General features: G+C 37.0%; 6 protein-coding genes and 3 long non-coding RNA genes across 10 annotated transcripts in view; 4 read left to right on the top strand and 5 right to left on the bottom strand.

Annotated features, from left to right (window-relative positions):
• Window positions 1–32,320: 32,320 nt before the first annotated feature.
• LOC140165077 (uncharacterized) lies at window positions 32,321–36,882 on the top strand. Its single transcript, XR_011860624.1, has 3 exons — window positions 32,321–32,532; window positions 33,651–33,774; window positions 36,123–36,882. It is a non-coding gene; the product is annotated as an uncharacterized lncRNA (long non-coding RNA).
• A 61,962-nt stretch (window positions 36,883–98,844) lies between these two features.
• Window positions 98,845–100,449, bottom strand: LOC140163810 (uncharacterized). Its single transcript, XM_072187126.1, has 2 exons — window positions 99,531–100,449; window positions 98,845–99,302 (listed from the first exon to the last, which is right to left on the bottom strand). Exons 1-2 carry the CDS (start codon window positions 100,447–100,449, stop codon window positions 98,845–98,847), a joined length of 1,377 nt encoding a protein of 458 aa, XP_072043227.1.
• Window positions 100,450–104,378: 3,929 nt separating this feature from the next.
• LOC140164072 (CMP-N-acetylneuraminate-poly-alpha-2,8-sialyltransferase-like) lies at window positions 104,379–107,516 on the bottom strand. The gene is made up of 3 exons (XM_072187328.1): window positions 106,849–107,516; window positions 105,706–106,299; window positions 104,379–105,018 (listed from the first exon to the last, which is right to left on the bottom strand). The coding sequence occupies exons 1-3, from the start codon at window positions 107,172–107,174 to the stop codon at window positions 104,754–104,756; spliced, it is 1,185 nt and encodes a 394-aa protein (XP_072043429.1). The 5' UTR covers window positions 107,175–107,516; the 3' UTR covers window positions 104,379–104,753.
• A 3,583-nt stretch (window positions 107,517–111,099) lies between these two features.
• On the bottom strand, window positions 111,100–203,606 carry LOC140165076 (uncharacterized). Of its 2 annotated transcripts, none has more exons than XM_072188500.1 (7): window positions 203,344–203,606; window positions 202,175–202,267; window positions 201,405–201,591; window positions 200,505–200,573; window positions 198,760–198,957; window positions 196,250–197,767; window positions 111,100–113,220 (listed from the first exon to the last, which is right to left on the bottom strand). In XM_072188500.1, exons 2-7 carry the CDS (start codon window positions 202,183–202,185, stop codon window positions 112,666–112,668), a joined length of 2,538 nt encoding a protein of 845 aa, XP_072044601.1. In that variant the 5' UTR covers window positions 202,186–202,267; window positions 203,344–203,606; the 3' UTR covers window positions 111,100–112,665. The 2 variants fall into 2 exon arrangements, with proteins under 2 accessions (XP_072044601.1, XP_072044600.1); XM_072188499.1 differs by having other exon boundaries at window positions 202,175–202,262.
• Window positions 116,821–135,468, top strand: LOC140164071 (uncharacterized). The gene is made up of 4 exons (XR_011860486.1): window positions 116,821–116,931; window positions 123,373–123,422; window positions 125,238–125,379; window positions 135,267–135,468. It is a non-coding gene; the product is annotated as an uncharacterized lncRNA (long non-coding RNA).
• Window positions 176,680–186,069, bottom strand: LOC140164070 (uncharacterized). Its single transcript, XR_011860485.1, has 4 exons — window positions 185,959–186,069; window positions 180,707–180,844; window positions 177,711–177,824; window positions 176,680–176,903 (listed from the first exon to the last, which is right to left on the bottom strand). It is a non-coding gene; the product is annotated as an uncharacterized lncRNA (long non-coding RNA).
• Window positions 203,607–208,999: 5,393 nt separating the features above from the next.
• LOC140165075 (uncharacterized) lies at window positions 209,000–215,863 on the top strand. The gene is made up of 3 exons (XM_072188498.1): window positions 209,000–209,216; window positions 211,650–213,169; window positions 215,205–215,863. Exons 2-3 carry the CDS (start codon window positions 212,672–212,674, stop codon window positions 215,754–215,756), a joined length of 1,050 nt encoding a protein of 349 aa, XP_072044599.1. The 5' UTR covers window positions 209,000–209,216; window positions 211,650–212,671; the 3' UTR covers window positions 215,757–215,863.
• Window positions 215,864–216,911: 1,048 nt separating this feature from the next.
• Window positions 216,912–219,910, bottom strand: LOC140164068 (lactadherin-like). Its single transcript, XM_072187327.1, has 3 exons — window positions 219,513–219,910; window positions 218,720–218,867; window positions 216,912–217,431 (listed from the first exon to the last, which is right to left on the bottom strand). Exons 1-2 carry the CDS (start codon window positions 219,825–219,827, stop codon window positions 218,724–218,726), a joined length of 459 nt encoding a protein of 152 aa, XP_072043428.1. The 5' UTR covers window positions 219,828–219,910; the 3' UTR covers window positions 216,912–217,431; window positions 218,720–218,723.
• Window positions 219,911–258,585: 38,675 nt separating this feature from the next.
• LOC140165072 (uncharacterized) overlaps window positions 258,586–261,686 on the top strand; it is a 15,323-nt gene continuing 12,222 nt past the window's right edge. The window contains exons 1-3 of the mRNA XM_072188495.1: window positions 258,586–258,723; window positions 258,884–259,157; window positions 259,507–259,683. Of these exons, the coding sequence (XP_072044596.1) occupies window positions 259,004–259,157; window positions 259,507–259,683 (331 nt within the window). The 5' untranslated portion in view covers window positions 258,586–258,723; window positions 258,884–259,003. The remainder of the gene's footprint in view (window positions 258,724–258,883; window positions 259,158–259,506; window positions 259,684–261,686) is intronic.

Below are 261,686 nucleotides of genomic sequence, written 5' to 3'. Positions count from 1 at the left end.
CGTTGAATGTCAGAATTTATTAAAGAGACAATCGATATTCGGCAGTGTGTCAAACTGTAAACGATGTATATTGTTCATCTATCATTTTCTCGTTAAAGTGTGTCTATTTCCTTTCGATTTCCCATGAAAGTTAATATGTGTTCAATGTCAGCTATGTTTTCGCGCCGCAAATTGGTAGAGACTCCGGGGAGGAATGGCGAAGACGACGTGTCATGATGCAGTCATGTCTACAGTAGAATTCATTTCGACCTTTGCAGGACTTAACCCCATTAAAAGCTATTAAACCAAGATAACACTCATTGAAACAGCTCAACTGATTAAATCGGATCTTCTCTGGTTGTGCACAAGTGACTGTTTTCATAGTGCGATATCGCAATAAAGCTGGTATTCATAGCTTCAGTTGGGTAACCGATTATAAAGGAAACGAAAGGAAACAATGTTATGTGTGGCTTTGTTCACGAAATCAGACAATGGCGTGCTTTTTGTAAACCAGCATTCTTGAAAATGAGCAACATAATGATTTTTGACTTAACACGGTTTGAAAATAATTTCTTCATATTTTTGGTGTTATCTGTCGTTTACATGTCCTTCCTAAAACACAAAAGTACGACCCTCTCCAAACACCTAAATTAGCTAAAAATTTAGGACATGTTACAAAACTATATTGTCTAGAATTTTAGAAGAGTACTTTTAATATTGGCCGGTTATTTTTCACACAGCGACGTTAACTAGGCAATGTACTATTACCTATAACATTAACTAAAACACCAAAGTACGAATATTTCCAAACATCTAAATTAGCTAAAATTTAGGACATGTTAAAAAACTATATTTTCTAGAACTTTAGAAGAGTACTTTTAATATTGGCCGGTTATTTTTCACACAGCGACGTTAACTAGTCATATCCCCATACTGTTAACGTAGGGCTATTTGTAAAGGTCACGCGTCAATGGGAAAGAGCACTGTGTATTGTGTATAGGAAAACGGACAGTAACTGCAGTATGTGTAAGGACGCGTATGTGATACACACGCGAGATACAACTCAACAAGTCGTATGTTGTGTAAAAAAACCCAAAAAACCCGAATTTGGTTGATTGGCGTATGTTTAATGTCATTATTATGTTTTGTTGAATCCAAGTGTGTGAAAATAATGGTTTCGAGGCATGATATAAAGATAAAATTGGGTGCTTTACGCCCAATATTTATTGGTCTTGTTATGAGGGTTTTTTTTTCAAAACTCATAGCTCGACCAGTAAATATGCACGCAATCGATCCAATTGTATATCAATATTGTGACGGTTTGCTAATTTATGAAGATACATCATGTTGTTGATTAGAATGTTGCATTATACAGGGTGTCCCAAAAAAAATTCGCCCTCTTTTTCTCCTATTTCTGAAAAATTGATTAAATATATTTTGGTATGTAAAGAAACCTTGAATCGTTAGCTTTAATAAACCAAAACAATTATTTCAATCGGCTTACAACTTTTGAAGATATGCCCTTTTGAATAAAAGTACCCGTTTTTCACTCTGTCCACGGATAGCAAACAGAGTGGTTTGGATGGATCGTGCTGTGGAGTGGCCTGCACGATCACCAGACCTCACACCGATTGATATTTTTCCTTTGTGACAAAATCCAAGATCTTCGCAAACGTATTACTGAATGCATTTGCAAGTATCCGGCGCACAAGGATGGTACGCAACGCAATTGATGCAATGAGGACCAGGGCTGAAACCTGTATTCTCCAAGGAGGCAACCAAGTAGAGGACAGAGCAGCACAGTAAACTCACTTCATAAGAACTAAAGACAAACAAAACAGCCCTTTAGGGCTACCTTTTATTCTAAAAAGAGAAATGACTTATGTTGTAAATTTAAAAAAAGCAAGAAACAACAAAGTAAGAAGTAAGAAACATAATAAAACAAAAGGGCATAAATAACCAAGAAAAAATAAGTAATTGCAAGTAAAGCAAAAGAAGTCCCATTCGGCATCAATTTTACCCACAAATTAATTACACTATTAACAAAACCCACCGGTAAAGCCCATTCCATAAATAAAGTTATTTTATAAAGTTATCATTGAGGAATGTTTGATATTCATGCATGGTATGTGTACTCCTTTTCAATCTTTGAAGTAGCAAAACCTTCTCCGTGGACAGGGTGAAAAAGGGGTACATTTCTTTAAAAGAGCATATCTTCAAAAGTTGTGAGCCGATTGATATGATTGTTTTGGTTTATTGAAGCTAACGACTCAAGGTTTCTTTACATACCAAAATATATTTGATCAACATTTCAGAAATAGGACAAAAAGAGGGCGCAATGAGGGGCCTCTTTTTTGGGACACCCTGTATGATGTTTCAAGTATTGCGCATACCCTGCTTACGGTTGCTATCTACCGTATAGCATAGTTATGGACCGTTATGTTTAAGTTTTATCTACCGTAGATAACACATTGAATTGTATTTTAGTATGATCTAAACCGTAGATTGGAGCATTTTGTTTTAGCGATGTCTACCGTAAGATAGATAGCAGAGTGGGTCATTGTGTTATAGTGTATCTCCGGTAAATAACATAATGATGAGCCATTGTGTTTTAGTATTAATAATAATAAACATCTCAAAAAAAGTAACTAACCCCTTAAATAATGACCATTATTCAAAAGGGGCTATTGTATTACAAATCCGTAAAATGCGTTGGAAGCAGAATTATTTCTGCGCATTTTGACACCTCATTTGATACGATAGCCCAGAAAACAATAAAACACAGTCAATTTAATGTAGTGAGGTCCAGATTTGAAAGTTGCACTTACATACAAATTTGTACAATACAAAAACCACTCAGATATCATTACACAGATTTCCTTCCATTACACTGAATACAAAATCAATACAATTTACTGCAACTTTCAAATCTTGGGTTACATTGATTTAAATGTACGCTGTGACGTCAATATTTAGTCAATTGCTGCAAATGAGGTGTCAAAATGTGCAGAAATAAATTCTGCTTCCAACGCTTTTTACAGATTTGTAATACAATCACCCGTTTTTGAATGATGGTCATTATTAAAGGGGGAATAGTTACTTTTTTCGAGATGTTTAATAATAGTACAGACTTTAAGAGCGCTTTTTAAATGAAGAAACAAAGCGATATGGAAAAGGAAAAATGCTAGAGGGAGGAAACATTAGGTGAATAGGTGAGTTTTTCAGGTTCTTCTTAAAGGTTTGGACATTGGCAGAGTCACGAATGTTGGAAGACAAGCTATACCATAAAACAGGGGCAATGATGGAAAATGCTCTGTCACCAGCCAGCTTGGATCTGGGAAGGGAAAGGCAAGTGGCAGCAGTAGAGCGCAATGAGTACACAGAATGACGGGTGTGTGTAAGGATAGAGGACAGTTATTTAGGTGTAGATGATGAAAGAACCATATAAACATGGACGAGAGTGCGGAACTGGACACGTTTAGCAACTGGAAGCAAGTGCAGACGGTGAAGCAAAGGAGAAGTATGAGTATTTATTTGGGCTCTCTGAAGATGAGTCTGGCGCACTTGTTCTGGAGAAGCTGCAGGCGGGTGAGGTTTTTTTAGGAGATGCCATTAAGGAAGGAGGAGCAGAAATCAATCTTAGACAGGACAAGAGTCCTAACCGCATTGGTACACGCATCAAAACTCAGGAACCGCCTAATCCTCCAGATATTGCCAATCTGGCAATTCAAAGTTTTAGACAAATGCGCTTCATGTCATATGGTCAAAGATGACCCCTAAAGTCTTTATGGATAAAGATACAGGGATCTCCAGCCCATCCAAATATTTATATTCAGTAGAAAGCATAATTTGACAATTATGTTTTAGAGTCATCTACCGTAGATATAGCATATTGGACCATTATGTTTTAGTGTTTATCTATCTACTGTAGATAGCATAATTGAATCAATGTTAGTGTTATCACTTTGTACCATTGTCAGGTTGATCTATTGAATAACAAGATCCGAACGAGTTGTGAGTATAATGACGCATAACGTAAAATTGTTCAATTTAGTTCAATGAGCCAACAAATCAAATGTTGCTTGACATATGAATTAAACTAAGTGAAGAATTCACGGTGATTGGACAAATTCGCATTTAGTTTCAATGCTTGCAATATTTCCTTTATGAACATCTTAATGCAGTGTCTTGCGACCTTGGCATGTTTTTATGTCTAAAAGCATTTTGTTTTTGTAAAGTCCTCCACCAAATAAATGAAGCACATGTAAATCTAATAAACTGATATCTATATTATGTGCATGGCTCGCAGGCCCGTACGCAGGATTTTTTTTGGGGGGGGGGGTCTGATTTTGAAAAATTGGACCTTTTTTGACCAAAAAAGCGTAAAAAACCGGATTTTTTTGCTCGCTACGTTCGCAAATTCGGTAATTTTGGGACTTTTTGTATACTTTTGCAAAATTTCGCACCCACCGCACCGTACGGGCCTGATGGCTCGTACAAAACAAATAGATCAGAATATGGATAGCTTCCAAGAAAGCAATAATAAGGGCAGCCAGTCACCCTTGCCCTATGTCATGTATATGGAAGGTCTTTTAGAACGTTTTCTTAGAGCATATTGATAGGAACAAAGGACCCCGGATTGCAACGTAAAGGTGCTGGAGAGAGAATCAAAAGCAATTCACATTGAAACTAAAAGACCCAGGCTGGGGTTACCTGAAAGCTGAATGGCCTGGCGACTCCATTTGAAATTTACACTCCCTGTGCGGGAGATTAAGGTCATGTCTTCCAAAGGGGTACGGAATTTTACTGGAAAATCACATTGTACCCATATGATGCAGGCACTTAAACTAAAAAAAATCCTTTAAAAAAGGAATGGGGCGCCCAATGTGAGCTTGGACGTGATATGGTGAATTCCATGGCATGGTGTTTAGATTTGATATTATAATGATTTTTTCTAGGAAAGCCTATGATGGTGTTGGGCCAATCGCCATGAAATCCGTAAAACACCGTCAAGTGATTATTCTTTAGTTCAATAACCAGTTGACAACTAACCATTGCATTTTGGCTCACTGAACTAAATAGAAGAATTCTAAAAGAAAGAGTTTTATGATTTTGCACGACTCGTTCGGATCTTGTTATTTAAACATTAAAGCCCGGGGGGGGGTACTCAAGTTTGGTTTTGGTAGGGACGTGCCGCTGAGAATTTGAAAGTGGACCCATAAATATACCAGTTTTTCAAGAAATTTGGACCCATTGATATACCAAAAGTCAAAATTTTCGGCCGAATTTAACCCAAATTGTCTTAGTTTTTACAAATTTTCCCAAAATTTTGGCTAGTTTAAGGAAAAATTGGGCTATTTTCCGAAAAAATTGAGAAAATTTTGAAAAAAGGACCCATTCATATACCAAAATAGGCTTTGAAAAAGGGGTCATTGATATACCAAAAGGCTGAAAATGCTACCCATATTTGCGGCATGTCCCCGTATGGTCATTTGTACTGAGAACCCCCCCCGGGCATTAAAGCCATAATGTGTGACTTGCATAAAGAATACATTGTCCCCTTTTTAATTTTGAGCCTAACAAATGAGGTAAAACGAAGAAAATTTGCATTTCATTTCAGCGCATACAATGCGTGCATTAGCTCGCTGATCGCATTATTATCATGCATATTGGTGTAGCTTCACACAGCTAGGACGAACAAACAAGACGTAAGACGAATAGCGATTTGCATACAGTGGATACGTCACTGATTCAATAACACACACGCGCGCGATGTGTTTAGCCGCCACTCGATCGGTGAACTCTGAATAAAACCGGAGATCTCCGGTTTTAATATAAAAACTTAAACTTTAGGCCCCTACTGTAATTAAAGCACTTCAGACTGTCACATGGTATTTTAGTACATCATTGAGCATTACACTAATGCAAAAAGTAAAAATTCAATAACAATTGAGGGCGTCGCTGTAGAGCAAATCACACATTTTGGCTTTATGTCCTGCATGGTTGTGATTTAAATCACTCCAGCGATTCAAATGCCACATTAATTGATCGAATAATGACAAGTTCTACATTTTCCTTAAAAAAAAAAAGATCAAAAATCTTCTTGACCATATTTGGAATCAGTGTGAAAAAATGAAGTAAAAAGTATAAACAATCCCATTATTGTATGGTTAAGTGGTTCTTGAGATAGCTCTTGATATTTTAATAAAATATCCCAAAGCTTGGAATTTTTTATGTTGAAACGTATATGGCCAGTATGACAAGCAGTAAGTCCAACGTGGTTTGAAGCGACTACATTTCTGTTCACACAAACCATTACGAGTATGTACCAGGGTAGATATTTTGATTAATTTTCCAATAATACATTTATTTATTATATTAAAAACAAGAATTACGGAATCATGCTCCAGTTATTGATTATAATGACAATAACCAAATCGATAATTTGATTACGGACGTAGGTGACGACATGCCAATCGACCAACCTTGAAGTAAAAAACCGAACCGGTTAAGCGAAAGACATAATAAAAGAAATCACAATAGAGTGAATATTGCTAAATTTAACGAAATTCTAATTAAATGGGGCAAAAGTCTTGATATTAATGATGATAATAAATTCATTGTCTAGTTTCATTTCGGCGTATGACTGTGAGAGTTCTGAATATGAGAAGATTCCGCCCGAAAGGAGCCATTTTTTCCATTGAAAACTGTGTAATAGGTGAATAATGGTATTGAACATAATTATAGGAATATTAAAAATTATCAATAAGAAGAATGTGATGTATAAATTATACATTAGTCTATATCACTACACCAGGAGTGCTCATCTTAAGAAGGGTGAAATCAGACTCCGAAGATGACCGCGCTGGTGATCTACCAATGAACTACCCCTCCAACTGATGATAGTAAGACTAGGTTCCTGTGACCAGTCATTGTCCGTAATGACATTGCACATCCCAGTTCCAGCAGTGCAAGCTCTGCTCAGCTGACTCTAGCTCAAGGGTCTGCTGGGTAATATAGGGGCATTGACTTAGCACGCTGGTTTACGCTACTCATACCAGCTGTTCCAAGCCTGAAAGTAGGATGGAGTGCCCAATCTCTGATGATAGTTTAATTAAATCTATCTCTGAGGGAAGCGTGCGTGACGGTTGTGCGCACTTAAAACCGGTTTAACCCACCAGAGTCTGGTCCTAAGTCCAGAGACCTCAGAGAATCAATTGATGCCTACCCAAGACAAGAAGATATGCAGTTCAAGAAATACTTCCCAAGACACCTTCAAAGAGGCATCATAATGGAGTGATCATCTGTATAAGGGTGAAATAAGGCTCCGAAGGTGACTGTGCTGGTGCTCTACCAATGAATTACTTCTCAATATATTAGCCTATATCTACAAATCCATGAAGATTTCAAATATTCAAAACATATATGAATAAGTTGCAAATGCTTATTAGAAAATCGAAACGCAAATATTTTTCCAAGTTTGAACATGCTAAAAGTAATATGAAACAAATGAAGAGCCTAGTTTCAAAACCCCTTACATCCACTTGAGCAATTTTGAGAAAACATCAAAAAATTATTCTTAAACACTTGAGAATGTTCTTGCAATCTTATTGGTTCTTACCCGTGTGATATGACACGATATCACACACCTTTGCGCGTATGCGTCGACGCGATACTCGTACGCGCTATTTGAATCAATCGGAGGCGCATAGCAAAGACAGGACTGATCGATTCTCAGCCCCAGGTAATTCCTTGTAAAATGTAGGATTTAATTTGATAAACATTTTGTATGCTAATGATTAATATATTTATTTGAATTGAAGTGTTTAAGAATGAGAATAAAGGTATAGTTTTTAGCCGCTGTCGTGCATCTATCGTCTCATATAACACGCGACATCATTATTTTTAGCTTAAAACAACTCGGCTTCGCCTCGTTGAATGTCGCCCGTGTTATATGAGACGATAGATGCACTCCAACGGCTAAAAACTATTCTCTAAATCTACAAAAATCACTGATATAAGAGGGTTTGCAACAAACTGCTTTTGTTACAGACCCCCTTATATCAATGATTATTTTGATGATTTATTAATGTTTTCTCAAAATTTCTGTGGATGTAAGGGGTTTTGAAACTAATCTCTTCAATATTGAAAACAATTAATAATAATCGCTAAATATGCACTCATTTATTAATTATAGGTTAATAGACGCGTATCACTTGTTGGGAGTGAAGGTCTGACATGCTATCTACGGTAGACCACTATAATCCAATATGTTATCTACGGTGTATAACATTAAAGCATATTAGTACAATATGCGATACTAACTTTGTGAGTATCTGAAAGTCCAATCAGCGAATATTATTTTGTGCGAGCAAGTCGCCTACCTTTATTGGCCCATTCCAATTGAAATCCATACACTCCTATACTTAGACATGATCTTAATCTTCCAAACAAGGAGTCGAGTGTGAATTGCAAATGGGGTTACCTAAATGGTTGACTCCAATTAAAATCTACACCCATTGTGTGGAAGATTAAGGTCATGTCTTCCATAAGTGGAATAGCTCATTATTGGTGACTAAGAAGCCACAGGCCGCCCAGGACTATAGCGTTCGCTGTGTTGTTATATCACAGTCATGTGTATTAAAAAAATGATATATACGGTATAGTTTCAATCAAAATTCCGATGCATTATTGGAATAGGCAAATGGTCAACTGTTAGAAAGAAAATGCAAAAAGTATTGGATTTTATCGATTAAGACTTCTTACATAAATAGATAAAACGCAAATATGAATTGATGCAGGCATAGACCCTCCCTCGGGTCCGTGGAGAACGACTGGTAATGTAGATTACATAGCATTAAAAATCAACCCAATACACGGACCCTCCCAGTCTGTAGGCAATTTGACTTCCAGCTCCCACAAACTGCTGGAAGTTCACTTTTACGGATTTGGAGTCACGCAATCTTTCTATACCACGTCCGTGTTCTCACTGCCTCACCGTTTGTGTAAGCAGTGGTGTAAGCGACTACAATTACCGACCAATCAATGCAGCTTGGCGGCGCGGCGATATTGGAAGAAGCTTCCCTTGATAAATAATGAGCAAACATTTGCAAACCGCACGCGCACATGTACGCATATGGACAATAGGACTAAATCAAGTCGAGTGGTTTATTTACATAACGCGTAATGTTAATCGAGTTTGACAGTGATACAGTGTCTTTACCATTTATTAGTGATTTGAAACTTTTAAGAATTGAGTAATTTTTTCCGAGTAATTGAAATGCAAGATATTTTATTTTAGGCTGGGTTTTAGGTATGTTTTTTACTGCTGAGAATTGTGTGCTGAATGTAATATGGGATCAGTTCCCGAAGGATTTGAAGGAAGTGGGATTGGAATTACATTTGACAAACAATATCAAAAACATTGAAAGAAAGTATATTCAAAATATCATGAATATTGATTTGTTTGTTTTTGTTTGTTTTTAATTCTTTTTTGGACGGTGAAGTTATAGTGTGTCTTCGGTGAAGGAAAATTATATCCCCACCCCTGACCCCACCCCCAAAAGGGTACCCAAGTATAAATCTAAAAATCATTTTTGAATAAAATTTCAAGCAAATTATGCCCATAAATCAGAATATTCTTTTACTTCATTTATAACAAAGTGAATCTTGCTATACTTTTGGCTTTTCATGGGGACGTAGAAGAAGGAAATTTGCACCCAAAAAAGGAGTCAAGATTCTTCATTTTGTGGAGTTTCCTAAAATTCTATCTATGAATAAAAATTGTAAAAAAAAAATCAATTATGTTTTTATTCTATAGTAACTGCAGAAGTATCGTGATAAAATAAAGCAGGGGTGGCAGAAGAAGGGACGGCAAAAGAATTATTAAAAATAGACATGATAGAAAAAAAAAATACAAAAACATTTGTGCCCGCTGAGAGAAAAAAGTTAACATTGCACGTATAATAGGCCTATGCCTAAAAAACATACAGTCGGGTCGATCGGAAGTAGGTCTTATAATAGGCCTGCAATTACTTTAGGCATTGCTTGAAGGCGGGTCCTCGTCCTAAAAGCATGTGAAAATTACTGCCGGCCCGCCAATATTCAGGGCCCGTCGCGCGTCGTCACATTTTGTGACCAAGTCAGTATTATTAAGACGGACTCCGTGCTGACTTTAACACCAATACATGCATGCTTTAATATTGTGAGTCTCAACTCTCAAGTCTTGTAAAGCAATGATTTAAATAGTGTAAAATGATGCACCAAATGGCTTCAATTGGGCCTTCATTTTGAACAATTTCGCAACTTCTGAGGGGGGAACATCCCCCTCAAACACCCCCCTGCGTAGTGGATAAACAAGTAGCCATTTTCGCTTCTGCTTTCAATATTTGCCAGACTTCAAACTAAAATTTTACACAAAATAGTGCCAAAATGGTCCACCAAATCGCTTCAATTAGGTCTTCATTTTGCCAAAGTTTCTTACATCCCCTCAGACCCCCCCTGTAGTGCACAAACAAGTAGCCATTTTTTGCTTTCGACACTTTCCAATTTATGTTAAACACAATTTATATAAGCTAATATGTAGGGAAAACTTGTCCATTAAATTAGCACGAAAGGCTTCATGGACCGCCCATTTCACAATTTTTTCGGCTTTTCAAACTAAAATTGTCCACTCTAGGCCTTTAGTGTCAAAATGGTCCACCAAATCGCTTCAATTAGGTCTTCATTATGCAAAAGTTTCTTACTTCTAAGGGGAACATCCGCCCTCAGACACCCCTCTGCATTGTGGCCAAACATATTACCATTTCCGCTTCTGTTTGCAACAGTTCCCAATTTTTGTTTAACACAATTCATAGGCCTACAATAATAGGGAAAACTTGTCCACAAAATTCGCGCAAAAGGTTTCATGGACCGCTCATTTCACAATTGTTTGGACTTTTTCGAACTAAAATTTTACACTCTATAGTGTCAAAATGGTCCATCAAATCGCTTCAATTAGGTCTTCATTTTGCACAAGTTTCTTACTCCTCAGGAAGAACATCCCCCCTCAGACATCCCCCCTGCGTTGTGGTCAAACAAATTACCATTTTTCGTTTCTGCTTTCGACATTTACCAATTTTTGTTTAACATGTTTAACACAATAAATTTATAGGAAAAACTTGTCCAAGAAATAAAAAAAATAAAAACCTGCGCGAAATGCCAAGAAGGTATGCCTACGATCCCCAAGGTGTCAAATGAAAACAAAGCCCCCCCCCGGCTGATGCAACATGGTTCAGCTATATAGTGACAACCGCTCTAGTAGGCCTATTTGGTATGTCGGCACACAGACGGCTAGCGGCTCGTCGGCAATCATTGACTCTTATACACCCCCCTAATGAAAAAGGTCTGGCGATGCCCCTGTATCTATGAATAAAAATGGTAAGAAATTATTAAATTTGGAGCTGGGGCAAACATTTTTTACTCAGTCGTCTCGAAGGGTGGGGCAAGCAATGTTACTTTTTCCAGCCGAGAAGGGGGGAAGCAAGCGATTTTGATATTCATGGGACGTCTTCAGTGCCGCCGAGAGCCATTACGGGCCCGGGGCAATGTGAACACACGGACCCTTTGATCAGTGATGTGCAGGACTTCATAAACAGTGATAAGTGTGTGGGGGGGGGGCAACAATGGCGTGAGTGGTGAGGGACGGAGGTTGGTGTAAAATCCTTAAACATAATGTTGCAGCGGAGCAAAAGTAGCATGTTTAGCTGCCAATAAATCAAATATGAACATTGAAGGAGACAAATGGCAAAGCGCGCACAAATTTGCAATTCTAAAGTGGCATTTTGCTCCCAAATAAAGTTTCTCTTAACAACTTACACACGAAGTGCAAAAAAAAAAATTGCCAATTTTAAGCCAATTTAAGCTAAAATGATCCAAGTATGAATCGTTAAGTTGGTCAAAATTTGCAATTTGAATTAGCGAGTTTTGCTCCCAGATTGGACTTATTGAAACCATAGGTATTGAAACAAACTCCGTGCGAAGCGCGGAAAAATTGGCAATTTTAAGGTAAATGATCAAATAGGCCTAATAAACTGATGGGCACAATGCGGGCAAAGCGCGCGAAAATGTGCAATTAGTGTTCCCACGATTAAGCTGCACTCTCCTGATTTCTCAAAGATTTCATTATATCGAGGATGATCAAACAGAAAATCAAGTGAAATATTTATTAGAGGGTGTGCTTCAAAGGCTATCTTGGTTTTTTTTTTAAATGCAGCCTCTTTTCTTTTGCTTTTTTTTTTTTTACGGGCCCGCAATTTGTTTGATTTTTATGAGCCGTACGCGTAAGAAGAGCAAAGAAAACAGACCTTATAATGGACCCGTGCAAAGAAAAGAGACCGTAGTGGGCCCGTAAAAAGCAAATAAAAGATACCATAGGCCCGTAAAGGAAAGAAAAGAGACCTCAGTGAGTATGTAAGCAAAGAAAAGATACCTTAGTGCTCTGCGTGCTAGCCATGCGCTTCAATGGAAAAAGTTAAGTTTTGAAATATTTTCTCAAAATATCAAGAGCTATCTTAAGAACTACTGGATCAATACTAGGCGTGTTTGTACTCATTTTAATGCATTTTTCATGCTGATTCCAAGTATGGTCATGAAAATTTACATTTCTGAAATTTTTGAATTAAAAAAATAATTGAAACTTGTCGTCTGTAGTCGACACCCGCGTGAAGAGAGTTAAGGGATCTAAAATGAACGTTTATTGCGTTTCGACAGTATTTTCTGTGGGACATGAGAGCACCTCAGACGTATCGAATTGCATTCTGAATACGAAGCATGTCTTTCTGATATCAAATAATTTTCATTTTTGAAAATCACAATATAATACAAATTTTATGACAAATTATAAAAATTTGATATTTTTCAAATTTTGATATATAACAGTCCTCGAAGTAAATTATATAAATCTAATGATTTATTCTTAAAGTGTATGTAGCAGGGAGGAAAAGCCGACGGTCAATTGAAAATTTTGACCTTTCATATTGAAGATATGGATTTTTTCCCAAAAGACCTTATTTTTGTTTGGTGTTTTGTCCATATCTTCAATACGAAAGGTCAAAATTTTCAATTGATCGTCGGCTTTTTATCCCACCTATACACTTTAAGTATATATCATCAGATTTATAAAGTTTACTTCAAGTACTGTTAAATATCAAAAATATCAATTTTAATGATTTGCCATAAAATGTGTATTAAATTGCGAATTTCAAAAAATCAAAATTATTTGATATCAGAATGACATTTTCGTATTCAGAATGCAATTCGATATGTCTGATGTGCTCTAATGTCCCAAAATAAATACTGTCCAAACATTCATACCCCAGCCCTTAAGGGACCCATAAAAAGAAAAAAAGAGACCTCAGTCAGAGGGCACGTAAAAAGCAAAGAAGAGATACCTTGGGCCTAATGGACAAGAAAAGAGACCTTTGGTGGCCCGTATATAGTAAAGCAAAGAAAATATGCCTTAATTACAAGGTATCTTTTCTTTACCATTTACGGGCCCCTGAGGTCCCTTATCTTTTCTTTTACTGCCACATAGTAAAGTATGTTTTCTTCACTTTTTACGGACCCCGGGGTAACGCCCCCGCCCCCCCCCCCCCTTGTCTGCGGTACTGGGCGTCTTTGAAACAAAATGCTATAAGACTTAGGAAAACAGCACGGAAATCCCCGCTTGCTGCACTCGCAATATAGGTAGGTCCTATCTAGACCTTTTAAAATTTGCAAATTGGGATCCCACAAATTTGACATATGCAAACTGGAGGGGGGGGGGGCAAGTGATTTGTGGCAGGCCGGGAGGGGCAAGATATCCTGATATATTGGCTAAAATAAGAAATAAGAAATGCTGATCGACACATAGATAGGCCTAAAAACTTTATCTTTTACCATACTTAGTGTATAAATTTATGCATAATGTTCATTAAACTTAGAGTAATTTTCTCGCATTTTTTAACACTAGCTTACGGCCTTTTCATGACAGATAAAACACGTTAATAGCCCTGAGAACCTGTAGAACTATGAGAAGAGAAAACGTGCAAACAAGACCTTCATGTTAACACTTTCTTTGCATAGTCTTTTTTAAATACATCCTTAAACATCATATTTTCAACTTGCTAAATAAAATCATCATGAATAGGATTTATTTATGCAGTGAACAGTGAACTTAATATTGTTGCCTTGCACATACCATGCCCCCAGACCGCGTACGCGTGCCAGATGAGCTCAATACCGTTCAGTTGTTTACAAGTGTCCCAAACTCGATCTCCAGCGCAGCGCATCACATCATTTGAATTGAAACTGGGGCGGGGCTATCATATAATTGACACCAGAATCACGGGCTTAGTTGAACGATTTTTGGAAGTGAAATCTCTAACACTTCGGAACAGTCTCGGCGTGGGGAGCGGTCACTGAAATTTAGCGTTCAATATAGGAGGTGTGATTAGTGTAGTGGCATCAATTTGTGTAGAAAGAGGAATTGGTTTTGGGCGCTGTGAATTGGTTTTGGGCGCTGTGTAGGCCTATTTAGAATCGGGGGGAAGGACTATGGCATATTTTGATAGGCTATTATGTTATTATGTAGGCCTATCGTTCCATTATCCAGGCCGGACCGAACCGAGACTGTGGGACAGTCTAATGCAGGCATTGCTGGTATTCTCAGTAAACATCCTTAAAATTATTTTATAATTAAGAGGAGGAATCAATAGGTTTTCTATTTCTATACATTTTATTTACATAAGCTTGTGACAAAAATGTTCAATAAATGTTGGTATTTATACAGTGCCTTTCACATGTGCACAGGTATCAAAGCGCTTTATATTTTTTTCCGCTGTCGTTAGAATATGTCAGTTGCCATACAATGCCCAAGGCATGCTCATACCTTTTGGGCGGTGGTCAATGAACAATTTTCATAACAGCTCCCCATTTCACCACTGGGTAGAGAGAGGCAAGTAAGGTAAAGCTTCAAGCCCAAGATGTATAAGGTACTATACTATCAACATATCAAGAGTAGACAGCACAGTTTGTGAAGCATGGACCATGGCTCCCACACTATGTAAAGAACCCTACGGTTGCTACATAAGAATACTTTGAGCAATAAACAACATCAATTGGAAGCAGCACATCGCGAACAAAAAGCTGTTTGGTGACCTATCGAAACTTCCACAGAAAATCAGAGAGAGAGGAGGACACGTTTCGCTGGGCATGTGTACGAGGCCGGTCGAGTGCAGATCCGTTGGAACGCGCTTTTCAATACAGAATAAATGCTAACCTCATCGTGACATCATCCAAGCAGCAAAGTTCATTTCCTATTGAAAAAGCGTTATCCGACGGATCTGCAGTCGACTATTCTGGTACAGAAGCAAAAATGAGCCTGTAGCCACGCTGATCCATTAGACACCAAAACATGGAAACAAAAAAGCCTGGTAGACACCCTCTAACATACGTGGATGTATGGATTTGGGAATGGCCATGCAGGACAAAAGGATATGGCATGCAGTAGTTCTAACCGAGGACACCACTTATCTTAAGCAAATAAATAGTCAAATAAGGTAGGAGACAGAGAGAATAGCCAAAAGTATTTAAATCACCAATGCAGTCAGCTACCTGCACAACGGATTCTTTTGTTCTGCAAGGCTCACTCAGTCATTTAATGAGGCAATACAAACGATCGAAATTGGTGTTGAAATGAGCAAAATTTTGAGTTACACCTTTTCAGTGTAAAATTTTTTCTCAGCCAAATGAAAAGCAATAATTTTCATTTTTCAGTAAATGGCTGCAAAAACTATAATGCTTGATACTGATTTTTTTTTTAAATCCTGGTGTTAAACTTAGGCCTGAAATTCAGTCATTTAGTGTAAGATATTCGATTTTTATAGGCTTCAGCTCGGCCCGCGAGCTTTTTCTTGGATCAACCTTTTAACTTTTCAAAGTAATATAGTTCGCTAATGAAGGATTTTCCCCAACTTTCTAAAGCACATCACCGTGAGCTATATATCATAGTTTTGTCAGAATTTCCGTTTTGATTTCACCATCTTTCAATGTCGGCTGAAAAAATTTCTAAATCAACACGTGAAATCTAAAGGCTAGTACTAGCATTGTGGATCGATATCCCTGGGTTTAATAGGAATACCGGCATGGCTATAGTGTTGCCAGAACTTCAATATAGCAAAGAAATTCCCAGACCTATAGCGCTCCTACTGATCATGTTTAACCAGAACACCCAATTGGGGATTTAATCGCTGGTCGGGCAATTGGCTTTCAATGAAAAATTGACCTGGATAACAACAAAGGAAATATCGACTATTTCAGCTGGTTGCTCTCGAGATAAAAGTACTCACCATTGCCTACTTTTACTTAGTTTGACATTTTCGGAGACTGAATGGAAAAAGGGTAAAACAAAAACGGAAATTCTGACAAAACTATAACATATAGACCCAAACGATGTGCTTTACAGAGGTGGGAAATATCTTTCTTTAGCAAACTATGTTAGTTTGAGACACTAAAACATGAATTCCGTAAAAAGCTCGCAGGCGAATTCAAGGCCTATAAAAATCAAAATATCACACTAAAAGACACAATTTGATGCTTAATTTTAACACCAGGATTTTAAAAAAATGTATATCCAAGCACCAAGTTTTTAACTGACATTACTGAAGAAAAAAAAAATATTGCTTTATATTTGACCGAGAAAATTAATTTCATAGCAAAAAGGTGTATCTCTGAATTGTGCTGATTTTTACATGTATCGATCGACTTTTAGCGCGACTAAGCATTTCTAAAGAATTGGTTGTCCAGGCGGCAGACTGAATGGTATTACTCGTAATTTGATTGGACAATGTCATAATTCGTTATGAATTCGGCAGAGTCACGAATCGAGAATTGTGAGCAAATTGAGTTTTTGTATGCTTATGGTTATGTTTCAGGTTATCTTTTATTTCCACCAAAAATTAATAGTAAATCTTACTCACCGACGTAGTTATTGAAATTTTGATTTGGACGAATCGCGCCTTAGTGCGATAAATGAATTCGGCAAAGAGACGAATCGTATACTTAGCTGTACAAATCATGTTGATCTACACAGGGAAAATATGCCACATAGTGCCAGGTTGGCACTTGCCAACTGATACCAATGTGGCATTTGCCAGGTTCGGCCAAGAAGAATGTGCAAGGGGTACGCACAACCAGGCATTTGCAGTCACGGGCCAAATTGGCATTTGCCATCAATATCCAGAGTGTCAGAAATCATTGGCATCTGCCAATTGTACCAGGTTGGCAAGTGTCAATCTGGCAGGGGTTAACATTATCATTTTTGGTGATTTATAGATTTGTATTATTTTTGAACAAAAATGAGATTTTTAGATGGTTTCCAGCGGTGGTTCCCAGTGTTTTAGGCTCCATATTGTTTTGAACATACAAAACATTGCATGATCTTTGTTTTCATTGGTTTTTGTAATTTGAATAAATCAAAACAATGATTTTGTATAAAAATGAGCTATTTCTGATGATTGAATTTCTTTTTCATGTGTTTTTAATTTTATTATTCTAATTTATTTTGGAACAAAAATGCAATTTTGGATGGTTTCCTGCAGTGGTTCCAGGGGTTAGGCTCCAGGTCGGCTTGATAATAATTATGAGGTTGCAGGTTTGTACTTTGATGTGTTTTTGTTATTTTTCAAGATTTAAATTATAATGGAACAAAAAAAAAAAATGCATTTTGGATGGTTTCCTATGGTGGTTCCCGATGTTTTCGGTTCCGTGTTGTTTTGATAGTAATTGTGCATTGGTTGATTTGTGCTTTCATATGTTTTTGTTACTTTGCAAGATTTAAATTATTTTGGAACATTGAATGCATTTTGGATGGTTTCATGTGATGGTTCCCAGTGTTTCGGCTCCGTGTTGTTTTGATAGTAGGCCTACTGGTGCATTGGTAGTTTGGGCTCTCTCATTTGCAAGAATTAGGCCTAAATTAGATGATTTCCTGTCCTGGTTCACGGTGTTTTCGGCTCCATTTATGCATTTTTAGATTTGTGTTCAGTCGTGAGCTCCCTCAAATGCTGTTGTATGTGAAAGAGCTCTAATGACAAATTATCATACCAAACCAGTAAATGTGCACGTCGCAAAAAAAAAAAGTAGATTTAAGATTATTCAGATGAAAAATTAGTGTGTGTTTCAGTCAAAAGTGAGAAGAAACACCATTATTGAACTTCATGTTTTGTTTGCAATTTGGAAATAGTGTACATATTGGCGTAAATCAACCGGGAGGTTGACAAGTATTGGCGAAGATTAAATGAGTTTTGAAATTTCAGTCTTTTTAAAATTTTGTTTACTTTTTTATGGCTAGAAGAACTGAATCATAAAACAACGCAGAAAATAATTTAGAAAACGTCTGTTAGGAAAGTTTGTTTTGATGTTTTTTGTTTGTTTATTATTATTTGTCTGCTTGTTAGTTTTTCCGCTATCTACTCAAGTAAAATACAAAGAAATTGAGAAAGGTTGAATATATTTTGTCAGGCCTATCTACTGATGATAGCATTATAAAACCTAATGAAATAATACAAAAAAGAAGGAAATTATAAGACTTAGCATGAGACGAGTCAAAAAGATAATTTGATATGTTTTTGTATATTTCATGTTTGTTTGTCTGGTGTTTTTTGGGGTTTTTTTTTATCTACTCAAGATACCATTTACAGTGCGATTTGTAAATCACCCGTTGCGACATGCATCTGTGAACACGCACGAGCCCACTTACGCGTTTTGGGTCAAGCTGGGAGAAAAAAAAAAAATAATAAACAAACAAAAAACATCAAAACAAACTTTCCTAACAGACGTTTTCTAAATTTGTGAAATATTTTCTGCGTTGTTTTATTAAGCCCGTAAAGCCGTTTGCGAGTGCCGACAAAATGATGCAGGCCGTAAGTAGGATTTGAGCGCGTTTTTTTGACAGCACATGCATGATTCGTGATGTCGCAAAGGGCCTATATAGTCCCAGACAAACAGTTGATATGTCTATGTATATAGTCAGGGAGTGAAAGCAGTTTAGGTAGAATTAATTCCTCAATCGACGATTTTGTACCAGCGGGTGTAGAATATATTGTAGTATTGTATAACAAAAATCGACTGAAATCTACTTTGGGCAAAAAAAATTACAAGCCTTAGAAAATTGCACTTATTCTAACTTTGAGCAAGTTTAATTCCGAAGAGGTAAATAGAAAATACTTTTGCGAAGCGTGGTCGCATCGGCTATCGCGACGGCATTACGCACTGATACATGAGCGTCAAATTGCGTTTATTGCGCATACACCGTGTTCCGCGCTAACTCACATTTTATTATAATTATCCTTCCGCACACACGGTTCGCATCATTGATTGCATATTTTGCGGCGGACTGTTCATGTCTGTTTGCCAATGAAATGCGGATTATTAATTGGGATCTTCAGCATAACTGCTTTCAAGATACTTCGAAGGTGTCGTATTTAGTATTAGTCTAAATAATTATATTATGCACCTACGCTGCCTGCTATAATAGCCCAGGGAGGTAAATAAGGATAGGCCTAATTTACTGGGTGGGCAATTGCGTTTGGATTTTCGGAAATTTGGCGTGGAAGTTAGCTTTCATGTAAAAAGTGGACTTTACCCTCCCTTAAAATGCATTTTATATAGATATTAGCATGCCATATTCATGTTGCAACTTTCAAGAAAAATTGTATATTGTATTATATTTCACTTTGAACATTTAAAAATCTTACACTAATTATCACTCACCGTTACTCCTAGGTAGAGAATAAGCAGTAAAGTTAGATGGGAAGGATGATGATTTTGTTTGGTATTACAGTGAAATAATGTTTTGCCGTTTACTCTGTAGATGCTGTAACTTCCTGTCACAAACACACATCACTCACAGATTAATGAAATATAGGCCTAAATTTAATTATACCTCTTTTGGACGAGTGGCATTTTCTGAAATTATTTGATAAGATATTATGAAAATGTGTTAAAAACATGAACAATACTTTATTTCTAAAATTAATTTAAAAAATATTGCCAAACCAGAATTGGATTAGGTATTTACTAGTAATTTCAATGTTTACAAGTATTTCCCAGTAATTTCCGGTATCAGAGATGCCACTATTCCTTCTCATTGTTGAATTCCTTCTTTTATTAAGTCAAAATGTCCGCACTTTTAATTACCTTCAGCCCGTTTTTGGGACTTTTTATCCAAATATACACATTATTACAGGCGTTTTCACAAAGTTTTAGGGTTTTTAAGTGGCCCAAAGTGGCATCTCTGCGGTATGTGTTGTGATTCCCCTGTATTTTCTACCCAAGCCGGTAAATGAATTGACTAGAATTGGCAATATATGGACAACTCTAAATTACATGGACCTATTTCCCAATTATAATTAAAATGTTTATTTTGCCAATTCTTATCATTCTTATAACATAGGCCCTAATGTTGCACAAAATAATAAAGACCAATGTATATAGGTGTAAAATGTAATGAACAAAAAAATTACATAACAAAATAATTTGGCAATTATATTAAACCTATTTCCCAACTATAATTTAAATGTGTATTTTGTTAATTAAATCGAATAACATAGGACCAAATGCTGCACAAGATAATAAACAAAAAGACCCATGTAGAATCACAGTCAAAAGGTGTAAAAAGTAATGATAATGTAAAATAACAAGTATTCTTTCATCATTTAAAGTTTAGATTAATTGAAAAACACGTCTTATTCAAGAATATCCAAATGTATGGGCTCATAAGAATACTTTCAGGTTTTGTGTGGAAATTGCTCAAAATAATATTAATTTTTGGCTTCCTATACCATTTTGTACTGTGTCATAATAATTCCTACTCGGAAGTTGTAAACATGAATAAATTAGCAGATATAAAGAAAAGATACATCACTTTCAAAATACAAGTTGATTTCAAGAGATGCACGTTAGTAGGCCTACTAGTTTTATGATAATTATTATATGGTGCCCAATTTCTTGTGGGTAAAATAATTTACTGGGTGGGCACTTTTGGGCAGTGGGCAAGTTGAATTTACAGTTAACATGTTATTTACCTCCCTGTATATCCCACTAGGTCTAGGCCTATTATTAAAAAAACCCAAAAAAACAAAAAAAAAAAACATGTCTCTCGTCCTCGGCTCTATAGTCCGGGTTTTAAAAACAAAAAAGAGGAAGAGTTGCTTTTTATTTCTTATGAATGATCGCAAAATTGGTGCAAATACAAATAAACTTAGGGCTGTTTTAGCGTATAATAATCTATAATGTCTGGGAAAAAAGACAAGGGCTTAGTTATTTTTGTTGTTCTGAGAGGTATGCCCCCGGGAGTAGGGCCCTTTTAAGGCAGCTGTGTACTCTCAGACATGCATGTAGTAAAAGTGCCATAACGTTGCAATTATTCACGCAAGACATATAAAAGTATACATTTTTATAAAGGCAATACATCAATGAATCTTAATATAAATACAGATTTGGTGTAAAAACAACAATTATGAAGAAAATCACAAAAAAGTGAGTTTTTGGTAATTTTTGTTCGGTACATCATAACAAAAAAACACTCTTTCCAAAAATTTTTTTTTTTTTTTTTTTCTTAATCTTGAGACACCATTCCAAAAACGGTTTTTTCAGTTTTTTGATATTGGCCTTATTTTTTGAGATATTGAACATATAAGGCATCAAAATGAACTTTTTAAAATTCACAAACGCCTATTTGCACAAAATGATGCCTAAAATCGGAAATAGACCAAAATATAAAAAAATGAGAAAACCGTTTCTTAAGTCGATCATGCTTTATATGATGAGCATAATTGCTTACCTATAGATGCTGTATTTATTGAGTTATCGTGTACCTAAATCGTCATTTTACCGAGAAAATGAACATTGAAATAAAGGCCGTTGAAGTTTAAAGTGGTCACATTTTGCACTTTGATCGAAGCTCACAGGAGAATGCGGCAGTTCTCGTTTTTCTACCTTACATTACGTGAACATCGGGTAAATCCACAGCCCCTTGAGAAGTTTGGGCGAAATCTATTCATATCTTGATGTTTAAATCGGGGGAAAGAACTTGAAAAAATTCACATTTTATCAGCTAAAATGGAGCCATTTGACCGCTAGGTTTTATGAAATCAGTGCTTCCGTGGTGCTTCCATAAGATGCGCCGCGCATGCAGATAAGCGTTGCGTATGCGTAGCGTATCTGTGCGTTAACAAATTGCGCGTCTACAAAACGCGATGCATTGTTGCGCGCGTATACCCCGATGGTACAACAAAGATTTTCTTTCCTTTTAAATTGCGGAAACGAGTGAAATAGTGAAATAAAATTCATAAAATAGAGCAGTTGGAGTTAACAAATCTGGATTTTCTTTCCTTGTATTTATAAAAAACATAACAAAGTAAATACATTTCAAAAAAGCTCAATTTCGCGAAAGAAACAATGTCTAGAGTACACAGCCGCGTTAAGTTAGGCTAGGCCTATGTGATCACAAAACCTTCCATGATGTTTGGTTCTTTTAAGTGGATCGTAGGCCCCCGGGCGTAGGCCTATACCTATAGGCCCTACATATGCCTACGTGGTCCAGGGTAGCATGTAGTACGGTGTGTCCCGATTGACCACATTTTCCCTCGTGAAGCATGAAGTGCCAAGATGGTGAAAGTCTAGAAGTAGAGTAGAAAATGGATTTGTCAATCATAACAATCTAAACGTTTTTTACTTCAATATTGTAGAAAAAAATCTATTAAAGCTATTATAGCCTAGGTTAAACTAAGTTCCGTCAACTTTCGCTTAGAAATCTATATAAATAATGTTTGAGCAAGGTTGTTTTAATGATAATCCGCCATCGATTGTCGGTGACTCAATTTCATGGAGCGATAACATTTCAATCAAATCTATATAATAGGGCCTAATAGGCTCCCGCGATATCACACATGTGTAAAAGAGTGTGCCAGCAGGTATGCAATAACGTAGGCCTATAGTCCTATATTATTAGGCCGTCAGTTACATTATACATTAGGAAAATAAAAACACGATAAATCATGCATTAGCAAAATAATTGCATAATAGGCTTTTATACCAACCAGTTATAACTCATTAGTAGGCCTAAACCAATCTGTTAGCAGACTAAGGACCAAATGGTTTGTAGACAGTGGAGTTGTAGTGTGCCCCCTGCCCCCGTTCGTCATGGCCGTCGGTTCATGATGTAAGGCCGTCGGTAGACGGAAGGCGTTGGTGAAAAAAAACAGGGTTAACAATAGATTATTTTTTACCCAGAGTGACAGAAAAAAGGGGAGAATACCGCCTATTATCCTTTTTATTATCCTTTTATTTATTTTTTTTTTTTTGCTCTTCACTTTTCAAATGCAAAAATTTTTGGGTCAACAAATAACAACTTCCGTCGGTAAAAAATATTTCCGTCGGTACATTTTACAAGTTGTGCCCCCCCCCCCGTTTCCAAACTCCTGGCTACGCCACTGTTTGTAGACCAAATGGTTTGTAGACCAAATGGGTTATGGGTTATTAGACCAATTGAATGAGCCCCCCCTCCGGGTGGTAAAATTTCCGAACGGCCGCCAAAAATCGCTTACTCTCCCCCTCTCGGCCTGTCAAAATCGCTTGCCTCCCTCTCGGCCCGCCAAAAACCTTTGCCCCCCCCCGGCCCCTTGCACATGCCAAATTTTTGGGATCCCAATTTGCAAACCTTATATGCTCTTGCCCCCCCCAATTTCACCCTCCTCCAGGGTTCATAATTATTGTACAGGTGTAGATAACTATTAATTTCCGTTGTAGGCTTCTTGCAATGTCTGATATAGTCTGGCCTATATATATATATATATATATATACCAATTAGGCCTAGGTTTAATGACTATAATTAATTGATGAACGACATCAATGTATTTTATACATCAAATGTATTACTTAGGGCCTAAATATTTATTTTTTCATATCTATTCAACAAATGGGGACATCTTAATTCATGTAGGCCTATGACCATGATGACGAACAGGTAGAGTTGCAAGAACTTCAAACGCGATTAGGGCCTAATCTCAAAATGGCCATTTTGTGATACGCCACTATTTCATCCGGGCGACAAATTATTGCACAAGGCAGCGATCAATTAGACACCGACTTCGTGTGATGTGTTCGTGACGCTCTGGTTTACGCAGTATGCAAGCCAACACGCTCACTTGTTGCGCGAACGCAATTACAAAACAGTAAGCGTAGACGCGTTAACCATGTTTGCGTAAATGCGGCTCAAAAGTCGGAAACATTCGTGATTTGTGTATTTTTGCTGTAAAATAGTGATTTTCAAATGCCTGTAGATTTTTTTGCCCAGGGTGGATTTTGGTCGATTTTGGATATGTGATAGAATAATTGCAGCCACGTCTACCAGTACAAAAAATGTCGATTGAGGAATTAATTCCAGCAGACAGGCTTCCCAGAGCTCTCTCTCCCTGACTAATAATGATTTGCAAATCACACCGTGAATCCTACCTTGAGTAGATAACAAACAAACAAGCAAACAAACAACAAACATGTAGTACAAAATATATACCAAATGAAATTTCTGACTTTTTTAAAAATTAGTTCATACGGTTTCAAATGGTAGATAACAAAATATTGTCAACCTTTCTTACTTTCTTAGGCCTATTTTATTATAAAAAAACCGCTATCTTGAGTAGATAGTGGAAAAACAAACAAACAAAACACCTTAAAAACTAACTTTCCTAACAACAGATGTTTTTCAAATGTGTGAAATGTTTTCTGTTGCTTTATTAGGCCCGCAATGCTATCTTCAGAAGATAGCCATTTGCGCGCGCCTTCCGAGCTAGAAAATGATGCAGATCGTAAATAATGCATTTCTCGTGCGTGATATTGCGTCACCGATCAATCAACTTGGCTTATCCGCGATTGCGCTAAAATTACGCGCCGGTACGCGCAATGAACTTTGCGTGGCGCTCTGCGCCATGCGAGTGGTGGGCAGCGTAATACGCGATTCAGTTCTTCAAGCCATAAAAAAGTAAACAAAATTTAAAAAAAGACTGAAAATTTCAAAACTCATTTAATTTAATCTTCGCCAATACTTATACTTGTCAACCTCCCGGTTGATTTACGCCAATATGTACACCATTTCCGTGGTATTGTGTAAAAAACCGTTTTATCTTTGTGATTTTTAAGATTGTGTTATTTAAATTGCAAACAAAAAATTAAGTTTAATAATGGCGTTTCTTCTTACTTTTACTCTTAATCTTAAATCTACACATCCAATTTCTCACTGGATGTACTCTGGAGCTACTCTGGATTACCCCCAGGGCTACTCTGTAGCGGTGCACCGTAACGCGAGTCAAAAATCCGTGGACTACTCCTATCCGGTTTTCCACGGTGTACCTCCCGTAGAGACAGCCTATAGCAGAGTACCCCTAGAGGTACTCCTTAAAAAAATGCGTGATGATCTGTTGCCAGATTGAATGCTATTTTCTCAATTTTGCTTTATTGTATGCTTTTATTAGGATATATTAGGGATTTTTGTTCTTTCTTTCTTTCTTTTTTTATTATTTTTCAAATATATGTTAATAGTATAATAATAGAAAATAGTAAACAAGTAAATAGGCCTACACAAATACATAAACAAGTTCAGAAATAAGCAAGTAAAATTAATGAAGTAAATAACGACTAGGCCTAAATAAATTTATCAATGAATAAACAAGTAAATAAAATAATGGGTAGGCCTAATTAAATTAACAAGTAAAAACTACACAAATAAGAAAGTAAATAAGTAAACATGTGTATTAGGCCTAAATTAAAAAAATGAATAGTACTCGTAGGCCTAGGCCTATGTAAAATAATCAATAATATAATGATAATAATTATCATTAACTTGGTTGTTTTAATTGATTTTTAATTTGATTACCTGTTTGCTTACATGTTTTTTTCATTTGTTTGAGTAGGCCTGCATTTGTATGTTTTTAAGCATTTTTCTTTGCGTATTATACTTGAATGATTAGTCATTTATTTTAGGACCCCACTTTTATTCATTTATTTTTTACGCTTTTATTAAATGTATTATTAGTTTTATATTTATTATTTATTTAGGCCTACATGTTATACTTTACTTATTTACTTTTTAATTGTTTAGTAACTTATTTAAATATTTACTTTTTAATAAATAAGTGACCAATCATTCAAGTATAATAAGCAAAGAAAAATGTTTAAAAAACAAACAAAGTACGGCCTATTCAAACAAACGAAAAGAGACATATCAAACAGGTTAGTCAAAGTAAAAGATGAATAACAACCAAGTAAAGAAAATATGAAAACTGCGAGTAACATCAATGAAAGTTAAAAGACTAGTAGGGCCTAGCCAAAACATGTAAAATATCAAAACTGTATTGCAAGTAGGCATATTATAGGCCTAGGCCTACGACTTGCAACAGTAAAGTAATGTGGTGCAAAATGTTAGGAAAACAGCATGAAAACAAGAAATTCCAGAAGTATAAATTATGAATAAATTTTAACTGTGGGTCCAATTATAGGCCTAAACTCGGGTAATAAACAAACAACATGGGAAAGCAGAACCGCGAACCGCAGTATGCACACTTTCTTTAAAAAACAACGACAACGTCACGCAAGCATCAAAGTTTAGCAAAACTAAAAACATAACAAGAAACACACAATTAAATAATGATTGAAAATGATTTTAAAAACAAATTCAGAAGAAGTCGTACTGTCGTTAAACAAAAGAACAAGTTTCTACAAAGGAAACAAAACCACTAAAAAGAAACAAAATGATAGTCCGTGTCTTCGTGTGCCGGCTGAAAACGATTCATGACGCCCTATGCAAACGTGCAAACATGATCAATCAATTAATCAAAACAACAAACGTTCGCTTTGCTAAAAATAGCTAGGTACGCGCACTAGTACGCGGCCGATTACGCGTTCGGCGAGTTGTTTACCGCTACCGGTCAATGACCCGTTTGGCTGCGGTTGTACACCGGAGCTGACTTCGGTGTTACTCCAGGGTTGGCTCGTGGCTGACAGCTATCAGATGTACTTCAGAGTAGCTTCTTAAGAGTACCTTTGGAGTAGCTCCGATATGGCGTATCCAGAAGTTGGCACTAGTGTAGCACCGGAGTTGGCTTCTAGACAGACAATGGATGGAGTAACAGCGAAGTAGCTCTGATATGGTGTATCCACTATGGGTTTGCTAAGGTGTAGCTACTTCGAAGTAGCTTCAGAGTAGCTCTATTAAGGTGTAGCTTCAGGGCTACACCAGGTGTAGCCGCGAAGGTAATCTGCTGCGGTGGTAAACCGTGAATGAGAAACTGGATGTGTACTTTTTTTGCGACGTGCACATTTACTGGTTTGGTATGATAATTTGTCATTAGAGCTCTTTCACATACAACAGCATTTGAGGGAGCTCACGACTGAACGCAAATCTAAAAATGCATAAATGGAGCCGAAAACACCGTGAACCAGGACAGGAAATCATCTAACAATACATTGTTGTTCCAAAATAATTTAGGCCTAATTCTTGCAAATGAGAGAGCCCAAACTACCAATGCACCAGTAGGCCTACTATCAAAACAATACGGAGCCGAAACACCGGGAACCATCACAGGAAACCATCCAAAAATGCATTCAATGTTCCAAAATAATTTAAATCTTGCAAAGTAACCAAAACATATGAAAGCACAAATCGACCAATGCACAATTACTATCAAAACAACACGGAACCGAAAACATCGGGAACCACCATAGGAAACCATCCAAAAATGCATTTTTTTTGTTCCATTATAATTTAAATCTTGAAAAATAACAAAAACACATCAAAGTACAAACCTGCAAATTCATAATTATTATCAAAACGACCTGGAGCCTAACCCCGGGAACCATCGCAGGAAACCATCCAAAAATTGCATTTTTGTTCCAAAATAAATTAGAATAATAAAATTAAAAACACATGAAAAAGAAATTCAATCATCAGAAATAGCTCATTTTTATACAAAATCATTGTTTTGATTTATTCAAATTACAAACACCACTGACAACAAAGATCATGCAATGTTTTGTATGTTCAAAACAATATGGAGCTTATAACACTGGGAACCACCGCTGGAAACCATCTAAAAATCTCATTTTTTTTTTTTTTTAATACAAATCTATAAATCACCAAAAAATGATAATGCCAACCCCTGCCAGATTGACACTTGCCAACCTGGTACAATTGGCAGATGCCAATCTGCGTGTTTCTACTGGGGAACGATTGGCGGGTAATGTGGTTTAGTTTAGAGTGTTACCGGTTAATGTGCTCAGTGGAAACCCCAGACAAACAATAATATGGTGGAAACAGATCGGTTCAGAGTGATGCGGTGTGGACACCCGGCAACCGTGATCCACTAGACTCGATCCTCCAGTCCTCTAATACTCACGCACGGCCGCTCCACTGTGCTGTATTGAGGACTGGAGCAAACAGTTGGAGGGCCATTCAACTTTGACGCGCTATTATTAAACTGTACGCTATGAATACGCACACAACGAAAATTTAAATTTGCTTGATTTGGGTTGCAGTTTTAAAAGCTTCCAAATTTCTCACTACAACTCCTAATAGCTATATATTTTATATATAACTACAAGAAAGGCTTTCAACATTCCATATATGTTCACAAAAAATACCGTAACTTTGCAAGGAATATGATATGGGCACATAAACACAAATTTTTGTCATGAATTGAGATAAAAGAGTAAGAAAAACTGCGTTATTTTAAAAATGGTGCGAGTTCATAAATCAGGAATTTGCATATGATTAGAAACATGGCTTATTATCCTCATATTAAAAAATCAAGATTTTTGGTTGGTTAAGACAAAAACCTGCCGGGATGAAAAGGGTATCTACAAGACGGAAAAATACCAGTAAACAGTAGGCCATGCGACAACAGCATTGAGAAGGTTCATGCGAGCAGTGTTAAACTGCGCGCGCGTATTTCACTGAACGCAGATGAATGGCGCGCTTGGGCGCAACAAAGTCACGCGCGTGTACTCGTTCATGGTGTCAAGTCACGCGGTATTGTTATGAAGTTGTTTACTTAATTTTCGTCGATGGGCCTAATATGGGTAACCAATTTAAGGTTTTACCGTCGTCAGCCGATTCGACTTGACTATAGACCTTTTTCCCTCTTTCCCATCATGCACTATTCCAGGGGGGTATGAGTGTCGCAAAATACATCATCTCCCCGGGGGAGTACAGAGTTATGTTCATCACATTCTGGAATACGGACATTTCGACTGGTGCCTTCATCACAAAAAAGGAATCCCCGATAATGATGGTAATGGCGCCACGGTCACTAATACCTTTCGGGGGCAAAAAACAACATTTCTATGCCTTATGGACATGGTGTATTCACCCAAAAAAGTTTCCTGTTATTGAAACCTAACTTTGCATACATTTTATAGACCTAATGGTGAAAAACTGATGACGGGATACGCAGTGATATTTTACCGCCGTCCGTTTCACTTTTTTTTCGGAGTTGAAAATAAAACGAACACAAAATCTCTTACACAGATGTTCTGCATCGCTCCGTAACTGCATCACTCGTGTATTCAATAATTGCATAATTAGTAACATCGATGGCCTTTACGATAATCCGCATATATGGAATCAGTATGCCCATATTAAGACAAAATAATTGCAAAGGCCTGGCAAAGACCATCGGATGCACACGATCTATGAGGTTGATGAACTACGTCATACCCCCCTGGAATAGTGCATTGTGGGATAGAGGGAAAAAGGTCTATTGCGCCTGTTTTCAAGGCGTGCGTACGCCGCGTCGTGTTCTGCGTTGCGTTGCAGACATCGCAGAGAACGATGCGTGTTGTGCGTGTTAATGCTATTTTTGCGCACCGGCGATAACTAGGGCCAAAAAATAAAGAAAACAATGTTTGCTGAGCGCAAAAATAGTGGTCGTTTCTGATAAGTAATATATTAAATACAACATGTACAAACCAAATATTGCCAGCGTGCTTCCAGTAATAACGGACCTGGACCCCCTCCCCAAAGTAGGCCTACGACAGTAGGGTCCAATAGATGGTATGAAGTTATAGGCCTACCAAACAAACACAGAATCATTTTTTTTTTAAATATTAGGCCTAAACGAGTGTTGGTTAAATTGGTTAATTCGTTTTAATAACATTTTGGCCTAAATGTTGGGTAAGCACGACGGTATATTGGCGTATTAAAGGTTATACGTTTGTAGAACGTTTCATAATGAAACACGCTACAACAAAATTAAAAACATGTGAAAATTTTATTGTAGACATAGGCCTATATTATTTTGGCAACATTGTTCCAACTAAGAATATGTTTTGCAGCAAGTGTTCAATGTTTTTGATTGTTATTTTCATAATGCATGCGATATAGACAACACCATCAAAACTATTCAGTTTTAAAAAATGTGTCATAGGGCCTACATTTTATACAAAATGATATCATAATTGGCCAAACGTTTTTCTACAGCTATAGGCAACCCAGCGTTCTACAGCTATAGGCAACCCAGCGTTTAATTTTGCTTTAAATTGAACTGCAACAATTGATGATATGAATCCACCTCGAGATAATTCCGTAGCCCTCTAGTTTTTGTGACCAAAACGTTTTCCTCTCGGTAAAGGCACTAAGTAGGCCTATGCCTATAATAATTGTAGGCCTATTATAGTCAAACACTTCCGCCCATGGTGTCAAACGCTTCGCTTTAACATGTTTAATAAATCCTCTTTTGGTCATTCGAGTCAGGTGAACATAAAGCTGAAAATAACTCACTTTGTGTAACTTGATAACTCTTTGGCCCAATATCTTTGCAGAATGGGAGTCTTTCTTACACCCGTTTGTGACCAAAATACACCAAATTAGAATTAGGCTAAGAATTTTTTTTATATTCTTAGCCTTAATAGTCGACATCATTATAATTGTTCCTAATTATGGACACTTTTTAGCCTAAGTATCTTAGGTAACTTTTTTTTACAGTGAAAAATTTCCGGCGTAAACAGACAATTCCTTTTTTGTGGCCATATGCGTAAATGAACGCTGATCCGGCATCAGATCGCGCTTCATACCAGCGCGTTGGCACGCACCAAAATATCCACGTACGCAATTAACTACGCATGGTGTCGCAGAAAAAATGCATTTTTGACCTATTTTGGTCAATTTACGCGAAAACTAGGTCCGGTACCCCCATTTTTTTTGCGCGATTTTACAGAGCTTTTTCTTTTCATAACATATATAAAATTAAAAAATTTTGTCTCGACAATTTTTTTATACAACGCAAAAGGTGATATATTTTGGGCAAATTGCTGATTTTGCCATTGAAGTGTACAGAGATTTTTGGAAATGTACACCTCTTTTAAAACGGCTGTAGCTCAAAAGTGAGGTCCGGCACCCCCTGTTTTTTTTCCTGATTTATTATCTACACATATTAATGTACAAAATATGTCAATTTAAAAAAATTTCGTCGATAGGTTTAGTAACGACGGTAAAACCTTAAACTATTATAACAATTTAGAATTTTAAGTTCAAAATTTGGGACAAAGACTAATCGATAGATAAAGGTTGAAATTACTTGTCTGGCTAAAAATTAGAATGATTAAAGCGTTAAGACAGAAAATATCCGGGTTAGAAGTCCTTAGCAACGAAAATAAATTTGAAGGTAAAGCAAACGCAAAAATCACGAATTCTAATGACAAAAGTAGACAAAATGGAAATCAAGTAGAGAATTGTGAAGATATTTTCTAATAAAACTTATTTGTTAATTGCCCAAGATGATTGGCTACACATAATACGATACATTTCAAATCGAAATTTTCCGCGGGAAAAGTAAAAAAGCATACCCAAGAGTGCGACGGTCATTTTTGCCAAGGTCGCGTCCGTTAATAATTTGACCTTTAACGGAAAACGCGCATGATGGCCCTCCGACTGCAAACAACGTTCTAAAACAGGAGCAGTGAAATTTGAATATTTAGTAGATTTTGATTACGTCATTGCGCGCGGAGACGCGGAATCATAAATCTGATAAACACTTCAGAGCAAGAGTCAGAGCCCTGATCTGACGCTTAACCAGTACTCGGCAGTTTATTTTTAAGTTCCCTGTATGTAGCGTAACAACCAGCTACAAAATCAGCTAAAATCCACTCGTCGCGTACGCGTCTTCATTTTTTCATAAGCGGATCAAATCCCCCGTTTTAAACCTTCTTTGCCATCAATTTGGAGTTACCGTTGTTATCGCCATTACATATTTCTCAAATTTTCACTTTTAATGAACTTTGCGATGATGTATATGTCTTTGAAAGTATTCATGGGAAACACTTTTATATTTGCAACACATTGAGACCATTTGCACCCGTCAAGTCATAATAGTTGCCTTGATTTTGAGGAGGAAAGATCGTCGCCACTCACCACAGTGATGACATGCATTCACACCGTACAAACTACAGTACCGACATGACCGACTGCCTCGGATTTTAATACGGTAAGCAATAGCATGGTATTCAAGTGTCATTGAAACATACATAGGATGTGCATGATTACTTCATTTTGTACAGGCCATATCTTTTACAGGGTAAGAACAGTGTCAAGACTCATGATTGACTGAATTTCAAAGCAAAACGATAGCATGATTGATAGTATTCGGAGGCTAGGCATGCTAGGCTAGACTCCTTAGGCCTACCACGGTGCAATAAAATAAATATATTAATTAAAGTTTGTTCTGTTTATATAAGGCGAAAAAAATAACGCCGTGTAATGATATAGAATGGCTTGTACGCGGCTGGGCGCAAATGATGTTTACGCTAGTTGTGCATTACGTAATGATTGGTGCACGCCAGGGCTGTCAACTTTGGAATTGCTACAGTCTGTCCACTAGAAGTACAAAGTATTAAGTAAATAGACCTCGGAAACTGGAGGTAGGCCTATGAGAATAATTATTTCAGTGCAATGCTTCTTTGGCGCCAACTGCTGCACCATGCTCTTTACGCTGGCGTCGCGTTCAAGTGACGCAAAAGCATCGCCCCGATCCCACAAATTTAGTTTGTACTTTTATGTGGACAGACTGTCTGTAGCGTGAGACACTTCCATACTGGGGCGGAATTATTTTTTGCAAATACACTGCCGCTTGAAAAATGTGTGTGTGATTTGGGGGGGGGGGTAAGGACATCAAATTATTTTTACGATGCATGAGATTTTACTCATTTTACAGCTCTTTGCGTGAGATTTACTAGGTGTGAGATTATACAACCTTGGCGTGAGACCGTGAGAAAATGACCAAATGCGTGAGACTCCCAGCCAGTGCGTGAGAGTTGACAGCCCTGGTGCACGCTTATATTTACGCAATCGTGAGAAGGACTTTGATGCGCGCAGTAACAAAAGCCGAATAATTTCCGCCAAATAAAAACCGAACAGTGCGCGAATCAATATTGATTCTTGCAGAATAAATTTGCGGGCATCATTTGATTCCAGCAAATCATCTTCTGTGTAAACTACAAACGCGTTTGCAAGAATCAACTTTGATTCACGCAAATCTTTCTGAAAAATTCTCTTATTAAAAGTTGCTCAATTTTAAAATCTAATTTTTTGAATTTTCACAACTAGGTTGTAATCAGTGATGTCAACTTGAAGTGAACTGGACTGTTACAGCAACTGCATTCTGGAGATGTTCATTGTGACTTCAAATCATGGTGTATGGAGAACTCAACTGTGAATCATCAAAAATCTGGTACGCATACAATGAGTTTAATAAATTTTTATTGTTTTTATATGAAGGATTATGCCGTAAGGTCTAAGGCAAATGAATGTATGTTCGGGCAGCCCTCAAAATACTTTTTTGAATAGCTATTTTTGACTGTTTCCGATTCCAATCAAAATAGCCCTCATGTGTATTTTGCCATTGACAATTTTTTTTTTCCATGGGGGCTAGCTATTTTGGGAGAATTGGGGGAGAATTGCCTTTCCACCATGAATTTTGACCCCTGGTATCGAAGGACCAGAATACTTAGTCATCATTTAGGCCAAGTCGCCCCTACTTGCAGCTGAATTGCACTTACTCTCTGTAAAATTATATACCAAATTATTACACAGCCATGCCCCTACATGTCATATGAAACTCGTGGGGTCAAAGGTCACGCATGAGGGGTCATAGGGGTCAAAAACGTGATTTCAACTCAAAATGCTTCTTCTCTCACAGATTACGTGGGGCGGTGACCCCACTTGCACACATGCATTGCTATTACCCAGTGTCTATGGGGTCCTCACAGATTTGGGGTCAAAGGTCATTAAGGGGTCACTTCCGGTATAAAACGAAAAACCTTCAAAATTTTTTATTTGCTAAGAAAAACATAGGACAGTAATGGTATGTTCACAAATAAATTGTGGTTACCCTGTGTATATGTGGTATTTTTTTTTATTTAGGGTCAAAAGGTCATTAAGGGGCTACTTCGGTACAAAACGAAATACCTTTAAAATGCTTCTTCTCCCACAAATTACGTAGGACAGTAACACCACTTGCATACATGCATTGTTATTACCCAGTGTCTATGGGGTCCTCACAGATTTGGGGTCAAAGGTCATTAAGGGGTCACTTCCGGTATAAAACGAAAAACATTCAAAAATTTTTATTTGCTAAGAAAAACATAGGACAGTAACAGTATGTTCACACATGAATTGTGGGTACCCAATTCATATGTGGTATTTTTTATTTGGGGTCAAATGTCATTAAGGGGTCACTTCCGGTCTGAGACGAAAAACCTTCAAAATGCCCCTTCTGCCACAAATAACATAGCAAAGTGGTGCCACATGCACCCATGCATTGACATTAGCCAATGTCTATGGCCGCTTTTCATATATTTTGGGGTCAAAGGTCATTAGGGGTAACAACACGGCTGTGTTCGTGGGTTAGACCACAGCTTAGTCTAGTTCTTATTATAATTCAATCAAATGTCATTCCTCGTCAAGTGTTGACAAAGGCAACAGTGTTTGCTGAAACGTTTACAAGTAAGTGCATTATGCATAATTGGATCACATAGAATGAACATTGGTTACTGAATTTCAACATTTCAGGTAATTTTGTGCCCGGATAGCGGCGGGTTCCCAGTGCATTTTTCGGGCGGGTAACCGGGTACCCGAAATTGCAACAAAGAAAAAATCAATTTTATTTTTTTTTTATGTTATTTAATTTTTCGGTTTTGTAGTGTCCCTGGACCTAGGCCTAGGATCATTCATGGTTGACCTAAAATAAAATTGCATGATGTTTATTGAATTTGAATGCATTTTGATATCATTAATCGAGTATAGTATGACATGAATACAAATTATCAATTTTTATATTAAAAACAAACAATCATGCAATTTTTTTTAGGTCAACCATGAATGATCCTAGCATTTAGGTCTAGGTCCTGGGACACTCCAAAACCGAAATTTTTTTTTTTTTTTTTTAATTTGGGCACCCGGGCAGGGTATTTCCTGCCCGGGTAACGTAATTTCGGGTGGGTACCCGCGAGCCCGCCTTAAAATCCCTGGCTTAATCCCGGGCTTAATATGTACCGTATGCATAATTCAAAATCAAAATCAAATGAGAGCATTTAAATTTCATGGAATCATTTTAGCATTGCAATATTCCAGGTTGTTATGGAGCTCCAGAAGTGGCAAGGAAAGAAAAAAATAATCTCAGGAGATTCAGGGCCCTAACTTAGTAGCTTTAGGCCCCAGCTTAGTAACACAGGGCCCTGACTTAGTAATTTGGGGCCTGAAGATAGAAACTTAGGGCCCTGAAATAGTAATTTAGGGCCCAACTTAGTAATTTGTGCCCCGACGTAGTAACTCTCAAGGCCCCAACTTAGTAAGTCGGGGTCCGAGCTACTAAAGCCAGGGCCCAAGTTACTATCTTGTGCCCAAGTTAATAAGTTGGGGCCTGAACTACTAAGTCTGGGGCCCAAGCTACTAAATCGGGCCCAAGATATGTTTTCTTTCCATGCCACTTTGTGGGCTCGGTAGATTAATTTTTCAATTTAATCTTGGTAAGAAAAATGTATTAAATTAAAAATATTTTTAATTGATTTTTTTTTACAGATGAAATTTGAACTTGTACTGCTGGAACTGAAAGGAACCACCTGCAGCAAGAAGCTAAAGCAAGAGAAGAGAATGAGATATGTACCAAATTTGCTGAAAAGGTACCCGTCGGCCATTGCAAATCCACATACACCTTCAACAAAGAAGAACCCCCACCACCGGACTTTACCACAGTGGAACTCATATAATTTTGAAATACATGTACTGACCACAATCGCACCCTGGGCCACACGCCCACACCCTTACCCTGATCAAGTTTACAAATACTCCACACCCATACCTTGATAAACTATATGTATGTGCCTATTCAGACTATAACTCTGTTACAGCTCTAGCAGAGATGGAAGTGTTGTTGGTCATGCATGTACTATGTGTATGTACCTGTGGACTGGACAATCTTATTGGTAAATCAGCAGTGTTCATTAATAGTATTCATATTAGGCAAAAAAAGTTGTTTGCTTGTCCTCGTCCGATCAACTGTCTCATCAGACCGACTGTAGAACCTTTTCTTTCTTTTTTTGAAAATTTAATTTTAATTTTTACAAAATAAAAATAAAATTAGAGCCAAATGCTAGAATCATTCATGGTTGACTTTAAAAAATAACGTTTTGTGTCTTAAATATGTAAAGAAGTAAAGTTATAATTAATTTTGTATTCATGTCAATGATGTCATGGTCTATTAATGGTTTCAAAATGGATACAAATCCAATGCATTTTGAAATCATGTTATTATTATTATTATTGTTTTTTACAAAGTCAACCATGAATGATCCTAGCATTCAGCTCTAGGTCCAGGGACACTACAAATCCAAAGTAAAATCCCAATTGGGGTTTACTCAAACATAGTACTGATACTCGTACGAATACGGTACATGTACTTTTTTTAAAAACTTCCGAGTCCCACTGACCCAACTTCTGAAAGTGATCTATGGACAAGCTAACAATTTTTTTGGCGTAATTGTAGATAGTGAAATTAAAATCAAAATTTGGAAATTAAGAATGCACTTTTCAATAATATAGGGTTTTAACTAAATAAAATTGGGGATCAATGCCAGTCAATATTATGTTTTGATGAATCCAAGTGTGTGAAAATATTTGATCTAAAACATAATAATGATAAAATTGGATGCTTAATTACGCCCAATATTTATTGGTCTCGCTATGAGTTTTCAAATATTGGACTCGACTACGTCTCGTCCAATATTTGAAAACTCGTAGCTCGACTCAATAAATATGGGCTCAATTGATCCAATTTTATATCAAAGTAGGCCTTATAGGGTGTTCAAACCAATGCTTTTCATCTTTGTAAAATTAAAATGGTTTAAATTGTTTTAAAATTCTCATCTGCTCATCTAGTCCTGAGAAATAAAGGAGAATGGTAAACTCAACAGCCTCATCTCCACTTTTCTTCATCAAAATGGAGATTTTGGTATCAGTGTACATGTAAGGGGCTGTGCAATAATTATGAGCCCCCCGGTAAAATTTCCAAACGGCCGGCCAAAAATCGCTTGCCCCCCTCTCGGCCTGCTTTTTGGGATCCCAATTTGAAAACTTTAAATGGTTTTTAAAAATTTGCATATTTAAGCGTTTTCGTACTGTTTTCCTAAGCCTTTTTAGAGCATTTTATTAAAAAGGCGCGCCATGAATGTGTGCCAAAAATCGCTTGGCTCCCCCTCTTGGCTTGCCAAAAAGTGCTTTCCTCCCGCTTTCGGCTCACCAAAAATTCTTGCCCCCCTCCCCAATTTTACCCTCCCCAGGGCTCATAATTACTGCACAGCCCCTAAGTTCATATTTTTCTCATTGTCCCTGTGAAATATTGGGGCTGAAAGATCATATATTTTTGCTTGGAATTTATATTTCTTAAAAATTTTATGAATAGGCTATTCTACCTCCGCCGAATGTGAAGTGTAGCCTACATTGTACAATGCTTTGAATGTTGCTATTTCCTGTTTGACTACCTACATTGTACCACAATGTAATTTATAAGCTGGCTGCTTTATTATGATTCTTGTAAGGACAAACTATTCTTTGAGACAAACTATTAAATGGCATGGCCTATTATTCAATGTTGATATTCCTAAAATTATGTTTAATGTTAAGTATGCCTATTCAAAATAATACAGTTTCGACACTGCCAGTAAAATGTTCTAATTTTAAATAATGTTTTTATTATAAAAATGTAAGACTTGTTTAATCATGTATTTTTGTTTGAATTATACACTGACTGCATGTTGGACTTCTCGATGTGTTTTTGCACTATGTTAGTTATGTCTTAGAAAAATAAAATGACAATGAATAATAATACAAATTTACATGTATCTTTGTGTTTGTTTTCTGGTGTAAGGACTGATCAATAAATTAATGGTTGAGGTTTTTTTTATGGAACATGAAAAAACCTACAAATTTGTAAAATTGCTAGGGGAAAAATGTTTTGTTCTGATGAGGGGAAAATGGCCATTTGTGGGGGTGCTGCAGAGAATTTGACCAATCCAAACCATTTTTTTAAAAGGAAATTGGGATATAGGCCTACCAAATATTTTGGCCAAATTTAACACAACTGAATTGTCTTAATTTGTTTTCTTGAACAAAAATTTGGAGACTGAATTTCAAACATTTTGGCTACTGACTATACTGAGAAAATTTTAGGCAAATGTTTTTCATCTTTGATTCCCCCCCCCCCTCATTTTTATGCCCATCCCCCCAAAAATCCTGCCCCCCCACCACCCCACTGGACATATCAAAATGGTTAGTGCAGTCATTCAGGGGCTATCAATTTCTTCGGACGTGGGGGTCCCAAATATAGGGGGGGGGTCATAATTTTTTGGGAGAAAAATAGGGGAGGGGGGGGGCAGGACCGCGACACTCCGGAGGACAGCAGAGGACAGAAAAAATGTGACTCTCGTGCTAGTCTCCTACACAACCAGTTAATTATGTGGTTGTTCATACCGCATACAGTCTGGCCCGCGCCCGAGACTAGCACGAGAGTCACATTTTCTGTCCTCACGTCGGTATAGGCCGTCTGCACGTTAATTGTACGGAGTGTCCCTTCTCTATCTTTATTTTCTCTGGGGGGGGTCATAAAAATTGTTGATGCCCAAAATGTAGGGAGTCACAAGTTGACCACAGATAGTGTGTTTATTTTAAAAGACTGATTTTAATACAATTTTGAGCCTGTTTATGGGGGTCATAAAATCTTTGTTGCCGAAATAGGGAAGGGGTCGCAATTTTATTGACGCCGACTTTTGGAAAATGTGGGACCCTCCCACTTCCGAAGAAAATGAGAGCTATTCAGCCCAGGGGCATATTTTAATTTCTCATGATGATTGCCTAATATTTAGAAAATCATGCCATATTTATTTCAAGAGCATATTTATTATATAATAATTTATATAATCATAAACCCTATATCCCACGATACGGGCATTTTGGGTTCTTTTTTATTTTATGCATAGGCCTATGAAAATTACTTGTAATTATCGGCTATCTACGGTAGACAGCAAATTCGTCATGATAGTCTCCTCTGCTGCCGGTTTGATCCTACTCACTCAATTATTACTGGCGGAGGAGGAGACTAAAGCCTGTGTTGACCTACTGCGCATGATCAGAACAGCCTAATTAATTATTAATGACATCGTAATTCCATTGTCAAAGTGCTCTTCTTTTTTACACCAAAAGAATTCAGGCCTCGAATAAGGCAACGTGAAGGATTGTGGGTAAAAAAGGCGCCGCCATTAGAGGCCAGAAGGATTCAGGCTAGTGATCCACCTCATGAGGTAGACGATGTGGTGTGACACCCGGTATTTCTGTCAGTGGAAACACAACGGTTAACGGTTGCTGGGTATTGAACTTCTTTTATGTACATTTTATGTATCACATCGTGCCTTTAATAGCAGCTTGGGGGTCAGGAAAACATTTTCAGTACTTCCGGTACACATCACAACCCTTATTTTAAGCATCAGTAGAAACGTGCTGGTTGTTGCCTGAATCGGATTGTGGGTTACCAGGTAATACCTGGTAAAAATACAGAGTGCTCAGTATAAACACGCAGAATGATTTCTGACACTCTGGATATTGATGGCAAATGCCAATTTGGCCCGTGACTGCAAATGCCTGGTTGTGCGTACCCCTTGCACATTCTTCTTGGCCGAACCTGGCAAATGCCACATTGGTATCAGTTGGCAAGTGCCAACCTGGCACTATGTGGCATATTTTCCCTGTGTATAGTATTGTATAGCGAGAAACCCCGAATTTTCTATATTATACGTCCTATACTAATATATTTGATAACAACGTATCTTCTATCCAGTGATACCAAAATAAGTACAAACATTGCCCACATGATACTGCTGTGGTTTAATTAATAATGTGAGTGCGCGCCCGTGAAATTGGAAAATCCCGGAAAATCATACGCAAAATATAGGCCAATATTGTTATTTTTGCTTTAAAATCCTCGAGTTGTTGCTCAATATTACAGGGATTATTTATAACTTATATAGCAAGTTAAGTCTATATATCCTAAGGACAACCAGTTTATTTCTACACAAAAGCCCCAAATCAAGGATGCGTGCTATGCTTTACACGTAGTTGAATGTCGTATTCGACCTCTTTCTGCGCAGTGGTAGAGACATTTTGGATACAGCATAAAGCCGAATAGCTGTTACTCAGAACAGCAATTTTGCGTATTCAGCACTCTGCCGTGTTCATAACGAATTATCATTGCTATATTTTTGTACTATTATATTCATTGAATGATTCATTAAATTTTTGTTGACTTTTTTGCTACAGTTCCCGCTATTGTCTTTTTTGTTTTTGTTTAATTGTGTAATGTAATTGTAAAGGAGTGCACGTCCCTGCTTTCAATTCTACCACATTCAACGTATTTGTATATTTATTTAAATTTAAAATAAATTGATAGTTTCTTTGTTATATTCATTTGTAATTGAAAATAAATCAAATTAAATTGATTGAAAATTAATTGATTGAATTACATCTTGCCGCGCGTAACAATATCAATTTATCATTCTACAGTTTAGCTAACCATTTTGTGATGTGTTTTGGAAATAAATCAGATGCTAGATTATTTCAAATTTGCTACTGACTTTGGTACTTATAAATTTATAAATGTATTGTAAAATAAACTTCCATGGGCAAGGACGGAGTTTACTGTAAACAAGATACGACTGTTTAGGCCCATTTTGGTTGTTATTTTGACAGTAATGCAATTGTAATTATTCGATTGTTCTCCCCACAGGGTTAATATCAACTTCATAGAATACACTTTATTAGATTTATATATGCGTAATTTATTTTATATATAAATAAATAAAATACTTTTGTTTTTGTCAAGGTCGCGTGTGTTCGTATTAACTTTTGCAGGAATGAAATTAAAAACCAAATGAGATAATTGTGTTCGGCCAATCACCTTGCAATGGGAAATACCATAAAAGGCGTGTGTATTTTCGTTCACTTCTTACCACTCAACAATTTTATTTTGCCCACTGAACTAAATCAAATAATGTAAACAATGTTACAAATACGATGTTGGACGACTTGTTTGGTTCTTGTTAATAAGGCAACATAAAATTATTTTTGATTTTTGTAGTTCTCGCCATGAAGATTTCCTGAATTAATGAGGTAGGGATTGTATTGTAGCATTGATAGTGGTTTTCGGTTGGATGACTTTTTTTTTCCAATGTGAAATTTTTAGAGGTAAACCCTAAGTAGTACCACAAAAAGACTTGGAAGTGATCTTTGTTCTCTAAATAAATCTGACAAATCCCAGAAATGAAGGCGGGAGGGGACAAGAAGAATACATTTTATAAGACCTTTACTATAAAACAAACACAAGAAATCTGAAAACAGTAAAGATTTTATTTTTCACTTGTTATTCAATAATCGTTAGCTCAGCTTGTGAGTTAAGTCACTCCATTGGTTTGATATTTACTACATTTACCGAAGAAAGGTATAAGCTAAAATACTCCCGAAAATACTAACCTCAGAAGAAACAATGTTTATACGTTATCTATGGTAGTTAATCGTCCAAATCCAATATGACTTCAAAAAGTAGAAATTCATCAAAAATTGAGGGCGTCATTGTGGAGCAAATCACACATTTTGGCTTTATGTCCTGCATGGCTGTGATTTAAATCACTCCAGCGGAATCAAATGCCACAATAATTGAAGGAATATTGACGAGTTCCACATTTTCATTAAAAAATCTTCATGACCATATTTGGAATCAGTGAGCCATCATTATCTCCTGAAGCACAACCTAGTGTACACTAGGCATAAATTGGGGCACACTGAAGCACAACCTAGTCTACACTAGGCATACCTTGTGGCACACTGAAGTACAACCTAGTCTACACTAGGCATACCTTGTGGCACACTGAAGAACAACCTAGTCTACACTAGGCATACCTTGTGGTACACTGAAGCACAACCTAGTCTACACTAGGCATACCTTGTGGCACACTGAAGTACAACCTAGTATACACTAGGCATACCTTGTGGCACACTGACGGATAAGCTAGTCTACACTAGGCATACCATGTGCCACACTGAAGCACAACCTAGTCTACACTAGACATACCTTGTGGCACACTGAAGCGCAACCTAGTCTACACTAGGCATACCTTGTGGTACACTGAAGCACAACCTAGTCTACACTGGGCATACCTTGTGGCACACTGAAACATAACCTAGTCTACACTAGGCTTACCTTGTGGCACACTGAAGCACAACCTAGTCTACACTAGGCTTACCTTGTGGCACACTGAAGCACAACCTAGTCTACACTAGGCATATCTTGTGGCACACTGAAGCGCAACCTAGTCTACACTAGGCATACCTTGTGGCACACTGAAGCATAACCTAGTCTACACTAGGCATATCTTGTGGCACACTGAAGCACAACCTAGTCTACACTAGGCATATCTTGTGGCACACTGAAGCACAACCTAGTTTACACTAGGCATACCTTGTGGCACACTGAAGCACAACCTAATCCACACCAGACATACCTTGTGGCACACTGAAGCACAACCTAGTCTACACTAGGCATACCTTGTGGCCTGATTATAACATCATATAGTTTTGTGTGCTTTCATTGTAAATTTATTAGCTGGTTATGGTTATATCATGTATTCAACCATTTGTACAATATGCCCGTAACCACTGTATCTGTTTAGTAAGATACTTCGCGTTCACACTTCATCTGCGACGTGACCAAAAGCCAAAAAAATCATTCGCTATTGGCGTGAGTCACTTCTTATTTCAGCAATTTGCAACGATATTGATTTGAATTCTAACAAAATGTCAAAAAAATAATTGTTTTATTTAATTCTAAAAGTACATTTGGAATTAATGTAAGGTTATGTTTGTAAATCAGAAAAATATAATTTAAAACTATGTGCGATTTGCATTAATAATAATAAACTCCTAAATTATTTGTGACATATCGTGCTGCATATCAATAAATATCTACTTTATTCCCCTTTAAAATGACACCACATTTAAATGTAATGTCAATTTAATTTAAATTTAAATCCTTTTCACGCCTGAGTACACGTCATGTGAATGTAGTGGCGTCTCCGAAGGTCCCAGGTTCCAATCCTGGATGGTCAGTGAACATTTTTCACTGGCTGTCATTTTTGTATGTGGAGAATGGTGTTAAAAAACCTTTCTCATATTTAATTTCCCACAAAGTTTAACTTTATTTTTCGGTCTCGAATACGATTTCTTAAAGTTTCTTAGATGAAAAGATGATAGAAGGCGCGTATTGAACTGAAGGCCTATAGATAATAACATCACTGCTCTTCTCCATCTGACTCATTAGCTCAGTTGGTAGAGCATCGGTCCGGTGATCCGAAGGTCCCAGGTTCCAATCCTTGATGGTCATTGAGATGTTTTCACTGGCTGTCATTTGTGTATGTGAAGACCTGTGTTAAAAACCTTTCTCTTGGTTTCTACTAATTTCATTGTAATTAAATCCTTTTTGGCTTTTTTTTTAAAATTTAAGTAGGATCTGCGATTGCAGGTCACACTATTGGAAATATGTTGGCGACCTCACCTTTGCTGAAAATCGTTCCTCTATTGTGACTAGCAACTTGCAGCAGATTTTGAAGACTTCCTGAAGTGATCGGTTGATAATCAACTCCAACTTCATCCCGACAAGTGTTAAGCCATGCACATTTGTTTCATGAAAGATTCTCTTCCTCATCCAGACTAAAAAATTGGTGTCTCACTTCTCTCTATTGTACCTTCTGAAAAAGTGTTGGATATTTGGCTCCGGTCTGACCCGAAATGGGACGCTCAAATGGACCATATGGGCAAGAATTCCGATAGATGGCTATTTATGCTTCGTACTCAAAAGAGTACATCTGAGTTACTGACTGTTTACAGAGGATATACAGGCTGAGTCAAAAAGAAGTAAACTCTTGTTTGAAGGGCTGTAACTAGAGATCTGTAAGGAATCTGCTAAAATGAAAATATCAGTGGAAAGAGCAAACTCTACACGTCTAAATAATAACAAGAATTGTTGTAATTGCGCAGAGCAAACTAAAGTTATACTCATTTGAATACAACCACCCATTTTTGTAGCTGCACACGGCCGATTGATTTTCATCCATTTCAATTTCGAATCAATAAAGTACTATCAGGATTTACTGTTGAATTGACAACTTTTGCTTTTAATTAATTACAAACGGCGTCCCAAGAATGAAGTACATGACGGTACTGTAGTTTATATGGATACCAATTCAAGTCTTCACGAACGATCGGGCAGAAGCTTGACTGGGGAGCTGATCTTTGGGTCTTGCTGTAACGCATGTCTAACTCTAGCAATCTTCACTTGTGATCTAGCAGTTCATGGTCTGCGTGAAGCTTCCGGATGTCGGTTATTTAGTGTCCCATGCACATTGTGCTTGTTCACATTCTTCTATACTGCTCCCTTACATGGAATCCGATTAGATGTGGGACACTGGAGACGAAAACGACGCTGAACTTCAGTGGGACTCTTAGTTTCATGATATTTCGTCGACAGAAACGTACGATCCCGTAAGGTAAATTGTAGTGCCATGTTGTCATTTGGTCCGTTTCATAATAATGTAGTGCAATGAGGTAAGATTCATATTGAAAAGAACCCATTAACATGAGGGAATTATTGATCGAAACCACACCTGCCACAGAACTTTATTTGCATTTGAATATCGCGCCTTACGAAACAATATAATAGGTACTTGGAAAGTGAAACCGTGTGCAGCTACAAAAAAGGGTGGTTGTATTCAAATTAGTATAACTTAAGTTTGCTGTGAGAAATTCGAACAATTCTTGTTTTAAATTAGATGTGTAGAATGTGCTCTTTCCACTGATATTTTCATTTTTAGCAGATTCCTCACAGATCTCTAGTTACAGCCCTTCAAACAAGAGTTTACTTCTTTTTGACTCAGCCTGTATTAGACCCCTGATGTCATTTGACACTCCACGCTCACATCCAAGCAGTCCATCAAGCTTGAGAACATCCAGAAAAGAATTCTGAAAATTATCCTTGGGTCCAATTATGAAAATGCTCTTGTTGTGTGCAATCATGATAAACTATCTGCTAGGAGGGAGCAACATTGCCTTAATTTCGAGTTGCCATCAAGTTGCTTACTCCCAACAAAGGACAGGCTCATGGTAGACAATTAAGAAACAACGCCAATCCGTGCGCGTACAGATAGGTTGTCTAGGAGTCCAGTTCCATACTTTGATGATGATTTTCTCATTTTTGTGTTTTGCTTGTTCATATTATGTGTACAATGTAATTCGACCTCCGGCCCGCAATTTTGTGCTAATAAAATCACATCATATCATATCATATCATATCATATCATATCATATCATATCATATCATATCGTATCATATCATATCACAATCTCTTTTGCAAAATTGCATATTGTCTGCTTCCAGCTTGAAACGTTAGTGCTTATTATTGCATTATATTAGATTATCTGTTCATTATATCACACAGTGTCATCGCCCCGATATCTTCATTGCAGAAATCGCCATGGTAGGTTAAATCCACAGCCACGCATGGCCATTTTGTTCCGACCTTTGAGACGTATAATCAGTCCAAGAGAACGCCAAATATGGATCAGGAGTATTACATAATAATACCCTGCTATGACAATAGCTGCACTAGGTTAATCGTATAATCTCCTTATGTGGTTAGCATGGCTGGGCCAGGAAATCCACAAGGTCAGCCAATGTATGTACATGTATTCGGTACATGTGCCATATCTTTACAATGGGTGATAAATTTCTGGTTTGTTTTATTTCAAAACGCAACATTCGATATTCTAAAGCTTGGTCCAAATCCAAGAGAAGAACCAACTCTAGTAATTTATGTGGTTTCAAATTATATCAGACGTTGCCTTTTTGATAGAAATGGTGTTTGTTGATGTGCACAGTTTCCCATTAGATCATAACATGCTGTTGTACACATCCAAGGTCAAAGGTCTTTTAATCCATATTTGGCGTTGTTCTGGGACTGATAATGAGCCGAGGGACATCCGACTAAGGCTACTGACAATAGCCTGGTAATCAACCTCTCTGTGTGTGAGTGAGCATGTATACGCCATGATAAGGTCAATGGTCATCTGCTTTGGCCACGAGTGAGTGGAGCTAGCCTACATTGCGCTATAGTTCGGCACATATAAAATCTGAATTTTTGTACCCATTTGAGTTCAAGACGCAAGCTTCTTTTTCAAGACGCAAGCTAACGATTATCATATCCGTTCAACACATATATTCAAGTGCAAGGAACAAAATCTGGCTTCTTTAGACTAAATAAATTACGGGAGATATTCATCATTTTCTACCCCGATTTATCGTCTGAATATCAAATCGTGCATAGCACACTCACGTGTATCGATCCCGGGTATTCATTTCAGTGTCTCTGCTGTATAATGTAATTATTAACCGGGCGATGTCGGTGTGTATCATATCAACCGCTTTCCAAAACACACGTTTCTTATTTTGGAACTATATAGATTGTAAATCAATTTAATGTCTCCTAACAAGTTTACTTAATGTACAGCTGTCGAGGACCTTGTATTTATAGTTGAAGCTAAATCCCTATTATCGCGCAACCTGCCGCATAAAATAGCTCTCTTAAACGCGGCACGATAACGTGGGTTTATTAGACCATAAATTACCGGATTTACACCCGAATTGACACAATTACAGAAAGTCCCAAGAAATACTATGACTCTGGTTTGCTCTGCGTTAAATAACTTATTTCCAATGATAGCGCTTATAATATTGACAAAAACATTGCATTGCCAGGGAGTAACACAGATGAAAAATATGACGCCAGTTGATATCAACATCTTAGCTGCGTTGTTCCGTACCCGTTTCTGCTCCATCGTTTCTTGCGCTCCATTTACATCAGCCGTCGCCGCATCGCTTGGAGTAACTCGATTTTGTCCAAGTTTCTGTATGATCTTTGCATACATTACCATATTTATAATCAGTGACGTGGTGAATGAGAATGTTTGTAGCGTATACGAAAATATTGACATTGAAGTCGATGACCCTGAACAAAATGATATTTCGGAAAGTAAATGTTTGTAAGGTTCCCGCGATGGCCACAAAATGCAATAACGAGTCAATGTTGTTGAATTTGCTGAACCTAATGCAAAACCAATTAAAGCGACAACCAGCCACGTTGTTACAATAAGTTTAAAGGTGCGGCGTCTGCTACTTATTAGACGGTGTTTCACTGGGTGACAGATGCTGAAAAATCGCTCTAAACTTACTAAAGTAACAAAGCCTATGGAGCCATAGTAGGATATATAAGTAGCTGTTGTGGACAGAGCACAACCAGTGCTTGAATTAAAAGGGTCCGTGTACATATATGGGGATCGGGAAATAGCCCAAAATGTATGGACTGCGACGCACAATATGAAGCACAGATCTGCGATGGCCAGATTAGCTAAGTAAAACGTTGTTATCGTTCGCATCTCGCGGATTCGAACAACAGTCAATAAAAACATACAGTTTCCGAGAAATCCGAAGATTAATATGAGTGGAATCAAGATGTTGACGAGAATATATTCGGTTGTTGTGTAGAATAGACCTAATTTAGATATGACGTCATCGGCTAAGAATAGAAGAGGCCAGACTTTGTCAGGTGGACAGTCACTTTGAAGGGAGAATATAGGAAAACCATCAGTATCATTAAGCGTATCGTTGGCCATATTCAATGAATTATTACGTCGTTGTTGTCGCAGTCGACCTCAAGTTGACAGCAGATGTTAATAGTGACTGATAATGATTTTTGGCGTAAGACCACCTGAATATCTTCGTAGATTGCTTTAAGTTTTAATACATTGAACAGCAATAGCAGTAATATATGTAGTTGAGCACCCAGCAAAAACGGTCTGGATGGAAAAGTTCACTGATGCCGAGTAGACCCAGCACTTATACACACAACACCAGGTAGTAATTGATTGCGAAATGAATTTACCCTATAGACCACCTGAAGATCTTCGTAGATTGCTTTTAGTTTTAATACATTGAACAGCAAGTAAAATATATAGTGGAGCATCCAGCAAAAACGGCATGGGTGCAAAAGATCATTGACACTGATGATGGTCAATGACCATTGGTCATACACACAGCATCAACTACAATTTTAAACCGGCAGTTCCATGGATGCTGCGTTATAAATTGAGCCGTAAATGTCAAGTTTCCGTCTTCGACGGTTGATAAATGTTGAGGTAGAGGCGGCATTGATGTTGTTAATTGCAAGTTGTCTGTTATACCCTACAAAAAATTTCCTTGGGTATTGATTCACAGAAAGTCACAAAAATACACAATAAAATCCGTGTGTGTTGTAGTAACACTTCTAGCCAGTTCGTGGTGTGAAGTTATGTACGGTATATCAAATGGAGACTGAACATGCATGTCGTCAGGAAAATAACAATAGATTGAAAGTACTTCTTGAAACCCCACTGCGCATACTCACAGTAAAGCAATCAGACACAAGAATTCGTATTGTTCTGTTCTATTCAGCTTTTGGCTCCTTCGTTGCCTGAACATTATACCGTCTGGCGAAATTTATCAAAGTCTCTGATTGGTGAATTGCTTCTCCGTGTTTAACGTAACGGTTGCGCGAATACCAGAAATTGCTAGTATCTCGAGCTTTTTGAAAGTGTAATTTTCACTTCCGGTTTTTAATTTGACCAATTGATATCCTTTAAAGTTTAACACAGTTTGTCACATCTGTTGACCAATCAATAAGTGTTATTTCGTACGAGCTTAACCGTGTAAACAAACAACAAACTTTGGACGACTGAATCAATCTTTTTTTCGAATGAACATTATGAAAGTGATGGAACCCTAAAGTACAAGCCTAATTACTTTGTTGATTGCTCAATATATTGGATGATTTAATAGTAATGAAAACTCGATACTCTTATACATCATGTTCTTGAATATTTATTTTAAAATACTATAAGCTTAATTAACATCAAATAATATGTGCATAAAATTACACATTAATGTACGTAAGAATGTTTTTTTTTTATATATCTCAACAATAAATAATTTCATGATATGTTCACGATTCATCTGTTTTACTTAAACAGTACAAGATCATCTCTCAAGATATATGATATTGTACAGAGATTTTAATCAAGCGGTCCGTGTTGTCTGAATGATGCATTTTAGCCACAACATATCTTGATACATAAAAGATTTGTGCATTATGTATTTTGTATAATTTTTTATATATCTGAAGTTCCATGGTTTGGCGCCAAGATTGTTTTTATCTTCCCAAACAGGGGTGTAGGTAGTCTCATAGATTGCTCCTGCCAGGGAGGTTAATAACAGGTACTGCTAATATTAGTAGGGTGAAAATATATTTGTAGGTACGATTTATGCACTGTTTTCAGTGTAATTTGACATTGTCTTTTGGGTGCACCTTATTTTTAAATAAACATTTTGTGGTAAAGAAGTTTTTTGAAAATTGCTCAACTCAATATATTCAACCTGTCTATTTCCCAAAATAACTTTGGAGTAAGAATAACTGTCACAAAGTACACAATGACATAGAAAGCTAAAATTATTAAAATTAATTTGATCTATTTCCATACAAACCTTAAAAGAATTCATGGAGCCAATTTACCGGGTAATAGATTTGAAACATCTGTTAACATGTTTCTTTTTATGCGAATCCAATAGAAATGAAGGTGTTAAACTCACATAGTGACATCTCACCATTACACTAGTGGTTTCATCAGACTAGCAACTCATCACATCTGACTGTTTCCTTTTATAGGCGACACCTTCATTTCTATTGGAATTGGATTCGCATAAAAAGAATCTAACAATCCAAATGAACTTGTTCAAAGATTTAAAACATGGTTTGAAATAAATCCAGATAATACATTTGGTCATTCCACGTCTTTGAGCATGCAGAAACACCGGAATAGTATTGAGATAATATAGTTACCGGTATCTCTTTACTTTTTCCACCTGTGTATTGTTTTGTATAACCGTATGTATTTACTTTATAAGAATGGGCAAAATAATAATTATGAGCATACCGTTGGGAAATGGATGAACATAACTTTCAAACAGCCCTTATTTGACATGCTGCATGGATATGAGTTATCTAATCTGATAATATATCTTAATTTTAGTCAAATAATCCATGCAGGAGACTATATAAGATTATCCTTGCAGATGTAACTCTTTTGATACAACGTTGCCATGGTTACCAATTCACACATTATTACGTTTATTCAGATAAAATCATTATTTTCATAGAATAAGAAGCTGTTAGAAAAACCAACGCTCTTTCTGCGCTTTACGACCATAAGTATATATATCACATAACAATAACGATTTATCATAGCGCCTAACCGAAAAGATCTAGTCACTTAACAAGCAAAATACACTACAATTTTGCAGTTGCAACTAAAGCTACAACTTAATCCTACACGTGATAGATAACATATATCAGAGTCAACAAGGTATGATGAGAACAAATAACAGATCTGTCGTCAAAATGGGTTTTAGTTCTTTTACTTGCTTTTGCATTCAAATTTACCAATCGTTCGTTCGTAAAATACATTATTATATTATTAGTCTTTTTTCACCAAGGTTTCATGTAGTTATGCTAAAGTGACTATTGACTATATCGATGGAAATGAATAAGAGAAATGTGATACAAACGTTCAAATAACTCAGAATATTAGAAATAGGTATAGAATCGTGGCAAAGTTATCAAAGTAAAACTTTTTCTTCTTCATAGCTAGAAGTAGTATATTCAAAATGAAAAGATCCACCAAACGATCTTTTAGGTTGTGGTCAAAATCTATTTTTTTACAAGTGGATTACCCGTCTATGCTATGGGCCTGAATGCCATTAATTACAACAAGAACATGAATGTGATGCAATCAAGCAAAATCAGTCGGAACTCGGAAATATTGATTTTGAGATATAGCCAAACAAAGGAAATATTTTCTTTTGTTTCCTTTTGTTTTGGAAACTCTTTAATTGCTTATATCTTTGGAACTGGTTGCTCAATTTCATTGGGGTTTTCTGCAAAATCCAGCTTTCTAAATGCTATTTACTCTCCTATAATAAACTGAAAATGCAATATTTCCGAGTTCCGACTGATTTTGCTTGATCGCATCACAAATAATTTATATCTGAGTGTCTGATACGAAAGAAGTGCTTCCATTGTTTACAATGTACATTGATCACTATTTAATAGGTATAGCATGAATAGCACATTAAAACACCATAATTGCAGTATAGATGTTGTGCTTGACGTATCATACCGTAAATATGGCGGACTACTCAAATGCATTCAACAAAAGCATGATTGCAATCTACCGCGACAGATCGTCTCAATAACAAATGCACTGCGATCAAATAGGTTGATGACAACATTTGATTGAATGGACTGCACTGCGTCATGATTACGGGGATAGATACCGGTTCAAATCATTTGCTTGGAGCTAATCAATAATTTCACGCACAACCTCTATGCGTGCTATAGATCATTATATTGTGCTATATGCAATAAAATTGCACTATAAGCGCATTGTTGCACATGAAATTGCTATTCTGTGATTTTTGTACTACCATGACATTAGCACCACCATTTTTTTATTTATTTATTTTTTTATTTTTTGACGAGCATAAGCCTTTATTATACATATTACGAAAACCACATATTATACATATTTAAATCATTAAATCACACATTTTCAGAACACACAGATTATTGCATTACACTATATAAAATATACATATATTAGCACCACCATGCAATTATTAGGTTTTAAGTAGAAATAGCGCTAAGTTGCGAGAAAATTACAGTGGAAAACGATTCACTAGCAAACGATTCGACAAAATTCCAATTTGCTATTCAGCAATTTAATATTCAGTGACATTATGGCAAATGTCAGATACAGCGTCTTGTACCAACCTCGAAGTAGAAAACTGAACGGGTTAAGCGAAAAAAAAACATATAAAAGAAATCACAATAGTGAGAATATTGCTAAAAATTCTTGATAATATTGATGAAAATGATAACTATAATAAATTTATTGACACCTTGATGTTTAATGTACTTCACGCTGAATGGATTCTATTGGTGTAAAGTTATTAAGACAAGAACCGTCACTACAGGAATATAAGAATGTATTAATAAGAAGAATATCAATACATTCAATCACCAAATGCAAGAAGATTTCAAATATTGAAGACATATAAAAATAGGTTGCAGATACTTATTCGAAAATCGAAACCCAAATATTTTTGTTTGAGCATGCTTAAAATAATATGAAAGAGTAAATATAGAGATGTTCAGCGTTCGAAGCACCCGAGGGGGTACTTCGATATTTTGTGGACGAGGTGTTGAGGCTCCAGACTTGAAACCCTTGCCCATTTCCAAGGGCCATTAGATATGTTAGACCGTGGAAAGGTACCCATTTCTAAGGATTGCCTCAAGAATATAGACCCATGTCTAAAGATTTCTTTTGAAATATAGACCCATTTTCACCGAATAGATCCAGATTTACTCGTCATGCTCATGGAAAGGGTTTATGTCAAAAACGAACCCATGTATAAGGATTTTCCAGCAAAAAATAGGGACACATGTCTACTGAGATACATGTCGTACAAAATTGAGGTACCTTCACGCACATTTTACACTGTAACTCAGGATACAATTTGGCCACTTTACGGCTCATTCGTAGTGTACGGCCACAAATGTCACTATGTGAAATGGAAAATTTGGAAAAATCTCTCTACGCCACTATGTGTTGATGAAAGACGAAATACACCAAATTCACTTCTCTAATATACATTTAAAATGATTTGTCATAAATGTTCGCTTTTTTTAAATGGTCGATGGAATGGTACTAACATTCTTATTTACTCAAAACAGCGAGTTTGCGCATTCGTCACTCTGCCGAATTAATAATGTTATAAAGAATCGGTGTGAGGTTAAAGGTTTTGCCCAACTTCTTATATGCTTTCCACACAATTGCAGAGCAAATATTTATAATTTTTTTTCCATCAGGATATATCTGTTCCATATAGTAGCATATCATCAGCTTTCCCATTTCCCAAACGCGGTAATTTCCATAGCCAACTTCTGCCCAACCTCCTAAGCTTTTTGCACATTATTGCAGGTCTGCTTCCAGACAGAACATTTCTAAATGCTTATGGTATTGAATCACGACATATGTGTTCCATATATTAGTATATCAGCAGCTTTCCCATTTCTGAAACGCGGGTTCTTATTTCAAACCTTAGAGTTACCAAATTTATTGCAAACAAATTTAATTTAATGTACAGCCGACGAGGACCTTGTATCTATAGTTGCAACTTGATTGTAAATTAATTTGATGTCGCCCATCATGTTTATTTAATGTAGAGCTGACGAGGACCTCGTCTTTATAGTCGAAACTAAATCCCTATTATCTCTCAGCCTGCCACATAAAACAACTCTCTTAAACGCGGCACGATAACGCGGGTTTGTAAGACCATAAATTACCGGATTTACACCCGAATTGACACAATTACAGAAAGTCCCAAGAAATACTATGACTCTGGTTTGCTCTGCGTCAAATAACTTATTTCCAATGATAGCGCTTATGATATTAACAAAAATATTGCATTGCCAGGGAGTAACACAGATGAAAAATATGACGCCAGTTGATATCAGCATCTTAGCTGCGCTGTTGCGCACACGCTTCTGCTCCAGCGTTTCTTGCGCTCCATTACCAGCCGTCGCTGCATCCCTTGGAGTAACTCGATTTTGTCCAAGTTTCTGTATGATCTTTGCATACATTACCATATTTATGATCAGTGACGTAATGAAAGCACAAAATTGTAGCGTAAACGAAAATAATGATACTGAGGTCGATGAACCTGTACAAAAGAATATTTCGGAAAGTAAATGTTTGTAAGGTTCCCGTGATGGCCACAAAATGCAATAACGAGTCAATGTTGTAGAATTACCTAAGCCTAACGCAAAACCAATTAAAACGACAACCACCCACGTTGTTACAATCAGATTTAAGGTGCGTCTTCTGCTGTTTATGAGTCGATGTTTCACGGGGTGGCAGATGCTGAAAAAACGCTCTAAACTTACTAAAGTAACAAAGCCTATGGAGCCAAAATATGAGATGTATGTAATTGTTTTAGACAGAGCACAACCAATGCTTGAATTAAAAGGGTCCGTGTACATATATGGAGATCGAGATACAGTCCAAAATGTGTGGACTGCAACGCACAATATGAAACACAGATCTGCGATGGCCAGATTGGCTAAGTAAAACGTTGTTATCGTTCGCATCTCGCGGATTCGAACAACAGTCAATAAAAACATACAGTTTCCGAGAAATCCGAAGATTAATATGAGTGGAATCAAGATGTTGACGAGAATATATTCGGTTGTTGTGTAGAATAGACCTAATTTAGATATGACGTCATCGGTTAAGAATAGAAAAGGCCAGACTTTGTCAGGTGGACAGTCACTTTGAAGGGAGAATATAGGAAAACCATCAGCATCATTAAGCGTATCGTTGGCCATATTCAATGAATTGTTATTGGTCAAAATCCAGCTTAAGTTGACAGCAGTTGCTGATAATGACAAAGTCCAGTCTAAGTTGACAGCAGTTGGTGATAATGACAAAGTCCAGCTTAAGTTGACAGCAGTTGCTGATAATAGTAAAGTCCAGCTTAAGTTGACAGCAGTTGCTGATAATTACAAAGTTCAGCTAAAGTTGACAGCAGTTGCTGATTATGACAAAATCCAGCTTAAGTTGACAGCAGTTGCTGATAATGACAATGAAACGATCACTGATGTAAGTTACTACTATTACAGCTATTGGACTGTTGGATGCACATATCAGATGTCATATAACAGCACAAAATCCTTCCATGTTCAAGAGGTAGGCAAGAAATGGGATGTCGTTATAAGAGTAAAGTTTTCCTTCTCCATGCAGCCAACTTCTTTGTTATAATTATGTCACAAAAAAATCACCAAAAGGCATCATGGAAATTTACTTCTGTTCTATATAGTAACACTTCTATTGGTGTAAAGTTAAGTGGATAAAATGGCGACTGATAAATTGATAAATTGGTAGGAAAGAAAAATTGAGTAGAGTATATAAAACGAAGACTGGTAAACGAAAACTGGTAGTAGAGAATATCAAACGGAGACTAGTTAACGGTAAACTGATAGCAGGGCACACTGCAAAAAGCAATGAATGATCATGATATATAACGTTATTCCTTAATGTTCTTAAGATTAAAACTACGTCTTGAAACGCCACTGCGCATACTCACTGTAAAGCATTTAATTATAGACAAGAATTCACATTCGTCACGTAACCAAGCCACCTAAAACATGCTCAAAATTGATCTGTAATTGGTCAATTTTACCATAGATTGTTGACAATCTATGAATTTACCAACGTGCTTTGCGGTAGTTGTGGGTGTATCTGAAAGCCCAAACAATGGGTATTGCTTAGTGCGAGCATTTCGCCTTCTTGTTCATGTTGCATGTTGTTCCCTTCGGGCTATTAAGCAGCCACAGAGCGTTCAGTGCCAAGGCTAGCATTCGCAGTGTTGTTCTGTATAGTGATGTAATTTCAATTCGAATTGCGATGCGTTACGGGGAATAGGTAAATGGTAAACTGCCAGAGGAAAAAAATGCAAAAAGTATTGGATTGAATCGATTGAGAATCTTATATAAATATAATCAAACGCATTGTGTCACAAATATGAATTGATGCAGACAGTAATGTGCGTCATTCTCAGTAAACACTGCTCAGAATCGTTTAGAGGAGGATTGCATTAGGTTTTCAATTGCTATACATTTTATATGGCAATTTTATCAACATCGTGATATAATAGCAATAGCTATCATCGGCGGCAATCCATCTGGCATTATAATAAGCACACCATTTAGCAGTCAAGTTAGCTCAATCGATAAGACGTTCGACTATGGTGAGAGAGGTTGCGGGTTCGAACCCTGGCGGTGCCTAGTTCGATCTCGTGGAAAATTGAGTTAGCTTTTAATTCCCCTGGACAATGCATATACATTTGGTCATTCCAAGTCTTTGAGCATGCAGAAACTCCCGAACAGTATTGAGATAATATAGTTACCGGTATCGGCCTACTTTCAAGGTTGAAAGAATACTTAAAAAAACCTTTTTCCACTTGTGTATTGTTTTGTATAACCGTATGTATTTACTTTAATATAAGAATAGGCAAAATAATTATTACGAGCACATAGTTGGGAAATGGGTTAGCATAATAACTTTTATAGCCCTTACTTGACATGCTGGATATGAGTTATCTAATCGGATAATATCTCTTAATTTTAGTCAAATAATCCATGCAGGAGACTCTATAAGATTATTCTTGCAGATCTAACTCTTTTGATACAACGTTGCTATGGTTACTAATTCACACATTATTATGTTTATTATTATAGTTTCAGATAAAATCATTATTTTCATAGAATAAGAAGCTGTTAGAAAAACCAACGTTCTGCGCATTACGCCAATATATAAGTTAACATATCACATAACTATAACGATTTATTATATCGCCTAACCGTAAAGATCTAGTCACTTAACAGGCAAAATACACTACAATCTTGCAGTAGCAACTATAGCTACAACTTTATCATACACGTGATAGATAACAAATATCAGAGTCAACAAAGTATGATGAGAACAAATAACAGGTCTATCGTCAAGATGGTTTTTTGTTCTTTTACTTGCTTTTGCATTCAAATTTACCAACCGTTTGTTCTTAAAATGCATTGTTAGTCTTTTTTTATCAAGGTTACGTGTCTTTATGCTAAAGTCACTATTGACTATATCGATAGAAATGAATAAGAGAAACGTGATATCCCAGCAAACACAAAACGTTTTCGACATCATTTGCAAAAGGTTATAAAAGGTTGTTAGAAAACGTTTAAATGTCGGGTTATATAAAGGGTATATTAAGGGTATAAAACGTTTTCATAACATTAAAACACATTTCTTGATAATCAACTGCTCAGCAAACACAAAATGTTTTATAGAAAACGTTTATATGTCGGGTTATATAAAGGGTATAAAAACGTTTTTATAACGTTCCAAAAACATTTTGAAAACTTGATACAAAACATTCTAAACAGAAAGTTATTTTGGGGTTGACAAAATATTTTGCGAAAAATGTTTGCCCAAAATATTTGCAATAACGTTTTAAAAACGTTTTCATAACCTTTATATAACCCGACATTTAAATGTTATTAAAACGTTTTGAAAAATACATTTTAAGAACATTTAGAAAAAATGTTTGCAAAAATAGTTTACAATAACATTTTGAAAACATTTTAAAAATATTTTTGTAGTGTGTTTTCATACCAAACGTTTTAAAACGTTTTCATGACCTTTATATAACCCGACATTTTAATGTTATTAAAACGTTTTTACCGACACCAAAAGCCAAAATATAACTTATTTAAAACGTTTTTAAAACGTTTTTGTGTTTGCTGGGATACGTATTCAAATAACTCAGCATTTTTGAAAAATAAGTAGAATCGTGGCAAAGTTATAAAAGTAAAACTTCTTCTTCCTACCTAGAAGTAGTATATTCAAATATTCTTTTAGGGCGTGGTCAAAATCTATTTTTTACAAGTGGATTACCCCTTATATAATCCTTCCAGGCTACGGGCCTGAATGTCATTAATTACAACTGCCCGCCTATTAATTCTGTCTCCTGATTGTCTAATGTTTGGGCAAGAAAAATAAAATGCCCACCCAGTAAATTATTCATTTTACCTCTCTTCCCCCATTTTTTGGAATTTGCATTAACATACCGTATTTCAATAGGTTACCTCAATAGGTTACCCTGTACAGAAATCTGTGGTTGCCTAAAGTACGGGTGCAAGGAGTACACACAACTGGCTAAGAAATTAATTTAACAAAATATGTTAGACTATTATTGAAAGCACCATACCTCACAGCTGCTTATATGTATTTCTTGAGAAAATTTGAAAAAAAAAATGCAAAGCATCAAAATGTTTCATATAATGCAGAAAAAATAGCCATAGTATATTTCCTTATTTTTTATGTGTTTACTGATTTATCTCAATGAGGAGCTATGCAAAAATACATTCACAAACATAACAAATGAGATGAAGAGATGAAAGAAAATATCAATTGGGGGTGCCGACCATCAAAACTGACCATACAGGGGGGAGGAGGTGAGAGTGACCCACCAAAGGTTTCTACAGTAAAATCCATGATTTTCATTTCGCTCTTGTAAAATTATTCCAAGAGATATTGACTCTTTTGTTAGTTAGTTTGAAAAAGTCATATACTCTTATATTTAGTAGAAAATGCGGCAAAAATCGCATGTTCGTAGAATTTTGTCTATACTTCTGCCGTCATAGCGACATTATGTGGGGAGTGTTTGTACTTATTTAGTATCCCTTGGACAGAAGAGACCCATAGCTATACATTAGTACCAAACATAACGGTATGTGGCGTTTAGAATTGACATTTCGTAGTCCGTGTTACAAAATATGGTTCAGTAATTATATGGTTAATCACATTACTAGAACATATCTGAGTGTCTGAGACAGAAGAAGTGCTTCCATTGTTTGCAATGTACATTGATCACTATTTAATAGGTGTAGCAGGAATAACACATTCTAACACGATAGTGGCAGTATTATTTATTTATTATTTATTTATTTATTTATTTATTTGTGACACATTAAGCACTGACATCTAAGAGATGAGTGGACCCCTCTCATGCAAGCTGGTCATGAGTACAAAGTATTGCACTATAAATACACATAAAAATTAGAAATTAGTATTATGATAGTATTATGCTATCTGAAATAAAATTGCACAAATAGCTCTATGTAGCACAAGTAGGTGCTATTCTGTTACAAAAGAAATAGGTGTAGCATAAATAGCACACATTAGCCCGATAGTTACAATATTATGCTATCTGAAAAAAAATTGTAGCAAGTGAAATTTTCAATTCTGAGATTTTTATACTACCATGACATTAGCTCCACCATGCAATTGTCAAATTTTAAGTAGAAATAGCGCTAAGTTGAGTGAAAATTGCAGTGGAAAACGATTCACTGGCAAATTAGCATTTCATTTGCTATTCAGCGATATTATGTCAATTGTCGGATACAGCGCCTTATACCAACCTCGAAGTAGAAAACTGAACGGGTCAAGCGAAAAACATATAAAAGAAATCACAATAGTGAGAATATTGCAAAAGACTGTCATTATTAAATGGAGCAAAATTATTGATAATCTTGATGAAAATGATAAGTACTATAAATTTATTGACACCTTTATGATTAAAGCCATATTATAACATTTGATGAGGAAGACGCCCTCACTGCACTGAATTTTTAAAATTCCTTTTTTTACACGATTAAATTGTACTTTATTAAACCAATATACCCAAGACTCTAGGTGCTGTAGTTTTGTCAAAATCCGTGATTTTGAATAAAACGCCGGAACCGGCGCTTTATTATTACGATGGAATTATTAGTCGAACGCATACACGATGTTCATAACACACAGTACGTACACGGCGTGCGGGACGGTGATATACACAACAAAGGGTCGTACCACAACATGACCGAAGGAGTGGTACGTATTGGCGACATGTAGGCTGGTAGTAAATTCCTATTTTCTTTGCTTTGCCGTAGTTGTTCGGCTCAAAAATAAAAGGGGATATATCTGACAGTAAAAGCTAACATTTTATGCCAAAGAAATGCTGATCTATTTTTTTTAAAGGAATATTAAAATGTATAAATAAGAAGAATATTTTATATAAACAATACAATCAACAGGGTCGGATCCAGGAATTTTTGATAGAGGGGGCGCCTTTTGGTCGACGACGAAAAAATTGTGTTAAGGTGGTTACCCCCTCGAAAACTCAACGGGTTTGGCCCATTGTTTGCTGTTCATGGCCCAATTTGTTCATTTTTTTTAAATTTCTTTCATTTTTTGTATTTTTAAGTTAGGCCGGCGCCCTTTGCTAGAAAAAAATAGAGGGGGCGCGCGCCGGCTGCGCCCCCCTAATCAATCACCAAATGCAAGAAGATTTCAAATATTGAAGACATATAAAAATAAGTTGCAAATACATGTAATTACTTGAAAATCAAAACGCAAGTATTTTTGTTTGAGCATGTGAGCATGCTTGAAATAATATGAAAGAATAAAATAGAGATGAAGCGTTCGAAGCAACCAGGGGGGTACTTCGATATTTTTCGGACGAGGTGTTGAGGCTCCAGACTTGAAACCCTTGCCCATTTCCAAGGGCCATTTGACCGTGGACACATACCCATTGGATTGTCTCAAGAACATAGACCCTTGTCAAATAATTTACTTTGAAATATAAACCCATTTTCATCGAATAGATCCAGATTTACTCGTCATGCTCGAGGAAAAGGGGTTTATGTAAAAAACGGATCCATGTCTTAGGATTTTCCTGCAAAAATAGGGACCCATGTCCATTTTTCTTGCAAGAGAGCAATCCATTGAGCGGCACCCCCCAGGGGCTAAAGCACAGGAAACAATATTTCGCTTATCTCATTAAGACCAAGACAAGTAGTATATTAAACCAATTGTTGAATCTGATATTATAACTCTTTGACCATTCTGAAATTTGGTATATGTATAGGTGGAGGCCATTATGGGATATAACTAGTAGCTAGCTCTAAACTTAAATGTGATTGTACACCACGAATCAGCCGTAAAGTCGGCCCAGTCAATTTTGTTTTATTTCGTGTTTAGAAAATATATATCATAAGCTTTAAAATGGTATATCATTTGACTTCAAACGATATCCAGAAGCGGAGTTATGGTTTGTTGAACTCTGCTCTTTCAACAAAATGGTACCTTTTTCGGTTCTACATGTGTCTCTTTTTCCACATTTCTGGTAATAAATATTAAACAATCATAATTGTCGGTCATTTCAAATCATCCCCAAGTCAACGAGGTTCTGGAATGTCCTCTCATTGTTAATTGTTGGTTATACATACCTGGACAAAATATAATGCTTTGTTACTCATCACTTAAACATGATTTAGCAAAAGCAAATAAAGACTAGAGCTATTTAAGGATTCTATAGAAATAGGTAGAAGCTTATTATCCTCTTCACCAATAGGATTATTGATTGGTTTAAACAGTGTTTGATGAGATACATGTCGCACCAAATTGAGGTACCTGTGAATACGACCTTCACGCATATTTTACACTGTAACTCAGGATAAAATTAGTCGACTTTACGGCTCATTTCGTAGTGTACGTCCACAAATGTCACTATGTGAAATGGAAAATTGGGAAAAATCTCTCTACGCCACTATGTGTTGTGAAAGACGAAATACACCAAATTCACTTCTCCAATATATATACATTTCAAATGATTTGTCATAAATGTTCTCATTTTTTTTAAATGGCCGATGGAATGGTACTAACATTCTCATTTACTCAGAACAGTGAGTTTGCGCATTCGTCACTATGCCGAACTCGGTATGACGAGGTTAAAAGTTTTGCCCATCTTCTTAAACTTTTCACACAATTGTAGAGCGAATATTCATAATTTTTGCCATCAGGATACCTCTGTTCCATATAGTAGCATATCATCAGCTTTCCCATTTCCCAAACGCGGTAATCTCCATAGCCAACTTCTGTCCAAAATCCTAAGCTTTTTGCACAATTGCATGTCTGCTTCCAGAGAGAACATTTATAAATGCTTATAGTATTGAATCACGACATCTGTGTTCCATATATTAGTATATCAGCAGCTTTCCCATTTCTGAAACGCGGGTTCTTATTTCAAACCTTAGAGTTACCAAATTTATTGCAAACAAATTTAATTTAATGTACAGCCGACGAGGACCTTGTATCTATAGTTGCAACTTGATTGTAAATTAATTTGATGTCGCCCATCATGTTTATTTAATGTAGAGCTGACGAGGACCTCGTCTTTATAGTCGAAACTAAATCCCTATTATCTCTCAGCCTGCCACATAAAACAACTCTCTTAAACGCGGCACGATAACGCGGGTTTGTAAGACCATAAATTACCGGATTTACACCTGAATTGACACAATTACAGAAAGTCCCAAGAAATAATATGACTCTGGTTTGCCCTGCGTCAAATAACTTATTTCCAATCATAGCGCTTATGATATTGACAAAAATATTGCATTGCCAGGGAGTAACACATATGAAAAATATGACGCCAGTTGATATCAGCATCTTAGCTGCGCTGTTGCGCACACGTTTCTGCTCCATCGTTTCTTGCGCTCCATTACCAGCCGTCGCTGCATCCCTTGGAGTAACTCGATTTTGTCCGAGTTTCTGTATGATCTTTGCATATATTACCATATTTATGATCAGTGACGTAATGAAAGCACAAAATTGTAGCGTAAACGAAAATATTGATACCGAGGTCGATGAGCCTGAACAAAAGGATATTTCGGACACTAAATGTCTGTAAGGTTCCCGTGATGGCCACAAAATGCAATAACGAGTCAATGTTGTAGAATTACCTAAGCCTAACGCAAAACCGATTAAAACGACAACCACCCATGTTGTTACAATCAGATTAAAGGTGCGTCTTCTGCTGTTTATGAGTCGATGTTTCACGGGGTGACAGATGCTGAAAAAACGCTCTAAACTTACTAAAGTAACAAAGCCTATGGAGCCAAAATATGAGATATATGTAATTGTTTTAGACAGAGCACAACCAATGCTTGAATTAAAAGGGTCCGTGTACATATATGGAGATCGAGATACAGTCCAAAATGTGTGGACTGCAACGCACAATATAAAACACAGATCTGCGATGGCCAGATTGGCTAAGTAAAACGTTGTTATCGTTCGCATCTCGCGGACTCGAACAACAGTCAATAAAAACATACAGTTTCCGAGAAATCCGAAGATTAATATAAGTGGAATCAAGATGTTGACGAGAATATATTCAGTTGTTGTGTAGAACAGACCTAATTGAGATATGACGTCATCGGTTAAGAATAGAAAAGGCCAGACTTTGTCAGGTGGACACTCACTTTGAAGGGATATAGGAAAACCATCAGTGTCATTAAGCGTATCGTTGACCATATTCAATGAATTATTATTGGACAAAGTCCAGCTTAAGTTGACAGCAGTTGCTGATTATGACAAAGTCCAGCTTAAGTTGAAAGTAGATGCTGATAATGACAAAGTCCAGCTTAAGTTGACAGCAGTTGCTGATAATGACAAAGTCCAGCTTAAGTTGACAGCAATTGCTGATTATGACAAAGTCCAGCTTAAATTGAGAGCAGTTGCTGATAATGACAAAGTCCAGCTTAAGTTGACAACAGTTGCTAATTATGACAATGCAGATGGTCGCCAAATGATATCTGCCGTAAGACCACCTGAAGACCTTCTTAAATTGATTATTTTAGATCAATGCGGTTTGGATGGAAACGAGCACTGATGTAAGTTGCTACAGCTATTGGATGCACATATCAGATGTCAGATAACAGCACAAAATCCTTACATGCATGTTCAAGAGTCAGCCAAGAAATGGGATGTCGTTATAAAGATTAAAGATTGTCTTCCCCATGCAGCCAACTTCCTTGTTATAATTGTGTCACAAGAAAATCACCAAAAGGCATCATGGAAATTTGCTTCTGTTCTATATAGTAACACTTTTGGTGTTGTAAAGTTAAGTGGATAAAACGGCGACTGATAAATTGATAAATTGGTAGGAAAGAAAGATTGAGTAGACTTTATAAAACGGAGACTGGTAAACGATAAACTGATAGCAGGACACACTGCAAAAGCAAATAATGATCATGATATAACGTAATTCCTTAATGTAAAAAATGTTCTTCAATAATAGATAGAAACTATGTCTTGAAACGCCACTGCGCATACTCACTGATTGATTAACGTCTGTAATTGGTCAATTTTACCACAGACTGTGCTTTGCTGTAGTTGTGGAAGTATCTGAAAGTCCAAACAATGAGTATTGCTTCATGCGAGCATGTCGCCTTCTTGTTCATGTTGTTTCCTTCGGGCTATTAAGCAGCCACAGGGCTTTCGGTACCAAGGCTAGCATACGCAGTGTTGTTTTGCATAGTGATGTAGTCTCAATTCGAATTGTGATGCATTACGGGAAATAGACAAATGGTAAACTATCAGAGAAAAAAATGTATTGGATTGAATCGATTAAGAATCTTATATAAATACAATGCCACAAATATGAATTGATGCAGACAGTAATTTACATGTGCGTCATTCTCAGTAAACACTGCTCCCAATCATTTAGAGGAGGATTGCATAGATTTTCTATTCCTATTAATTATTATTTACATAAAAGCATGGTAATTTTATCAACATCGTTATATAATAGCAGTAGATATCATCGGCATTCCATCTGGCTTTATAATAAGCACATCATTCTATCAGCAGTAGAGAGCATATCACGCTATCCGAAGAATGTGATAAATTTACCAATATCATTCTATATTACAGTAGATATAATTCATATATACATTTAATTACAAATTTCAAAGTATAGACCTCTGGAAAGGCAACCGTTACTCTGGGTTTCACGGCATACCCTCACTTTCGAGATGATGTGCTATCTACACTACTGATAGCCTGATGTGCTATCTACACTACTGATATCATGATGTGCTATCTACACTGCTGATAGCATGATGTGCTATCTACACTACTGATATCATGATGTGCTATCTACACTGCTGATAGCATGATGTGCTATATATCACATAGAATGTGCTATATACTGCCGATAATAACGGAAGTACATCTACTGCTAAGATCAACTTCAAGTTTATTTGTTTTCTTCGCAGTGTAGATAGCCAATTTGTAGCCATTTATGGTTAAATACCACTAATAGGCCTGGGCGATACATTGAAATACGACGAGTAACTATTTGTTTTCAAGGCATTCGAAAAGACTGCATTAAAATCGCTGAAATTGATCAAGTTGTATATCCAAAAAAGTGCTTTTTAGAGTTTGATGGTTCAAAATGGTACATTTTCTCTCATTATATGACATTTTTGTTGTAATAGTACCAAAATTCATACGCACGGCTTCGGTTTTTAGTAAATATTCGCCCTATCGTATTGTAACTTTCAGCTTCAAGGGCGCACTGTCATTTTAAGGTGTTTACGGTTCAGCGCGTTAAAACAAGAAAAGTCTCAGGTCAACCTATGTTGAATTTTTGATCATTTGGCATCTAAATCATATAGTTTCACCTGATATTAGTGGCATTGAACTGTGAAAGTTCTGAATATGAGAAAATTCCACCCGAAATTAGGCATTTTCCCATTGAAACCCGTATAATACATAATTAGTGGTATTTAACCTTATACATCAATGTTATAAAAATGGAAAATGCAACATAAAAATACATTACGATATTACTAAGATTAACCGTAAGAACAAAAATCATGGGTCTTTATCTCTCTCTTTGGGTTAAATTCGGGAGTCTTTCGGAGCAGTGCGGTCTTTCTGAGGGAGCATACCCGTATGGTAATTTGCGTTAAGTGCCTCCCCGTGGGTGGCGCATCATGCTATCAGCAGGAGATAGCATATAATCAGCAGTCGATAGCACCTAATGCTATCAGCAGTAGATATCACACCATGCTATCAACAGTAGATATCACATCATGCTGTAGATAGTAGCTATCAGCAGTAGATAGCACTATGTGATTGAACTGGTATTGTCACTATCAGATTGTTGGTTTTTTATTATTTGCGATGCAACATCTCCAGTCCCTGCTTTCGTTTGAACCTCCTCCATTATTGTTACTCTTTGTGTAGTGGAATATAAATAAAATTGCTCGAAAATTGATTGATTGAATTACATATTGTCTCGTTTCATAAAAATCAACCTGAATTTTATTTTACCTTCTACCTTACCATTTTATATGTGATGTGTTTTGAAAATAAATCAGATACTAGTATTAGAAATGTCAAGTTTGCTACTGACTTTGGTTCTTATAATAGTGTTCATGCATTGTAAAATAAGCTCTCAGGATCACAGCAGGAGTTAACTGTAAATTGTAATTGTTTTTACCGATTTGGGTTGTTATCTTGACAGTATTGCAATTGTAGTTATTCTAATTCTCACCACACAGGGTTAATAGCATTCGTAGAATTCCGTTTATTAGATTTACAGGTGCATAATCTATTTGATGTATAAATAAATAAAATGCTTTTATGTCAAGGTCACGTGTATGCGTATTAACTTTTGCAGGAATGAAATTAAAGACCAAATGAGATGATTGTATTAGACTGATTACCTTTTCAATGGGGAGAACATAAAGCGTATACCAGAGAGGCCACAAAGTGCAAGGTGATAAATGTGCCCTTCTGTGTACTCTCAGACATGCATGTAGTAAAAGTGCAATAACTTTATAATTATTCGCGCATGACATATAAAAGTATACATTTTTATGAAGGCAAGACATCAATAAATCTTAATATAAATACAGATTTGGGGTAAAAACAACAATTATGAAGAAAATCACAAAAAAGTGAGTTTTTGGCAATATTTGTTAGGTACATCATAACAAAAAACACTCTTTCCAAAATATTTTATTTTGTTTTAGCTCAATCTTGAGGCTCCATTCCAAAAACGTTTTTTTATTTTTTGATATTGGCCTTATTTTTTTATATTTTTTCCATATAAGGCATCAAATTGAACTTTTTAAAATTCACAAACGCCTATTTGCACAAAATGATGCCTAAAATCGGAAATAGACCAAAATATAAAAAAAATGAGAAAACTGTTTCTTGAGTCGATCATGCTTTTTACGATAATCATATTTGCTTACCTATAGATGCTGTATTTATTGAGTTATCGTGTACCTAAATCGTCATTTTACCGAGAAAATGAACATTGAAATAATGGCCGTTGAAGTTTAAAGTGGTCACATTTTGCACTTTCATCGAATCTCGCAGGAGAATGCGGCAGTTTTTATTTTTTCTACCTTACATTACATAAACATCGGGTAAATCCACGGCCCCTTGAGAAGTTTTAGTGAAATCCATTCATAACTTGATATTTAAATCGGGGGAAAGAACTTAAAAAAACCCACATTTTATCAGCTAAAACGGAGCCATTTGACCACTAGGTTTTTGTGCTTCCGTGGTGTTTCCATAAGATGCGCCGCGCATGCAGATAAGCGTCGCGTATGCGTAGCGTATTTGTGCGTTAACAAATTGTGCGATACGCAACGCGATGCGTTGTTGCGCGCGTGTACCCTGCTGGTACAACAAAGATTTTCTTTCCTTTTCAATTTCAAACACGAGTGGAATAGTGAAATAAAATCCTTAAAATATTGCAGTTGGAGTTTACAAATCTGGATTTTCATTCCTTGTATTTATAAAAAACATAACAAAGTACAAACATATCAAAAAAACTCAATTTTGCGAAAGAAACAATGTCTAGAGTACACAGCTGCCTTAAGCTGAATTCATACTAGAACACTACCCGCCATTGCGATGCACCGCTTTTGGAAAGCGATGACCAATCGCCGAATTTTGCGATACATCGCTTGTCGCTTTTGCATTTATACTAATCACGGGGATTGCGATTGCAGACGACAATTAAACTATTCAAAAGGGCACAAAAACATTTTAGAACATCCATTGCTGTCAACAATTATTGCTTTGAATTAATTAATATCCGAAAGATAATGATCGAGAAAGGTAAATTAATTAGCAAAATAATAGATCCAGTTGATAGGAAATAATGATGCATTCACGTGTCAAGTGACATCGCTCGGGAGTTGAGAGAAGTTCTTCAACTCGCAGGCGCAACGTCGCTTTTGCTGACAGCAGTGTACGCCATAATCCAAGTGTTTCTAAAATACTAAGTGGTTAGGCACAGGTTTTCTAAACCTGAGGTCCTGGGTTCGATTCCCGGGCGGGATTACTTTTCTACTTGTCTCCTTTATTATTTGCGACGGCGAACCTGATGAAAATTATGTTTATTTATAGAATTCCCGTCATGTTATATCCTCTACAGGGAGGATGGCAATTTATTTCTCGCATTTACGGCCCTAGCTACGATGGGCTATTTGCGGTGAGAGGAGTCAAGTTTAAGTGACCTGTTCGGCTCGAATTTCAACCGGCCTAATCACGAAGCTACCGTAGCCCTTGTAAACATTTGGTCCTGGGTTCGATTCCCGGACGGGATCACTTTTTCTGCATGTCTAATTGCAACGGCGAACCTGATGAAAAATTATGTTTATTTATATAATTCCTGTCGATCATGCCACTGTTTTTCTAAGAAATACATTACTTAGATTCCGTACTAGTTCGGGCACAAACGTTATGCTCAATTAGCTAAATCGTCTAGAAAATGAGTTGGGCATATCACGATCGCATTGCGTAAAATCGACTTTCATGATAAGCAACTGCATTTTTGACTTTCTAACAAAAAATGGTCATGGCGTAAATGTGATATGTAAAACCAGTCAAATCTTTTCTAACAGAAAAACTTTACTAGTGTATTTCCTAGTTCAGGTTCTTCATCGCCACAAAGAAAGAGAGAACTCTTTTGCTTATTGTCAAAGGTTCCAGTTTAAAACCAAAGGTTTCTCACGTTTTTCTTTCACTTACAGACTTGACATTTAATATGGAATACCGTAAAACCCCGTCTACAAGCATATATAGTGTTTTTTATAAAAGCTTAATTAATTCGAAGCAAGCGTTAATATACCAATACAATAGATCGGTCTTAAAATAATACTTGTTTGTATATGCTTGGATCCGTAATTTATTTGCTCAAACTCCATAATGGCGACTGGATTAATGTAGCTTTCATCAGAAGCACACTATATGCTTGTAGACGGGGTTTTACGGTATTTCTTCACGAAGTGCCACGACTAATCTGAAAGGGGTTTGCGTAAACCACACGGGTTAAATACCGGGGGGGCCACTCAAGTATGATAGTGTACGCATGCGTGACCAAATTTTCTTTAAACACCCCCTAAACGAGTTTTACCCTACCAGCAAATTTAGGCCCTTAATAAGGTAATTTAATATAAAATTTACCCCAAAATGAAAAAATGGACCCTTTTTGGACTCGTAATTTACCAAAAATGTGAAAAGGTACCCTAAACAAGTTGTTCAGCTTCAGAAAACTACCCTTATTCTTGAAAATCAGCGTTTTTTAGACCCTAAATGCGTCACTCGCGTAACTTGCCTTGCCTAAAAAAAACCTTGCCTAAAAAAAATTTGATAATAACAGAATATTGTTGCATAAAGTACGAAATTGTGTCCCCCAAAAGCTCAAATTCAGTCTCCCTAAACCCACCATTTTAGGCAAATGCACTACATCATGAGCACCATAATGTTAACTCACAGAGAACATATTTTCTATCAAAAATATTTTGACACCATCTCCCTGACACACCTCAATCAATATTTAATCCGTGCGGTTTATGCAGACCCCTTTCAGATTAGTCTTGGCACTTCGTGAAGAAATATTCCATACTAAATGTCAAGTCTGTAGTTGACATTAGTAATAAATAATTTGATTAGAAAGCAAAATACTTCTATGCTACTCAAATTTGGTACACTCACCGGAGCGCTTTCACCGAGTCGTCTTCAGCGGTTGTTTACCGCTACGTATATATGAATATATCGTTGTGAACACGGCTGTTCTGAGTAAACGGTGTTTGAAAATCTTGGTACCAATCCATTGGTCCTTCTAAACATATAGAACATTCGTGAGCACTAATTTGAAATGTATACTACAGAAGTGAATGTACACGAATTATTGGCAATACTTGCATGTTCTGAAATAATCGATATATCCCTCAAAACGCGTTTTAACAGCTATTCGGCTTTATGCTGTATCAAAAATGTCTCTACCACTGCGCAGAGAGAAGCCGAATACGCATTCAACTACGTGTAAACCATAGCACGCATTCTTGATTTGGAGCTTATGTGTAGAAATTACTGGTTGTCTTAAGGCTATCTAGACTTAACTTGCTATATAAGTTATAAATAGTCATCCCTGTAATATTTAGCAAAAACTCGAGGATTTTAAAGCAAAAATAACAATATTGGCCTATATTTTGCTATTATTTTCCGGGATTTTCCAATTTCACGGGCGCGCACTCACATTATTAAACCACAGCAATATCATGTGGGGAATGTTTGTACTTATTTTGGTATCACTGGATTGAAGATACCTACAGCTATACGTTGGTATCAAATATATTAGTATAGGACATGTAATATAGAAAATTCGGGGTTTCTCGCTATACAATACTATAGATCAACATGATTTGTACAGCTAAGTATACGATTCGTCTCTCTGCCGAATTCATTTATCGCACTTAGGCGCGATTCGTCCAAATCAAACTTTTAATAACTACGTCGGTGAGTAAGATTTACCATTAATTTTTGGTGGAAATAAAAGATAACCTGAAACATAATCATAAGCATACAAAAACTCAATTTGCTCAAAATTCTCACTCTGCCGAATTCATAACGATATAATACATCATTAAAATAATATGATATTTAGTCCAAAATCATAAATGAAAATACCACTTCAAACGCCCCATTGTTTAAAATTATTCAAGTTAAGAGCACCGACCAGATGGTTTATGATTCAATTCATTTCCGTTTGCACAAAGATTCGAAAGTGGTCCAAGCTGTTTTAGGACTACTTTATACAATTGCCATATATGCGCTTGCAGAACACCGATTGTTATTGAAACAAAACTAATGTAGTAGCTTAAGAAATAACCTTGACGACCAAGTAAATCCAATACAATCAATAAGTGACATGTTTGAGTAATACTATATAAAAATACAATTATCAGCAATATACACATTAATGTTTTTAAGCAGGAAAAATATAGCACGTTTTCCTCTGTCTTTGTTTGTCATAATATTATTATTTCTATACCCGGTTTGTTGAAGTTACATGTAGCTTCAAATGTCAAGAAAGCTAGTTAAGAATCGATGGCCGAGTGGCCTAGCCCCGGGGGTCTAGCGCGTTGGTACACAGATGATATACTGGTATTAGTCCGATAGCAGAAGTGTGGGACATGGGTTCGAGGCCCGCCTCTGCCACGTTCATTTTTTGAAAATTTCATTTTAGGGAAATGGGGCTCGGCGAATTTATGTATAGCGTAGGGTGGTGTGGGTTTTGCCTCAGCGATTTGTATCGATTGATCGGCTTGACTGAGCATGGGTGAGAATCGCTTTTCTGCAAAAGCGATCGAGCATAAATTCAGCTTTATTTCTTGGGAGTTGTCCTTATTCTGTTCTCTTTTGCTTTGGGCGAGCCCCGCACATATCGATGGCAGTTTATTAGATTTACATGTGCGTCATTTATTTGATGGAGTTTTTACAAAAATGAAATGCTTTTAGACATAAAAACGTGCCAAGGTCGCATGTTTAAGTCCTGGCTTATTAAGGTACTACAATAAAATGTCTATAAAGAAAAAGTTGCTCACACTGAATATCCCATGACTAGAGTCTTAGCTGGTGATAGAACTTTCACATTTTTTGCATCAAAAGAGTGGAATAAGTTACCTGTACCTGTTTATATTAGACAATCTTCATCTACAAAATAATGTTCCAAAAAGATCTTTTAACTAATTTGTTCCCATAACCTGTTCTTCACACCACTCCTCGCCATACATACATTCTCCCAGCCACGTTTCCCTAACATAATATGAAATCTAAAAGAAAAAGAAATTTAGTTCGGCAGACTGAGGCGCCGGCGGGGCTCGAACCCAAGCTGCGCCGATTTTATGTAGGCCTATACAGGATCGCCAAATCACCAGCGCCGCTCGGCCACATGGACTTGATGATGTCATCGTGAAAACTTAAACATATAATTGCAACTTCATTACTTCAACATACCACGTGACAAGCAAAGACAGAAAAAGTACCATATTTTGGAATTTTATTTGTTTAAAACATTAATGTGTATTAATAGCGCTCAATTGTTGATAACTGCGTGTTTTACATACAGAAATCCGCAATGGGTAGCGACACATGCACAATATACTATCGATTTGAGCTCGCTGGGCCGCTCGGCTACCCGTGCTATTATACTCCTATATTATACCGGGTATATACATGTGCTTCAGTATGGAACCTGCCATTTTTCGTGTATACACCAATCCGAGAAGCGTTTACTGTATTTGGCCCTCTATTGACGGTACCACAGTTGTACCAGTGCGGGAGATTTAACTTGTTCAATGAATTCATGATCATGTATTGAAAATCACTGTTGTGTACAATTCTGTATAGCACACTAACAAGTAAATGATAGAACCCACGACCTTGGGACACCGCAGTTTTACGTGCAGGCAGGGTCGGGGACACCGCAGTAATGGCTTAGTCGGATTGGTGTATACACGGTCTGGATTTTGCAATTCATAGGATATTTCCACGCAGGTCCCCAAAAGTTTCTTCCAGATATTGGAGATTAGATTCCCATAAAGACGAAACAGTAATCTTTAGTCGGGACCTACGTAAAATTTACATAAAATACCATCAATTGAGTGTTAATTTTGGCTAAATTCAGAAAATATTTTTGAGTATATAAAATTGAAATTGAAATAAAATTCTCTGCCTCCTAAACCACATAAATTTTATCACGATTGGGTAGCACGAATCGTCATATGTGATGTGCAGTTAATATTCATATATTCTTTTATACATAGGATGCTTCAATTTTGACACAAAAAATATTTCATTGAAAACACTCCCACTCGGCGATTTCAAAAAGGTAACCACGCTTCCCTAGAATGTGCAATAAATTAACATTAAATTTTTTCTTATTTTAGCAGCATTCTAGAAACAACGGTTGGAAATCGTAATCAGTCAAAACTTACGCAAAACTCTAAAAGTCTTTGTTGTGTAGCAGTTTATATCTAACTGTATAGATAACTGTCAGAAGATGTGCTCTGTCTAAAATGGACTTAATTGCCGATAAGGCCATCTTAATTTAATAATTCGTCTCAAAGCCCCCGCTCGCATTAGTATAATCGCCCGCTTTTTGCGCGTTATTCCCACTGGATCATTAAGTACATTTAATTTTCCTCGCTGTTTTATTTTTTTTTCAAATCCACCACACAAAAGTATCATGTCTGACATCATCAGACATCAAAATAGCGTAAATCATAAATCTGAATAAAATTGAAACCTCCTTGACAGATGAAAAGGTGGTATATTTTTGTTAAAAAGCTCGTTTTACAGATAACAAGGATAAATTTGAACAAAAGAGGTTTTTGATAATTTCATCTTTTGAAAGAACTCTCCAATGAATTCTTAAAAGCAATTATAACGCATGCTTCATTTGTCTCCCTATCTCTCCCTCACACTATAACTCTCTCCTCTCTCTTTCTACCTCTTTTTACTTTGCGTGACGGTGGAAGCTCTATAGTCCGACGGTTCTTTATTCCGACAGTTCTTTACTCCGAAGGTTCTTTAATCCGACGGTTCTTTATTACGAAGGTTCTTTATTCCGATGGTTCTTTATTTCGAAGGTTCTACAGTCCGAATTTTGAAAAGGGTTCTTTAGTCCGAATATGAAAATAGGCTCTATAGTCCGAATTTAAAAAAGGGTTCTATAGTCCGAATATGGAACTAGGCTCTATAGTCCGAAATTGCAAAAAGGTTCTATAGTCCGAAATTGCAAAAGGGTTCTATAGTCCGAAACGGATACCGTATTCTTTAGTCCGAATTGGTAAACAGGTTCTAAAGTCCGAATTTTATTTTCATCATTTGTTTCAGTGTCAAATCATCATTCGTTTATTCATTCTTGATTTCGTTCGTTTCGATATTTTTTCATTAGCTCTTTCTTAAAATCCTTTCTTAACATCGTAAATTTTAAGGTCAAATTTCTAAAATCAAAACAAAACATTGCGACGCAGATATTCCCCGACTTATGCAATTTCATCATCGTATCAGTATCTTTATTATTTGTTTGAGGCCTTTCCAAATGTTCGTGCTATTAATACTTAAAACGGCCAATCTATCTTTACAAAATGCGTCATTTTAATGTAAACAAAAGGCTAAAGATAGCATTATGAGATTTATCTTTTATTATTACACTCATCTGTTTATCTGCCTCCGTGGCAGAGCGGTAAAGACCGGACCGGGACTGATAATCAACGACGCGTGGAATCGTTGGTTCGAGTCCCCTCGAAGCCTGTGGGAACTTTTTTTTCATCAAAATTCATGATCGCATTCCGAAATGAGTCACTTGTCGCTAAATCGTGTATCGTATCCTTAAGACAACCCGTGTAACTGACCTTCTCTATGGGCGCAGCGAGTCATGGGTTATCACAAAAGATCAATGCCTTCGCAACATCTTGTTACAGGGTCATGTTAAACACCAAGAGTATGAATCCGATTCCAAATGAAACTATGTACAATCTGACAGGATCATACTAAACACCAAGCGTGTGGATCCGATTCCAACCAAACGAAACTATGTACATAACCTGTTCTTCACACCACTCCTCGCCATACATACATTCTCCCAGCCACGTTTCCCTAACATAATATGAAATCTAAAAGAAAAAGAAATTTAGTTCGGCAGACTGAGGCGCCGGCGGGCACGAACCCAAGCTGCGCCGATTTTATGTAGGCCTATACAGGATCGCCAAATCACCAGCGCCGCTCGGCCACATGGACTTGATGATGTCATCGTGAAAACTTAAACATATAATTGCAACTTCATTACTTCAACATACCACGTGACAAGCAAAGACAGAAAAAGTACCATATTTTGGAATTTTATTTGTTTAAAAACATTAATGTGTATTAATAGCGCTCAATTGTTGATAACTGCGTGTTTTACATACAGAAATCCGCAATGGGTAGCGACACATGCACAATATACTATCGATTTGAGCTCGCTGGGCCGCTCGGCTACCCGTGCTATTATACTCCTATATTATACCGGGTATATACATGTGCTTCAGTATGGAACCTGCCATTTTTCGTGTATACACCAATCCGAGAAGCGTTTACTGTATTTGGCCCTCTATTGACGGTACCACAGTTGTACCAGTGCGGGAGATTTAACTTGTTCAATGAATTCATGATCATGTATTGAAAATCACTGTTGTGTACAATTCTGTATAGCACACTAACAAGTAAATGATAGAACCCCCGACCTTGGGACACCGCAGTTTTACGTGCAGGCAGGGTCGGGGACACCGCAGTAATGGCTTAGTCGGATTGGTGTATACACGGTCTGGATTTTTGCAATTCATAGGATATTTCCACGCAGGTCCCCAAAAGTTTCTTCCAGATATTGGAGATTAGATTCCCATAAAGACGAAACAGTAATCTTTAGTCGGGACCTACGTAAAATTTACATAAAATACCATCAATTGAGTGTTAATTTTGGCTAAATTCAGAAAATATTTTTGAGTATATAAAATTGAAATTGAAATAAAATTCTCTGCCTCCTAAACCACATAAATTTTATCACGATTGGGTAGCACGAATCGTCATATGTGATGTGCAGTTAATATTCATATATTCTTTTATACATAGGATGCTTCAATTTTGACACAAAAATATTTCATTGAAAACACTCCCACTCGGCGATTTCAAAAGGTAACCACGCTTCCCTAGAATGTGCAATAAATTAACATTAAATTTTTCTTATTTTAGCAGCATTCTAGAAACAACGGTTGGAAATCGTAATCAGTCAAAACTTACGCAAAACTCTAAAAGTCTTTGTTGTGTAGCAGTTTATATCTAACTGTATAGATAACTGTCAGAAGATGTGCTCTGTCTAAAATGGACTTAATTGCCGATAAGGCCATCTTAATTTAATAATTCGTCTCAAAGCCCCCGCTCGCATTAGTATAATCGCCCGCTTTTTGCGCGTTATTCCCACTGGATCATTAAGTACATTTAATTTTCCTCGCTGTTTTATTTTTTTTCAAATCCACCACACAAAGTATCATGTCTGACATCATCAGACATCAAAATAGCGTAAATCATAAATCTGAATAAAATTGAAACCTCCTTGACAGATGAAAAGGTGGTATATTTTTGTTAAAAAGCTCGTTTTACAGATAACAAGGATAAATTTGAACAAAAGAGGTTTTTGATAATTTCATCTTTTGAAAGAACTCTCCAATGAATTCTTAAAAGCAATTATAACGCATGCTTCATTTGTCTCCCTATCTCTCCCTCACACTATAACTCTCTCTCTCTCTTTCTACCTCTTTTTACTTTGCGTGACGGTGGAAGCTCTATAGTCCGACGGTTCTTTATTCCGACAGTTCTTTACTCCGAAGGTTCTTTAATCCGACGGTTCTTTATTACGAAGGTTCTTTATTCCGATGGTTCTTTATTTCGAAGGTTCTACAGTCCGAATTTTGAAAAGGGTTCTTTAGTCCGAATATGAAAATAGGCTCTATAGTCCGAATTTAAAAAGGGTTCTATAGTCCGAATATGGAACTAGGCTCTATAGTCCGAAATTGCAAAAAGGTTCTATAGTCCGAAATTGCAAAAGGGTTCTATAGTCCGAAACGGATACCGTATTCTTTAGTCCGAATTGGTAAACAGGTTCTAAAGTCCGAATTTTATTTTCATCATTTGTTTCAGTGTCAAATCATCATTCGTTTATTCATTCTTGATTTCGTTCGTTTCGATATTTTTTCATTAGCTCTTTCTTAAAATCCTTTCTTAACATCGTAAATTTTAAGGTCAAATTTCTAAAATCAAAACAAAACATTGCGACGCAGATATTCCCCGACTTATGCAATTTCATCATCGTATCAGTATCTTTATTATTTGTTTGAGGCCTTTCCAAATGTTCGTGCTATTAATACTTAAAACGGCCAATCTATCTTTACAAAATGCGTCATTTTAATGTAAACAAAAGGCTAAAGATTAAGATAGCATTATGAGATTTATCTTTTATTATTACACTCATCTGTTTATCTGCCTCCGTGGCAGAGCGGTAAAGACCGGACCGGGACTGATAATCAACGACGCGTGGAATCGTTGGTTCGAGTCCCCTCGAAGCCTGTGGGAACTTTTTTTTCATCAAAATTCATGATCGCATTCCGAAATGAGTCACTTGTCGCTAAATCGTGTATCGTATCCTTAAGACAACCCGTGTAACTGACCTTCTCTATGGGCGCAGCGAGTCATGGGTTATCACAAAAGATCAATGCCTTCGCAACATCTTGTTACAGGGTCATGTTAAACACCAAGAGTATGAATCCGATTCCAAATGAAACTATGTACAATCTGACAGGATCATACTAAACACCAAGCGTGTGGATCCGATTCCAACCAAACGAAACTATGTACAATCTGACTAAGGGACGCACCATTTCATTTCCAGGGGGCATGGGAATTTGGGTTGGGCGAAATTTGTAAAAAAAACTAACATTGTGTACCTGTTTGCAGAGTTGGATGGGGATTTTTTTTTTACTCATCAGTTTCACGAATAGTGGGCGAACTTTTAGTTATTCGCAAAACGTCAATGCCCCCTGATAATCAAATGGTGCGCCCCTAACACCATTCCACTGGTTGCCAGAGTCAAGACCCACACACTTCGTCTGACAGGCAACGAGCCTGTGAAAGAATTTGCCATATATATGTTCCATCAAATGGGAACTTAGAGGAAACCAGGACCACCACAAAGACTATACTAGCAGTACTTCCAGTGGGATATTGATATTGAACGGAAGCTGTAGCCACACAATTGTTTCTCGTGTCCAAGATCGCAGCAGTAATGGAGGATGATCGTGGTTACCTGCTCCGTAGCCGACTGATGAGTCACCTACAGAAAACCAGTTGGCGATACGCTCATACAAGCTACAAGATAATTTATTTCCGAAGTAACATTTAAGAAGGAAAGAAGAAGAAGAAGGAAGGTTTTATTTCAAACTCTAATCGTGACCCGCAGGTCAAATTGCTAGAACTGTACATTAAACACACCTAAACAGGACACAATGCAATTTGCAGGCAGCAGCTTAATCAGCGCCAATATTGCAACATTGAAACAAACAACTATACAAACATCCAATCCAACCCAACCACATTCCCCCAAGTAGGCAATGAGGATAAAGTGCCTTGCCCAAGGACACACCACGTTGGCACGAGCGGGGCTCGAACTCACAACCTATGTATTATGAGTCGGGCGCCTTATCCACTTATCCACTCGGCCACACGTGCTCCCTTTACTGTTTGGTTAACAGATATAGCAAACTGTTTTACTTTAAACGATTTCATTTGGTCAAATTAAAAACAGCGGAAGTGAAAATAACACTTTCAAAAAGTTACTAGTAATTTCTGATACTAGCGCAACTATCGCAAAACACAGAGGTTAGATCGACCAATCAGATACATGAACAGATTTCGCCAGACTGTTTGTTCAGTTAACGAAATAGCCACTAGCATGGGCATTAATCCGGGAGGGGGTGGCAGGGGGGACATCCCTCATCTTTCGGCAAAATGGCAAATTTTTTGTTCTTTTCAGCCACTTTTTGACAATTCAGGCCGACATTTCAAGCGCTAATGGCCATAAGCTGTTTGGAACATGATCAATGTGAATTCTTGTGGCTGATTGCTTTACTGTGAGTATGCGCAGTAGTGTTTCAAGAATAGTTTCAATCTAGTATTATTATGGTACATTAATAAATAAAAACAGGTGATGTATGATTGTTTGCTGCAGTATTTCCTGACGACACTTCATGTTTAATCACCGTTTGATAATACTCAAATTTTACAGTACACGAACAATCTAACAGTGTTACTACAACAGACACGGCTTTTTGTTATTTTCCGTGAATCAATACCCAAGGAAATTGTTTATTGGGTCACTTTAACAGACAACCTGTAATTGTCAACATCAATGCCGCCTATGTCTTCAACATCATCAACCGTTGAAGAAACTTGGCATTTACGGCTCATTTCCGAAAGCAGCGTCCACCCAAAGGCCGTATAATACATGGTTTAATATAGTAACTGATTTTGTGTATAAATGCTGGGTCAAATCGGCATCAGCGATCTTTTCCACCAAGACCGTTTTTGCTGACTGTTCTATTTAAATATATTTTACTTGCTGCACAAAGCAATCTACGAAAATCTTCAGGCGGTCTTATCCGGTGCCTCAAGGAAGAAGATGATTAATTGTGTTTCAACTGATTGAGTGTCCCAGGTTAAAGAAGAAATAAAACAAACAAACGGCAAAAGTCTACTCGGCATCAGTGATCTTTTCCATGCAGACCGTTTTTGTTGGCTGCTCTATTATTTTACTTGCTGTTAAAATGTTTTAAAACTAAAAACAATCTACGAAGCTCTTCAGGTAGTCTTAGCAAAACATCACAAATCCTGTTGCGATCATTATTACATATCTTCTGTCAATTGGGGCTCGACAGTGACGACGTAATAATAAATTGAATATGGCCAACGATACGCTTATTGACACTGATGGTTTTCCTATATTCTCCTTTCAAAGTGACTGTCCACCTGACAGAGTCTGGCCTCTTCTATTCTTAACCGATGACGTCATATCTCAATTAGGTCTATTCTACACAACAACCGAATATATTCTCGTCAACATCTTGATTCCACTCATATTAATCTTCGGATTTCTCGGAAACTGTATGTTTTTATTGACTGTTGTTCGAATCCGCGAGATGCGAACGATAACAACGTTTTACTTAGCCAATCTGGCCATCGCAGATCTGTGTTTCATATTGTGCGTCGCAGTCCATACATTTTGGGCTATTTTCCGGTCTCCATACATGTACACGGACCCTTTTAATTCAAGCATTGGTTGTGCTCTGTCGAATACAGTTACTTATATCTCCTACTATGGATCCATAGGCTTCGTTACTTTAGTAAGTTTAGAGCGATTTTTCAGCATCTGTCACCCAGTGAAACACCGTCTCATAAGCAGCAAGCGACGCACCTTTAAACTGATTGTAACAACGTGGGTGATCGTCGCTTTAATTGGGTTTGCATTAAGCTTAGGGAATTCAACAACATTGACTCGTTATTGCATTTTGTGGCCATCACGGAAAGAATACAACAATTTACTCTCCGAAATATCCTTTTGCTCAGGCTCATCGACGACAATTTCAAAATTTTCGTATACGCTACAAACATGCTCATTCACCACGTCACTGATTCTAAACATGGTAATGTATGCAAAGATCATACAGAAACTTGGAAAAAATCGAGTTACTCCGGGAGAGGTAGCGATGGTTGGTAATGGAGCGCAAGAAACGATGGAGCAGAAACGTGTGCGTAACAGCGCGGCTAAGATGCTGATATCAACTGGCGTCATATTTTTCATCTGTGTTACTCCCTGGCAATGCAATATTTTTGTCAATGTCATAGGTGCTATCATTGGAAATAAGTTACTTGACGCAGCGCAAACCAGAGTCATAGTATTTCTTGGGACTTTCTGCAATTGCGTCAATTCGGGAATAAATCCGGTGATTTATGGTCTAACAAACCCGCGTTATCGTGCCGCGTTTAGGAGAGCTATTTCGTGTGGCAGGTTACGCGATAATAGGGATTTAGTTTCAACTATAAATACAAGGGTCTCGTCAGCTGTACATTAAATTCAACTTATTTGGAATAAATTTGGTTAATGTAATGTTAGAAGGCGTATACCACTAAATAAACGTCTCATTGAAATACACGTGGAAAACAAGAAAGTAAGTTTGTTTTTTCTACCCCATTATGACAATATTTTTAATATTTTGATCGCACCAATATCTAAAATAAATCTTTTTGAAACAAGGTAAGACAAACTGGAGAGATACTAACCCCTGAACAGCGCAATCCCGAATTTCAGCTGACACTCGCGATATTGTTCCGAGAGCCTATCACCCATGCACATTATTTGTGATTCGGAACATTTTATGAACAGATTTGCAATGGTGAATTCCTATTCTATCAACGCAACCAAGATTCACTCAAATTGGGTTCCCTCGGGACGCCGATATATTTCACATAGCCGCTATTTCTTACTGGGACTATGAAGGGTTACACCAAATGCGGAAGGATTTAGTGCAGTGTACCCTTTGTGATGCGCCCTGCGTAATTTAATTTAATTATTTAACTTTGTTTACAAGCTGAAAGTATTTCATGAGATGGGAAAGCCCCTTGTACGTGCAAGATGATGGTGTGGAAAGTCATTTTGAAATTCCCCCAAATTATTGTAAACAAAGTCAGAGCTATGTTTGGAACTCCCCAGTTCATTATTGCACCATGAGGAAACCCCCCCAGGAAGTGATGTAATGTGAAAGGTGAATGTGTATAATTAATCTTGGGAAATCCCAAGATTGCAGCAATGTTGTGAAAATGTGATTGAAGTAATGGTTTATTAATAGATGATGGTTTTTTTGCATGAGTGCTGATATAAAAAGCTGGAGGCTTTTGTTGGGACTTTACAGAATGTCATGGGAGATTGAGAAACTCCACATGTGTGTGATGGTCTTTGTGCTTCAAAAAAGAAGTACATTTAACCAGTTTATATTGCCAATAATTGAGCTATTTTAATACGGCAACAAAGGAGATAGCGAGCAAACAAATGTGCTCTTCCTCATCAAAGGATTAAAGTTCTTCTGCCGAATTGCTGGAGTTTGCTGGGTTTGTGAAGGCCACGCATCTGTCAAAAACAGCGGAGCTGTGTTAAAGAAACATGTTCCCTGGAAAAAGAGTGATTGGTGAAAGAAACACCATTTTTGGAGAAAGCAGCGCAAAGAGATATATTGCGGAGAGAGTAGCGCAAGAAGATAAGCCATAGAAGAAAGCAGCATCATTTTCGTGTGAGGATTTCATACGCAAGGATATTTATAAACGCAAGAGTACACTGGACTTCGCTGATTTTCGCAGGACAAGTGAATAATGATATATTACATCAGTCGTCCAGAACATTGCAAGAACTCTAGAATCATCAACAAGAAGACCGCTGGTTAAGTACCGATAGAATAAAACTGATTGTGTGATTTTAGTGTATATTGTTGTTATAATGTACCAAGCATACTTTGTTTTCAATTAAAGACTTAGATTATGTTAGCTTAATCAAACAGTGTATTTGTGCTGTGCATTCGTGTGAGTTCGGGTAAAAGGTGATTTTGGCCTTGAGTCGGTACGAATCGTAACAAATAAGATTCAAGCGTTTCGGAAATGGTAAAGCTGCTGATATGCTAGTATGGAGCACAGATATCCTGATGGAATATTATAAACATAACATTTAATGTTTGCTCTGCACCCCAGGCTGCAAGCAGACATGCAATTGTGAGAAAAGTTTAGGGGTTGGGCAGAAGTCGGCATGGAGTTTATCCCCGGGAGTTTATCGGGACGTAAAAATATTATGGTAAAGTTGATGTATGTAGAGGTTGACTTTTCAGTAGACTTAAGAGCAGTATTATCAATTAGAAAAGATGAAAATGTTCAAACTAGTAAGACATGTTAGCCGACAAAATGTTCTTGGAATTGCATGAACATCCCGGTTCTTAAACGATATAAACGTTTTAAAGTTTGGGTTATATAATGTTATGAAAACGTTTTTAAAATGTTTTACAGGAAAAACATTACAAATTTTTTTTTAAATGTCAAAATATTTTGGCAAACATTTTTACAATATATTTCATCAACTCTTATAATTATGCATTATTTCAAACATGTTTTTGCAACTTTATTAAAACAAAACTTCTCATACCCATTATATAACCCGACAATCAAACGTTTTCTGTAAATCGTTTAGTATTTGCTGGGAGAGGATGATGCAATAGTCCCTACCAGAGAGATGATGAAACAAGTGTTGTAACATTAATGTACTATATCTTCAATCCTCACGTAGTATGGACTAGATAAATATCGTAGATTGCTCATACCGACGAATATCTGACTTGTCTGCACCATCCTTATGATAAACCGTGCTTCACTTCACTGAGCACATGTACAGTGGCCATGTAAATACACGATAACGTTATGTCAGTATAATATGAATGGACGGTTAATAGTCATCAACGTTTCGTCAGTATGTGAAAACGTATTGCATTATTTTACCTTGGCGACACCAATTCTAATCTATCAACGACTATAACCACGTCATACTGAACCGTATAACATTATGAGTTCGGCATAGTGCCGAATATGTCAAACCGCTGTTCTGAGTAAATGACGTTTGAGAATGTTACTAGTAGCATTCCATCGGCCATTCCAAAAAATTGATAACATTTATGACAAATCATTTGAAATGTATATTATAGCAGTGCATTTGCTGTATTATTTACAGTACTTTTATTTTCAAAACAATTGATATAGCTATGAAAACAAGTATTCGGGTTTATGACAAGTCATATTTAGAAAAAAAACTCCGGTTGAAATCTTATGTTTCTAAGATTGGAAAGCAGAAAACACAATTTTGGTCTATATTGTGTATTATGTTCTAGCATTTTCCAGTTTCGCGCAGGCGTGTTCATATTATTACGTCATAGTAATAATTATGTGGGATTGCTGGTATCGCTGGATAGAGGAGTTATATAGCTATACATTGGTGTCAAATATAGTAGAATACGACATTTATAGACTACGGTTATGTAGGACTGTTATTGCGCGGGATTCGAAACTAGCGGTGGATAAATCTGAAATACCATACATGAAAGGTTTTGAATAGGGATGGGGAAGATGATTATCAGATACTAGTAATTGGACACACCCAACTGCACAAGAAACTTATGCTATTGCACAATTTTCCAGTTCAGTGGTTTAGAATAAATAGCCAATCACGAGTTTTCACAGTTAGCACTGGCCGGGGCACTGGCGTGTAAATAGAGCCCGTCCTGTATGGACAGGTTACTTTCAGGCCGACCAGATTACTAGTACTTTTAGGAGCAGTCTGTCCTGCGAATTAGTTGATCAAGCCAAATCAGTCGGAACTCGGAAATATTGATTTTGAGATAAAGCCAAATAAAGGAATTTTTTCCTTTTGTTTTCCCTTGTTTTGGGAACTCTTTATTGCTCATATCTTTGGAGCTGGTTGTTCAATTTCAATGGGGTTTTCTGCAAAATCCAGCTTTGTAAATACTTTTTACTATCCTATAGGAAACTGAAAATTTATTATTGCCGAGTTCCGACTGATTTTGCTTGATCGCATCACATTTTTTTTTTTAAAGATGATCTGATACCCAATCTTGCCTTATATGCTCTTATGGATGCAATGTGGCATCTACCAAAAAAACGTTGACAACGTAAAGAAAGCAGCAAGTTTAAAAAGCCCCCACCTCGGCTCACTTTTTGAAACTTGGTCCCATTTTGAATATCAACAGCAAATCGGTGTTTTTTAGCATCATTGCCATTAACATGCCTACTTGTTATTCGTTTAATTCAATCATTGATCATGAACTTAATAATTATTATAAAACAAAACATATATAGGATATTGGCCAAGAACAACATAATAACCTTTCTGATCGTTCCAGAATGCTAACAACTTTTAAGTAATATATCGCATCGGCACATTAAAGATTCATAACACTTCTGGAAATGTTTTAAGTTGATAATTATGACAAAGTTTAAATCAGTATATTTTACAAATGGGACCAAGTTTCAAAAAGTGAGCCGAGGTGGGGGCTTTTTAAAGTTGCTGCTTTCTTTACGTTGTCAACGTTTTTTTGGTAGATTTCGTTTCTTTTATGAATGAAGCCGAGTAGCTCCAAGCTTGAAAAGTCATCCGGTTACGAAATACTCCATAAGACGAATAAAGCGAAAAATAGAAGTTTGAATAATATTATCCTTGATTTATGACAATAAAAAATACGAGTATATGTAGCTATAACTAAAATGTACGTGGTTCTTTGTAGCACTGGGGCAATCTAGTTGGATATCCAAATTTCGCCGTTTGTGGTTCTTTGTAGCCCTGCAGGCAATCTAGTTGGATATCTCTATTGAGCGGCGGTTGTTGGCGGTCTTTCGCGGTTCGTGGTATTCCTTTATTCTTCAAGCCCTGTCCTCTATCGGGGCTAATTTATTGTTTAAGCTTGTTGGAAATCCATATTTCGCGGTGTGTGGTTCTTTGTAGCCCTGCGGGGCAATATAGTTGGATATCTCTATTGAGGTGGTTGTTGGAGGTCTTTCGCGGTTCGTGGTTATAATTTTCCTTATCCTTCAAGCCTTGCCCTCTATTGAGGGCTAATTTATAGTTAAAACTTGTTGGACATCCATATTTCGCGGTGTGTGGTTCTTTATAGCCCTGCGGGGCAATCTAGTTGGATATTTCTATTGAGCGGCAGTTGTTGGCAGCTTTTCGCGGTTTGTGGTTTTAATTTGTAGGATATCCATATTTCAAGATTTGTGGTTCCTGAGTCCTGCGTGGCAATCTAGCTAGATATCCCAATTTCGCGGTTTGTGGTTCTTTGTAGCCCTGCGGGGCAATCTAGTTGGATATCCCAATTGAGCGGCGGTTGTCGGTGGTCTTTTGAGATTTTCCCTTTAATTTCGGGCCGCCCTCTCCTCTACATCCCGAGGATGCTTTTCAATAATTTAAATTATACGGTGTCAACAATTACTATTACTTGGTATGATAACTTATCTTACCATGTTGACTTATATTGTTTGTTAAGGCAACTTTCGCGGTTCGTGGTTATAATTTCCCTAATCCTTCAAGCTTTGCCCTCTATCGAGGGCTAATTTATAGTTAAAACTTGTTGTACATCCATATTTCGCGGTTTATGGTTCTTTATAGCCCTGCGGGGCAATCTAGTTGGATATCCAAATTTCGCGGTTTGTGGTTCTTTGTAGCCCTGCGGGGCAATATAGTTGAATATTTCTATTAAGCGGCAGTTGTTGGCGGTTTTTCGCGGTTTGTGGTTTTAATTTGCAGGATATCCATATTTCAAGATTTGTGGTTCCTGAGTCCTGCGGGGCAATCTAGCTGGATATCGAAATTCCGCGGTTTGTGGTTCTTTGTAGCCCTGCGGGGCAATCTAGTTGGATATCCCTATTGAGCGGCGGTTGTCGGCGGTCTTTTGAGATTTAATTTTACCTTTAATTTCGGGCCGCCCCCTCCTCTACATCCCGAGGATGCTTTTCAATAATTTAAATTATACGGTGTCCAAAATTACTATTCCTTGGTATGATAATTTATCTTACCATGTTGACTTATATTGTTTGTTAAGTCAACTGGACGTGACAAAATATCCTGCTATGTAGACATTAATTTGTTGCTAAATTGACTTGGCATAATAATTTATTTCGGGAAGAAGACATCCATTTTTGGTATGTCGACTTAGCATGATAATTTATCTTGCCATATTGACTTGTTTGTTCAGTTGTCTTGGCGAGATATTTTATATCGTCATGTTGACATAATGCTGATAATAAGTCGACATGGCAAGATAATTATCTTGTCAAGTTGTGTCACATAGACGTTTCCGTACTATATATGCTTGATAAATGTTATTTGGATTTTTTTTCCTGCTGGCCTTCCATACTAGCGGAACAATTTTCCACACCTACAGAGTGTTTGTAATCAACCTACCGGGACGGTATGACAATTGTCATGTTCTACGATAGCTGAAGATGACAGAGAGTCAGGTCTCTTAATCGATTCAACAACCATTCATATATACATATCACAATCATCATTGTCCTATTATCATGCGAATTTGCCCGTGGTAGGACAAAATATATTTAAATGAGAATAACAATGAGCAACGTCGTATTGCATACCCTATAATACCTGATCTGGTTTCTTGTGTTATTCAGATTTCTTTTGATCCTTGATGGTGTTGTATCACATTATGCTGTGTTTTTAAATAGGCCCTTAACACAAAAAACAATTTCCATGAAAATCAAACAACTTGCTTTAATAAAAAAAATAATATCACAATAGCACTGGATGTTTAAAATTATGTTATCCTTGATTAATGACAATAAATTGTTTAATAAAACATAGAAAAAAAAATTAGTTGGTCACCGGGTTTCGAACTCGGGATAGCGTATCTGGAGTCAAGCGCACTAACCATTAGGCCACGGACCTCTGCTGTAAAATACTGTGTCGAAATACAGCATTTATTATATAAATGGATGCGTCGTCCGATAAGAACAAAAGAATTGTGAAAAACTTGATTTTTTGGCGAATGGGGCTCAGAATTTGTATGTAGGGTATCCAGGAATCTGCTAGGGTATATTTGGAAGTGAATCTGAAAAAGTAGTGTGAAGGTGATAACCAGGTAGACCTGTAGCAGTGTCCAAAAATTCTGGATCAGTATGATTTGCAACTAATTTTCGCTATGAAATACCGCGTGAAATGGAAGCAAAAATATTTGTTTATTACGAACAATGATTGACTGTAGGATTGGTGGCCCTTTTGGAATTAATGAGTTGTCACGATATTACACCTGGGACTGTAAATAACATTTAGCATGGTTTTAGATACATTTTGTACCCAGCGAAAAATAACATCGAACAATAGAAGTCAAGTGTTTTAATGTTACGTGTAAATATAGTCTCGCGGGAGCATCTGTTATTAGTCTTCTTTATCAGTCTTTTTTTTTAAAATTTGCTGGTCACGGCTACCGCGTGACTCTAATATGCATAATAGTTTTTCTTTCAGTTAAAAACTTCACATATACATATATCATTCTCTCTTTAAAGGCCAGTCCACTGCCTTCATTTAAGTTAATCATGATGCAGTCATGTCTACAGTAGAATTCATCTCGACCTTTGCAGGACTTAACCCCATTAAAAGCTATTAAACCAAGATAACACTCATTGAAACAGCTCAACTGATTAAATCGGATCTTCTCTGGCTGTGCACATGTGACTGTTTTCATGTGCGATATCGCAATAAAGTTTGTATTATAGCTTCAGTTGGGTAACCGATTATAAAGGAAACGAAAGGAAACAATGGTATGTGTACTTTTGTTCACGAAATGAGACAATGGCGTGCTTTTTGTAAACCAGCATTCTTGAAAATGAGCAACATAATGATTGTTGACTTAACACGGTTTGGAAATAATTTCTTCATATTTTTGGTGTTATCTGTCGTTTACATATCCTTCCTAAAACACAAAAGTACGACCCTCTCAAACACCTAAATTAGCAAAAAATTTAGGACATGTTACAAAACTATATTGTCTAGAATTTTAGAAGAGTACTTTTAATATTGGCCGGTTATTTTTCACACAGCGACGTTAACTAGGCAATGTACTATTACCTATAACATTAACTAAAACACCAAAGTACGAATATTTCCAAACATCTAAATTAGCTAAAATTTAGGACATGTTAAAAACTATATTTTCTAGAACATTAGAAGAGTACTTTTAATATTGGCCGGTTATTTTTCACACAGCGACGTTAACTAGTCATATCCCCATACTTATAACGTAGGGCTATTTGTAGAGGTCACGCGTCAATGGGAAAGAGCACTGTGTATTGTGTATAGGAAAACGGACAGTAACTGCAGTATGTATGTGTTCAATGTCAGTATTTTTGCTCTGTAAGTTGTCAGAAAATTAAACGTAAACCAATAACCGATGATAAACATCTTGACGTTCGACAATTAATGGAGTAGAAAAACGAGGGAGAAATAACGAAGAAAAACGTGTGCATGGAAGCGTATGGGATATACACGCGAGTTGTTTAGTTACAATTCAACAAGTCGTATGTCAGTCATACATTTCTGCACATGCATGGTATGTGAAGAAGAAAAAATTTGGATCATTGCGCGTATGATGGTTTGCTATTTCGTTTGAGTGTTCAACAAATTTGTGTTATATAACGAGACATTGGACTATTATGTTTCTGATTCTGCTTTAAAGGTAAAGGAGTCGATCCTGTATAAACAGTGATCGGAGTGCCCATCTCTCTTTCATTGGCGATTGAGCCAGACTCCTCCATGCAATGTTGCTATAGGGGGATCGCTACACCTCCTCTACAGCGAGTCTGTTACCTTCCCAGCATTTAAGAATGCCGGTACCCATTTAAACACCTGGGTGGAGAGGAGTAATCGAGATAAAGTGCCTTACTCAAGGGCACAACACGATGGCGTCGCCGGGGCTCGAACCCGCAACCTTTCGATTATGAGTCAGTGCCCGTTCCGCTAGGATTCCGCCCGTTCCGCAGCGATTCTGCTTTGATACTCCTCAACGCTACAATTGGAACCAAACGAGGAGGGATTCTATAACATTATCCGGACGAGCCGTGCAACATCGTAGCACTGTTTCATTTAGCTCAGTGAGCCAAAATGAAATGTTGAGTGACAACTGTTAATTGAACTAAAGTGAAGAATATTCCAAATTACCAAATCTACCGTACACCTCTAAAGTGTGCATTCTCTTAGAAACAATACTGTTACAATTTGTAGACCATGTATATACGTTCCACTTAATGATGTATAGACCTTTCTTCCTTCTTCCCATCATGCACTACCGTAAAACCCCGTCTACAAGCATATATAGTGTTTTTTATAAAAGCTTAATTAATTCGAAGCAAGCGTTAATATACCAATACAATAGATAGGTCTTTAAATAATACTTGTTTGTATATGCTTGGATCCGTAATTTATTTGCCCAAACTCCATAATGGCGACTGGATTAAGGTTGGTCTGAACCCTGGAATTATGGAAACTTTCGGGCTTCATAACTTCTAAATTATTAGTCTAAAGAATATAAAAGTATACATTTTTAGACTGGAAATGACTTGCTGAATTCATCTGTGAGGTCCAAATTGGGCCAAAATGCTAATTTTTGGAGAAAATCCCAAAAAACGGGTTTTTTTGGCCCAAATTTTTTCGTGCAACGTAACAAAAAAATTGTTTGGCCAAAAAATTTTTTTATTAATTTTTAAAAACTAGATAAAAATATCTAGGGACCGTTTTTTTATTTTTTTGAATTTTGACCAACTTCACCAAAAATATTTGAAATTTGGGCGAAAATCAGGCTTTTTTTCAGCATTTTTTTATTTTTTTTGGTGCAAATTTCTCTAAGTTGGTTGAAATTCAAAAAATAAAAAAAACGGTCCCTAGATATTTTTATCTAGTTTTAAAATTAATAAAACATTTTTTTGGCCAAACAATTTTTTGTTACGTTGCACGAAAATTTGGGCCAAAAACCCCGTTTTTGGGATTTTCTCAAAATGAGCATTTTGGCCCAAATTGGACCTCACAGATGAATTCATCAAGTCATTGCCATTCTAAAAATGTATACCTTTATATTCTTTAGACTAATAATTTAGCAGTTATGAGGCCCGAAAGTTTTCATAATTCCAGGGTTCAGACCAACCTTAATGTAGCTTTCATCAGAAGTACACTATATGCGTGTAGACGGGGTTTTACGGTATACCAGGGGGTATGACGTAGTCCATCAAACTGATAAATCATGTGCATGTGAAGGACTTTGTAATTACTTTGTTTTAACATGGGCATACTGACTTCATAAAAGTGCATTATCGTAAAGGCTATTGATTTTACTAATTCGGTAATTATTCAATAAAAGAGGGACGCAGGTATAGAGCGATGTAGAATAGCGCGGCCGAGATGAATGCGAATACGTTTTTATACACAAACTGCATCTATTCGGCACAGAAACAGTGGCAACAGAACACAAAAACCACTTTTTTTTCTTCTAAAATCCGGTCTCAATGGACAACACAACGAGCGCCTATGCGGCACAGAAACCGTGGCGAAAACAGGGGCAAAAATACATGTTTATTCAATCATAAACCTCCAGATTTCAGATTTAGGTTGAGGCATGTTTTCAAGAAATTCATAGAAAATTGCAGGGCGACACATATTAGTGAGTAAAAAAGAAGCACTTTTTACCATCGCTATGGAGTTGTGGCTTACAAATTGATATGGTTTACACACCGAGTGCCACAACACTGTGTTTCATGCCCTGCAATCTTCAGGTGACTTATGCGTTGAGGCATGTTTGTGGCTTATGCATAGAGAACGTATCTTACACTTCCCATAATGCATTTCTTCCATTTTAATTGTACTAATTTGCTATGTTGTGTCACATGGGTCGATAGTAACGAAATATACCGCAGTGAACAGAGCACATCCAGATCTTGCAAAATATATATATTTATTTCTTGACTAGCGACCCATCTTCAGCCAGTCTATTCTTAAACTGAAAACAAAGGAAACACAGGAAACCTGTACACAGTAATGAGAGCGTCATTTTTGTTGAAATGAGGGGATGTATTATATTGCAAAGGGTTTTGTGAAGGGTAAGATAGTCTCGCTGGATTTTTTCTATTAAAACTACTCTGTCAAATTATAATTTTCTTGATTTTCTTTAAAATTCGACCACCGTTTGGGTTAAATCTTACAGAACATTTCAGGTATATGAAACCAAATATAATCTGAAAAAACTACCACAAGGTGTCTCGACCCCGTGCGTCACCGTTCCTTCAGACGTATCATTATGCTACACAACTAAACGATGATTCTGCAGATGCGTTTATCGTAAAGATGGCGTCTGCTGCAGTTATTTTGCCGAGATTTCCATGATTACCGATGGATAATAACACGCGAATTTGACGTTTTATGAAACAAAATATTATTTATGGAAAGTTAAAAAAGAAAATTAGAATAATATAGGTCAAAAATGTAAACATTGATTGGACAGAAATCCTCCAATAAAATCAGGTAAGCAAAATATTAAGCTTATTTACAGCTATTTACCATTCCGACCGGCACGTTAATTGGTACATATCGTCGGTCGCAACACATAGTGGCGTAGAGTGATTTTCCAAATTTTCCGTTTCACATAGTGGCGTATGGGTTTAGAGCTAGCTATTATCCTATAATGGCTATTCCTTCTTAACTATTAAAGATGCAGTTTAAAGGGGCATTTCGTGATCCACAGCCTCATCCCCCCACTTTTCTAAAAAAAAGTTGATATTTTTATATCACTGGAAACCTCTGGCTACATAATGTTTATGTACAAAATATTTCTTGCAGATTAATTCGCTTAGCAAAGATATCGTGAAATTTGAATTTCGTTCTGGTGCACCAGAACGAAATTACAACGCATTGTCTATGGAGCAGTGTAATACACATAATCATGCATAACTCGCGAATACAAAATCGGAATCAACTGAAATTTTGGGAACATGTTTTTCGTGGATATCTAATGAAAAATGACATAAATAGAGGATGCTAGGATCACGAAATACTCCTTTAATAGTTTGTACCTTAAACTTCAATTTCAAATGAAATCGGGCTACTGAGAGATGTGGAGGAATATCGACTCAGTTACTAGTAGCATAATCCTTCAAAAACATTTTGCTCGGAAACGTATTTTGTCCTTCACGTACGCCACTATGTGTTGCGACCGACGATATGTTTTCGCTTTTGTTTACTATTTTACCGTGATGAAAATATTTATGAGGTATAGTAAAACAAATACAACATGTTTTATTTCGGGGAAGAAGTCAAAACTACTGGTCCTTCGGTATTGGATCAGTGATTTGACTTCTTCCTCTAAAAACATGCATGTCCATAGGGATTCATGAAGCTGAGCCTGTGTCTTGTTAGATTTTAAGCGTATAGTATCTTGAAAACACCTCTATTCTCATGACGATCATGTTTTTGTTGCTGCCTTCTCTTCTTGGCTCTCTGAATCAATTGCTTTGATTTTTTTGCTTTGATTTGAATGTTCTTTTGTTGTTTTGGTATCTTCATGTAAAATGCTGTGTTCTCAGTAGACATGGTAGAGTGCTTAGTGAATTGTTTGTATAGATTAGAATTGGATAGAATAGAACAAATTGATTTCCTCCCCCTTTGCATTTAGTTTCAGTGGCTGCAACATTACGGTAATTTCATCTTTATTTACACGCGGGTGTCGACAGACGACAAGTTTCCATTTTTTTTAAAAAGTCAAAAATGTGAATGTTCATGACCATATTTGGAATCAGCATTAAAAATGCATTAAATTGAGTACAAACAAGCCTACTATTGGTTCAGTGGTTCTTAAGATAGCTTTTGATATTTTGAGAAAATACCTGAAAACTTGGACTTTTTATGTTGAAGCCTATGGCTAGCATGCAGAGCATTAAGCATGCAACCTTGGTAGTTTTCATGTCTAAAAGCATTTTATTTTTGCACAGGCGTCCATAAAACAGGCCAAACGTGTAATCTAATAAATGTTATTGGAATGAACCCCGTAAGGAGAACAGTGGAATAAAATTACAATAGACCTGTCTGTGCTGTGCATCTGTCTCCTTACATTTAGGAGTTTGCTGTGCATTAAGTTTATAATGGACAATTAATAAGTACCAAATTAAGTATTCGGCCTATAATAAAGAAAATTGGATGTGTCTGATTTATTTTCAAATCGTCTTCACTTAACGGCAAAGTGAATAAAAGTGAAATTGTAGTTTTGTAATTTAAGATGGAAAAAGAAGACCTGGAAGGCAGGGGACGTCCTGCTTGTCTTGTGTGCAGAGACTGTTGCGGGGATTTCGACGGCTTTCTTCTGCCAGATGCCGTTGCCGCTTTGGCTTCAGATCGTAGTAGGCCTACATGGAGAAACTTTGTAGTCGCCTGCTTCGCAGCCGAATGAAATGAAAAAAAAACCAAAAAGTTATTTAAAGAATTTAGTTTTTGTCTATTGTTATCTCTTTATTCATCCATCCCTCTCTCTCCCCATCCCACATACACATATAACATGCGAAATGTTGGTAGGGGTGTGCGAGTTACTACTATCAAGGGCGTCAAACCGATGTTGATCATGGGGAGAGGACACAAGGTGTGCACATACATGCATGACAGACAGACAGCAAAGCGGGGCTTTCAGCACGTTTGCGCGACGTAGGGGAATGTCGAAGGCTAATATGGTCCCTCAGTCCATGGAAAATGTTATAAAATGAGCGCCAAGTGAAGGCATTTGGTTGACACTTTTTACAGTTCAGCCACGTAAATAGCCGTCGCTGTGGAGCTTCTATCATGACCTGGTTGTACTTGCCGGAATCTATAAAACACTCTCATCACCAGTGATCAATTCATCATAAAGGTGGCGGGGCACCCAATCTATGAACAGAGTTGAAGGCACATTCAAATTAAGCCACCTTTATATGATGTATTGATCACTGGTGATGAGAGTGTTACTACAATCAATACCAACAAGAACTGGCAACAACTCAAGCAGATCAGGGCATCATCTGGGTGATGAAAAGAGCAGACCTTAGCTCTTGAAACGTCCCATACAGTAAGTGTTTCAATTGGACTTCAATAGAAGAAATGTTTAATTAAAGGAATTAAACATGTTTACAATAATTGTTTAATCCCTAAACACACAAAATCTCATTCATTCATGGCATCCGTCTGTCTCGGAGACAATGGAGTTTTGTGCCCTAAGTCACTCTGATGTTTGGCTGCATCGCCTGCTGTGGCTATGCAGTCCAATTCTTGAACGACAAATCCTCTTACATTTGCTGCAAGTGAAAACAACTTCTTGCGATGGCGTAGCGACACTGAGCCCTGTCGTCTTCGCTCTCTTCTCTCTTCCCGCTGCTGGACCTTCTTCTGGTTTCCAACACATGCTACAGTCTTGACAGCATCTTTCCAGCTATTGCGATCTGCAGCCATGCTTTCCCAGTTTGATGGGTTGATGTCACAATGTTTCATGTCTCGCTTGCAGACGTCCTTGAAGCGCAGGGCTGGTCTTCCAACAGGTCTGGAGCCGATTTCTAGCTGGCCATACAGCAGGTCTTTTGGGATTCTACCATCATCCATTCGGCTGACATGTCCAAGCCATCTCAAGCGTCTTTGTGACAGGAGTGCAAACATGCTTAAGATGCCAGATTTTTCCAAGACGGCTTAGTTCCTGCCATGTGAAGCCTAGGATACGTCTGAGGCAGCGCATGTGGAAAGCATTCAGTCTCTGTTCCTGATGTGCATATAGTGCCCATGCGTCGCTTCCATAGAGAAGAGTGCTGAGTACACAGGCCTGATACACCCTCATCGGTGTGTTGATGGTTAGCATAATGTGTTTTCCCATACTCTCTTTGAGAGACGTGCCATTGCAGTAGATGCCGTGCCAATGCGTGTATTCAAGTCTGCGTCAAGCGATAGATTGTTGGAGATTTTGGAACCAAGGTAAGTGAAGACATCCACCACTTCAAGCATGTAGTCCATGTAGTCGTTGATACTGATGCAGGGTGTAATACTGGCATCCTGAGCCATAATGTTTGTCAAGATACCAAAGAGTGTAGGAGCAAGCACACATCCCTGCTTCACTCCACTCCTGATTTGGCATCAGAGGAGGAGCCATCGTACTGGACAGTGCCATACATTCCTTCATGGAAGGATATGATCATCTTGAGCAGCTTTGGTGGGCATCCAATTTTCTCGAGTAGTGTGAAAAGTCCTTTCCTGCTGACTTGATCGAATGCCTTTGTCAGGTCGATGAATGCAATGAAGAGTGGTTGTCTCTGTTCCCGACATTTTTCTTGAAGTTGCCGTACGGAAAATATCATATCGATGGTTGACCTCCCAGACCTGAAGCCACATTGTGATTCAGGATAAACACGCTCAGCTAGCGTCTGCAACCTGTTGAGGACTACCCGGGCAAAGACCTTCCCAACTATACTTAGGAGAGAGATACCCCGGTAGTTGTTACAATCGCTGCGGTCACCTTTGTTTTTTGTAGAGTGTAACTATAACAGAGTCTCGCATATCCTGGGGTACCATCCCTTCTTGCCAACAAAGACATAGAAGCTCATGTAGGTGATGAAGAAGGGGTGTATTCTTGCCTGCTTTGATGACCTCGGGAGGGATTGCATCTTTTCCTGGAGCTTTGCCACTACATACAATAAATTCTTATAAGGCCCAATATCCAGTATGATCAAGGCGCCATACAAAATGCAATAAATAATACCACATAGTAAGCACTAGAGAGAGAGAGAGAGAGAGAGTCGATGGCCTTACACAGTTCTTTTAGGGAGGGTGGGTTATCAAGCTCTTCTATTTCATGCTGCCTCTTAATGCTGTTCAATGCAGCTTCGGTAACCACATTTTCCGGGGAATAGAGCTCCTGGTAGTGCTCAACCCATCTTTCCATCTGTTTGCTTCGGTCTTTAATGACAGCACCATCAGATGACTTTATTGGTGCAGTCTTGGTGGTGGTGGGCCCAAAAGCTTTTCTGATCCCTTCATACATACCACGGACATTGCCACTGTTGACATGCAGTTGGATGTTCTGACAGAGGGTCAGCCAATAGTCGTTGGCACAGCGCCTTGCAGTTCTCTGGGCATTTCTCTTTGCCTTTTGAAGTGTTGCAAGTGTCTTCTTCGAGGATGCACTCTTGTAGTTGATGAGAGCAGATCGTTTAGCTTCAACAACTGGTTCCATCTCCAATATTTTAGCTTCAAACCAATCTGGATTTTGTTTACTTCTCTTGCCAAAAGTCTCCATGGCTGTGTTATATATAGTGTCTCTAAGGAAATTCCATCTCTCCACAGTGGGAAAACCAAAAAAGTTATTTAAAGAATTTAGTTTTTGTCTATTGTTATCTCTTTATTCATCCATCCCTCTCTCTCCCCATCCCACATACACATATAACATGCGAAATGTTGGTAGGGGTGTGCGAGTTACTACTATCAAGGGCGTCAAACCGATGTTGATCATGGGGAGAGGACACAAGGTGTGCACATACATGCATGACAGACAGACAGCAAAGCGGGGCTTTCAGCACGTTTGCGCGACGTAGGGGAATGTCGAAGGCTAATATGGTCCCTCAGTCCATGGAAAATGTTATAAAATGAGCGCCAAGTGAAGGCATTTGGTTGACACTTTTTACAGTTCAGCCACGTAAATAGCCGTCGCTGTGGAGCTTCTATCATGACCTGGTTGTACTTGCCCGGAATCTATAAAACACTCTCATCACCAGTGATCAATTCATCATAAAGGTGGCGGGGTACCCAATCTATGAACAGAGTTGAAGGCACATTCAAATTAAGCCACCTTTATATGATGTATTGATCACTGGTGATGAGAGTGTTACTTCAATCAATACCAACAAGAACTGGCAACAACTCAAGCAGATCAGGGCATCATCTGGGTGATGAAAAGAGCAGACCTTAGCTCTTGAAACGTCCCATACAGTAAGTGTTTCAATTGGACTTCAATAGAAGAAATGTTTAATTAAAGGAATTAAACATGCTTACAATAATTGTTTAATCCCTAAACACACAAAATCTCATTCATTCATGGCATCCGTCTGTCTCGGGAGACAATGGAGTTTTGTGCCCTAAGTCACTCTGATGTTTGGCTGCATCGCCTGCTGTGGCTATGCAGTCCAATTCTTGAACGACAAATCCTCTTACATTTGCTGCAAGTGAAAACAACTTCTTGCGATGGCGTAGCTGACACTGAGCCCTGCCGTCTTCGCTCTCTTCTCTCTTCCCGCTGCTGGACCTTCTTCTGGTTTCCAACACATGCTACAGTCTTGACAGCATCTTTCCAGCTATTGCGATCTGCAGCCATGCTTTCCCAGTTTGATGGGTTGATGTCACAATTTTTCATGTCTCGCTTGCAGACGTCCTTGAAGCGCAGGGCTGGTCTTCCAACAGGTCTGGAGCCGATTTCTAGCTGGCCATACAGCAGGTCTTTTGGGATTCTACCATCATCCATTCGGCTGACATGTCCAAGCCATCTCAAGCGTCTTTGTGACAGGAGTGCAAACATGCTTAAGATGCCAGATTTTTCCAAGACGGCTTAGTTCCTGCCATGTGAAGCCTAGGATACGTCTGAGGCAGCGCATGTGGAAAGCATTCAGTCTCTGTTCCTGATGTGCATATAGTGCCCATGCCTCGCTTCCATAGAGAAGAGTGCTGAGTACACAGGCCTGATACACCCTCATCGGTGTGTTGATGGTTAGCATAATGTGTTTTCCCATACTCTCTTTGAGAGACGTGCCATTGCAGTAGATGCCGTGCCAATGCGTGTATTCAAGTCTGCGTCAAGCGATAGATTGTTGGAGATTTTGGAACCAAGGTAAGTGAAGACATCCACCACTTCAAGCATGTAGTCCATGTAGTCGTTGATACTGATGCAGGGTGTAATACTGGCATCCTGAGCCATAATGTTTGTCAAGATACCAAAGAGTGTAGGAGCAAGCACACATCCCTGCTTCACTCCACTCCTGATTTGGCATCAGAGGAGGAGCCATCGTACTGGACAGTGCCATACATTCCTTCATGGAAGGATATGATCATCTTGAGCAGCTTTGGTGGGCATCCAATTTTCTCGAGTAGTGTGAAAAGTCCTTTCCTGCTGACTTGATCGAATGCCTTTGTCAGGTCGATGAATGCAATGAAGAGTGGTTGTCTCTGTTCCCGACATTTTTCTTGAAGTTGCCGTACGGAAAATATCATATCGATGGTTGACCTCCCAGACCTGAAGCCACATTGTGATTCAGGATAAACACGCTCAGCTAGCGTCTGCAACCTGTTGAGGACTACCCGGGCAAAGACCTTCCCAACTATACTTAGGAGAGAGATACCCCGGTAGCTGTTACAATCGCTGCGGTCACCTTTGTTTTTGTAGAGTGTAACTATAACAGAGTCTCGCGTATCCTGGGGTACCATCCCTTCTTGACAAAGACATAGAAGCTCATGTAGGTGATGAAGAAGGGGTGTATTCTTGCCTGCTTTGATGACCTCGGGAGGGATTGCATCTTTTCCTGGAGCTTTGCCACTACATACATTAAATTCTTATAAGGCGCAATATCCAGTATGATCAAGGCGCCATACAAAATGCAACAAATAATACCACATAGTAAGCACTAGAGAGAGAGAGAGAGAGTCGATGGCCTTACACAGTTCTTTTAGGGAGGGTGGGTTATCAAGCTCTTCTATTTCATGCTGCCTTTTAATGCTGTTCAATGCAGCTTCGGTAACCACATTTTCCTGGGAATAGAGCTCCTGGTAGTGCTCAACCCATCTTTCCATCTGTTTGCTTCGGTCTTTAATGACAGCACCATCAGATGACTTTATTGGTGCAGTCTTGGTGGTGGTGGTGGGCCCAAAAGCTTTTCTGATGCCTTCATACATACCACGGACATTGCCACTGTTGACATGCAGTTGGATGTTCTGACAGAGGGTCAGCCAATAGTCGTTGGCACAGCGCCTTGCAGTTCTCTGGGCATTTCTCTTTGCCTTTTGAAGTGTTGCAAGTGTCTTCATCGAGGGTGCACTCTTGTAGTTGATGAGAGCAGATCGTTTAGCTTCAACAACTGGTTCCATCTCCAATATTTTAGCTTCAAACCAATCAGGATTTTGTTTACTTCTCTTGCCAAAAGTCTCCATGGCTGTGTTATATATAGTGTCTCTAAGGAAATTCCATCTCTCCACAGTGGGTGTTTCATGACAGTCCTGCAGGGATCGTTCTATAGATTTAGCAAAGTGCTCACACAAGGCAGGGATTGTTGTTCCTGTGGTGTTGATACGTGGACGCCTCTTCTGCTTAGAGTGATGGATACGTTTTGGCTGCATACGCACTTTGCTGCTGACTAATGAGTGGTCTGTATTGCAGTCAGCACTATGGTAGCTGCGGGTGATGTTCACACAGTTCAGAGATGATCTTCTGGTGATGATGAGGTCCAGCTGATGCCAATGGTGGGATCTGGGATGTCTCCAAGACACTCTGTGGCATGGTTTTGTACTGAAGAAAGTGTTTGTGATGCAAAGGTTGTAATACGAGCATAGCTCAAGCAGTCTTTGTCCATTTTCATTCATTTTACCTACACCGAAGTGTCCGAGACAGCTGTGATCTGCACCTACCCGTGCATTGAAGTCTCCAAGTATATAGGAATAAGTCCTCATTAGTGGCTATACATCTGATGGCTGAGTCCAGTTCCTCATAAAACTGATCCTTGGTCTCAGTAGAGGAGCAAAGGGTAGGAGCGTAAACGTTCATTATGTTCACCGGGCCTGAAGATGTCGAAAGGCGAAGTGAGAGGAAACGTTCTGTACCTCCAGTAGGTGGTTCAATTGAAGAGAGTAAGGTATTCCTCACTGCAAACCCGACTCCATGCTGACGTGGTTGGTCTTGTTCTTTTCCTTGCCAAAAGAAGGTGTAATCTTGTTCTCTTAGACTTCCATCAGAGAGGAGCCTTGTCTCCTGCAAACCAGCAATGTCAATATTCAGTCTTTTGAGCTCGCGATTAATAATGGCTGTCTTCCTTGCATCGTCGATCAGACGGAGATCATCTGTGATGCCAGGACACATGGTCCTGACGTTCCAGCTAGCTAAACGCAAGACTGGAAATTTCTTGTTTCTTTGTTGCTTTCCAGGTGCACTGTTTTCGGTCTGCTTGTTAAGTTGATACTCTAAGCTCCAAGCACCCTGTGAAGCAGGCAGACCGTGACGGGTCAGCACCTTACTAACTGGGGACTGCCCAGCTTTAGGTGGGCGGTAGCTGACCAGTGGGACACGATGATCCCTCCCACCGTCGAATGCAGCCCGTAGCATCCGTAACCTACGCCAATTGGTGTGGGCTTATCACTCGTAACTGCTGCATCCCGTGTTGCATGCAGTGGCACTGAAGTGACCTCTTCAGGGCACGTGCCTGGGCAAATTTTTGGAGACCCTGAGCTGCCCAGTAATCAGAGTCCCCCTCTTGGCCTCGTTGATGTAGTCCAAATGAGAGCGAAGCAATACGTTTGGCATCAACTTGGATGCAGGAGCTGCCGGAAGGTGTTGAAGTTCATTCACCAGACCGCCTTAGGGGCTCCACTCCGGATTTGTGTAAGGTTTACTCCCTAGCCTTTGCCTCTCCCGAGGCGCTCACAAGGCAGTGAGGTTCATCCACATTTCTACACTAAACTCTATGATTGGGACAGGAAGAAAGAAAAGATGAAGAGGAAGAGGTAAGAATAGACACAACACAAGCTGGCACCCACACTAGCTTTTACCCGACAAAAGGAAATGGACGATGATGTCCGACTGTGGACAACCTTTTAGTCCACAGTCCGGATTTAATTGACAGCATCGCCCATTTCCTGATGCCCGTGTGGGGTTACGCCGTCACCTTCACACTGGGGATCTGTGTCCTGTACCGCCAGTGTGATATGATTTATGTACCCATCAGTACTGGAATTCAGCGCCTTTACCCTAGTATGTGGAATAAGAACTCCCATCCTCTACGAAACTTAGGACGGAAGCTCCAATCCAAAAACAACACCAGACAATAAAACAAGCTACCAAGCCAACTAATTTGGCTCACCTTTCCTAACCAGCTGTGTTGCGAAGGGAAGTTTCAAGGTAGAGAAGGTAGACAGATAAAAGGATGAAAAGTAGAAAAAGGATGAAATATAGAGTAGTGTAGGTAGGAGCATCCAAGTGGGACAGAAAAATAGTACCCATTTGGAGAAAATCCAGCATAGATGGAAAGAATTGGCAAAAAGTGCCAAAATACTGGTAAAAGGTAATTTTCAGCTCCTCAACACTGGGATAAGGTGTCTTCCTTTTGTTATCTAAGAATTTCATAATGCTGAACACAATTACTGTTTCAATCCTCAACGCATTTCAATCTAAACATGTTTAAATTCTAAACACGGGTGCCCAAAACAGAATCTTCATCTAAATGTTTCAAAAATGAGACAAGACCGGTGTTAAGATTTTGTGTTTAATATCTTAACACTAAATTTACAGTGTAACCATTGATCGCTGTAGTGTAAACGGCAACTTTTAAATGGGGTATTTTTCTTTAAAAGCACTACTTTCTCTGTTAAAAGTTCTGAAGATACAGGCGTATGTATAGCAGCTGCGTTACTTTTTGTGCAGACTTTATATCTAAAAAATATATTTTAGTCGCATTCAAATAAACTGGAAACAAATAGATGGACAACTAAAAATGGAAAATGGTTCCTGAAGACGGCCCACGGGTATGAAGCAAAAGGCATTTATGGTCCATTTTGAAGAACAAAAAGGAAATAAAATATATTTAGTTTCATTTTTAGATTCAGGTGACTTCAGGGACCCAAAATATGATGATTATCAGACAATTGGTCATACCCAAGTAGAAGAGGTCCCGTGTCACTGGGGACAGATTGGGAGATTAAACTAAATCGGTAACATTGCTGTAACTCTTGGTAATGGTATAAGGTAATCGCAGAACATTATGCCCATCGAACGTGGATAGAGATAGGCTGCATCATAGGCAAATGACTTCATTCTACTCCAGAATAATCATTAATATCATTTTAAGGGTTGCACAATTATTTATTATTCACATAGTTATAACAAACGGATACATTGGTATGCACTCAATTTTAACCATATAAATATGCCCAATCGCCATTCTAACTTCCTGTTTTTGAGAGCAGTTTTGGGACACTTTGACCTCTGACATATCGGGAAAATTGACGTAATTATTATTAATTTACTTATTATTGTCATTATGTTATCATTAAAAATACTTAAATAATTAATTTATAAAATAATAATATTTTTTATATTTGTTTCAATTATTGTAAAACATTTTAGATTGTATTTTGTACTTACAAACCCCAATATTTCTGAATTTTCCCAATAGGTCAAAGAACAAAGTGTCCCAAAACTGCAAAAACTGCCCCACAATGCAATGCAAGCTTCTAATGCCGATTTGGCTTATTGCTTCCACAAGATAATGTCTAATTTGAATACGTCGATCATTATCTCGTGGAAGCAATTTGGAAAAAGTGTAAAATATATTTCAAAAGTGTCATTTCTGCATGTGTACGCGGCATTCAATCACGCGTGTTTTGTACATGAGAGCAGAAATGCTGACACACCGGTCACAGAACCCTGGGGGGGGTCACTCCCATTGTGGCCTGTACACCATCCGTGATAATAAAAACGCGTAAAAAGGGTAGTTTTTCGTGGGTAGGCACGGTACGCGCGTAACGCGTTTAGGGTGTCAAAAACATGAAATATTGGGAAAAAGGGTAGCAAAATTGCAATTGCTAATACGCGGAAATGAAATTTAGGGTATGAAATTTGACGCAAGGAATAAAATCCAACTTTAGGGTGTGAAAACACCTGTTTAGGGTATTATTTTAGCCAAGGTTTAAATCCTTGATTAGGGTTCTTTTCAAAAATTGATTATCGCGGATGGTGTACAGGCCACAATGGGAGTGACCCCTCCGGACACAGAACGTATCAAAACGTCACTATCTCGATGAAACAAAATGAGCTATTCCGTTTAAAATCCATACACCCCTGGTGGAAGACATGACCTTAATCTTCTACACAGGGAGAAGTGCGAATTTCAAATGGGGTTACTTTAATTTTTGGTGGCTCTATATGAAATTTACAACCCCTGTGTGGGAGATTGAAGGGCATGTTTTCCATAGGGGTGAGGATATTAAATAGAATAGCCAAATACTAATAGGTGTACAAGTTTATCATTAAAGTGATAATGCACGTTCTTATAATATTTTTCAAACCTGATTTTTTGGTATATTTGTAACGTTTACAAATACCCCAACTTACACTTAATTGGAATTAGCCAAATTTGTTGTGTTTGTAAGTCAACAGAGCAATTTGGACATAAAGTCGTAGTTATAACTTTATATCCCCCATAGAACTCTATATGAAACAACCAAAATAGCCCTTGTTATTTCAGTTTAAAATGGACAGAAACCCATCCTGACAGTATTAGGTGCTATACTATTTCAGCATTTTGGGTCAAGCATAAGGTAAAGGTAAAGGAGACGATCCTGTATAAACAGTGATCGGAGTGCCCATCTCTCTTTCTTTGGCGATTGGGCCAGACTCCTCCATGTAATGTTGCTATAGGGGATCGCTACACCTCCTCTACAGCGAGTCTGTTACCTTCCCAGCATTTAAGAATGCCGGTACCAATTTAAACACCTGGGTTGAGAGGAGTAATCGAGATAAAATGCCTTACTCAAGGGCACAACACGATGGCGTCGCCGGGGCTCGAACCCGCAACCTTCCGATTATGAGTCAGTGCCCGTTCCGCTAGGCCACCGTGCTCCTCACAAAGGTAAAGCATAACAAATTTAAAATTGGGCAGATATCGTAAATTATGTCTTTAATTGTAACATCTTCCTGCGACTAGCTTTATTTCTCCCTTCTCGTGTAAATCGTTCAATTTTTGAAACTCCTGAATAAAGTCATGTTCAGCAGTTTGGTATTGGAAGTCTGTATCTTCAGCGAAGTAATGATGTGATATGTGTTTACCGCTTGAGTCCTTCTGATATGGGTAAAATCCATAGAGAGTGACTTCTTGGCAAAATGTCTTGGCTATGGCAAACATGTTGAAGCCATTTGTAGCGTATCCATCAAGTCCCCATTTTCTGGATTATGAAAGAGATGTAAACAAAACAAATAAATAAATAAAAGTCAAGTTGGTTTGGAAAAATCAATTAGATGAGACTTGAACTCACAAAGCCTCATGCCCACACCCCACCCCTGTTTGTAAATACGTTCAAACGAGGACCTCGACTTTAGAAGGATCTAACCGAGGACTTACACACCCGTTTTTAATCGACACACCGTGGACCTCACGCAAACACACCAGGCAACTTACTATCCAACTGAGACCCGTCCTATACCCGCTATGGGGGACCTATCTTATATGCTATCTTATATGCATATTTACATCATTTACGTCATCCTGGGCATAGTTTCAAAACGAGGACGTCCTCGTTTGGAGGTGTGTCCTCGTTTTACGGTGTGTATCCATATGTAGGTCCTCGTTAGACGGCATTTACAAACGCAGTCAACACCACCCCACACACACACCCAACACACATATATACGGTATGTTTAGAGTTTGGGTTAATACGAATTATGAAGAAATATAAGCCAAAACAATACTAAGGAAATTGACCATAATCTTAATAATACACAGACTAGACATGCCCGGTGAGTGCAGCTTACTTTAATATAGTGCAGGGCAATACATACAAAAATTGTTTTCACCAATTGCTATGGTAATTTATCCTGTTACATCACTAATTCTACGGCAAATTAATACTAACCTTTCAAGAGATACAGGTTTGAAGCTGTACGCCATTCGAACTGGTAACTTATTCTTCTCTCTTATTGAATGCGCAATCTTTTTCAGTTCTTCCCTAACATATTTCTTCTTTGTAGATTTTGGAAACCATAGAAGTGAATCATTCAAATAACGCAATCTTTCTACAAAAGTTTGGTGATCTTTATTTCCTGGACCGGCAAGAGAAACGTACTTGTACAAGTCTTTTTGAGTCTCATAATTGAATGCTGTAAGATTGCATTTTGTACCGACGTCACGTGTATAGTTTTGTATGGGCTTTAAATTAGCGCGAATTACAAAATCATGTGCGTCAATATCCCGCCCACAATTACTGTTGAGTAGTATGCCGCTGTTGCCAACCACAGCACATGATTTGTGGTTGAAAACCGATGAGAATTGTTTGAAATATGGATCAATAGGACAATTGTTGAGATATAAATATTGATCTGGTTTCTTGTCCACATCTAAATATATTTGGGGATGGAAAAGTTGTCTAAAATGCATTTGTGTTGAAATGACATCTTGCTCGTAGGCTAGGATAGCCGTGTCAAGGTTCATACATTGATCAGTCGTGTTCCTGGTGAATAAAAAAGAGAAAAATAACTTTAGATACAAATAGATTCATCACAAAATACAGACAGCACGCTGAGGGGAGATAAACAACCAACGCAAAACGATTTTTAAAACGTTATAAATGTATTATAATTGGGTTTTAGTTTTGGTCAAAAACATTTTGCAAATAGCTTTTAAATGTCAGTTATTTCTAATCAATACCGGAGCATCTTTGCAGTTGCCAGATGAAGTCCAATGAGATTGGATGAAAATTCGCAAAATTCGTAAGTTATTCCAGTATTTTTTCATAATTCACCTTCCGTTTTCAGAATGTTGTTAAAACGTTTATTGATCGCGAAAGCGTGAGTAAAAAATCCAATTGGGAAGCTAACAAACAGAGGGAGTACGGTGACTGAAAATATCAGATGTGAAAATCTATCAATTGCACACAAATTAATACAAATCAGAGTTTTATGCTTAAATGTAATAGCCAGAGTATGCAAAATGGGCAAGTGGACTACGGAGAAGTCTAGCAGGTATGAAGGATATACAACAAAATATTTCATAAGCTTACCCTTTGCAAATATGTTTACATTCCACCCACACCTGTTCACCAGACTTGGTAAAACTCGAGCCATCTTCACCAGACGATACAAGTGATTCATCTGCACTCGATTCTACCTCACTACCGACGGCATTATTAGGTATCACTTTGTGGATGATATATCTCGCATGCTGAGGAAGGTCTGATGTTGCGAGAAAGTACTTGTTTAAAACATGTCCGGTGTATGACAAAATCAAGAAGAGGAACAGGCAAAACGCAAGGGTACGATTCCATCGACGAATTGCCATTGTAAAGTTGTCTTCATATTTTGTCATATTCAAATACAACAAATCCATTTATACCCTATACACTATTGCCTCAAATTTTTCTCCCAAGTAGTCTTTCAAGACATAAAACTTTTCACAAATTGTGGTCAATATGAAAGTTTACTTGTTAACACTCGTTGCCGCACCAGTGGAAGTGTTCACTTCATAAATCGGTCTAAGAACCCATTGCTGATGAACTATAGTTAATAACAAAGACCAGTCCACGGTACTAGTGTAGGCCAACATCCGCGGATAGTTCCATCAACAAGTTGCTGATCTATGGAAGCATTCCGTGGAATTCATCAGTCATTTTCTTAAAACTTTAATGTTTTGAACTGAAGTCGACAGCACTGTTCATCCGTGAATACTTCATTAACTCGTTGCCGAGAAACCATGATATCATTGTATATAGTCAATACCACAGATCACTTATTCTCTTTAACTTGATTTTTTCTAAAGGCATTTGAAGTCCACGGCATATTATTGTATGTTCATCAGCGGATAGTTCATCAACACGTTATTTACATAGTGTTGACTCTATTGTAGGTACAAGAAGAGCCTCGTAACAGATCCAGGTAGCAGTTACTCACAAACCAGCCTATCGAAATTGTCTATAGTTGCTAAATTTTGAATACTTACTTTCGACTTACAACTTGATCAAAGTCAAATCCAGTGCGTGTAATAATGAGTCAATTAATCCACGTTGCATGTATTGCATTCTCCTTTGTAATTAATTTGCTGTCTACGAAATACATCGGATAAATTCACACAAATAATATTAAATTAATGATTTAAAAACCTGGTTTTAGCAAACTCTTCTAAGCTATAACACAATCACACCAACGGCAGTGCACACGTTATGACTAATGCCTAATGGTGGCTGAATGTTTATTTAAGGTTACTTATTAAGTCTGTTTGTGTTTAGCAGAGATCCATTGACTGGGTCTCATAATAATTATTATACTGAACTTTGGACTTGACAAATAGCAAATAATAGTTGCAGCATGCAATATTTGAAACATGGTGTGCTGTATACATGTAGTATTTAGGGGTGTCGGATGTGTGTGTGTGGGGGGGGGGGGCGTGTATGATGCTTTGCTGTCTTGTGGCACTTAAAAATTCTTTGATTGGCGTAACATGAAAAAATTTAGGGTAGGTAGGTAGGGATTAAAAACATTTTTTAGTATATTCATGGACATTCTTTGTGATAAAAAGTTACCAATGCAACTTTTAAAGCCTCTAAATTGTGTTTGATAAAAGCCTTGGATCTATTTTCCTTTTTTTTTAAATTGGATTTTTATTTCCTTTTAATTAATTAATTAAATTATTTATTTATTTATTTATTTATTTATTAATTAATGATTTTTTTTTTTTTTTTTGCAACGCAAGAAAAAGTCTAGGTCGAGCCTAAATTTAGAGTAGGTCAGGTTACCCCAATCAGACAATTTTTTAGGCCTTACGTAAAAATATGCAATGTTAAAGCCATTAATATGCCTCTGTGATCTTTTTGTATAAATTTCATCAATTGTTCTCAAACCTGATTATTTAGCATAAGGTTTATATATATATATATATATAACAAGTTTACTTTACAAGTGACTAACTTTGGAATTTTAGAGTGCTCAAACCCATTACAGGTGAGCAATAGAAACAAATTCAAAGTATAGACCTCTGGCAAGGCAACCGTTACTTAAAGTTTCACGGAATACCCTCACTTACGATCATTGGGTAAACCGATCATCAGACGGATAGTTTGTCATGATTTCAAATTTACAGAAATGTTTATACGAGTATTTTCATTCTGTGGTGTCAAAATCATGACGAACCAAACCAACCAGAACAGTCTCTACTCCAAAAGTAGTCGAGAGTGCTCAACCACTAAAAATAGTGGGGGCGTATTATAACAAGTTTACTTTACAAGTGACTAACTTTGGAATTTTAGAGTGCTCAAACCCATTACAGGTGAGCAATAGAAACAAATTCAAAGTATAGACCTCTGGCAAGGCAACCGTTACTTAAAGTTTCACGGAATACCCTCACTTACGATCATTGGGTAAACCGATCATCAGACGGATAGTTTGTCATGATTTCAAATTTACAGAAATGTTTATACGAGTATATACATTCTGTGGTGTCAAAATCAAAATTCTATTGCTCACCTGTAATGGGTTTGAGCACTCCAAAATTCCAAAGTTAGTCACTTGTAAAGTAAACTTGTTATAATACGCCCCCACTATTTTTAGTGGTTGAGCACTCTCGACTACTTTTGGAGTAGAGACTGTTCTGGTTGGCTTGGTTCGTCATGATTTTGACACCACAGAATGTATATACTCGTATAAACATTTCTGTAAATTTGAAATCATGACAAACTATCCGTCTGATGATCGGTTTACCCAATGATCGTAAGTGAGGGTATTCCGTGAAACTTTAAGTAACGGTTGCCTTGCCAGAGGTCTATACTTTGAATTTGTTTCTATTGCTCACCTGTAATGGGTTTGAGCACTCTAAAATTCCAAAGTTAGTCACTTGTAAAGTAAACTTGTTATAATACGCCCCACTATTTTTAGTGGTTGAGCACTCTCGACTACTTTTGGAGTAGAGACTGTTCTGGTTGGCTTGGTTCGTCATGATTTTGACACCACATAATGTATATACTCGTATAAACATTTCTGTAAATTTGAAATCATGACAAACTATCCGTCTGATGATCGGTTTACCCAATGATCGTAAGTGAGGGTATTCCGTGAAACTTTAAGTAACGGTTGCCTTGCCAGAGGTCTATACTTTGAATTTGTTTATATATATATATATATATATATGTGTGTGTACATAATTCAAACTTACTCTATATTCCATCACATAGCTACCAACCGAATTCGTTGTGTTTGAAAGAAGACAGCTATTTAGCATTATCGTATCATGTTAATTACAGTTACGGACAAAAGTTTGGAATATTTTTCAGTTTTCACCTGCTTGCCATGACCTTGTTAACGCCTTGAACCCCGTGAGAACTACCTACCGATTGGGCAAAAAAAAATGCTACTCGTATGTCCAATTTTGAACCAATCAAGGAGAGTATTAAAAAGATATACAAAGCAAGTGTGACCATAAATAGTTTAAATCCTATAGTCATAATTGGCAATTGAAATGAGCATTTAAAGTTATCAATCAATCAGAAATGCTGTTAGATGACCAGTATAGTGTCCAGGATAACTCTATAATAACTACCTGAAAACATTTTAAAATCAATCTGAAAAAAAAAGGTATTCGCATGCTATAGGTTGTGATGATGAGCATGCGCATATATATATATGGGGGGGGGGCTTTGCTGGCGCTAGACCCCCGGTAAAAGCAAGGGGTGGCAAAAAGGAAGGACGGAAGAATATGAAGGGGCGGAAAATAATTATTAAAGAAAAAAGGGCGTTAAAATAGTAAAAATGTGAAAAAACTGTGAAAAACCCTTGTTTATAGTTGTTTGTTTGCTTTTTTTTGCTCTTCACATTTTCAAACCATCTGGAAAAAAGTTAGGTCAACCTTTTTGGGCTGTTGAATGAAATACAAAAATGTTCTTAAAACGTTTATTCAAAACGTTTTAATAACATTTAAATTTCGGGTTATATAAAGATCATGAATATATTTTTTTTAAAACGTTATATCATGTTATTATCAAATATTTTGGGCAAACATTTTTGGAAAATATTTCGGCAACAGTTAAATAACATTCTGATGGAAAGTTTTGCATCACGTTTTCAAAAATATTCTATGAATGTTATTATATTATACCCTTTATATAACCCGACATTTAAGGGTAGACGCGGTATTATTGGTCGAAGCAGTCAAAATATTGATTTTTATTATCTTAATCAATATATTATTTAAAAATAACACTTTGATGTTTTTTCAAAACACTGCAAAAGTTCATTCTACAAATCATATACTTTGAAAACTCTCTTGATTTATTTTTGTCAATGAGTTATGTACGTTTTACAAAAGTGTTCTTGTTTCAGCCCTCTTTACAGCATAAGTCAAGAACCATAGAACCTACAAAAGTATATGTGATATTTGAATTCCTCTACACACTCACTATGAAATGATCAATGCAATGTTTGCCAAAGCTCACTACCATTCGCAAGATGATGTGAACTACCAAATCACAACAGCTTAAAATAGTTGTTAACCTTAAACCTTTTCTGTAAAACATGTGTTTGATGGGAATAGTTATAATAATTTAACGGCTATATCAAAATGATTGGTACCCATCAAATTTGCTGTTTATTGAAAAGCCTACCTCTTCCAAATACAATAATAGTTACTCTTAAAATGTCCAGAATGTATAGTTTATGACTTGTTATACAATTAATCTACAAATTATTGTCAAACTCATACATTATAAATGAAAACTGATGGGTGCCGATCATTTTGATGCACCCTGTAACATGTCCTCAAATTCAATTCACATCAATTATAGACTAATGGGCCAGCAAACACACAAAAAATATTTTTTAAACCTTTATAAACACGTAATAAATGCGTTTTTGTTTTGGTCAAAACGTTTTAATAAAATGTCGGGTTATATAAATGTCATGAAAACACTATTAAAATGTTTGATATGAAAACATACTACAAAAACATTTTATTTTTTGTTGACAAACTATTTAGTCAATACTTTATGTTAGAATACATTATGTTAGAATGTTTTGCATCTAGTTTTTCAAATATGTTTTCTGAATGTTATTTTAACCCTGTATACCCTTTATAAAAACCGACATTTAAACATTATCTGTAAAAAGTTTAAGAACATTTGACTGAAAAAGAAGTAATGTAAGACATTGTAAATGTCCATCTCTTCATCCCAGATCAATTTTGAATCTATTTCATCAGTGTACTTCGGTTATATTTATAAATACGCTTTGATAAATACGCACGTGACCGCCTCCGCGCTGCCATAACAGCCTGTAGGCAGTAAGTCTCGAAGTGACCTTCTACATAGCGGGTGGTCTTCCTATACATTTGAATGAAAAGGCGGAACAACATGAAACTACTGTGCAGCAAAATTGTCAATTTTGTTCAGCTTTGTGATTATATTGTAAACGTTTCCGTCGTTGAATATTTTTTTCCGTCGTCTAATACTTTCAAAATGTAACATATAGGCCTACATGTATAGTACAAATTTATGACATTTACCTACATAGTTCCTATCTTTTTCTGTATAGTGGTCAATGCATGAGAAGTTGGTCACGCTTGCTGGTCTTGGTATGTCATGCCCATGAGTCACGTGCGTATTTATAAAAGCGCATTTATAAATATAACCGAAGTATACTGTTCATGTCAATTTGCTCATATCCGATAACTGGTAATTCCTAACACTGATTAGAAAGAACATGTTGGGTGGTTTAGAAAGGGCTTAGCTTTGCATGAAACCAAAGAAAGTGGCGTTTTTAGCTTGATGCAAATGACGACTGTACGGCCATTTATAAGTAATACAAGATCTATAAAATGACCCCATCACCATATAAACTAACTATGCTAATTGTGTGTACGATACTTCATATTCCAAGTCCCATTTCTTTGACGAATCGAGCGGATAAAACACATCGATGAATACCATCATCCCAGACCGCACAGTAACAACCAAAGGCGAGCTTTTAGACGATACTACGTTCACTTTATGTTCAGCTAAAATCACTAATTTATAAGTTGATCTGTTTATTTCATCATCACAAGACGCTTCTAAAACTATACCATCTGATGTTCGTCTTTCGTAGATAAACAGGTGCTTATTCAGACTAACTACTGTAGTCGCTGTACCAAACACTATTTGAGGATGTCGATGCCATTGTCTCATTGTAGTAGACTGATTGGATGGCGAGCAAACGCACAATGTAGGATCGACACCATCATCGCGGCATTCGTCATACGACCCATGGGAACTAGTGCGCAAGTAGTGAATCAGTTTTATAGAAGGTCCGGAGGATGAATTTGAAGCCACCTGGACGATAACATTGAATAAATCTTCCATTTGAGGAACATTTGACCCCGTTGGTAGATGGATTAGCATCTCGGTTTCGGTGAAATTCTATGACAAAGTGATAAAAAAATTAAAGCCATTATGTCCAGAAGACAAAGAATGCAAAATGCGGTAAATACTGTTTTCGTGTAGGATTAAAGCGCAGCTGTGGTTCGAATCTTCACACCTGGACGTTGCGCACTCATGAACTGTTCTTTGGCAATGCTTGCTATCCAAAGTAAGACACAGTATACATGGTTTAGTATCCTAATTTGAAGACCATATTTGGTAAATAAATCTTTTTCATAGACGCACTATTGAATCCTGCACATTATGACACCACATTATGACACGCAATTGAATCCAATGTGACCTCCAGAAGTGACACGCATTAGATTAGACGAAGATCCAGTTTTAAAAGTGACAAACTGCTGACAATGTACAGGCATTATGGACAATAACAGTGACCACACAAGATATTGATGGGATCAAAAGTACTTAAGGTGGTATTGGATGCATTTTCTAGAAATTAGGAAATGCTTTGAGCATGTTTTGAACAGGTTAATTAAGTAGAGCAAATCACACTGACCAATGTGCCTTTTGTTTGAAGCAAATCGGACATACGGTTTTCAAAATATATCAATTTATATTTTCTTTATATCTTATTGTTTTTATCAACTAGATTTCGCGGTTCTCGGGTTGGGGGGTTCTCGTGATAGGCCTATCTCTAATTACCCAACGCCCGTTACCCATAATACTTGTCCTGACCTTTCAAACTACTATACGATATACGTCTCTCAATGATTAAGACACAACTATCAACTCTGTTTTGTAGCTGTAACGCTTACTTCGGAACCTATAATCTGAAAACCCATCGTTCGCCTCTTCCAAACCCTCTCCTGCAACCACATCGGAGGACCCAAAAATACCCCGAAATTTTAGTAGTGTCTGGATGTAGGCCGTCAATTCAATCGGGAGAAATGTGAACGCAAACGGGTATGTTAATCATGTCTTTAAAATAGGCCTATTGGTCCGATGAGATGCACCTGTTAGTCACTGTAATGCTTTCCGATGCTCGCACTGCGCCCGTCGGTACTCCGCGCACTACGCGAGAGTGCACCGCACGCACGCGATACGCACCGCGCGCTCGCGTTATACGCACCGTGAGCACGCGTTAGCGAGCCACGAGCACGCGATAGCGCGCGGACAGAGGACGGACACGCCATAATTAGTATTAAGATAATCAATAAAGTTAATGAGCTAAAATGACAGGAGAAGCTCATTAACATATAATTTTTGCCACCCGATTCTACCATTAGTATACATTGGCTAATGCATACTAATAGATATTAGTATGCCTTGCTCATTGTCTTGTGATATATTTTGGTACCACACGAGAAACTAGTATTCGATGACCAATGTTTACTATACTATTTTGTTTATAACCCCCTCAACGGCATGTATAAAAAGCTGTTGGGAATGATTTAATATCCGAAAACCAGTAAAAACTTTAACTATACCCCTCATCGAATCAAAACGCCCAATTGGGCTTCTTTTAATAGGCCTACTAGTAAAATGTATGAATAATTTTTGCTGCCTCTTAGTCTGCGGCCACAGGTTGGTAGTACTAGTCCCGATGTAATTGCATTAACCAGTTTTATTGAAAAAATGGCTTATTTTTAAATATTTTGACTTTTAAAATTAAGCCGAATTTCGAGTTTGTTTTGCCGCATCATTATACATTAGTCTCGGACATAGAATCTAGCCTGGTCTATAACGGCGACAAGAACAGACTGTAAAGGAGACTACCGTATATTTCAGCCACCGAACACGTGTGGCTACCGAAGTAATTTAAAGGTTGTAAGGTCAAGGTCAAATATTCTAGATCAGCTTAAAATGTTTATATTAACCTATTCACAAAAAATGATGAATATTCATTAGGTAACGTCATAGTAATGCTCTCTGCCAACTAGGATTCTGGTAAGGGGCTGTCCAATAATTATGAGCCCTGGAGGGAGAGTAAAATGGGAGAGGGACAGTGGCGTAGCGTGGGTCATCCGATGGGGGAACACAAGCCGGTTTTTTTTTGCAATTTTTCTATGGCATTTTTAAAATTTTTCAATCTACTATAGTGGGGGTGGGCATGTGTCCCCCCCCCGTGCCCCTATGACGCTACACCACTGTGAGGGGGCAAGCGATTTTTGGCGGGCGAAAGGAGGGCAAGCAATTTGTGGCCAGCCGAGAGGGGCACACATTCATGGGGCGCCTTTTAAATAAAACGCTCTAAAAAGGCGTATAGGAAAACCAGGGAGGAAAACAGTACCGGTACTAAACGCTTTAATATTCAAATTTTCCTGCTACTTTCGCTTTCGCAACACATATTTGGGATGTTTAAGGGGGGCAAAGAATTTTGCTGGGCCAAGTGGGGGGGGCGGCAAGAAATTTTTTGCAGGCCGAGGGGGGGCAAGCAATTTTTGATTTTGATGTGCCAAAATATTGGCCCCCCCTTAAACACTAAGATTTTGGGGAACCCGAATTTAAAACCTTGATTGTCTTATCAGTATAATGCGAGCGCAGCGACTTGGAAATTTTGCATATTTGAATGTGTTCCTAATTTTTAGGCATAATATAGATACTGATGCCCAAAAAATATCGCTTGCCCCCCCTGTCGACCTGCCAAAAATTTACTTTTGGCCTGCCAAGAAAATTTTGCCCCGAGTTCTTTTACAATCAAAATGTGTGCACAATCTGTATTAACAATCAAAAAGGGGTCGGGGGACAAAAGGTTTTTTTGGACGTCAAAAGGGGGGGAGATTTTTGGCACAGCCGGTGGGGGGGGGGAAGCATTTTTTGGCAGTCCATTTTGAGAACTCGCCAACAGGGGTAGGCCTACACATAATTATTGTACATCAGCCCATAATTAAGAGGACGGGATCACTTTTTCTATATATCTAGGCCTATTCCCAGGGGGCTTTTATTTCGACAGCGAGTCTGGTGGAAAATTTTGTTCATTATATTTAATTCCCAATTCCATGTTAATTGTTTATTAGGGGGCTGGCATTTTCTTCGGAAGGAGGGTCCCAAATATGTCGGTGACCGGAGTCAATTTTTAACGCCCCCCTATCGTGGGTCAAAAAATTTATGACCCCCCCTCTAAGTCTGACACAAGTCAATTTATTCATTGCCGGAACTAATTTAGGCGCGGACCTTGTCAAAAGTTAAAAACGAAGAAAGTGTAAAGAAGGCGTGTGAAGTGCGTAAAAATTTTGTATTTATATAGATTGTATGCAGATTGTACCAGCCCTTACCGTAATAATTCCCCGTATTTTGGGTGCTAAAAATTATAACCCCACTATTTTTGGTCTACAAATTCTATGACCCCCCAGTATATGGGACCCATCCCCTTCCGAAGAAATTACAGCCCCCTTAATTTATTTACGATAAACTATTTTATTACATGTACACCCGCGCATGTACAGTAATACCAGTTTCGAGGTTTATGGTTGTGACGAAGAGATGACGTATGAAATGAATATTAATGAGGAGGAAAAAATGTGAGAGTACTAAATAATGTGAGGAGGTCGAAAAGCATCGTTAAAAACAACAACAACAAAAAAGAATTTTCTTATAAAAGTTGAGCTTTGAAAATGGTTAGGAGAAAATTGGGTGACTATTTGACCCGCGAATTTATGTGGCAAGTGCAACCTGTGTAACAAGTTTCAGTGGTCATGGTGGAGTGTAATCATGGGATTCATGCATATGTATGCATTCACTGAACAGGTAAGCTTAACAATTTAAATGTTTAGTAAAGTTGGTATAAAACTAAACTGACTACTCGCCATTAATTATCAGATTATATACTAGGACGTAAGACAACGTATTTCCTTGTAGTTGTAGTAGTATGTAATGTTGACGTTCATGCGTTGTCAATAGTTATTGAAAATGAAATCATCTGAGCTGACATGTGAGAGGAGAGCGTGGCCTAGCGGTTAAGGCATAGGACCAGGGCTGTCAACTCTCACGCATTGGGTCACTTTCTCACGGTCTCACGCCTCACGCAAAAAGCTTGAAAATGAGTAAAATCTCACGCATCGTCATGGATAATTTGTAGCTCCTACCCCCCCCGCTTTTCACATTCTCGAGCGCTGAAGCTCAAATAATCATGGTACAAATTGAACATTGCAGTCGGCAAATCCCGGTACGCGTCCGTCTCACGCCAAGCAATTCCAAAAAGTTGACAGCCCTGATAGGACTGTGAACCCAAGGGTCAAGGGTTCGAATCCCAGGTCCGGCTCTTTGTGTCCTTGAGCAAGACACTTCACTCTACTTGCTTAGTGCTTGGAGGGCACTTTAAGCTGTCGGTCCTGTGTACATGCATATTTTCTCACATTAATGTAGTGTGCACGTTAAAGAACGTCACAGGCTATTCGAAAAGAGCAGGGGATCATCCGGTCATGTTGACTGTACTTCAAAATACACTCATCTACTCTAGGTTCCAGAGTAAAAAATAAGTACAGCTTGTCTGTACGCAGTGCGACAATACATATGAGGGAGGCACTTATAAGGAAGAAGAAGAAGAAGATGTGTTGTTGTACGTGATAATGTGTACTATACACGAGTCATGAATCTCGTGATATGATGTACAAATCATTAAGTAGTCATGTACTGTATGTATTCTCAGTAGAAGTTTCAATTTAATGAACATTTAAACACTGCTGCAGGCTGTCAGCTTTCAAGTTTCAACAGATCGGCAGCTGTGTATATATGCTGTTGCAGGTTGGTATGAAAGATGAATTCAAATTTGCCATCATTTCAAACCGCGTCATTTTAAAGTTAATTTTTTATTACTTCCGTGGTCCGAGCTGTGCGCCAAGCGTAGACGAGCGTATACACACAGAAGAAATAAACAAACACGCTGATTGGCTGATCAACGCACTTGACAACAAGCCGGTTGACCCATTGGTCTTCAGCGCGGCGTGTAGCAGGCGACCTTGTCACTTACTACGCGATCGCAATTCACCAGCGCGTACCCGGACCACGGAAGTAATAAAAATTAACTTTATATATCAAATTAAAGCCCTTGAGTTACAAAGAAAGCCAAAACTGAAAACCGTTTTGTCAGACATAGCGCTTTCCGTAGCAAAGTTCAAAGATTGATGTTCATCAAAAACATTCAGCCAATATTTAAAATGCAAAAAACAACAACAAAAATAGCATAATCTCATGATAGTTGAGCAGCTTTTCTATCGAACTGCAATCAAAATCCCTGTAAAATTCCATGTGAAATTATTTCATCACAAAAGTAGGGCCTAAATCATACATTTGGGTCAAGTGAAGTATTGACAACATATTTATGTAGGTTTCGTTGAAAAATCTTTTCTTTTAATTTTTTAATGACAATATGTAGGACTAATTGTGTTTGGGCCAATTTGGCTGACTAGCAAATTGTGTTTTAACTAAGGTTTGCCTTTCATACCTACATGCTGATACAATGTACATGCAATGAGACCGCGATCGTATATAAGTACGGTATTTCAAACTACAACACAAATGCAAGACCTTGGAACAATTACGACAAGTCTAACCAATCATGAGTGAGTTGGCATGGTTGGCACACGCTGGCGTACATCGCACAGTGTACACAAAAATCGTAACACTATACATGTACGTCAGACTGTGTTCATTCAATTGAAATTTCTACTTGTTTAAGTTTAACCAGGCGGTCTGGGTGGACACACACAAGGGTCCTGATGGGACCATCAAGCAAAATGCTTTTAAGCCAAGCCTTAAAAGATTTAGATTTAGTGTAGGCCTACGGTACTACCGGTATGCATTTATATGCAGAGTAGCTTTAAATGCACAAGAAATAGCCACAAATTGCTCAGTGATGAACTTCACATTGGAGGCTAGAGTCCGGGGCTAGAGACTAGACTGTTGTGTTCGAAATCTAGTCAGATTCGCTGAAGCATGACACCATGTAAAGGAATGGAACTTGCAGAGTAACCCATGGGACGGGGTGGAGGTGGAGGGGGTACTCAATCAAGTTTGGTTTTGGTAAGGGTGTGCTGCTGAGAATTTGAAAATGAACCCATCAATAGACGTACAGTGTAAAGAAAATTGGACCCATCGGTACATGTATAAATTTAGTATGTACCTGTACCAAAATTTACAATTTTCGGCCGAATTTAACCCAAATCATCAAGTAATTGGTACGATTACCAAATAGGGTGCAACTTGCTAGACTTGAGTCCAGTCCACGTTTACGGAGTTCAGGGTTAGAGGTTATGGTTGGAGTAGAGCAGTCTTGTAAGAAGACTAGTCGAGTTGCACCCCTATTCGGCAATTGTTCCAAGTAATGTTTACCTATTTTCCCCTGAATTTTGGTGAAATTTCACAAATTTCGGCTAGATTGAGGCAAAATTGGGCTATTTTCCAAGTTAAATGTACTGATTTACCCCAAGTAAACACAGCCGATCATGACAGGCGATCACATCAAAAATGTTGCTAATTGCACTTCAACAAAATTTTGGACTGTTAAAAAAATGGGCAATATTTATAGAACTTTAACTCATTCAAAATAACTTGCATCCAAATTTCAACATTAAAGGTCCATAACCCGATCAACATCATCATCCCCCCCTCAAATTTTACTCAATGTTGTTGATGAGTTTTTGATATCATAAAATGAAACATATTTTTCTCATTACCATCCTGCAATTTGACGCTTCAAATTGATGTATTTCATATTAGAATATTATATAATAAGATTTGATCTGTGCAATATGACTTTTAAAGGGCAGTCATCTCTCATGTATTTGGTGTCATGCATGAGTCTCACACATTTTTACACATTTAGACACTTTTTATCATGCTCGCTATCACAGACCAACAGTAAAACCTGACATATTGTCAAAATATAGTTTGTATTTTATCCCCACTCCCTACCCCCCCCCCAAAAAAAAAACAAAACAAAACAAAACAACAAAACAAACACACACACACTTTTTGGCTTCTGAAGCACCCTGGTGACAAAAATCAGGGGTGAACAAATCAACAATTTCCAATTTTAGTCGCCAAACAATATTTCAGTCCCAGTATGCCCCTGTTCAACAATATCTCATGTCAAGCAATCTGGAAAATTGTTGACAGTCCTGCTTTTATTAGTTTAATCTAAATTCCAGCAAAATATCTAGAGGTTTTTTTTTCTATAGTCAAGGTACCGTACTAGCTCTCTACTATTTCACAAAAATGATCTGACAACCTTTTATTTCAAACTCTAATGGTGACCCGCAGGTCAAAATGCTAGAATTGTACATTAAACACACCTAAACAGACACAATGCAATTTGCAGGCAGCAGCTTAATCAGCGCCAATATTGCAACATTGAAACAAACAACTACAAACATCCAATCCAACCCAACCCCAACTCCATCCCCAGTAGGCAATGAGGATATTAAAGTGCCTTGCCCAAGGACACAAAAAATGTGCATGTTCCTGCAAAATTTCCCTGCGCAAATGGCTATTTTCAACAAAATTTCACGAGCAACAAGTAATAAGTATTTATACCTAGGCTATTTCATATACAAGAATCAACAACATGGTTTTTGCTGCTTTTTAAACAAAGTTATCACTAAAAGTTTTGGAAACCAGAACCAAATACTAGTATATAATGCATCATCCCGCCCAAAAATGAATCAATCCTACACGGCACGAACACATGCAAAATCAGTGCACGTAGATCACAGAGTGCCATTATATACAAGTTCATTTCGTTCGGCTGCTAAGCAGGCTAAGTTCTCCATGTACTGCGATTTGAAGCGAAAGTGGTAATGGCATCTGGCAGTAAAAAGTTGTCAAAGTCCCCCAACAATTTGTGCACATTTAGCAAGTACCGGTAGGATGTTCTTTGCCTTCCAGTTCTTTTTTTAGTACCATGTATTAAATGGGGTGTAAACAGCTCATATCTATTATTTTGCATGGTTAATCTTCCTGCAACCTCACGATATACCACAGGAATCATAGTTGTTTTGATTTGACAGAGTTGATAAGAGGCACAGTGTTGGTGATGGTATTACTTTCATTACTAACAACATGGTCAGTGCGGTTGATGTTCAGCATTTTCCTGTAACATGATGTACCAAAAGCATTGATCTTATTTTCCATGTCAGTAGATATCACCCGGACTTGCAGCCATAAAGCAATACTGTAACACATGGGGTGTGGTGCCATTATACAAGTACACTCCTCGTACTTTTTTAACTGCTTTTGTGATTGGCTGCCTTGATATAGGAGTGTATGAACAGTAAATATTAAACATTGGACATCGATGATCTTATTTTCCATGACAGTAGATATCACCCCGGACTCGCAGCCATAAAGCAATACTGTAACACATGGGGTGTGCAGTGCCATTATACAAGTACACTCGTCGTACTTTTTTAACTGCTTTTGTGATTGGCTGCCTTGATATAGGAGTGTATGAACAGTAAATATTAAACATTGGACATCGATGATCTTATTTTCCATGACAGTAGATATCACCCTGGACTCGCAGCCATAAAGCAATACTGTAACACATGGGGTGTGCAGTGCCATTATACAAGTACACTCGTCGTACTTTTTTAACTGCTTTTGTGATTGGCTGCCTTGAGATAGGAGTGTATGATGAACAGTAAATATTAAACATTGGACATCTCAAACAATTCATTTACATTGATTTCTTATGATGGTTGTATCCAACCAAGATTGTTGGAGAATACCCCCGGGGGGGGGGTTCTCAGTAGGCCTACAACTGACCATACGGGGACGTGCCGCAAATATGGGTAGCATTTTCAGCCTCTTGGTATATCAATGACCCCTTTTTCAAAGCCTATTTTGGTATATGAATGGGTCCTTTTTTCAAATTTTCTCAATTTTTTCGGAAAATAGCCCAATTTTTCCTTAATCTAGCCAAAATTTTCACACTTTTGGGTTAAATTTGGCCGAAAATTTTGACTTTTGGTATATAAATGGGTCCAAATTTCTTGAAAAATTGGTATATTCTGTATATTTATGGCCATGCGTTTTGAGTTGGGCCAGTAAATAGGTGGAGATGTTACATGCGCGCGACATTTTAGGGTTCATCTTTTTAATTTTCTCAGTTAATATGCAGCCTATGTAGTTAAATTTGGTGTCAAATTAAAGCTTGTGATGAGACCACTACAGTAAACCTTAAAAAAGTTGTAAAAAGTTATTAACATTTGAATAATTTGCATCTAATTAGCATAATGTGCGGGGTGGAGGAGGATCAGGAGGAGGAAGATCAGGAGGAGCAAATTTGATAAAAGTGACCCCAGGGGTCATATGATGCTAGAGGTCCATTTCTTTTTCACATTTTTACAATTCACTTAAAACTGCATAATATAACACCATACAATCATATTCCAGGTAATTTAATTTGCTTTTAGAAACAATTTTGCATATTTTATTTTCCGTTGGGGTTACACATTGAAGTCAATGGGAAAATATGCCTTGAAAGAGGCTGGCGCAAAATCATTTTAATTTTATTGAACCCTATGATGTTATATATGTATTTAAAGCTCTGACTGAGAGGAATTCAAATATGGAACTTTTAAGTATGTGGGGTGAAGCTAACTTTTTTTTTTAATTTGTCAAATTTTACATTTTTTCCCTAAAATATTTGGTATTTTCAGTTTCATAACTCCTTAGTGTTACACCCTGTGCCATTTTAAAGTGCATTTTTTGGATTCCTTGGTTCATTTGCAGCAAGAAAATGTATACTTTTATATATGTTGGGTATAATATGTGAAAGATATGCATATATCTAAACGAAAAAACATGCAATTTTCATCTCACGAAAACATGTAACGCATTACCGGCCCAACTCAAAACGCATGGCCTTATGGGTCCACTTTCAAATTCTCAGCGGCACGTCCCTACCAAAACCAAACTTGAGTACCCCCCCCCGGGAGAATACCATTACCACCATCAATAAACAGGGTATAAAACTATTTATTTATATTTTATCTTTCATTGATTTCTAAAGATGGTTGTATCCAACCAAAATTGTTATAAACTCAATCCATTAAAGTGATTAATTTGAATCATAAGAATTTCATTTGAGGACAGTTATTACTGATGAATAGAGGCCACTGTCTACCAAATGTTCAAAACAGTGTTGAAGGCAAACTAATCTTTTAACAATTCCAATGTTATTTACAGGTATTTGAAAAGATCACTGCTGGCACACCATTCTATCTACAGATGCTAAGGTAAGCTTTGCCAGCCCACTGCCTTCTACCCAAAACTTTTTTGAGACAAAAGAAGGAATATGAAATGAAAAATATGTGTGTGTTCAAACGTAATGTACCAGTGGCAAAATTGCCTATTTGGGCCCCTGCCCCCTAGTGCAAGGAAAAAAGAGGAAAAAGGAGGGAGAGAGGAAGAGAGATATGGGAATCCATATCTGATATGCAATACCATACGATTATTATCATTAAGCCTGGCAAAATTGTCTATTTGGGCCCCCGACCACCTAGTTTGGGCCCCCGGGTTTGGGCCCCCGCCCGGCCCATACAGGCTTGCCTGTATATAGTCCCCCATACAACCACAAAGTTCCTAAAAATAGGGCTACAGTTGAATCTTCTCCCCCATACAGCATATTCCAAAATGTTCATGGAGCTTATTAGGCGTAAGTTAATGTAACCTCGGCATGCTTTCTCATGGTCTGCGAGCGGGTTGAACCAACACACATAGACGTTGGTACCATTCCTACAATAGGCTGGGACAAGTTACTCCATGTGTCTGTGGTGGGGACAGTTCCTCCTCTCAACAGGCCTATGGATATTATCGCCGACTTGCTACTTTAATGGCATCTCATTTGTTTACAAGTCTCTTTTTGGATAAGTTTTCCTTGCTGGCCTTCCATACTACACAATTTTCACACCTACATGTATAGAGTGTATGCAATTAACCAACCGGAACGGTATAACAATTGAAATGACAGTTGTGTTGGAATATGTTGGAATACAGTTCTACAATAACTGAATATGACAGAGGGATAAGTTGTGATACAAAAAAAAATAGAATTTTCTCTAAAAAATAATTTTGGTACATATTAACATCAACAATGCACATGTAAAATATGAGCGTGCACAGCGCCCTCGTTCAGCTTTAAAAATTCTTGAAATTTCAGCCTCTCTGAGCCTTACTTGCAAATGGTAAACTTTGGAGGTGCATAACAATGTGCACCATCATTATCCCAACCTGCATTTTGCATTTTTTTGAAGTATCAAATGGTTACATTACAAAAACCAAGAAGAAAAGTTGGGATCTTGATGGCGCACAAAATCATCAAATCCAATGATTTGATGAAAAGCGCCCTCATGCAAACTTCAAATCATCATAACGGGCTGCGCCATCAAGATCCCAAGTCCGAACAAGTTTGAAATTAAAGACCTCAATGGTAAGTTGCATTTTTCAGCAAAAAGTTTTTGGGATTTCGATGGCGCATATAGTTAACAGAGGTCAAAGGTCAAAATTTCCTATTTTCGCACATATTTACATGCCTGTATTATTGTGCGCCAACGTCACCAGACTCTCCGAATAGCATTTCATCAAAGAAGAGAAGATTCTCTGCAAGTACTGAAAAAATTAGCATGAATTTGTTTTTCACATAATTATGATAGATACCCACTGATCAATAACCAGGGATCCCCATGGCCCCATGTAGGGCACAAAAGAGGGTGCCCTTGCAGGCAACAGGCATGCAGAGCAGGAGGTTCATACATTTATGCTGTTCCATTTGTTCCATGAGGGACAATTTTAGTAGTTTTTTTTTTTTTTTTTTTTTACTATGCCTCAAAAGATATTTAAAACATCTAAATTCATCAAGGTACAGTAGTGCACCCTGTTAATTAATAATATTATAGGTTTAATTTACTGAAAACCACATAACATAATATGTGCAAAATCATTGTATGTTCATTCTTCCAGGTTTGTGATCAGCTCCCCTTTTTAGAGGCTGTTTGGTCTTTTGATCCTTTAATGAGTATTTTCGTTTGTTTGCTTGCTTGGTTGTTTTACAGATAATTCATCACAATGAGTGACAATAGTGCAACTGGTGATTCAGATCAGAGCTGTCAGCGGAGTGCAGTGATTAGTGAAGTATTTGATTTCGAGATAAAACAAAGGAGAAAAGGGTCTTTAAAGGTGCTGCTGAAAAAGAGGGTAAGGTATGGTAAAAGTTTCTGTCTTCATGACAAGTACTTTGTTGTAAGTCATAAATGGCCATACAAAGTGTTATACAGTGTGGGCCAAAAACAACTTTACCCAATTTCAGAGGGTGGTTGCTCAAAATATAGAAGAGCTATTCATGAGAATGTTACATATTCTAAAGTTATATCTTCCTAAGAGTATATGGTGAAGAAATGAAAGCAAAGGAAGCTAAATTAACAAAATGGTGCTAGTTTTACGTCCGAGGGTCAAAAATCACTTTGTCCACACGTAATTCAATGGGATTTGTCCGCTTGCTAAGAGTAAGGCATACATATGGGCATACATGTAATTAGTAAACACGTTTGGCTTGTCTTTAAAAAGTGATGATTGTTTTATATGCATGAAAGAAATGCAATCGATTTTTAATCCCCATTTACTTATAATGTACTCGAACTTCACTCCTGTCATTGACCAACAATTAGCATAAAAATTACACAATTACAAAGGTTTCATCTGGCGCAAGTTTTGAATTTTAAATAGGTCTTCGTGCATTTTGAGACTGCGTGGCTTATTTCTAAATATGTTTGCAAGGTGTCAAGATAAGGCAATTCACAACACAAGAGAGGACTTTTATGGCAGAGGTATACTTAAGAACAGATAGCTTTTTGGAAGTGCAGCGTCAATTTCGTATTCGTTTCCCGAACGTAAGAGTCCCGCCAAAACCTACCATAACTCTACACATGAACAACTTTCACAACCTCGGAAGTGTGATGAATAGATGCAAAGCACGGAGCGGACGTCCAAGAACTGACCGTTCAGCATGTTCAGCTGCAAATATTGCAGCGGTTCAAAGGAACTTGCAGCTAACCCCACAGTCAGTTGTCGACGCAACAATTTGCCGGCCGAACATACCACAAACGCAAAAAGTGCAAACATTCTTGTAGATAACATTTGACAAAAAATTACAAAAAATGAAGGCCTGAGGTTACAATAATTGCTTTTGCGCATATTTGAAGAGAATTGTTTTTTTATATCTTTGCAGCATAAAAGCTGCATATCATGACGAAATATCGTGGCTTGATATTTAAATTGTTTATGTTTGATTTATTTGGTTGTGTTATATAAAATTGTTGAACAAATGTGTGCGTATGCTGAGTGGTTCTCATTCTCTATCGAACTCGGTATTGCAAGTGATGCGACGCGACAGCTAGTCATTGCTAGTAGGCCTTCGCGTGGACAAAGCTAATTTTGACCCTTTGATTTTAAACTAGCATCACGTTTTTAATTTAATACATTTTTGGATAGTTTTTCCACCAAATACTCTTAAGAAGATGTTCTTTGCGAATATGTGAAAACAATTTGATGCAGACTTTTCAATTTTGAGATATGAACCTTTTTATTTGGGTAAAGTTGTTTTTGGCCCACACTGTATGATGTAAAATTAGATAATAACTATAAATTTTGATTCATTGAAGACAGCTTTTTACTTTTATGAAATTATAATATTTATTACTGGTATAATCTACTCAACTGGACTTAATATTCTGATCATCTGCCAGTAAAAGTTCATTGACCTATGAAGCGGATGTTGTTGTATCACAGGTCACATTGCAGTTCAATCTGAGATATATCTTTTTGATCGCTGGACTGTAGGCTTCCACCAAGTTATGACCATTGGCAGGAGCTCCTGCCAAGTTTGCAAAACGCATGTACCAGCATAGACGAGCCAGCACTGGTTGTGGAGACTCTGCAAACATTATTTTGACAACAAGGATATTAAAGGCCTATAGATAGTAACATCACTGCTCTTCTCCATCTGACTCATTAGCTCAGTTGGTAGAGCATCGGTCCGAAGGTCCCAGGTTCAAATCCTAGATGGTCAGTGAAATTTTTTCACTGGCTGTCATTCATGTATGTGGAGACATTTGTTAAAAACCTTTCTCATAAGGATATTAAAATCTTGGACAGAGAAAGCAGATGGTATGGGCAAATTTATGTGAAACGGGAGGAGGGAGTGGCCTACGTCATAACTTTGCAAGAGCCTATACAGTTTAGCGATCAAGAATATATCTATCAGGTTGAATTCATTTATGTGACCTGTGATACAAACACATCCGCTTCACAGTTCAATGAAAATTTACTGCCAAAAGATCAGTAGGGCTAATTGAACGTGAAATTTCCCACTCAAAAATAGAAAGTCCAGTTGACTAGACTATAATACAAATATTATTATTATTTTCTACCTGGATGAATGATAATCTTTACAACTGTTCAGCTTTTACTGGATATTTGAGCCCCAGTGGCTTTTGGCATCTGGAAGGAATAAATAGTTTGTTTGGGTCAGGGTTCGGACCGACCCCTCTCATGCCAAGCACTAGGTAGGCTACTGGTAGCTGACCGGTGGCTATGGGTATTTTGCTGGCCCAGCCAATGAAAGCATGCTATCTCTATTGGTGATTGTGTCATCACATCATGCGCTTGCAGTGCATATATCTGGTAGTACTATTTTAAGTATATTTGTATATACATGTACCTGGATTCCAGTTACATACAGATGATGACAACAATGTACAGGGTACTGTGCCAGTGTTGTAGTCGAGTCCTCAATGTTCGAGTCTGAGTCCTTTCTGTTCGAGTCCGCATCCCTGCCAGTTTCTGATGTCCGAGTCCTCAATGTCCGAGTCCGAGTCCTTATGTATCAAAGTCGAGCCCTAGGCTTTTCACAATATATTAAAGGGATCAGCCGGTCATGTTATGTTTTGCCATATTATCATTGTTTATGAATTAATAAACATACCTGGTTCGTTTTTAAAGTACAAAAAACCTCTCTGTTATAAAGAAATACAATTAAAATATCTTTAAATTTCCCGGTATTGGGGAGGGGGGGCGGCCATTTTCCATCATTTCTTGACGTCACTACAGCCCAAGTATCGATACAGCCGAGTGGGCAATGCTAGTTTTTCCTAGGGAGGTTATCCACTTCACTCATGTGTGACTAACAAACTGATTTGTTCTCGCTGTTTAGCATGTTTATGAATGTGTATGAATCTATGTTAATACACAGTGTTACCGTCAACATTTGTCTAATGGCGCTATGGGCTCCCTTGACATAAGTGGAATTAGGCACAACCTAAAAGTGCCCTCCCGTAAAATTCCCACAAGCAAATAATGGCATGGACCCTTAATTGTTGGGATTTCAGAGGAGGGAGCTCTCTATTTGCACATGAAATTTACCCCAAGGCAAAGGAAGGAGCCCAGGTGCGCCATTAGGCGAATGTTTACGGTATGAGTCTTATTTTTTATTCGCCTTAAATAACCCAAACAAACTTTAGGGCTCCTTCGGTTGGTTTTTTTTTGTCAAAAAAAGGGTGTTTTTTTTGTCAAAAAAAGGGGGTCCTATGAAAAGGTTTGAATACAAAAATGATTCTCGTATACTGCATCTATGCACAGTTTCCACCTCGATACACCCGAGTTCACAGATATTTCCAGCACAGCGAGTCTAGTCATAGCATCATAAGAGCTGTGTGAGATCTATTTGAAATAGACATCTGTGATTGTTTTTTGTCCAAACCTCAAGTGTTCCCTTCATCCAATCATAATTTTTTATATTCAATGAAATCTAACACTTCCCTAAAAACACCTTTTTACATTAGGTCAACAGATAACACAATTCAATGTTATAGCAAGGCGAATGTGGTAAATCTGTTGAAAACTAAAAAAATGTAGGTTTTAAAAGTCAAAACCTGTTTTGTCACACGGTTGTAAATTCAATGAACTACAACTTTGCTAAAGAGTGCTTACAAATTGATGTGATTCAGTGGGGGCCCCAAGAAAATGGGGGTAATTATGTATGGACACGCTAAAAATTAGGTGTCATTGACCGTGAAAAATAACTTTCTGGACAAAAAAAAGTATGAAATGTTTGTTAAATTTGTTCAAAATGCACACAAAGATTTGCGGGAAATTTCTAAATAAGGGGTCATTGGGTGTAGGATATAATTTAACTTCCTTTATATTTCACTATCATGTTTGAAGCAATACTATATAAAATGACAATATCTTTCAAATTTCAACCCCAATCGCAGGGGGGGGGGGGGCACTCATCACATACCTGTGCCCACCAGGGTACAAAACTAGGGTTCTATTGGTGTAGAAAATTTTAGAAAAAGGGGGTCATTTGGTGTTTTTTACCCAATTTTACAGTACAAAATAGACATCATTTATTTTACTCAAAAATTTCAATTTTGAGGAATAATTGTTCAAATAAGGGGGTCATTCAGTGTAGGCTACAGAAAAAAACTTGGTCATTGGGTGTAGAATTTGCCAAAAATACCAGGGTCTTTTCATGGGCGCATGACCTATATCAATATATGGGAGTGCCCCCCCCCCCCCTGGCCAATTGATGCAACCCAAGCCAGCAAATCCACGGCCAGGTGGGTGTCGATTTCGCCCAAACATGGGCTAATTTCTGCATTAAACAGAATTGCACACACAACACTTTGGATGACATTATCATTTCATAGGGCATGTAAAAGCATATGTGTGCATTAAAATGGGTGTGCATTCGAGCCAAATCGCGTTAGTATGGCGTTGATTACATTGAACTTAAAGCTCATTGCCATTGTGACAACCATCATATATTGTAGTATACAGAAAGTCCCACACATCAGCAGGTAAAATAACTGCTGAATCGATTTAATTAGCTCATTAAAATGAACGAAAATAAAAGACCTAAAAAGACCCAATTTTGCCGGACTCGAGGAGGACTTGGAGCCGGGTCCCGAGTCCTTGGGGTTCGAGTCCGAGTCCGCCGAGTCTTTAGCGTCCGAGTCCTTGAAAAAAGGACTCGAGTCCTCCAACACTGTACTGTGTACCAATTATAATTTGTCCAGTTAAATTGTCTGTGGCCTTGTAAACTGTACTTATATAAAACAAAATTATTGAGACCTGCTCCCGCGAAAACCTGGGCAAAGTTGGGAAACGCCCAAAAAATGTGTAGAAAAACAGTATGAAAATGTTCACATGCGGAATGTTGGCCATCACAATATTTGAATTTCGAAAAACCTTATATGTAAAAGGGGAGGGGGCAAAGATTTTTTTTTCATGTTTAAAGGGAGGATATCACCTTGGTCTGGGGCGGACATTTTATAAATGAATTTAGAAGAGAATTTAGAAAAATTTTAAAAAACTGACCCGTGCGAAGTTTCTAAAATTTTCAGAGTAGATCCTGTGTCATATACTGGGTACCCAAAAAGGTGGTTTTGTTACATTTTGATGTGCAGCGTGGATTTCAAAACACTGTCTCTTGAGTATTCCTTCACTTAGAAGATTCAATTAGGTCTTAAACTATTCTATATTAAGCTACTCATGTTTTAAACCTGTTTTAAAATAATTTTTAATTATTTTCGTATGACGTTTGGCATGAAATGTGCCAAGGGTGGTTGAGGATTAGGGGGAGGGATTTGTATCGTAAATTTGATCTAAAACCCCCATTAAAAATTTGAATTTAGGAAAAAAATGTCTGAATGAACTACCAGACATCTAAACCAAGTATATAAATACAGAAGGTCATTTAAAAGACTAATACTTGCCCAGAATGATTGTAAATATGGAAAAAAGAGGTGGGGTTAAATCCAGTGGCGTAACCAGTGGGGTGGCCGGGGGGCAAGCGGCCCCCCGGACACACAAAAACTGGGAAGAAGAGCAAAAAAAATTGGGAAGGGGAAAAGGGGGAAGGAGAGAAAAAGAGGGAAGAAAAACAGGGAAGGAGAAGAGAAAAAGGGGAAAAAGGGAAGAAGAGAAAGGGAAAGAAGAAAAGAAAAAAAGGGGAAAAAGGGAAGGAGAAGAGAAAAGGGAAGGAAAAGAGAAAAGGGAAAGAAAGAGGAATTTGAAATTTGTACTCTGAAACACTGATTTTTAGCTTCTAATATGCCAAAACCAGGAGCTTCTGGGGCTCCACCCCTTGACCCCCCTTGGGCTTTGCCCCTGGACCGCACCAGGGCCCTAAGGTGGCCCCTGGACCCCACCAGGGCCCTAAGGCGGCCCCTGGACCCCACCCGTTTAACGCTTATGCGGCAAGCCGCTCGCATGACTTTTGGTCAAGAATTGGGAAATTTTTCAATCTTGCCCCCCCGGAAGGTCAGGTCTGGTTACGCCCCTGGTTAAATCCCACCTACTTTGTGATTGTTTTTGCCCGCACTCTCTCATTTTTTAACCGATTTCCATAAAAAGGTGTCAAAACGCTCAGGATGATGAACCACTTCAAATGAGACGTGTAGGTAAAATGTTTGACAATTTCATTTTTTTACTATGTAACACAAAGGTACCCCAGGTTGTAACACAGGACCAGTATGTAGTACAAACATGTAGAAATATAAGCAAGTAGTTGCCCTACCTGCTCTTCTCCGAAAAAATAAAAAGTCCTACACCTCAATGATAATGAAACCTAGGTGGGATATGTTGTCAGTGTCACATGAAAAGGGTAAAAACAATTTTTGGCAATCCATTTTGAGAATTCACCCTGGGGTAGGCCATATAATTTTCGCACAGCTCCCATGGGGGTGAATTCTCAAAATGATTTAAAAAAAACCCTGCTGGCTCCTCACCCCCCCATTTGATGTGCTAAATTTATTTAACCTCCCCTTCGTCACTAATACTTATTCACCTTTCATCATACCAGAAAATGTCCAGGGACGTATTGCGCTCTCAGATTACCTCTGGAAATCATTTATTTACAACCTTCTTTAAAGGCATCATGAAATATATGCTGAATGCTTTTCTTGACACCCTTCCCACCAAAAGTCACTGGGTAAAACAAGTTTTAAATATCAAATCATATTTTTCCTAATAAGCGTCCAGTCTCTATTAAACGCCCAACCCAAAAAATGTCTAAATAGTGATTAATGATTATTAATGATTTCAATATGGATACAAATTCAATGCTTTTGTCTACTGTCGGCGACCGGTGCCCCTCCCCCATACAAATTCAGCGCTATTGTAATTGTTTATCACCAAGACAGTACTGTTGGTGACCGGTGCCCTCCCCTGTGCCATTGTCGCTTGAAACAGCTTTTATAAAGGTAAAAACGTACACTATTAATTAGTCCCTAATAAATGCCCACCCTTCATAAAATGTCACTGCCCATGGGCGCTTATAGGAACAATACGGTATAACGATTGTAGAAATCACAAGACCCTTCATCATGTTGAGAGTATACACAGTGTCCTTCATCATGTTCTTAATCATTGTAAAATCATGCTTGACCAAGGTTAGTATGCATGGCATCATAACTCTGTTTCCACATAATCATAGACACTCTCAAATATATATATCAGTGACCAGTCCTGGAAGTTCAACTGTGACCTAGATGGTGTCTTTTAAGTTGCTGGTACCATATACAGTAAGCCAAAAAATTAAGGTACCAGTTGTGTTCACCCCTGTATATCCTAAATAAAGACAAATGTGTCAAAATTAAACGAAATAAAAAGTTGCACATTTGTGTTTTAATTAATCAATGAAAGCACAACACTAGTTTTCCGTGCTAATCAATGAAAGCACAGCGCTAGTTATCTTGTGCGCGAAAGCTTTGTGTACAAATCAATAGGGCATGTAATGTGGCAAACTGCAACTTTTAAATTTAAATCTTCCTTGGGTTTTTGGATCGCTGTGTCTTTATATCTTAAATAATGTCAACAAATGAGGTCTTAAATTTGAGCTAAAAGATGCAGCTATTGGCTGTTGGTTCCAATTATTACATATCTGCCTTTGTTTAGGATATATACAGGAGGTGAACGTAACCTGTACCTTAATTTTTTGGCTTACTGTATATACAATGTAGTTCCTCCTGATATTCTTCCATGCAGCAAAGATCAGATCTGGTTCTCATAAATGAAAGCTGAAAATATTCCTTCAAGCAAAATATCCTAATATTACATTGCTTTGTTCATAAATAATTATGCTAGTTTAACCATAAGTTGACATGCAAGAACAGGGTTACAAAATACAGAGCTATTTTATTCTATTGAAATAGACAGTAGAGGCCTTTTTTTCTTTTCTTTTTCCCTCTCAGTCTTAAAAGAAAAAAAACCCCAAAAAACAATGAAGCCGGTATTTGGCAAAATTTCCAAATTGCTCAGTCAACATGCAGTCAATTCTTTACTCAAAATAAGACCAAGACTGCACACAGACATCGCCTGGTTAATAATTACTCGGTACAGCAACTAGAGATACTAAAATAAATACCCGGGATCGATACACATGAATGCGCTATGCACAATGTTGATATTCAGACGAAAATCTTTGGATACCGGGGTAGAAAATGATGAATATCTCCCATAAATGATTTTGTATAAAGAAGCCAGATGTGATTCCTTGCACTTGAATATACATGTTGAACAGATATGATAGGCGTTAGCTAGCGTCTTGAGGAAGAAGCTTGCGTCTTGAACTCAAAAACTGACAATAGTTCTGATTTTATATGTGCCAAATTATATAGCGCAGTGTATAGGTCAATCGTGGAGGTAGTCTAAAATCAGTAACCTATGGTGTACCATGCTAACTCACACCATAGATTTTTGATAATCTATGCTCACAGCGAGGTCAGTAGCCTTAGTCAGACGTCCTTCAGCCCATTATGCGTCTCAAAACTATTAAACAGGTCGGAACAAAATGGCCATGCGTGGCGGTGGATTCAACCTACATGTACCATGGCGATTTCTGCCATGAAGATATCAGGGCGATGACACTGGACTGGTCCATTTAATATGTTGTCTTTGTACCACTTAAAAGCTCTTTATGCTGATTAGATCGCATTTAAAGTTTCACTCGGTGTTCGAATGGTTCCGATCCTGTTGAAGCAGTCAAGCAGTTATCTGCTTTGGATCTGTAATTACAAATTTGTCAAACTCTATAATTTATAATAGAAGTTTGGTGTGAATTTCTACTGCTACAAACTTGACTACAACACCGTATGTTTTTGAATAGTCGCCCCCTTCAATTAAACACCCCACTATTTTTTTTCACCAAGATGTTTAAAAATGCGGATATTTCGTGTAGTGTGTAGTAAGCAGCTTTGCACACATGGTCACTAATGGTGTCGGTAATTGGCGAATATCTGGTTGTAAACCCGGAAGTGAACCGGAAGTCATCGTTCCTAAGTTCATAGTTTGTCATTTCGGCGTGAGTTTGAATTATTGATTTTAACACTTGATGAATCATTGTTTTAAAAATGACCTCTAATGATTAAATCCCCCCTCCCCCGTTTTGGGAGTGACTATTCAAGGAAATATGGTATTTCAGGATTAGAGTTTTTGCAATATGTAGAATAGGGTTGTGTCTGATGATGGTATGGTGGCAATATAACTTGCTTCAATCATGATCCATTATTACCAATTCAAGACAACGAATGTGTACTAAGTCGACCCTGCTTTATGGCATATACATGTATGTGATCAGCATTATACATGTATTGTAACTGTGTATCTTCATGACTGTATATCATTGAGCTATCATTGATAGTGCTGTCAGGAAATGTGAATAACAGTTGTGTGCATCTGCTACATGATATGTACATGTACTTTTAAATTAAAACAATCCACCTTGTTATTGTAATATATTTTTAAACATGGTAAATGAAAATCTCACATCATTAATCGCATTACACACCCAAAATCAAAGTACCATTAACCAACCGTTAATTGTGGTGACCAAGAAAGATGGTTACTGCGAAAGCAGGTGTGACCGCTAGTATTTAAAAAGTTGCCAATAAATACATGTATACATTTTTTTTTTCTTATAAAGTTAATATCGTAAGAAACCATACTGGTTTTAACAAACAGACCTATGGACAGTGGAATATTCAGTGGTTGCAATGATCATGTTAATTTTAAATTCCTTCCAGCATTGTATTTGACAGCTTTGATGAAGAGCTGAAGGAGATTGAATCAAGACATCACATGCAAGGGAGATGGACATAATCAGACAGTGAATACAAAAGAGCACCTAGACAGCTGGAATTACAACAGAAAGCAGCACTGATCAAAAAGTTGAAGCACGATGTTGTTGAATATCTATGCATGCAAGAGGCAGTAAATAATCATGGCATGGAGGTAAGAGGTTAAATGAATGTCGTATTTATATGAGTTCCTTTTCAGTAAGCTAGGGAAGGGAGTGAAATTGTAGTGGCATGATCACATTTAGTCTCGGTCCCAGCCTGTTTGTGCTCCTCCCTCACCAAACAAACCACCTGGTGACAACCTCGTTACTTCATATTATGTCTTTCTGATTGGCGAACATCAACTCCAAACTGGTATTTATACCACCGCATGGCTGTCTATCAACCACTGAAGCCCAGAGAGATCGTACTATTTTTATTATAACAATAGTGTGGTCCTTCTTGATAGACTATGATGAATTTGCTATCAATCAATCATTGGGCTTCAGTGGTTGATACAGATAGCCATGCAGTGGTATAAATCCACACCATGTGACTTCTCTGGCATGAAAGGCGATATCAGACGATTGGGGTCTCAGTGGCTGCCGCCGCTAGTCTATTCCTATTGTAGCTATTGCAAAGTCTGCACAAAAAGTAAAGCAGCTGTTATAAATACGCCTATAGCTTCAGAATTAATAATTGTTTATACAATATTTCTACATAGAAAGAAGGATGATTTATTTATGTGCATTTTGATACCACATACCTGAGGTCTTGTAGCAAGTCTAAGTGAGCTAGTTAGACCAATGGCATGTGCACACTGCATACATTTGATTGGTCAAAGTTTGTATTTCGACTGGTTTGAGTCGTTATTTCATTGACAAAACAGCAGTGAATGAATCCAATGATTGCATTGCATGCTTGGGTGCTAAAATAATCTCCAAAATGACACTTTTTAGCTACTTAAAAGCAAACCAGAGTAACTAGATGCTGTTGAAACTCACACAGTAGATAGTGTCTGAGATTTTGTTATTCAACTCTGCACATTCAATTACATTGGATTATTGTTTTTTAAGATATTTGAAAAAAGTCATCAAAAAAAGTGCTAGCTTACCCTCACACCCAAGGTGATTATACTTTACAAATTCAATTTGAAACCCTATTTATTTTCAATTTTGCCTCATTTTAGGCACTTCCTTGGGTCCTAGGGTTTGCAACCTTTTCACAAATCGAGTGGGATGGTCCATTCTTAACTTAGGGAGGGCATAGACAATTTTTAAAAAAAATTCACCCAAGAGGCCTCAAAGGGTTAATTTTGATGATAATACAATAAAGTTAAAAATCAGGTGATATATACATGTATGAATGGTTGTAGTTCGAACTAGGGACATGTCACTCTGACACCTAGAACTGTCTTGGCTGCCCTTTCAATTGTTATACCATTCCGGTTTAGGTTTAGGGTGTATAGGTGATGATGGTCCACTGGATTTTGTTGTACGAAATTAGGTGAGGCTATATAAGTGTATAAGTATGCAATGAATGCATTTATGTAAGCCAGGCCTATGTTCTGAAAATCTTAGCTCATCTTCACATTTTTATAATAAAGTAATGTTTCAACAGTGGGTTTCAACACAAATTACTGGCATATATTGCTATTTTGCCAGATAATAGGCCCTGATACGGGTGGTCGAATAATCTCAGCGCATCTATTTATTATAATTGTAACATTATTCCCCATTGCTCTAAAATGGATTAATTCAAAAAAAGTTAGTACCCGACGTTCTACTGCATTTTATAAGAATATCGCAGGAAAAGATCAAAATTTAAAAGAAATGGGAGTTTCGATTTGAACTTTTTTTTTGATGGTATTTTTTCAAATATCTTTTTAAAAAAACCCCAATAATCTAAGCTAACTGAATGGACAGTGGCATCCTCTTTTTATGGTAACAACAAACCATTGACTGTTTTGTTGACATTTTTAAAGAAAATGTTGAAAATTTGTTTTTTTCTTTTCAAGAAATTGAGGGTCAATAATAAACCTAAATGGCTGAAATTGCATCCTGAATCTGCCGCACATCCCTGTACCCACATTCCTACTAAGAACCCTCCTCCTGGGAGTCCGAGATTGTAGAAATCATTCGAGACCCCAAAAAGACAAAGACATTTACCATTATTATTGATTATCATATCATATGCTTTGTTCAGTGAAATTGCTTGCATAAAGGTAACACCAAAAATTGAGACACACAGTGTTTAAGTTCTTCCAAAACAGCATAAACAATATCCCATGGGATATTGTGTTATACCCCTTCAAAGGAAAAGTTCACTATTGAAAGGGTACACAAATTTTGAAACAAACCTTGCGTTAGATTCCATCAACTGCATAAATGATTACTGTTTGGTCTTTATTTTCTTGCAGAGAACCATGTCAACCTAAGGCTCCAACTCAATATCTGTGCATCTCTTCAATTTGTCACAATGTGCAGAGGAGGGAAAAGGATTTCTCCAGGCAGATAACTAGAAGAACCACAGATATTATAACGTTATCAGCAATGTTGTGGCAGGCTAAATGCATCCATACATAGAGCACAAGACAATGTGTATGATCATGGACATCTGATAAGTCAAAAAATGTATGAGCACAATATGCCATCAGACACTTACAGAGCAAGTGTTGTTCATAATGGTCCAAGTGTCATTTAAATGGTCCTGTACTGTGTAGCCAGATTATGTAGCTGCTGGGCGAAGATCACTTTTCCGAAGGTTCGCTATTCTGAATGTTTGCTATTCCGAATGTTCACTATTCTGAAAATTAAAAAGGTTCTCTATTGCCAAGGTTCTCTATTCTGAAAATAGAAAAGGTTCTCTATTCCGAAAACAGAAAAGGTCGCATGTCATAAGTTGGTAAAGGGTGGAGGGATTACACTCTTCTGAAAAATTGGGATATAAATTTGATTGGCTTTCCGTAACCCCATATCCTACAGCAGTGGTTGATACCTCATTTTAGGCCTAATATTATACTCTTCCAGTCTACTGAAGCATATAATTATACATTATTCAGTAAAAAAATCACATCAGTTGAAATGAAAAATGCCAGGGGTGGAGGAGCATGCTGATGTGGAGCAGGCGGATGCGGGAGTGTGCAATAGGGCTTATGTGAAAATTCACACATCGGCATGTCAAAACTGCTGGTTACTTTTTCAAATCTAGGGAGGGTATGATGTATTGACAGCTTTGAATGTTGAATTTGTACAACTAAAACAATTACTGACTACTTAAGGTGGTACTACATCTCCTGATAAATTTTGTGACTAATTTTGCATTTTTCTCAAAAAGTAACTGCACACTGGTAACAAAAGTTATATGTATATTATAGGGGCAAGAAATCCAATTACTTCACTGAAATTTCAGTGATTCAAGACAAGCGGTTCATTACATATGTTAATATATGAGGTAAATTCTAGCGGTACCTCTTTTCTTATCATAAATAACGTACCACTTGTCCTGAGTCACTGAAATTCCAGTGTAGTAACTGGATTCCTTACCCCTTTAATATACATAACTTTTTTACCAGTGTGATATTATTTTTTGAGAAAATGCAACAATAGTCACAAATTTATCAAGGTGTAATACCATCTTAAATGGTTATATGTTCCATTTTTTCATTTTTAATGAAATCCTAGTTGAATTTCAGTATTTTTAGCAATATGCTAATGTACATTTCTCTTCTTGATATTCATTTCCTCAATAATAGAATAACCATTTCGTTAATTACTCGTAAAAAGGTCATTGACCTTCACAATGTAATTAACATACGTACACTTATTTTAAATAGTTCATGTGAAGCATTAATGTATTGAGAACATATCCTCTAAATCTGATGACATTAATTCTTGCATAAAAATTTTACGGTCATTTTTGTAATTGAGGTCCGATTTGAGAAAAACACATTTGAAAATTGAGATTTACATAGATGCCTGTGTATTAATTAATTAGTAATTTAGCATTATCTCAAAACTTAAGCATGTGTTAAGGTTAAAAATGGTGTTCATTATTAGAGATTTCCAATATATACAACATATCAAAAAATACATTTTTTGTCATTTTTGACCATGTAATGGAAATTATACCCAACTTATGACATGCAACCAAAAGGTTCTCTATTCCGAATATGAAAATGGGTTCTCTATTTTGAATATAAAAATATGGGTTCTCTATTCTGAAAACGAAAAAAGTTCTTTATTCCGAAATAAGTCACTATGTTCTCAATTCCAAATATGAAAAAAGTTCTCTATTCCGAATATGAAAAAAAGGTTCTCCATTCCGAAATATAAAAAAGGTTCTTTATTCCAAAATGAGTCACTGTGATCTCTATTTCGAATTATAAAAGAGTTTCTTTTTTCTTTATCTGTTGTTGTTGAATCATGTTGCGCCCTCTAGCAAAGTCCTTAAGGTTTGGTGGTATGATATAGGCCTGTGTGGTATAATTTAGGGTGCTTTGCCATAGTTTACTTTTCAGCAAACTGAACAAATCCATAGGATATCTGTTTATATTTTGGTAAACTTTTAGTATTATTTCCAGGTGATATTTCTGGAATCTATAGCAATGAAAAAATCAAACCATCATTTGGATTGTACTATGTGGAATTTTAGGTCATTTTACAAAGCTAATAATTAGGAGGGTTACGCATCCGCAAAGGATCATGGGTAAATTTAGGTCTCATACAGTGGCGTAGCCTGGGTCAAAGGGGAGCAGCTCCCCCTCCTCCGTGAAAAGTCTTATCAAAGCCATCAGCTATCTTCAGTATAGAAATGACTTCACATTTAAGCCATGGCTAATCTCAGTAGATATTTTTTTTCCCTTGATTATAGCTATAATCAGTGTACAGTTTGTCAAAATTTACCCCTTCTATCAGGCACATCTCTCCATGGAAGCAGTAAAATGTCAGTCACGGAATAAAGCATGTCGAGCGTTAATTCTGGGGTATTGGCCTAGTCCATGCAGTCATCATGGTAAAGCCCCACAGTGTTACGCAATTTTCATGCACATGGTCACCAATGGAAAGTAACTTTCCAACCTACGACTCGGTTATTCCGCCAATCATTTTCGCTGAAAATCTAATATAAGCTCACGTTAGTAATATCTGTCATTACAGAAAAGCATACGACCGGCGTTTACTCACTGTTGTAGATATAACCATTTTGGTGATCATGATTTGCCGGCCAATTTTTCAACATTGTGTTATGAAACACTGTGCTCACCAACCCGTAATTTATTTATTTTATTATGTATTTATTTATTTGGCTTCATACACTGGTTACAATATCAAATAACAAAATTAGATAAAAGATGGATAAATATATTGCACAAAGTAAAAGTATAAAAGACATATATACATGTGAATAAAACGCACCACGGATCCAGCACATGTAGGAGAGATACCAGTGTAGAGGATTGGGATGAACCATCCCACCTCAAGATCAAAAATTTAATTAAGACACCCTACAAATAGCACAGCTGCATACGGAAACCCACGTACAAATGTCAGCCGGCCGAAAATTTAACTCAAAATGAAAATGCAAAAAATTAACCACATTGCTTTTAAAAACAGAAAAAGATGAAGAGGACCTAACACTAAGGGGAAGCCGATTCCAAATTGGCACAATGCGGTTTAAAAAACTGGACTTAAAAGCTTCCGTTTTGCAGAAGGGGATCCAAAGGCGCAAGGTGTCACGTGTTGATCTTGTGTTGGGACGGTCTTGCCCAATCTCTGACTTGTAAAACTTGACATACTTGTAGACATCCAGATCGTAATTGTCAGACAAGGACTTGTAAAATAAACAAATATCAAGGCGCTCCTTACGAAGCGTGAGGGGTAACATACCCAGATGGCACAACCGCTCCCGATAATCCAGATCAGGATAGTGCATGATGAACTTGGTAGCTCGCCTTTGCACACTTTCGAGACACTGAATATTGTGTCTGGATGTACCACTCCAAAGGCAACTACCAAATTCAAGATCACTCCTGATCAATGAATTATACAGGGCTTTGGTGATTTTTTCAGGTGCCTTAAAACCAACTGTGCGCATGATGAGACCCATTTTTTTATTGCACTTTTTTACCAATCTGTTAATATGGTCGTTCCAATCAAGTTTGGTTGTGACATCAACACCAAGGTAATAACTTTCTATCGAACAGAAGAGGTCACGATGTTGTCGTCATACTGTATTATCATGTAAAAGACAAGTGCATCCTTTTGATATGAATGTACACATTTTAGCTTGAAATTGGCATTTTTTCTGCGATTTGTGCATTGTTTGTTTCAAGCAGTTTAATATCTTTGAGCAAAATTAGCTACTTTGAATTGCAATTTTTAGTGCGCTTGACACCATTTGTCCCATTCATTTTTCATACTTGATCAATTTAGCTTGAAATTGGTATTAAAATTACCAGACTTTCTGCACTTCACAAAAGGTATTCAGAGAAACTTTAATCTGGGAGCAAAACGCCACTTTCAAATTTCAATTTTTTACGCGCTTCGAACGCATTTGTCTCCTCAGCCGTGTTGATAAAAATGGGCAAGTGTAATTATGCACAATAAAACAAATATAATCATATGCAAAGTAGCTAGTTTTCTATTGTTCTTCATGTGCAAAACATTGGAGACTCCAAAGTTACAAACTTCAAACTGTTCTCTACCTTTACAGGTAATCAGAAGCACTCCAGATACCTCTCTCGAAATTGAAAAAAAAAAACAGAAATTTATTAGGGTTCTTCCATTGCACATGACACATTGGTTTAGCGATGCTTTGCTCAACTCCAATTGGCCATATTAGAGGGTGTAAAGATGATTCAACATAGACAGATTCGGAAAAATGAACCTTTTTCATAATTGAATAGAGATCACAGTGACTCATTTTGGAATAAAAGAAACCTATTTAGATTTAGGAATGGAAAACTTTTTTCATATTCGGAACAGAGAACACAGGGACTTGTTTCGGAATAAAGAACCTTTATTTGTTTTCAGAATAGAGAACCTATTTCTTCATATTCGGAATAGAGAACTTTTTTCATATTCGGAGTAGAGAACACAGGGTCTTGTTTTGGAATAAAGAACCTTTATTCATTTTTGGAATAGAGAACCTATTTCTTCATATTTGGAATAGAGAACCTTTTTTCATATTCGGAATACAGAACCTTTTTGTTTTCGGAATAGAGAATCTGTTTGTGTTTTGAGAATTTTCGGAATATAGAACCTTTGGAATAGAGGACCGATTTTTTTGGAATAGCGAACCTTTTGGAATAGCGAATTGTATGCGTTCGGAAATTGAACCTTGAATAGCGAACCTTGAATGGCAAACCTTCGGAAAAGTGAGAGTACCCCTAGCTGCCTTTCAAAGATGGATAAGGATAGAATTCCAAAACTAGTTTCAAAAAAGCTTGTTAAATAAAAATTTGGTCTTGTCGATCTTATTATACAAGGGTCATTCAAAAAGTTCTACCTCCATCATCATATCTCTGTTATCTTATGTGCCAGGAAATTTAATATTTTATGGGCAGAAATTGGGAAAAAAAGTCACTAAAAACACAATTTTCAATCAAAATATCATAGTTCACATTACGTTTGACAGCCAGGTTAAACAGAAATAGGAGACTCTAAAGATTAATTCAAACCTGGCTGTCACTTTTGTCCAAAACTTGCATGGGACCCTATATGTAGCCACAAAGTGGCCTTTCTACATTTTATTCACCTCTCTACATCATTATTATGTCTAATTATTATCTTTATGTAGCAATAAATGGAATGGTGGATTGGTGGGGAAAAAAAAATTTTTCTCTTGGTTTTTTATATCTTTTTTTTTCAAGAACCAAAAGTATAATGTGAAGTACTTGTTTGTATGTAAACAATTCACTGACCACAGAATTTCCACCAAAGACAAATTCAAGGTAAATCCTACTTTATTTGAACTTAAAAACACTGAATTTTTAAGTTCAGCAGTGTTTTACTTGTGTAGACGCTGAGAATGATAATATGAAACCATTAGCCAGGAATGTCTGAACAGGGGAAACACGCAGGAAATGGTATTTTACAACATTTCTTTGATATTTTTAGTTTTTCAGACGAGAATTTCATGAAATTTTCAGGTAAAATTCAGAGTTACATTACCACATTGTCCACTATTGTAACACTACATGAAACATTGATATTGGTATTTAGTGGTAAGTTGTACTTTTCTCATCTTGTCTGTGAAAACTTTGCACTAAAATGTTTGTATTTTGCAAGCATAAAATGTAGCCAATGTGGTTAACTAATTTATGCATTTAGTGGTACTACAAGAACAATGTGAAAGAAATACATATAACTTCTCATTCACCACAGGTTGAGTTTGGGAATTGGGATGAAGTAAATCAACTATTGTGGAAAGGCACAATTAAAATCAGATTATCCTCTTTTGAATATTATTCACCTGTAAAATTTGTACAAAGATTTTATTCAATGCTTTTTGTTATACAGTATTCGAACAAGTGCAAAATGTCCAATGACTTTATTCAGAGATGCTGCTTTTCAGGAAATTTCCTGATTTCGGGAAATTTTAAAGAAAATTTACAAATTTCAGTAAATATTTGCTCTACTACTATTTGACGACCACAAGGGGTATCTCTGGACTCATTTGCAGTGGCAGCGCCAGAAATTGTTTTCTGGGGGGCAGAGCCTCCGACTGGGGGCATTTTCACCTAATTTTGGCTAAAAAGTGGCTTTTCAATTTTCTGGGGGCAATTGGGGGAAGAGCTTCTGCCTGGGAGCATCCCCCTGTGCGCCGTCACTGCTCATTTGATGATTCCACCACCAGTGATTCTACCCATTTTATGACTGTCGAGTATGATTCAGCAGTTAATACCAAATGCTGCATGGCAGATTATGTTGTAGCTTGCCAAAAGATAGATGGGATTTGCAATAACTTAAACCAAACATGCATGTTGGTTGACTAATTTTGTAATTTGTTGATATTTGAAGTGGTTAATAAGATGGGTATGAATATACTCTATTTGCACACAGAATGTATGTAAAGAAATCATGGCCATTTTACCGGTAACAGGCTAAGTTGCATAAATGTATCTGATTAACAAGTGCCTTAAATGTTAAATAATATATATTTTTGTCATCTCTGACACAGGGTTTGCAGGTTTTTGCCGCATGAGGAAAAATTCTCGGTTTTAACCGCTTAAAAAATGCTGGCAAAAATGGCAAAAACTAAAAAAGTGATGAATAGTTCACTTTTTTCATCTCAAAACAAATTATTAAGTTACAAAAAGTAATTTCCTGAGTGTAACAAGGCCAGATTTGGTAATTATAAGTAACATATTAAGGGAAGGGGTATGAACGTTTGGACTGTATTTATTGTGGGACATTAGAGCACATCAGACATATCGAATTGCATTCTGAATCGAAGAATGTCCTTCTGATATCAAATAATTTTGATTTTTTGAAATTATGCAATGTAATACACATTTTATGGCAAATCATTAAAAATTGATATTTTGATATTTAACAGTACTTGAAGTAAACTTTATAAATCTGATGATTTATACTTAAAAGTGTATGTAGGTGGGATGAAAAGCGGCGATCAATTGAAAATTTTGACCTTTTCGTATTGAAGATATGGATTTTTCCCAAAACACCAACAAAAAAAAAGGTCTTTTGGGAAAAAATCTATATCTTCAGTATAAAAGGTCAAAATTTTCAATTGATCGTCGGCTTTTCCTCCCAGCTACATACACTTTAAGAATATATCATTAGATTTATAAAATTTATTTCGAGGACTGGTATATATCAAAAATTTGAAAAATATCAAATTTTAATAATTTGTCATAAAATTTGTATTATATCGTGAATGTCAAAAATTATTTGATATCAGAAAGACATGCCAGATTCAGAATGCAATTCGATCGTCTGAGGTGCTCTCATGTCCCACAAAAATACTGTCGAAACGCCATATAACGCTCATTCGAGATCCTTTAAGAAATTAACGGCATGGATTTTCATTGCTCACTAGTGGATTTAACTGCAATGTGGCATATCATATTCAAAACATTTTCATTTTAAGGAATTAGCGAGACAACTAGAATGTTGAATGATTGATCAAAAGTTGTGTGCTATTGTTATAATTAGTGTTACTTTTTAATATTTGACTAACTACAAATGAGTTTTTGCCAGTTTTACCATTTTGCTGGTTTTTGCCACTTTGCCGGCAAAAACAGGATTTTTGCCGGCAAAAAACGAACCCTGCAGTCTGACATTATACTGACTGAGCTGCAGAGAAAGATCACAAGGCATGAAAACAATGGAGTCAATGAAAATGAAGGTATGAAGTTTTGTGATATCTATTTTCTTGTATTTTTTTTTTTTTTTCACTCCATATTTTTGCCTCTATCTCAGTTTCAAATTTGCCGCCTTTGGCCTTCATGGACCAGGTCGTGTCACTATTGTGAATCATACTTTGTAAACTGGAACTCTATTTTTAGCAACATTTGCTGGATCATGCAATGTTCCTATGCAGAAGTGACAGGGATGAAGAAAACCACTCTTGTTATCCAGGTGGTCACTCATGTATGAAAGTTGTAAGCATATGCGTGAAAGAAAACACAGATTTAGGGTGGTTTTGAAAAGCAAGACAGGGATCCGGGATTCACTCAAAACGCTCATTTTACTAGGAGTGTTTTTGAAGTATTATGTTATAATAAACACATCAAAAAAGGAATTCTGCACTAGTTTGAGTGGCATGCACAGGGGGCGTGACTTTGAGCACAATTAAGTAAAAGCAGTATTAATGTATATGAACGTTTGGAGAATTTTGTAAATTGTTAGCTTCAGTATGGTACCACACTTGCGTAAATGTGATTCGAAAGTTGCATCCAAATTTACTGTGTAAAAGCATGATGGAATGGTGTCAAGCATGCATAATGCTATCCAAATTGAAAAAACTGCATTCAAGGTGGGTTGTTATTTGATCGATGACACTGATAGACACTCACTTCATGTGAGTGGAACATATTAGGCTATATAATTTTACACAGCGTAATTGTTTGAATGTGCAACTTTTAAAATTACATCAAATTACGTTTATTCTTTAATTTCTCAATCATTACGATTCGTCTTTTAATATACAAGTGTCATACTGCAGCTAACATTCTCCATACATTCATATCAATTGCATTAAGTAATTGTGCTCCAAGTTATGACCACTCAAAAGAGGCTTTCTTCAAAGAATTCAAACTGGGGACCTTTGGTTCCTGTAAAGTATTATGTTGATCAATAAAAAAAAAGTGTTATGTACACAGTAATAGAATTGGGGTGGAGTGTGTTTACTTGAAGTTGTGTAGCGTTATTATTACAATTGCAGTTGGCGTCAGTCCAATTCTACCATAAATAATAATAATAATAACAAAAATCGCTAATAATCATTATCATCGTCATCAGGGATTGAGTTTTGAGGTGCACATGCATATAATATGTGACGTGTCATGTCAAAAGGAGACACTTTTGGGCAGGATCGTAAATGGAGAAATAGCCAAAAATCTGCTGGTGGGTGATTTTTTCACAATTTGGGTTTGTTGCTAATTTGTGATGTTATTGATGTTAAAAATATTGTCTGATAGTTTCAGACCGAATGTAACTGGCATCTTGTATTTTTAAGACATTTTCAAGTTAATTCCCACTCTCACCATTGTAAAAAATATTTTTAAAGGCCGGTATCTCAATTTCCAATTTTATAATACCATAACTTCCGAACTCAATATCTTTGCTTAGGAATGTCCAAATTCATTTTGGAAAACGGCGTTGTGGAGCAAAATATCTCTATATTTAAGATATGTAAAAACCTCTAAATTCATAACCTGCCCAAAAGTGTCTCCTTTTGACATGACACGTCACATATGTCTATTTGTATGTGAAATATTAGTATGTGGCACTCTGGGTTTGGGATTTTAAATTTCCTACATTAGTGGAACCAATGTTTTGGGGCATCCTTAGACCTGAAATGATACAAATTTGATTGTTTCCATTCATAGTGAGAACAAAACCTGAAAATAATTCAGTGTTGTAATGTGCAAATTGTTCCTCTCATCACAGGAAAAAAATCAATTGTCATGTTTTTCTATGGTACTTAGTTCAGGAGTTAAAGGTTGAATAGGTCAATGTCAAAAATGTCATAGATAGAGGTCCAAATTCTAACAAAATTGTCCGATGTCATCAAAACTGGTCTCAAAATACTCCCCTAAACATAAGAAATCTCAAACATATACTTAATTCCCTATTCTAGTGCATTTTTTTATTGTCTTGTCCCTCCTTCAGTGTTCATGCAACCCATCCAACAAAAATGTACAAGCATAACATTTGACCCATGATTTCATCTGATTCCGAGGATATATTTCTCAAATAAATTATTTTCCTATATGGATTGCTGAGAGTTATAAATTAAGACAAATTTTAATTATATCGGTGTATTTTAAATTTGGCTTCTGTGCATGAGATATTTGAAATTTGGACTGTCTTTATATCTCCTGAACTGAGCACCCTAGTGCAATATGACAGTTTTTTTTTATTCCTAGCAATGAGAGAAGTAATTTGAGTTATATTACAACATGACAGAACAAAATACTTTCGACTGCAATGTCAGGATCCTTACCATTCAGGAAAGTGATTTATCTTTCACCTGGATTTTTTAAATCTCAAGCCCTGAATCATCATCATAAATCAGGAGGAACAGATCCATAATCTCAAGCTTAGAGATATTTTGTATTTTGGTATGACTTTTCCACTTTTAAGCACACTACACTGAAGTCGGTTGTGGAAAATGTACCAAAATAGATGTTAATGCGATATGAAAACCGGAGGGAGGGGGGGGGTCACTAACTACTTGGCGCATCGCGTCCAAGAAAAAAACATCTAAAAGGTATGTTTTTCACCACACGGCATCGTCTCGTCTCTTTTAAAATGGTGTACTTTTTCAGAAGGCGTCACCATTTAGGGGTCACTTTTCAGCCAAATCTTTAGACGTTTAGGGTTAGTAATATTATTATTTGAGTGAGTTTGCACTAACTTGTCAAAAATCACCACTTGTTAATTGATTCTTGTTACCTTTGTGCATTTTTCCTCTTAGTATCTATAGGTCTGCAACATCAAAAAGACACATTAGGTATCAAATTAGCTCATTTTCCTGTTTACGCCACTTCTCAGGGTAGATATTTCTCAGTTGACACCATTTAGGGTTGGTGTTTGCATGTGCTACGCCATTTAGGGTAGGATTATGCGTGTGTTTCACCATTAAGGGGTGCAATTTGGTTAATGTGAAAATTTGCCATTAAGGGTGCATTTCAGAGGTGGTCACGCGGGTGCGTGGCACTTTTGTGTGAGAGTGACACCCCCCTCTATGAGAATTTACACATGTAGGCCTAATGCTACATGTATGTAAACAAGGAAACTTGACTCAGATTTTGATACTTGCACCATTACAAAAGGCCTTGCCTACCATAAAAACTTGTGAGATATTTTATTTTAATTTCACTGAGATCATGTGTTAAGCTGAAAGCATGAGAGGCGCAGCTTCAGAAAACTCTTTGAAATAATTATTAAAATCCCACCATTATGTTATCATGAAGTTAGGCAAATTCAGGTCCTGTATCATGAAGTTAGGCAAATTCCAACCAATACGCAAATCCATGATTACCTGATCATTGAGGAAATGGTTTTGAGCCTTGGCATTCATTGATATTTTTCTTCATGGTAATGAAATTACACAATAAGACTTTCCACTTTCCCCTTTGCCTTTGCCCCCCACTGTATAAGCCACTGAGAGACAGGGCATATAAACCTGTACAATATTACAGTCAAAAAGTGCCACAAAATGAGAATTTTTTTACAGAAACAGAAACAGAAAACCTGATTATGAGAGAGCAATCACTTACCCCAGGGGAACGGGGATGGCAACTTTTTGATTGGCTTGAGGGGGGGACATGGAATTTTGACCTTGATATTGGAGGGGACATGAAATTATACACAAGGAATGGAGGATTCAGAAGCTATTCGAGGGGACATGAAATTTTTCTTTCAATATCACGGGGATCGACATTTATCTGAAAATATCTGAAAAATCTGGGCATCAAAACCTGATTATAATAGAGACAGAGTGAAACCATTACAATATTATAGTCAAAGAGTGCCACAAAATGAGAATATTTTACAGAAACAGAAATCGAACTTTTTCTGGGCATCAAAACCTGATTATAAGAGACACAGAATGAAACCTGTACAATATTATAGTCAAAGAGTGCCACAAAATGAGAATATTTTACAGAAACAGAAATTGACCTTTTTCTGGGCATCAAAACCTGATTATAAGAGAGACTGAGTGAAGCCTATACAATATTATAGTCAAAGAGTGCCACAAAATGAGAATATTTTACGGAAACAGAAATCGAACTTTTTCTGGGCATCAAAACCTGATTATAAGAGACACAGAATGAAACCTGTACAATATTATAGTCAAAGAGTGCCACAAAATGAGAATATTTTACAGAAACAGAAATTGACCTTTTTCTGGGCATCAAAACCTGATTATAGTAGAGACAGAGTGAAACCATTACAATATTATAGTCAAAGAGTGCCACAAAATGAGAATATTTTACGGAAACAGAAATCGAACTTTTTCTGGGCATCAAAACCTGATTATAAGAGACACAGAATGAAACCTGTACAATATTATAGTCAAAGAGTGCCACAAAATGAGAATATTTTACAGAAACAGAAATTGAACTTTTTCTGGGCATCAAAACCTGATTATAAGAGAGACTGAGTGAAGCCTATACAATATTATAGTCAAAGAGTGCCACAAAATGAAAATATTTTATGGAAACAGAAATCGACCTTTTTCTGGGCATCAAAACCTGATTATAAGAGAGACAGGGTGAAACCTTTACAATATTATAGTCAAAGAGTGCCACAAAATGGAGAATATTTTACAGAAACAGAAATCGAAGTTTTTCTGGGCATCAAAACCTGATTATAAGAGAGACTGAGTGAAGCCTATACAATATTATAGTCAAAGAGTGCCACAAAATGAGAATATTTTAGGGAAACAGAAATGAATTTTTTCTGGGCATCAAAACCTGATTATAAGAGAGACAGAATGAAACCTATACAATATTATAGTCAGAGAGTACCACAAAATGAGAATATTTTACGGAAACAGAAATCGAACTTTTTCTGGGCATTAAAACCTGATTATAAGAGAGACAGATAGAGTGAAACCTGTACAATATGATAGTCAATGAGTGCCACAAAATGACTCTATATTTTACAGAAACAGAAATCGATCTTTTCTGGGCATAAAGTCCTGCTTATTAGGGAGATAGCGTGTAACATGTACAATTATTATAATTGACTAGTGCTGCAAAATAACACCAAAGAGAATGCACTGATAAAAAAATAAATGGGAAAATGATTGTGAAATTATGTTCACCAGACATTTATGCCTGCTTTGAACACCCCCGTCCCTCTCCCTCCCCAAATATTGTACCACCAATGATGCCGTCGTAAAACAAATTAAATAAAAAAACATATTAAAGAAGCTTAAAGAGATGATATTCCAGGGGAAACAATATTCAGGGAAATTCCCGAATTGTGCAACACCGCCCTCTGTTGTTAAATAAAACTGATCAACACTAAGGGAACAAACCAAAAGATCGATAAGCCTATTAGTTTTAGTAGTATTTCTTGACAGCGGACGGACTTCCTCTCGATCTCTCCCTGCCTGTAAAGCAGTAATTACGTGAAAATAACATCGATATTTTATTAGAGTGTTGGAGAAACGTAATTAACATTTTTTAACCTCGTCTCTGCCTAACGAAACCCGGACTTCTTCAATCTTTTGGTTTGTTCCCTGACCCAAAATAACTTTGAACGACTGGCCAAGAGGCTGATGCTCTTGGTGGTTTTAGAAATGGCTGCTAGTGGACAAACATGTAAACAATGGTCACGATGAGATGAAAATGCTGCAAAAAGGTGTTAATATTGCAAAAACAACTATAGTTTTGAGACAATGGTAATTGTTTGACCTAAAATATTCTTCAAATGAATTCGGATTCATTATCAGTGATAAATATTTCCTGTAATTCCACGTTTACTTTGCACCCAAATTCTGTAAGCTTCTGTACGAGGTCGTTTCCCGAACAGCTGTGTATATAGCTTCGAATTTCATAAATTATTTAATTTTGCAAAGAAAATAGGGGGTACACCGAAAGGGTGTTTATTTATTTATTTAAAGACTGCTTTTAATACAATTTTAGCCTGTTTAGGGGGTAGGGTGTATCGGTGGTGAGGGGGGGGGGTCATAAAATTTAGTTGCCGAAATAGGGGGGGGGGGGGGTCGCAATTTTATCGACATCGACTTTTTTAAATTTGGGACCCCCTTCCAAAGAAAATGATAGCCCCTAAATTTATTTTGCCATGAGAGTCAAGAAAACCCAGTCAAGTACTGAATCTTTTGCGTAATGTTCAATTCAGACTCCACATCACTACCACGAGCTCTGCAGTGAAAATTTTCATCAGGGGCTGGAATTTTCATCTGGGATTTAATATCAAGAGTTAAATTTTGTTCAACTTCGCTCTTTTGTGATATCGTGCACGATTTTGTTTGGCTACTGGAAAATCAAGGTAGGCAGAATGACTTAAAGCCTGATGCAGACTCCATGCATATCGTGGCCACGATATTGTTGCAGTACAGTCACCGGCCAAATCGGGGCTATTGTCAGAAGCCTTAGTCAGATGTCCTTTGGCCCATTATGTGACTCAATTTAACTATTAACAGGTCGATACAAAATGGCCATTCATATGGTGGTGGATTCAACCTACCATGGCGATTTCTGCCATGAAGATATCAGGGCGATGACACTGTGATGTGCTAACATATATATATAGCCTGCTAGTGGTTCAAGACAAAATAAGGCATTAACAGGAATCTTTATTACGGACAGTATAGACCACTTGGCATGTGACGTCATTGCCCGGCAGTATGCGCGCGCATTATGGCAATAATTTCCATTCTTCTTTGCTCTACAGTGTGTGTACGCATCGTAGTTTGCTAAGGGGTAGGGCATGTGCATTTTAAATCGCCCGCCACAATTCATATAGTACAATAAAGTCATTGAACAGTGTAGCGGCTCGGTCAAGCATATCGACAGACGAGTACCTCGCCTTTGTTGATAAACAGTGATGTCAAGTGGTCTATATAAATTGGCTATTTGAATAGGGCTTCAACCCCGTCAATATAAATGTACACTGCTGTTTTCTTTTGTTGAGAGAACTGTTTAAAATATTCATTCTAACATGCTGTTTTCTTTGTTTTTTGGCAATTTTTTCATTCCAAAAAGACCGCAATTTTTAATGCCTTATCCATCTATTTTAAGCAATTAATTTTTTTTTTTTTTTTACATTTGCGCTGGGATCACCGAATGGAACTTTTAATCATACTGTACTGTTATATACGGACTTGTAGTCCTGCATCGGTATACATATGTTATAGATACAAGAAATCCAAGGTAAAAGCATCATGAAATATACATGTATCTCAGAGATGTTGTAGACCTTTACCACACAGTGAACATAATAAGAGAGTACCGTGCTGCTGAGAGCGTTTTGACAGTATTTTTTGTGGGACATCATCATCAGAGCACATCAGACATATCGAATTGCATTCTGAATACGAAGACTGTCTTTCTGATATCAAATAATTTTTCATTTTTTGAAATTCACGATTTCATACACATTTTATGACAAGTTTCACATTTTTGACATATAACAGTCCTCGAAGTAAATGTTATAAATCTAATGATATATTCTTAAAGGAGGATTTACGTGATCCTAGCATCCTCTTTTTATGACATTTTTCAGTAGATATCCACGAAAAAAGCTTATTTCCAAAATTTCAGTTGATTCCGATTTTATGCGTTTTGCGAGTTATGCATGATTATGTGTATTACACTGCTCCATAGACAATGTGTTGTAATTTCGTTCTGGTGCACCAGAACGAAATTCAAATTTGGCAATGTTTTTGCTAAACGAATTAATCTGCAAGAAATATTTGGTACATAAACATTATGTAGCCAGAGGTATCCAGTGGTGTAAAAATCTCAACTTTTTTTGGGAAAAGTGGGGGGATGAGGCTGTGGATCACGAAATGCCCCTTTAAAGTGTATGTAGCTGGGAGGAAAAGCCGACAATCAATTAAAAATTGTGACCTTTCATATTGAAGATATGGATTTTATTCCCAAAAAGACCTAGTTTTTTGTGGTGTTTGGGGGGGAAAATCAATATCTTCAATATAAAAGGTCAAAATTTTCAATTGATCGCCGGCTTTTCATCCCAATATATACAAGTTTAAATCATCAGATTTATAAAGTTTACTTCGAGTACTGTTAAATTTCAAAAATATCAACTTTTAATCATTTGCCATTAATGTGTATTATATCGCGAATTTAAAAAAAATCTAAATTATTTGATATCAGAAGGACATTCTTCAGATTCAGAATGCAATTCGATGGCTGATGTGCTCTAATGTCCCACAATAAATACTGTCCAAGCGTACATACCCCATCCCTTAACCTCATTCATAGCGGCCACTTTTCAAATTGTTTTTACAATCTGTATAATATTCTTTCTGAAAAACAAAATAAAATTCAACTTCACCTCCTTTCATTTTCCTTTTAAAAATTAAATAGTCAACAGTGCTTAATCATGCAATGTACAGACACGATAGTTCCTTGCATGTGGATTGTTAGTTTCGCATACACTGAGGTTACTAAATAAGTTTGATTGGGCCTCATGCATCACTTTATTCATGAGGTTATGAATGTATTTAGATTTACCCAATGTTCATGTAATGTGAGGCAGGGAGAAAACAAAGAATTTCCCATTCTCCTTTGATGAAAGTGCAGGAATTGACCACTAACATCAATGGCAATTATTTCCATGTTCATTTCCTTGGTGAAATGACGATTTATCTAAATAATAATTCAATAAATGCAGCATCCAACAGGTAGGCAATTATAGAGAGCAAGGCTGGCTCCTAAAAGCATTTTCTCTTTTTTTGGTCTATTTCCGATTTTGTACATCTTTTTGTGCAAATCAGTGTGTGAATTTTCAAAGTTCATTTGGATGCTATTAATGGTCAATATCTTAAACTATAGCAGCTATGCTGCTGAAGTCATGACTGAATTTAGCATTCACAATTTAATTAATATGGAGTCAAATAAAAGGAATTTAGAAATAAACCTCTACACGAACTTTGACCTCAAGTTAACTCTGCCTTGAACATGTTTCCCTCCTTTGGCTTTATATCCACCAAATTTGAGCCCAATCACACCTATTTGGACATTGACACCTAAATGACCTTTCAGCCAAAGATGAGGGGAGATGCTCCTCCGGCACGAACCATAGGTACATTTTGCCACATAAATAGTCACAGTTTACACTCTCAAAGAGCAGCTACTGACATTCCAGAACATATAATGTATGGCCAATCCTTATTTCTGCACTAAGGATGATTTTTGTGAATGATCTTTGTACTCTGTATAAAAAACACTAAATTCAGGAACACTGGTATAAATGAGTCTTTCTTATCTTTTATTATTCATAGTTCATATACACATAATATATAAATGTTTCATAAACAGTAATACATTTATAAAAGGGATCAGCACATTCATTTCATGCTGTTTTAACCATAATTGGTGTATTCTGAATAGATAAACTTAAGCGTATCATTTGTTTTTAATTGTGAATACTCTATTTATTTATTTATTTATTTATTTATTTATTTATTTATTTATTAGACTTCATCACTGGTACATATAAAATTATTGCACATCAAAATTTAGAAAAATATAAATATAAAAGCTTTTTAAAAAAAAAAAAACATGTTAAAAGACCAGTGAATAGGCTGGAATAAACAGGTGTAAATTCACCTCTAGAACCATCCCACCTAGGAAAGACCTAAATAATTTGGAAAAAAGAATGGAATGCCAGGGGCAAGACCTTAAATGGGCCTACAATTGGGGCATCAGCAAGTACAAAACCAAGTAAAGGTATCAGAAGGAACAGATTTGGAATAATATTGAGACTTCAAAAATCCAGAGCTTGATATTTGAAAGAAGAAATGGAATTGGATAATCTGGTTTCCAGAGGCAGCTGGTTCCACAAGGGAACAATGCGGTGAAAGTATGATTGTTTGTGGGATTCAGTCTTACACCTCTGAAAAGATAACATAATGCCGAGAGCCTAGTGGTGGGATGGGTCTGTTGGTTTTTACTTTTAAAAACAAACTCTACGAACAGATGATACTATTTTCAACAGCTATATCCACACAGCATTTTAGCATCTGCCATGTTCATGGGACTAATTTGAATACATGTACCCATCTTTCAAATGCAGTATGTATAAGCACATGTATACATGTTAATAAGAGGTTAATGACTGTGCATTAGTTGTTAACCTTCAGATTTTAACAAATCCCCTCAAATATTAAATAATGCTTCTTCAATTAGGGGACATTTGTCAATTTTGACTTCTGGATACCTGTTAGACATCAATTAAAGACTAGTCTTTCAATATAATATTAATTTTAAGTGAAAAACATTGATTTTTTGAACAAATCTGTAAAAATCATCATTCAAAAAAAACAAAAAAAACAAAAATTGCGACCCTGATTTTTCAGGATTTAGGACCGGACGGTTGAGGGCAACACAACAATTTTTTTTTATACCGCTAGCGACCAATCACACTAGCACGCAATCATGCGATTTCCAAATACGGCCGCGTAAATTGTTCGAAAGCCTAACACGAAAGCCTAACGTTGTCATTGTAGAGCGTACTTTTAGCTACGTCACAAGACGCGGTCATTATACTTTTTCAATGACCTAGTGCATTTGCGTCCGCGTATTTAAAAGTTATTATCTGTGATTGGATCGATATCACACTTGTTGTGTATATGAGGTTATGAATGATAATCAATCGCTCAATAATTTATAAACTTTCACCACTTAAAACGGTACAGTTAATACATGTACATATATTTCACACAACATCAAAAGTTCTCAACAAATTATTATAGGTGTAATTTACAAAAGATTAAAGCAATAATGTGTGATTTGCATAAAAATAGATTCCTATTTAAATGTTAGTTTTCACTGATAGCTACTGATAATAAAAAAAAAACAATTGGTATTTCATTCCAGTGCCTACAATGCGTGTATCTAGCTCGCTAATTACAATTACCATGATTATTGGGAGCTCCACACAGCTGATGGAATTCAAACAAGACGTAAAGACTAATAGCAATATACACACAGTTTATGTGTCAAGTTGATGTACAGCGCCTACAATGCGTGTATTATTTATCATGATTATTGGCGGAGCTACACGCAGCTGATGGGATGTTCAGACAAGACATACAATGAATAGCGATATATGCATACAGTTTATACGATGCGTCACTTAGGCAAAAAAAAAGTTGTTTGCTTGTCCTCGTCCGATCGACTGTCTCGGCAATCCCGACCATAGAACTTTTTTGTTTTGAAAAAGTTTTTTTTTAACCAATTTTCTCAAAAATGTCATGAACTTTTTGAAAAAGATTGAAAAGAAATGTTGTAAAAAACATTTCCTGCATGTTTCTCCTGTCCAGTCGTACCTGGCTGAGGGTTTCAATATTTCGCATTATGATTCTCAGCGTCTACAAGTATAAAAAACACTTTTGAACTTAAAAATGCAGTATTTTAAGTCTGCCAGACACGTCGTGTTGAATAAAAGTAGGGTTTACCTTGAATTTTTACCTTGAATCTTTGGTTGAAATTCTGTTGTCAGTGAGTGTTTTACATAGTACTTCATTACATTATACTTTTGGTACATGAAAAAAAAAGATATAAGAAAAAAAAATGTTTTCCTGACCGAGCCACCGACCCAACATCTGAAAGTGATCTATATATGGACAAGCAAACAATTATTTTTTGCCTATTTCAATAATTCAATATATACACGCAGGTGATGTATTTATTCAGCACTCAATCGGTGAGCTCAGAATAAACCTGGGGATACCCGGTTTTATCATCAATGTTAAATTTTACTGTAACCAAAGCACTTCAGGCTTACTCTTTATGTACACCAATGGCACATTACAATGGTGCAAAAAGTAGAAATTTGAAAAAAAATTGAGGGTGTTGCTGTGGAGCAAAGCACACAATTATAAAGTAATGACTAGAAATGTAACAGTATCGCTAACAAAGATATCAGATTATGTTACAATATTGATCAGAAATTTCCCCAACACTTAAAAACCTCCATAATAAGTGAAACTCATCCTCAACTTCACCCATATCACACACCTGACAAATCCTATCTTCAGGATAAATAACAACATTTTGCAATCATCGACGTATGAGCACTAATTATGAGTTTACAAAGAGAAGCTCTACCAATAATTGTCATTAAAAATTATTTTCTAGATGGTAAGTCTTCTTTAAAATAATCTTAATTTAGATTGAAAGTTGTTAATTCCATCAACCCAAAGTTTACTTGAAGTAATAATGGTTGGTTTCCCCACATATTGAGTATGTTAATAATAGTGAAAATGTGTACATCCATATCAAAATGATGCACTTGACGGCTGCTGCATGTGTCTCATTTCACATAATAGCTAGGAATAAATACCACACTCACCTCCAAAGTGGAGGTCACTTCAAATCATCCCAAGTAACATGGAGAACATTCTTTAACACTGTGACTTAATTGGGGATGATTTAAAGTGACCTCCACTTGAGATGATTCTGGTATTTATTCATAGCTAGCATGTGAAATTAGATGCATGTAGCAGCTGACAAAATCATCATTTTGATATGGAGGTATACTAAATACTTCTTATACCAGAAGACCATGAAAAGTATGATTCATGATAAATTTCTATTATCAATAAGTGCTGAGACTGCAAAAGATTTATTACCTTTCATACATTTCATACAGCCATAATGCACTATCTTTTAAAATGAGTTTCAATTTTTTTCAAACCTGAATTTTTGCCATATTTGTAATGTTTACACATGTCCAACTTAAATCCAATTGGATTCAGCCAAATTCATTGTGTGTTTCAGATCAACAGAGTAATTTTGACATGTCATATTCAGACATTAAGTCCACCATAGAATTCCACCTAAAATGGCCAAAATAGCATGTCGAGTTTCTTTCACATTACCTTGTTATTTTGGCTTAAAATGGACAGTTATTTCTAATATTTCAGCTTTTGAGTAGAGAATATCAAAATTAAAATGAGATAGAAATTGTACATTTTGTACAGGGCACTATGAGTTTGGAATTTAATATTAAATATTAGTGGAACCAATGTTTTTTGGCATACTTAAACCTGAAATGATAAGAATTTGATTGTTTCTATTTTTTCCATGGGTCATAGTCATAGTGGGGGCAAACGTCCAAAATAGTCCCATTATGTTGTAATGTATCTCAAATTATTCCTCTCATCACCGGGAAATAAAAAAAGTAAATTGTCATAATTTTCTCGATGCTTAGTTCAGGAGTTAAGGTCAAATGGTTCAAATGTCCAAAATTACATACACTAGGTTAAAATTTAAAAATTGGTCAGATCTCAAATTTCACTTTAAGTGCATTTTGTATTTTCATCATCAGGGTTGTAGCTACAGTGGGTGGTAGAGCCCACCACTCAGTTTTGGAGCCCATCACAAAGCAGCAATTTTGCCATTGGAACCTACCACTCAGAGTCCAAAATTGCAAACTTTTGTTGAATTAGTCAAGATTTTGATCAATTTTGACAACAGATTACCATGTATGCAAGCTTGTCATAAAATGCCACCCAGCACTCAAAATGTCCTAGCTACAACCCTGGTCATCATGTCCCCTTTCAGAGTTCATGCAGCCAAAGTCCAATAGAAATATATACAAGCATAACATTTGACCCATAATTTCATCCGATTCTGAGGTTGTAAATTTCTCAAATAAATTATTTTCCTATTTGCCGAGAAAAGTGATTTAAGGCAAATTTCGATTGAATCGGTGCATTTTGAAAATTTGACTTCTGTGCATGAGATATTTTGACATTTGACCTTATTTATTCTAAAAATCCTTAACTAAGCACCCTAGTGCATTATGACAAATGACAATTGACTTTTTTATTCGTAGCAATGAGAGGAACAATTTGAGGTATATTGCAGCATGATAGGACATATACTTTTCGCCCCATTTATAATATGTCCCTCGACCCCCGTGGGCAGTATAGGGGGCATAGAAAAAAATGGAATCAATTCTAATTTTATCCTTTTCAAAGGTGTAAGGATGTTAAAAAAACTTTGGTTTCACTATTGTGTAGGAAAACTAGATGCCAACTCGAAAAATTCAAATAGCACCCTGTACTAACTGTGGCTTTAAGTTCAATTGTTTAAATTAAACATTATGCACCAGAGCTGCAAATGCTAGGCTTTTTAGGTCACTTCCTAATGTACAATACAATACAATGTACAATACAATACATAGAAAAGAGAAGCATGTGGTATCATGTGAATTACAAGAAAATACCTACTTCAGATTGTTTCCATAAAAAGTTAATTTGTCATGACAGTAATCCATGCATGAATATTTGATTTGGTAAATCTGTTGCTTGTGTATTGGTACACATGCTGTCTACTTTTACATTAAACGCTTGATGCATAGTTCATATTTCTGTTTACAAGTACTGTCTATAGATCATCTTTGTCTGATGTGAGACATGAAAAATCTTCAGTGCTTCTGAGGACCAATATCTTGAACTCCACCAAAATGCACATTCTTAACATTTAACAGTTACTGTCCTCATATCAGTCACACAATGGACCACACATTTATAGCTGCAATTTCAGCATAAATATATGATTAATCAGAACTCCTGCATTGGCTTAAATAATGGCACCATTACTAGATTTAAATGAACATTCAGAGATCCATAGACCACTTAACCACATTATTTCCACACCTTTTCTGATTATTAACATAAATGAAGTTGCAAGTTGTGAATTTTGAGACCTGACTGCTGCATTGGTGTTCTTTGTTTGAAGACGCATGTATATAGCCAGTGGTATGTCTTTTTTTTTTTTAACCCAACTGCTTTTTGCCCAAGTGGATGGAAGGAAGGGAAGAAGTAGGATGAAGAAAAAAATTGTTTTCCCCAACCCAGTTTTGAAACCACCAAACTCACCAACCCCTCCGATGCCAACCACCCGACTAGGGGTAGCAAGCCACGCATGTGACCGTTGGCCAGCCGACAGTTTTGTGCATTAGTTTAGCAGGATTAAGCAATCGGATAAGGTGGGATGCATGGTCTTGCAGTGGCTTTGTGGGCTGAGGTTGTGGTTTGTGTATGGTCTGTATGGTCTAGTAGCATAAGATTTAGGAAAGGGCTACATGTAACCACCAATGATTCTTAATCTTAAAGTTCAAGCGGCTTTTTGCCTAAATGGAGGGAAGGGAGGAAGAAAGAAGACAAAGAGAGAGTTGTGTTCCCCATCCCTGTTTTATACCACAGAGCCCTTGGGTGCCAATCACCACACATGAGGAGCATGTGTGGCCGAGAGAAAAGGTACCTACTCATAATCTATTGGTTGCGAATTCGAGGCCCCCTTGTGTCAACGTGCTGTGACCTTGGGCAAGGCACTTTATCATCACTGTCTAAGGGGGGATGGGATGGAGTTGGATGTTTGTAAAGTTGTTTGTTTCAATGTTGCAATATTGGCGCTGATTAAGCTGCTGCCTACAAATTGCATTGTGTTTTTTTAGGTGTGGTTAATGTACAATTCTAGCATTTTGACCTGCGGGTCACCATTCAAGTTTGAAATAAAGCTTTTTTTTTCACCACATAGCAAGCCATGGGATAGCAAGCCACGTGTGTGATCATCACATCCTAATTGTTAGCAGATAATAAACAAGTTTAAATGAAAAATACAGATAAAATTGTTAAATACAGAAAATAGTATAAGTTATAACACTTGTACTGCGGCTTCTATAATGGAAATTGCATTTGCCAGCAGTAATATTCAAAGTTGGAACAAATATGGCATTTAAATAAAATGACTCCTAGTAGTGCTAGGGCATGATTTGAATGGGTTAAAGTGAAACTAAAGGGAATGTTTACATGTGTAATTTCTTCAAGGCATTTGAAAGTTATAGTAAGAAGTTGATTAGCCCATCTTGAATGATATCATGACCTTCAATGTACATCTTTGCCAGATTACATCAACTGATTACATAATGCCCATGGTGAGTAAATTCAAAGTAGAACTACAATAAACACTTGTATGATGATGAAGATGATTCCTAAATGTTGCGAACTCAATAGTTTACTCAATAATCACTGCAGATGTAACAAGTGATGAGCCTACACTATACTAATTTATCTGCAAACTGGGTCTTAAAAATGAAAGATGCAGGAGATATCGAGAAAAATGCAAGATCCAGGAGATATTGAGCCATCGGAATGCTCAGAGATAAATGCTGACCTTCTACACTTAAACTAACATCACAATACAAAATTTGTAAGGGATACTTTTGTGTCCCATGTGTATTGTGGTTGGTGTACTAGTTTCTTTCTGATCTGATGCCACAAGCCACTAAGCTAGCTGGTGCAGCTGATCAGGAAATGCAGGCCATGTTCATATCCCGGGTTCATATGCCATCAAATGTGGGTCTTGCCAAGAACTCTCCAATGCTATACAGTTGAATTGACTCCCTGGTTTCTATTAGACCATCTTCAGCATGTTGCTGCAACCTGAAAAGCTACACCTTTGGATGGAGAAAAGTTGGATCTCCAGCCACATCTACAGGATTGTCCCCTGAAAACAACAAAGATACATGCAGCATGTTAAAATGAAAATAAAAACTTCAATTCACAATGTACACACCACACGCCCCCAGAAAGCATTACACTTACATCGCATACTATATGCCCACCCCTGCCTGTAAGCGCCTCCAATCGAGGACACACATGCCTGCAGTGAATCGACATACCATGGACATACTCATACACACTATGAGATGGCACTATAAGGGGTTACAACCCCTGTACCGCCAAGCAATGACATGCTCTAAATAGCATTTGTACATCATTTCCGTCAATCTGTGCCTATCGGCAGACCATGGACAGTCCATGTTTAGGTGCCTGCACACGGTTGGAGGTGTGTTACGACAAATATTGTCTCGTTTGGTAGCAAACACATACTCATCTATATACCCCCTCCCACACACAAACACAGGTCTATAGTTTGCTCAGCTCCTAATCGGCGGGAATTTACCACTATGCTGACTAGCAGACCCAAAGTAAGATGACATTGTTGGCCTGTCTAGTCTATATTGTGTGTTGAATAAAGTAGAATAAACTTAAATGAATAATTTACGATACTTCTGACAAGATTTCACAGGACTATTCTTGAAATAAAATAGATTGATATTAATCCACTATATGTTATTACACACTAAAAACTACGGGGTTATATTTTCCGTGGTCATTTTGAATTGACCACGTTTGGAGTTGTTTTGACCCTTCAAGGGGGTTGTACTGTTTTAATTTGACCACATTCACGAGGTCATTTTAGCCACGACGAACGTGGTCAAAAACTTAGTGGTCATTTTGCCGATACCGTCGCGCATTGATATCAGTTTCAATCTTCCGCTTTGAAAATCTCAATTCATAAATGAGTTTAAACATGAGCTGCAATTAATGTTTGTTGATTAATAAATAAAACTAATTTTTTGACCGAAGTTACCCAATTTGTCAACTTTATAATGACTTGCATTTCGGAACTATTTGCACACACGGTGTGCATCGGCTTCCCACGTGGTCACATCAGCACCATATTTGTTCTGATTGTGCAGCTCAGCGGATTGTCGTGTGTGCTTGTCTGCATGATGGAATATGAAAAGTTAGTTGAAAAGTGAGACTGCAAGGATGCATAGACCCTTGTCTATGCACGCAGATTCATTCAATTTCATGCTGTCGTGGCTGGTGTCTTGGCTGCAGTTGTTATAAGCTTATATCACGTAAGCTTATAATACGTGAACTGTCATAGGCGATGACTGACTGTGTGTGAGTGTGATACACAGATGCATTTTGCAGTTTGCTGTTTATGTAATGCTTTCTCTGTGCAGAAACACACTTATGTCCTGGTGGGACCAGCATGACCATAGGCCTACTAAAAAAATCCAAACAACCCCTAAATGTGGTTATTGAGTAACCCTATAAAACAACCCTTTCAAATGGGTCATTTCATTTGACTCCGAAATGAGGTCATTAAGTAACCCAATAAGGCAACCCTTTTGAAGGGTCATTTCATTTGACCCCGAAATGTGGTAATATTTTGACCCCAATGGGGTTACAATTTGACCCAAATACGTAGTCATTGCAATGACCCCTACCAATGGGGTCAAAATGACCCGGTAGTGGTAAGGTGTTTAGTTGATAACTATGCTGGGGTCAAAAATGACCCCGTTTGGGTCATTTTTTGACCCCGTAGTTTTAAGTGTGTAGGCCCACCAATTACGAGCTGATCAAACTATATGTGAAAGCATCCCCAAACTGGGCCCTGTTTAATTAGGACTATGCAATCAGGAACATTACTTCCTGACTTTCCCTGGTTAACTGGGGTCATTAAACAAATACACAATTTTTACGACATTTACCCGTAACATATCAATCCAAAACATATTTTTGATCACTGATAGGAGACACACTTCAGAATTTGTATTTTTGTTATTTGCAAAGCTGGTCCCGGTTCCACATGAGGTTCGGAGGTGCTTACAAATGCCCCAAACAGACCCCCCCCCCACACACACACCCCCACCCCTACACCCATGCATTTTGTAGAGTGCAGAAATGGTGATTTTTCTGAGGGTGTAATTTCAATTATCTTTATCTTTTTACTCTGAGGATTGAACAATTCAAATTTCAAAATTTTGCATGAAATAATATTAACAATTTTGATGAGTATCCACCAACAGATTTGCTTTGGGATTATTTCACACATGTACACATTCAAAAACAAATTTCTGTCACTTTGTTTTGAAGTGCATGTGCGTACAGAGATTCCAATACAAGCCAGTAGATTAGCGAATTGGTGTGTTAATATGTACCCGCTGAAAAGGTTGTTCTTAAACAACAATGCTGGACCCTGGGGCTTGAATTGAGGGAAGCAAACCCATAAATACCCCTCTAGGACACTTTTGTGGTTCTTAATAATTATAATAGAAAATGAAAATAAAATACTGATTTTAAGATGTGGAGCCTTTTTTGATTTACATGTAACTCCTGGTGACCACTAGCATGACTAGCTAGAAGTCATACATGGGTCACTAATTAAAAATGCTCTGATCTTGTTGAAAGACATACCAACTTACTCATCTGATTAAAAGGATTAAAACAATGTATTGTGCTATCTACTGTGCCATCTATTATGGAGTTATTGTACAAAAACCGCATTTTGGGGTAAAATGTCACATTTTTGGCCGTACATGGGTAAAAATTTCAACTCACTTTGATTTGGGCAAATAAGTAGGTGTCAAATTGCTCTTCATGACATAAGAATAAAAAAAAATGGTATAGAATTTGCCTTCTAAATTATTGAATGAGCAATGGAAGTCAAAGTTCAACCGTAGCCAATGAACCCTATACAGCCTATGACCTTGTTTGCCATCTACATTGTATCTCATTTTTGACCCCAAAATGGCTACTTTAGTCAAATTTTGCCCCTTGAAAGTTGCCTTCCCTTGTCCCTGGCAAAGTCCTGGCTACACCACTGCATAGAAAGTTAAGCAGCCAGTAAGAAAGGCAGAAAGAAGGTAGAGAGTGAGGGAGAGGAGGAGGAGAGGAGATGGAGAGTGAGAGGGGCTGGAAGAAGAAAGAAGAGGAAGAAATGAAGAAAAAAATTGAGAGAAAGAAAATGAAAACAAACAAATGGGCCTGTGAAAGAAATGCCCTTTATATTCCACCACATGGGGGGAGGAAACCGGGACGGCCACGTACACTGTACTTAGAGTATGTCCAGCACCTCCTGTGAGATACTGAAGGGATGCTGCAGCCAAACAAAATGGTTTTGCTTGCCCAAGATCACAATAGTTGGAGAAAACCTGTAGTCACCTGCTCCGTAGCCGACTGATGATGATGCGTTATGTAATTAAAGTGCCCAGTCAGGTATATTTCACACCTCGTCAGTCACATCATATACTGTTCTATTTGATATTTTTGACTTTTTGAGAAAACTGGTGTGTAGCAATGTTTTGGACCTCAATTCTTTCTAACTAATGAGATTACAAAACTTTGATTTTGGTCTATTTGTTGTTTTTAAGCTTTTGTGTTTCACATACAGCGCTATTTAACGACGTAAGCTACTTTTATCCATTCATTAGTATGTATATACATACAGATTTATATGGTGAATGATGTGTCACATACAGATCTATTCACAGCTTACCCATGGTAATACATAAAAAGAAAAGCATAGTGAGACTGCAGCATAATATAGTCACAGAGTAAACAAAGTTGTTTCACATACATACATGTAGCTGTGAGTTTAACATCATACAATGTCTCAAACAATGTTACCTGAAAGATGGACATGTTAATTTCTCCAAAATGAAACTTTCAAGTCTCTTCTTTATAAAGAATACCCTGTCAAGAAAATTCTATCAAGAAATATAATTATAATTAAGTATGAAGCCAAATCCAACAACAGAATTTTCAATTGAGATTTTCTCAAAAAGCGTGTTGCGTCGAATAGAACTGTATGTAATGCGACCGACGACCAGCTGCCTAACACAAGTTACCCAATTTCGGAAACTGGATGCTGATTGTACATCTCATAGATATTGACATGGAATAATTGATAGGAAGAGGCACTCCCTAATTAGCATGAGGCCGCATTCTTATTTAAATCAGCCATTGTGTTATAAATTCATATTCATGTTTACCAGTAGCAATTTACACCACCAGGTAGGGTAAGCCATGAATAATTTAGTGTTGTAAAGTCAAATAAGCTTCATTCTTTCCAGTCTTGAACAAAATAGTAGGCGGAGGCGGGAATCGATCTCGGTACCTCTCGGTTGAAAGGCACAGCGTATGACCACTACGCCAAGTAACTGTCTGCTGTGAGACGTGTGATTTTAATCCTTGATATTGCTCAATGGAATAAATCGTGAAATTAAATCAATAATAAAAGAAGCAGAGTTTTATTTTGGGCTCAAATTGGAGACAGCTCTACTAGAGAAAAGGAAAATATTTGTCTTTGCTCTAAAGAAAATATTTAAGTTAGAAAATAATCAAATAAATTTAAATAAATATTTTGAAACAGAATGTTATGCCTCTATTGGAAAAAAATATATGACAATAACTTGTGTGTACTATAATTTATTATTTATATTATTATTAATTACTTACTTACTTACTTAATTAATTAATTAATTAATTTATTTATTATTAATCACTAACATTTATACTCACTTCATCACTCACTCACTTAAAATTAATCTCATTCTGATGACAAAACAACCCAATTAATTATATCATGAACAATATTATTTAAATTATTAAAATTTTGTAAATTTGACCAAATATTTTTATAATTGTCCCAGAAAGATTAATTTGATTGTAGGTGCATGCAGTAGAAAATAGTCTAAAGACAATATATGCAAAGTGTAAGGCCTTTTATGGTGGGTATACTTTTGGAGCTACATTTTATTTCAGGTCGAAATATGGTGAAAAAATGAAATGTGTAAAAAAAAGCGCTTTGAAAATTAAAAAAACGCGTTGTTTTTAAATGTTTTTATCCGATTTGCATAACTTTTGAAAGTTTGTTTAATGTATTATCAAAAGTGCATTATGTTAATGTGTCTAATAATGAAAAACACATTGATATAATGATGATTTTTTGATTTCTCTTGACACCTGTCTCACTTTAATTTCAAAATGGCAATTTATTGCTCGCATTTATTTCAGAAAAATTAATTCATCCACCAATGCCAAGAAATCTACCGTCACCACTGTCTATTTTACCATAATGACAGATTCAGTAATCATCCATCTTACAAAATAATATTGTGTGAAATAATATATGGTCAGTAAATCAATCAACCAATCAACTCCCTCCTCTCAATTACTCTTGCATTCATTCATTTACCTGTTATACCTTCACACTTTATCAATCAATCAATCAATCATCAATCAATCAATCAATCAATCAATCAATTCATCAATCAATCAACCCATACATCAACATATCAATCAGTCAATCTGTCAGTCATTTAGTCTCACGTCATCACAAGTCATAAAATTAAAATTGATCGGCAACTTGATTGGTCGATCAGTTCATTGTTTCATTGTTTGATGGTTTGATAAGTCTATTGATCGAAATTGACTATTATATAATTATTAATATTGTTATTGTTTGATTGATTGATAACTTGAAGAATTGATGTATCAATTAATTCGTTGAGCCGTTGCAAGTGAGTACGTGAAATGTTTAAGAGCTGAGTTACTTCAATAGGCCTAAATTAAATAAATAAATAAACAAGCAAATAAATAAATAAATAAATGAATAAATGAATAAATGAATAAATGAATAAATGAATAAATGAATGAATGAATGAATGAATTAATTAATTAATTAATTAATTAATTAATTAATTAATTAATTAATTTATTTATTAATTTATTAATTTATTAATTTATTAATTCATTTATTAATTTATTAATTTATGAAGTAATTAATTCATACATTCATTAATTAATTAATTAACTAATTAATTATTAGATGAATAAATAAAAGTTATGCAAGAAAAATCAATGCAATAGATGTCCCATTTCGTTTACGGCTATCTATCTGTATATTTGTTTTGTTTTCATAAAATTGCTGTAGGCCTATTTCTCTTTTGAAATCATTAGGGGCTGTGCAATAGTTATGATCCCTGGGGAGGGTAAAATTGGGGGGCAAGAATTTTTTGGCGAGCCGCAAGGGGGACAAGCAATTTTGGCCAGCCGAGAGGGGGAAAGCGATTTTGGCACACATCCATGGGTGCGTTTTAAATAAAACGCTCTAAAAAGGCTTCGAAAAACCGTGAGTACGGCAACGCTTTAATATGCAAATTTTCCTGCTCGCCGCGCTCGCAACATAATAAGCCATACCGCATGATACCCGCAAATAATTGGCATGTGCAAGAGGGGGGGGGGGCTAAGATTTTTTGGCGGACCGAGAGGGGGGTGCGAGCGATTTTTGGCAGGCTGAGAGGGGGGGGAACGATATTTGGCGGGCCATTCGAAATTTTACCCCGGTAACTTACTGTTATCCTAAGCCTTTTAGAGCATTTTATTTAATAGGCGAGGCCTACCATGAATAGGGCCTATGTGCAAAAAAACCCTTCCACCCCGGCTCAGAATTATTACACAGCCCTTGATAATCTCCGGGATAATCTCCAAAATCATTCAATCATTCTTTTGATAGACCTAAACTCTTCTAGTAGGCCATAGATTTTAAATACTATGACTATGAGTAGGCCTATACGTATTGAGCAAGTGACATGTACAAGTGCTATAAACGCCGTGCATCAGTGTGTCACTTCATTAATATTACTAACCCGCTCACACGCTGTAGTGTATAAATCAAAATTCAAAACACTCGGTGATTACATAATCAGTGGCCTCAGCTCAATTGAGGGCGTTTCAATTTATTACGTGATTTGGGAAATGCACAAGATCAAATAGAACGGCGAGTAATGATTATTTACTTGTTTTTAAAACAAACTGCTTAGGGCGGTAATACAACGTGTACGTCCGATAACTATAGATTGAATGATATTTATCATCACACGAGGAAACAAAACAAACGAGGTCAGTGGAGGTCAGTGGTCTCAGCTCTCAGAGGGGCGCACTTTCAAGCTTGGTACTCGCATTGAACAGACAAAGTTCGCAAACTGAATGGCGGCTTTATTTGTCAACCGTAATTAACATAATCAAGGGGTCGAACATGCTAATATCCATAACCGATCGATAACTGGACTCATTTTCTACCAAGCAAACCAGCGGGATTTGTCATAGGTTTGCGTGCGTAATAGAATAACCGTGAATTTAGTGTCACCCCCGTGATATTGATTAGCAACAGGCTAGGGGCCTCGTTTGGCAGACCTGTTACTTGCCCACTAAAGCCCTTTGAGAATGAAAATCATGATACTAGGCCACACTTTTTGTCTGAATTTTAGCCTATCATGCCATGCATAAAATAGAAATGGTGAACCAAATATGGGTGTTCTCTGCAATTTTGAGATCAGAATTTGAGTATTATTGTTGAATGTAGGCTATTGAACTATGCCACTGGATATATGACCTTTGGCTTAAATACTGACTGTTGCTTAAAAACGAGTTCTGTTTTAGAGTAAAGTGAGTCCTGACAGAGTAAATTGAACCAGGACTCGTGCACTTTTCTTCCAAATTGAGTAGAGCTCTTATTTTCACTCTTGTACTGATCAGTACTGTGAACAAAAAGTGTCTGTACAAGACACTAGACATAAATTACCAACTAATGTACTCAATTAATAGATTGTTGCTATAAAAACGAGTTCTGTTTTAGAGTAAATTGGGTCCTGATCCTGGGTAAATTGAACCAGGACTCACTTTTCTCCCAAATTGAGTCCTGGTAAAAGAGCTCTTATTTTCACTCTTGTACTGATCAATACTGTGAACAAAAAGTGTCTGTGCAAAGGAACAGCATCATCTTAAAGACACTAAACATAAATGACCAAATAATGTAATCAGTTAAAGCCTTAATGTATGATTTCCGTCAAATTTTGATTTTATTATTCTTTATTCAAAATGTTGAAATAATATTATTAATAACTGTACGGGAAGGGTTGCTGTCCATTTTAGGTTGAAATAACAAAGTAAAGTGAAAGAAATCCCACTGGTTATTTTGGCCATTTAACATTTCTATGGGAGGACATATTATCATAATTTTTAAATTATGATAATATGTCGAATTTTGCTCTATTGACCTACAAAGACAACAACTTTGGCCAATTCCATTTAGGTGCAAGTTGGGACATGGGTAAACATTACAAATATGCAAAAAAATCAGGTTTGAAAAAAATTAACCAATTTCATATTATAAGATCGTACATTATGGCTTTAATAGATGGATAATTTTGTTCAGCATTATTTTGACACCTCATTCGTAATTTTTATGTGACATTTTTCCCCTCAAGTTATACCAATTTGAATGGAAAAAGAGAGCATTTCAGAAGTGACAAATTTTGTCTATTTCTTTCTTTAAGGCAATTCCCACAGGCTTTTCACCTCTTACTCGCTGTGCTCATAGTTAGCATGTTTCTAGAGAAAAGCATAGGCTATACGGTTGCCACTTTTAAAATGCTATTTTTTTCATTCAAATTGGTGTAAAAAAAGTTGAAAAAATAAAGTCATATCATGCCAAATGAGGTATCAAAATACACAGAACAAAATCTTCCATCTATATTGAATACTTTATTTGGTAATTTAGGTTATTTAGTGTCTTTAAGGTATTGCTTTTGTTTTGAGTGTACAGATACTTCTGTGCGCAGTATTATATATGATGCGTGTGGACAATCTCCCCCAACTTTTTTCACACCCAGGTAGAAAAACACTCGGCTGTATTCCATGTCTATTACTGTTCACATTTTGCTCAAGTATTACATCATCAAGTTAATATTTTGATAATGATGATGATGAATATGATATGATGATGATGATGTTGATGATGAAGATAATGACAATGATGCTGATGAAATTGTTGATGATCAGGTGCTGTGCGCCACAAATTTAATAAAATCACAAATTTTCCCTTGTCGGCCGTGTATTGAACAGGATTATTTTGAAATTTTAAAAAGCTTACAATATCACAAACCAAACAAGTATGTTAATAAATGTGAATACAAAACCACAAAATGGACAAAATAACATGCCAGACGAGTTATTCCTGTAATTAACGCACACCACTTGATGATGATGGTATTATGATAATGATATTGACGGCAAAGAAGATATGATGATGATGATGCTGATGACAATGTTGATGATGAAGATCATGACAGCAGATATATGATGATGTTATTATAGCTGCTGTTGATGAAATTTATGATGATGATAATATGATGGAAGAAGATGATGATGCTGATAATGATCAATCGAAAACAATGAGCACTACAATCAAGCAGGAGTTTACCTTCTGGATCCAAATTTGACAAAACTGCTGGGTTATCACAATCTGCATCTGGAAAATATAACCATGTGAATGGATAATAATTTTGTCAACAAATTTCAAAACACACCGTTTCTTAAAATGTGCCATATACACACAACAAGTATTCAGTGCTACCCTGGTGGGCAAAAATTCAGTTAAAATGTGTTTTACTCTGGGGTAGGGAGAGAACAATATCACATACCCCCTGACCCATAATTTGGCAACTTATATAATTAATAGTTAAACAAAACTATAGTCTTTATTTGAAAGCTTCAGAAAACATTTTGAGGTCTGTGCTACTTTAACCAAGAATAATTAATAATTTTGAGGGCTAATTTCTGAAGGGGCACATCCCCCTCAACTTTGGAGGGGGCTCATCCTCCCTCATAAACCCATGCATTGTGTAAGTTAGACCCACATTTTGAGGTGTGTTATTCAATATGGGGGTAAAAATGTGTGTCAAATGGCTTCAATGAGACTTCGCTTTGAAAAAAATCCAACTTGTGGGGTGGGAGACATATCCTCTCAGACTCCCCACTCTGTCCTGCAAGCATTGAAAGAAATGATCGAGCAAGACCTTAAAAATATTAACTGTGTGAGTACTTAATTAGCCTGATAGAGTGTATCATGCTCCTATGGTTGTTGTCTGTTGTCTTTGATACTTTTTTTTATCAAACTGTGTGAGGAGTTGTGGATTTACTTGTAGTATACGTAATTAACAGCAAAAAGAATGAGAGTTGTAGCATTCTATAGCGAGCTTTGATCAAAGTGCAAAATGTGATTTCATTGATTTTCCAATGTTCATTACTGAGTGGAAATTACATTTTGTGAACAAAATAGCTCCATCATTGACGTATGTATTTAATTTTACAGCAGAATGTGAAATATTTATCGGTAGAAATATGGTAGAAAACAGCCCATCTCAAAAAAAAAATTGTGCAAGTGGAAAGCGTCATCTTTGACAATTAGAAAATACTTTTGTCACATGATGCATACATACATACATACATACATGAGAGCTTTTGTAACACACCATTTCAAAAGATCACAGCGTGAAAAACCAAAACATATGCAAAATATATACAAGAAACAATTGAAAACAAATGTTTGTGGAAACAGGTGAATTTAAGGCCTGTTTTAAAAGCAGAGACTGTTTGAGCACTTGGCACAGCTCAGACGGTAAATTGTTCCAGATCAAAGGAGCATTGCAGGTAAATGCCTTGTTGGCAGCGGATTTGAAAGTCCAACTGCGTATGATCGGCACATTCAAACGTGTGCAATCTGAGGCGGATCTACGGCCCTCGCGATGATTCTTAAGTTCCAGACAAGATGTCAGGTATTCTGGTCCAATGCCGGCAAGACATTTAAAAATATACAGCATGGCTTTGAAGTTATTCTATCCTCTACAGACAACCAGTGGAGCTGATATAAAAGTGGTGATACATTGTCCCTTTTCTTTGCACTGCGCGTAGTAGGCAGATTGCACATTATACACAATCAAATGCACTTTCAATCAAATACTTTTCTAACTGCTTTTCTGAACCTCTTTGGACTCGGAAACAAAATCGGGCTGGAGTACAAAATCCCAGACCATACATTGTCATGCTTGGTTCTCCATATTGATGTTGATTGATGGTAAAATATTGTTGGCATGGTTGGGGAGGGCTAAATGGGGAAAATGAAAGCTGTGATTGCCAGGAATATTAATTTTCAAGTGTCATTTGGCATTTTTATGGGGGAAAACATCATTTTCTTTATTTTTATATCATTGTAAAAAAAAATTTAAAAAAAGTGTATGATGTTTTTTGATTTTTTGGGTCGGTCGTGTCTGGGCAAACAAACACTTTTTTTTTTTTTTGGCCTAAGATAAGTGAGCGAATAATGTCATTACTAGTATCAAAGTCCAAGAATTGTCTGATGCGGGAGATATTCCAAAGGTGGAATGAAACACTGTGTGTGAGTGACGAAATTTGGTTACGCATGCATGGTCATGCTGTTATCAAAGACAACTCCAAGATTTCGGACTGTTTCCAATGGTTCAAATGGCCTCACTTCCAATTTGGAGTGTGACAGCAGGCATCTTGTTCTTAACATGAGATGAGCGGCGATGAAGAATTCAGTATTCTGACGATTGAGATGAAATATATTGCACGTCATCCATGATTGATGTCACCAATGCATGATGTAAGAAAGGCGAGTGCACGATCAATGGACGACTGACATGCCGGGTCAAATTTGGTATACAGTTGCACGTCATCTGCATAAAGATGGTAAGAAAGACGGTGTTCGCATATGATTCTTCGAATTGGGATGGTGTAGATTCTGAAAGATACAGGACCAACAATTGACCCATGAGGCAGACCGTAGTCGAGTGCACACTTTTCTGCATGGCAACCATTTACAGAGACACTGGTGGTTCGCCCATTGAAGTATGATTTCATCCACTGAAGGGCTGTGCCACTAATACCAAGTTCTTGATGCATTCGCTGAAAAAGGATGTTATGGTTGACTGAAAGCGGCACTTAATAAGTCTAATAACACAAGATGAAGAGATGTCATAATATCATCTTTGACCTTTAATAATGCCGACATGCCGTCTCTGTACGATACGCCGATTGCAGTGACTCACCCAAATTATTATCTTGCATATGTTTGGTAATGCTGTTTACAACAATTCTCTCAATAACCTTAGATAAGAACTTAATGTTCGATACAGGTCTATAATAGTTCTTTAAAATGTTCCTATCAAGAGATGATTTCTTAATCAAAGGACCTATGATGGCATGTTTTAAAGAGTCCGGGAATACACCTGTAGATAAAGACAATTCTGGTAATGGCATTGACAAAAACCTCACAGTTGCTATTCAGAAACCAAGTGGGAACTGAATCTAGAATAGAATGTTTAGCTGCAAATCCATTAATAATCTTCAAAACATTCATCTGAAGTAATTTGATCAACCTCAGAAAGAGTACATGAAACATGACTTTGATACACATTTACACTCAAATCATTGACACTGTGCTTTGCTGCTCCAGACCTTCCTGCATCATATCAACTTTTTCTTTGAAAAATGTAGCCAAGCTTTCACATAAAGTTGGTAGGGGGTCTTGAGATGGAAGAATCTTATTATTGTTATTCAAAAGGCTATTTTACAGTTCTGAACATTGATTTTGAGTCAGCATCTTTCAACCTGCCTTGTAGATAAACTTGCCTTGTAGAAGGTAGATAGAGTTATGTTCATTTGTAACCAAATTGGTGACTAATCTCTCTATTTGCAAAGTGTAACTTTTTTCATATATGACATATGGCCAGATCTATCTAGGCAATTATGCAATTATCTCCATGCTGATTTTTCTTCTTCGATCTTCTTCCCCTTTTTTCAGCATTATTTTGTGCAGATGTGCATTTTATAAAGTTAATTTTGTTGCCTTATTTAAAAAACAGTAAGCTGATATAACAGTAAATGGAGTCTCAAAATTTAAACAATAACAGTTAACAAAACACAAAAAGCAATTTTTGAGTGAGTGAATTTTTTTTTTTTTCTCACAAAAAAACTATGTTTTTGTGATTTTATCCACAATTGTTGTTCTTTATGACATATGGCCAGATCTATCTAGGCACTTATGCAATTATCTCCATGCTGATTTTTCTTCTTCGATCTTCTTCCCCTTTTTTCAGCATTATTTTGTGCAGATGTGCATTTTATAAAGTTAATTTTGTTGCCTTATTTAAAAACAGTAAGCCGATATAACAGTAAATGGAGTCTCAAAATTTAAACAATAACAGTTAACAAAACACAAAAAGCAATTTTTGAGTGAGTGAATTTTTTTGTTTCTCACAAAAAACTATGTTTTTGTGATTTTATCCACAATTGTTGTTCTTACACCAAATATGTCCACAATTGTTGTTCTTACACCAAATCTGTGATTATATAGATTTGTTGACTCTTTGCCTTTCCAAAATGTACACTTCTGTATTTAGTGCATGAATAATTATGGCACCCTTACTAATTTACTTCATGTATTCCTGAGAATGCACTGAGCGGCCTTAAGTACGTACCTCCTATTGTGATGGTTTCATGGTCACAACTGTTGGGTTTTTTTAAAGTGGTAAAGTTACTAGTTTGAATCTCTTTTCATGTTAGTATTATTCAATCCAATGCTGGGGAGTCACTCATGGTTCTGGTCAAATCACAGTGGTGCATTCAAAACACCATTTTCTACCCTATAGAGTTTCTTATAATGCCCCCCCCAGCCGTTGAAAGCTTTTTGGCTCGGCTAATTCAAATCAGGCCAAAATTAGCAAAGCCAGGCTACATGTCCTCGGCGTTGGACAAGCAAAATGCTACTCAATTTTTATCACTTTGATACCCAATTCTGGAAACATGCCATACACTTATATAGTGAAGTGTGTAAATGTAACGAAAATCAAGTAGTGCAAGGTAATAATGATGCACATAAAAAAAATTTCGTACGTTCAACACTGATTGTCCTCGCCTTGCGTTTTCTGCGTTGCTAATTCCAGCCTGATTGGAGTTAGCCGAGCCATCAACAATTGGAAGGGGTCAATTATAAGACAACTCTATAAATAGCAATTTTGTGGTAGTTAGCTGCAAAGATTATTCTCAGTGGTAAATCGGGAACGATATAAATCACATCAATCTTACAGCACGGCACCTCTATGTTGTGACATCATTTGGGGAATTAAGCTCCCAATATATATGCATTTTCAACTCTATGAATAAAATGTGACAAGTTTTTTCAACAAAATAATCAATTAATTCCAATAGTGTTCATTTAATTGGATGTTTTGAGATGCAGTGTTGCAGTATTTGCCATCTTATTGTGACATCAAAATTGATTGTTGACAGGTCAACTGGTTCACGCTGACTGTGTTCGGAACCACAATCAAAATGATCACAAGACAAAGTCAATGGGTTACTAACAGGTGTGCAAACCAGACGTGAATCAGTAACTACTGTAAGGTATGACATATTCACTAAGACTGAATATTGACTATTGCTATCCCTATATTTTTCTTCAAAGTTGTACACTGAAATCAATTTACTACTGATCTACAGTCATACAATGAATAGTAGACCTACCTTTTACCCAAAGGTTTTTACCTTTCAATCCATCATCCCAGATTGGTGCAGGCAAATGCATTTAGGACAAATGTTAACATGTAAAGAATTACATGTGGGGAGTGAGCAAACATCAGACACAATCTGATGACAAACTGCAACATTGAACTGAAAAAGGAACAAGAAAATAAAACAAACTTAACTGCATCCAGCAGTGCAGAGACATACATTTTAGCACAGGGAAAATCAAAATATCTTTAAAATGTCTGATGAAAAGTATATCTGAAACTTATATTTTTACTCAATCTAAATTTAAAATATCCAAAATATTACACATTGCTATGGTAAGAACTTTCTTGGACAACATGTGCAAAAAAAACATACACAGAGTTCTATACACTCGATTTCAGAGAAGAACGGCAGTCCCATGATTGACGCGAGCACCCTGTTAATGAGCGACATAGGCAGATCGAGCTTTGTGTGCACAGGTCAACACTTTGACACGTAATTGGCCAATCAGATTATCGGTCTGTTGTTATGATTGTCAGATGATTTAATCAGCCAATCAGAACCCCACTTCCATGTTAATGCTGTGCACGCTCTGAACATGTAAACAACTGCCATTCTTTTCTACCAAAAACTGTAGATTAGGCCATATAGATTGGTGTTTCTGAAATATTACACAGATTGACGCTCAGTAAAAAGTTGGATCCAGTTATTTTTTCATAGAAAATCTTTTAAACCAAGGCCCCTACATGAGGACTGAACATGAAACAGGATCTAATTGTTTTGTTTTTAAGCCTTTCCTAATGTATTTCTAAAGTAACATGCCACATACTTTTCCATTTTTCAAAACATAATTTTTCCATTAAATTGTTTTGGCTAGATGCAAACAATTAAGCTAATTAATATGGAATAATTTTTTCCTGATAGCAATGACAAATTGTACTGAATGGTTGAAAATTGTGCACTCACCAACATGCTGCTCCTCTCCAATATTTAAGTGGTACATTCCTCACACACCAGCACTCAGCTTTTGCCTACATGTTAATCAAGATTGGTGGAATTTTCCCCAGCCATGTTAATAATCTACATACAAATAACAGAAATACAAACAAATTGCATAAGCACAAGAAGAAAATTCACATCTAGACAACTTTAGTGTTGCAAACATGACTGCAATTATGAGTAAACAACTAAAGATATTGGCCTTGGGTTATCACAAAAAATAACAGAATGAAGCCTAGCCTAGAGAGGTAACAATGCCAATTTGGGTTACAAGCTCTGATGATGAATATTAGGGTTGCGAGCCTTGCATAGGGTTATTGGTGAAAATTATGGTTAGCACTGATGAAAATTAGGCCTATGATTCAGTTAGGGCTAGGGATATGGGTAGGATCACGGTTAGGTTTATGGGCAGGGTGAGGATTATGAGCAGGGTCGGGGTTATAGACAGTATCAGAGGGCATGGATTACTCATCTCAGTCAAGTTAGCTCAATCGATAAGGCGTGCAACTATGGTGCGAGAGGCTGCGGGTTCGAACCCTGGCGGTGTCTAGTACGCTCACATGGAAAAATTGAGTAAGCTTGAAATTCCCCTGGGCAGGAACTTACTGCTAATTTGTCTTGTTGTATTAACCTGTACGAAACTCGGGGAGCTGATCCTGCATGGTTGCGAAGGTGAATTGTGGAATGTCTAGGGTATGTGCTCTTGAAGCAGTGAAGTCCCTGATTTGCTGTTTAATGGTTTATGGAATGGTGGGGAACCGTAGTGGTCAGCAACAACCTGTGAAGTGTGCTGAGGCTTGTGGATCAAGGTCTAGGCATTGTGCCTGTGCGTAGGGCACTGCAAATCACTGCGCTTTTTTTACTACATGGCAACAATATACAGGGTGTAACAATAAAATTTGTACAATTGCATTTTGACTTCTCAGAAAAAATCTAAAAAGAGTTATGGCACAAATGTTATAGGGTCAGTCCATGTCAATTCAACAGATGGCTCCTGCACTACCCTCTCAGAATTTCTTTAAATTTCACTCAAATGTTATACCTATAGCCATTAGAAAAACCTGCAAGTTTTAGTTTCCTAGTTTTCGCGTGGTGGGCGATCAAAAATTGGGGTTTTTCACATGTAATGGTAAACTGTTCCAAAGTTCAGAGGCAGCAATAGAAAATGAGCGATGACCATACTGAGTAGAAGATGAGGAGCTAGTTAGACGAAATTGTGTTGACGATCGAAGACTACATGGAGGCGTGTAATGCTGTATGAGTTCTTGAAGATAGACAGGTGCAAGACCATTAATACATTTATAAGTGAGGAGGAGAAAGTTGTTGAGCTGCATATACATCAAATAACTGGCACAAAATAATTATAAGTGGTGTTTCTTCTTATATTTAACACAAACTTAATAAGTAATTATGATATTTCTTTAAAATCTGTAAATGAAGTCTGTAAATGAAATTTCTTTCAATTAATCTTATAAAAATTAAAAATTCTCATAACCCTGAGATAACATTGGTAAAACTGAGAACATTTTTTGCATCCACAAGTACAAAACAATAAAACTTAGTTCAGCTGAGATTCGAGCTGTTCTAGGTAACCACTATTGCCAACATTTATGCATTTATTTTACATACTTCTCATAGTTATATGTAATTGTATGCCTTGATGGAAGGAGTGAGTTGAGCTATGAACAATCGTATGGTTTCTGGTTGACTCCATGTGCTACCGAATGTCATTACCATAAAAATATGCTCTTCCAACGTGAATTGGGAATTAGTAAATGAGGTTGTATAAATGTCAGTGCTTAGATGCGACTTTCAAAATATCAACGAGATATTCTATTATGTAATCATATATTTCTACCACTTTGAATACCCCATTGTTTAAAACAAATCACAATTGAGCGCCGTCCAACTGGTCCATGGTTCAAATATATTCAGTCACTTTTGTAACACTTAGACAAAAGTGGCCCAAGCGGTTTTAGACTAGGTTACATAATATATGGCCATATCTTCACTTGTATTCCATCGGTTTTATTAGAACAAAGCTTATCTGATGGCTAAAGAAATTATCTTGATAGACATATAAATATTAAACCAAAAACTAAGCGGCACACTTGTACGTGTCATTCTATTTTCAAAATTGTACCAATTTTATTGTTACACCCTGTATAAGCTTAATTACCAAAAATGGTGCAATTTTAAGTTTATCAACTAATTTTCATTCGGTGACAACTTGAAAATTATAGCAAATCACACAGCAGTCACTTTTTTATATGCATGCATGCTCAGACCATCGGTGGATATCAGTGATAGGCAAGAAAACACCACAAAATTGATATGCTAGACATAAAAGTAAACTTGAAGCATTTGAGGCAGTTTGAAAATTGCAATAAAAATGCACCAATAAATGCTCCCCTGTTAACTAACTGTATTAAAGTAAATAGACCTGAAGAATAAACCCTGAAAATCCACACAAAAATCAGGAAAGAAGACATGAATTTGGCTTTAAAAGTCTGAAAATTGGCTGACAATATATGGAAATTTTGCAAATCAGGAATCCCTGATTACCCGGGGGGGGGGGCACTCACATGTTAAGGTGGTACGGGTATGTGCGGCGGTCAAGGGTCCCTTTTTCAGGCTCTCCGGCAGTTCCTTAAGCCCCACATTTGAATCTAATCCAGTTCTTTGAGCCTCAAACTCTGACAATTGTAGCTCTTTAAGCTCAAATTTGGAAAAAATTTGGAAATTTTAGCTCAACAGCCTATAATTTGGCCCAAATTTCAGTTCTTCAAGCCCCTATTTTGCCCAAAAATCAGTTCTCAGTTCCCAAAGTTCGAGCGCTCACACCGCACACCCCTACCAAAATTTAAGTTGAGTGCCCCCGGCCTGATTAATCCTGAAAACATACGCCTTTGAAAGGATCCTTCTTTCTTGACCTGAGAGCTTCTTAGCCCTTTGAAACTTACACTTCCTGCAACTTGAAGATCAGCTGGTGGCAGCCAGTGCAGAGAAAGCAAGAGTCAGTAGGATTTCACAGAAAATTGCTGACTAGATCACCCTATGACCATACTGGTAAATGCCAGATCAAAAATAGCTTGTTGTTTCTGAAATACAAAACATTTTGAAAGCTTAGTAAAATCTTCATAACAAGTAAGATCCTCCTTATATCTTCTTATATCCAAGCCTAATACTGATTATAAAACATGAATCAGGGCCTAATTACAGGGTGTCCCTGATGAATGGTCTATACCAGGAAAGTGAATTTTCTTAGGTATGAACAGCTTTGCTATTGGTGGTATTGTTTTTTATTTTAAGTACTACATTTAATATATGCCACATTTCGGTTAAAAATGAACTAGAGCAATGAAAACTCATGCCTTTTATCTGAGACTATTACCGTATTCGTTCCAATAAGCACCCATGCCCTAATAAGCGCCCACCCAGGAAATTTCCAATTTGCTAAAAAATACCATCTATGTTGAAGTGACAAAAAGATGTCGATACAGTGAAATAGCTGGAGGACTACAAGTCCTGTGTAAACTTGCAATACATTTTCAACATCAGAAATGCTACTAGAACGTCTCAGGACCCTTTTAAAACATACGTAAATTTGTCTCCATTCAACACCCCTTACGAAAAAAATGACTTTGTTAAGCGCCCTGGGTGCTTATTGGAATGAATATGTTATACCGGATATATCAGGTATAATAGTCTAAGCTTTCATTTCTTAATATGTGCATAATTACAAAATCTGGCCCATAATTCCAGTGATCGTACGTCTTATCACCTTTTGTTACATTTAGATGCAACTTCTTCATTCTAAGTGTATAGGAGGGTGCACCTGATTAGGACAACTGGTATACATTTTTTGCATGAAGATTTTGGGACCCACATCTAGATTTATTTTGAAAACACTTTCATCAGAGTTATCTCATCTTTCTTGTTTGGTTCATTATTCATCATCAATGCCCCTGTACCAGTATGTATATCATATAACTGCATGGTGACATCAGCAAGCCTTTAATTGATTTCACACCACCAAATAAACACCCATACAGATATGTACTAAATTTGCTTATATCAGAAAACATCATTTATTCTTTGCAGGAGCGACAGCTATGATGGTTGAAATTAGCCCTAGCCTGATCCCTCTGGGTGGGTAAAATTATGTTGACCAAACCATCATTATTTTTTACGACTGGACCTCGAAGTCTATGATGTCTAGGAATTACCTAATTTACAGGCAAAATCGTGCCAGTGTTTCTGTTTAGAAAATGCTGCTTAAGGGGGTACTACACCCCTGGCCAATTTTGTGCCTATTTTTGCACTTTTCTCAAATATTATAACACATTGGTAACAAGTAAGATATGTACATTATAGGGGCAAGGACTACAACTACTACAGCAACTCAAAGCAAGTAGTTATTGTTTTATTGATCAAACAATTATTGGTTTCCCTCATTTTTGACTGTAACTCCACAACTGTTGTCTGTACTGAAATAAAATTTCCAGTGCAGGGGTGTAGTTAGTACCTCCTTAAAATCATTAAAACATACTTGATCTCTCCCATCTGTGGTATACTTGCAGGAATTAATATTACTAACAGGGCTGTCAACTCTCACGCATTGGCCGTGAGTCTCACACATTAGGTCACTTTCTCACGGTCTCATGTCAAGGTAGTAAATCTCACGCAAAAAGCTGGAAAATGAGTAAAATCTCACACATCTACAAAATAATTTGTTGCCCCCCGCACTTTTCAGATTCTCGGGCACCGTAGCTCAAATATTAAATCATGGGGTCAAAATGAACATTGTAGTCGGTAAATCCCGGTACTCCCCTGTCTCACGCCAAGCAATTCCAAGAAAGTTGACAGCCCTGTTACTGATCATGATCAATCCAAAGTTGGCTAAAATTATGCAAATTTCTGCTCATTTTAATGCTTAAATTGGGAGTGCATGGGTTTTTCTGAAGGGTGCACAACCATTACACAGTAAGCCAAAAAATTAAGGTACCAGTTACGTTCATCCCGTCTATAATTATCCTAAATAAAGGCAGGCATGTCATAATTGGCATTAATTGTTCAAGAAATAAAGACACAAAGATCCAAAAACCCAAGGAAGATGCAAATTTAAAAGTTGCAGTTTGCCACATTGCATGCCATAAAGCGCTCAAAAAAGATAACTAGCTCTGTGCTTTCATTGATTAGCACAAAAATCTAGCGTTGTGCTTTCATTATTAATAGAACACAGAAGTGCAACTTTTTATTTTGTATTTTCATTAGGTTTTGGACTATCGTTTCTCTAATTCTCAACCAATTTCAACATATAAGGTACTATTTGGTGGTGTGAAATCTGAAGGCAGTAGCATGTGTCTGATTGTTTCCTATTTCAGACTATCTGTAAATTAAAGGGGCATTTCGTGATCCACAGCCTCATCCCCCCACTTTTCTCAAAAAAGTTAAAATTTTTATATCACTGGAAACCTCTGGCTACATAATGTTTATGTACAAAATATTTCTTGCAGATTAATTCGTTTTGCAAAGATATCGTGAAATTTGAATTTTGTTCTGGTGCACCAGAACGAAATTACAACGCATTGTCTATGGAGCAGTGTAATACACATAATCATGCATAACTCGCAAACGCAAAATCGGAATCAACTGAAATTTTGGGAATAGGCTTTTTTCGTGGATATGTACTGAACAATGTCATAAAAAGAGGATGCTAGGATCACGAAACACTCCTTTAACTTAATATATTTAGCATAACTTGAGCAAGAAAGCTGGTTAAAATCTATTTTCAAGCAGAATTGTGTACCTGATATGGTCGCATGTCATAAGGTGGTCCATTTTGCGTTACAGGCCAAAATCTTACCAAAAGATGATTTTTGGATATTTTGGAGGTTTTGTCCCCTTTTATTAATTAACATGACTTGTGACAAAAATAACATTCCCATTCACTCAGCACACTCAACCTCCTCCTGATCCACCTGCTCCTGATCCACGTGCTCCTCCACCCCTGCAATTTCAAATGTAAACTATTTTTTTTGTTTTTAAAACTTCTGTTTCATTGACATTTTCCACAATTTTTACCCCATCCTTCAGCTTTAAAATGAGAACTCAACTACTGTCTGTTCAATTAGCTTAGATTCTTGTATTTTTAAGATATTTGAAAAAATACAAAATTGTGGTCAAAGTCATCAAAGAAAAGTTTTAGCACAGCCTTAGACCCAACGTCATTTACACTTTCAAATTCCAAAGTTCAATTTAAAACCCCATTTCTTTTCAATTTTGCCTCATTTCAGGCAGTTACTTGGGTCCACCATAAGGGTTCGCGACCTTTTCACAAATCGAGTGGGACGGTCCATTCTCAACTTAGGGCATAGACCCTATCGAATTTCGCCAAAAAAAAATTGTCCACCAATCTGTCCTGTCATTTCAATTGTTATACCGTTCCGGTTATCGGATAAGGTCTATAGATGATGATGGTCCACAGGTTTTTGTTGCACGAAATAAGTGAAGCTCCGTGAGGTATGCACGATTACGTTTATGCATAACATTATTCCGAGCATTATTTTTTCCTAAACAATTACAATTATGGATTTCGTTCTTATTTCAACTGGCACAATGTAAATTGAGTTTTGTTTAATACCATCATTATTTCCCAAGAATATCAGCATTTCCTTGACATTTTCAGATACAGTGACTTTACAAGAATTGTTTTCTGTAACCTAAGTCATTGTTTAAAATAATATTTTCTTGTACAAAAGTTCTTTTGTTTCCAAATCATCTTCTCATAGTTCGTATTCAACAAACAAAACGAAATAACAAATTGAAAATAAATGTGTAGTTTTATATAATAGGGCTAGGCTCACTTCCATCCACATAATAAATAAAGTAATAAAGTAATAAATAGATAAATAAAGTAATAAATAAATAAATAAATAAAAATAAAAATAAATAAATAAGGGGCTGTGCAATAATTATGAGCCCTGGGGAGGGTAAAATTGGGGGGGGCAAGAAATTTTTGGCGAGACGAAAGGGGGGGGCAAGCAATTTTTGGCAAGCCGAGAGGGGGGGGCAAGCGATTTTTGGCACGCATTCACGGGGCACCTTTTTAATAAAATGCTTTAAAAAGGCTTAGGAAAACGGTACGGAAACACTTAAATATGCAAATTTTCCTGCTCGCTGCGCTCGCAACATACATCTAGACCATTTAAAGTTTGGAGTTTGGGATCCCAAAAATTTGGCATGTTCAAGGGGGGGGGGGCAAAGAATTTTTGGCGGGCCAAGAGGGGAGCAAGCGATTTTTGGCGGGCGAGAGGGGGGGCAAGCGATTTTTTTGGCGAGCCGTTCGAAAATTTTACCCCGAGGGCTGATAATTATTGCACAGCCCCTAAATACGCATAGAATGTATTTATATAAGCCAGTCATATTCTGAAAACCTTAGTTCATCTTCATATTTTTATAATAATGTAATGTTTCAACAGTGGGGGTTCAACACAAATTACTGGCAAATAGGCCTATAGCTATTTTGCTGGACAATACTTTCTGATGCGGATGGTCGAATAAATACTATCTCAGCGCATCTAATTATTATGACAATCATCCCCATTGCACTAAATGGATTGATTCAAAAAAGTTTATGGTACCCGACGTTCTACGGCTTGTTATAAAAATATCGCGGGAAAAGACCAAAATTGAAAAGAAATGGGGTTTTAAATTGAACTTTGGAATTTGAAAAGTATAAATCACGTTGGGTCTAAGGCTGTGCTAATTAATACTTTTCTTTGATGACTTTGACCATAATTTTTTATTTGTTCAAATATCTTAAAAATACAAGAATCTAAGCTAATTGAACAGACATTAGCTCAATAGGACAAGGGGTTGTTGCAGTGTAACATTTTTTGTTCCGCCCCATTTAGAAAAATGTAGCACCTCCACCTTTTTAGGGTACGAACTTGTGACATGCGACCATATCTGCTATCTACTGAAGATAGCATTATCAAGTTCAAGTTTATTTCACCATCATATTATATAACAATAACAAAATATCAAGAAAAGGATGGTAGGACAATCACAAGAGCAAAGCTCGTAAGACATGATTGCCCTCAGTGCAGAAACAAAAGACGCCTACAGACAACAGACAAGGACGGGGTGCAAACGGAGACTGACAGGACTAGTGCGGACAGACAATTATATGATTACCATGGCACCATACCTCATGCACATTGGTGCAGCAGTCCACTCCCAACAACCACAATGACATTCTGTCGATCCTCTTGTGTGTTTCTCTACCTCTGCTCCATGTACTCGCCACTGCAAATTTTCGAGGTTCGATCATCATCAATCCAAGGTCTATAGTCATGCATGTAATGCATGCAAACAAACAAACATAAAAACAAACAAACATGAAATTAAAAGCTTCTTAGGCTTTCATGAATTTGCAGACACGCAGAAGCATACATGAAAACATGACCATGAGTTATAAATGTTGAATTACATGGGGCAATTTTTTTAGGTGAAATCTTAATTAAAGCTTATACCTAATTGTACATGTACAAGGTAAGCTTACCTGATCTTGGCGTTCATTTCATGATCTCCAGCGCACAAGTTCACGATAAGTTCATGATGCTTTCTGCGCATTGCATTGATATCCATATCATGCATACATTATAATTGTAAACAAAACGTGCACACATTAAACATGCACAAAATCTCCCATTATGGGTCAGAACTCACCTTACCATTGGTACATTACCAGTAAATGGTGCCTTTTCTGCAATTTTAGCTAGTAAACTGCGTAAATCATAATCAAAAGTGTCTCACAATGAATTCAAATGCTTATAATCAAAACTTTATTCAGCACAGGGCTCAATCAAAGTTTGCTCCAGCTAGACTCATACACACAGGCCAATGCAGATTTCACACCACCAAATAAATCCCCATAGAGATATGTACTAAATTTGCCTTTTAAAACCTCATTTATTCTTTGCAGGAGCGACTCGGTTCTTAGCGACAGCTATGATAGTTGAAATTAGCCAGCCTGATCCCTCTGGGTGGGTAAAAATTAAGGTAGGGACCGAGTCCCGGGAATTCGAGTCCCGCCCGGGTAGCCGAGTACCCAGGCAGGAATTCCATGCCCGGATACCTGAAGTTTTTTTGGTTTTGTAGTGTCCCTGGACCTAGACCTAAATGCTAGGAATCATTCATGGTTGACCTAAAAAAAAAAAAAAAAAAAATTCAAGATGTTTTGTATTTTTAATTTGAAAATTGATACTTTGTATTCATGTCATACTCTATTAATGATTTCAAAATGCATTCAAATTCAATGCATTTTGAAATCATTAATAGACTATGACATGAATACAAATTATCAATTTTCATATTAAAAACAAAACATCTTGAATTTTTAGGTCAACCATGAATGATCCTAGCATTTAGGTCTAGGTCCAGGGACACTACAAAACCGAAAAATAAAATAAATAAAAAAAAAAAAATTTTTTTTTTTTTTTTTAATTTCAGGTACCGGTACCCGCCAAAAATAAACGGGTACCCGGGCACAAAATTACCCGAAAATCCCAACCCTAGTAAAAATATAGGTTGACCGTCATTATTTTTTATGACTGGACCTCGAAGCCTGGGAATTACCTAATTTACAGGCAAAATCGTGCCAGGGTTTCTGTAAAGAAAAGGCTGTCATTTTATACTTCATCTCTCCCATCTGTGGTATATACTAGCAGGAATTAATAATTAATCATGATCAATCCAAATTTGGCTAAAAGTATGGAAATTTCTGCTCATTTTAATGCTTAAATTGGGAATTAATGCATGGGTTTTTCTGATAATTGAAATTCAAGGGCCCACAACCATTACTATTTGGTGGTGTGAAATCTTTTGGACCTTGGATGATCTTTAAGGACGCTCATGCCATCCTTGAACTCGAAGGACTATTTCGTTGCTGTTGAATACCACCGACTTCTTCACCATTTACAGCAACTGCACATTTTAATTGAATTTCATTTGCATTTTCACCTCCGTAGGGAGCAAATTATATGATGACCCTTTTGGTAGAATTCAAGGAGATAGGCTTCTTCTGCAGGGTACCGTGTCCTATTAACCATATATACAGTGATGCAAACATCGAATACTGCTGCAGAAATGCAAACTCAGTATACTCAGTAAATCATCCCAATGACATGGAAAATATGTGAAATTTTTCAATCAATCATGAAGTATTAATGGAATCGATGCATGCCAAAAAAAACTTGAGTAGATCCGTATAGTTAAATAGTTAGTACGGTACAAGGGGTATTAAATTATTATGTAAGCTTTCTTCGATCTACACCAATTAATTCACATACTTCACAAGTATTATTGCCTACCATGCATCCTGCCGCGTCGATTTTTCAATACATTGATGTTCTAGCCTTTGTGCGGGTGGGGAAAGCTGGAGGAATTCAGATATATGTAGGGGCCTATACTGATGAACATGAAGCTGAGCTTTTGAGCCTTTTATCCATTATAATCATGATTTAGGGTTCATTCGGTTGTTTAAGCCCGAGGGGCTGCTTGCGCCCTAGGGCATAAATTAGGGCTTCCGTTCATTCATTTATTTTCATGACTAAACGATTATAGTCATGAAAATATATATGAATGATCCCTGATCATACATATGTAACATTCTGCATGCTGTAATATTCCTCCACAACTATACCATAATTTTTGACTTAAAACTACATGTAGGTCTGTTCCTTACGTGAGAAAAACGCTTACTTGCTCAGTCCATGGTGATTGGATGCCAGCATAAACATAGCCTACATTGCTCGCAGACGTTGCATAAATAGCTCATGAGTATGCATGCGTATATATCTTATAAACATCTCAAAAAAGTAACTAACTCCCACCCCCCCTAAATAATGGCCATTTACACATTGGTAAAATGCGTTGGAACTGGAAGCAGAATTTTCTGCGCATTTTGACACCTCATTTGACACAATAGCCCAGAAAACAATAAAACGTCTCCGGTCAATTTATGTAGTGAGGTCCAGATTTGAAAGTTGCACTTACCTACGCCCCAGATATCATTACACAGATTTTCTTCCATTATGCTGAATACAAAATCAATACAATTATTTACTGCAACTTTCAAATCTTGGGTTACATTGATTTAAATGTACGCTGTGACATCAATATTTAGTCAATTTCTACAAATGAGGTGTCAAAATGTGCAGAAATAAATGCTGCTTTCAACACATTTTACAGATTTGTAATACAATCACCCATTTTGAATAATGGTCTTTATTTAATGGAGGATTAGAGATGTTTATCTGTTCTAGCAGGGCTTGCATTGTTTAGGACCGGAAAGCCGGGTGTAGATGTTGTTTATCCATCCCGCCCATATCCAACACTTCAATTCTGTGGTCCAAGCTGTGCGCCAAGCGTAGACGAGCGTACACACAAAAGAAATAAACAATCACGCTGTCGCTGATTGACGCACTTGACAACAAGCCGGTTGAACCATTGGTCGTCGGCGCCGTGCGTAGTAGGCGACCTTGTCACGTCTACGCGATCACAATTCACCAGCGCGTACCCGGACCACGGAAGTAATAAAAAATTAACTTTAGACGAGAACAACTGGTAACCAGCGGCACTGTGCAGTACCGGTCTGCTTTTCAATTGCATGGTGCACACATGCACAGGTTACATGTAATTTACGTGTAAAATGCCTATACGGTGATCCACCCAAAAAAAGAATCATCGTATAGATCCCTGTACTACTATACTATACTACGCAATAACATGAAACTATGTTGCAAGGACATACATGGTAATGCAGATGTTTTTAGGACTATGCTGGTATGGGAAACAGGACACCTCGCCCACACGGCATCTCGCCTACACGGCATCTCGCCTACGTGCCATCTCGCCCCCTATGCAAAGCAATGCATTGCAATGGCGGTTGTGGATGTATCATGACGATCGATGTGACCGGAAGGGTCGTGTATTCCTGTGTTGGTCAAGGAATGGTTCCAATGAATGCACGGGAGGATTCGTTCCAATGAATGCACGGGAATATTCGTTCCAATGAATGCACGGGAATATTGAACAAACAATAGGCCTACATGTATTTTTAAGTATTTTAATAAAATTATGTGTCACGCACTTTTTCAACATGCATTTTTTATAATATGATAACTTCGTGTTATTTAAAGTGTGTTATACGTGAATTTTATGAAGATAATTTTTTTATGAAGATAATTACAAAGAAAAATATGGCAGTCTTAATTTTCTTAATATTTTCCCAGATATCATTGATTGTTAAAACTTTCAGCCTGCTTTTAATAACTTGATAACGTGATAAAGTGTTTAAAATTAATTTGTGGCCATTTTCTCCTAGACACATTTTAACAAACCGCGCGAGCAGGACCTGTGCTGTGCGTTTCGCCCCTTTTTACACCGCGGGTATTTGCTGCCAACGATTGCTTGACAAGTCCCCTGCGTGCCTGCACGAATATACCGCCTGCATACCGACAGGGCGCCAGCCAACCCACGGAATGGCCCGGAAATGGAATATACTGTCACAGTGCCATTGATTTACCCATGTCGTACCCGGCGATTTAGCGGAAGTCTTTACTTGGAGGACGGGTAGTGTGCGCAACAAAAATTGCGGGCCGTGTTAAAACATGTTTTGTCCGGACCATGCACACGAAGACGAAGGAAAGCCATTGAATTATGATACAAAATCATAAGGGGATGAAAGTTGATTCCAAGTTTCCCATCATCCGCATCACCTTTTTACATTATAGGCCCCTATTAGCTTTTATTTTCACGAACAATAATTAATTTAATATGTCCGAAATTTAGGCCTTATAAATGTATTTTTATGTTAAAACCTTGTGTATTCTATTTTAACAGGTATGTTTTCATGAACAAAGAATTTATGGTATCAATTAAGCCCCTATTATTTGAAATGTGTTATTTTATTTTACAAATTACGTTTACTAACTTCATATTTGTTCATACCGTACTTTTTAGTGTTAAATTAATTATGACCAGTATGGCCTAATAATTTATATAATATGGCCAAAAAAAGCGCTTGCAAGTTTTGTGTATTTTTATTTAACCAAATCATTCATTTTACCGACTCAAACTCAGTTAAAATAAAGTTTGAGATGTTCAAAACTTTTAAAACTTGCAGTCCTGTAAAAGATATTAAATCAGACCTTCTTTGACATACCCTAATGAAACAATTAAGGGGGAAAATATTGGCAAATTTTTCAAAGACAAATGCGCACAACTAGCAAAACAAACGCCAGCAGCATGCAGCTTTGAGATATTTTGTCGGATGCTGTGACTGCCCCATTTTTGCACCGCGTGTTAGCGGCGGATATTAGCTACCACTTACACGAAAACGCCGGGTGTGATTATGTTCAATCAATGGTACCGTGATCCAAGCGCGCAAAAATGCCAGAATATACCGACATTCCTTCCTTCCGCATGCCTTACACAGCACACCGATGTACGATCGATTGCTTGACAAGTCCCGGGTCAAGTATGCTCTCAGTCTCAGTTTGATTAAGACCCCGAGAATTATACGGGCCATGTTTTGTGCTTGCGACGTAGGCCTATCGGATGCACGCGTCGAAGGAAAAGTTGCAAATGTTTGCAAAACTGGTTAATACTAAATACGATTTCGGTAAAATTTTAATTTGGGATTATTCTTTGTCAAATATTATTAGTAACGCGTTCCCTTATAGTCCTACACATCCAAAGACCCATCATTTTCTTCTTGTTTTCACGCAAAAGGCCAGCTCAGACCATTTTGTGGAAAAAGTCGAAGTTTTAGAATATGGCACAGAAAGAACTCTTTTTTTTTGGGGGGGGGTCTTCCTCGAAAGGCCTAATTTGTTAGCAACTGCCCCCGAAAGACCTCTCTTTTGGATCCTACTCCTATTTATCGCACAATTTTGCCCTACCTTATGACCCCAAATAATAATATTAAATATAGGCCTATTATACTAGCGGGGACCCGGGTCTCCTACTAGTTAATTAATTTAAGGGATCACACCACTAAATCAAGTTCCTATTCTTTTATGTGTTAAAAGGTACACAAGAAAACGTCATTTTCTCATGGTTATAACGTCGTCGTTCATTCAAAACACCATTTTTCTAAAAGTTAATGATATATTCTACCCTAGAACCAGCATTTTTTTGGTAGTTGAGCGGCTCGATTTTTCGCAGCGGTGCATTGAACATGATGTAAACCATACCAAAGCCTACATCTCAGCGCCTCTATGCTGTGACGTCATTTGGTGCATGGAACTAAAAAACCTTCCTAAAATGTCAGAATTGTAATATTTTTTTATTATTTTATGCTTGGATGATAAGAAAAACATCCACAGAGCACAACTATCACCAAAAATGGGCACATCAGCCTTCATTTCAAACTTTTTTTCCATTAAAATACACCTGGTGTGGTTAGCGAATAAAAACACTGGTTCTTTTTTCTTCAGTCAGATAGGGTTGCACCTTTAGTGGTGTGATCTCTTAAGACAAGAGGAAACTGAAGCTGAATTTCTGTTAGGCCTATTATAGAAGAACGGGGTTTCCGACATTTGTAGGCCTACTCTTGGAGTGCAGCACGGGTTGGAATGTATCACCATGCACGTACTGTATACTTTTAATGCAGGAATGGGATATTTCACGCTGTAGGCATAAACCTTTAACCATACACACCCCCACACACACCCCCACCCCTTCATATATTGAGCACACGTATAGTCCGTACTCGAAGACCGCGGAAATGGAAAATGTTACTTTTGCGCGGCAATTAAACTGAACTTGTGTTTTGTTTTCTTTCTCCTGCAATTCTCTAATCTTTCTCATTGAATTTGGTTTGTTTATTTGTTCTCTCTACGTGCATTCCCGCACACACACCCACCTCACACTATATGCACACCCCTTCATGAACACACCTGGAAGAATGAAGCGCGAAAATGGAAAATGTTACTTTTGCGCGCATAAAACTGAATCTGGAATCTGTGTTTTGTTTTCTTTCTCCTATAATTCTATCATATTTCTCATTGACTTTGGTTTGTTTATTTGTTCTCTCTACGTCCACTCCCGCACACACACCCCCACCCCACCTAACACTCCATGCACACCCCTTCACGAACACATCTAGAAGAATCAAGCGCGGAAATGGAAAATGTTACTTTTGCGCGCATAAATCCGAATTTGATTTTTTTCTAGGTGTTTGACGGTGGTATTTGTTGGAAATCAGTAAAGAAATATGATGTACATGTACAATATACAAGAAGGTATATAGGCCTACATGATAAATGAAAGAAAGATAATATAATAGGCCTAATAAGCTATAGGCCTAACAGAAACAAGGAAGGAATTATTTTAGACAAGTGTTAATTATGTGTATGGCCAGCCTGATCATGCAAACGACATCCGAGTAATTATAGCTTCCAAATCTGGGTGTGTGATAAGCCTAGATAGGGAAGACCTATTCGTAGACGGTGCGCACATGAACAGGCAAAATAATGATTTATATGAAGTTTAAAATGAAATCATTTATGGTATTTGATAGATCTAGAAGACGCGGTGCGCGTGTTAACAGGATCTAGGAAAAATAACGAGTTACCGGTATGTGAAGTTTAAAATGAATCATACCTGTATAAAGCCAAACAACCTACATCTTCCAAATCTGGGGAAACTAACGAGTTCAAATTAAATCACAGCCCGTATATCAATAAACACATTTATTACACAAAATGTTTCCATTTATTTGAATATTTTTCCCAGGGTAGCTCCGATGTCTTACAAACATAATGAATTTGATTCCAATGTATACTCAGTGGACATGTTTAAACATTACAATGCCAAAAAATCAGCATGATCAGGGTTGAAACGTATTATGTAAAACGATCGAAGGCCTACACTATTATGGCTTTATCTCTTGGCCCCGGCTCTTGACAGCTCAGTTTCGGCACACTTGTCACCAAGAAATTTAAGAAAGAAGGACTCAGTCCCGGGGAAGGCCCGAATAGACTTGAGCATTGGTCATCAAAAGACCCTTCCATCACCATATACATGTTGCGTAGAGAAATGTAACACTTGTAGCTGTAAATGCGTAAGTCTTTTAGTTTTAGCTTAGTCTTTCACATGTCTTTTCAGTACACCCATTATAATATTTTTTGCTCTTTCCCGTCCAATGTTTGTTTTGTACTCCATCGGTAATCACATGGATCAAACTATATACGAATACCGTATTAGATTGTTAAACCCGGCTTCTTCCTTCAGGCATAAGGTCAAAGTCTTTCTTTCCTACGGTCCTCAATAATGTTTTTCTTTATTCAATCCTGTTCTTTCTTTCTTGAGGCCTATGCCTAATTCTTTTTTCCCCTTTGAAACGTTATTGTATTGTCAATGGTGATGTCATATACATAAATAATTCAAACCTGACTTAGGTTTGAGCTGAGACTAAAATAATTACAAATTACCCAATTTTTGAAAACATGCAAAACTGAGTCCCAAAGACTAAAAACGGTACCGTAGGAAACGTAGGCCTATTAAATTTTGATGCACTATATTGCAATTCAACTATGATTCTCAACTTCAAAATCACCACAGCACGATCATTAAAAACAATCATCACCCATGAGCTATTCTCAAGACTACACAAGGACTAGGCCTATTCTCGTACGTCCATTCAATGGGGGCGATCATTTAATGAATACATCATTGATAGTACGGTCTGAATACACACACATCCTGTGCGCATCGATTGTGTACATCCATGCCGCTATAGCTAATTAGGGGGCGAGATGGCACGTAGGCGAAATGGCGTGTAGGCGAAATTGCGTGTGGGCGAAGTGTCCTGTATTCGCTGGTATGAACATATGATATGATGAACGTATTTTTTGGTGATTATGATTTAACATGTTTATAATTACATTTTTGCAACTTTCTCATTTTTTTGCAATCTTAAACCCATTTTCTGCTTATATTTATGGGTCAAAATGTTATACTGTAGCGTTTTGTGGGACAAAATTCCGAAACATAACGATGAAAATGGTTCCGAATTTTGACCCACGTACGTACTACTAGTACTACTACCTGCACTGACTGGCATGATGACCACGAATAACGATCGACGAAACATTCTGTTTCCATACAATTATAGCGTATTATATGGAGTACGCCAAAAGAAAAAAAACCGACACATCTTGGCCGGGGTTTACATTGACTCTTACCTTTTCATAAAATCATGAAATGTCATGACTAAATCATGAAATTATAGCTCCTATCATCGCATCATACTATACAGCACCAGCAGTGCAGTCACATGATGTTTTGATTTTCGGTGGCTCCCAATATTCATCGAAAACGCTCCCTAACGTGTGTGGAACCGCTACAAACATGGTACAGTGTAAATGTACGCTAGTATTCCTTGTTCATCAATTACTAGAATATCATGTGAGACGACAATATATTTTAGCCCAATGGGCAATGCATACTATCTTTTTCTCGTATCCATTGGTTAACATGTACTAATATGAGAATAGGCTGTTTTTGCCAATATTTTGCTAAAAATCCATGCATAAATGTTCAGGGTATTTTTATTTTGCATACTTTTGCCTTGAAACTTGGTCAAAGTGTTTCTAATATGTTCTAATGTATTATATAGTGAAGCCGCCCTAATTTGCATATTTGCATAATTAATTAGCATTTATGCAAATTAGCTCATTAATTATGCAAATATGCAAATTAGAGGGTGGCTTCACTATATAATACATTAGGACATATTAGAAACACTTTGGCCAAGTTTCAAGGCAAAAGTATACAAAATAAAAGTTCCCTGAACATTTATGCATTGATTTTAGCAAAATATTAACAAAATTACATATTAATGAGCCTTTACAGCCATTTTAGCTCATTAACTACATTGATTATTGATAAAAACAATAAGATACAAAGAACATATCAATTGAAATATTATGAAACCGTATGTCCGATTTGCTTCAAACAAAAGGCATATTGGTCAGTGTACTTTGCCCTACTCTATTAACCTGTTCAAAACATGCTCAAAGCATTTCCTAATTTATAGAAAATGCATCCAATACCACCTTAAGTACTTTTGATCCCATCAATATCTTGTGTGGTCACTGTTATTGTCCATAATGCCTGTACATTGTGAGCAGTTTGTCACTATTAAAACTGGATCTTCGTCTAATCTAATGCTTGTCACTTCTGGAGGTCACATTGGATTCAATTGCGTGTCATAATGTGCAGATTTAGATTGTGCATCTATTAAAAAAATATTTACCCAAACTATGGTTTAGTTTTAAAATTAAGAATTTCTTTCCAAGTGTAAGGAAACTTTCTGGGCGCAGTATATATTGAAAGTGTGATAACTGTGTATGAATCATGCAATGCAATATTGCGTTCTTTCTGAAATGTAACATTTTATTTGATTTAATCCAGAAGAATATACTTACATCTTTAACGTTTTCTTCGACTTGATCAATCCATTTCCCCACAAGTCGGTGGCACAAACCATATCCCGATGAGGAAATTTTCTTGTTAGCGGATATAAACTGTTCTTGGATGATATTGTTGATTTCTCCTAACGCAAATTCTGCTAACACGTTAACTCTAGTACCATTCAATGTCTTCTGATTTGGCGGGCCTTCTTCACAAATACATTTGTGCGATTCTAATTGTATTCCAAGTGCATTGCAGGTTCTGTTTGGGCTAATTGGATGGAATAAACCATTGGGGTGCGTGTCGTATTTGCTCTCAACATTGAAAGAATCTTCGTTTTCGACAGGCAACAACGTATACAGAGTCTGTCGTATATCTATAATATCAATCAATCGATCAGTGTTCGCCCTCAGAGTACTCATCTTATCGTCTCCAAGTTTTGCATCTAAATCCTTTGACGCCATTAAGAAAAACACCGGGTGTGCGGCCTCAACGTACCCTTCTCTGGACTTCCTTAAACTCTTACCGTATTTCAGGCCGTGATCACCAAACATGAAGGTGAGAGTATTTTTCTGTCTGCCTGTATGTGTGATTAACTTTGCCAAACTGCCATCTAAAGTCTGACATCGTCGACCACTAGGCTCATGACACGTGTTAAGATCTACATAATTGAAATACGGTCTTTTAGCTTCATGAAGTTGTGTTTGTAATAATTCCAAGTAGGCAAGTATGTAGTCTGTGTAATACACTCCATTGTAACATTTTGGATCTTTTGTGCGTTCCAGGAAAATATTCTTCTCACCTGGCATTGTTTCACAGTTTGCTAATGCAATACCAATCTGATCGACACCTTTCACGTCCATCATTTTGTGCATTTCTTGCCAGGATTTAGTGACATTACTGACGCTCTTCATTCCAAATAACTTGGGTATGCCCATAATCCGATTTGTTAGCATAGCCAACCAACACAAATCATCCATGTAAGTCACGTGATACCCGCCATTTTGAAATAGTTTCAAAAGATTGCCAATTCCGTTACTGGCCTTGCCTTTTGTAAATGCAACTGCATTGACGTATGTACCACCAATCATCGATTGCATTAAGTTATAGTTGAATACGTGAGCGTGCTTGTTTTTCGTAGCTTCTCTTAAAGCACTGACGGACTGCGGTAAGGATCTATAAAAGTGGCTATGCGATACAGAATCCAACCAGATCACATTGATGTTTATCGCATCTTGACAAATCTTATCATTACAAGTGTGTTTGGTGAAATACTGAGGCAATAAAAGCAGCTGACTTGCAGGTTTATCCTCCTTCTTTGCATTAGCAAGTGTGCACCTTAGAAAACAGAATCCGTAGTTACCACCACTGGAATTTGTTTTTAGAAGATCAAGAATGGTGGCTTCCACAGTGGCAGCGCTTGATACCGTCTTCCATGTTAGCATGCCGCTGACTGGACCGATTAACCCGAAATCTATGTCATGTTTGCAGATATCCTTGGCGCATTTTACCTGCATGGCATTGGCTTTCCGCTGTAATGATTGTTAATAGTAATAAAAAGAAACATACAATAGCGTATATTATTTGAAGAGCCAATATGCTGCTCATTTGAAGTGTATGACTTAAAGAAATTTGTGATTTGCATAAAGAATAGATTATTATTTGATCACATTGCTCCCTTTTAATTTCGAGCCAAACAAATGAGCGCCTATATGCCTAATATGTGTATTAGCTCGCCGATATATTATTGAGCAGAGCTTCACGCAGATGGGACGTATAAATAAGACGTAAGACGAATAGCGATATACACACAGTTTATACGTCACTGATTCAATGATATACATGCACGAGACGTGTTAGCCATCACTCCATCACTCGATTGGTGAACTATGAATAATAATAAAAAACCGGAGATCTCCGGTTTTGTTACAAAAACTTATATACTAATTAAGGTACTTCAGACTTAATCTTTTACATGCCATTTTAGTACAGCATTGGACAATAAATGGTACATCCCCACCCCTACGCACACCCCATTACACCCAACCCCTACACACCCACCTACCCATATGCACATCCCCACACATCCTACTTGTAAAGCCCAACAAACCCTTTTCCATGTAATCGAGGACCTTGCATACTCAAAGATTGATTCCAAACCGTCGATCCATCGGAATCCATCTGAGATATAACACTACACCAGCAAACAAGACATGGTCTTATATGTGCATTCGTACGTTTGTGCAACACACAGGAATATTAGGTAGACTGAGGTTACCGTGGACGTCCTCAGTTGGTGGGTGTCCTTGGTTACTATGCTTTTCCAGGTGTGTGTCTTCGTTTGCAGGTGTTTAAAAACGCCTACCAACACGCGAGCGCACACCACTACACCAATGCACACCTCTAAACATCCGAAACCCACCAACCCTACACACCCTCAGATGCGAACACACCCATCATCTCACACAGCCCATAGTGACCCACACACTCTAAACACATCAATAGCTGCAGCACAGCAACCTACCTCAAGTTGACAGATCTTAACTGATCGTTCATCTTCACATTTCGGTTTGGGTTCAGACAAGTAGAGTTTTTTCGCCAATTCACAAGATCCTTCTAGGGGTTTTCTTCTTTTACAAGTGACGTCATCTGGGTGCTTTGATTTCGGGTCAAATCGAGGCACTTCGCAAGTATCTGGAACGCCTTTGACTTTCGAGGAAACCTGAATAGACCACCAAAGCGAAAAAGATATTGGTTGGCAGGAAATGATTATTCCTATTTCAATCCTGGAAAATTGTGTGCACGCTGTGATCTGCACTTTGTCTTTGGTAAATCTCCCTAATTTAATGTACTTGGAAAAAAATATAATTATTGAAAATATGCGAATGGGAAGAAAATTATGAGATCGTACATAGCAGAGACTGTTTTTAGACTATCTGCCCAATTCAAGGGATTAGTCATCAAGGCCTTATCTCCCATAGCTGCCCTAAGACATTTGACAATTTTTTGTATTCCATATTCAGTATATAATGAATATATGACACATGGCAGCAATTGCACACAGCTTTCTTGCGTAATTGTAAGGTCTTCATTCTTGAAACATATTTGACAAAGGGGTATTGATTGTTTTAAGCAAGTGTGCCAACGATACTTTCCAGGATAGTTCCCATCATAATAATAATATGTCAATATTATAATTTGCTTCATCCTTCAGGAAGGCCTGTATCATTTTGACAATTAATATGGGCAAAAACGACGTCGCTTTTGCAAGTTGAAGAAATCTCAACTTCCCAGCGATATCGCTTGACACGTGAATGCGTCAACCAATCATATACAACCAACTGGATCTATTATTTTGCTAATTAATTTACCTTTCTCGATTATTAACTTTTGGTGATGAATTAATTCAAAGTCATAATTAATATATAATTAATACTTTAATTGTCGTCTGCAATCGCTATCGCCGTGATAAGTATAAAATGTAAAGTATAAATAAGTAAATGCAAAAGTGATGGGCGATGCATCGCAAAATTCGACGATTGCCCATCGCTTTCCAAAAGCGTTTCATCGTAATCGCTCGGCGATCGAGTATAAATTCAGCTTTATAGTTATACAGCATCAAAATGCAACGAAACCATCTGGTTGTAAATAGGAATATTTTCGAATAATAGTGTACACAAGTGATGTCCGTGTTCTTCATTTATGAATCAGTAACAAGAAGGGGAGGAACACAAACAATATGGATAGAAGAGGTGGGGAACAAATCTGCATATTCATATTCATATTCATACAAATAATATATATATACTATTACCATACCAAGTTTGAAATTGATCGATTATTGCGTTTAAGCTGCAGACTGGATAAATGAAAATGTAGGCAAAATATGCAAATAAGCTCATTAATATTCATAAATATGCAAGTAGAATGACACAAATCAATAACAAGAAGGAGAGGAACACAAAGAAGGCGATGGATAGATGAGGTGGAGAACAAAGCTGCAAAAAGTAAGACCACGCTTGCTGAATGCTGAAACCACACACAGGTAAACATAAGTAACCCCCTGAGCACTACCTGCCGATCTAACATTGCCTCTGATTGGTCAATTACATGATATGTTCACTTATAATCATCAATCAGAATGGAGCTTTGCAAATAATTCACCCCAATTTCTAACAATGTTGCTGATTGGGCCAATTGATAATGAAAACTTCTTTTTGGCCAATCGGCAGGTAGTTCTCATGGGGTTAAAAAATGTCAGCAACTCACCGTTGGTTTGGTATTTTTGCTCTGTTTATTCCCAGCTGCATAAAATATCAGATGAGACCAAGATGAAGCCTGAAATATTAAAGGTGATTATGATGAGATATATATTGAAAGGTTAGGATTGGAATATGCCATAATTTCATTCATTTGCGCGGTTAACCCATCTTAATATATCTTACTTTATTTAGTGATCTTATAGCTTTGTAAAGGACATGTTTAATTCTTTGTAAATAAATAAAAATAAATGTAGACATTTATATAGCGCTTTATGCCGTAAACAGCCTCAAAGCGCTATACATTTATTCCGCCGTTATTAGAATATGTCGGAACCACGTTTGCTGCCTACAAATGGCGCAGGGTTCATCAGTACAACGACTGTGACTACCCCTAACAGCTTCCCATTGCACCTGGGTGGGGTGAGGCAAGCGTGACAAAGCGCCTTGCCCAAGGGTGCAACACGGTGGCGGGACGGTGACTCGAACCCACGCACGTCAAGCAAGCTCTCAGATTATGAGTCCAAGGCCGTAACCTCTGTAGCTAGTACGTTCTTCCTAATTTTACATAGGCATATATTATATTCGATACAGTGGCAGCACGAGCCAAAAGGGGATCGTGGGGCACAACCCTGAAATTATGCCTACCATTTTTGGCCTAAGAAGTGATTATATTTACGATTTATTATTTCGACTGAGTTAAGTGGGGCAATGCCCAAGATTGGGGTGGAGAAACGTAATTAGGCCCCACTGGCGCCCCCCCATTCAGTGTTACATAATACCCTAGATAGGAGGCGATATGCTAGTAGATATGCTAAACTATTTATTTCAATATCTACACATTCCATTGCTATACGCATACAAATGTTATCAAGTGATACATAGTTAAAAATTCATTTCATGTGCGTACTTTGTCAGGGTTTTCATCTGTCGCCTGAGGTCCGGTAATGTGAACGAGCCAGAAGTTTAGCGCCACCAATATGACACACATCCAGATTAGAAGGCCGACCAGGGAAAATAATCGCCAAGTTCGTCTACCAGTGCGTTTGCTCTTTTTGGGACCAACGGTAGTGTCAGCTGCTGTCCTAAAAACGTATCTACAATATATAAAGATATCACATTGTTATACTCTTGCTGCACTGATGTTCTCAATATATTATCACTATAAGACTCTTGTACAGTGCTTAATATTAGCACTTTTAGAGAGACTGGATTGAATGTGACACATATCCACAGCGCCACTTAGAAAACATAATAATGCGCCGTGGTCGTCTACCAGTGCATTTGTTCTTTTTGGGACCACTAGAAGTGATAACGCTGTCCTAAAAAGATATCTATGATAATAAAAATTCAAATCCCCTTTTGGGATTGAGCACTTTATTCAAAAGATAGTCTAACTATGAGTAAAATGTTGTTATGATAATTATAAAGATACTATTGTTATAATTCTGAACATTATGCGATCATAAACAAAACTAAAACCAAATACATCATACACAAAACACAAATGATAAAATTAATTTTAATAATAATAATTTTTATAATAATAACAATAATATTAATAACAACAATAACAACAACAACAACAACAAAAACAATAACAATAATAACAACAACAATAACAACAACAATAATAACAATAACAATAATAATCAGGTTTTTTGAGCGCTATATTCCTACCTCTTATCCATGGTGCTATAGTATGCAAGTATTCTGGTCTGGTAATATGCGGTGGTTGTAATTAACTCGACTCAATAGTGGTTTAAAACTGTACTTATAAATAACAATTTGACAAATAACATGAGAAATTGTTGGTCTTCATGTATGACAATAACTTTACGTTACGAATAAGTTATCACATTTAAAAGCAAATAACATATCGGAAGCTGACTGCAAACGAATCTCCAAAAGTTGTACATTTATCTACAGATTTAAATAGAAAATAGTATACCTTTAACAATCCAGTGTGTTTTGTCATAATTTTCTTTTCCATTTTCTCTATGTATTTTTCCTTGTTGCTTTTGATGTAATGTGCATTGATATGACATATGTCTTAAAAAATGATGTTTTTTATTGTATTGCTCTTAATTAGTAGAAGACCAGCCTGTAGAGTTCGTGACTGACTCATAGAACAAAGATATTAATGTTATTTTGGTATCTTTGATTGATTCTGAATCAATTTAGCTTGGGCTCACCTCCTGAAACTTCCGGGCATTCCGGGAGGGGTCAAAAAAAAAAGTAGTAAGTAATTTTTTCATGTTACGCCAATCAAACAATTTTTTAGGCCTTAGGCATATATTTCATTATCCACACATATCCACAGAAATAAATAATTGGTTGTTGGTTGTTGTAGGCTTTATACCAAGTACCATATCAGCTTTTACTGGCAACTCATGCACTTGCACTTAAATTAAACAGGTTAAAAATAACTTAAAACCTTAAGGTCCGTATGCACAAAATATCTAACTTTTGGCCTAATTATGGAGGTTAGTCTTGCGGAGAAGGAACTGTTTGGTACTTATACATACCTTATACCATATTATTGTATACCCTGTTAAATGTATAGGCCTACACACAGCTTATATTAAATGTCTACAGTTTAATTTTTGGACTTCGTTAGAAGTTAAGGAGGAAAAAAATAAAGGGATCCCTCCATAACTGTCACCTCCATAGTTAGTCCAGGTTTACAATTAGACCTGGTCTAACGTGTTTTAGTGGATAAGCATTAACTAGTATAGTCTTAAAGTTAGCTAGTTAATTAGCTTTTTTGTCATCCGATGAACCTCTTCAATCACTTTAAAGTTAGCTGATCAGAAACCAGACTTGTTAGGGAAGTATTTAGTACTTACATGTTCCTATAGTATGCGTGTATTACCCATAAACATGTCGTGCCTTTCTATAGTTGATATGTCAGCATATAAATGCAAATCTATCAAGTCCATTGCGCTTTTTAATATAAAGACAGATCCCACGTCAGAGTAACCAAGCTTTGCCTTACACTTTAGACACCGTCGCCATTGATATTTCTAAGTAAATCTAATGATAGGACATGTCACTATATTAACGTGATCTTTATTGCTGTGTATTATTTTGTGGCGATGACAATGCCAAAGGCTATGAACTTGCCAAGGTAAACTGCAATTATGTGTCCATTGGAGCAGAACGTGTGTAGGTAAGCCTATTCATGCTAAGTCATGCAGCATTTGTTATTGATAGGATCTACATGTACTTACGCGCTCTTAAGTTCACACCACACACACCTAGGGCCTACCCACACCCCCACATACCCCCTAATACTTGTAAACGCTGGCAAACGTTTACAATCTTTTGGAAATAAGGGCCAAAATTTGTTTTCGGGTGTTTTTTATATTTTTTTGTATTATGTTACAATCAAACCTAAAAACGTGTACCAAGTCAGTATCAGTATGTGCACCCTAATATTAATCAAACATACATTATTTTCTATTCTATTTTATGAGTGATTTATGACCAATTATTGATAATGAAAATAAATTAGTAAAAATAAGAGTATATGCCCTAATAGCCTATTACTCAAGCTTCTGAACGCGGAGACTTGTTTCATGTCTTTGAATTTTGTGACTGCAATAGTAAGAAAACATGCAAAATTACACGTTTATTCCCTTTATTTTCAAAAATTGTATTATATTAAAATTTGAATTTTTTGCCTGTTAGTTCCAACTGAAGGACTAGAATTGTGCTTTATTTTATTTGCAAAACAGGATAATATTTTTTAATCAAAAAAAAAAATAAAATAAAGATATTGCTATATTTTTTCGGAATCGGGGAGTAAATTGATTGCTACTACTTACCCGACACTCTACAATATAATATTAATACAGAAGTATAGCATTTGGGCTGACCTGGGCTGACTTGATATATTAATCTCAGACACACAAACATATACCCCCCTACACGCACCTTACGCACTCATTCGTGATCATAAACCAATAGTTATTAGTTTTTCTACTAATACAGTACCTTTATAAGTACATTTTCAGTGTTACTGCGATTTAAATTTAAAACAAGTTGACACAATAAAATTAAACCTTCGGTAGTATTATTGATATGTGGAACTCTTAGGAAATCCACTTCCCTTAAGGGTATACGAGGTATTGTTGGTCGAAGCAGCCAGAAAAGTCGATTTTCATTATCTGATATATTATTGAAAAATAACACCTTGGTGTTTTGCAAAAGTTCATTCTACAAATCATATACTTTGAAAACTTGCTTAATTTATTGTTGTTAATGAGTTATGTACGTTTTACAAAAGTGTCGTTGTTTCAGCCCTCTTTACAACATAACTCAAGAACCACTGGACCTACAAAAGTATATCTGTGATATTTGAATTCTTCTACACGCTCGCTATGAATTGAGCAATGCAATTTTGACTAAAGCTCACTACCATTCGCAAGACGCTGTGAACTACTTTTTTTCTGCTGCTTCGACCAACAATACATCGTATAACTTTAAGGTGAAATATTATTTGTCTTTCCATTGAATAAGTTCTTTGATCCGAGATGTGCCGTCTACCATAACAATAACAAGCAAGGTTTATGAAGTTCATGGACAACACACAGCTACATATTAACATGCACTTATGGGGTATGTAAGCCGGTGTGTAAAGTATAGAACCTCATAATAATTAAGTAAAACCTAACTATGTAATATTTACCAAATGATGTACAATTTTAATTAATTTGATTAAAATTTTACACAATTTAGTAAATTATTAGTACATCACATAGTTCTGTGGCAAATTTTACATTAATTCTCTGTGTACATAAACTACCATTGGGAATGATTAAATAAGATTTTACCATCTTCACAGAACACGTATTGATATAGTTTACCGAAATTTTCACAGCAGGAATAGTAATCGAATCTGGTAGACGCCAATCTTTCAAGTTACTTGTTCAAGTTGGACAACAATGCTGACACTTCAGACACTATGACTACCAAACTTAGTCTACGACAATTCGGTATACGGCCACGGTCTGCGAAGTTTAAAACAATTTTGCTTATATTCATTGTGTGTGCCATCGGATTATTTGTTGAATTTGTTATTATTGGAAATTCACCAACAAGTGCAAAGAAGGTACGTATATTATACAATTATTATAAAATGGCGGAATGTGTGCATGCTAGTATGTACACACATAAAAAAATGCTGTTTTTTGGTAAATTGTACATGCATCGAAATGACAATAATGCATGTCTTCGATAAAGCTACTCGTATAAATAACGTGTGAAAAAATGAGGTTGTTGTCAGAAAATAAAAATTGCGACTGCTTTCTTTCAGACAGTGACAACAAAGGACGACTGGTCACACTTAAACTTGAATGCAATTGGAGATTACGTGATAAACCGGACATTAACGGTAAGAAGATAAAACACAAGTTAGATGAATAAAGCAAACCCAGCAAACACAAAACGTTTTCGACATCATTCACAAAAGGTTTGCCAGAAATCGTTTCAATGTCGGGTTATATAAGGACATATAAAGGGTATAAAACGTTTTCATAACATTCAAAAACATTTGTTAATAACCTACTGCAAATATTCTAACATAATGTTACTTAAGTGTTAACAAAATATTTGGCAAAAACAGTTTGTAAATTATATTTTACAATAACATTTTGAAAACATTTATAAAATGTAGTGTAGTGTGTTTTCATACAAAACGTTTTAAAACATTCCCATGACCTTTATATAACCCGACATTTAATGTATTAAAACGTTTTTATCTAAACAATTGCTTTTTTTTTATCATTGTTATCGTCTGTCATCAAACATGTTGCCATTGTTGTTAGTTTCATTGTTTGTTTTTTGACCAACAATTATATAAATAACATTCAGTGACATTTAATGACGATATATTCTTGTCTACTCGTAATTTTAAATAATAATAATAATTAAAAAATACTACTACTACTATACTACTACTACTACTATCAGTGGCGGATTTAGAGGGGGGCGCACGCGGCGCGCGCCCCCTCTATTTTGTGCAGATCGGCGCCTGACTCTGTGTATTTTTGCAGAGTGGCGCCTGACTTTGTGTGGGCGCCGAGCCGCGGTGGCGGTGGCGGTGGCGGTGGCTCGGCGCCCCCTCTATTGAAAATTCCTGGATCCGCCCCTGACTATACTACTACTACTACTACTACTACTACTACTACTACTACTACTACTACTACTACTACTACTACTAATAATAATAACACTACTACTACTACTACTACTACTACTACTACTACTACTACTACTACTACTCATAATAATAATAATACTAATAACACTAATAATCATAATAATAATAATAATAATAATAATAATAATAATAATAATAATAATAATAATAATAATAATAATAATAATAATAATAATAACAATAATAATAATAATAATAATAATAATATCAAAAATACTATCACTTCTAATAATAATAAAAGCATAATTAGGCCTATACATTTACCAGATAAATCAAAGCTCTATCATAATTCATTATTTAGAACTGACCTCCTTCAGCCTATAAAGAAACTGATTGCAGAAACGATCTCTACTTGGCATACTAGAAATGCACGTTCTTCGGGTAGAAGACCTCAAGTTTGAGTATCCTGACTTTTGGAAAAAGTCTTTAAAGTTGGTTCTTCGTAAAATATATGCATGGATTGAAAAATAAACGAATGCTCGTTTTCGATAGTATGTACAAAGATCGTAAAAATGAAGTTGTTATAAGAACATGAATATTGTAACAGCTTTCTTCTTGTTCTTTCAGGCAGCGATAACAAAGTATGAATGGTCTCACTTAAAATTTAATGCATCTGGAGATAAAGTATTCAACCGGACATTAACGGTAAGAATTTATTTATACAAATATTGAATGTGTATTCGTTCAATGGAAAGAAGATTTTCATTGGATGAAATATGAACTGTTCCATTCAACTCGGCTTTCTAATAGCAATTGACCAATCAAATGATAAGAATTTTTGTATGAGTTACTCGTATATTACAAAAACTAATGTAACGACACGATAAACAGGTCTTTCCCAAAGCCTTTGCAATAGACAACGAGACTATGTCATCTTGTACATAAAATGTCCACTGGTTTTGAGATGATCCGATACTAGGCTTGTTTGTACTCGTTTAATGACTTTTTAAAGAAAATTGGGAACTTAGTTTGTTGTCTACAGTCGACACCCGAGTCCATGGAGAGGGTTATGATCGTTAATACGTATTTCAACGTGAGCAGTGACGATGAACGGCTGTAAGAGCCCAATACGTAACCAAAGCCCAGTACGTATAACAATTTGATACGTATTGGGCTCAACCTCTTCTACCTAGAACAAAAAGTGGAAACAAATAAATCATCCCGCCCAATACGTAACAAAACTAAAATTTGATTAAAATTACTTTATTCATACTCCCTCCCTCTGTAGTAGTTTTGTTACGTATTGGGATCTATACATTTTTGTTACGTATTGGGCTCCGGTTATTTTTCAAGCAAATTATGGATATTATGTGCATGTGTTTTATAGAAGTACTTTAATATTAACCCAGTAACTCATTTTGAGTCTTTCTAGAACAAAATATTTGACAGTGTTTTACCTCTTGACTTTGAATTTATTTGTTACGTATAGGCCTCTGGTTATTTTAAAAGGAAATTATCGTGATTAGGTGCACGTGTTTGTTATAGAATTACTTTATATTGACTCAGTAACTCATTTTGAGTCATTTTGAGTCTTTCTAGAAAAAAAAAATTCGACAGTGTTTTTTTCTAACAAAAACATGTACCTTATCACGATAATTTACTTTTAAAATAACCAGAGGCCAATACGTAACAAATAAATTCCAAGTCTAGAGATAAAACACTGTCAAATATTTTGTTCTAGAAAGACTCAAAATGAGTTACTGGGTCAATATAAAGTACTTCTATAAAACACATGCACATAATATCCATAATTTGCTTGAAAAACAACCGGAGCCCAATACGTAACAAATTTTTTTATAGAGCCCAATACGTAACAAAACCACTACAGAGGGAGGGAGTATGAATAAAATAATTTTAATACAATTTTAGTTTTGTTACGTATTGGGCGGGATGATTTATTTTTTTGCCACTTTTTGTTCTAAGTAGACATGGTAGAAGAGGTTGAGCCCAATACGTATCAAATTGTTACGTACTGGGCTTTTGTTACGTATTGGGCTCTTACAAACGGCGACATACGTTACATAAAGGTAGACCCTATAGAGATTGTGTATTTCCAATTCCAGAAAAGATAGCACATCGTACTTTGGCAGTCTGCTGGTATCACTCCCAATTGGTTAGTCCCATTTAACAATCATGGGTCAAACGTTGCCATCAAGTTGTGGAGTATAGGCTCTTATACCCAACATATTCAAAAGTAATGTTTAATGAATTTACAAAAATACTGCAAAGAATCCTAGTCCGTAGCCAATTTAAATCGTAATAAAACTGCTAATCTTACTTTACCATATGTAGCCTTCCTCAGACATCACAAAGAACACCAATCCTGAACGATGTGAGGTACCTAGGTTCGAACCCCAGACGGAACATCCGCCATATGTCTCCTGCAAAAGAGTCCAACCGTTACGAGACTCATGTGACCAGGCTCAGAAGATGTTCTTATCACAGACAAAGCCATCGTGTCCTGACCAACGGGAGTTTAGTATTTGTGAGATTCAGGTAAACCCGCGTCAGTAATGTAAATATCTCAATTGGATATATGAGGGTTATGGTTATGAGGGTTATGGTTACGGCAAAGTATTCTTTGCTTACGGCGTCTTCATTCGCTGAATGAAGACGCCGTGATGGCGTCGCAAGCTACGTCTTTGCTCAACTCAGACTATGAAAAGGTAACTTTTTAAGCTTATGTCAATATGACAGAGTCCAATATCAGTCTACATGCTGCTACTTGCGACCTTGCAATAATTTACTTTCTTGTCTTTCATTAAGACATTTCTAACATAGAAACTCTTTTGATCGACTCCATTAAGATGATTAATATAGGTCTTCAACAACCTTTTGGATAATTGTGATACGTTTAGTTTTTTAATCAGATAAAAGCGTTCCAATCAAGTCACTGTTAATGATTTTACTTCTTTACCGATTGTTAAAATAAATGAAAATGATTATTGCTATAAATACAGATTTACTTATTCGTGTGTAAAGACAAGTATATTCTGCGACAAATTTTTTTTTAAATGGACGCTTCGGCAAATCAGTCATGTCATCCGACAAGATCTCTCGGGCCATTCCAGTTGAAAGTCATGACCCGTAACTTCCACACAGGAAGTGCGAATTTCATTTCAAAAGAGGGTTACTCGCTTCCCAGCAAACACAAAAACGTTTTAAAAACGTTTTAAGTAAGTTATATTTTGGCTTTTGGTTTAGGTAAAAACGTTTTAATAACATTAAAATGTCGGGTTATATAAAGGTCATGATAACGTTTTAAAACGTTTTGTATGAAAACACACTGCAACAATATTTTTTTAATAAAATCAAAAAATGTTATTGTAAACTATTTTTGCAAACATTTTTGCCAAATATTGTGTCAATATTTAAATAACATTATGTTAAAATGTTTGAACCCAGCAAACACAGAAATGTTCTTAAAATGTTTTTTTCAAAACCTTTTAATAACATTTTAAATGTCGGGTTATATAAAGGTCATGAAAACGTTTTTAAAACGTTATTGAAAATATTTTGGGCAAACATTTTTCGCAAAATATTTTTTCAACTCCAAAATAACATTCTGTTTAGAATGTTTTGTATCAAATTTTCAAGAACGTTTTTGGAATGTTATTAAAACGTTTTTATACCCTTTATATAACCCGACATTTAAACGTTTTCTGTAAAACATTTTTGTTTGCTGAGCAGTAGATTATCAAAAATGTTTTTTAAGGTTATGAAAACGTTTTATACTATTAATATACCCTTTATATAACCGGACATTTAAACGTTTTCTGACAACCTTTTATAACCTTTTGCGAATGATGTCGAAAACGTTTTGTGTTTGCTGGGTTACTACATATCAAGGGCTTAGAGCCAGAACCAGCTATGTCCACAATTACATGTTACTCATTTCGGCAACAAATGGACGGTTAATTCTGCCCTCTATAATATAATGTACGTGACTTTGGGGTTTGTACATGGTCACTTGCGTCTAATTAACCATGCTAATTGCCCAGCAAACACAAAACGTTTTCAACATCATTCGCAAAAGGTTGTAAAAGGTTGTCAGATAACGTTTAAATGTCGGGTTATATAAAGGGTACATTAATGGTATAAAACGTTTTCATAACATTAAATAACATTTGTTGGTAATTTACTGCACAGCAAACACAAATGTTTTACAGAAAACATTTAAATGTCGGGTTATATAAAGGGTATAAAAACGTTTTAATAACATTACAAAAACATTTTTTTAAACTTGGTACAAATCATTCTAAACAGAATGTTATTTTGGGGTTGAAAAAATATTTTACAATAACGTTTTTAAAATGTTTTCACGACCTTTATATAACCCGAAATTTAAATGTTATTAAAACGTTTTGTAAAAAACATTTTAAGAACATTTTTGTGTTTGCTGGGTGCAAATATTTTAACATAATGTTATTTAAGTGTTGACAAAATATTTGGCCAAAATATTTGCAAAAATAGTTTACAATGACAATTCGAAAACATTTAAAAAATATTGTTGTAGTGTGTTTTCATACAAAACGTTTTAAAACGATTTCATGACCTTTATATAACCCGACATTTTAATGTTATTAAAACATTTTTACCTAAACCAAAACCCAAAATATAACTTATTTAAAACGTTTAAAAACGTAATATAACTTATTTAAAACGTTTTTGTGTTTGCTGGGTGTTTAAGTGACCATGCATATACCCCAAAGTCACTTGCATTTATTATGGAGGGCAGAATTAACCATCCATTTGTTGCCGAAATGAGTAACATGTAATTGTAGACATAGCTGGTTCTGGCTCTAAGCCCTCGATATTAGGGTCATGTCTTCCATAGGAGGATATGGAATATCCCATTACATTAGTAGTGCTACATCATTTTATGTACCATATCTTTGTTTGTTTTCATTATTATTCAATCGCTTACAGGACTACAACACTGGCTACAAAGTCAGTTGTTCCGACGACATTTGCGAATCACCAATATCGTTAGGTGTAATAAACCCACACAATGGAACCCTAGCATGGAGTGTATTTCCCGACATCAGTGACTTACAAAATATCATCCTTGATCTTCTCAAAAAGAATGCCAGCAATGGCAATTATGGGTTCTGCTTTCTGCAGTGTACACTTCAAGACAGCAAACTTGCCAGCCAATTGCTTCTTTTACCACAACACTTTACCCAAAACACCTGTACAGATGCAACCTGTCGAGATGCAACCAACATCAACGTCATCTGGTTAGATTCGACATCTCATAGTCATTTCTTCAGATCTTTGCCAAAATCTGTTAATGCTTTAAAAAATGCTAAGGAAAGTAAACTTGCTCACGTGTTTAATTATAATCTGATGCAATCTATGGAGGGAGGAACTTATCAAAATATTGTTTTGTTTACATTAGGGACTAATCAAAAAGGTATTGGGCAATTATTTAAGTTGTTTCAAAATGGCGGGTACCACGTGACATGGACAGATGATCTCTGTTGGATAAGTTCCATTCAATCATGGGTAGCAGGAATGCCCATGTTTCTTGGTATAAATAAGCACGAGAAATCCATTCCTAAAGCTTGGAAAAACATGCTGGAAATGTTGCCATTGAAAGGCGTTGACCAAATAGGATTATCTGCGGCAAATTGCGAGATATTGCACAGCAACAGAGGACTTAAAACTCCTTTTCGAGACGCAAATAAACCGATATGCTATAATGGAAAATATCAAAGTGACTATATATATTCTCATATGTGGAATCTCTACAGAGTCAACTAACAAGTGTCAAAAGACCGTTCTTTAACTATTTAGACCTCAACACAGGCCACGAGCCTGGTGGACGCCGAATTCAAACTTTAGATGACAGTTTTGCAAAGTTTATTAACTCCCTTAACAAACAACGTAATACATTTACTCTCATATTTGGAGACCATGGGGTTAAATATGGAAACATTTTAAAGCAAATGCCTGAAGCTAAAGTTGAAATGGCTCATCCAGTTTGTTTCATTCATGCCTCAAAAGACTTGGAAGAAAAATTGGGAAAAGATAAAATGGATTCGTTGAGGTTAAACCAGGACAGACTGATTGATATTGTAGACTTACGTCAAACTCTGTTAACGTTATCACCGGTTGCTGGCAACTCTAGTTATAACATTGATAAGAAATATGACACGCATCCCAATGGTCTGTTTCACCCAATTGATCCAAGGAGATCTTGCGGTAGTTTGGGAATTGGTTTACAAGGTCAGAAGTGTATCTGCGCAGACGCAGAAGGCCACGTGACTCATAGAATATCAAATGATACCAGAGTGAAATTACTGGCAGATTTTGCTTTGGGGGAGATCAACAACATCCTTCAAGAACAGTTTGTTTCTGCGAACAAAGAAAGTGGATCTGGATTTGGTTCGTGTGAGCGACTAATTGGGAAATGGATAGATAATGTGGAAGAATCGTATTACCAAGTAAGTCACTAATTACGATGCATTGACAGATGTTTTGCAAATTAGATGTAGACTATAATTGAAGACCGAATTAAAAAAAAAGTTTGCGTATGACGTCCTGTCAACCAGACCAAAAATGCTGTACTGCGCAGGTTAGCGGTGGAAGCTCTATAGTCCGAAGGTTCTTTATTCCGACGGTTCTTTAGTCCGAAGGTTCTTTAATCCGACGGTTCTTTATTACGAAGGTTCTTTATTCCGACGCTTCTTTATTTCGAAGGTTCTATAGTCCGAATATTAAAAAAGGTTCCCTAATCCGAATATTAAAAGAGGTTCTTTAATCCGAATTTTAAAAACGGTTCTCTAGTCCGAATATGAAAATAGGCTCTATAGTCCGAATTTTAAAAAGGGTTCTATAGTCCGAATATGAAAATAAGATCTATAGTCCGAATTTAAAAAAGGGTTCTATAGTCCGAAATTGCAAAACGGTTCTATAGTCCGAAACGGATACCGTGTTCTTTAGTCCGAATTGGTAAAAAGGTTCTATAGTCCGAATTTCTATAACATTAACGTATACTACATTTTGAATACAGAACAAACAAACAAAATGGGAAAGGGAATTAAAAAAATATCGAACGAAATCAAGAATGAAACAATGAACAAATGAATTAAAGGACAAACTAAACGACGAACAAAAGAAGAACGATTCGGAAAAAGGTATACGAAAGAAAGAAAAATGAAAACGAACACAAAAAGGGACAAGCAATCCCAGGGCCAGCCGCCATCACTGCCAATTGCATGCATGTTACCCGCTCGCATCCTTGATAAAAGCCAGCCAGGATATTTTACACCCCCTTCAAATCGCAAGATAAAATCATACTATTCTGTAAACAAATTTGTTTTAGACAAAAGCTGCAGCATTTACATGCATCGCAGGATAGCGCTATTAAAACTAGAGCTCAAATACACCGTAGAGTGTTGAGTCTCTTACTAGTATATAATATATTAACGGAATGAATAACAGATAAAAATGATGAAAATACCATCAGAATAAAGATAAACGTCAATGTATGCTACGGAAAATATCCAGAAAAAGCAACCATGTTGAACTTCATCGGATATGTATTTAACAATTGATGATTTGACACTGAAACAAATGATGAAAATAAAATTCGGACTATAGAACCCGTTTACCAATTCGAACTAAAGAACACGGTATCTGTTTCGGACTATAGAACCGTTTTGCAATTTCGGACTATAGAAGCTTTTTTAAAATTCGGACTATAGAGCCTATTTCCATATTCGGACTATAGAACCCTTTTAAAATTCGGACTATAGAGCCTATTTTCATATTCGGACTAGAGAACCGTTTTTAAAATTCGGATTAAAGGACCTCTTTTAATATTCGGATTAGGGAACCTTTTTTAAAATTCGGACTATAGAACCTTCGAAATAAAGAAGCGTCGGAATAAAGAACCTCTTTTTAATTTTTTTTCGGACTAAAGAACCTCTTTTAAAATTCGGACTAGCGAATGCTATGAACACATGTTCGGACTAGCGAACCTTCGGACTAAAGAACCTTCGGATTATAGAAGCGTCGGATTATAGAGCAGTCCCCAGGTTAGCAACCAATCACGTCGCGCATTTGCCCTGACGTCAGACGCAAACTAGTCTTTTTTAATTCGGTCTTCAATTAGAGAATATTCATGCCTTCAAGAGTCCAGCGTAATAGTCTGTCGACGGTCGAGAAGGTCCAACGACAGTATTTTTAATACATTCTCGTTTAATGAAAGGTCCCAGCAAAAGTTCCCGTACATCTTCAAAATTTGACAATATGCGGGTTCCCCCAGAATTGTTGGGGGTCTGCGAGTTCGCCACAATTTTATTGCAGCAAACAAAGAGAACCGCCCAAGACACTATCGGGAACACGGGTCTGGATCTGAAAGCACTAATAAAGACACCATTTATATCATCTTAAATGGAAGTAGTTTCTTTATAATTTGTATATGGTAATAATCAAAGTAGAGCTAATATGATTAATTCAAATTATTCCTGACAGAATATTACAGTAACAGAAATGGATCTGCATCTACCAGCAAAGTCAGGTGCTTCAGCAGCAGAAGACACTTTCTCTGTAGTTGTTCAAGTAACGTCCAACTCACAAGATGTTCCTTCATTAGAACTCGTGCATTACGAGCGGACTTCTGTATGTGCCGTGTATGATGAATGTCGGGATGAAGGCGTCGAGGGTAGATTATGTATTTGCTCGTCATCTAATAGGACTACTCCAACTATGCAATGGCATCTACAGCCTCCAATAGTCTTTGGTACAGCGACTACAGTAGTTAGTCTGAATGAACATCTATTTATTTACGAAAGACGATCACCCTATGGAATTATTCTAGAAGCATCTTGTAACCAGCCGAATGGAGCATTCCAGATTGCACTTCGTACTGTTAATACATTGAACATTGTATCGTCAGCCACATTACATCAACTGACAATAATTATTAAGTATCAGCGAATGTATTTCCTTAATGCTTTTTACCAACTAGATCCTTTTCAAAAATGGTCCTTAGGATACGATGTGCAATTCAGACAAATATTTTAGGCATAGACGAAACATGTGTACAATGAAACATATGTACAATGAATGTCAATTTTCCCGCCAGTTTCATACAACACAGGTTCGTCGTTGTATTTGCTTGACTGACCCTCCATGATCATAGTGCAAAATGATTGTCTAATCATGATTGTATCCTTTATACATTTGGGTGTATCCCTAATACATTTGGATGTATCCCTTATTCATTTGGATGTATTCTTAATACATTTGGGTGTATCCCTTATACATTAATTTGGGTGTATTCCTATTACATTTGGATGATTGTACCCTTTATTCATTTTGGATGTATTCTTAATAAATTTGGGCGTATCCCTTATACATTTGGGTGTATTCCTTATACATGTGGTGTATCCCTAAACCCAATGGCAGTGACAAACACATTAGTCACTAAAACTGATAGGTGGAATAGGTTTGAGGTATTTAATTTTAAACGAATCTGGCAGAATAACATTTCTGATAACTCAATCACGACAATACGGTATTATATCTTTTGATAATTACTGGCATCTAACATGTAACTGCAGGATCAAAATACATATTATAACGTTTGACGTCAAACAATCTCGTCTCACTCAGATATTATAGCTTTCACCAGACTCTGCCCTTTTCTGAAATACTTATTTCTGTAGTTTTTATGCTACCGAGTCCTCAATCCAAAACCAAAATACTCCACTATCACGTACAATAACCGAACGCGTCGAAGCAAAAGCGACTGCCATAACATCACTCTGCTTTCATTTGCTTTGACAGGGATTGTGGAGGTCATATTTTGATGAAGAGAGAACCAATATGATTATTATTACATAATATCCTTTTCTTTTTCAATTCAATTCCATAATTCCTTGCGGTTAGACCTAAGATGTAGCTAGATGTCGTTATTTGACGTCACTCTGGTGCGCACATCGTTTAGCGAACATCGTCACTGCGCATTGCAGTCGACATGACGTCAAATTACAACATCTCGGGTCTAACCGCAAATAATTATGGGATTTTCGGTTATTCCCATAATCCCTTGCAACGTACGTTATCTTCGATGTGCAGAGTGTCAGTGCACACGATGGATTGCGCAGTAATGATGCATCGACGACGATTTCGTCTTGATCACTTTTGCAAAGACTTTTTAGTATTACCGAAATTGTCTACTGGTTTCTACCTTTCTGGTATGACATTTGAGAAGATGTAATATTTAAACTGTTCATTATCACCATTGTGATCAATGGTGTCCGACCGTGATTTAAAATGCAGCTGCGCTTTATCGCCGACATGCAAATCCAACAAGGAAGAATAAATTGAAATATGGTATTTCAGAGATTCCATAGATTCGAACGTAGAAATAACCTCAGCCCCGTTTATCACCAATGAAATAACAGGATTGTTGCCTGGCTTCATGCTGATATCGAAATTAAATTCATATTGACCCGGTACGGGAGCGGTCAGCAGTGGCGCACGGCCCCCAATTGATCTGAAATTTTAAAAATCCCATAGGAAAATTGCCGAAAAACGGTTTGTGCCTCCCCAATCAGACCCGGTACCCACCAATCATGGTCGGTGCCCTCCCCCCTATGATGACCCACGCTACGCCACTAGGTGAATGTGCTATATAGTTGCGGTGTCGATGTGGTGGTTTCCGTGTTCTGAAATGTAACATCGTCAACCGCGCCTGCAAACATAGAACACACAACAACATAAGTGTTATTATGTGATTAAGTGTAATCCGGGGGCACCCAAAATACACGCTGTGAGTTTAGTGGTAAAACAATATTAACGATTTTTTCAGGAAACATTATTTGATGTTTATTATGACATTAGACGTATTTCAGAATTGAGGTCAGTGAAGTGAAGGGTATTCAACAGATCAACATCAAATGTACTAATTTTCAACTAAATTGGATATAGAGGTCAAAAGGGGTTGCTTAACGTACGCCACAATATGTGACGTGTCATGTCAAAAGGAGACACTTTTGGGCAGCATCGTAAATGGAGAAATAGTCAAAAATCTGCCCGGGTGTGATTTTTTCACAAAATATTGCCTGATAGTTTCAGACTGGAATATAACTGGCATCTTGTATTTTTTGAGACATTTTCCACGGTAATTCCTACTCTCAACATTGTCAATAATATTTTTAAAGGCCGATATCTCAATTTCCAATTTTATAATACCATACCTTACGAACTCAATATCTTCGCTTAGGAATGTCCGATTTCATTGGGAAAACGGGGTTGTGGAGCAAAATATCTCTATATTCAAGATATGTAAAAACCTCAAAACCTGCCCAAGTGTCTCCTTTTGACGTGACACGTCAATATTACCTCGCGGTCTTTAAAGACCAATATTAATGTAATTAAAGAAATGTTGTTTGGCACACAATGACGGAAGGCATGAGATTAAAATCAATCCGTATGACGGTTGAGCATACACTGAAAAAAAAAATTACTCAACACTGAGTAAAAAGCTAGTAATAAGGTCACAGCTCAACAGTTGAGTAAAAAATTCCTCAACATTGAGATCATATAGGTCATAACTCAACAAATGAGTAAAAAGTTACTCAATGTAGAGTAATTTTTTACTCATTTGTTGAGTTGTGACCTATAGGAGCTCAATGTTGAGTAATTTTTACTCAACTACTGAGCTGTGACTTTTTTACTCAGTGTTGAGTAAAATATTTTTTGCAGTGTACGTCAAAAACTGCTAAGTCGGAGCGGTGTTTGTGCTCAAATATTGACACAAATAAACCCCACACTCATAGGAAGGTTCCCATTGGAATGGGTTTAATTATCCCCACCCCATGTACATGAATTTCGTTTTGACCCATTATTTAACTGCATAAGTGCGACCATTGGCTTCCTTGACCCATTTCCTCCTATAAGATCAATATATATTACTCTGCATAAATGAAAAAAAAATGGAAAAAATATGACCCGATTACTCCGACTTGACGGAATCTTACCATTTTAATTCTGACAGCCAATGACTTCAAAGCGTAGTGCTATCCCTTCATGCCAAACTTTAGGTATAATACGTAAGAACCTGGCGCTAATTGGTTGGGGAAACGTGATACTAACAACTGTATCTTCATCACTGTTCGCATTAAATGTCTGCAATAACAATTGACATTTTCACAAGATGAATAGACATACTGTTCAATCAAATAATTACACACCTAGGTTAAACAAAATCGCATCAACCCACAACCACCATATATCACATATCCATCAGACACACCCACCCCACACCCAAACGTCGTCCCCGCCCCAACCCCATTGCACTCCCCACAAATGGCACACGCAGCCAGATATTGAATGAGTTTGTTATTCCATCTTAAGAAATGATGCAAGGAAGCTAACATTTCTTTATTAGTCTCCAAAATTATGGACATATCTTTTTGTAACTATATTCGGTCACAATTGGATGCAATGATTATGTGAATTTAAAGGACATTAATGTATGATCAATATTTTTGTTCTGGAAATAATTCTTTTATGGCAATATTACGGTGTAGCATAACATGTTATTAACTTTGTATAATATTTGTAATGTTATACAAAATGTATGTTTTTACAGCTATTCAATTAAATGTTATGTTGCCATAAGTATTATGTTATGGTTTGAATGACTGTCTAATGAGTGTTTATTTAAATATTTTTTAAATCACCCAAGAGTACAAAGACGCACTTAGGCATTCTAGTAAATATAACAAAATACTATTGTATGCATTCAGAAATACAATCATGAAGGCTTACCTTGGCTGCAGAACCATCCATAATGTATGCCAGTGAATCTTCTGTATCGCCATATTGTATCTGCAGCTTTGTAACCCATTCACCCCATTCACTTAATGTACTACCTTGTGTGCGTATCCCTGTTATGGTGACCGTATCTTCGTAGGCATCGAAAGCAACTTGAATCCACGGATCAACTGGATGCGTTGAATTTGTTATCCAATATTTATCATTGTTGAGTCTGGCTTCATGTGGGAGTAAGCCACCAGGGCCGACGGGGCCTGTGTAATAATCAGAGGCTGTTATGTGCTCGTTTAGAATGACCCCACTCTCCATCCCAAGAGCAGCATTGCAGTCCGCATCTGTAAGGATTGTTAAATAATATGCGTATTAATGTTAGGATGTCTTTGAATAAATCAATTAACAATCAGCTACCAAAGCCATTTGTAATCAGAAGAGCGACCCTGCAGCTTGACCATGCCTTGCCATGCTCTCACAGTACCAGTTTCTAGAACCATTTCGTCGGGTGCATCACATACTGGTCTATCTTGAATTTTTGAATTTTCTGAGAAAAGTGGTATTATAGTTTCTTTTATGGAGCTCTTTCAATTCAACAAATTACAGACCTCAATTTTTCCTAAATAATTAGTTATAAAATGTTAAATTTGAGCTATTTATGGTTTTTACAAAATACGCATTTCACATACTGATCTATCTCGAAAAAACACGCATTTCTAGAAAATCGCAATTGCAAATCTTCGTATTAAGCTTACCTTTCTATAATTTAATTCGACTATGGATTTTCAAGAAAGGTATAAATTAAAGCATATACTTAACAGATTTATTTAAGTGGAATCTTAAATGATATTTACGTATGCAATATTGCTTAAAACTACTAAAGTTGTAGGTCTGTATGTGAAATAGTTAATTTCCCGACATCGTATTTAAAGTGCATTTCATACTTGTCTATCTTGGGAGCTATCTCGAAGCTTCTCGACTTCGCGAACGGTGACGTGACTTTAGACGCATCACATACTGGTCTATCTCGAGATAGACCAGTATGAAATACACTTGCACTAAATACGATGTCGGGAAATTAACTATTTCACATACAGACGTACAACTTTAGTGTAGTTTTAAGCAATATTGCATACGTAAATACAATGAAGGATTCCACTTACATAAATCTTGTTTTTAGATTGTTTTGTGTCATTTTATAATAAAACCTGAAGAGGGTACGCCCAGTACCGACAATTTGCTGCTAATGTACAACTGTTTCCCGTCTTCGTTTGTTTTATTTTATGTTATATATTTCACGGGAGTGCATCTTTAGAGATCCAGTTAAAGTATGTGTGTTTCGTCAACTTTCTGTCTACAAATAATTAATCTATTAAGTATATGCTTTAATTTAAAACCACTTTCGTTAAAATCCATAGTCTAATTAAATTATAGAAAGGTAAGCTCAATACGAAAATTTTCAATTGCGATTTTCTAGAAATGGGTGTTTTTCGAAATAGACCAGTATGTGATGCGTCCGACGATATCTACTGGCAGGACCTTCATCCACACTGTAGTTCACGTTTGGAATAGCCTACCAGATATAGTTGTAGTTCACGTTTGGAATAGCCTACCAGATATAGTTGTAGTTCACGTTTGGAATAGCCTACCAGATATAGTTGGAGACACATCTGACAACGGCGCATCATCCTTCAAGAGCAGAGTGCATAAGCATCTTATCTCACGCGTATAATGATGCTTTACTGTACCCCTTCACTCTTGTTGTTCCTAAGCTGCTGTGAGCCACTGATTGGCCAACGTGGTTGTCTTTTATAGTGCCTTGGTAAGTTCTTTACCTGTGTCACCCCTCATGGGCTATAGTTCACTATTATGTTTTGATTGAAATGTTTAATTTATACAGCCGAGACTTATCACTATGTCCCTTTTCCTTACATAACCTTCGACACCTTCTTGTTGTTTCTTACAGAATCTTCTTACCCGGGGGAGGGGCACTCCCATATATTGACATACGTCATGTGCCCATGAAAAGACCCCGGTATTTTTGGCAAATCCTACTCCCAATGGCCCCGTTTTTTCAGTAGCCTACACTGAATGACCCCCTTTCTTGAACAATTAGTCCTCAAAATTTAAATTGAGCGAAATAAATGAGTTTTATCTATTTTGCACTGTAAATTGTCAATGATGTGAAATTTTGGACGCTCCCATAAAAAAATCACCCCATTTTTGACATTGCCAACACCGAATGACCCCCTTTTTTCTGAACATTTCTACACCGATAGACCACTAGTTTCGGACGCTGGTGGGCACAGGTACGTCACTTTCATATTCGAGTGCCTCCCTCGGGCTTCTTACTCAGTCGTGACGAATGGTTGGTTCTTACACAGCCGTAATAGCACGGCTGTGTATTTTTTCTTATAGGATCTTATTTCTTCTTATACCAGTGTGCACAGTCGTTGACTTTGTCATGACTTTGTCATGACTGTGTTTTGTGTTTCTTCTTTAATCTAGCCTAAACTAGACTGGACTATTGTTTTTCAGTAATTTCTCTCTTCTTCCTTTTCTCTTTTTTCCCTTTCTCATGTCAATTCATGTCATGAATGAATGAATGAACGATAAATACATTAATGAACGAACGGAAGATCGAACTAATTGATGGATGAAAAATGACAACTGAAACAAATTTAAATGACGTAAACTTTAAAAGCAAGGGATACGTACCTTCTGTGGATGCAATGGCAAAGTCGATTGATATGATGTGAATATAAAAAGGCCCATTTAGTGATTTGCTCATCCTGAGGCTCGTACAAATCAGCTTTTGGCACATTTGTTAGTGTCATAGACGTACTAACACAACCTGCTGGTGGTTAAGCCGAAAGCCGTATTTTAAATACAAAATGAGACATTTTACATGAATCTATCAATCTGAAATTTAAAAAAATCCCACAGGAAAATTGCCGGAGAACGGCTTGTGCCCTACCACCATAGACCCGGTGCCCCCAATCAGGGTAGGTACCCCCTCCCCTCCCAATGTGATGATCCACGCTACGCCACTGTTGTGAATGTCTTCTCAGTGAAAATCAAATAGGAATTACAGGATAAAAATAAGCTGCTCCCGTCATAGTTGCCTCCTATTCCGTCAAGGTTGTAATGAAAGATCCGCCGAATTATGCACCCTGGTGAAGTTTCCTTGTCATATTGTGACGAATTCAAATCGGGAATAAAAATACCAAATCTTTGCGACCAAAAACAGAAAATTACAACTTTGGACATACTATCTGCAACATACACTATTGCCAAACAATATAAAATGGAAGTCAAATTGTCAAAATATTGAAGAAAATACGCTCCATAAACATTAAGAAAGACTAGTGCGCAATACAAGTCCAAAACGCATATGAAACCAACGTCGTACACCTAACATTACATAGGTTACACAGGGCCCGAGAATACCTAAACATTCCAACGACGTAGCTAAGGTTGGTAAAAGCAAAATAAAACTGGAAACATATGACTAGAAGGCTCCGACTCGATTTAATAAAAAGGCATCTTACCATAACAACCAATGACTTCAAAGCGTAGTGCTATCCATTCATGCCAATCTATCGGTATAATACGTAAGAAACTGGCGCGAATTGGTTGAGGAAAACGTGATACCAACAACTGTATCTCCATCACTGTTTGCTTTAAATGTCTGCAACAAAAAAATAACATTTTAACAAGAAGTTATGGTGCCTTAAGGGCAACACATCTTTAAGGGTAACCCACCTTTACACAGTATTTTTGTGGGACCTGAGAGCACATCAGACACGCCAAATTGCATTCTGAATTCGAGGAATGTCCAGTCCTGCTGATATTAAATAATTGTGGGTCTTTATGTATATCTTCAATGCAAAATGTCAAACAATTCACATGATGGTCGGCTTTTCATCATATCATTGTATTTATTAAGTTTACTTCGGGGACATGTCAAAAATGTAAATTTGTAATAATTTGCCATAAAATTTGCATTATATCGCGTTTTTGTTTTGATTTTAAATCAAAATGATTTGCTATCACAAGGACATTCCTCGTATTCAGAATGCAATTTGATTTGCATGATGTACTCTCTGGTGCCACAAAATATTGTGCAAAGGTGGGTGAACGAGCCCTTAAGTAACATGTTATGATGATTTTAATGACTGTTTATTGGTGTTTAAAACCATCTATATAAGAATGGTTTTAAAGAAAACATACCTTAATGGGCCCATAAAAGCAAGAAAAGATTCCCCATGACCAAGTTTGTCAGGAGGGGCAACCAGAAGGTGCACACAGCAACAAAAATCAATATACAACCTGCTCAATATGTATGTAAGAGTACAAACACGCACACAGGCATTCTAGTAAATATAATTAAACCCTAAACGCACATATGCAGCAATACAATCATGAAGACCTACCTTGATTGCAGAACCATCCTTTATGTATGCCAATGAATCTTCTGTATAGCCATATTGTATCTACAGCTTTGTTACCCATTGATTCCACCCACTAACACTACCTTGTGTTCTTATCCCTGTTATGGTGACCTTAGCTTCGAAAGCAACTTGAATCCACGGATCAACTGGATTCGAATATTCCGTTGCCCAATATTTAATACTGTTGAGTCTGCCTTCTTGTGGAAGTAAGCCACCGGAGCCCGTGTAAAAATCAGAGCCTGTTATTTGGTCGTTTTGAATGATCCCACTCTCCATCCCAAGAGCAACATTGCAGACCGCAACTGTTTTGCAAAATCATTTGCATATTAATGTTAGGACATCTTTGTATAAACCAATCAACAATACCACCGTATACTAGTTAACCTCACCAACTTTACTTGTTATACAGCAACGTTATCGTGGAGCAAATACAAGTTTCTATGAGTATCTATGCCTGGACAGTTCGTTTTGTTAAAATAATTGTTTTAAAATGTGTCCTTTTTCTTTTTGACAGGAGGCATGCCATTGAAATCCATCCGAATGATGGATGAGCATCCGTCAGAAACTGACAATGGTGCCTTAAGGGATGTGAAAAGAGCGAACCATTGTTTGGATTCCAGAGGGAGGGTGTCTGTAAGAGGTACAGCCATGAGAAAATGAATAACTAAGATCGCGCGCAAAATAAGCTAGCTGCAGTAATTTTCCTGTTTAAAAAAATAGGCATAGGTGGGAATCGAACCCGTTACCTCTCGGTTCTGAAGCCCGGATAATACCACTAAACCAACTTCCTATCTGCACTTAAACCTGTGATATTAACCCATAGCAAAAAGAAAAGGTATCGGTATAGTTCCGGCTACTATACGGGATAGTATCCGGTAGGTATTCTGGAGCTATCCGAAAGTATCTGCTAGCAGATACTAGTTGGATACTAGTATCGGTATAGCGGTACTATTCCGATACTATCCCGATACTAGTATCTGATACTATAGTATCGGAATAGTACCCGCTTTCAGCTGGCGCCAATCCATGTCACATGACTAATTAGAATAACTGCCATATCGGCTTGGAGCCAAATTGCTATACAGTCAAGGAATATATGAGTTCCTCTGATTCAAAGGATAATATATACTGTTGTACAAAGAATTGTACAGTGTGTTCTATATCTGGGCTTCACAATACAGGTATGATTGTATTGGGTGACAGTTTTTGAACAGAACTTTTTATTTTATCTAAATTTAGTATAAGCTTAAGAACATAGTGCAATGTAGGCTATATCAAACCACGGAGTATGTTGAATTCTGCACCCAAGACAACATGGTGCTCAATGCATCAGCTGATGCATGCCATAAATGTGAATGTGTTATTATATGTTTTAGCATGCAATGTAGCATTCATAATGTACATTTTCAATTGCTTTTTGCCACATATTTCAATGCTGCATGTATGTACTATATAATCAATTGCTACACATTTCACATTTAATGTATGTACAACTATAATCATTTGAAATTTTCCAGTGACCTTGTCCATATACCATGTAAATCTCTGGACATATCTCTATGACCATATTTGGGCAAAACAATTTACATGCGAAACAAATAGTATCAGATACTATCCCGATACTAGTATCAGGTACTATCCCGATACTAGTATCGGGCGCTATTCCGATACTATTTATCAGTGTCTCCCAGTAACAGTATCGGATACTATCCCGATACTTATGTCCATATATGGACAAAAAATTTGCATGTGAAACATATCCGGATACTATACCGATACTAATATCCCACTAGGTAGCGGGTACTATTCCGGTATTAGTATCAGAGACTATCCCGATACGTATTATATTTTGATATGGGAATCCTTGATAATGCCTAACGGAATAAATCAATACTAATGTATGATTCAATACGTGAGATCCCAATGCTCATTGGAATGAGTTGTATTTATTCCTCACGTTCATTTGGAACTATTATTTGTCATAACTTAATAACTGCAATATATAAGGACACATGGATGTGACCTATCGCTGCCAAAAATGACAAAACCCTTGGTCCAAAGTATGAAGCCTTCATACTTGGTCCAGCCATCCTTCATGGTAGGAGCAAGTAGTGTTAACCAAGAGACTAGCATGAAGGCCTCTTCGACCAATTAAACGCTTCGTATTTTAAACCAGTTTATATTTTCAATCGAATCGACCAATCACTAGCTTGGCTATAGTATTTAAAGATGTGCCTTAACACTTCGACCAACAGTCTTCAGACCTGGACCAAGCAGTCTTCACGCTTGCACCAATCACCATTCAGGGTTGGGCCAAGCAGTCTTCAAGGTTGCACCAATCACCATTCAGGGTTGGACCAAGCAGTCTTCACGCTTGCACCAAGCAGTCTACATGCTTGGACCAAGTATCCTTCGTCCTAGCATGAAGCGAGTATACATATTATTCGCAATTTATTACTCTACAGAAATACACTGTACCATTTAAGCAAAACAAACTTAACTCAAGGGGTGTGGTATGATCCGTTTGAACAGTATTTTTGTAGGACATATCGAATTGCATTCTGGATACGAAGAATGTCCTTCTACATGTTCTAACATGAAATAATTAATTTTGATTTTTTTTAAATTCTCAATATAATACACATTAATATGGCAAATGATTGAAAATTTTTATTTTTGAGATTTAACAGTCCTCGAAGTAAACTTTATAAATCAGATGATATGAACTTAATGTCTATTTAGTTGGGATGAAAAGCCGACGAACAGTTGAAAGGTTTGACCTTTTGTATTGAAGATGTGGACTTCCCCCCCCCCAAACACAAACAAAATTATATAGGTCTTTTTTGGGGGAAAATGTATATCAATAATATGAAAGGCCAACATTTTCAATTGATCGTGACCTACACTTTAAGGGTACTTGCCCATCAATTTCATTCAGGGGCGTGTTTGTAAAACGGCACAGCGCATTAGTAAAAAGAATAAAAAATACTAAAATTTTCACCAGGTTTCGAACCACTGCCACCAAGGCACTATGAATGCTAAAGATGCCTACCGTGCCACGGTGACTGTGGTTAATATTTGGCGATTTTCAAAGATATACATATCAACACGTTTCTAGTGTATTGAAAATCAGATTTTGGTAGGAATGCAGTCATAGAAAGACATATGACTTTACTTGTCTGCTTGTTTTTCATTTAATACAAATTAATTTTGATGAATTGAACTGGTACGACTCTTAGGACTCGTGATAAACGATGATTAATATTGTAATAATAAAATGAAAACGCTGGGTCATTCACGACGTCATTTGTAATTCATGTCAAAACCTGGGGAGTGACCACACACATCCGTGTACGTGCGCAATCGATACTCAATGATCCAGACAATACCGTTTGAATATACCGCCCTTGTGTATGCACCTGCTTGACACATCTTGTCACTTGCGGGAAGATATACTATAGGCCTATACCCTAATAGCTTACAATAGATACCCCACCGTAAATTGCTCTCTACATTACCTCGCTGTGCCAGTATACGCGTAGTGTACCGTACTTTTGAAGCATATTTTGTTCAAAAATGATAGGAAGGGACTGTTTTCAGCTAAAATGTTGCATGGCTATCAGCCGATGCTCCATGATACCGGGAAGTGTTGCAGAAAGGTAAGCGTACTCTTTATTTATTCAAAATATCACATATCAATGAATTTAAATAGGAAATCCAAAAAGGAAATGTCAGGTCAAAATTCTCACCTTAGAATTATTGTGAAATAAAATCAAACCAAATTTAGGCTCCGCAAATAACGTCCAATTATTCCCATTGATGTTTGCTACACGTGCATATAATAAATTATGATTTGGGGCCAATTTGAGAAGAGTTAATGCCTCGAGTTTCAAAATACACCGAGTGATGTTTTTGATCAAAAACATCGACAATTCAAGACTCTGTAAAAACAAATTTGGCGGGATTATTTCCCGCCAAAAATTTAAACCAAAAAGAGCATGTAGCCTTAAGTGCATTAGATTGATAAAGTTGACTTCGATGACTGTTATTATCAAACAATTTTAAAATATAAAATATAATTAATAATTTGTCATATAATTTGTATCATATCGCGAATTTCAAAAATTCAAAATTATTCAATATCAGAAGGACATTATTCGTATTCTGAATGCAATTCGATATGTCTGAATCAGTCTGATGTGCTCTCATGTCCCACAAAAATTCTGTCGAAACGTTCATTTCAGAGCCCTTAACGAAAAGGAATCTTACCATTTTGATTCTGCCAGCAATTTAACAAAAAGGAATCTTACCACAGCCAATGACTTCAAAGCGTAATGCTACCCAGCTATGCCAATCTGTAGGTATAATACGTAAGAACCTGGCGCTAATTGGTTGGGGAAACGTGATACTAACAACTGTATCTCGATCACTGTTCGCATTAAATGTCTGCAATAAAAAATAAAAAATAAACATTTGACAAGATGGATAGACACACTGTTCAAAAATCGTCGCTGTTTTGACAAACTGTCGTATGACGAAAAGTGTATTAAAATCGCATTTAAAGAACGGTCGCAACACATAGTGGCGTAGAGTGATTTTAGAGTGACATACTCCTTCTCTGACCGTCGAAACATCATTTAAAGTAGAGAAAGTGATGGAAAATATCTCTCAAGAGCGCCGCAAGACCTGGAATGCCTTGATTTAGTCAACAGAATAGCTTGGTCGACTATCCGCAAACTCAGAGCAAAAAAAGCAGAAAAAGATCAAGCTTAGCAGTATATTTCACTATGGAGGCGCTAGGAGCAGGAAACTCCACTCTAAAACCATGGAAAGCGATAGGTTTAGACAACTGAGCAGATCAAAACTTTGGACCTGTGGTAAGGAAGTGGCTCCTAAAGCTTCAACCAATATGTGGCATGCAACACACAAGGTCCCAAAGATTGGGAAGAAAGCCCATGCATGCACAGCCAGATATTGAATAAGTTGGTTGTTCCATCTTAAGAAATGTTACACGGAAGCTAACATTTTATCATATTACTACTATGTTGAATAATATTTCTATTGTTATACAAAATGTATGTTTTAATAGCTATTCAATTCAATGTTATGTTGATTTAAAGTCCGTGACCCTATCAAAATTGAGATTTTATTATCAAAAGAAAGCTCATTACCCAAGTAATATTATTTCCCGCCCATAAAGCTATCTTGATTAAGCCATGTGACTTTGTAGAGATGGAAACAGTGAAATGTCAACAAGTTGTATATTATCACTTTCAAGTGACATAATACATGCTCGTGTTCAGTATAAGTCGAGTATAGCGTGGCTGAGCGGTTAAGGCGTTGGACTGTGAATCCAAGGGTCACGGGTTCGAATCCGAGGTCCGCCTGAGCTCGGCTGGCTCTTTGTGTCATTGAGCAAGGCACTTCACTCTACTTGCTGAGTGTTTCGGAGGGCACTTTAAGCCGTCGGTCCCCAGTGTACATGTATTTCTGCACGTTATACATACAAGCTATTCGAAAAGAGCAGGGGATCATCCCGGTACTGTTGACTGTACTTCAAAAATACACTCATCTACTCTAGGTTCCAGAGGAAAAATAAGTACAGCTTGTCTGTACGCAGTGCGCTAATACTCATACATATGAGGCCAGCACTAATAAGGAAAAAGAAGAAGTAGTAAGAAATCTCAAATTCGGGCGTGGACGAATGTGTCTACCTTATTCTGGCATTAATTCTATTTAGGCACATGCATATTTGCCTACATAGATTTAGAGAGAGCCCTCAAGACTAAATTTCAGACTTTCTGGTTGGATGGGTTTTGGTCTCTAGAGGGGCTATTACTGATTCTCAGTGGTCTTTCCTGCTTGTGCTCATCAGGTGATGAGCTAATTTGCATAAGGCAGGGCGGAAAATTTTAAAATGCCACATGTACACATGTGGCATCTTCTCTGGGCAGGCTGTGGAATTATAGGATCACTTTTGTGAATGCAGTGGAAGTAACAACACCCTGGCCAAATTTGCTGCTGACAAGAAGCAGTTTAGAATTTTCTCATCGCAGACTGTTTGGAGTTAGAATATTTTCTGAATTTTTCCATCGGTGACGGTGGGGAGATAGAAAATTTTCAACAATTTTCCATCGGTGACGGTCGGACAGCAGTGACTGTGTGGAGTTAGAAGAGTTCTGCAGACTCAGTTGGAATACTGTTCATTTGTAGATTTACGATGCCAAAAGCAAGACATGTTCGTGGTGGTGGACGTGGTCGTGGTGGTGGTCGAGGTCGTGGAGCTGCCGGAGGTAGAAGTTTGGGCCAGCAACAAAGACAGATGGTGGAGCCACAGATTGAAGAACCAGACCAAGTTGTACAGCAAGGAACCGAGGAAGTGCAGAGCCAGTCTCCTCCAGCGACCAGCACTCAAAGAGTAGTTTCCGAGAGCAGAGGTGGATCCCAAGCTCAAACTCCAGGGCCTTCTGGTGGTCTAGGGCAATGTCGCCCAAACAGTGGCGAGATGATAAACCCCACAAATGGTGAGTTGAATAGTACTCCTAATTTTGCTTTTATTAATACTGACGAGCAAACTTTGACAAGGGGAGAGGTAGATGAAAGCGGGTCTGGGAGTTATACCAAATTTGGGGCCCCTCTGGGGAAATTTGTGTCTTTAATCTCCAAAGAAAAAATCTGGAAAGGCGAGTTCGTGGAGCTGGGGTCTTTGATTGAAATTAAGGAACAAAATATCAAAGAGGAATCACCATTGTCCTTTGTCCAAGTAGGAGGGCAAATTTGTTTGAAACCTGCTCCAACACGGGCAAAGAAAATCGTAGATATTCAGCAGTGGACCAGTGCATTTTTTATTTACATGTCTATATTTTTGGAACGTCACCCATTCAGGGCGATTGAGTTAATTAAGTATGTCGATTTGATTAGAAAATTTGCATCTAGGTTTGGGGGTCGAGGCTGGCTCGACTATGATAAAGAGTTTCGGTTAGGTCAAGCGCTGGATCCAACTCGTTCATGGGCTACTTATGATGCCGATTTGTTTTTAGAAAAATTGGCGATGCCTGTATACAGCCATCAAAGTTCCTTTCGTGGCCAATCCTCAGGTCGGGCATCCTTCGGTCAGTCCCCAACGACCAGGCGCACATTTTATTGTTTCGACTTCAACAAGGGTAGATGTATCCGTAAGCCTTGTAGATTTGCCCATCGATGCTCATACTGCACCAAACCAGATCATGGCAGCTATCAATGTAGGCTCAAGCCGGGGAGCCAAGACAATATCAATTGAAGCATATGATCAAAAGATCAGTTGAATTTTGCCAATTTCAGGATCAGCATCTGTTTCAGTCTCATTCGTTCCGAATTGGTGCAGGGACAACTGCTTGGCAAATGGGCATATCAGACCAGCAGATTCAGGCAATGTGAAGATGGCGGTCTGGAGCATTTAAAAAGTATATATGTTTGCCTATGCTTACGGGCTAAATTCAGATGAAATAGAGATTGGTTTCTTGGGGCTTAAGGAGGGCACAAGTCACAATCAACATAAACAAAATGTAAACAAATATAAACATATTGGCACCAGAAAAAAGCATCAATTGCTAACAAAGTTAAGATACAGCTTAAGTTATAAGAAATGGAAACAAAATAATATAAAAATTAATTGACCATTAAAGGCATCAGAAAAAATCATCAATTGCTAACAAAGTTAAGTTACATAGTTTTAAATATAAATGCCAATAATAGTAAATAAATAAATGGAAAAGAAAATAATTTATTAATGGCTTGAGAATTGCATAATGGCATTAAAGATACATATCTGCCATGGCGTAGGAGTCGAGTGTCTCATCAGCCGCCCAATTCTTTCCTGGTGAATTGGTGTTGGTATTATGGGATACATAACCATGCGTACGAGTCAAGTGACTCATCAGAGGTCCAAAAATTTTTGTCCTGGTGAATTGGTGTTGATATTATTGGTATACATAAACATGCGCAAGAGTCAGGTGACTCATCAGAGGTCCAATCTTGTCCTTGTGAATTGGTGTTGGTATTATGGTATTATGGTATACATAAGTATGCGCAAGAGTCAGGTGACTCATCAGAGGTCCAATTTTCTCCTTGGAATTGGTGTTGGTATTATGGTATACATAAGCATGCGCAAGAGTCAGGTGACTCATCAGAGGTCCAATCTTGTCCTTGTGAATTGGTGTTGGTATTATGGTATACATAAACATGCGTTAAGAGTCAGGTGACTCATCAGAGGTCCAATTTTCTCCTTGTGAATTGGTGTTGGTATTATGGTATACATAAATATGCGCAAGAGTCAGGTGACTCATCAGAGGTCCAATTTTCTCCTTGGAATTGGTGTTGGTATTATGGTATACATAAACATGCGGAAGAGTCAAGTGACTCATCAGAGGTCCAATTTTGCAGATTTCCAAGTTTTGTCCTGGTGAATTGGAGTTGGTGTTATGGTATGCATAACCATACGGAAGAGTCGAGAGACTCGTCAGAGGTCCAATTTTGTCCTGGTGAACGGGAGTTTGGGTTATGGTATACATAACTACCATGTGGCATCAGAGTCGAGGGACTCGTCAGAGGTTCATGTATGTCCTGGAGAATGGGTATGAATGTTATGGTATTCGTAATGGCATCAGAGGTACAGTTCTGTCCTGCTGAATATGAAAAAAAAAAAAAAATATATAAGCCGTTAAAGGCACCAGTAAAACATCCAATTGCTAACAAAGTTAAAATACATAGTTTAATTGATAATTGATAACAAATGTAACAAATATAAACATATATCAGCCATTAAAGGCACCAGTAAAAACATCCATTGTTAACAAAGTAAAAAGATACATAACTTTATGGATAACAAGTGTAACAAATATAAACATATCAGCCATTAAAGGCACTGGAAAAACATCAATGGCTAACAAAGTAAAGATGCATAGCTTAATTATTTACCAATAATGGTATAAAGTTTAATGAGGATACATAAATGGTACCAAACAATTGCAATGATGGCTGGATAATTGCATATTGACATTAAAAGATCGGGCCATGGTGTATGAATCAAGCGACTCATCAGATGTCCATTTCCATCTTCATCTTGGTTTAATTGGTATGTGTGGTAGTATACGCAACTATCATGGCGTAGGAGGTGCGTGTTATCTGGTATTGAATGATCTGTTTAGTGTTTAGGTAGTATCGCCTTTTATCTTATGCCCTTATTTACGTCTTTCCAGTTCGAGAGCCGCCTCGTGTTTGGATCATAGGTGATAGTAACGTGCACTGGGCAGCCTGGCACACGTTGCAACGTGAGGGGCCGCAGTTGGGTCTGGAAAATACGCATTTAATTACATGGAAGCCTAAACGGGGAGGAACTCTGTCCGAGACTATAGGGGAGCTGCAGCCGGGAGCTGCAGGAGCTTCTCGCAGCTGCAGAAGAGGTCCCTAATTTACTTGTGTTTCACCTTGGGTGCTACGATTTGCTTGGCAGTTCTTGTAAAGCATTTCAGTATATGGTGAGCAACCATTTGTCTTTCTGTGCAGAATTTTTACCTCGTACCCAACTCATTTGGTCATACATATTCCCTCGGAAAAAGGATCAGGGGGCTGCTTTTGGTGGCAAGATGGGCAAGAAGTTGAAGCAAGTGAACAGGAATGCAAAAAATCTCTTCCTCAGGGCAGGTGGCAAGGTAATGGGCCATCCAGAAATCCACTTCCCTTGGTGCAGAATTTGTTTACGGGTGATAATGTTCATTTGGACACGCTTGGATTATGCTTGTTTGTCAATAACCTTCACCCTTGGTATTTCCGCACTGGTTGCTGTGGTAAGATTACTGACAGTTTGGGCGACATTGGTGGGCCCAAAAAGCTTCTTTTTGGGGTGGGTCAGTTTGTTTTTAACAAGTTAGTTATTCCGCAAAGAAAGTAGTAAGGATAAGCAATCTTCAGGCTCTCCACAAGCACATTTAATCCAGTAAACAGGATAATTTTAAATTCCAATTTGAAAGGTTGGAATTTCACAATTCCATCAAAAAGCAGCCGCTTATTTTAATGAGGCAATCCGCAAGTCACAATCAAGAAATTTATATAAGTTGGCAATTGCAATAATGCAGTAATTAAAGAATACTGTAATTTCACAAGGTTAATAAAGTTATGCAGTTAAGGAATAGTAAAACAATCTTCAAGTGCACATACACGCATAAATTTAATTGTCACGCATTGTCTTATATTGACCAATCCGTGTGCCATGAGCTTGAGTACTTGGCACATGTTCTTGTAGTCTGGTATGATCATTATGATCATGTTCATCCGAAATAAAATTGCATTCACAAATGGCCATACATGTTGTGTTTTCAGCTTCTTTCTTGAGGTGTCATATTTAATTCTATTTAGGCACATGCATATTTGCCTACATAGATTTAGAGAGAGCCCTCAAGACTAAATTTCAGACTTTCTGGTTGGATGGGTTTTGGTCTCTAGAGGGGGCTATTACTGATTCTCAGTGGTCTTTCCTGCTTGTGCTCATCAGGTGATAAGCTAATTTGCATAAGGCAGGGCGGAAAATTTTAAAATGCCACATGTACACATGTGGCATCTTCTCTGGCAGGCTGTGGAATTATAGGATCACTTTTGTGAATGCAGTGGAAGTAACAACACCCTGGCCAAATTTGCTGCTGACAAGAAGCAGTTTAGAATTTTTCCCTCCCACCCTCCCAAAAAAGAGGGGCTCAGGTAGTTTGAGTTTGCAGTTTTGAGTTAGTTCCAAGGTTTGTCTTGGGTCACAGGTAGTCGACTTCCAGTTTTTTGGATCTGAGATTCCCCAGCATACTGGGTGATCGTTGGGCCTTGCTCGTGGAGTAATTGGTGGTGCCAGGAGGGGGTTAACTAGGCATATTAGGGCGGCATCATTAAGGATGAGTTGCAAGTATTAATAAGAATAAGAATAAAACAAAATTGATACAATTTTAAACTGCCTATTTTTGTTTTTTACAAAGATGACTTGACAGTTAAAAAATTAAATATTTAATAAATAATTAAAAAATAGCAAAATAAATAAATAAATAAAAAGCAGGCCAGCTGCTAAACACACAACCTCAATAAGTGCATAAAACTGAAATACAGGTACATTCGAATAAAAAAGTCCCATTTTGGGCTGAATATAATGCAGTTAAGCTTAGTGCCTGTAGATGTACTTGGCAAAGCAAGATACATGTATAGGGCATTGTAACTTACCTTCAAGAATGTCCATGATGGGCTAATGATACTGATGCCAGGGCATACTTGGCAAAGCAAGTTATATGACATTGTGACATGCCTTAAATGTAGTCCCATGATGGGCTTATTATATGCAATTATGCCTTGAGCCTGTAAATGTACTTGGCAAAGCAAGATACGTGTAGCTGCGTGTATATGGCATTGTAAATGCCTTCAAGAATGTACACAATGGGCTAATGATATGGATGCCAGGTGCATGGGTGCTTGGCAAAGTAAGTTATTGACATTATGACATGCTTTAAATGTAGTCCCGTGATGGGCTAATTATATATGCAATTAAGCCTTGAGCCTGTAGAAGTACTTGGCAAAGCGAGATGTTTATGGCATTGTAACATGCCTTCAAGAAGGTCCATGATGGGCGAATGATATATGCAAGCCATGCACCTTTGTACTTGGCAAAGCAATTTATATGGCATTGTGACATGCCTCAAATTGAGTCCTGTGTTGGGCCTAATTATATGCAATTTAAGCCTTGAGTCTGTAGATGTACTTGGCAAAGCAATATACTTGTATATGGCATTGTAACATGCCTTCAATAATGTCCATGATGGGCGAATGATATATGCAAGCTGTGAGCAGCGGGAAACTTGGCAAAGCAAGGGATATGGCTTGGTGACATGCCTTAAATGTAGTCCTTGATGGGCAAATTATATGCAGTTCAGCCTCGAGTCTGTAGATGTACTTGGCAAAGCAAGATATGTATTAGGCATAGTAACATGCCTTAATGAATGTCCATGAGGGCTAATGCAAGAGTTGCAAGCCTGTGCCTAATGTAGCAGGGGAGGCATTCCCAATCTTCTCCAGGGAAAGCTGCCTTGAGCATATGTACTGGGCATGATCTTTAACTGGTATAACAAAAGGCTTGGGTAAGAGATATTCCATCATGAATGACTATTTACATTGATATGCACATATTCTAACAATGATTGTTTGCTTTATTCCAGATTAAGAGCTTCAGGAGCAACGAGATTTGGCTGTACTTTGCTCAATAGGAGGACAAGTCAATATTGGAAGGGTAGGGGGTCAGTTTGTTTTTAACAAGTTAGTTATTCCGCAAAGAAAGTAGTAAGGATAAGCAATCTTCAGGCTCTCCACAAGCACATTTAATCCAGTAAACAGGATAATTTTAAATTCCAATTTGAAAGGTTGGAATTTCACAATTCCATCAAAAAGCAGCCGCTTATTTTAATGAGGCAATCCGCAAGTCACAATCAAGAAATTTATATAAGTTGGCAATTGCAATAATGCAGTAATTAAAGAATACTGTAATTTCACAAGGTTAATAAAGTTATGCAGTTAAGGAATAGTAAAACAATCTTCAAGTGCACATACACGCATACATTTAATTGTCACGCATTGTCTTATATTGACCAATCCGTGTGCCATGAGCTTGAGTACTTGGCACATGTTCTTGTAGTCTGGTATGATCATTATGATCATGTTCATCCGAAATAAAATTGCATTCACAAATGGCCATACATGTTGTGTTTTCAGCTTCTTTCTTGAGGTGTCATATTTAATGACTGTTTAATGAATGTTTGTTTAAATATCTTTGAAATCATCTGAGAGTACAAACACCCACTCAGGCATTCTAGTATATATAACTAAATAAAATACTATAACGTATGCAACACAATCACGAAGGCCTACCTCGGTTGCAGAACCATCCTTAATGTATGCCAGTGAATCGTCTGTATCGCCATATTGTATCTGCAGCTTTGTAACCCATTCACCCCATTCACTTAATGTACTACCTTGTGTGCGTATCCCTGTTATGGTGACCTTAGCTTCGACATCAACTTGAATCCACGGATTAGCTGGATTTGAGATGCTCGTTGCCCAATATTTATCATTGTTGAGTCGGCCTTCTTGAGGAAGTAAGCCACCTTGGCCGGTGAAATAATCAGACGCTGTTATTTGTTTGTTTTTAATGTCCCCACTCTCCATCCCAAGAGCAGCATTGCAGTCCGCATCTGTAAGCATTGTTCAATGATTTGCGTATTAGTATTTGGACGTCTTTGCATAAACAGATAAACCAATTAAAGTCAAGACACTTAATCTTAGCTCGATCTTTGCCTCGATTACGATCTTTTTCGATCTTTGGGTTCAAGTCAGTTCATAAATCTAATTTAGGAAATGAAAATATGTTTGGACTACCAATTTAGGACATATATACAAACAAGTTTAGAACAAAGTCTTTAGTTCTAAATGCACATTATGTTACACAACGGGTAGTATTCCCACTTTAGGGACCTAAAAATATGGTCAACTAATTTTTTTGAATGCGGTCAGGTCGTGATTACGCTTCGAAGGCAAGATTGAAGAACACAAAAATCTATGGAAATCAGAACAATTTTCTATCAGCATCGTTTAAAAGTTAACCTCATCAACTTGACACAGTAACGTTATAACTATTTTGAAAATGGTTAGATTCAAGTGTTTGATTCACTTTTCGTTTCGAATTCAAACAACCGTGACTTTATAGTCGCGACTGTGTCTTTTTCACTTAAGCCTCCAGCATACTTTCCTGCCGCTTGCCGCTGCGGCAAGCGGCAGGGCGTTTCAACCAATGACAAGCCTTTATTGTGTCCGTTTGTCTGCAATGCGCGTGCGCCACACCGCTCAGCGGCAAGCGGCAGGGTAGTATGAAACCAGCATTAAACTTGACATGTAATATCTGTGAGCAGGAAGCTGCAATTTTGGGTTCATTTTTCATTTTAATTTTTCTCTTTTTAAATCATAAAACTGAAAGTGCAATTTCGGGTTCATTTTTCATTTTAATTGTTCTCTTTTTTAAATCATAAAACTGAAAGATGCCACCAAAAGCTTCATTTGGCGCGCGGCTCATTTTGTCAAATTTTCCAATGACTAAAACAAACATATCCCAACATACCTAACTCTATTCATAACCTACCCCAACCCTAACAATATAGCCAAACATGATAGTGGCTATGTTCTGCATGGATAATGATTTGTCAATTATCTTTGCAATTCACTTTGGATTTTCAATGATTTTTTTGACAGAATAATGGACTTAATTTTGTCCATAATGAAAGTGTTGAGTGTTATAAATAAATAAATAATATATATTAATCATAATTATGCCAAATTTTAATCAAATTAAATCCTACATTTTACAAGGAATTACCCAGGGCTTATAATCGATCAGTCCCGTTGTTGCTATGCACCTTCGATTGGTTCAAATAGCGAGTACGAGTATCGCGTCGACACGTACGCGCTTAGGTGTGTGATATCGTGTCATATCACACGGGTAAGAACCAATAAGATTGCAAGAATATTCTCAAGTAGTTTAAGAATGGGTGATAGATGACAACTGAAACAAATTGAAATGACGTGAAAGACCAATGATACCTACCTTTTGTGGTTATAGTAGACCCTACCAAGCACGCTATGCAAATTAGCCAGACAAAAAGCATCTGAAAAATAAGGTTGATTTGAAGAAACCAACTGTCACGTTTCAAAAACGTGGATATGCAATGATTTTAACCCGAGGCGTACCGGGCGAGACAGGCAAAATACTTGCAATTTTCATGCTAAAATTGGCCAAAACGCGCAAGTTTCCTTACTTTCAGAAAAAAGGATGTTTTCAAGGCTGTATCTTAATTGCTAAATAAAACAGTGTTAGGTATTGAAATAATATTTAACTGACTAAGAATTAGAATAAACGATATGAATTTTTGCTTTTGCTATCCTCTACTGAGTTATTGTCACATAAAACACGACACACACCGATAACGCCTGGTTAATAATTACATTGTACAGTAGAGACACTAAAATGAATACACTGGATCGATACACGTGAATGTGCTATGCACGATTTGATATTCAGGCGATAAATCTTTTGATACCGGGGTAGAAAATGATGAATATCTCCCGTATTTATTTTGTTCTAAAGAAGCCATATTTTTTTCATTGCACTTAAACATATGTGTTGAAAGGATATGATAGTCGTTAGCTTGAGTATTGAGAAAGAAGCGTGCGTCTTGAACTCCAACACTGACCAAAATTCTGATTTTATATGTGCCGAACTATAGCGCAGCGTAGTATAGGCTAGCTGCACTCACTCGTGGACATGTGGTGTAGGCAGTCGAAAAGCAGATGACCCATGGCGTATACATGCTCACTCACACATAGAGAGGTCAATTACCAGGCTATTGTCAGTAGCCTTAGTCGGATGTCCCTCGGCTCATTATGCGTCTCAAAACTATTAAACAGGTCAGAACAAAATGGCCATGCGTGGCTGTGGATTCATACTACCATGGCGATTTCTGCCATGAAGATATCGGGGCGATGACACTGTGTGACAGATACCCCACAGCCCATATCGACTAACACACACTTAAACCGCTTTGAAGCCAAAACAAAAAATATCCCCTCCCAGAGGCTATTTTAGAAGAAAAAAGTCACTGCACGTTAGCACAAACGTAAAATCTAAAAGATCAGCTAGCGGATACAACCTTGAGGGGAAAGGGTTGCTGGCAGAGGGGTTGTATCCCCTCGAGTTCTTTTACAAATCACGCGTTAAAATCACGCATTTTACTGACTCATTTTTGACGTTAAGGGCTTAGAGCTGATAGCACATTACTCAGATATACCAAATTACATTCTGAGTACGAGGAATAGCCTTAACTGATATCAAATAATTTTGAATTTTTGAAATTTGCCATATAATACAAATTTTATGACAAATCATTAAATAAAAAATGATATTTTTGACATTTAACAGTCTCGAAGTAAAGTTTATCAATCAAATGATATGCAGTTAAAGCTGAACATTGATACATGTCTGGATCACTAATGTATTTCACTAATTCATTTAATTGACCTGTCATTATTTTTAATTACCTACAGCTCCATGAAAGTACAGACTAGGATCATAAAATGTCATTAAGTTTATGGAATTGATGGTATTGATATGCAAAAACGAATGCAAACTCTGCAAAAATGCATAAAATGCGCACAGGTGCCTACAATGGCACGAAATTAATATCTGTAAAATGTAATTGTCATTTTTGATAACTCCATAAAAGTACACAGAAGCTCTTTAGTAAATGTTGAATGAAATGCTCACGTGTCCCTATCATCTCTTAACCTGTCGCACAGTAGCGTTAAGTTCTCAAAATGTGATAAGATTTTCTGCAACTTTTAAGCGATGCAAAATTGCATTTAAGTTGTCGGCAAATTGCATAAAAAAGTTGCATACAAATTTCATTACAAAAGATTAAGGTTATACAGGATTTTGAAATTTTGTGTAGGCAAATTGGCTGCACGTAGCCACCTAAAATATTTTGTTTAAAAAAAAATAAACATGGCAGGCCTAAAAATCATACTTCATCTTAAAGTTGACACTCTAATGATTATTATTGTAATACTTTTAACGTCATAGCTCATACACAAATGTACTTTGTAAGTGTTTCAATTTGTGTTCAATTTCATGAGCATGAGGGTTTTTGGGACAGAGGCCAGGAAAATATGGGGAGAGGGTCCGATTTCATTGCGATTTCGGATATGTGTTACAAACAAACCAATGAAATAATGTACATATTTATTCTTTCGATAGGTCCTCGTGATTTGAAACAGTAAGCTTACATGTTCACAGAATGTCAATGAAAGTGATGGGGTAAATGTTGTCTTTTTTGCAACAACAATATTAATTTAGTGTGCCAATATATTGACACAATTATTCCCTACATTATTTCTTTGAAGTATCAGCTAACACATGCATATCAAAATTTTATGAAGCAGCTACGGGAAACATTAAAAATAATTTATTTTATCTCAGCATATCAGGCCAAATGGTCCAAAATGGAGTTTTGAGATATGCACACATTTAGTTTCAAGTACTCACATTTTCTGCTATTTCACAGTATCAATTCACAATCCCATAATATTCCAGGTGCAGCGCTCCTGTATTACTACTGATAATCCTTACTGCATGGGAAGTATCAATTGATTTTCACAAAACTTCCACACTATCTATATCATGTTCAAACCATGGGCTAAGTTGTTTACAATGCTAGTTAGTGTTGCCAGGGCCAAGGTGATAGTACTTATTTTATTGATTTTGTCTAGTATAGTGCTGGTTGAATACTCATGCTCCACTGTGCTTATGCTTCAGTGATTTTAGAAATCAAATGAAAATGATAGGGTTGCCAGTTCATGCACTGGAATAATAATCACTATAAGGGGGCACATCACTAAATAAATGAAATACATGTGAAAATACAATAAAGTAACTAGGTGCATAATAATTATGAGTCCTGGGGGAGGTAGAATGGGGGGAGGGGGGAGCAGTTTTTGGCAAACATTTACAGTGCATCTTTATAAGGCTTAGGAAACACTACAGAAACATTCAAATCTGCATCATAATATCTAGGCCATTTAAAGTTTGCACATTGGCAAAGTTAGGCTGGCCGAGAGGATGGCCAGGGAGGATGACAGGAAATGTTGGCATACCTTTTAAAATCTAACCCACGGGCCCCCCAATGATAGCCCCTAGCTCACACCTTCTCTTTCTTCCATGAGTTACACTAAATGCGGAAGGATTTAGTGTAGTGTCCCCTTAAAACAAGAACTGTCTTTAAAAAAGAATTAGTGCTGTGGGATATCTAGAGCAAATATTGATACACAAAAATAATTAAAAAATACTTTGTTGATACAATTTTTTCAATCTACATCTCTGAGATGTTTGATATATACATATACTTCATAAATAAAAATTAAAAAACAAAAGACAAGTTGAGTGGAATTTTCACCCTACGTAACCTTAAACACACTCTTCATGAACTAAATGTCTATAGCAAAGAACTTTTATAAACATAGAGTGGCAATAGATTACGTAATGCTTTGTTCCTTTGATGCCGATTTGATTTTCCGACAGGCTATTCATAAAAGTGGTACCATTGTTTCGAACATAGGGGTTCCGTCATTCAATCGGTCACTGATCCGACAGCAAATGAACGCTTTACACAATAGGCGAGTATCAATAAGTGACTACTCAACAGTCATGTGTAAGGGCAGTCATGTGTAAAGTGGGGCCATTGTTCTCGCGTATCCCAATGTGTACTTATGCGCGTCTGAAGTCTATAGAGGAGGCTTTATCTGTCGATACACACTTCTCTCTCACCCACCTGACCTGCCAATACATGTAACAATAATTATTAGGCCTAGGCCTATATAATTATAGAAACTAAACACATAACAGCATTAGGCAGCCATTCGATGATGTCAATGCCTTTATTCGATACGTAATTAAAACGCCCAGTCAGATGTATTTCACACATGCCAAACACAAGTCACCCAATTACGAAAACTGGACGTTGAACGTACACTCTCATGAATATTGATTGGCAACATTTTCCAATATGTCAGCGCTCTAATCAGACACAATAGAACAATGGACGTTGCAGCCCGCTGGTTCTATGTGTGTTGTGTGGCCATGGTTTATAGGTCTTTACACATTGTACCAATGGATATAAATTCACAATTAATAGAGGCCTTGCATGAAATTATCGATTGGCTCCAAACAAAGGATTTGAGCCTGTGTCCTTCACCGTAGTTATGGCGGAGTGCAGTCCATTCAATCAAATGTTGTCATCAACCTATTTGATTGTAGTGCAGGGTTATGTGGTGTGAGACGAACTGTCACGGTAGATTGCAATCATGCTTTTGTTGAATGCATTTGAGTAGTCCGCCATATTTACGGGATGATACGTCACATGCAAGGCCTCTATAGAAAAATGCATCAGTCTATAGAAAGCCTAAGGGGTTGGAGCAAGTCTAGATAAAGGTTTGATAAAGGTTCTATCTGGCAGGATCGAAATATTTAGGGAACTAATAATTCTTCCAATATTATTGTCAGCGTTCTAATCGGAAACAATAGAACAATAAACCCTGCAGAGCGTTGGTCTATAGTGCTCAACTTAAAACACTACTGTCTGTTCAATTAGCTTAGATTCTTGAATTTTTAAGATATTTGAAAAAATAAAAAGTGTGGTCAAAGTCATCAAAGAAAAGTGTTAGCACAGCCTTAGACCTAACGTGATTTATACTTTTCAAATTCTAAAGTTCAATTTAAAACCCCATTTCTTTTAAATTTTGGTCTTTTCCCGAGATAATTTTTATAAAAAGTCGTATAACGTCGGGTACCATAAACTTTTTGGAATCAATCCATTACGTTATTATTTATGTGAACTAAGGTTTTCTAAAATAGGCCCAGCTTATATAAATACATTCCTTGTATATTTATTTATTTATTTATTTATTTATTTATTTATTTATTTATTTATTTATTTATTTATTTATTTATTTATTTATTTATTTATTTATTTATTTATTTATTTATTTATTTATTTATTTATTTATTTATTTATTTATTTATTTATTTATTTATTTATTTATTTATTTATTTATTTATTTATTTATTTATTTATTTATTTATTTATTTATTTATTCAAGGAGTATCAAACTGCCCGGTGGAAAAAGTGCTCAATTCAGAGTATGAAGAGCGAAATATAGTATTATCCAAAAGGCAGAGTTGTAATTTACATTCCAGCTACTGTCAGTTTCATGCCAGCAGTTTGCTGGCAATCATCAGAACTGGTGTAAAAAACATAATCAAGTCCACACATAATAACAAGAGAGCAAATATTGATTACAAATATTGATTACAAACAATAAAACTTATTGATTACACTACTTGAAGAAAAGTTGCATCAGTTCAATCACTGCTTGTGTGTTGCCATCTGAAAGTTACTCAGGTGATGCTAAAATTGGTGAGTTTATATTTGTTTCTGTGCCTACAGTTTGCGATGAGTTCAGAGCGTTTATTCAGAGATGAGTTATTTTGCGAAATCATAATGAAGTATTTTTCGGTCAGGCATAAATTGCACCTTTTTGTTGCTGGATTATAAGGTGCTGCCTGCTGAATTATGGACCATTTTATGGTAAAGTTTGTGATGCCTTTGTCTTTGAGATGCCAAATATGCTTAGATAGTTCGGTCGAATTTGCTTTAGATTTCATTTTGAAGGAGTGGGTGTGGTTAAATGAAAACGAATGCTGATATTCTTGGGAAGGAATGGTGGTATTAAACAAAACTCAATTTACATTGTTAACCCAGTTGAAATGAGAACGAAATTCATATTTTTAATGTCCTTGTTTAGGAAAAAATAATGCTCAGAATAATGTTATGCTGCTGCATAAAACGTACTCGCGCCATATAATTTCGTGTAACAAAAACCGGTGGACCATCATCACCTATAGAACCTATCCAATAACCGGAACGGTATAACAATTGAAATGGCAGGACAGATTGGTGGACAGATTGTTTTGCTAAATTGGATAGGGTCTATGCCCGAAGTTGAGAATGGACCGTCCCACTCGATTTGTAAAAAGGTCGCGAACCCTTTCGGTGGACCCAAGTAACTGCCCAAAATGAGGCAAAATTGAAAAGAAATGGGGTTTTAAATTGAACTTGGGAATTTGAAAAGTATAAATCACGTTAGGTCTAAGGCTGTGCTAACACTTTTCTTTGATGACTTTGGCCACAAGTTTTTATTTTTTCAAATATCTTAAAAATTCAAGAATCTAAGCTAATTGAACAGACAGTAAGATGTTCAGTCCATAAACACAACTCATAAACAGGGTGTTTATTTTCTACAAGCAATATACAGGGTGAGTATTAAAAGTGCAATAGTGCAAAGAATCCATCTTTATTTTATAACCAGATTGAACTTTTATGATTTAAAAAACATGATATATTCACTAGTGGCCTTGTGTGAAAAAAAGAAGTAATTAGCGCTTACCGTTCTATTGTTATGACACATTTTACAGCGATACTCGATTTTAATGCTTGTCCACGGGACATATATATAAATTTTGAATGTCAGCACACTCTTTGTAAGGTAGATTTGGAACAACTGCCATTTTCTTCATTGGCACTGAAGTAGAATGGATCGCACTAAGTTTTATTGTCCCTAGTGTTGAGCTGTCTTGTATAAGTCGAAACATTACTTTTATTTGTTGTTATTTTCATATTTACCCTTACATTAAAAATTTTCATTCTCTATAAAAGAAACATACAAATTTATGGGCGGGTTTTTCAAATGTCGAAAGGAATGCATGCAAATTGAAGTGGTGTGAATTAGAAAATATCCAGTATAGGATGGACACATTGCAGGGAATTGAAAAATTAGAGTTGGAGTTGGGTGAGGTATGAAGGACTTAGTTAGTTTGAACCGAAAACAAAATTGAAAAAACGCAAAAATCAACCTTGATTTAAGTTAAAGCCAGTTATAGATCTGGTGTCTTTATTTCGCATTGTGAGCTCTCATTCAAATTACATGGTGCCTCGTGGACAAAGAGTTAAAATGGACATCGCCATAAAATGACTCATAAAACTCATTAAAGGGTTCACTTTCTTTTTTCACCAAAAAATATTGAGTGTGGCATTTATAAAAAGTTTCGATAATGGGAAAGTTCAACTTGGTTCTTACGTGAATATTGATTCGTTGACGTATTGCACTTTTTTTATTCACCCTGTATATACATTAATACCCAAATGATTTGATGTGCTCATCATTAAGTGTCTATGTGTTTAGTGTAACGTTGAAAGTATTTACCTCTATACCTTTACCTTGTAAGCAAGCACCTAGAAGAGTTTAAAGCGGCTGATTTCACATGCATTTAGCAAATGAAAAAAATCAATTTATTTGGTCTTTACAGGTTTCCTTTAGCTTGTTGAGGAAAACTTCTCTTTAAGCCTTTTCACACTAATTTGGCCATAAGTATTGTAAATTTTGATGATAAAAAAGTCCCGATATTGAGCCAGAGGGATTATCAAGCTGCCCCCGTTACCAGGTCTGCATGCCATACAGGTGCGCACTTACTTTTTTTTTTATTGGTGTCCCCGGTTGCATATCAGCGGCGATGAGCGGCGATCCATCGCCCCTCATGAAAATGTTCCTGATGGTCATAATTTTTGGTCTCTTTTACTGGGACAATTGCGCACGAAGCGCGCAAAACCTTTCCATTTTACACTATTTTAGCACAAACAAATGTGATATGTTGTGGTAATGTGCAACATTACACTATTTTTGCCCCAAATTAAGGTGTTTAACGGTCTAAAAAAGAAGATGCACAGGGCAATTCGGGACAATTTGTGTTCGGTAGATGGAGCTGCCCTCACGCCTGTTGCGGATTTTCTCGTCCAGAGGCTTTCCCCACGAGTGTTGGGAAAAATTGGGTGTAAAGGGCGTTACCAGAGGCGTTGCGAGGCAATATTTGCTTGAATGTTTGACTGATCACCACAAACTATAGGATATAGGATTTCCCGACTAGATTAGTCTTACTTTGTGGAGGAACTTCTTTAATTTAGTCACTTTTCGGGCTGAAACTACAATGCTGGCCATAAATGTTGGGACGGTTTTGATAGGGTTATGAAAATTAGCCCCCACTCCCCTGGTCAATGTTGATTGGTGGGGAAGGTGGGGGGCTGTTAGAAAAGGGTTTAGGCTTGACACTATAGAAACCTCCACCTTATCACGTTACAAATAACGGAAATACGGTCATAATATAGTGTACGTTTTCCATAAGTGTATCAACACATTGGCCATGGTTGTAGTATAGAATTATTTTAAGCACGGATTTTTAATTCTCACCGCACGGATTTCTATTCTCACTGCACGAACGTGCCAGGAGGCACGTTAAAATAGCCCCTGCCCCTCCTCCCAAAAAGGCAAACCCCCATCACACATACTATCCAACTATCACCCAAAACAATATGCCCATATTTTCCCCATAATCTGATAACTTACTTCTCAAATCAATAGATTATTGTCACTATTTCAAAATGGCGGCAACAATAAGTTCCAGATATATTAATATAGTAATGACTTAGTTAGGTGAAAAAGTTCAATTTGGTGACCACTCTCTGGCTAGTAAGGTTTGACGATTGATTCGGTTCTATGGACCATTTAGAAAAAAATAGCCACCATGTCCCTCGCGAAAATCCCGGCATTTTTCGCTAGAGGCCAAAATCCAAAATGGCCGCCGCCACCATTTTGAAAATTTAAGTTTTGAACCAGAGCACCTATAATCATGCACAAAGACACTTTTTCGGATATGTCGAGTACAAGGATTCCGATTCTGACATTAGTTTGACATTACGGCATCATTTTCACCCAGAAATCCAAGATGGTGGCCGGCACCATCTTGAAAAATTTAGTTTTGAACAAGAGGACCTAAAATCGTGTACAAAGACACTTTTTTGGATAACTCGACCACAAGGATTTCAAATTTGACATTACTTTGACATTACGACCTCATATTTACCCAGAAATCCAAGATGATGGCTGCTGGCGCCATCTTGAAAAAAATAAGTTTTGAATTTTGGGAAAATTTGTAAAAACTAAGACAATTTTGGGTAAATTCGGCCGAAAGACTTTTGGTATATCAATGGGTCCAAATTTCTTGAAAAATTGGTATATTTATGGGTCTACTTCCAAAATCTCAGCGGCACGTCCCTACTAAAACCAAACTTGAGTACCCCCGGGAATAATCTAACTGGTGGCGTGTTGGATTTGCGCTATTACTCAAAATAAATGTGTACATGGAGAGATGTTTTTTGTATAAAAATGATGCGAAAATGATATCAATCTTTTTTTCCTTTATGCTATCATTTAGCAGTTTTCACAATTTAGTCTACCACTTGACTTTTTGACGTGACATTGGAGACTTCCTATTATCTTTTGTATCAGTTAAATAACTTCCATATGGAAGTGATTCACAGTGGAAGTGGTCCAAAGTACATAGCACAATGTAATCATTCATTTTTGACCAACTATACTACAGTTTGTCCACTCTGAAGTACAAAGTACCGACGCGGACGCACACATTGTGCCGACTTTGAAGGCACGCATACCTGCAACATAGACGCAGCACTACGCACTGATAACGCGCTGTATACGCGCGCGTTGTCACTTTGTACTTCAGAGTGGACAAACTGTACGCGAGTGAGTTACGGGCAAGGTTTCGTGTTTTTTTCACAGGCTTCAATTAGCCCCATGAGCTTACACTAAATCTTACACTAAAAGAGAGAAAGGGAAAAAGAGAGGGGGATAAACAGGGGGAGGGGGATTTTGTCAATAGTTGCAGTTCCATATAGATGAGTCGACCTTAATGTTTATCAACAAAGACAAGGTACTGGTATTTCGATATGCTTGAATGAATCCCATGCAACCACTACACTGTTCAATAGCTTTATTGTGATGTGGCGGGGTTTTTAAAAACACGAGCCCTGAACAAAATATGATGCGCGCGCATACTGCCAGGCAAAAAACAATGAAAATCGTGATGATGCGTGCGCATACTGCCAGGCATTGACGTCAGAAGTGAACTCATCTATACGATCAGTATGTACCCGTATAGACGAATCCAAATACACGCATTCCTACACCTGACTAGCAGCCTTTAGTTGGGTAGCCGTCGGCTACAATGCACTCAAAATGTGAAATGATTCGGCCTTGGCGGAAATTTTAAACTGCATTCCATCACCCGTTTTACACCTTCCGCGAAAACACAGGCAGCCAAAAGAATAACACAATACAGTTCCCTTCGACAAAACACACAGCATGGTCTATTCGCTGTTGAAGTGACATAATAATCGGATTAATACACGCGGTATCTATGCATTGATGTACTTGCGAACAAAAGGGCTATATGTATGAATAGATGCGCGGGATTACCTGCGGAATTATCTCCATTATATATATTATTAGCTATTATTCTATTAACCCTCCTCGTCCTTGCATCTTCTCTAGGTGTTAGGCGGCTTTTATTTGCACAATTGGACGCTCAAAGCACCAGGTTGGTGCTAGCGGCTACCCAAAGATGTCCGACCAAATCCTGACCATGACTTGGCTACTTGGATTCGTCTATATCCAAGGACGATGATAATTTTTGACATCTTGAAGGAGGACAATACAAAAGCCACCCCGTTGTTACACATTAGCAGGCTTCGTAGCGATCGATAGGTGTTTTGGGATTCGCTTCGTAGCGTCGATTAGGTACCTTTATTGCCTAATAAAATATGCTCAGTGTGTTTCTGAGCTGTACAGTTACCTATCGATGATCATTGGTCAGGTACCCTATTCAGCCTAGGGTTAGGGGTTAGGGTTAGGATTAGGGTTAGTGTTAGGCTTAGAGTTCGGATTAGGGTTAGGGATAGGGTTCGGATTAGGTTTCATTATTGATCGTAGATTATATAGGTATTCATTGGTAACATGATGCAGTCATGTCTACTTTAGAATTCACCTCGACCTTTGCAGGACTTAAACCCCATTAAAAGCTATTAAACCAAGATAACACTTATTGAAACAGCTCAACTGATTAAATCGGGTCTTCTCTGGCTGTGCACATGTGTCTGTTTTATATGTGCGATATAGCAATGAGCTGCTATAAGTGCTATGAGTGCCCCCAGTAGTACCAAGCTGTTTCAAATTTGTTTTGGTATAATTATTATTAGTCCTATTCCTCATCATAGTACAGGGCGCTATGTGTTGATATTTGAGTTTGCATTTTGTCTTGCTACATTAGTGGAACCAATGATTTTTGACATCCTAATATACCTTAAAGAGGAAGCCCCACCAGAGCAGTTCTTCTGGGGTGAACCAAACCTGCCTTGTTATCAAATTAATCAGTGATAAGGTTATCTCTGAATTTGACAGGTGCTAATTGATGTTTTAATGTGATTTCATCAATTAGCACCTGTCATTCAGGTATTGACATTTTTATTCCCTGTGATAAGAGGAACAATTTGAGATACATTACAACATGGTGGGACTATTTTTAAGTTTTGGCCCCATTGTGACCGTCAACCCCTCGTGGGAACCACAGGGGGCATAGAAATAAATAGAAATAAATGGAACCAATAATATTTTTATCCTTTCCGGTTTAAAGATGCCAAAAAAACATTGGTTCCACTAATGTAGCAAAAGAAAATCCCAAACCCATAGCGCCCTGTACTATTAATGTGAAGTAGATTTGTTTCAGTGTTGTTTACTTTCTTTACCCCCAATTTCCGGATTTCTTTTAGAATACCCTACCACTGTAGATTTTCAATGGGGGTCTTTTATGAACGACCCATACACATACACTGTGAATGTAAAAAATGGTAGGGTATTCTAAAAGATAGCCCGATGATACAGTGTATATAATTTATTAACATTTATTTGTTTTTATTCTATATTAACATTTATTTGTTTTTATTCTATTTTCCTGGTGATTTATAAAATTAAGTGGCAGAAAAAGAATGGGGTACATAAAATTAATAATGTTTTTATTCGTTCAATGGAAAGAATATTTTCATTCGGTGAAATATTTCATAATATGCTTACCCGTACTTATCAAAGCCATATTGTAACATTTCCTAGCAATATTCAAAATTGCTGTTTTTACATGATTGTAAATGTACTTTAGTAAACTAACATACCCTGCAAAAATAAAGACTTAACGTACGTCTGAACAACTCATTACTTCAGTTGTTCGGCTCAAAATTAAAAGGGGACATAGGTCTATCTGAAAGTAAAAGCTAACATTTTATGGACAAGATATAATCTATTGTTCATGAAAAGGCTACAATATGGTTTTAAAATTCAATATTTGTATAACATCAAGTGAGGAAAATCCGGGGATAAAATCGTTATATCTCGGCATCAGGCTCTCTAGGGCAAGCTCCACCATCAGCTGATGCGACACCCACTCTCGGTACCCACTCGAATCTGCAACTGGGCCAGTGGCATGGTATTATGATTAAGCAATGTGTGGTTTAATTCGGATAGATTATTGTCCTGCCATTATGACCATAATGACTTCTTCAGGAATTGCGGTAGACCTATAATGTAGGCAACATTGTGTTTAGTATTATATAAAGAGCTACATTTCAGGTTATCCACACTGATAACATTTTGCTTCTGTCGTAGAAGACACACAATAAAGGTAAGATATTACTCTTTCAAACGTTTTGTTTGTTGCTATGTTGCATGGTTTGTTTATTTAAGTTTTCGTATTATAACATGAAAAAAGTGGTTCTTTTCGACGTGAATTTGCAATTATAGTATTATAGTTTTGCTTTCTTTTCATACCGTAAAAACTCGATAATACGCATGAGCCTAATTATTAAACAAGTTGCTCTGAAAAGAACGATTTTTACGGTAGTTGAACAAGTTTAACAAACTACCCTTAAAATAAATTTGTTCTTGTCCGAGCAACTCGTTAATAGGCAAATATGTTTACTCGATAATAGGTACATGTGACTATTAATTCGTTGCTCTGAAAAGAATGAATTTTTATAGTAGTTTGTAAAACTTATTTTCTTTTAATTTACAAATTATGTTCAATTGTAAATTTAAAGAAAAAATTACTGTGTTACAGATATTTGTAAATTAAAAGAAAAAAATTAAAAAGTTTAACAAACTACCAGAATAAGTTTTACGGGGTATTCCTGAGTTGACCTCGATGTTTATCAACAGAGGCAATGGACTGGTATATCGATATGCTTGAGCGAACTGCCTACAACCACTAAACTGTTCAATTTGCTGGCGAAGTGACTTATAATAATCGGATTAACTACCACAGCAATTAGGTGAAAACTATTTTTGATTATACTCCCCTGCAATAGTACCTCTGCATTGAACCACATCATGCTGCTCACTCGCACCTGTAAGATTTGTATCTTTGAAAAGAGCGGTATTGATGATTGCAGACATACACAGGCGATGAGTGCAATCTGCTTGTAGTGCAGCGCGATAAATTTAAAATGGTAGTTAATCCGATATATTACGTTACTGCGCCAGCGATTAGCAGCGAATAGCCTTATTGTAATCGGGGGGGGGGGGGCAGATCACCAAATTTGGTGGGTATGTTCCCCCGAAATTTTGGGGTGATGGGTCTTTGGAAGCTGACGGCATACCGGCAAAAGGGGGTCTTTAGGAGCTGCGAACAAGTAAAATGGGCACTTTTGGAGCTGGGAACAGTCAAAAGATTGGCTTTCTGGTTGAAATTGCCGGAAAAAAACCCCCAGAAATATGAGGAATGAGCAATTTTGGGTTTTTTTAGAGCTGAAATGATCAAAAGCAAGGCCTTTCTGAGCTCTATTTTGGTCAAATATAGGGGATCTTTCGGAGCTGTGAAATACTAAAAGGGGGTCTTTCCGGGGGAACATACTCGTAAGGTCATTTGTGTTAAGTGCCCCCGGGATTGTGATGTGGCGGGAGTTTTAAAAGCACGGGCTCTGAACAAAATATGACGTGCGCGCATACTGTCAGGCAATGACGTCACAAGTCAACGTGATGAGCGTGCGTAGTGGATGAATTCGGAAATATTATACTGCAATTGATTTTCTAGCATACTTATACGCTAATATACCCTAAAAAACGGATAAGTTGGCTCACTATAAACACACTCAATGTGATCTCTTGTGCGCGACAGTGCGATCAGACAGTATCGCGACATGAGTGCCCTTCACACAACCCGCTGTAACGCCCCATCAAACACAAAACGTTTTCGACATCATTCGCAAAATGTTATAAAAGGTTGTCAGAAAACATTTAAATGTCGGGTTATATAAAGGGTATATTAAGAGTATAAAACGGTTTCATGAACTTAAAAACATTTTTGATAATCTACTGCTCAGCAAACAAAAATGTTTTACAGAAAACGTTTAAATGTCGGGTTATATAAAGGGTATAAAAACGTTTTAATAACATTCCAAAAACATTCTTGAAACCTTGATACACTCATAGAAATTGTTCGTTGGCATTACTCAGTAAGTTGATGTAAGTCGTTGCGTCAACTTTCCGAGTAATGCCAACGCGTACAATTTTGAGTAACGCTGACTCGATATCATTATGTTGGTCGCACTCATTTGCACTTACTTTATTGAGTTGTTATAACTCAGAAAATAAAACTAGGTTAGCATAATTTTCTAGAGGTGTGCTATAGTATACAAAATTTTGCACTGATTACAACAATAAATATTTAAATACTGCTAATTGTGCAGAAAATGATCCAATTACGTGAATTAAGTAACAAAGTACTAAATTGGAATAACTCAAAACAGTAAGTACCAGTAACTTAATATGAACGAGTTACATCAACTTACATGTTGAGTTACAATAACTCAACTAATTGGTTCTTTGAACCTTGTTTATTTTTCTAAGTTCCCTGAACTTGAATTCAGAAGTTGGCATTACTTAAAAAGTTGACGCAACGACTTACATCAACTTTTTCAGTAATGCCAACAAAGTTGATTAGTTGACGGAACTTTTGAGCTTTTTCAGCATTTTTAAGTTCGGATAACTAAAATGAATTTTGTTTTGGCAACTTTTACACTATTTTTGAGTTGTCCAAACTTACTCCTTTTGAATTGCGCCAACAAGGCGAACAAGTCATTTCTATGAGTGTACAAAACATTCTAAACAGAATGTTATTTTGGGGTTGAAAAATATTTGACGAAAAATGTTCGCCCAAAATATTTCCAATAACGTTTTAAAAACGTTTTCAAGACCTTTATATAACCCGACATTTAAATGTTTTTAAAATGTTTTTGAATTCTGTGTTTGCTGGGTTCAAATATTTTAACATAATGTTATTTAAGTATTGATAAAATATTTGGCAAAAATGTTTGCAAAAAATTAAGTTACAATAACATTTTTTGAAAACATTTAAAAATATTGTTGTAGTTTGTTTTTTCATAAAAAACGTTTTAAAACGTTATCATGACCTTTATATAACCCGACATTATAATGTTATTAAAACGTTTTTACCTAAACCAAAAGCCAAAATATAACTTATTTAAAACGTTTTTAAAACGTTTTTGTGTTTGCTGGGGCATTACAAGAAATGCGATCACATTGGCTTCAATGCCCCTCATAACGTATTCAGGGCTTTGTACTCGACCTTGGTTCGTAGTGATGTGGAATATTGCAGTCCCCTCTGGTACCTCAAAGCGCAATATCCAGAAAGTTGAGGGGTCCAGAGAAGGGCAACTACATTCATTTTAGATTTACGGCAGACTGCTACACTATCGTAATTGCAGTTTAGACAATTTTACAGGAGGAGCATATTTGTGTTTTACGTAGCCGTTTGTTTCCAAGTAGCCATAAAATATCATAGGAATGTAAAGCAATATAATTTTGATAATATAAACTATATAAATGGTGTTAAAGTTAATAAATAGATGAATATTTACTGATTTAGATGTCGTAAGTGGCACATACGATAGTGTTGCACTCAAATAGAAATGAGTGTAGAGTGCAACACTATCATATGGGCCACATACAATAGTGTAGCATTGACTGCTTAATTAGGATATGTATAATATCGGCTCAAATTTCTAATATCTGTCATTTTATGTTACATAAATATCACTAAGTTAGTCATATGGTCTAACTATCGTAGGATTTATCATTATGTTGCATAATACGCGGATGGGGTAAGTCCGCCTCCCAGTTTGGGGTATATCCGCCGCAAACTTGTCCCATGGTGCGCCAAAATCAACCTACCAAAATCCCGGGAATTCGGCAGAAATTTGTTGCTGAAATCCCGGGATTTCGACAGGCCGAACTCACAGGATTGTCACCCTAACCCTAACCCCAAACCAAAAACTCCGATCCCTGCCGAAATCCCCTGATTTAGGCATGTCATCTATTCGGCACAGCACCTTCCAATAGCTAACCGAAGACAAGAACTTCGCAATAATTGCATTGTCTTCAAGTGTATATAATAAATAAATAATTGTTTTTATCACCATATTTTCCTCTTCACGCCCGTCTACAGAATCTAATCGCAACTAATATACCTGTCCATTAATCTTGAAACTTCAGCAATTCCGAGTAGCCTTATTTCGGGCATCAGTGTGTCACAATGATGATGGCTATGGAAGGCCGAACTGGTCATTATTTTATCACGGCCGTTCTACTCACCTGCCTATTCTTCGCACCATGCAAATCTGGTATGTATGACAATCTCTTATAAACTCTCGCTACGCTTGTGTTGTCTGTAGACGCATGCTCAAGTGTAGCAAATATATAGGCTCTCTAAAAATATTAATTTAAATTAAGGTAAATATAATTTACTTTATTAAGGCGTTTCATCAATTCCCCACTTAGAAGTGAGGAATAAAATTTGATTAATATTGCATAAATAATTGTTAATTGTTATTTTGAATTTAGGGCTCAGTTATTATATACAGATTATACAGATACTTTTTAAATGTGGACCATTTTGACCGAAAAGGCATAAAAAGCCAGGTACGCTCATAAATGAGACTTTTTGGGTTAAAAGGGGGGGGACTTTTTGGGTCAAATGGGGGCGTCCCTCCCTCGGACCTCCCCTGATTACGGTCCTGATGGTGGACAATTGATAATAGACGAATGTACGACATGTATTTGTGACGACAGTTAAACGTTGTGACGACCACAAAATAAACGTATTTTATAATCTTAGGGATGAAATTTACCGGTGGGTGAACCTCGTTCCATTGTTTAGAACAATAGAACCAGCTCCAAGCGGACGGAACCGGTCGAGTTTTGATTTTATCCCTTACATATTTGCTGTTTGTCATTGCAGCTAGAACGGCAGCTAATAATGATCTCTTAGCATGTAGCTACAGGGGAACCATACTATTCCATGGCGACGCGCTGGTAATAGACGAATGTACGACATGTTCTTGTGATAACTCAACTGTGAAATGTGACATCAAAAGTTGCCAGCCTACGTTCTGTGACGAACCCATCACGGATCCTGATGAATGCTGCGATCACTGTCCATACTGTAAGTAAACATCAGGATTTCCTATGCTACTGGAAGATGTTGGACAGGACGATTTATACTATGCATGATAAGATGCAGCTGATGAATACATTGCTTAGAGGTTATGAAAGCACACGTTACGTACTATGATTCAAATCTTCCAGAAAAGCTTAGAATTTCCAGACTTAGGAATCAGCAGTTCCTAAGTCGGGCACTTCAATATGTAATGGATATAGGTGTAGGGCTGACACATTCTCAGTAGGGGGCATTCGGTTAGAGCAAAATGTAAAAAAAAATATGGGTCATTGGGCGGGAGCATGATTTTTGACATTCAGTGAGAACAAAATGTAAAAAACATAGGGTCATTTGGTGAGAGCATAACCCTTTTTTAAATGGAAGCTTTGGGTGCGATCAATCCTAGGTTCCAGAACCGTGCATAAGTACAACTGTCCACGTTAAGCCCGTGCGACAACAGCATGTATATTGAAGTAGAAGAAATAAGAAATGTATCATCGACATACCGGAACCACGCATCTGGTTTCAAAGGATACGCGTTTCATACCTTTGTTCCAAAGAGTTCCACAATGGAATCACCACGCCAGAGATGACCAATGATATGACAAGCAACATCAACCGGCAAATTTGTAAATAGAGAAATTATGGGGGAACGCGTAATATGTTGTGCCTGTCTTCCTGGGACATTTGTCCCCAACAAACATTCAATTGCAGACTATTTTAGCCTACAATAAAGGTGAATCCTGGTATATGATGAGCTGGTGCGCACAATGCGAGCAATGCACGCAAAAAATACAATTGTCCTCTATTGGGCTAAAAAGGGTACATAATACACAGGGCAATTGCTTTAATTTATTTCTTATCAGGATTCTTAGGGTGAACGTCCCCAATGCATGGAAAAAAATCAGCGTGTCCACCGTTCTCCCGCCTGTATGTGATTATGGAGTTGACAATAGGCCTAAGCGCCAAACGGCATATTTTTCTATGTGGATCTTCAGAAGTCCATGTTCACAATGCGCAAAGGCACAGAAGGTTTGGTTGTAAGATACCGTCCTCTGCGTTATTGCGTTTTAGAGTCTTAATAATTGATCGGAAAAAATGCTGATTTGGACGCAAACATTTGAGGTCATGAGTTGAAATTGAGATCCAAACAATCTTTTAAATAATCAATAAAATAGTCAATGACATTTTAATATCTCCACAGATGTACCGGTATGGCAGATTATCCCAGAAATATTTGAGAATGCCGTCAACGACGACTTCGTAATTAATCTTGTCGTGAAGGTCAATAACAAAGGACAGGGAGTTGAGGGCGACGGGCTGTGGAAAGTCGGTGTGTGGGGCAGCGCAAATGATGATGGTTCCGGAAAAAGAATTGGATATATGAAGCAGGTGAGAAACATCACTGACCGAGCGTGACCGGATTGATGTTGCTTTAGCATGTTTAGTGTAATATATTACTCGCTTTGTTTATCATGTTAATTTAGAGAACATCAAGATTTTTCGATATTTCACATTGGTTTAAAAATAAGTTTGATCCCCTACTTATTTTATTTGCAGGTCTTAAATCAGGGACAAGCTGGACAAATGGTACAGAGACCACCATATTTTGGAGGCTTTCAATTCACCATTCCAGGCATCGAGTACGCTTTTTATGGTACCAATGCAACCTGTGCCCAGATGACATACCTTTGTGTGGAATTCGGCAAGGGAGATGTTCCTGATCCAGTTAACCCACAACTGCCTTTCGACGTAGAAGGTGTCAAGTCTGATACTGATAACTCACCAAATCCACATCATTTAATAGGATGTTCACCATTTGCAGATTGCATAGGTAATTATGCTGCCACCTTTAGTGATACTTATTCTCTTTTTGGCTTTATCGTTTAAATAAATATGTTTTGCATGCTAAATTTCACTACACAAATTATTTGTCCCATATCTCAAAACTAGGATGGCCGAGTTCCGACTGATTTTGCTCTATCGCATCACTAGTATGCAGTTTTCATCTCAATTTGAAAATGTAATGAAGTTTATTATGGTGGACGAAAAAAAGTCAAATTTGGTGCTTTTCTCAAAAACTGCTCATTTATTCCAGCAATCTGCTGTGCTAGTTGAATTTCTTGCATCATTTTCTTTATGAAAATGTACTTATCATCATTACTTTTAATGATACAATACAAAACAATGTCTAAATGTGTCCACTAAGAGTGGCCATGTGTCCACTTAAAGTACTGTTACCGACTATTAAGACCATGGAAGAACTTGTTACTCCTGGTTTTGGTGTGAGATACCATTCACTGCGTTATAGCATTTTAGAGATAGAGTCTTAATTGATCGAAAAATACTGATTTGGACGCAAACCTTTCAGGTCATGAATTGAAATTGAAATAATCTTTTAAATAATCAATAATATAGTCAACGAGGGTTCAATATCTCCACAGATGTACCTGTATGGCAGATTATCCCAGAAACCTTGGACATCATATTTAAGAATGCCGTCACCGACTTGGTAATTAATCTTGTCGTGAAGACCAATGGCAATGGTCAATTACTTGAGGGCGACGGGCTGTGGAAAGTCGGTGTGTGGGGCAGCGCAAATGATGACGGTTCCGGAAAAAGAATTGGATATATGAAGCAGGTGAGAAACATTATTGACCAAGCTTGACCGGATGGATGTTGCTATTAGTGTAATATGCTACTCGCTTCGGTAATCATGTTAATTTGGAGAACGTCAAGATTTTTCGATTTTTCAAATTAGTTTAAAAACAAGTTTGTACCCCTATTTACTACTATTACAGGTCTTAACACAGGGACAAGCTGCACAAAGGTTGATGAAAAAACCATATTTTGGAGGCTATCAATACACCATTGCAGGCATATAGTACGCTTTAAATGGTACCAATGCAACCTGTGCCCAGATGACATTCCTTTGTGTGGAATTCGGCAAGGGAGATGCTTCTAATCCAATCTACCCACAACTGCATTTTGATCGGGATGGTGTCGAGTCTGAGACTGATAACTCACCAAATCCACATCGTTTAATTGGATGTTCACCATTTGCAGATTGCACAGGTATTATACGGCAACCTTTAGTGATGATACTTGTTCTATTTTTTATAAATAAATTTGTTTTGCATGCTAAATGTCAATCGACTGTAAACCATGTGGATTCCTGATGCAAGTTGGCCCTTATAGTGTCGATATGTCTGGCATTCACGTGCCAAGCATCGGATGATCTGATATACTTCCTGTCAACCATGTCCACATCACAGACATATTTACCTCTAAATAACCGCAAATCGTGTTTCTTGTAAATATCTGGGTGTTTGTTGAAACCAACTTTCGCATGATTTTCAATATATCCACATTATTATACCTCTACATAGAAAGTAACCGTCCGTTCTTTTGCTTGTCATTCCAGGGTTGCCATGTAACTATAAGGATACATTAATTCAACATGGGGATGAGGTGGTAGTTGAATGTGCAACATGTAATTGTGACAACGCTAATTTGATTTGTGAAGATCTGGTTTGCCCACCCACTTTCTGTGACGAGCCCATCTCGTCTCCATCTGTATGTTGTGATTTCTGTCCATATTGTAAGTATAATTAAGACTTGTAGAGTAAATAGGGGGTACAGCCCGTCGCTCAGAAGACCCGGTAATCAGAAGACCCGTTATTCAGCATTGGGTTAGATCTTATACTTATCTTGTGGGGTGACAACGAACTATACATTAGCAGAAAACCCATTATTCAAAAAAAAGATTTTCTGAAATATCAACTGATTTTACACGTATGCGTTACAAATATGATGTACGAAAAAAAAAAATCGCCCCGGGGTAGGAGCGGCCACGATACGTCACTGTCACCCAATGCCAAAAATCGTGATATCACCCACTGACCCCTTATTATATATTTGCTCTCACCGAATCGCCTTACTGTCAAAGTATCAGCACTACAGGCTGAGTCAAAAAGAAGTAAATTCATGTTTGAGGGGCTGTAACTAGAGATCTGTAAGAAATCTGCTATAAATGAAAAAATCATTGGAAAGAGCAAATTCTACACGTCTAAGCAAAAAAAAAAGAATAGTTGCAGTTGCTCGCAGCAAACTAAAGTTATACTCATTTGTATACAACCACCCATTTTTGTAGCTGCACACGGCTGATTGATTTTCATGCATTGCAATTTCGACGAATCAGCAAAGTGCTAACAGGATTTATTGTTGAAATGACAACTTTTGCTCTTAATTAATTTTCAACAAACAATGCATGTAAACTTCTGAAACATAAGTACTAACAACATTAAATGAATAACATTGCAAGTAAATATTGGATCTCTCGTGCTTCCCGTGACTGATACGTTTTTGGTAGAGTTCTTTTTAGCTCTTAAAAAAGAAACGACTCCATGCATGTACGATGCGCGATGCAGCTCTCGTGCAAACATCAGTGCAAAATAGTTCATTACAATAATATTAAAATAATATAGCACTATTTTGACAAAAAATCTGGGAAAAGTTAGTAGTTACCAGCTTGGTAAGGTTTAATAATTGTACATACTAGTACATACTAAAACATAAATAAAATATATATCTTCTAAATATAGCTTGATAACATATTTTTAAAAATCAGATTTGCTGCTTTGCAAGTTTCTCTAAATCTAAGAAAACTTGCTTCGATGTGATTTGATTTGAGTTCACTTGTGCAAAAATAAGTCAGTTATTGTCCACGCAACTTTTTTTGTATTTGAATATCGCGCCTTATGAATAACAGGTACTTGGGAAGTGAAACCGTTAGTTTCCTGTGAGCAATTGCGACAATTATTTGCTTTATTTAGACGTGTAGAATTTGCTCTTTCCAATGATATTTTTATTTATAGCAGATTTCTTACAGATCTCTATAGTTCGTCGTCGTCGATCTACTCATATCTGAGTATTCGTGACCTTTCTGATGAAGTTTCTCCACTCATGTCGATCTTGTGCTTTGGTGTAACAGCTGTAAATTGACATTTTGGTTAACGAAACAATTCCATCTGTCCACCTGAGTCTCTGTCTTCCTCTGCTTCTTTCCCTCAACTTTTCCGAACATTATCACTTTCTCTAGATTGACTCCTTCTCGCCTGGCAACATGTCCAAAATACTGTAACTTCTGTTTCCTCACTGAGTTGATGAGTGAGACTTTCTCTCCTATTTCATGCCGAACACTCTCATTTGTCCTTTTGGCGGTCCATGGGATGCATAGAAGTTTTCTCCAGCACCACATCTCAAACGCTTCAATCCTTCTTTGATCTGCCGCATTGATCACCCACGTTTCACACGCATATGTTGCGATCGGGAAAATCAAAGAGGAGACAAGTCTAATCTTTGTTGACTTGCTGATGCTTCTGTCCTTCCATAACTTGTGCATGGTGCACATTGATGTTTTTGCCATTGCTATGCGACGTCTGATCTCAGTAGAGCATCCGCCTTGGTTTGAAATCATGGATCCAAGGAAGTTGAACTGTTTGATAACCTCAATTGCTTGGTTTCCTGCATGAATAGTGGTGTTCTCTTCTTGTTGGTTGATGACCATCACCTTGGTTTTGCTTACATTTAGAAAAAGCCCAA

The sequence above is a fragment of the Amphiura filiformis genome, chromosome 11 (assembly GCF_039555335.1).
Source record: "Amphiura filiformis chromosome 11, Afil_fr2py, whole genome shotgun sequence".
Taxonomy (NCBI): domain Eukaryota; kingdom Metazoa; phylum Echinodermata; class Ophiuroidea; order Amphilepidida; family Amphiuridae; genus Amphiura; species Amphiura filiformis.
This window is presented reverse-complemented; position numbering and strand designations above follow the sequence as displayed.

Bases quoted from the DNA above. Each gene is read 5' to 3' on its own strand.
- LOC140165076 (XM_072188500.1), bottom strand. The intron at 197,768-198,759 runs GTAGGTTGCTGT...CAATCATTACAG, and splicing joins TTAAGATCTGTCAACTTGAG to CGGAAAGCCAATGCCATGCA. The intron at 113,221-196,249 runs GTAAGTATATTC...ACTTTGTCATAG, and splicing joins TCGAAGAAAACGTTAAAGAT to AATTTCACCGAAACCGAGAT.
- LOC140163810 (XM_072187126.1), bottom strand. From the start codon at position 100,449: ATGAATGAAAATGGACAAAGACTGCTTGAGCTATGCTCGTATTACAAC. The intron at 99,303-99,530 runs GTAAGGCCATCG...TTTGTCAAGAAG, and splicing joins ACCCTCCCTAAAAGAACTGT to GGATGGTACCCCAGGATACG.
- LOC140164072 (XM_072187328.1), bottom strand. From the start codon at position 107,174: ATGGATTTGTTGTATTTGAATATGACAAAATATGAAGACAACTTTACA. The intron at 106,300-106,848 runs GTAAGCTTATGA...TTTATTCACCAG, and splicing joins TGTAAACATATTTGCAAAGG to GAACACGACTGATCAATGTA. The intron at 105,019-105,705 runs GTTAGTATTAAT...TTCATAATCCAG, and splicing joins AAACCTGTATCTCTTGAAAG to AAAATGGGGACTTGATGGAT.
- LOC140164068 (XM_072187327.1), bottom strand. From the start codon at position 219,827: ATGGAGAGTGGGGTCATTCTAAACGAGCACATAACAGCCTCTGATTAT. The intron at 218,868-219,512 runs GTAAGCCTTCAT...TTGTTATTGCAG, and splicing joins TGGATGGTTCTGCAGCCAAG to ACATTTAATGCGAACAGTGA.
- LOC140165075 (XM_072188498.1), top strand. From the start codon at position 212,672: ATGCCTGAAGCTAAAGTTGAAATGGCTCATCCAGTTTGTTTCATTCAT. The intron at 213,170-215,204 runs GTAAGTCACTAA...TATTCCTGACAG, and splicing joins TGGAAGAATCGTATTACCAA to AATATTACAGTAACAGAAAT.